Below are 283,504 nucleotides of genomic sequence, written 5' to 3'. Positions count from 1 at the left end.
TCACCCAAGACAGTGTGCCTGACATTTACTCACCCAAGACAGTCTGCCTGACATGGCCTGACATTTGCTCACCCAAGACAGTCTGCCTGACATGGCCTGACATTTACACACCAAAGACAGTCTGCCTGACATTTACTCACCCTAGACAGTCTGCCTGACATGGCCTGACATTTACTCACCCAAGACAGTCTGCCTGACATTTGCTCACCCAAGACAGTCTGCCTGACATTTACTCACCCAAGACAGTCTGCCTGACATTTACTCACCCAAGACAGTCTGCCTGACATTGCCTGACATTTACACACCAAAGACAGTCTGCCTGACATTTACTCACCCAAGACAGTCTGCCTGACATTTGCTCACCCAAGACAGTCTGCCTGACATGGCCTGACATTTGCTCACCCAAGACAGTCTGCCTGACATTTACTCACCCAAGACAGTCTGCCTGACATTTACTCACCCAAGACAGTCTGCCTGACATTTACTCACCCAAGACAGTCTGCCTGACATTTACTCACCCAAGACAGTCTGCCTGACATTTACTCACCCAAGACAGTCTGCCTGACATTTGCTCACCCAAGACAGTCTGCCTGACATGGCCTGACATTTGCTCACCCAAGACAGTCTGCCTGACATTTACTCACCCAAGACAGTCTGCCTGACATTTACTCACCCAAGACAGTCTGCCTGACATTTACTCACCCAAGACAGTCTGCCTGACATTTACTCACCCAAGACAGTCTGCCTGACATTTACTCACTCAAGACAGTCTGCCTGACATTTACTCACCCAAGACAGTCTGCCTGACATTTACTCACCCAAGACAGTCTGCCTGACATTTACTCACCCAAGACAGTCTGCCGGACATGGCCTGACATTTACTCACCCAAGACAGTCTGCCTGACATTTACTCACCCAAGACAGTCTGCCTGACATGGCCTGACATTTACTCACCCAAGACAGTCTGCCTGACATTTACTCACCCAAGACAGTCTGCCTGACATTTACTCACCCAAGACAGTCTGCCTGACATTTACTCACCCAAGACAGTCTGCCGGACATGGCCTGACATTTACTCACCCAAGACAGTCTGCCTGACATTTACTCACCCAAGACAGTCTGCCTGACATGGCCTGACATTTACTCACCCAAGACAGTCTGCCTGACATTTACTCACCCAAGACAGTCTGCCTGACATTTACTCACCCAAGACAGTCTGCCTGACATTTACTCACCCAAGACAGTCTGCCTGACATGGCCTGACATTTGCTCACCCAAGATAGTCTGCCTGACATTTACTCACCCAAGACAGTCTGCCTGACATTTACTCACCCAAGACAGTCTGCCTGACATTTACTCACCCAAGAAAGTCTGCCTGACATTTACTCACCCAAGACAGTCTGCCTGACATTTACTCACCCAAGACAGTCGGCCTGACATGGCCTGACATTTGCTCACTCAAGACAGTCTGCCTGACATTTACTCACCCAAGACAGTCTGCCTGACATTTACTCACCCAAAACAGTCTGCCTGACATTTACTCACCCAAGACAGTCTGCCTGACATGGCCTGACATTTGCTCACCCAAGACAGTCTGCCTGACATTTACTCACCCAAGACAGTCTGCCTGACATGGCCTGACATTTGCTCACCCAAGACAGTCTGCCTGAGATTTACTCACCCAAGACAGTCTGCCTGACATTTACTCACCCAAGACAGTCTGCCTGACATTTACTCACCCAAGACAGTCTGCCTGACATTTACTCACCCAAGACAGTCTGCCTGACATTTACTCACCCAAGACAGTCTGCCTGACATTTACTCACCCAAGACAGTCTGCCGGACATGGCCTGACATTTACTCACCCAAGACAGTCTGCCTGACATTTACTCACCCAAGACAGTCTGCCTGACATGGCCTGACATTTACTCACCCAAGACAGTCTGCCTGACATTTACTCACCCAAGACAGTCTGCCTGACATTTACTCACCCAAGACAGTCTGCCTGACATTTACTCACCCAAGACAGTCTGCCTGACATGGCCTGACATTTGCTCACCCAAGATAGTCTGCCTGACATTTACTCACCCAAGACAGTCTGCCTGACATTTACTCACCCAAGACAGTCTGCCTGACATTTACTCACCCAAGAAAGTCTGCCTGACATTTACTCACCCAAGACAGTCTGCCTGACATTTACTCACCCAAGACAGTCGGCCTGACATGGCCTGACATTTGCTCACTCAAGACAGTCTGCCTGACATTTACTCACCCAAGACAGTCTGCCTGACATTTACTCACCCAAAACAGTCTGCCTGACATTTACTCACCCAAGACAGTCTGCCTGACATGGCCTGACATTTGCTCACCCAAGACAGTCTGCCTGACATTTACTCACCCAAGACAGTCTGCCTGACATGGCCTGACATTTGCTCACCCAAGACAGTCTGCCTGAGATTTACTCACCCAAGACAGTCTGCCTGACATTTACTCACCCAAGACAGTCTGCCTGACATTTACTCACCCAAGACAGTCTGCCTGACATTTACTCACCCAAGACAGTCTGCCGGACATGGCCTGACATTTACTCACCCAAGACAGTCTGCCTGACATTTACTCACCCAAGACAGTCTGCCTGACATGGCCTGACATTTACTCACCCAAGACAGTCTGCCTGACATGGCCTGACATTTACTCACCCAAGACAGTCTGCCTGACATTTACTCACCCAAGACAGTCTGCCTGACATTTACTCACCCAAGACAGTCTGCCTGACATTTACTCACCCAAGACAGTCTGCCTGACATTGCCTGACATTTACACACCAAAGACAGTCTGCCTGACATTTACTCAACCAAGACAGTCTGCCTGACATTGCCTGACATTTACTCACCCAAGACAGTCTGCCTGACATTTACTCACCCAAGACAGTCTGCCTGACATTTACTCACCCAAGACAGTCTGCCTGACATTTACTCACCCAAGACAGTCTGCCTGACATTTGCTCACCCAAGACAGTCTGCCTGACATGGCCTGACATTTGCTCACCCAAGACAGTCTGCCTGACATTTACTCACCCAAGACAGTCTGCCTGACATTTACTCACCCAAGACAGTCTGCCTGACATTTACTCACCCAAGACAGTCTGCCTGACATTTGCTCACCCAAGACAGTCTGCCTGACATGGCCTGACATTTGCTCACCCAAGACAGTCTGCCTGACATTTACTCACCCAAGACAGTCTGCCTGACATTTGCTCACCCAAGACAGTCTGCCTGACATTTGCTCACCCAAGACAGTCTGCCTGACATTTACTCACCCAAGACAGTCTGCCTGACATTTGCTCACCCAAGACAGTCTGCCTGACATGGCCTGACATTTGCTCACCCAAGACAGTCTGCCTGACATTTACTCACCCAAGACAGTGTGCCTGACATTTACTCACCCAAGACAGTCTGCCTGACATGGCCTGACATTTGCTCACCCAAGACAGTCTGCCTGACATGGCCTGACATTTACACACCAAAGACAGTCTGCCTGACATTTACTCACCCTAGACAGTCTGCCTGACATGGCCTGACATTTACTCACCCAAGACAGTCTGCCTGACATTTGCTCACCCAAGACAGTCTGCCTGACATTTACTCACCCAAGACAGTCTGCCTGACATTTACTCACCCAAGACAGTCTGCCTGACATTGCCTGACATTTACACACCAAAGACAGTCTGCCTGACATTTACTCACCCAAGACAGTCTGCCTGACATTTGCTCACCCAAGACAGTCTGCCTGACATGGCCTGACATTTGCTCACCCAAGACAGTCTGCCTGACATTTACTCACCCAAGACAGTCTGCCTGACATTTACTCACCCAAGACAGTCTGCCTGACATTTACTCACCCAAGACAGTCTGCCTGACATTTACTCACCCAAGACAGTCTGCCTGACATTTACTCACCCAAGACAGTCTGCCTGACATTTGCTCACCCAAGACAGTCTGCCTGACATGGCCTGACATTTGCTCACCCAAGACAGTCTGCCTGACATTTACTCACCCAAGACAGTCTGCCTGACATTTACTCACCCAAGACAGTCTGCCTGACATTTACTCACCCAAGACAGTCTGCCTGACATTTACTCACCCAAGACAGTCTGCCTGACATTTACTCACTCAAGACAGTCTGCCTGACATTTACTCACCCAAGACAGTCTGCCTGACATGGCCTGACATTTACTCACCCAAGACAGTCTGCCTGACATTTACTCACCCAAGACAGTCTGCCTGACATTTACTCACCCAAGACAGTCTGCCTGACATTTACTCACCCAAGACAGTCTGCCGGACATGGCCTGACATTTACTCACCCAAGACAGTCTGCCTGACATTTACTCACCCAAGACAGTCTGCCTGACATGGCCTGACATTTACTCACCCAAGACAGTCTGCCTGACATTTACTCACCCAAGACAGTCTGCCTGACATTTACTCACCCAAGACAGTCTGCCTGACATTTACTCACCCAAGACAGTCTGCCTGACATGGCCTGACATTTGCTCACCCAAGATAGTCTGCCTGACATTTACTCACCCAAGACAGTCTGCCTGACATTTACTCACCCAAGACAGTCTGCCTGACATTTACTCACCCAAGAAAGTCTGCCTGACATTTACTCACCCAAGACAGTCTGCCTGACATTTACTCACCCAAGACAGTCGGCCTGACATGGCCTGACATTTGCTCACTCAAGACAGTCTGCCTGACATTTACTCACCCAAGACAGTCTGCCTGACATTTACTCACCCAAAACAGTCTGCCTGACATTTACTCACCCAAGACAGTCTGCCTGACATGGCCTGACATTTGCTCACCCAAGACAGTCTGCCTGACATTTACTCACCCAAGACAGTCTGCCTGACATGGCCTGACATTTGCTCACCCAAGACAGTCTGCCTGAGATTTACTCACCCAAGACAGTCTGCCTGACATTTACTCACCCAAGACAGTCTGCCTGACATTTACTCACCCAAGACAGTCTGCCTGACATTTACTCACCCAAGACAGTCTGCCTGACATTTACTCACCCAAGACAGTCTGCCTGACATTTACTCACCCAAGACAGTCTGCCGGACATGGCCTGACATTTACTCACCCAAGACAGTCTGCCTGACATTTACTCACCCAAGACAGTCTGCCTGACATGGCCTGACATTTACTCACCCAAGACAGTCTGCCTGACATTTACTCACCCAAGACAGTCTGCCTGACATTTACTCACCCAAGACAGTCTGCCTGACATTTACTCACCCAAGACAGTCTGCCTGACATGGCCTGACATTTGCTCACCCAAGATAGTCTGCCTGACATTTACTCACCCAAGACAGTCTGCCTGACATTTACTCACCCAAGACAGTCTGCCTGACATTTACTCACCCAAGAAAGTCTGCCTGACATTTACTCACCCAAGACAGTCTGCCTGACATTTACTCACCCAAGACAGTCGGCCTGACATGGCCTGACATTTGCTCACTCAAGACAGTCTGCCTGACATTTACTCACCCAAGACAGTCTGCCTGACATTTACTCACCCAAAACAGTCTGCCTGACATTTACTCACCCAAGACAGTCTGCCTGACATGGCCTGACATTTGCTCACCCAAGACAGTCTGCCTGACATTTACTCACCCAAGACAGTCTGCCTGACATGGCCTGACATTTGCTCACCCAAGACAGTCTGCCTGAGATTTACTCACCCAAGACAGTCTGCCTGACATTTACTCACCCAAGACAGTCTGCCTGACATTTACTCACCCAAGACAGTCTGCCTGACATTTACTCACCCAAGACAGTCTGCCGGACATGGCCTGACATTTACTCACCCAAGACAGTCTGCCTGACATTTACTCACCCAAGACAGTCTGCCTGACATGGCCTGACATTTACTCACCCAAGACAGTCTGCCTGACATGGCCTGACATTTACTCACCCAAGACAGTCTGCCTGACATTTACTCACCCAAGACAGTCTGCCTGACATTTACTCACCCAAGACAGTCTGCCTGACATTTACTCACCCAAGACAGTCTGCCTGACATTGCCTGACATTTACACACCAAAGACAGTCTGCCTGACATTTACTCAACCAAGACAGTCTGCCTGACATTGCCTGACATTTACTCACCCAAGACAGTCTGCCTGACATTTACTCACCCAAGACAGTCTGCCTGACATTTACTCACCCAAGACAGTCTGCCTGACATTTACTCACCCAAGACAGTCTGCCTGACATTTGCTCACCCAAGACAGTCTGCCTGACATGGCCTGACATTTGCTCACCCAAGACAGTCTGCCTGACATTTACTCACCCAAGACAGTCTGCCTGACATTTACTCACCCAAGACAGTCTGCCTGACATTTACTCACCCAAGACAGTCTGCCTGACATTTGCTCACCCAAGACAGTCTGCCTGACATGGCCTGACATTTGCTCACCCAAGACAGTCTGCCTGACATTTACTCACCCAAGACAGTCTGCCTGACATTTGCTCACCCAAGACAGTCTGCCTGACATTTGCTCACCCAAGACAGTCTGCCTGACATTTACTCACCCAAGACAGTCTGCCTGACATTTGCTCACCCAAGACAGTCTGCCTGACATGGCCTGACATTTGCTCACCCAAGACAGTCTGCCTGACATTTACTCACCCAAGACAGTGTGCCTGACATTTACTCACCCAAGACAGTCTGCCTGACATGGCCTGACATTTGCTCACCCAAGACAGTCTGCCTGACATGGCCTGACATTTACACACCAAAGACAGTCTGCCTGACATTTACTCACCCTAGACAGTCTGCCTGACATGGCCTGACATTTACTCACCCAAGACAGTCTGCCTGACATTTGCTCACCCAAGACAGTCTGCCTGACATTTACTCACCCAAGACAGTCTGCCTGACATTTACTCACCCAAGACAGTCTGCCTGACATTGCCTGACATTTACACACCAAAGACAGTCTGCCTGACATTTACTCACCCAAGACAGTCTGCCTGACATTTGCTCACCCAAGACAGTCTGCCTGACATGGCCTGACATTTGCTCACCCAAGACAGTCTGCCTGACATTTACTCACCCAAGACAGTCTGCCTGACATTTACTCACCCAAGACAGTCTGCCTGACATTTACTCACCCAAGACAGTCTGCCTGACATTTACTCACCCAAGACAGTCTGCCTGACATTTACTCACCCAAGACAGTCTGCCTGACATTTGCTCACCCAAGACAGTCTGCCTGACATGGCCTGACATTTGCTCACCCAAGACAGTCTGCCTGACATTTACTCACCCAAGACAGTCTGCCTGACATTTACTCACCCAAGACAGTCTGCCTGACATTTACTCACCCAAGACAGTCTGCCTGACATTTACTCACCCAAGACAGTCTGCCTGACATTTACTCACTCAAGACAGTCTGCCTGACATTTACTCACCCAAGACAGTCTGCCTGACATTTACTCACCCAAGACAGTCTGCCTGACATTTACTCACCCAAGACAGTCTGCCGGACATGGCCTGACATTTACTCACCCAAGACAGTCTGCCTGACATTTACTCACCCAAGACAGTCTGCCTGACATGGCCTGACATTTACTCACCCAAGACAGTCTGCCTGACATTTACTCACCCAAGACAGTCTGCCTGACATTTACTCACCCAAGACAGTCTGCCTGACATTTACTCACCCAAGACAGTCTGCCGGACATGGCCTGACATTTACTCACCCAAGACAGTCTGCCTGACATTTACTCACCCAAGACAGTCTGCCTGACATTTACTCACCCAAGACAGTCTGCCTGACATTTACTCACCCAAGACAGTCTGCCTGACATGGCCTGACATTTGCTCACCCAAGATAGTCTGCCTGACATTTACTCACCCAAGACAGTCTGCCTGACATTTACTCACCCAAGACAGTCTGCCTGACATTTACTCACCCAAGAAAGTCTGCCTGACATTTACTCACCCAAGACAGTCTGCCTGACATTTACTCACCCAAGACAGTCGGCCTGACATGGCCTGACATTTGCTCACTCAAGACAGTCTGCCTGACATTTACTCACCCAAGACAGTCTGCCTGACATTTACTCACCCAAAACAGTCTGCCTGACATTTACTCACCCAAGACAGTCTGCCTGACATGGCCTGACATTTGCTCACCCAAGACAGTCTGCCTGACATTTACTCACCCAAGACAGTCTGCCTGACATGGCCTGACATTTGCTCACCCAAGACAGTCTGCCTGAGATTTACTCACCCAAGACAGTCTGCCTGACATTTACTCACCCAAGACAGTCTGCCTGACATTTACTCACCCAAGACAGTCTGCCTGACATTTACTCACCCAAGACAGTCTGCCGGACATGGCCTGACATTTACTCACCCAAGACAGTCTGCCTGACATTTACTCACCCAAGACAGTCTGCCTGACATGGCCTGACATTTACTCACCCAAGACAGTCTGCCTGACATGGCCTGACATTTACTCACCCAAGACAGTCTGCCTGACATTTACTCACCCAAGACAGTCTGCCTGACATTTACTCACCCAAGACAGTCTGCCTGACATTTACTCACCCTAGACAGTCTGCCTGACATGGCCTGACATTTACTCACCCAAGACAGTCTGCCTGACATTTACTCACTCAAGACAGTCTGCCTGACATTTACTCACCCAAGACAGTCTGCCTGACATTTACTCACCCAAGACAGTCTGCCTGACATTTACTCACCCAAGACAGTCTGCCTGACATGGCCTGACATTTGCTCACCCAAGACAGTCTGCCTGACATGGCCTGACATTTACACACCAAAGACAGTCTGCCTGACATTTACTCACCCTAGACAGTCTGCCTGACATTTACTCACCCAAGACAGTCTGCCTGACATTTACTCACCCAAGACAGTCTGCCTGACATTGCCTGACATTTACACACCAAAGACAGTCTGCCTGACATTTACTCAACCAAGACAGTCTGCCTGACATTGCCTGACATTTACTCACCCAAGACAGTCTGCCTGACATTTACTCACCCAAGACAGTCTGCCTGACATTTACTCACCCAAGACAGTCTGCCTGACATTTGCTCACCCAAGACAGTCTGCCTGACATGGCCTGACATTTGCTCACCCAAGACAGTCTGCCTGACATTTACTCACCCAAGACAGTGTGCCTGACATTTACTCACCCAAGACAGTCTGCCTGACATGGCCTGACATTTGCTCACCCAAGACAGTCTGCCTGACATGGCCTGACATTTGCTCACCCAAGACAGTCTGCCTGACATTTACTCACCCAAGACAGTCTGCCTGACATTTACTCACCCAAGACAGTCTGCCTGACATTTACTCACCCAAGACAGTCTGCCTGACATTTACTCACCCAAGACAGTCTGCCTGACATTTACTCACCCAAGACAGTCTGCCTGACATTTACTCACCCAAGACAGTCTGCCTGACATTTGCTCACCCAAGACAGTCTGCCTGACATGGCCTGACATTTGCTCACCCAAGACAGTCTGCCTGACATTTGCTCACCCAAGACAGTCTGCCTGACATTTACTCACCCAAGACAGTCTGCCTGACATTTACTCACCCAAGACAGTCTGCCTGACATGGCCTGACATTTGCTCACCCAAGACAGTCTGCCTGACATTTACTCACTCAAGACAGTCTGCCTGACATTTACTCACCCAAGACAGTCTGCCTGACATTTACTCACCCAAGACAGTCTGCCTGACATTTACTCACCCAAGACAGTCTGCCTGACATTTACTCACCCAAGACAGTCTGCCTGACATTTACTCACCCAAGACAGTCTGCCTGACATTTGCTCACCCAAGACAGTCTGCCTGACATGGCCTGACATTTGCTCACCCAAGACAGTCTGCCTGACATTTGCTCACCCAAGACAGTCTGCCTGACATTTACTCACCCAAGACAGTCTGCCTGACATTTACTCACCCAAGACAGTCTGCCTGACATGGCCTGACATTTGCTCACCCAAGACAGTCTGCCTGACATTTACTCACTCAAGACAGTCTGCCTGACATTTACTCACCCAAGACAGTCTGCCTGACATTTACTCACCCAAGACAGTCTGCCTGACATTTACTCACCCAAGACAGTCTGCCTGACATTTGCTCACCCAAGACAGTCTGCCTGACATTTGCTCACCCAAGACAGTCTGCCTGACATTTGCTCACCCAAGACAGTCTGCCTGACATTTACTCACCCAAGACAGTCTGCCTGACATTTACTCACCCAAGACAGTCTGCCTGACATTTACTCACCCAAGACAGTCTGCCTGACATTTACTCACCCAAGACAGTCGGCCTGACATGGCCTGACATTTGCTCACTCAAGACAGTCTGCCTGACATTTACTCACCCAAGACAGTCTGCCTGACATGGCCTGACATTTGCTCACCCAAGACAGTCTGCCTGACATTTACTCACCCAAGACAGTCTGCCTGACATGGCCTGACATTTGCTCACCCAAGACAGTCTGCCTGAGATTTACTCACCCAAGACAGTCTGCCTGACATTTACTCACCCAAGACAGTCTGCCTGACATGGCCTGACATTTACACACCAAAGACAGTCTGCCTGACATTTACTCACCCTAGACAGTCTGCCTGACATGGCCTGACATTTACTCACCCAAGACAATCTGCCTGACATTTGCTCACCCAAGACAGTCTGCCTGACATTTACTCACCCAAGACAGTCTGCCTGACATTTACTCACCCAAGACAGTCGGCCTGACATGTCTTGACATTTGCTCACCCAAGACAGTCTGCCTGACATTTACTCACCCAAGACAGTCTGCCTGACATTTACTCACCCAAGACAGTCTGCCTGACATGGCCTGACATTTGCTCACTCAAGACAGTCTGCCTGACATTTACTCACTCAAGACAGTCTGCCTGACATTTACTCACCCAAGACAGTCTGCCTGACATTTACTCACCCAAGACAGTCTGCCTGACATTTACTCACCCAAGACAGTCTGCCTGACATGGCCTGACATTTGCTCACCCAAGACAGTCTGCCTGACATGGCCTGACATTTACACACCAAAGACAGTCTGCCTGACATTTACTCACCCTAGACAGTCTGCCTGACATGGCCTGACATTTACTCACCCAAGACAGTCTGCCTGACATTTGCTCACCCAAGACAGTCTGCCTGACATTTACTCACCCAAGACAGTCTGCCTGACATTTACTCACCCAAGACAGTCTGCCTGACATTGCCTGACATTTACACACCAAAGACAGTCTGCCTGACATTTACTCAACCAAGACAGTCTGCCTGACATTGCCTGACATTTACTCACCCAAGACAGTCTGCCTGACATTTACTCACCCAAGACAGTCTGCCTGACATTTACTCACCCAAGACAGTCTGCCTGACATTTACTCACCCAAGACAGTCTGCCTGACATTTGCTCACCCAAGACAGTCTGCCTGACATGGCCTGACATTTGCTCACCCAAGACAGTCTGCCTGACATTTACTCACCCAAGACAGTCTGCCTGACATTTACTCACCCAAGACAGTCTGCCTGACATTTACTCACCCAAGACAGTCTGCCTGACATTTGCTCACCCAAGACAGTCTGCCTGACATTTACTCACCCAAGACAGTCTGCCTGACATTTACTCACCCAAGACAGTCTGCCTGACATTGCCTGACATTTACACACCAAAGACAGTCTGCCTGACATTTACTCAACCAAGACAGTCTGCCTGACATTGCCTGACATTTACTCACCCAAGACAGTCTGCCTGACATTTACTCACCCAAGACAGTCTGCCTGACATTTACTCACCCAAGACAGTCTGCCTGACATTTACTCACCCAAGACAGTCTGCCTGACATTTGCTCACCCAAGACAGTCTGCCTGACATGGCCTGACATTTGCTCACCCAAGACAGTCTGCCTGACATTTACTCACCCAAGACAGTCTGCCTGACATTTACTCACCCAAGACAGTCTGCCTGACATTTACTCACCCAAGACAGTCTGCCTGACATTTGCTCACCCAAGACAGTCTGCCTGACATGGCCTGACATTTGCTCACCCAAGACAGTCTGCCTGACATTTACTCACCCAAGACAGTCTGCCTGACATTTGCTCACCCAAGACAGTCTGCCTGACATTTGCTCACCCAAGACAGTCTGCCTGACATTTACTCACCCAAGACAGTCTGCCTGACATTTGCTCACCCAAGACAGTCTGCCTGACATGGCCTGACATTTGCTCACCCAAGACAGTCTGCCTGACATTTACTCACCCAAGACAGTGTGCCTGACATTTACTCACCCAAGACAGTCTGCCTGACATGGCCTGACATTTGCTCACCCAAGACAGTCTGCCTGACATGGCCTGACATTTACACACCAAAGACAGTCTGCCTGACATTTACTCACCCTAGACAGTCTGCCTGACATGGCCTGACATTTACTCACCCAAGACAGTCTGCCTGACATTTGCTCACCCAAGACAGTCTGCCTGACATTTACTCACCCAAGACAGTCTGCCTGACATTTACTCACCCAAGACAGTCTGCCTGACATTGCCTGACATTTACACACCAAAGACAGTCTGCCTGACATTTACTCACCCAAGACAGTCTGCCTGACATTTGCTCACCCAAGACAGTCTGCCTGACATGGCCTGACATTTGCTCACCCAAGACAGTCTGCCTGACATTTACTCACCCAAGACAGTCTGCCTGACATTTACTCACCCAAGACAGTCTGCCTGACATTTACTCACCCAAGACAGTCTGCCTGACATTTACTCACCCAAGACAGTCTGCCTGACATTTACTCACCCAAGACAGTCTGCCTGACATTTGCTCACCCAAGACAGTCTGCCTGACATGGCCTGACATTTGCTCACCCAAGACAGTCTGCCTGACATTTACTCACCCAAGACAGTCTGCCTGACATTTACTCACCCAAGACAGTCTGCCTGACATTTACTCACCCAAGACAGTCTGCCTGACATTTACTCACCCAAGACAGTCTGCCTGACATTTACTCACTCAAGACAGTCTGCCTGACATTTACTCACCCAAGACAGTCTGCCTGACATTTACTCACCCAAGACAGTCTGCCTGACATTTACTCACCCAAGACAGTCTGCCGGACATGGCCTGACATTTACTCACCCAAGACAGTCTGCCTGACATTTACTCACCCAAGACAGTCTGCCTGACATGGCCTGACATTTACTCACCCAAGACAGTCTGCCTGACATTTACTCACCCAAGACAGTCTGCCTGACATTTACTCACCCAAGACAGTCTGCCTGACATTTACTCACCCAAGACAGTCTGCCGGACATGGCCTGACATTTACTCACCCAAGACAGTCTGCCTGACATTTACTCACCCAAGACAGTCTGCCTGACATGGCCTGACATTTACTCACCCAAGACAGTCTGCCTGACATTTACTCACCCAAGACAGTCTGCCTGACATTTACTCACCCAAGACAGTCTGCCTGACATTTACTCACCCAAGACAGTCTGCCTGACATGGCCTGACATTTGCTCACCCAAGATAGTCTGCCTGACATTTACTCACCCAAGACAGTCTGCCTGACATTTACTCACCCAAGACAGTCTGCCTGACATTTACTCACCCAAGAAAGTCTGCCTGACATTTACTCACCCAAGACAGTCTGCCTGACATTTACTCACCCAAGACAGTCGGCCTGACATGGCCTGACATTTGCTCACTCAAGACAGTCTGCCTGACATTTACTCACCCAAGACAGTCTGCCTGACATTTACTCACCCAAAACAGTCTGCCTGACATTTACTCACCCAAGACAGTCTGCCTGACATGGCCTGACATTTGCTCACCCAAGACAGTCTGCCTGACATTTACTCACCCAAGACAGTCTGCCTGACATGGCCTGACATTTGCTCACCCAAGACAGTCTGCCTGAGATTTACTCACCCAAGACAGTCTGCCTGACATTTACTCACCCAAGACAGTCTGCCTGACATTTACTCACCCAAGACAGTCTGCCTGACATTTACTCACCCAAGACAGTCTGCCGGACATGGCCTGACATTTACTCACCCAAGACAGTCTGCCTGACATTTACTCACCCAAGACAGTCTGCCTGACATGGCCTGACATTTACTCACCCAAGACAGTCTGCCTGACATGGCCTGACATTTACTCACCCAAGACAGTCTGCCTGACATTTACTCACCCAAGACAGTCTGCCTGACATTTGCTCACCCAAGACAGTCTGCCTGACATTTACTCACCCAAGACAGTCTGCCTGACATTTACTCACCCAAGACAGTCTGCCTGACATTGCCTGACATTTACACACCAAAGACAGTCTGCCTGACATTTACTCAACCAAGACAGTCTGCCTGACATTGCCTGACATTTACTCACCCAAGACAGTCTGCCTGACATTTACTCACCCAAGACAGTCTGCCTGACATTTACTCACCCAAGACAGTCTGCCTGACATTTACTCACCCAAGACAGTCTGCCGGACATGGCCTGACATTTACTCACCCAAGACAGTCTGCCTGACATTTACTCACCCAAGACAGTCTGCCTGACATGGCCTGACATTTACTCACCCAAGACAGTCTGCCTGACATGGCCTGACATTTACTCACCCAAGACAGTCTGCCTGACATTTACTCACCCAAGACAGTCTGCCTGACATTTGCTCACCCAAGACAGTCTGCCTGACATTTACTCACCCAAGACAGTCTGCCTGACATTTACTCACCCAAGACAGTCTGCCTGACATTGCCTGACATTTACACACCAAAGACAGTCTGCCTGACATTTACTCAACCAAGACAGTCTGCCTGACATTTACTCACCCAAGACAGTCTGCCGGACATGGCCTGACATTTACTCACCCAAGACAGTCTGCCTGACATTTACTCACCCAAGACAGTCTGCCTGACATGGCCTGACATTTACTCACCCAAGACAGTCTGCCTGACATGGCCTGACATTTACTCACCCAAGACAGTCTGCCTGACATTTACTCACCCAAGACAGTCTGCCTGACATTTGCTCACCCAAGACAGTCTGCCTGACATTTACTCACCCAAGACAGTCTGCCTGACATTTACTCACCCAAGACAGTCTGCCTGACATTGCCTGACATTTACACACCAAAGACAGTCTGCCTGACATTTACTCAACCAAGACAGTCTGCCTGACATTGCCTGACATTTACTCACCCAAGACAGTCTGCCTGACATTTACTCACCCAAGACAGTCTGCCTGACATTTACTCACCCAAGACAGTCTGCCTGACATTTACTCACCCAAGACAGTCTGCCTGACATTTGCTCACCCAAGACAGTCTGCCTGACATGGCCTGACATTTGCTCACCCAAGACAGTCTGCCTGACATTTACTCACCCAAGACAGTCTGCCTGACATTTACTCACCCAAGACAGTCTGCCTGACATTTGCTCACCCAAGACAGTCTGCCTGACATTTACTCACCCAAGACAGTCTGCCTGACATTTACTCACCCAAGACAGTCTGCCTGACATTGCCTGACATTTACACACCAAAGACAGTCTGCCTGACATTTACTCAACCAAGACAGTCTGCCTGACATTGCCTGACATTTACTCACCCAAGACAGTCTGCCTGACATTTACTCACCCAAGACAGTCTGCCTGACATTTACTCACCCAAGACAGTCTGCCTGACATTTACTCACCCAAGACAGTCTGCCTGACATTTGCTCACCCAAGACAGTCTGCCTGACATGGCCTGACATTTGCTCACCCAAGACAGTCTGCCTGACATTTACTCACCCAAGACAGTCTGCCTGACATTTACTCACCCAAGACAGTCTGCCTGACATTTACTCACCCAAGACAGTCTGCCTGACATTTGCTCACCCAAGACAGTCTGCCTGACATGGCCTGACATTTGCTCACCCAAGACAGTCTGCCTGACATTTACTCACCCAAGACAGTCTGCCTGACATTTGCTCACCCAAGACAGTCTGCCTGACATTTGCTCACCCAAGACAGTCTGCCTGACATTTACTCACCCAAGACAGTCTGCCTGACATTTGCTCACCCAAGACAGTCTGCCTGACATGGCCTGACATTTGCTCACCCAAGACAGTCTGCCTGACATTTACTCACCCAAGACAGTGTGCCTGACATTTACTCACCCAAGACAGTCTGCCTGACATGGCCTGACATTTGCTCACCCAAGACAGTCTGCCTGACATGGCCTGACATTTACACACCAAAGACAGTCTGCCTGACATTTACTCACCCTAGACAGTCTGCCTGACATGGCCTGACATTTACTCACCCAAGACAGTCTGCCTGACATTTGCTCACCCAAGACAGTCTGCCTGACATTTACTCACCCAAGACAGTCTGCCTGACATTTACTCACCCAAGACAGTCTGCCTGACATTGCCTGACATTTACACACCAAAGACAGTCTGCCTGACATTTACTCACCCAAGACAGTCTGCCTGACATTTGCTCACCCAAGACAGTCTGCCTGACATGGCCTGACATTTGCTCACCCAAGACAGTCTGCCTGACATTTACTCACCCAAGACAGTCTGCCTGACATTTACTCACCCAAGACAGTCTGCCTGACATTTACTCACCCAAGACAGTCTGCCTGACATTTACTCACCCAAGACAGTCTGCCTGACATTTACTCACCCAAGACAGTCTGCCTGACATTTGCTCACCCAAGACAGTCTGCCTGACATGGCCTGACATTTGCTCACCCAAGACAGTCTGCCTGACATTTACTCACCCAAGACAGTCTGCCTGACATTTACTCACCCAAGACAGTCTGCCTGACATTTACTCACCCAAGACAGTCTGCCTGACATTTACTCACCCAAGACAGTCTGCCTGACATTTACTCACTCAAGACAGTCTGCCTGACATTTACTCACCCAAGACAGTCTGCCTGACATTTACTCACCCAAGACAGTCTGCCTGACATTTACTCACCCAAGACAGTCTGCCGGACATGGCCTGACATTTACTCACCCAAGACAGTCTGCCTGACATTTACTCACCCAAGACAGTCTGCCTGACATGGCCTGACATTTACTCACCCAAGACAGTCTGCCTGACATTTACTCACCCAAGACAGTCTGCCTGACATTTACTCACCCAAGACAGTCTGCCTGACATTTACTCACCCAAGACAGTCTGCCGGACATGGCCTGACATTTACTCACCCAAGACAGTCTGCCTGACATTTACTCACCCAAGACAGTCTGCCTGACATGGCCTGACATTTACTCACCCAAGACAGTCTGCCTGACATTTACTCACCCAAGACAGTCTGCCTGACATTTACTCACCCAAGACAGTCTGCCTGACATTTACTCACCCAAGACAGTCTGCCTGACATGGCCTGACATTTGCTCACCCAAGATAGTCTGCCTGACATTTACTCACCCAAGACAGTCTGCCTGACATTTACTCACCCAAGACAGTCTGCCTGACATTTACTCACCCAAGAAAGTCTGCCTGACATTTACTCACCCAAGACAGTCTGCCTGACATTTACTCACCCAAGACAGTCGGCCTGACATGGCCTGACATTTGCTCACTCAAGACAGTCTGCCTGACATTTACTCACCCAAGACAGTCTGCCTGACATTTACTCACCCAAAACAGTCTGCCTGACATTTACTCACCCAAGACAGTCTGCCTGACATGGCCTGACATTTGCTCACCCAAGACAGTCTGCCTGACATTTACTCACCCAAGACAGTCTGCCTGACATGGCCTGACATTTGCTCACCCAAGACAGTCTGCCTGAGATTTACTCACCCAAGACAGTCTGCCTGACATTTACTCACCCAAGACAGTCTGCCTGACATTTACTCACCCAAGACAGTCTGCCTGACATTTACTCACCCAAGACAGTCTGCCGGACATGGCCTGACATTTACTCACCCAAGACAGTCTGCCTGACATTTACTCACCCAAGACAGTCTGCCTGACATGGCCTGACATTTACTCACCCAAGACAGTCTGCCTGACATGGCCTGACATTTACTCACCCAAGACAGTCTGCCTGACATTTACTCACCCAAGACAGTCTGCCTGACATTTACTCACCCAAGACAGTCTGCCTGACATTTACTCACCCTAGACAGTCTGCCTGACATGGCCTGACATTTACTCACCCAAGACAGTCTGCCTGACATTTACTCACTCAAGACAGTCTGCCTGACATTTACTCACCCAAGACAGTCTGCCTGACATTTACTCACCCAAGACAGTCTGCCTGACATTTACTCACCCAAGACAGTCTGCCTGACATGGCCTGACATTTGCTCACCCAAGACAGTCTGCCTGACATGGCCTGACATTTACACACCAAAGACAGTCTGCCTGACATTTACTCACCCTAGACAGTCTGCCTGACATTTACTCACCCAAGACAGTCTGCCTGACATTTACTCACCCAAGACAGTCTGCCTGACATTGCCTGACATTTACACACCAAAGACAGTCTGCCTGACATTTACTCAACCAAGACAGTCTGCCTGACATTGCCTGACATTTACTCACCCAAGACAGTCTGCCTGACATTTACTCACCCAAGACAGTCTGCCTGACATTTACTCACCCAAGACAGTCTGCCTGACATTTGCTCACCCAAGACAGTCTGCCTGACATGGCCTGACATTTGCTCACCCAAGACAGTCTGCCTGACATTTACTCACCCAAGACAGTGTGCCTGACATTTACTCACCCAAGACAGTCTGCCTGACATGGCCTGACATTTGCTCACCCAAGACAGTCTGCCTGACATGGCCTGACATTTGCTCACCCAAGACAGTCTGCCTGACATTTACTCACCCAAGACAGTCTGCCTGACATTTACTCACCCAAGACAGTCTGCCTGACATTTACTCACCCAAGACAGTCTGCCTGACATTTACTCACCCAAGACAGTCTGCCTGACATTTACTCACCCAAGACAGTCTGCCTGACATTTACTCACCCAAGACAGTCTGCCTGACATTTGCTCACCCAAGACAGTCTGCCTGACATGGCCTGACATTTGCTCACCCAAGACAGTCTGCCTGACATTTGCTCACCCAAGACAGTCTGCCTGACATTTACTCACCCAAGACAGTCTGCCTGACATTTACTCACCCAAGACAGTCTGCCTGACATGGCCTGACATTTGCTCACCCAAGACAGTCTGCCTGACATTTACTCACTCAAGACAGTCTGCCTGACATTTACTCACCCAAGACAGTCTGCCTGACATTTACTCACCCAAGACAGTCTGCCTGACATTTACTCACCCAAGACAGTCTGCCTGACATTTGCTCACCCAAGACAGTCTGCCTGACATGGCCTGACATTTGCTCACCCAAGACAGTCTGCCTGACATTTGCTCACCCAAGACAGTCTGCCTGACATTTACTCACCCAAGACAGTCTGCCTGACATTTACTCACCCAAGACAGTCTGCCTGACATTTACTCACCCAAGACAGTCTGCCTGACATTTACTCACCCAAGACAGTCGGCCTGACATGGCCTGACATTTGCTCACTCAAGACAGTCTGCCTGACATTTACTCACCCAAGACAGTCTGCCTGACATTTACTCACCCAAAACAGTCTGCCTGACATTTACTCACCCAAGACAGTCTGCCTGACATGGCCTGACATTTGCTCACCCAAGACAGTCTGCCTGACATTTACTCACCCAAGACAGTCTGCCTGACATGGCCTGACATTTGCTCACCCAAGACAGTCTGCCTGAGATTTACTCACCCAAGACAGTCTGCCTGACATTTACTCACCCAAGACAGTCTGCCTGACATGGCCTGACATTTACACACCAAAGACAGTCTGCCTGACATTTACTCACCCTAGACAGTCTGCCTGACATGGCCTGACATTTACTCACCCAAGACAATCTGCCTGACATTTGCTCACCCAAGACAGTCTGCCTGACATTTACTCACCCAAGACAGTCTGCCTGACATTTACTCACCCAAGACAGTCGGCCTGACATGTCTTGACATTTGCTCACCCAAGACAGTCTGCCTGACATTTACTCACCCAAGACAGTCTGCCTGACATTTACTCACCCAAGACAGTCTGCCTGACATGGCCTGACATTTGCTCACTCAAGACAGTCTGCCTGACATTTACTCACTCAAGACAGTCTGCCTGACATTTACTCACCCAAGACAGTCTGCCTGACATTTACTCACCCAAGACAGTCTGCCTGACATTTACTCACCCAAGACAGTCTGCCTGACATGGCCTGACATTTGCTCACCCAAGACAGTCTGCCTGACATGGCCTGACATTTACACACCAAAGACAGTCTGCCTGACATTTACTCACCCTAGACAGTCTGCCTGACATGGCCTGACATTTACTCACCCAAGACAGTCTGCCTGACATTTGCTCACCCAAGACAGTCTGCCTGACATTTACTCACCCAAGACAGTCTGCCTGACATTTACTCACCCAAGACAGTCTGCCTGACATTGCCTGACATTTACACACCAAAGACAGTCTGCCTGACATTTACTCAACCAAGACAGTCTGCCTGACATTGCCTGACATTTACTCACCCAAGACAGTCTGCCTGACATTTACTCACCCAAGACAGTCTGCCTGACATTTACTCACCCAAGACAGTCTGCCTGACATTTACTCACCCAAGACAGTCTGCCTGACATTTGCTCACCCAAGACAGTCTGCCTGACATGGCCTGACATTTGCTCACCCAAGACAGTCTGCCTGACATTTACTCACCCAAGACAGTCTGCCTGACATTTACTCACCCAAGACAGTCTGCCTGACATTTACTCACCCAAGACAGTCTGCCTGACATTTGCTCACCCAAGACAGTCTGCCTGACATGGCCTGACATTTGCTCACCCAAGACAGTCTGCCTGACATTTACTCACCCAAGACAGTCTGCCTGACATTTGCTCACCCAAGACAGTCTGCCTGACATTTGCTCACCCAAGACAGTCTGCCTGACATTTACTCACCCAAGACAGTCTGCCTGACATTTGCTCACCCAAGACAGTCTGCCTGACATGGCCTGACATTTGCTCACCCAAGACAGTCTGCCTGACATTTACTCACCCAAGACAGTGTGCCTGACATTTACTCACCCAAGACAGTCTGCCTGACATGGCCTGACATTTGCTCACCCAAGACAGTCTGCCTGACATGGCCTGACATTTGCTCACCCAAGACAGTCTGCCTGACATTTACTCACCCAAGACAGTCTGCCTGACATTTACTCACCCAAGACAGTCTGCCTGACATTTACTCACCCAAGACAGTCTGCCTGACATTTACTCACCCAAGACAGTCTGCCTGACATTTACTCACCCAAGACAGTCTGCCTGACATTTACTCACCCAAGACAGTCTGCCTGACATTTGCTCACCCAAGACAGTCTGCCTGACATGGCCTGACATTTGCTCACCCAAGACAGTCTGCCTGACATTTGCTCACCCAAGACAGTCTGCCTGACATTTACTCACCCAAGACAGTCTGCCTGACATTTACTCACCCAAGACAGTCTGCCTGACATGGCCTGACATTTGCTCACCCAAGACAGTCTGCCTGACATTTACTCACTCAAGACAGTCTGCCTGACATTTACTCACCCAAGACAGTCTGCCTGACATTTACTCACCCAAGACAGTCTGCCTGACATTTACTCACCCAAGACAGTCTGCCTGACATTTGCTCACCCAAGACAGTCTGCCTGACATGGCCTGACATTTGCTCACCCAAGACAGTCTGCCTGACATTTGCTCACCCAAGACAGTCTGCCTGACATTTACTCACCCAAGACAGTCTGCCTGACATTTACTCACCCAAGACAGTCTGCCTGACATTTACTCACCCAAGACAGTCTGCCTGACATTTACTCACCCAAGACAGTCGGCCTGACATGGCCTGACATTTGCTCACTCAAGACAGTCTGCCTGACATTTACTCACCCAAGACAGTCTGCCTGACATTTACTCACCCAAAACAGTCTGCCTGACATTTACTCACCCAAGACAGTCTGCCTGACATTGCCTGACATTTACTCAGCCAAGACAGTCTGCCTGACATTTACTCACCCAAGACAGTCTGCCTGACATGGCCTGACATTTGCTCACCCAAGAAAGTCTGCCTGACATTTACTCACCCAAGACAGTCTGCCTGACATGGCCTGACATTTACACACCAAAGACAGTCTGCCTGACATTTACTCACCCTAGACAGTCTGCCTGACATGGCCTGACATTTACTCACCCAAGACAATCTGCCTGACATTTGCTCACCCAAGACAGTCTGCCTGACATTTACTCACCCAAGACAGTCTGCCTGACATTTACTCACCCAAGACAGTCGGCCTGACATGTCTTGACATTTGCTCACCCAAGACAGTCTGCCTGACATTTACTCACCCAAGACAGTCTGCCTGACATTTACTCACCCAAGACAGTCTGCCTGACATGGCCTGACATTTGCTCACTCAAGACAGTCTGCCTGACATTTACTCACTCAAGACAGTCTGCCTGACATTTACTCACCCAAGACAGTCTGCCTGACATTTACTCACCCAAGACAGTCTGCCTGACATTTACTCACCCAAGACAGTCTGCCTGACATGGCCTGACATTTGCTCACCCAAGACAGTCTGCCTGACATGGCCTGACATTTACACACCAAAGACAGTCTGCCTGACATTTACTCACCCTAGACAGTCTGCCTGACATGGCCTGACATTTACTCACCCAAGACAGTCTGCCTGACATTTGCTCACCCAAGACAGTCTGCCTGACATTTACTCACCCAAGACAGTCTGCCTGACATTTACTCACCCAAGACAGTCTGCCTGACATTTGCTCACCCAAGACAGTCTGCCTGACATGGCCTGACATTTGCTCACCCAAGACAGTCTGCCTGACATTTACTCACCCAAGACAGTCTGCCTGACATTTACTCACCCAAGACAGTCTGCCTGACATTTACTCACCCAAGACAGTCTGCCTGACATTTACTCACCCAAGACAGTCTGCCTGACATTTGCTCACCCAAGACAGTCTGCCTGACATGGCCTGACATTTGCTCACCCAAGACAGTCTGCCTGACATTTGCTCACCCAAGACAGTCTGCCTGACATTTACTCACCCAAGACAGTCTGCCTGACATTTACTCACCCAAGACAGTCTGCCTGACATGGCCTGACATTTGCTCACCCAAGACAGTCTGCCTGACATTTACTCACTCAAGACAGTCTGCCTGACATTTACTCACCCAAGACAGTCTGCCTGACATTTACTCACCCAAGACAGTCTGCCTGACATTTACTCACCCAAGACAGTCTGCCTGACATTTGCTCACCCAAGACAGTCTGCCTGACATGGCCTGACATTTGCTCACCCAAGACAGTCTGCCTGACATTTGCTCACCCAAGACAGTCTGCCTGACATTTACTCACCCAAGACAGTCTGCCTGACATTTACTCACCCAAGACAGTCTGCCTGACATTTACTCACCCAAGACAGTCTGCCTGACATTTACTCACCCAAGACAGTCGGCCTGACATGGCCTGACATTTGCTCACTCAAGACAGTCTGCCTGACATTTACTCACCCAAGACAGTCTGCCTGACATTTACTCACCCAAAACAGTCTGCCTGACATTTACTCACCCAAGACAGTCTGCCTGACATGGCCTGACATTTGCTCACCCAAGACAGTCTGCCTGACATTTACTCACCCAAGACAGTCTGCCTGACATGGCCTGACATTTGCTCACCCAAGACAGTCTGCCTGAGATTTACTCACCCAAGACAGTCTGCCTGACATTTACTCACCCAAGACAGTCTGCCTGACATGGCCTGACATTTACACACCAAAGACAGTCTGCCTGACATTTACTCACCCTAGACAGTCTGCCTGACATGGCCTGACATTTACTCACCCAAGACAATCTGCCTGACATTTGCTCACCCAAGACAGTCTGCCTGACATTTACTCACCCAAGACAGTCTGCCTGACATTTACTCACCCAAGACAGTCGGCCTGACATGTCTTGACATTTGCTCACCCAAGACAGTCTGCCTGACATTTACTCACCCAAGACAGTCTGCCTGACATTTACTCACCCAAGACAGTCTGCCTGACATGGCCTGACATTTGCTCACTCAAGACAGTCTGCCTGACATTTACTCACTCAAGACAGTCTGCCTGACATTTACTCACCCAAGACAGTCTGCCTGACATTTACTCACCCAAGACAGTCTGCCTGACATTTACTCACCCAAGACAGTCTGCCTGACATGGCCTGACATTTGCTCACCCAAGACAGTCTGCCTGACATGGCCTGACATTTACACACCAAAGACAGTCTGCCTGACATTTACTCACCCTAGACAGTCTGCCTGACATGGCCTGACATTTACTCACCCAAGACAGTCTGCCTGACATTTGCTCACCCAAGACAGTCTGCCTGACATTTACTCACCCAAGACAGTCTGCCTGACATTTACTCACCCAAGACAGTCTGCCTGACATTGCCTGACATTTACACACCAAAGACAGTCTGCCTGACATTTACTCACCCAAGACAGTCTGCCTGACATTTGCTCACCCAAGACAGTCTGCCTGACATGGCCTGACATTTGCTCACCCAAGACAGTCTGCCTGACATTTACTCACCCAAGACAGTCTGCCTGACATTTACTCACCCAAGACAGTCTGCCTGACATTTACTCACCCAAGACAGTCTGCCTGACATTTGCTCACCCAAGACAGTCTGCCTGACATGGCCTGACATTTGCTCACCCAAGACATTCTGCCTGACATTTGCTCACCCAAGACAGTCTGCCTGACATTTACTCACCCAAGACAGTCTGCCTGACATTTACTCACCCAAGACAGTCTGCCTGACATTGCCTGACATTTACTCACCCAAGACAGTCTGCCTGACATTTACTCACCCAAGACAGTCTGCCTGACATGGCCTGACATTTGCTCACCCAAGATAGTCTGCCTGACATTTACTCACCCAAGACAGTCTGCCTGACATTTACACACCCAAGACAGTCTGCCTGACATTTACTCACCCAAGAAAGTCTGCCTGACATTTACTCACCCAAGACAGTCTGCCTGACATTTACTCACCCAAGACAGTCGGCCTGACATGGCCTGACATTTGCTCACTCAAGACAGTCTGCCTGACATTTACTCACCCAAGACAGTCTGCCTGACATTTACTCACCCAAAACAGTCTGCCTGACATTTACTCACCCAAGACAGTCTGCCTGACATGGCCTGACATTTGCTCACCCAAGACAGTCTGCCTGACATTTACTCACCCAAGACAGTCTGCCTGACATGGCCTGACATTTGCTCACCCAAGACAGTCTGCCTGAGATTTACTCACCCAAGACAGTCTGCCTGACATTTACTCACCCAAGACAGTCTGCCTGACATGGCCTGACATTTACACACCAAAGACAGTCTGCCTGACATTTACTCACCCTAGACAGTCTGCCTGACATGGCCTGACATTTACTCACCCAAGACAATCTGCCTGACATTTGCTCACCCAAGACAGTCTGCCTGACATTTACTCACCCAAGACAGTCTGCCTGACATTTACTCACCCAAGACAGTCGGCCTGACATGTCTTGACATTTGCTCACCCAAGACAGTCTGCCTGACATTTACTCACCCAAGACAGTCTGCCTGAGATTTACTCACCCAAGACAGTCTGCCTGACATTTACTCACCCAAGACAGTCTGCCTGACATGGCCTGACATTTACACACCAAAGACAGTCTGCCTGACATTTACTCACCCTAGACAGTCTGCCTGACATGGCCTGACATTTACTCACCCAAGACAATCTGCCTGACATTTGCTCACCCAAGACAGTCTGCCTGACATTTACTCACCCAAGACAGTCTGCCTGACATTTACTCACCCAAGACAGTCGGCCTGACATGTCTTGACATTTGCTCACCCAAGACAGTCTGCCTGACATTTACTCACCCAAGACAGTCTGCCTGACATTTACTCACCCAAGACAGTCTGCCTGACATGGCCTGACATTTGCTCACTCAAGACAGTCTGCCTGACATTTACTCACTCAAGACAGTCTGCCTGACATTTACTCACCCAAGACAGTCTGCCTGACATTTACTCACCCAAGACAGTCTGCCTGACATTTACTCACCCAAGACAGTCTGCCTGACATGGCCTGACATTTGCTCACCCAAGACAGTCTGCCTGACATGGCCTGACATTTACACACCAAAGACAGTCTGCCTGACATTTACTCACCCTAGACAGTCTGCCTGACATGGCCTGACATTTACTCACCCAAGACAGTCTGCCTGACATTTGCTCACCCAAGACAGTCTGCCTGACATTTACTCACCCAAGACAGTCTGCCTGACATTTACTCACCCAAGACAGTCTGCCTGACATTGCCTGACATTTACACACCAAAGACAGTCTGCCTGACATTTACTCACCCAAGACAGTCTGCCTGACATTTGCTCACCCAAGACAGTCTGCCTGACATGGCCTGACATTTGCTCACCCAAGACAGTCTGCCTGACATTTACTCACCCAAGACAGTCTGCCTGACATTTACTCACCCAAGACAGTCTGCCTGACATTTACTCACCCAAGACAGTCTGCCTGACATTTACTCACCCAAGACAGTCTGCCTGACATTTGCTCACCCAAGACAGTCTGCCTGACATGGCCTGACATTTGCTCACCCAAGACAGTCTGCCTGACATTTGCTCACCCAAGACAGTCTGCCTGACATTTACTCACCCAAGACAGTCTGCCTGACATTTACTCACCCAAGACAGTCTGCCTGACATTGCCTGACATTTACTCACCCAAGACAGTCTGCCTGACATTTACTCACCCAAGACAGTCTGCCTGACATGGCCTGACATTTGCTCACCCAAGATAGTCTGCCTGACATTTACTCACCCAAGACAGTCTGCCTGACATTTACACACCCAAGACAGTCTGCCTGACATTTACTCACCCAAGAAAGTCTGCCTGACATTTACTCACCCAAGACAGTCTGCCTGACATTTACTCACCCAAGACAGTCGGCCTGACATGGCCTGACATTTGCTCACTCAAGACAGTCTGCCTGACATTTACTCACCCAAGACAGTCTGCCTGACATTTACTCACCCAAGACAGTCTGCCTGACATTTACTCACCCAAGACAGTCTGCCTGACATTTACTCACCCAAGACAGTCTGCCTGACATGGCCTGACATTTGCTCACCCAAGACAGTCTGCCTGACATGGCCTGACATTTACACACCAAAGACAGTCTGCCTGACATTTACTCACCCTAGACAGTCTGCCTGACATGGCCTGACATTTACTCACCCAAGACAGTCTGCCTGACATTTGCTCACCCAAGACAGTCTGCCTGACATTTACTCACCCAAGACAGTCTGCCTGACATTTACTCACCCAAGACAGTCTGCCTGACATTGCCTGACATTTACACACCAAAGACAGTCTGCCTGACATTTACTCACCCAAGACAGTCTGCCTGACATTTGCTCACCCAAGACAGTCTGCCTGACATGGCCTGACATTTGCTCACCCAAGACAGTCTGCCTGACATTTACTCACCCAAGACAGTCTGCCTGACATTTACTCACCCAAGACAGTCTGCCTGACATTTACTCACCCAAGACAGTCTGCCTGACATTTACTCACCCAAGACAGTCTGCCTGACATTTGCTCACCCAAGACAGTCTGCCTGACATTTGCTCACCCAAGACAGTCTGCCTGACATTTACTCACCCAAGACAGTCTGCCTGACATTTACTCACCCAAGACAGTCTGCCTGACATTGCCTGACATTTACTCACCCAAGACAGTCTGCCTGACATTTACTCACCCAAGACAGTCTGCCTGACATGGCCTGACATTTGCTCACCCAAGATAGTCTGCCTGACATTTACTCACCCAAGACAGTCTGCCTGACATTTACACACCCAAGACAGTCTGCCTGACATTTACTCACCCAAGAAAGTCTGCCTGACATTTACTCACCCAAGACAGTCTGCCTGACATTTACTCACCCAAGACAGTCGGCCTGACATGGCCTGACATTTGCTCACTCAAGACAGTCTGCCTGACATTTACTCACCCAAGACAGTCTGCCTGACATTTACTCACCCAAAACAGTCTGCCTGACATTTACTCACCCAAGACAGTCTGCCTGACATGGCCTGACATTTGCTCACCCAAGACAGTCTGCCTGACATTTACTCACCCAAGACAGTCTGCCTGACATGGCCTGACATTTGCTCACCCAAGACAGTCTGCCTGAGATTTACTCACCCAAGACAGTCTGCCTGACATTTACTCACCCAAGACAGTCTGCCTGACATGGCCTGACATTTACACACCAAAGACAGTCTGCCTGACATTTACTCACCCTAGACAGTCTGCCTGACATGGCCTGACATTTACTCACCCAAGACAATCTGCCTGACATTTGCTCACCCAAGACAGTCTGCCTGACATTTACTCACCCAAGACAGTCTGCCTGACATTTACTCACCCAAGACAGTCGGCCTGACATGTCTTGACATTTGCTCACCCAAGACAGTCTGCCTGACATTTACTCACCCAAGACAGTCTGCCTGACATTTACTCACCCAAGACAGTCTGCCTGACATGGCCTGACATTTGCTCACTCAAGACAGTCTGCCTGACATTTACTCACTCAAGACAGTCTGCCTGACATTTACTCACCCAAGACAGTCTGCCTGACATTTACTCACCCAAGACAGTCTGCCTGACATTTACTCACCCAAGACAGTCTGCCTGACATGGCCTGACATTTGCTCACCCAAGACAGTCTGCCTGACATGGCCTGACATTTACACACCAAAGACAGTCTGCCTGACATTTACTCACCCTAGACAGTCTGCCTGACATGGCCTGACATTTACTCACCCAAGACAGTCTGCCTGACATTTGCTCACCCAAGACAGTCTGCCTGACATTTACTCACCCAAGACAGTCTGCCTGACATTTACTCACCCAAGACAGTCTGCCTGACATTGCCTGACATTTACACACCAAAGACAGTCTGCCTGACATTTACTCACCCAAGACAGTCTGCCTGACATTTGCTCACCCAAGACAGTCTGCCTGACATGGCCTGACATTTGCTCACCCAAGACAGTCTGCCTGACATTTACTCACCCAAGACAGTCTGCCTGACATTTACTCACCCAAGACAGTCTGCCTGACATTTACTCACCCAAGACAGTCTGCCTGACATTTACTCACCCAAGACAGTCTGCCTGACATTTACTCACCCAAGACAGTCTGCCTGACATTTGCTCACCCAAGACAGTCTGCCTGACATGGCCTGACATTTGCTCACCCAAGACAGTCTGCCTGACATTTACTCACCCAAGACAGTCTGCCTGACATTTACTCACCCAAGACAGTCTGCCTGACATGGCCTGACATTTGCTCACCCAAGACAGTCTGCCTGACATGGCCTGACATTTGCTCACCCAAGACAGTCTGCCTGACATTTACTCACCCAAGACAGTCTGCCTGACATTTACTCACCCAAGACAGTCTGCCTGACATTTACTCACCCAAGACAGTCTGCCTGACATTTACTCACTCAAGACAGTCTGCCTGACATTTACTCACCCAAGACAGTCTGCCTGACATTTACTCACCCAAGACAGTCTGCCTGACATTTACTCACCCAAGACAGTCTGCCTGACATGGCCTGACATTTACTCACCCAAGACAGTCTGCCTGACATTTACTCACCCAAGACAGTCTGCCTGACATTTACTCACCCAAGACAGTCTGCCTGACATTTGCTCACCCAAGACAGTCTGCCTGACATGGCCTGACATTTGCTCACCCAAGACAGTCTGCCTGACATTTACTCACCCAAGACAGTCTGCCTGACATTTACTCACCCAAGACAGTCTGCCTGACATGGCCTGACATTTGCTCACCCAAGACAGTCTGCCTGACATGTCCTGACATTTGCTCACCCAAGACAGTCTGCCTGACATTTACTCACCCAAGACAGTCTGCCTGACATTTACTCACCCAAGACAGTCTGCCTGACATTTACTCACCCAAGACAGTCTGCCTGACATTTACTCACCCAAGACAGTCTGCCTGACATTTACTCACCCAAGACAGTCTGCCTGACATTGCCTGACATTTACACACCAAAGACAGTCTGCCTGACATTTACTCACCCAAGACAGTCTGCCTGACATGGCCTGACATTTGCTCACCCAAGACAGTCTGCCTGACATTTGCTCACCCAAGACAGTCTGCCTGACATTTGCTCACCCAAGACAGTCTGCCTGACATTTACTCACCCAAGACAGTCTGCCTGACATTTACTCACCCAAGACAGTCTGCCTGACATTTACTCACCCAAGACAGTCTGCCTGACATGGCCTGACATTTGCTCACCCAAGACAGTCTGCCTGACATTTACTCACCCAAGACAGTCTGCCTGACATTTGCTCACCCAAGACAGTCTGCCTGACAATTACTCACACAAGAAAGTCTGCCTGACATTTACTCACCCAAGAAAGTCTGCCTGACATTTACTCACCCAAGACAGTCTGCCTGAGATTTACTCACCCAAGACAGTCTGCCTGACATTTACTCACCCAAGACAGTCTGCCTGACATTTACTCACCCAAGACAGTCGGCCTGACATGTCTTGACATTTGCTCACCCAAGACAGTCTGCCTGACATTTACTCACCCAAGACAGTCTGCCTGACATTTACTCACCCAAGACAGTCTGCCTGACATGGCCTGACATTTGCTCACCCAAGACAGTCTGCCTGACATTTACTCACTCAAGACAGTCTGCCTGACATTTACTCACCCAAGACAGTCTGCCTGACATTTACTCACCCAAGACAGTCTGCCTGACATGGCCTGACATTTGCTCACCCAAGACAGTCTGCCTGACATTTACTCACCCAAGACAGTCTGCCTGACATGGCCTGACATTTGCTCACCCAAGACAGTCTGCCTGACATTTGCTCACCCAAGACAGTCTGCCTGACATTTGCTCACCCAAGACAGTCTGCCTGACATTTACTCACCCAAGACAGTCTGCCTGACATTTACTCACCCAAGACAGTCTGCCTGACATTTACTCACCCAAAACATTCTGCCTGACATTTACTCACCCAAGACAGTCTGCCTGACATTTACTCACCCAAGACAGTCTGCCTGACATGGCCTGACATTTGCTCACCCAAGACAGTCTGCCTGACATTTACTCACCCAAGACAGTCTGCCTGACATTGCCTGACATTTGCTCACCCAAGACAGTCTGCCTGACATTTGCTCACCCAAGACAGTCTGCCTGACATTTGCTCACCCAAGACAGTCTGCCTGACATTTACTCACCCAAGACAGTCTGCCTGACATTTACTCACCCAAGACAGTCGGCCTGACATGGCCTGACATTTGCTCACTCAAGACAGTCTGCCTGACATTTACTCACCCAAGACAGTCTGCCTGACATTTACTCACCCAAGACAGTCTGCCTGACATTTACTCACCCAAGACAGTCTGCCTGACATGGCCTGACATTTGCTCACCCAAGACAGTCTGCCTGACATTTACTCACCCAAGACAGTCTGCCTGACATTTGCTCACCCAAGACAGTCTGCCTGACAATTACTCACACAAGAAAGTCTGCCTGACATTTACTCACCCAAGAAAGTCTGCCTGACATTTACTCACCCTAGACAGTCTGCCTGACATTTACTCACCCAAGAAAGTCTGCCTGACATTTTTTCACCCAAGAAAGTCTGCCTGACATTTAATCACCCAAGACAGTCTGCCTGACATTTACTCACCCAAGACAGTCTGCCTGACATGGCCTGACATTTACTCACCCAAGACAGTCTGCCTGACATTTGCTCACCCAAGACAGTCTGCCTGACATTTACTCACCCAAGAAAGTCTGCCTGACATTTACTCACCCAAAACATTCTGCCTGACATTTACTCACCCAAGACAGTCTGCCTGACATTTACTCACCCAAGACAGTCTGCCTGACATGGCCTGACATTTGCTCACCCAAGACAGTCTGCCTGACATTTACTCACCCAAGACATTCTGCCTGACATTTACTCACCCAAGACAGTCTGCCTGACATTTTTTCACCCAAGAAAGTCTGCCTGACATTTACTCACCCTAGACAGTCTGCCTGACATTTACTCACCCAAGAAAGTCTGCCTGACATTTTTTCACCCAAGAAAGTCTGCCTGACATTTAATCACCCAAGACAGTCTGCCTGACATTTACTCACCCAAGACAGTCTGCCTGACATGGCCTGACATTTACTCACCCAAGACAGTCTGCCTGACATTTGCTCACCCAAGACAGTCTGCCTGACATTTACTCACCCAAGAAAGTCTGCCTGACATTTACTCACCCAAAACATTCTGCCTGACATTTACTCACCCAAGACAGTCTGCCTGACATTTACTCACCCAAGACAGTCTGCCTGACATGGCCTGACATTTGCTCACCCAAGACAGTCTGCCTGACATGGCCTGACATTTGCTCACCCAAGACAGTCTGCCTGACATTTGCTCACCCAAGACAGTCTGCCTGACATTTGCTCACCCAAGACAGTCTGCCTGACATTTGCTCACCCAAGACAGTCTGCCTGACATTTACTCACCCAAGAAAGTCTGCCTGACATTTACTCACCCAAGAAAGTCTGCCTGACATTTACTCACCCAAGACAGTCTGCCTGACATTTACTCACCCAAGACAGTCTGCCTGACATTTACTCACCCAAGAAAGTCTGCCTGACATTTACTCACCCAAGAAAGTCTGCCTGACATTTACTCACCCAAGACAGTCTGCCTGACATTTACTCACCCAAGACAGTCTGCCTGACATGGCCTGACATTTACTCACCCAAGACAGTCTGCCTGACATTTGCTCACCCAAGACAGTCTGCCTGACATTTACTCACCCAAGAAAGTCTGCCTGACATTTACTCACCCAAAACATTCTGCCTGACATTTACTCACCCAAGACAGTCTGCCTGACATTTACTCACCCAAGACAGTCTGCCTGACATGGCCTGACATTTGCTCACCCAAGACAGTCTGCCTGACATTTACTCACCCAAGACAGTCTGCCTGACATTTACTCACCCAAGACAGTCTGCCTGACATTTACTCACCCAAGACAGTCTGCCTGACATTTACTCACCCAAGACAGTCTGCCTGACATTTACTCACCCAAGACAGTCTGCCTGACATTTACTCACCCAAGACAGTCTGCCTGACATTTGCTCACCCAAGACAGTCTGCCTGACATGGCCTGACATTTGCTCACCCAAGACAGTCTGCCTGACATTTGCTCACCCAAGACAGTCTGCCTGACATTTACTCACCCAAGACAGTCTGCCTGACATTTACTCACCCAAGACAGTCTGCCTGACATGGCCTGACATTTGCTCACCCAAGACAGTCTGCCTGACATTTACTCACTCAAGACAGTCTGCCTGACATTTACTCACCCAAGACAGTCTGCCTGACATTTACTCACCCAAGACAGTCTGCCTGACATTTACTCACCCAAGACAGTCTGCCTGACATTTGCTCACCCAAGACAGTCTGCCTGACATGGCCTGACATTTGCTCACCCAAGACAGTCTGCCTGACATTTGCTCACCCAAGACAGTCTGCCTGACATTTACTCACCCAAGACAGTCTGCCTGACATTTACTCACCCAAGACAGTCTGCCTGACATTTACTCACCCAAGACAGTCTGCCTGACATTTACTCACCCAAGACAGTCGGCCTGACATGGCCTGACATTTGCTCACTCAAGACAGTCTGCCTGACATTTACTCACCCAAGACAGTCTGCCTGACATTTACTCACCCAAAACAGTCTGCCTGACATTTACTCACCCAAGACAGTCTGCCTGACATGGCCTGACATTTGCTCACCCAAGACAGTCTGCCTGACATTTACTCACCCAAGACAGTCTGCCTGACATGGCCTGACATTTGCTCACCCAAGACAGTCTGCCTGAGATTTACTCACCCAAGACAGTCTGCCTGACATTTACTCACCCAAGACAGTCTGCCTGACATGGCCTGACATTTACACACCAAAGACAGTCTGCCTGACATTTACTCACCCTAGACAGTCTGCCTGACATGGCCTGACATTTACTCACCCAAGACAATCTGCCTGACATTTGCTCACCCAAGACAGTCTGCCTGACATTTACTCACCCAAGACAGTCTGCCTGACATTTACTCACCCAAGACAGTCGGCCTGACATGTCTTGACATTTGCTCACCCAAGACAGTCTGCCTGACATTTACTCACCCAAGACAGTCTGCCTGACATTTACTCACCCAAGACAGTCTGCCTGACATGGCCTGACATTTGCTCACTCAAGACAGTCTGCCTGACATTTACTCACTCAAGACAGTCTGCCTGACATTTACTCACCCAAGACAGTCTGCCTGACATTTACTCACCCAAGACAGTCTGCCTGACATTTACTCACCCAAGACAGTCTGCCTGACATGGCCTGACATTTGCTCACCCAAGACAGTCTGCCTGACATGGCCTGACATTTACACACCAAAGACAGTCTGCCTGACATTTACTCACCCTAGACAGTCTGCCTGACATGGCCTGACATTTACTCACCCAAGACAGTCTGCCTGACATTTGCTCACCCAAGACAGTCTGCCTGACATTTACTCACCCAAGACAGTCTGCCTGACATTTACTCACCCAAGACAGTCTGCCTGACATTGCCTGACATTTACACACCAAAGACAGTCTGCCTGACATTTACTCAACCAAGACAGTCTGCCTGACATTGCCTGACATTTACTCACCCAAGACAGTCTGCCTGACATTTACTCACCCAAGACAGTCTGCCTGACATTTACTCACCCAAGACAGTCTGCCTGACATTTACTCACCCAAGACAGTCTGCCTGACATTTGCTCACCCAAGACAGTCTGCCTGACATGGCCTGACATTTGCTCACCCAAGACAGTCTGCCTGACATTTACTCACCCAAGACAGTCTGCCTGACATTTACTCACCCAAGACAGTCTGCCTGACATTTACTCACCCAAGACAGTCTGCCTGACATTTGCTCACCCAAGACAGTCTGCCTGACATGGCCTGACATTTGCTCACCCAAGACAGTCTGCCTGACATTTACTCACCCAAGACAGTCTGCCTGACATTTGCTCACCCAAGACAGTCTGCCTGACATTTGCTCACCCAAGACAGTCTGCCTGACATTTACTCACCCAAGACAGTCTGCCTGACATGGCCTGACATTTGCTCACCCAAGACAGTCTGCCTGACATTTACTCACCCAAGACAGTGTGCCTGACATTTACTCACCCAAGACAGTCTGCCTGACATGGCCTGACATTTGCTCACCCAAGACAGTCTGCCTGACATGGCCTGACATTTGCTCACCCAAGACAGTCTGCCTGACATTTACTCACCCAAGACAGTCTGCCTGACATTTACTCACCCAAGAAAGTCTGCCTGACATTTACTCACCCAAAACATTCTGCCTGACATTTACTCACCCAAGACAGTCTGCCTGACATTTACTCACCCAAGACAGTCTGCCTGACATGGCCTGACATTTGCTCACCCAAGACAGTCTGCCTGACATTTACTCACCCAAGACAGTCTGCCTGACATTTACTCACCCAAGACAGTCTGCCTGACATTTACTCACCCAAGACAGTCTGCCTGACATTTACTCACCCAAGACAGTCTGCCTGACATTTACTCACCCAAGACAGTCTGCCTGACATTTACTCACCCAAGACAGTCTGCCTGACATTTGCTCACCCAAGACAGTCTGCCTGACATGGCCTGACATTTGCTCACCCAAGACAGTCTGCCTGACATTTGCTCACCCAAGACAGTCTGCCTGACATTTACTCACCCAAGACAGTCTGCCTGACATTTACTCACCCAAGACAGTCTGCCTGACATGGCCTGACATTTGCTCACCCAAGACAGTCTGCCTGACATTTACTCACTCAAGACAGTCTGCCTGACATTTACTCACCCAAGACAGTCTGCCTGACATTTACTCACCCAAGACAGTCTGCCTGACATTTACTCACCCAAGACAGTCTGCCTGACATTTGCTCACCCAAGACAGTCTGCCTGACATGGCCTGACATTTGCTCACCCAAGACAGTCTGCCTGACATTTGCTCACCCAAGACAGTCTGCCTGACATTTACTCACCCAAGACAGTCTGCCTGACATTTACTCACCCAAGACAGTCTGCCTGACATTTACTCACCCAAGACAGTCTGCCTGACATTTACTCACCCAAGACAGTCGGCCTGACATGGCCTGACATTTGCTCACTCAAGACAGTCTGCCTGACATTTACTCACCCAAGACAGTCTGCCTGACATTTACTCACCCAAAACAGTCTGCCTGACATTTACTCACCCAAGACAGTCTGCCTGACATGGCCTGACATTTGCTCACCCAAGACAGTCTGCCTGACATTTACTCACCCAAGACAGTCTGCCTGACATGGCCTGACATTTGCTCACCCAAGACAGTCTGCCTGAGATTTACTCACCCAAGACAGTCTGCCTGACATTTACTCACCCAAGACAGTCTGCCTGACATGGCCTGACATTTACACACCAAAGACAGTCTGCCTGACATTTACTCACCCTAGACAGTCTGCCTGACATGGCCTGACATTTACTCACCCAAGACAATCTGCCTGACATTTGCTCACCCAAGACAGTCTGCCTGACATTTACTCACCCAAGACAGTCTGCCTGACATTTACTCACCCAAGACAGTCGGCCTGACATGTCTTGACATTTGCTCACCCAAGACAGTCTGCCTGACATTTACTCACCCAAGACAGTCTGCCTGACATTTACTCACCCAAGACAGTCTGCCTGACATGGCCTGACATTTGCTCACTCAAGACAGTCTGCCTGACATTTACTCACTCAAGACAGTCTGCCTGACATTTACTCACCCAAGACAGTCTGCCTGACATTTACTCACCCAAGACAGTCTGCCTGACATTTACTCACCCAAGACAGTCTGCCTGACATGGCCTGACATTTGCTCACCCAAGACAGTCTGCCTGACATGGCCTGACATTTACACACCAAAGACAGTCTGCCTGACATTTACTCACCCTAGACAGTCTGCCTGACATGGCCTGACATTTACTCACCCAAGACAGTCTGCCTGACATTTGCTCACCCAAGACAGTCTGCCTGACATTTACTCACCCAAGACAGTCTGCCTGACATTTACTCACCCAAGACAGTCTGCCTGACATTGCCTGACATTTACACACCAAAGACAGTCTGCCTGACATTTACTCAACCAAGACAGTCTGCCTGACATTGCCTGACATTTACTCACCCAAGACAGTCTGCCTGACATTTACTCACCCAAGACAGTCTGCCTGACATTTACTCACCCAAGACAGTCTGCCTGACATTTACTCACCCAAGACAGTCTGCCTGACATTTGCTCACCCAAGACAGTCTGCCTGACATGGCCTGACATTTGCTCACCCAAGACAGTCTGCCTGACATTTACTCACCCAAGACAGTCTGCCTGACATTTACTCACCCAAGACAGTCTGCCTGACATTTACTCACCCAAGACAGTCTGCCTGACATTTGCTCACCCAAGACAGTCTGCCTGACATGGCCTGACATTTGCTCACCCAAGACAGTCTGCCTGACATTTACTCACCCAAGACAGTCTGCCTGACATTTGCTCACCCAAGACAGTCTGCCTGACATTTGCTCACCCAAGACAGTCTGCCTGACATTTACTCACCCAAGACAGTCTGCCTGACATGGCCTGACATTTGCTCACCCAAGACAGTCTGCCTGACATTTACTCACCCAAGACAGTGTGCCTGACATTTACTCACCCAAGACAGTCTGCCTGACATGGCCTGACATTTGCTCACCCAAGACAGTCTGCCTGACATGGCCTGACATTTGCTCACCCAAGACAGTCTGCCTGACATTTACTCACCCAAGACAGTCTGCCTGACATTTACTCACCCAAGACAGTCTGCCTGACATTTACTCACCCAAGACAGTCTGCCTGACATTTACTCACCCAAGACAGTCTGCCTGACATTTACTCACCCAAGACAGTCTGCCTGACATTTACTCACCCAAGACAGTCTGCCTGACATTTGCTCACCCAAGACAGTCTGCCTGACATGGCCTGACATTTGCTCACCCAAGACAGTCTGCCTGACATTTGCTCACCCAAGACAGTCTGCCTGACATTTACTCACCCAAGACAGTCTGCCTGACATTTACTCACCCAAGACAGTCTGCCTGACATGGCCTGACATTTGCTCACCCAAGACAGTCTGCCTGACATTTACTCACTCAAGACAGTCTGCCTGACATTTACTCACCCAAGACAGTCTGCCTGACATTTACTCACCCAAGACAGTCTGCCTGACATTTACTCACCCAAGACAGTCTGCCTGACATTTGCTCACCCAAGACAGTCTGCCTGACATGGCCTGACATTTGCTCACCCAAGACAGTCTGCCTGACATTTGCTCACCCAAGACAGTCTGCCTGACATTTACTCACCCAAGACAGTCTGCCTGACATTTACTCACCCAAGACAGTCTGCCTGACATTGCCTGACATTTACTCACCCAAGACAGTCTGCCTGACATTTACTCACCCAAGACAGTCTGCCTGACATGGCCTGACATTTGCTCACCCAAGATAGTCTGCCTGACATTTACTCACCCAAGACAGTCTGCCTGACATTTACTCACCCAAGACAGTCTGCCTGACATTTACTCACCCAAGAAAGTCTGCCTGACATTTACTCACCCAAGACAGTCTGCCTGACATTTACTCACCCAAGACAGTCGGCCTGACATGGCCTGACATTTGCTCACTCAAGACAGTCTGCCTGACATTTACTCACCCAAGACAGTCTGCCTGACATTTACTCACCCAAAACAGTCTGCCTGACATTTACTCACCCAAGACAGTCTGCCTGACATGGCCTGACATTTGCTCACCCAAGACAGTCTGCCTGACATTTACTCACCCAAGACAGTCTGCCTGACATGGCCTGACATTTGCTCACCCAAGACAGTCTGCCTGAGATTTACTCACCCAAGACAGTCTGCCTGACATTTACTCACCCAAGACAGTCTGCCTGACATGGCCTGACATTTACACACCAAAGACAGTCTGCCTGACATTTACTCACCCTAGACAGTCTGCCTGACATGGCCTGACATTTACTCACCCAAGACAATCTGCCTGACATTTGCTCACCCAAGACAGTCTGCCTGACATTTACTCACCCAAGACAGTCTGCCTGACATTTACTCACCCAAGACAGTCGGCCTGACATGTCTTGACATTTGCTCACCCAAGACAGTCTGCCTGACATTTACTCACCCAAGACAGTCTGCCTGACATTTACTCACCCAAGACAGTCTGCCTGACATGGCCTGACATTTGCTCACTCAAGACAGTCTGCCTGACATTTACTCACTCAAGACAGTCTGCCTGACATTTACTCACCCAAGACAGTCTGCCTGACATTTACTCACCCAAGACAGTCTGCCTGACATTTACTCACCCAAGACAGTCTGCCTGACATGGCCTGACATTTGCTCACCCAAGACAGTCTGCCTGACATGGCCTGACATTTACACACCAAAGACAGTCTGCCTGACATTTACTCACCCTAGACAGTCTGCCTGACATGGCCTGACATTTACTCACCCAAGACAGTCTGCCTGACATTTGCTCACCCAAGACAGTCTGCCTGACATTTACTCACCCAAGACAGTCTGCCTGACATTTACTCACCCAAGACAGTCTGCCTGACATTGCCTGACATTTACACACCAAAGACAGTCTGCCTGACATTTACTCACCCAAGACAGTCTGCCTGACATTTGCTCACCCAAGACAGTCTGCCTGACATGGCCTGACATTTGCTCACCCAAGACAGTCTGCCTGACATTTACTCACCCAAGACAGTCTGCCTGACATTTACTCACCCAAGACAGTCTGCCTGACATTTACTCACCCAAGACAGTCTGCCTGACATTTGCTCACCCAAGACAGTCTGCCTGACATGGCCTGACATTTGCTCACCCAAGACAGTCTGCCTGACATTTGCTCACCCAAGACAGTCTGCCTGACATTTACTCACCCAAGACAGTCTGCCTGACATTTACTCACCCAAGACAGTCTGCCTGACATTGCCTGACATTTACTCACCCAAGACAGTCTGCCTGACATTTACTCACCCAAGACAGTCTGCCTGACATGGCCTGACATTTGCTCACCCAAGATAGTCTGCCTGACATTTACTCACCCAAGACAGTCTGCCTGACATTTACACACCCAAGACAGTCTGCCTGACATTTACTCACCCAAGAAAGTCTGCCTGACATTTACTCACCCAAGACAGTCTGCCTGACATTTACTCACCCAAGACAGTCGGCCTGACATGGCCTGACATTTGCTCACTCAAGACAGTCTGCCTGACATTTACTCACCCAAGACAGTCTGCCTGACATTTACTCACCCAAAACAGTCTGCCTGACATTTACTCACCCAAGACAGTCTGCCTGACATGGCCTGACATTTGCTCACCCAAGACAGTCTGCCTGACATTTACTCACCCAAGACAGTCTGCCTGACATGGCCTGACATTTGCTCACCCAAGACAGTCTGCCTGAGATTTACTCACCCAAGACAGTCTGCCTGACATTTACTCACCCAAGACAGTCTGCCTGACATGGCCTGACATTTACACACCAAAGACAGTCTGCCTGACATTTACTCACCCTAGACAGTCTGCCTGACATGGCCTGACATTTACTCACCCAAGACAATCTGCCTGACATTTGCTCACCCAAGACAGTCTGCCTGACATTTACTCACCCAAGACAGTCTGCCTGACATTTACTCACCCAAGACAGTCGGCCTGACATGTCTTGACATTTGCTCACCCAAGACAGTCTGCCTGACATTTACTCACCCAAGACAGTCTGCCTGACATTTACTCACCCAAGACAGTCTGCCTGACATGGCCTGACATTTGCTCACTCAAGACAGTCTGCCTGACATTTACTCACTCAAGACAGTCTGCCTGACATTTACTCACCCAAGACAGTCTGCCTGACATTTACTCACCCAAGACAGTCTGCCTGACATTTACTCACCCAAGACAGTCTGCCTGACATGGCCTGACATTTGCTCACCCAAGACAGTCTGCCTGACATGGCCTGACATTTACACACCAAAGACAGTCTGCCTGACATTTACTCACCCTAGACAGTCTGCCTGACATGGCCTGACATTTACTCACCCAAGACAGTCTGCCTGACATTTGCTCACCCAAGACAGTATGCCTGACATTTACTCACCCAAGACAGTCTGCCTGACATTTACTCACCCAAGACAGTCTGCCTGACATTGCCTGACATTTACACACCAAAGACAGTCTGCCTGACATTTACTCAACCAAGACAGTCTGCCTGACATTGCCTGACATTTACTCACCCAAGACAGTCTGCCTGACATTTACTCACCCAAGACAGTCTGCCTGACATTTACTCACCCAAGACAGTCTGCCTGACATTTACTCACCCAAGACAGTCTGCCTGACATTTGCTCACCCAAGACAGTCTGCCTGACATGGCCTGACATTTGCTCACCCAAGACAGTCTGCCTGACATTTACTCACCCAAGACAGTCTGCCTGACATTTACTCACCCAAGACAGTCTGCCTGACATTTACTCACCCAAGACAGTCTGCCTGACATTTGCTCACCCAAGACAGTCTGCCTGACATGGCCTGACATTTGCTCACCCAAGACAGTCTGCCTGACATTTACTCACCCAAGACAGTCTGCCTGACATTGCCTGACATTTGCTCACCCAAGACAGTCTGCCTGACATTTACTCACCCAAGACAGTCTGCCTGACATGGCCTGACATTTGCTCACCCAAGACAGTCTGCCTGAGATTTACTCACCCAAGACAGTCTGCCTGACATTTACTCACCCAAGACAGTCTGCCTGACATGGCCTGACATTTACACACCAAAGACAGTCTGCCTGACATTTACTCACCCTAGACAGTCTGCCTGACATGGCCTGACATTTGCTCACCCAAGACAGTCTGCCTGACATTTACTCACCCAAGACAGTCTGCCTGACATTGCCTGACATTTGCTCACCCAAGACAGTCTGCCTGACATTTACTCACCCAAGACAGTCTGCCTGACATGGCCTGACATTTGCTCACCCAAGACAGTCTGCCTGAGATTTACTCACCCAAGACAGTCTGCCTGACATTTACTCACCCAAGACAGTCTGCCTGACATGGCCTGACATTTACACACCAAAGACAGTCTGCCTGAGATTTACTCACCCAAGACAGTCTGCCTGACATTTACTCACCCAAGACAGTCTGCCTGACATGGCCTGACATTTACACACCAAAGACAGTCTGCCTGACATTTACTCACCCTAGACAGTCTGCCTGACATGGCCTGACATTTACTCACCCAAGACAATCTGCCTGACATTTGCTCACCCAAGACAGTCTGCCTGACATTTACTCACCCAAGACAGTCTGCCTGACATTTACTCACCCAAGACAGTCGGCCTGACATGTCTTGACATTTGCTCACCCAAGACAGTCTGCCTGACATTTACTCACCCAAGACAGTCTGCCTGACATTTACTCACCCAAGACAGTCTGCCTGACATGGCCTGACATTTGCTCACTCAAGACAGTCTGCCTGACATTTACTCACTCAAGACAGTCTGCCTGACATTTACTCACCCAAGACAGTCTGCCTGACATTTACTCACCCAAGACAGTCTGCCTGACATTTACTCACCCAAGACAGTCTGCCTGACATGGCCTGACATTTGCTCACCCAAGACAGTCTGCCTGACATGGCCTGACATTTACACACCAAAGACAGTCTGCCTGACATTTACTCACCCTAGACAGTCTGCCTGACATGGCCTGACATTTACTCACCCAAGACAGTCTGCCTGACATTTGCTCACCCAAGACAGTATGCCTGACATTTACTCACCCAAGACAGTCTGCCTGACATTTACTCACCCAAGACAGTCTGCCTGACATTGCCTGACATTTACACACCAAAGACAGTCTGCCTGACATTTACTCAACCAAGACAGTCTGCCTGACATTGCCTGACATTTACTCACCCAAGACAGTCTGCCTGACATTTACTCACCCAAGACAGTCTGCCTGACATTTACTCACCCAAGACAGTCTGCCTGACATTTACTCACCCAAGACAGTCTGCCTGACATTTGCTCACCCAAGACAGTCTGCCTGACATGGCCTGACATTTGCTCACCCAAGACAGTCTGCCTGACATTTACTCACCCAAGACAGTCTGCCTGACATTTACTCACCCAAGACAGTCTGCCTGACATTTACTCACCCAAGACAGTCTGCCTGACATTTGCTCACCCAAGACAGTCTGCCTGACATGGCCTGACATTTGCTCACCCAAGACAGTCTGCCTGACATTTACTCACCCAAGACAGTCTGCCTGACATTGCCTGACATTTGCTCACCCAAGACAGTCTGCCTGACATTTACTCACCCAAGACAGTCTGCCTGACATGGCCTGACATTTGCTCACCCAAGACAGTCTGCCTGAGATTTACTCACCCAAGACAGTCTGCCTGACATTTACTCACCCAAGACAGTCTGCCTGACATGGCCTGACATTTACACACCAAAGACAGTCTGCCTGACATTTACTCACCCTAGACAGTCTGCCTGACATGGCCTGACATTTACTCACCCAAGACAATCTGCCTGACATTTGCTCACCCAAGACAGTCTGCCTGACATTTACTCACCCAAGACAGTCTGCCTGACATTTACTCACCCAAGACAGTCGGCCTGACATGTCTTGACATTTGCTCACCCAAGACAGTCTGCCTGACATTTACTCACCCAAGACAGTCTGCCTGACATTTACTCACCCAAGACAGTCTGCCTGACATGGCCTGACATTTGCTCACTCAAGACAGTCTGCCTGACATTTACTCACTCAAGACAGTCTGCCTGACATTTACTCACCCAAGACAGTCTGCCTGACATTTACTCACCCAAGACAGTCTGCCTGACATTTACTCACCCAAGACAGTCTGCCTGACATGGCCTGACATTTGCTCACCCAAGACAGTCTGCCTGACATGGCCTGACATTTACACACCAAAGACAGTCTGCCTGACATTTACTCACCCTAGACAGTCTGCCTGACATGGCCTGACATTTACTCACCCAAGACAGTCTGCCTGACATTTGCTCACCCAAGACAGTCTGCCTGACATTTACTCACCCAAGACAGTCTGCCTGACATTTACTCACCCAAGACAGTCTGCCTGACATTGCCTGACATTTACACACCAAAGACAGTCTGCCTGACATTTACTCACCCAAGACAGTCTGCCTGACATTTGCTCACCCAAGACAGTCTGCCTGACATGGCCTGACATTTGCTCACCCAAGACAGTCTGCCTGACATTTACTCACCCAAGACAGTCTGCCTGACATTTACTCACCCAAGACAGTCTGCCTGACATTTACTCACCCAAGACAGTCTGCCTGACATTTACTCACCCAAGACAGTCTGCCTGACATTTGCTCACCCAAGACAGTCTGCCTGACATGGCCTGACATTTGCTCACCCAAGACAGTCTGCCTGACATTTGCTCACCCAAGACAGTCTGCCTGACATTTACTCACCCAAGACAGTCTGCCTGACATTTACTCACCCAAGACAGTCTGCCTGACATTGCCTGACATTTACTCACCCAAGACAGTCTGCCTGACATTTACTCACCCAAGACAGTCTGCCTGACATGGCCTGACATTTGCTCACCCAAGATAGTCTGCCTGACATTTACTCACCCAAGACAGTCTGCCTGACATTTACACACCCAAGACAGTCTGCCTGACATTTACTCACCCAAGAAAGTCTGCCTGACATTTACTCACCCAAGACAGTCTGCCTGACATTTACTCACCCAAGACAGTCGGCCTGACATGGCCTGACATTTGCTCACTCAAGACAGTCTGCCTGACATTTACTCACCCAAGACAGTCTGCCTGACATTTACTCACCCAAGACAGTCTGCCTGACATTTACTCACCCAAGACAGTCTGCCTGACATTTACTCACCCAAGACAGTCTGCCTGACATGGCCTGACATTTGCTCACCCAAGACAGTCTGCCTGACATGGCCTGACATTTACACACCAAAGACAGTCTGCCTGACATTTACTCACCCTAGACAGTCTGCCTGACATGGCCTGACATTTACTCACCCAAGACAGTCTGCCTGACATTTGCTCACCCAAGACAGTCTGCCTGACATTTACTCACCCAAGACAGTCTGCCTGACATTTACTCACCCAAGACAGTCTGCCTGACATTGCCTGACATTTACACACCAAAGACAGTCTGCCTGACATTTACTCACCCAAGACAGTCTGCCTGACATTTGCTCACCCAAGACAGTCTGCCTGACATGGCCTGACATTTGCTCACCCAAGACAGTCTGCCTGACATTTACTCACCCAAGACAGTCTGCCTGACATTTACTCACCCAAGACAGTCTGCCTGACATTTACTCACCCAAGACAGTCTGCCTGACATTTACTCACCCAAGACAGTCTGCCTGACATTTGCTCACCCAAGACAGTCTGCCTGACATGGCCTGACATTTGCTCACCCAAGACAGTCTGCCTGACATTTGCTCACCCAAGACAGTCTGCCTGACATTTACTCACCCAAGACAGTCTGCCTGACATTTACTCACCCAAGACAGTCTGCCTGACATTGCCTGACATTTACTCACCCAAGACAGTCTGCCTGACATTTACTCACCCAAGACAGTCTGCCTGACATGGCCTGACATTTGCTCACCCAAGATAGTCTGCCTGACATTTACTCACCCAAGACAGTCTGCCTGACATTTACACACCCAAGACAGTCTGCCTGACATTTACTCACCCAAGAAAGTCTGCCTGACATTTACTCACCCAAGACAGTCTGCCTGACATTTACTCACCCAAGACAGTCGGCCTGACATGGCCTGACATTTGCTCACTCAAGACAGTCTGCCTGACATTTACTCACCCAAGACAGTCTGCCTGACATTTACTCACCCAAAACAGTCTGCCTGACATTTACTCACCCAAGACAGTCTGCCTGACATGGCCTGACATTTGCTCACCCAAGACAGTCTGCCTGACATTTACTCACCCAAGACAGTCTGCCTGACATGGCCTGACATTTGCTCACCCAAGACAGTCTGCCTGAGATTTACTCACCCAAGACAGTCTGCCTGACATTTACTCACCCAAGACAGTCTGCCTGACATGGCCTGACATTTACACACCAAAGACAGTCTGCCTGACATTTACTCACCCTAGACAGTCTGCCTGACATGGCCTGACATTTACTCACCCAAGACAATCTGCCTGACATTTGCTCACCCAAGACAGTCTGCCTGACATTTACTCACCCAAGACAGTCTGCCTGACATTTACTCACCCAAGACAGTCGGCCTGACATGTCTTGACATTTGCTCACCCAAGACAGTCTGCCTGACATTTACTCACCCAAGACAGTCTGCCTGACATTTACTCACCCAAGACAGTCGGCCTGACATGTCTTGACATTTGCTCACCCAAGACAGTCTGCCTGACATTTACTCACCCAAGACAGTCTGCCTGACATTTACTCACCCAAGACAGTCTGCCTGACATGGCCTGACATTTGCTCACTCAAGACAGTCTGCCTGACATTTACTCACTCAAGACAGTCTGCCTGACATTTACTCACCCAAGACAGTCTGCCTGACATTTACTCACCCAAGACAGTCTGCCTGACATTTACTCACCCAAGACAGTCTGCCTGACATGGCCTGACATTTGCTCACCCAAGACAGTCTGCCTGACATGGCCTGACATTTACACACCAAAGACAGTCTGCCTGACATTTACTCACCCTAGACAGTCTGCCTGACATGGCCTGACATTTACTCACCCAAGACAGTCTGCCTGACATTTGCTCACCCAAGACAGTCTGCCTGACATTTACTCACCCAAGACAGTCTGCCTGACATTTACTCACCCAAGACAGTCTGCCTGACATTGCCTGACATTTACACACCAAAGACAGTCTGCCTGACATTTACTCACCCAAGACAGTCTGCCTGACATTTGCTCACCCAAGACAGTCTGCCTGACATGGCCTGACATTTGCTCACCCAAGACAGTCTGCCTGACATTTACTCACCCAAGACAGTCTGCCTGACATTTACTCACCCAAGACAGTCTGCCTGACATTTACTCACCCAAGACAGTCTGCCTGACATTTACTCACCCAAGACAGTCTGCCTGACATTTGCTCACCCAAGACAGTCTGCCTGACATGGCCTGACATTTGCTCACCCAAGACAGTCTGCCTGACATTTGCTCACCCAAGACAGTCTGCCTGACATTTACTCACCCAAGACAGTCTGCCTGACATTTACTCACCCAAGACAGTCTGCCTGACATTGCCTGACATTTACTCACCCAAGACAGTCTGCCTGACATTTACTCACCCAAGACAGTCTGCCTGACATGGCCTGACATTTGCTCACCCAAGATAGTCTGCCTGACATTTACTCACCCAAGACAGTCTGCCTGACATTTACACACCCAAGACAGTCTGCCTGACATTTACTCACCCAAGAAAGTCTGCCTGACATTTACTCACCCAAGACAGTCTGCCTGACATTTACTCACCCAAGACAGTCGGCCTGACATGGCCTGACATTTGCTCACTCAAGACAGTCTGCCTGACATTTACTCACCCAAGACAGTCTGCCTGACATTTACTCACCCAAAACAGTCTGCCTGACATTTACTCACCCAAGACAGTCTGCCTGACATGGCCTGACATTTGCTCACCCAAGACAGTCTGCCTGACATTTACTCACCCAAGACAGTCTGCCTGACATGGCCTGACATTTGCTCACCCAAGACAGTCTGCCTGAGATTTACTCACCCAAGACAGTCTGCCTGACATTTACTCACCCAAGACAGTCTGCCTGACATGGCCTGACATTTACACACCAAAGACAGTCTGCCTGACATTTACTCACCCTAGACAGTCTGCCTGACATGGCCTGACATTTACTCACCCAAGACAATCTGCCTGACATTTACTCACCCAAGACAGTCTGCCTGACATTTACTCACCCAAGACAGTCGGCCTGACATGTCTTGACATTTGCTCACCCAAGACAGTCTGCCTGACATTTACTCACCCAAGACAGTCTGCCTGACATTTACTCACCCAAGACAGTCTGCCTGACATGGCCTGACATTTGCTCACCCAAGACAGTCTGCCTGAGATTTACTCACCCAAGACAGTCTGCCTGACATTTACTCACCCAAGACAGTCTGCCTGACATGGCCTGACATTTACACACCAAAGACAGTCTGCCTGACATTTACTCACCCTAGACAGTCTGCCTGACATGGCCTGACATTTACTCACCCAAGACAATCTGCCTGACATTTACTCACCCAAGACAGTCTGCCTGACATTTACTCACCCAAGACAGTCGGCCTGACATGTCTTGACATTTGCTCACCCAAGACAGTCTGCCTGACATTTACTCACCCAAGACAGTCTGCCTGACATTTACTCACCCAAGACAGTCTGCCTGACATGGCCTGACATTTGCTCACTCAAGACAGTCTGCCTGACATTTACTCACTCAAGACAGTCTGCCTGACATTTACTCACCCAAGACAGTCTGCCTGACATTTACTCACCCAAGACAGTCTGCCTGACATTTACTCACCCAAGACAGTCTGCCTGACATGGCCTGACATTTGCTCACCCAAGACAGTCTGCCTGACATGGCCTGACATTTACACACCAAAGACAGTCTGCCTGACATTTACTCACCCTAGACAGTCTGCCTGACATGGCCTGACATTTACTCACCCAAGACAGTCTGCCTGACATTTGCTCACCCAAGACAGTATGCCTGACATTTACTCACCCAAGACAGTCTGCCTGACATTTACTCACCCAAGACAGTCTGCCTGACATTGCCTGACATTTACACACCAAAGACAGTCTGCCTGACATTTACTCAACCAAGACAGTCTGCCTGACATTGCCTGACATTTACTCACCCAAGACAGTCTGCCTGACATTTACTCACCCAAGACAGTCTGCCTGACATTTACTCACCCAAGACAGTCTGCCTGACATTTACTCACCCAAGACAGTCTGCCTGACATTTGCTCACCCAAGACAGTCTGCCTGACATGGCCTGACATTTGCTCACCCAAGACAGTCTGCCTGACATTTACTCACCCAAGACAGTCTGCCTGACATTTACTCACCCAAGACAGTCTGCCTGACATTTACTCACCCAAGACAGTCTGCCTGACATTTGCTCACCCAAGACAGTCTGCCTGACATGGCCTGACATTTGCTCACCCAAGACAGTCTGCCTGACATTTACTCACCCAAGACAGTCTGCCTGACATTTGCTCACCCAAGACAGTCTGCCTGACATTTACTCACCCAAGACAGTCTGCCTGACATTTGCTCACCCAAGACAGTCTGCCTGACATGGCCTGACATTTGCTCACCCAAGACAGTCTGCCTGACATTTACTCACCCAAGACAGTGTGCCTGACATTTACTCACCCAAGACAGTCTGCCTGACATGGCCTGACATTTGCTCACCCAAGACAGTCTGCCTGACATGGCCTGACATTTGCTCACCCAAGACAGTCTGCCTGACATTTACTCACCCAAGACAGTCTGCCTGACATTTACTCACCCAAGACAGTCTGCCTGACATTTACTCACCCAAGACAGTCTGCCTGACATTTACTCACCCAAGACAGTCTGCCTGACATTTACTCACCCAAGACAGTCTGCCTGACATTTACTCACCCAAGACAGTCTGCCTGACATTTGCTCACCCAAGACAGTCTGCCTGACATGGCCTGACATTTGCTCACCCAAGACAGTCTGCCTGACATTTGCTCACCCAAGACAGTCTGCCTGACATTTACTCACCCAAGACAGTCTGCCTGACATTTACTCACCCAAGACAGTCTGCCTGACATGGCCTGACATTTGCTCACCCAAGACAGTCTGCCTGACATTTACTCACTCAAGACAGTCTGCCTGACATTTACTCACCCAAGACAGTCTGCCTGACATTTACTCACCCAAGACAGTCTGCCTGACATTTACTCACCCAAGACAGTCTGCCTGACATTTGCTCACCCAAGACAGTCTGCCTGACATGGCCTGACATTTGCTCACCCAAGACAGTCTGCCTGACATTTGCTCACCCAAGACAGTCTGCCTGACATTTACTCACCCAAGACAGTCTGCCTGACATTTACTCACCCAAGACAGTCTGCCTGACATGGCCTGACATTTGCTCACCCAAGATAGTCTGCCTGACATTTACTCACCCAAGACAGTCTGCCTGACATTTACTCACCCAAGACAGTCTGCCTGACATTTACTCACCCAAGAAAGTCTGCCTGACATTTACTCACCCAAGACAGTCTGCCTGACATTTACTCACCCAAGACAGTCGGCCTGACATGGCCTGACATTTGCTCACTCAAGACAGTCTGCCTGACATTTACTCACCCAAGACAGTCTGCCTGACATTTACTCACCCAAAACAGTCTGCCTGACATTTACTCACCCAAGACAGTCTGCCTGACATGGCCTGACATTTGCTCACCCAAGACAGTCTGCCTGACATTTACTCACCCAAGACAGTCTGCCTGACATGGCCTGACATTTGCTCACCCAAGACAGTCTGCCTGAGATTTACTCACCCAAGACAGTCTGCCTGACATTTACTCACCCAAGACAGTCTGCCTGACATGGCCTGACATTTACACACCAAAGACAGTCTGCCTGACATTTACTCACCCTAGACAGTCTGCCTGACATGGCCTGACATTTACTCACCCAAGACAATCTGCCTGACATTTGCTCACCCAAGACAGTCTGCCTGACATTTACTCACCCAAGACAGTCTGCCTGACATTTACTCACCCAAGACAGTCGGCCTGACATGTCTTGACATTTGCTCACCCAAGACAGTCTGCCTGACATTTACTCACCCAAGACAGTCTGCCTGACATTTACTCACCCAAGACAGTCTGCCTGACATGGCCTGACATTTGCTCACTCAAGACAGTCTGCCTGACATTTACTCACTCAAGACAGTCTGCCTGACATTTACTCACCCAAGACAGTCTGCCTGACATTTACTCACCCAAGACAGTCTGCCTGACATTTACTCACCCAAGACAGTCTGCCTGACATGGCCTGACATTTGCTCACCCAAGACAGTCTGCCTGACATGGCCTGACATTTACACACCAAAGACAGTCTGCCTGACATTTACTCACCCTAGACAGTCTGCCTGACATGGCCTGACATTTACTCACCCAAGACAGTCTGCCTGACATTTGCTCACCCAAGACAGTCTGCCTGACATTTACTCACCCAAGACAGTCTGCCTGACATTTACTCACCCAAGACAGTCTGCCTGACATTGCCTGACATTTACACACCAAAGACAGTCTGCCTGACATTTACTCACCCAAGACAGTCTGCCTGACATTTGCTCACCCAAGACAGTCTGCCTGACATGGCCTGACATTTGCTCACCCAAGACAGTCTGCCTGACATTTACTCACCCAAGACAGTCTGCCTGACATTTACTCACCCAAGACAGTCTGCCTGACATTTACTCACCCAAGACAGTCTGCCTGACATTTACTCACCCAAGACAGTCTGCCTGACATTTGCTCACCCAAGACAGTCTGCCTGACATGGCCTGACATTTGCTCACCCAAGACAGTCTGCCTGACATTTGCTCACCCAAGACAGTCTGCCTGACATTTACTCACCCAAGACAGTCTGCCTGACATTTACTCACCCAAGACAGTCTGCCTGACATTGCCTGACATTTGCTCACCCAAGACAGTCTGCCTGACATTTACTCACCCAAGACAGTCTGCCTGACATGGCCTGACATTTGCTCACCCAAGACAGTCTGCCTGAGATTTACTCACCCAAGACAGTCTGCCTGACATTTACTCACCCAAGACAGTCTGCCTGACATGGCCTGACATTTACACACCAAAGACAGTCTGCCTGACATTTACTCACCCTAGACAGTCTGCCTGACATGGCCTGACATTTACTCACCCAAGACAATCTGCCTGACATTTGCTCACCCAAGACAGTCTGCCTGACATTTACTCACCCAAGACAGTCTGCCTGACATTTACTCACCCAAGACAGTCGGCCTGACATGTCTTGACATTTGCTCACCCAAGACAGTCTGCCTGACATTTACTCACCCAAGACAGTCTGCCTGACATTTACTCACCCAAGACAGTCTGCCTGACATGGCCTGACATTTGCTCACTCAAGACAGTCTGCCTGACATTTACTCACTCAAGACAGTCTGCCTGACATTTACTCACCCAAGACAGTCTGCCTGACATTTACTCACCCAAGACAGTCTGCCTGACATTTACTCACCCAAGACAGTCTGCCTGACATGGCCTGACATTTGCTCACCCAAGACAGTCTGCCTGACATGGCCTGACATTTACACACCAAAGACAGTCTGCCTGACATTTACTCACCCTAGACAGTCTGCCTGACATGGCCTGACATTTACTCACCCAAGACAGTCTGCCTGACATTTGCTCACCCAAGACAGTCTGCCTGACATTTACTCACCCAAGACAGTCTGCCTGACATTTACTCACCCAAGACAGTCTGCCTGACATTGCCTGACATTTACACACCAAAGACAGTCTGCCTGACATTTACTCACCCAAGACAGTCTGCCTGACATTTGCTCACCCAAGACAGTCTGCCTGACATGGCCTGACATTTGCTCACCCAAGACAGTCTGCCTGACATTTACTCACCCAAGACAGTCTGCCTGACATTTACTCACCCAAGACAGTCTGCCTGACATTTACTCACCCAAGACAGTCTGCCTGACATTTACTCACCCAAGACAGTCTGCCTGACATTTGCTCACCCAAGACAGTCTGCCTGACATGGCCTGACATTTGCTCACCCAAGACAGTCTGCCTGACATTTGCTCACCCAAGACAGTCTGCCTGACATTTACTCACCCAAGACAGTCTGCCTGACATTTACTCACCCAAGACAGTCTGCCTGACATTGCCTGACATTTACTCACCCAAGACAGTCTGCCTGACATTTACTCACCCAAGACAGTCTGCCTGACATGGCCTGACATTTGCTCACCCAAGATAGTCTGCCTGACATTTACTCACCCAAGACAGTCTGCCTGACATTTACACACCCAAGACAGTCTGCCTGACATTTACTCACCCAAGAAAGTCTGCCTGACATTTACTCACCCAAGACAGTCTGCCTGACATTTACTCACCCAAGACAGTCGGCCTGACATGGCCTGACATTTGCTCACTCAAGACAGTCTGCCTGACATTTACTCACCCAAGACAGTCTGCCTGACATTTACTCACCCAAGACAGTCTGCCTGACATTTACTCACCCAAGACAGTCTGCCTGACATTTACTCACCCAAGACAGTCTGCCTGACATGGCCTGACATTTGCTCACCCAAGACAGTCTGCCTGACATGGCCTGACATTTACACACCAAAGACAGTCTGCCTGACATTTACTCACCCTAGACAGTCTGCCTGACATGGCCTGACATTTACTCACCCAAGACAGTCTGCCTGACATTTGCTCACCCAAGACAGTCTGCCTGACATTTACTCACCCAAGACAGTCTGCCTGACATTTACTCACCCAAGACAGTCTGCCTGACATTGCCTGACATTTACACACCAAAGACAGTCTGCCTGACATTTACTCACCCAAGACAGTCTGCCTGACATTTGCTCACCCAAGACAGTCTGCCTGACATGGCCTGACATTTGCTCACCCAAGACAGTCTGCCTGACATTTACTCACCCAAGACAGTCTGCCTGACATTTACTCACCCAAGACAGTCTGCCTGACATTTACTCACCCAAGACAGTCTGCCTGACATTTACTCACCCAAGACAGTCTGCCTGACATTTGCTCACCCAAGACAGTCTGCCTGACATGGCCTGACATTTGCTCACCCAAGACAGTCTGCCTGACATTTGCTCACCCAAGACAGTCTGCCTGACATTTACTCACCCAAGACAGTCTGCCTGACATTTACTCACCCAAGACAGTCTGCCTGACATTGCCTGACATTTACTCACCCAAGACAGTCTGCCTGACATTTACTCACCCAAGACAGTCTGCCTGACATGGCCTGACATTTGCTCACCCAAGATAGTCTGCCTGACATTTACTCACCCAAGACAGTCTGCCTGACATTTACACACCCAAGACAGTCTGCCTGACATTTACTCACCCAAGAAAGTCTGCCTGACATTTACTCACCCAAGACAGTCTGCCTGACATTTACTCACCCAAGACAGTCGGCCTGACATGGCCTGACATTTGCTCACTCAAGACAGTCTGCCTGACATTTACTCACCCAAGACAGTCTGCCTGACATTTACTCACCCAAAACAGTCTGCCTGACATTTACTCACCCAAGACAGTCTGCCTGACATGGCCTGACATTTGCTCACCCAAGACAGTCTGCCTGACATTTACTCACCCAAGACAGTCTGCCTGACATGGCCTGACATTTGCTCACCCAAGACAGTCTGCCTGAGATTTACTCACCCAAGACAGTCTGCCTGACATTTACTCACCCAAGACAGTCTGCCTGACATGGCCTGACATTTACACACCAAAGACAGTCTGCCTGACATTTACTCACCCTAGACAGTCTGCCTGACATGGCCTGACATTTACTCACCCAAGACAATCTGCCTGACATTTGCTCACCCAAGACAGTCTGCCTGACATTTACTCACCCAAGACAGTCTGCCTGACATTTACTCACCCAAGACAGTCGGCCTGACATGTCTTGACATTTGCTCACCCAAGACAGTCTGCCTGACATTTACTCACCCAAGACAGTCTGCCTGACATTTACTCACCCAAGACAGTCTGCCTGACATGGCCTGACATTTGCTCACTCAAGACAGTCTGCCTGACATTTACTCACTCAAGACAGTCTGCCTGACATTTACTCACCCAAGACAGTCTGCCTGACATTTACTCACCCAAGACAGTCTGCCTGACATTTACTCACCCAAGACAGTCTGCCTGACATGGCCTGACATTTGCTCACCCAAGACAGTCTGCCTGACATGGCCTGACATTTACACACCAAAGACAGTCTGCCTGACATTTACTCACCCTAGACAGTCTGCCTGACATGGCCTGACATTTACTCACCCAAGACAGTCTGCCTGACATTTGCTCACCCAAGACAGTCTGCCTGACATTTACTCACCCAAGACAGTCTGCCTGACATTTACTCACCCAAGACAGTCTGCCTGACATTGCCTGACATTTACACACCAAAGACAGTCTGCCTGACATTTACTCACCCAAGACAGTCTGCCTGACATTTGCTCACCCAAGACAGTCTGCCTGACATGGCCTGACATTTGCTCACCCAAGACAGTCTGCCTGACATTTACTCACCCAAGACAGTCTGCCTGACATTTACTCACCCAAGACAGTCTGCCTGACATTTACTCACCCAAGACAGTCTGCCTGACATTTACTCACCCAAGACAGTCTGCCTGACATTTACTCACCCAAGACAGTCTGCCTGACATTTGCTCACCCAAGACAGTCTGCCTGACATGGCCTGACATTTGCTCACCCAAGACAGTCTGCCTGACATTTACTCACCCAAGACAGTCTGCCTGACATTTACTCACCCAAGACAGTCTGCCTGACATGGCCTGACATTTGCTCACCCAAGACAGTCTGCCTGACATGGCCTGACATTTGCTCACCCAAGACAGTCTGCCTGACATTTACTCACCCAAGACAGTCTGCCTGACATTTACTCACCCAAGACAGTCTGCCTGACATTTACTCACCCAAGACAGTCTGCCTGACATTTACTCACTCAAGACAGTCTGCCTGACATTTACTCACCCAAGACAGTCTGCCTGACATTTACTCACCCAAGACAGTCTGCCTGACATTTACTCACCCAAGACAGTCTGCCTGACATGGCCTGACATTTACTCACCCAAGACAGTCTGCCTGACATTTACTCACCCAAGACAGTCTGCCTGACATTTACTCACCCAAGACAGTCTGCCTGACATTTGCTCACCCAAGACAGTCTGCCTGACATGGCCTGACATTTGCTCACCCAAGACAGTCTGCCTGACATTTACTCACCCAAGACAGTCTGCCTGACATTTACTCACCCAAGACAGTCTGCCTGACATGGCCTGACATTTGCTCACCCAAGACAGTCTGCCTGACATGTCCTGACATTTGCTCACCCAAGACAGTCTGCCTGACATTTACTCACCCAAGACAGTCTGCCTGACATTTACTCACCCAAGACAGTCTGCCTGACATTTACTCACCCAAGACAGTCTGCCTGACATTTACTCACCCAAGACAGTCTGCCTGACATTTACTCACCCAAGACAGTCTGCCTGACATTGCCTGACATTTACACACCAAAGACAGTCTGCCTGACATTTACTCACCCAAGACAGTCTGCCTGACATGGCCTGACATTTGCTCACCCAAGACAGTCTGCCTGACATTTGCTCACCCAAGACAGTCTGCCTGACATTTGCTCACCCAAGACAGTCTGCCTGACATTTACTCACCCAAGACAGTCTGCCTGACATTTACTCACCCAAGACAGTCTGCCTGACATTTACTCACCCAAGACAGTCTGCCTGACATGGCCTGACATTTGCTCACCCAAGACAGTCTGCCTGACATTTACTCACCCAAGACAGTCTGCCTGACATTTGCTCACCCAAGACAGTCTGCCTGACAATTACTCACACAAGAAAGTCTGCCTGACATTTACTCACCCAAGAAAGTCTGCCTGACATTTACTCACCCAAGACAGTCTGCCTGAGATTTACTCACCCAAGACAGTCTGCCTGACATTTACTCACCCAAGACAGTCTGCCTGACATTTACTCACCCAAGACAGTCGGCCTGACATGTCTTGACATTTGCTCACCCAAGACAGTCTGCCTGACATTTACTCACCCAAGACAGTCTGCCTGACATTTACTCACCCAAGACAGTCTGCCTGACATGGCCTGACATTTGCTCACCCAAGACAGTCTGCCTGACATTTACTCACTCAAGACAGTCTGCCTGACATTTACTCACCCAAGACAGTCTGCCTGACATTTACTCACCCAAGACAGTCTGCCTGACATGGCCTGACATTTGCTCACCCAAGACAGTCTGCCTGACATTTACTCACCCAAGACAGTCTGCCTGACATGGCCTGACATTTGCTCACCCAAGACAGTCTGCCTGACATTTGCTCACCCAAGACAGTCTGCCTGACATTTGCTCACCCAAGACAGTCTGCCTGACATTTACTCACCCAAGACAGTCTGCCTGACATTTACTCACCCAAGACAGTCTGCCTGACATTTACTCACCCAAAACATTCTGCCTGACATTTACTCACCCAAGACAGTCTGCCTGACATTTACTCACCCAAGACAGTCTGCCTGACATGGCCTGACATTTGCTCACCCAAGACAGTCTGCCTGACATTTACTCACCCAAGACAGTCTGCCTGACATTGCCTGACATTTGCTCACCCAAGACAGTCTGCCTGACATTTGCTCACCCAAGACAGTCTGCCTGACATTTGCTCACCCAAGACAGTCTGCCTGACATTTACTCACCCAAGACAGTCTGCCTGACATTTACTCACCCAAGACAGTCGGCCTGACATGGCCTGACATTTGCTCACTCAAGACAGTCTGCCTGACATTTACTCACCCAAGACAGTCTGCCTGACATTTACTCACCCAAGACAGTCTGCCTGACATTTACTCACCCAAGACAGTCTGCCTGACATGGCCTGACATTTGCTCACCCAAGACAGTCTGCCTGACATTTACTCACCCAAGACAGTCTGCCTGACATTTGCTCACCCAAGACAGTCTGCCTGACAATTACTCACACAAGAAAGTCTGCCTGACATTTACTCACCCAAGAAAGTCTGCCTGACATTTACTCACCCTAGACAGTCTGCCTGACATTTACTCACCCAAGAAAGTCTGCCTGACATTTTTTCACCCAAGAAAGTCTGCCTGACATTTAATCACCCAAGACAGTCTGCCTGACATTTACTCACCCAAGACAGTCTGCCTGACATGGCCTGACATTTACTCACCCAAGACAGTCTGCCTGACATTTGCTCACCCAAGACAGTCTGCCTGACATTTACTCACCCAAGAAAGTCTGCCTGACATTTACTCACCCAAAACATTCTGCCTGACATTTACTCACCCAAGACAGTCTGCCTGACATTTACTCACCCAAGACAGTCTGCCTGACATGGCCTGACATTTGCTCACCCAAGACAGTCTGCCTGACATTTACTCACCCAAGACATTCTGCCTGACATTTACTCACCCAAGACAGTCTGCCTGACATTTTTTCACCCAAGAAAGTCTGCCTGACATTTACTCACCCTAGACAGTCTGCCTGACATTTACTCACCCAAGAAAGTCTGCCTGACATTTTTTCACCCAAGAAAGTCTGCCTGACATTTAATCACCCAAGACAGTCTGCCTGACATTTACTCACCCAAGACAGTCTGCCTGACATGGCCTGACATTTACTCACCCAAGACAGTCTGCCTGACATTTGCTCACCCAAGACAGTCTGCCTGACATTTACTCACCCAAGAAAGTCTGCCTGACATTTACTCACCCAAAACATTCTGCCTGACATTTACTCACCCAAGACAGTCTGCCTGACATTTACTCACCCAAGACAGTCTGCCTGACATGGCCTGACATTTGCTCACCCAAGACAGTCTGCCTGACATGGCCTGACATTTGCTCACCCAAGACAGTCTGCCTGACATTTGCTCACCCAAGACAGTCTGCCTGACATTTGCTCACCCAAGACAGTCTGCCTGACATTTACTCACCCAAGAAAGTCTGCCTGACATTTACTCACCCAAGAAAGTCTGCCTGACATTTACTCACCCAAGACAGTCTGCCTGACATTTACTCACCCAAGACAGTCTGCCTGACATTTACTCACCCAAGAAAGTCTGCCTGACATTTACTCACCCAAGAAAGTCTGCCTGACATTTACTCACCCAAGACAGTCTGCCTGACATTTACTCACCCAAGACAGTCTGCCTGACATGGCCTGACATTTACTCACCCAAGACAGTCTGCCTGACATTTGCTCACCCAAGACAGTCTGCCTGACATTTACTCACCCAAGAAAGTCTGCCTGACATTTACTCACCCAAAACATTCTGCCTGACATTTACTCACCCAAGACAGTCTGCCTGACATTTACTCACCCAAGACAGTCTGCCTGACATGGCCTGACATTTGCTCACCCAAGACAGTCTGCCTGACATTGCCTGACATTTACACACCAAAGACAGTCTGCCTGACATTTACTCACCCAAGACAGTCTGCCTGACATGGCCTGACATTTGCTCACCCAAGACAGTCTGCCTGACATTTGCTCACCCAAGACAGTCTGCCTGACATTTGCTCACCCAAGACAGTCTGCCTGACATTTACTCACCCAAGACAGTCTGCCTGACATTTACTCACCCAAGACAGTCTGCCTGACATGGCCTGACATTTGCTCACCCAAGACAGTCTGCCTGACATTTGCTCACCCAAGACAGTCTGCCTGACATTTGCTCACCCAAGACAGTCTGCCTGACATTTACTCACCCAAGACAGTCTGCCTGACATTTACTCACCCAAGACAGTCTGCCTGACATTTACTCACCCAAGACAGTCTGCCTGACATGGCCTGACATTTGCTCACCCAAGACAGTCTGCCTGACATTTACTCACCCAAGACAGTCTGCCTGACATTTGCTCACCCAAGACAGTCTGCCTGACATTTACTCACCCAAGACAGTCTGCCTGACATTTACTCACCCAAGACAGTCGGCCTGACATGTCTTGACATTTGCTCACCCAAGACAGTCTGCCTGACATTTACTCACCCAAGACAGTCTGCCTGACATTTACTCACCCAAGACAGTCTGCCTGACATGGCCTGACATTTGCTCACCCAAGACAGTCTGCCTGACATTTACTCACTCAAGACAGTCTGCCTGACATTTACTCACCCAAGACAGTCTGCCTGACATTTACTCACCCAAGACAGTCTGCCTGACATGGCCTGACATTTGCTCACCCAAGACAGTCTGCCTGACATTTACTCACCCAAGACAGTCTGCCTGACATGGCCTGACATTTGCTCACCCAAGACAGTCTGCCTGACATTTGCTCACCCAAGACAGTCTGCCTGACATTTGCTCACCCAAGACAGTCTGCCTGACATTTACTCACCCAAGACAGTCTGCCTGACATTTACTCACCCAAGACAGTCTGCCTGACATTTACTCACCCAAAACATTCTGCCTGACATTTACTCACCCAAGACAGTCTGCCTGACATTTACTCACCCAAGACAGTCTGCCTGACATGGCCTGACATTTGCTCACCCAAGACAGTCTGCCTGACATTTACTCACCCAAGACAGTCTGCCTGACATTGCCTGACATTTGCTCACCCAAGACAGTCTGCCTGACATTTGCTCACCCAAGACAGTCTGCCTGACATTTGCTCACCCAAGACAGTCTGCCTGACATTTACTCACCCAAGACAGTCTGCCTGACATTTACTCACCCAAGACAGTCGGCCTGACATGGCCTGACATTTGCTCACTCAAGACAGTCTGCCTGACATTTACTCACCCAAGACAGTCTGCCTGACATTTACTCACCCAAGACAGTCTGCCTGACATTTACTCACCCAAGACAGTCTGCCTGACATGGCCTGACATTTGCTCACCCAAGACAGTCTGCCTGACATTTACTCACCCAAGACAGTCTGCCTGACATTTGCTCACCCAAGACAGTCTGCCTGACAATTACTCACACAAGAAAGTCTGCCTGACATTTACTCACCCAAGAAAGTCTGCCTGACATTTACTCACCCTAGACAGTCTGCCTGACATTTACTCACCCAAGAAAGTCTGCCTGACATTTTTTCACCCAAGAAAGTCTGCCTGACATTTAATCACCCAAGACAGTCTGCCTGACATTTACTCACCCAAGACAGTCTGCCTGACATGGCCTGACATTTACTCACCCAAGACAGTCTGCCTGACATTTGCTCACCCAAGACAGTCTGCCTGACATTTACTCACCCAAGAAAGTCTGCCTGACATTTACTCACCCAAAACATTCTGCCTGACATTTACTCACCCAAGACAGTCTGCCTGACATTTACTCACCCAAGACAGTCTGCCTGACATGGCCTGACATTTGCTCACCCAAGACAGTCTGCCTGACATTTACTCACCCAAGACATTCTGCCTGACATTTACTCACCCAAGACAGTCTGCCTGACATTTTTTCACCCAAGAAAGTCTGCCTGACATTTACTCACCCTAGACAGTCTGCCTGACATTTACTCACCCAAGAAAGTCTGCCTGACATTTTTTCACCCAAGAAAGTCTGCCTGACATTTAATCACCCAAGACAGTCTGCCTGACATTTACTCACCCAAGACAGTCTGCCTGACATGGCCTGACATTTACTCACTCAAGACAGTCTGCCTGACATTTACTCACCCAAGACAGTCTGCCTGACATTTACTCACCCAAGACAGTCTGCCTGACATGGCCTGACATTTGCTCACCCAAGACAGTCTGCCTGACATTTACTCACCCAAGACAGTCTGCCTGACATGGCCTGACATTTGCTCACCCAAGACAGTCTGCCTGACATTTGCTCACCCAAGACAGTCTGCCTGACATTTGCTCACCCAAGACAGTCTGCCTGACATTTACTCACCCAAGACAGTCTGCCTGACATTTACTCACCCAAGACAGTCTGCCTGACATTTACTCACCCAAAACATTCTGCCTGACATTTACTCACCCAAGACAGTCTGCCTGACATTTACTCACCCAAGACAGTCTGCCTGACATGGCCTGACATTTGCTCACCCAAGACAGTCTGCCTGACATTTACTCACCCAAGACAGTCTGCCTGACATTGCCTGACATTTGCTCACCCAAGACAGTCTGCCTGACATTTGCTCACCCAAGACAGTCTGCCTGACATTTGCTCACCCAAGACAGTCTGCCTGACATTTACTCACCCAAGACAGTCTGCCTGACATTTACTCACCCAAGACAGTCGGCCTGACATGGCCTGACATTTGCTCACTCAAGACAGTCTGCCTGACATTTACTCACCCAAGACAGTCTGCCTGACATTTACTCACCCAAGACAGTCTGCCTGACATTTACTCACCCAAGACAGTCTGCCTGACATGGCCTGACATTTGCTCACCCAAGACAGTCTGCCTGACATTTACTCACCCAAGACAGTCTGCCTGACATTTGCTCACCCAAGACAGTCTGCCTGACAATTACTCACACAAGAAAGTCTGCCTGACATTTACTCACCCAAGAAAGTCTGCCTGACATTTACTCACCCTAGACAGTCTGCCTGACATTTACTCACCCAAGAAAGTCTGCCTGACATTTTTTCACCCAAGAAAGTCTGCCTGACATTTAATCACCCAAGACAGTCTGCCTGACATTTACTCACCCAAGACAGTCTGCCTGACATGGCCTGACATTTACTCACCCAAGACAGTCTGCCTGACATTTGCTCACCCAAGACAGTCTGCCTGACATTTACTCACCCAAGAAAGTCTGCCTGACATTTACTCACCCAAAACATTCTGCCTGACATTTACTCACCCAAGACAGTCTGCCTGACATTTACTCACCCAAGACAGTCTGCCTGACATGGCCTGACATTTGCTCACCCAAGACAGTCTGCCTGACATTTACTCACCCAAGACATTCTGCCTGACATTTACTCACCCAAGACAGTCTGCCTGACATTTTTTCACCCAAGAAAGTCTGCCTGACATTTACTCACCCTAGACAGTCTGCCTGACATTTACTCACCCAAGAAAGTCTGCCTGACATTTTTTCACCCAAGAAAGTCTGCCTGACATTTAATCACCCAAGACAGTCTGCCTGACATTTACTCACCCAAGACAGTCTGCCTGACATGGCCTGACATTTACTCACCCAAGACAGTCTGCCTGACATTTGCTCACCCAAGACAGTCTGCCTGACATTTACTCACCCAAGAAAGTCTGCCTGACATTTACTCACCCAAAACATTCTGCCTGACATTTACTCACCCAAGACAGTCTGCCTGACATTTACTCACCCAAGACAGTCTGCCTGACATGGCCTGACATTTGCTCACCCAAGACAGTCTGCCTGACATGGCCTGACATTTGCTCACCCAAGACAGTCTGCCTGACATTTGCTCACCCAAGACAGTCTGCCTGACATTTGCTCACCCAAGACAGTCTGCCTGACATTTACTCACCCAAGAAAGTCTGCCTGACATTTACTCACCCAAGAAAGTCTGCCTGACATTTACTCACCCAAGACAGTCTGCCTGACATTTGCTCACCCAAGACAGTCTGCCTGACATTTACTCACCCAAGACATTCTGCCTGACATTTACTCACCCAAGACAGTCTGCCTGACATTTTTTCACCCAAGAAAGTCTGCCTGACATTTACTCACCCTAGACAGTCTGCCTGACATTTACTCACCCAAGAAAGTCTGCCTGACATTTTTTCACCCAAGAAAGTCTGCCTGACATTTAATCACCCAAGACAGTCTGCCTGACATTTACTCACCCAAGACAGTCTGCCTGACATGGCCTGACATTTACTCACTCAAGACAGTCTGCCTGACATTTACTCACCCAAGACAGTCTGCCTGACATTTACTCACCCAAGACAGTCTGCCTGACATGGCCTGACATTTGCTCACCCAAGACAGTCTGCCTGACATTTACTCACCCAAGACAGTCTGCCTGACATGGCCTGACATTTGCTCACCCAAGACAGTCTGCCTGACATTTGCTCACCCAAGACAGTCTGCCTGACATTTGCTCACCCAAGACAGTCTGCCTGACATTTACTCACCCAAGACAGTCTGCCTGACATTTACTCACCCAAGACAGTCTGCCTGACATTTACTCACCCAAAACATTCTGCCTGACATTTACTCACCCAAGACAGTCTGCCTGACATTTACTCACCCAAGACAGTCTGCCTGACATGGCCTGACATTTGCTCACCCAAGACAGTCTGCCTGACATTTACTCACCCAAGACAGTCTGCCTGACATTGCCTGACATTTGCTCACCCAAGACAGTCTGCCTGACATTTGCTCACCCAAGACAGTCTGCCTGACATTTGCTCACCCAAGACAGTCTGCCTGACATTTACTCACCCAAGACAGTCTGCCTGACATTTACTCACCCAAGACAGTCGGCCTGACATGGCCTGACATTTGCTCACTCAAGACAGTCTGCCTGACATTTACTCACCCAAGACAGTCTGCCTGACATTTACTCACCCAAGACAGTCTGCCTGACATTTACTCACCCAAGACAGTCTGCCTGACATGGCCTGACATTTGCTCACCCAAGACAGTCTGCCTGACATTTACTCACCCAAGACAGTCTGCCTGACATTTGCTCACCCAAGACAGTCTGCCTGACAATTACTCACACAAGAAAGTCTGCCTGACATTTACTCACCCAAGAAAGTCTGCCTGACATTTACTCACCCTAGACAGTCTGCCTGACATTTACTCACCCAAGAAAGTCTGCCTGACATTTTTTCACCCAAGAAAGTCTGCCTGACATTTAATCACCCAAGACAGTCTGCCTGACATTTACTCACCCAAGACAGTCTGCCTGACATGGCCTGACATTTACTCACCCAAGACAGTCTGCCTGACATTTGCTCACCCAAGACAGTCTGCCTGACATTTACTCACCCAAGAAAGTCTGCCTGACATTTACTCACCCAAAACATTCTGCCTGACATTTACTCACCCAAGACAGTCTGCCTGACATTTACTCACCCAAGACAGTCTGCCTGACATGGCCTGACATTTGCTCACCCAAGACAGTCTGCCTGACATTTACTCACCCAAGACATTCTGCCTGACATTTACTCACCCAAGACAGTCTGCCTGACATTTTTTCACCCAAGAAAGTCTGCCTGACATTTACTCACCCTAGACAGTCTGCCTGACATTTACTCACCCAAGAAAGTCTGCCTGACATTTTTTCACCCAAGAAAGTCTGCCTGACATTTAATCACCCAAGACAGTCTGCCTGACATTTACTCACCCAAGACAGTCTGCCTGACATGGCCTGACATTTACTCACCCAAGACAGTCTGCCTGACATTTGCTCACCCAAGACAGTCTGCCTGACATTTACTCACCCAAGAAAGTCTGCCTGACATTTACTCACCCAAAACATTCTGCCTGACATTTACTCACCCAAGACAGTCTGCCTGACATTTACTCACCCAAGACAGTCTGCCTGACATGGCCTGACATTTGCTCACCCAAGACAGTCTGCCTGACATGGCCTGACATTTGCTCACCCAAGACAGTCTGCCTGACATTTGCTCACCCAAGACAGTCTGCCTGACATTTGCTCACCCAAGACAGTCTGCCTGACATTTACTCACCCAAGAAAGTCTGCCTGACATTTACTCACCCAAGAAAGTCTGCCTGACATTTACTCACCCAAGACAGTCTGCCTGACATTTACTCACCCAAGACAGTCTGCCTGACATTTACTCACCCAAGAAAGTCTGCCTGACATTTACTCACCCAAGAAAGTCTGCCTGACATTTACTCACCCAAGACAGTCTGCCTGACATTTACTCACCCAAGACAGTCTGCCTGACATGGCCTGACATTTACTCACCCAAGACAGTCTGCCTGACATTTGCTCACCCAAGACAGTCTGCCTGACATTTACTCACCCAAGAAAGTCTGCCTGACATTTACTCACCCAAAACATTCTGCCTGACATTTACTCACCCAAGACAGTCTGCCTGACATTTACTCACCCAAGACAGTCTGCCTGACATGGCCTGACATTTGCTCACCCAAGACAGTCTGCCTGACATTGCCTGACATTTACACACCAAAGACAGTCTGCCTGACATTTACTCACCCAAGACAGTCTGCCTGACATGGCCTGACATTTGCTCACCCAAGACAGTCTGCCTGACATTTGCTCACCCAAGACAGTCTGCCTGACATTTGCTCACCCAAGACAGTCTGCCTGACATTTACTCACCCAAGACAGTCTGCCTGACATTTACTCACCCAAGACAGTCTGCCTGACATTTACTCACCCAAGACAGTCTGCCTGACATGGCCTGACATTTGCTCACCCAAGACAGTCTGCCTGACATTTACTCACCCAAGACAGTCTGCCTGACATTTGCTCACCCAAGACAGTCTGCCTGACAATTACTCACACAAGAAAGTCTGCCTGACATTTACTCACCCAAGAAAGTCTGCCTGACATTTACTCACCCAAGACAGTCTGCCTGAGATTTACTCACCCAAGACAGTCTGCCTGACATTTACTCACCCAAGACAGTCTGCCTGACATTTACTCACCCAAGACAGTCGGCCTGACATGTCTTGACATTTGCTCACCCAAGACAGTCTGCCTGACATTTACTCACCCAAGACAGTCTGCCTGACATTTACTCACCCAAGACAGTCTGCCTGACATGGCCTGACATTTGCTCACCCAAGACAGTCTGCCTGACATTTACTCACTCAAGACAGTCTGCCTGACATTTACTCACCCAAGACAGTCTGCCTGACATTTACTCACCCAAGACAGTCTGCCTGACATGGCCTGACATTTGCTCACCCAAGACAGTCTGCCTGACATTTACTCACCCAAGACAGTCTGCCTGACATGGCCTGACATTTGCTCACCCAAGACAGTCTGCCTGACATTTGCTCACCCAAGACAGTCTGCCTGACATTTGCTCACCCAAGACAGTCTGCCTGACATTTACTCACCCAAGACAGTCTGCCTGACATTTACTCACCCAAGACAGTCTGCCTGACATTTACTCACCCAAAACATTCTGCCTGACATTTACTCACCCAAGACAGTCTGCCTGACATTTACTCACCCAAGACAGTCTGCCTGACATGGCCTGACATTTGCTCACCCAAGACAGTCTGCCTGACATTTACTCACCCAAGACAGTCTGCCTGACATTGCCTGACATTTGCTCACCCAAGACAGTCTGCCTGACATTTGCTCACCCAAGACAGTCTGCCTGACATTTGCTCACCCAAGACAGTCTGCCTGACATTTACTCACCCAAGACAGTCTGCCTGACATTTACTCACCCAAGACAGTCGGCCTGACATGGCCTGACATTTGCTCACTCAAGACAGTCTGCCTGACATTTACTCACCCAAGACAGTCTGCCTGACATTTACTCACCCAAGACAGTCTGCCTGACATTTACTCACCCAAGACAGTCTGCCTGACATTTACTCACCCAAGACAGTCTGCCTGACATGGCCTGACATTTGCTCACCCAAGACAGTCTGCCTGACATTTACTCACCCAAGACAGTCTGCCTGACATTTGCTCACCCAAGACAGTCTGCCTGACAATTACTCACACAAGAAAGTCTGCCTGACATTTACTCACCCAAGAAAGTCTGCCTGACATTTACTCACCCTAGACAGTCTGCCTGACATTTACTCACCCAAGAAAGTCTGCCTGACATTTTTTCACCCAAGAAAGTCTGCCTGACATTTAATCACCCAAGACAGTCTGCCTGACATTTACTCACCCAAGACAGTCTGCCTGACATGGCCTGACATTTACTCACCCAAGACAGTCTGCCTGACATTTGCTCACCCAAGACAGTCTGCCTGACATTTACTCACCCAAGAAAGTCTGCCTGACATTTACTCACCCAAAACATTCTGCCTGACATTTACTCACCCAAGACAGTCTGCCTGACATTTACTCACCCAAGACAGTCTGCCTGACATGGCCTGACATTTGCTCACCCAAGACAGTCTGCCTGACATTTACTCACCCAAGACATTCTGCCTGACATTTACTCACCCAAGACAGTCTGCCTGACATTTTTTCACCCAAGAAAGTCTGCCTGACATTTACTCACCCTAGACAGTCTGCCTGACATTTACTCACCCAAGAAAGTCTGCCTGACATTTTTTCACCCAAGAAAGTCTGCCTGACATTTAATCACCCAAGACAGTCTGCCTGACATTTACTCACCCAAGACAGTCTGCCTGACATGGCCTGACATTTACTCACCCAAGACAGTCTGCCTGACATTTGCTCACCCAAGACAGTCTGCCTGACATTTACTCACCCAAGAAAGTCTGCCTGACATTTACTCACCCAAAACATTCTGCCTGACATTTACTCACCCAAGACAGTCTGCCTGACATTTACTCACCCAAGACAGTCTGCCTGACATGGCCTGACATTTGCTCACCCAAGACAGTCTGCCTGACATGGCCTGACATTTGCTCACCCAAGACAGTCTGCCTGACATTTGCTCACCCAAGACAGTCTGCCTGACATTTGCTCACCCAAGACAGTCTGCCTGACATTTACTCACCCAAGAAAGTCTGCCTGACATTTACTCACCCAAGAAAGTCTGCCTGACATTTACTCACCCAAGACAGTCTGCCTGACATTTACTCACCCAAGACAGTCTGCCTGACATTTACTCACCCAAGAAAGTCTGCCTGACATTTACTCACCCAAGAAAGTCTGCCTGACATTTACTCACCCAAGACAGTCTGCCTGACATTTACTCACCCAAGACAGTCTGCCTGACATGGCCTGACATTTACTCACCCAAGACAGTCTGCCTGACATTTGCTCACCCAAGACAGTCTGCCTGACATTTACTCACCCAAGAAAGTCTGCCTGACATTTACTCACCCAAAACATTCTGCCTGACATTTACTCACCCAAGACAGTCTGCCTGACATTTACTCACCCAAGACAGTCTGCCTGACATGGCCTGACATTTGCTCACCCAAGACAGTCTGCCTGACATTGCCTGACATTTACACACCAAAGACAGTCTGCCTGACATTTACTCACCCAAGACAGTCTGCCTGACATGGCCTGACATTTGCTCACCCAAGACAGTCTGCCTGACATTTGCTCACCCAAGACAGTCTGCCTGACATTTGCTCACCCAAGACAGTCTGCCTGACATTTACTCACCCAAGACAGTCTGCCTGACATTTACTCACCCAAGACAGTCTGCCTGACATTTACTCACCCAAGACAGTCTGCCTGACATGGCCTGACATTTGCTCACCCAAGACAGTCTGCCTGACATTTACTCACCCAAGACAGTCTGCCTGACATTTGCTCACCCAAGACAGTCTGCCTGACAATTACTCACACAAGAAAGTCTGCCTGACATTTACTCACCCAAGAAAGTCTGCCTGACATTTACTCACCCAAGACAGTCTGCCTGAGATTTACTCACCCAAGACAGTCTGCCTGACATTTACTCACCCAAGACAGTCTGCCTGACATTTACTCACCCAAGACAGTCGGCCTGACATGTCTTGACATTTGCTCACCCAAGACAGTCTGCCTGACATTTACTCACCCAAGACAGTCTGCCTGACATTTACTCACCCAAGACAGTCTGCCTGACATGGCCTGACATTTGCTCACCCAAGACAGTCTGCCTGACATTTACTCACTCAAGACAGTCTGCCTGACATTTACTCACCCAAGACAGTCTGCCTGACATTTACTCACCCAAGACAGTCTGCCTGACATGGCCTGACATTTGCTCACCCAAGACAGTCTGCCTGACATTTACTCACCCAAGACAGTCTGCCTGACATGGCCTGACATTTGCTCACCCAAGACAGTCTGCCTGACATTTGCTCACCCAAGACAGTCTGCCTGACATTTGCTCACCCAAGACAGTCTGCCTGACATTTACTCACCCAAGACAGTCTGCCTGACATTTACTCACCCAAGACAGTCTGCCTGACATTTACTCACCCAAAACATTCTGCCTGACATTTACTCACCCAAGACAGTCTGCCTGACATTTACTCACCCAAGACAGTCTGCCTGACATGGCCTGACATTTGCTCACCCAAGACAGTCTGCCTGACATTTACTCACCCAAGACAGTCTGCCTGACATTGCCTGACATTTGCTCACCCAAGACAGTCTGCCTGACATTTGCTCACCCAAGACAGTCTGCCTGACATTTGCTCACCCAAGACAGTCTGCCTGACATTTACTCACCCAAGACAGTCTGCCTGACATTTACTCACCCAAGACAGTCGGCCTGACATGGCCTGACATTTGCTCACTCAAGACAGTCTGCCTGACATTTACTCACCCAAGACAGTCTGCCTGACATTTACTCACCCAAGACAGTCTGCCTGACATTTACTCACCCAAGACAGTCTGCCTGACATGGCCTGACATTTGCTCACCCAAGACAGTCTGCCTGACATTTACTCACCCAAGACAGTCTGCCTGACATTTGCTCACCCAAGACAGTCTGCCTGACAATTACTCACACAAGAAAGTCTGCCTGACATTTACTCACCCAAGAAAGTCTGCCTGACATTTACTCACCCTAGACAGTCTGCCTGACATTTACTCACCCAAGAAAGTCTGCCTGACATTTTTTCACCCAAGAAAGTCTGCCTGACATTTAATCACCCAAGACAGTCTGCCTGACATTTACTCACCCAAGACAGTCTGCCTGACATGGCCTGACATTTGCTCACCCAAGACAGTCTGCCTGACATTTACTCACCCAAGACAGTCTGCCTGACATTGCCTGACATTTGCTCACCCAAGACAGTCTGCCTGACATTTGCTCACCCAAGACAGTCTGCCTGACATTTGCTCACCCAAGACAGTCTGCCTGACATTTACTCACCCAAGACAGTCTGCCTGACATTTACTCACCCAAGACAGTCGGCCTGACATGGCCTGACATTTGCTCACTCAAGACAGTCTGCCTGACATTTACTCACCCAAGACAGTCTGCCTGACATTTACTCACCCAAGACAGTCTGCCTGACATTTACTCACCCAAGACAGTCTGCCTGACATGGCCTGACATTTGCTCACCCAAGACAGTCTGCCTGACATTTACTCACCCAAGACAGTCTGCCTGACATTTGCTCACCCAAGACAGTCTGCCTGACAATTACTCACACAAGAAAGTCTGCCTGACATTTACTCACCCAAGAAAGTCTGCCTGACATTTACTCACCCTAGACAGTCTGCCTGACATTTACTCACCCAAGAAAGTCTGCCTGACATTTTTTCACCCAAGAAAGTCTGCCTGACATTTAATCACCCAAGACAGTCTGCCTGACATTTACTCACCCAAGACAGTCTGCCTGACATGGCCTGACATTTACTCACCCAAGACAGTCTGCCTGACATTTGCTCACCCAAGACAGTCTGCCTGACATTTACTCACCCAAGAAAGTCTGCCTGACATTTACTCACCCAAAACATTCTGCCTGACATTTACTCACCCAAGACAGTCTGCCTGACATTTACTCACCCAAGACAGTCTGCCTGACATGGCCTGACATTTGCTCACCCAAGACAGTCTGCCTGACATTTACTCACCCAAGACATTCTGCCTGACATTTACTCACCCAAGACAGTCTGCCTGACATTTTTTCACCCAAGAAAGTCTGCCTGACATTTACTCACCCTAGACAGTCTGCCTGACATTTACTCACCCAAGAAAGTCTGCCTGACATTTTTTCACCCAAGAAAGTCTGCCTGACATTTAATCACCCAAGACAGTCTGCCTGACATTTACTCACCCAAGACAGTCTGCCTGACATGGCCTGACATTTACTCACCCAAGACAGTCTGCCTGACATTTGCTCACCCAAGACAGTCTGCCTGACATTTACTCACCCAAGAAAGTCTGCCTGACATTTACTCACCCAAAACATTCTGCCTGACATTTACTCACCCAAGACAGTCTGCCTGACATTTACTCACCCAAGACAGTCTGCCTGACATGGCCTGACATTTGCTCACCCAAGACAGTCTGCCTGACATGGCCTGACATTTGCTCACCCAAGACAGTCTGCCTGACATTTGCTCACCCAAGACAGTCTGCCTGACATTTGCTCACCCAAGACAGTCTGCCTGACATTTACTCACCCAAGAAAGTCTGCCTGACATTTACTCACCCAAGAAAGTCTGCCTGACATTTACTCACCCAAGACAGTCTGCCTGACATTTACTCACCCAAGACAGTCTGCCTGACATTTACTCACCCAAGAAAGTCTGCCTGACATTTACTCACCCAAGAAAGTCTGCCTGACATTTACTCACCCAAGACAGTCTGCCTGACATTTACTCACCCAAGACAGTCTGCCTGACATGGCCTGACATTTACTCACCCAAGACAGTCTGCCTGACATTTGCTCACCCAAGACAGTCTGCCTGACATTTACTCACCCAAGAAAGTCTGCCTGACATTTACTCACCCAAAACATTCTGCCTGACATTTACTCACCCAAGACAGTCTGCCTGACATTTACTCACCCAAGACAGTCTGCCTGACATGGCCTGACATTTGCTCACCCAAGACAGTCTGCCTGACATTTACTCACCCAAGACAGTCTGCCTGACATGGCCTGACATTTGCTCACCCAAGACAGTCTGCCTGACATTTACTCACCCAAGACAGTCGGCCTGACAATTACTCACCCAAGAAAGTCTGCCTGACATTTACTCACCCAAGAAAGTCTGCCTGACATTTACTCACCCAAGACAGTCTGCCTGAGATTTACTCACCCAAGACAGTCTGCCTGACATTTACTCACCCAAGACAGTCTGCCTGACATTTACTCACCCAAGACAGTCGGCCTGACATGTCTTGACATTTGCTCACCCAAGACAGTCTGCCTGACATTTACTCACCCAAGACAGTCTGCCTGACATTTACTCACCCAAGACAGTCTGCCTGACATTTACTCACCCAAGACAGTCTGCCTGACATTTACTCACCCAAGACAGTCTGCCTGACATGGCCTGACATTTGCTCACCCAAGACAGTCTGCCTGACATTTACTCACTCAAGACAGTCTGCCTGACATTTACTCACCCAAGACAGTCTGCCTGACATTTACTCACCCAAGACAGTCTGCCTGACATTTACTCACCCAAGACAGTCTGCCTGACATGGCCTGACATTTGCTCACCCAAGACAGTCTGCCTGAGATTTACTCACCCAAGACAGTCTGCCTGACATTTACTGACCCAAGACAGTCTGCCTGACATGGCCTGACATTTACACACCAAAGACAGTCTGCCTGACATTTACTCACCCTAGACAGTCTGCCTGACATGGCCTGACATTTACTCACCCAAGACAGTCTGCCTGACATTTGCTCACCCAAGACAGTCTGCCTGACATTTACTCACCCAAGAAAGTCTGCCTGACATTTACTCAACCAAGACATTCTGCCTGACATTTACTCACCCAAGACAGTCTGCCTGACATTTTTTCACCCAAGAAAGTCTGCCTGACATTTACTCACCCTAGACAGTCTGCCTGACATTTACTCACCCAAGAAAGTCTGCCTGACATTTTTTCACCCAAGAAAGTCTGCCTGACATTTACTCACCCAAGACAGTCTGCCTGACATTTACTCACCCAAGACAGTCTGCCTGACATTTACTCACCCAAGACAGTCTGCCTGACATGGCCTGACATTTGCTCACCCAAGACAGTCTGCCTGACATTTACTCACCCAAGACAGTCTGCCTGACATGGCCTGACATTTGCTCACCCAAGACAGTCTGCCTGACATTTGCTCACCCAAGACAGTCTGCCTGACATTTGCTCACCCAAGACAGTCTGCCTGACATTTACTCACCCAAGACAGTCTGCCTGACATTTACTCACCCAAGACAGTCTGCCTGACATTTACTCACCCAAGACAGTCTGCCTGACATGGCCTGACATTTGCTCACCGAAGACAGTCTGCCTGACATTTACTCACCCAAGACAGTCTGCCTGACATTTGCTCACCCAAGACAGTCTGCCTGACATTTACTCACCCAAGACAGTCTGCCTGACATTTACTCACCCAAGACAGTCTGCCTGACATTTACTCACCCGCATGCGCATTAAGAAATCCGACCGTCAGAGGAGTTGTCAGTTCACCATATGCAGCAAGTTATGACGAAAATAAGTCATTAAATTGTTTTCAATGATAACTATATAGATATACATGTGTTGTCATGGTTTCAAAGTGTATTTAAAGCAGGTCTGGCTGCAGCTGGAGTCAGCTACAACACACGCCCTTGTAAAACTCACTTAACCGCTAAGTCAGGACGTCATACAACTGTTAATAACAAAGTGTATGACGATCTACGTCATGATTCTATGTTGCTAGCATACATGCAGTGAGTACCATGCCAGCGCATGCGCCTTAAGAAGTCCAATCGTCAGTGGAGTTGTCAGTTCAGCATACGCAACAAGTTATGACAAAAATAAGTCATTAAATTGTTTATAATATGACATAACATGATAACTAGATAGATATACATGTGTTGTCATGGTTTCAAACTGTATTTAAAGCAGGTCTGGCTGCAGCTGGATGCCATACAACTGTTAATAACCAAGTGTATGATGATCTACGTCATGATTCTATGTTGCTGATTAAATAAAATCATATGGTAATGACAGCGTATGCATGTCTGAGCTAAGCGTATGACTATCTGACAACATATGCTGACCTGACAGAACACCGTGAGTTCGTGCTAAGCGTATGACGATCTGACCTGACAGAACACCTGTTCTTTGTTCTTGTAATGCTCTGTGTACACTGCATCATTTTATTTTTATTATGTACGTTAATATTTAAATTAACAAATAACTAAAACACAAGAATGAAAGAGCACGCAGAGCATGCACATTGCTCTTTGATTGTTTTTGTTCAGTGGCAGCTGTAATGTCTGCCATGGTGTCAGACTACCTGGCTTCATGTACTGGGATAGAGAGTGAAAACAGTCACGATGAGCGCCTTCTGTTTGGTTACTTCTTGCTTGTTGCTCCTTGGTCAGTGTTCATGGTTGAGCGTTATTTACCGTCAGGGCATTGCCTCAATTGCTATGTTTAATGGTGCAGACAGTGGTGGTTTCTTACATGAGCAAATGCCCAGGGCGTTATGTTTTTAGGGATGGCACGAGACCATCACACATTGTAGCACAGAAATGGAATATTTAATACTGGTAAAATGTATTAAGTATTTAATATCTAGGTGTTTTTATGGGAATATGGATCTTTCAGATTATTTTGAGAAGCAATTGCGATCATATTTTACATTTTATTGTGTCATGTAGCCTGGGCCGCTGGTCTTGGTCTTGACTCGGTCTCGACTTTCCTCGGTCTTGGTCTTGACTTGGTCTCGGACCCTAAAAGTCTTGGTCTTGTCTCGGTCTCGATACACTCTGGTCTTGGTCTTGTCTTGAGCTCGGGTTAGGTGGTCTTGAACACAACACTGCTACAACTTAAATTAATTGTTGCTATGCCAATGTCATGAAATTGTGGATGTGGTGAGGATGAGGATGCACGCGGACCCAGGAGGTAGGTGAAAAGTGATGATTTTAATAATAAATAATCCAAGAACGGAACAACGGGGGACAGCAGGGAGGAACAACTGACAGCACGAGGAACCAGGTAACAATTGACAGCAAACGACAAGGATCCGACGAGAGACAAAGACAACAGGTGGATTTAAATACACACGGGGTAATCAAGGGAATGAGACACAATCAACGGGGAAGACGCAGAGACAGACTCACAGTGAACAGGACTACACAGAAAAAAAGTCAAAAATAACACACAGAAACACGGATCATGACAGTACCCCCTCCTCAAGGGGCGGCTACCAGACGCCCAACAGAAAAGTCCAACAAAAAACAAAAACAACCCAACAGGGTGGGCGGAGGGGTGACGGCAGGAGGGCCAGAGTCCAGGAAACAAAACTAAATCCAAACAGGAACTCAAACACGGGAAACAGTCTGGGGGCCGACCATGGCACAGGAGGTGGAGCTGGAGTCCTGCAGGCGGGTCCGGCGGTCTACGCCGCCGGCGCAGAAAGCAGAGATGAGGCGGGTGCGGTGGCTTCCGCCGGCGCAGCAGGAGGCGCTCGGGCCCATGGGGCCGGCTGGAGGCCCTGGATGGCCGGCAGAGGGGCCGGCTGGAGGCCCTGGATGGCCGGCAGAGGGGCCGGCTGGCATTAGGCTCTGGAGAGCCGGCAGGACGGCCGGCTGAAGGCGCGGACTCGGGAAACTCTGGGGGCTGCTCACATGTTATGATTGTTCCTGATTTTACTGAAATGATTTAAAGCTTTTCATGAAGCTGATATTTTGGTTCTTGTTATTCTTCAAATCTATCAGAAGCAGAAGAATCAAAGTTCATCAGCAGCCATGACATTTTCATAGTTCACTGAATCATCCTCTTCATCACTGCATACCTGCAAAAAAAAGCAAAAATAATTTATGAGTCTAACTCCAGAAATTTTCCATTTGGCTCTTTAGACTCTATTCTGATGTCCTGAAAGATCAGAATAATATTCAGAAACCATAAAAATGTCTGACTTGAAAATGCTGGACTGGATTTCTCTTGCGTCTTAAAAACATTTCACCTCTGATCCAAAAGGCTTTTAATTTCTTAATGTCAGTGACCCAGATGACCTTAACAGCCTTATTAGCCTGATTGTTCTCACTATTATTTAGGAAGCAGCTGAAATGAGCTTCCTCTGAAACGATGGACAGTCTCTGCTTCATCATCCCGATGGAGCTCCTAGCAGAGCCAAGGAGTCAGAGATGGTTCAAGCATCTGGTCAGGATGTCATCCAGATGTTTTCCTTTGGAGGTTTTCCATCCATGTCTCACTTTAAGAAGACCCCAGTCAGACCAGAGGGACGATCTCATAGTGAAACCTAACAGACCTTGAAAAGCAGCTGGAGTTCTGTTTGGAGAAGGATGTGAGTTTCTCACCTGAACCTTTTACCAGCTTCACCTGATCTCGTCTCAGTAAATAAAAACAATGTTTTGACTCATTAGAGAAAAACAAACTTACAATATTTTCTTCCATTTGTGTTTTTCTTCCTGAAAAGACAAGATATTTTTTCCCCATTAAGAACATGCAAGTTTTTAAAATCATAAATTTTAAGTCTGAATGCTTAAAATTCAGACCTTTGACCCTCGTCCAGGTGTTGACGACCACAACAGCTGCTAGTAGAGCAGCTAAACCCAAAAACACAGTGAGGAGGAACCTCAGTTTCAATCCACCTGATAACAGAAGGAAATTAGATAAATAATTATATTTCCAAACATAAAGTTATGAGGAAAGTAAACATGTCAGGAATGTGGACTGGCTACTCTTCCCTCAGCTTCTACCTTAGATCTTCACCAGAGGGCAGAGAGCTGGATGAAGAGGTTTGATTTCTGAAGTCATGTCTGAACTCATTAGGCTGCTGGTTATTGATGCCTGAGTGTTAGCCTTGTGCTAAACCCTCTCTAATGCTCTCTTTGTTCTTGTCTTGACTCATTTCTCCTCATCTTCCCTTAAAAGTTTGTCTTCTCTCAGTCCAGAGAACCTGGACGTCCCTCTGAAAAATCTAACCTGCAAGGAACCTCTGGATCACCATCATGACAGGTAAAACACTGACCAACACTGCTGTATTCCTCTCACCCCTCCCTGATATCTACGTTTTCAATCAATTGTCATGCCAATTTTGAGCAAACTTTTAAAATGTTGCAAAAAAGAAAAAGTAAGTTATGAATGTTTCTATCTACCGGTTTGAAGCGAATCAACCAAACCACGCAAAGTGTAATTTCTACAAGATGTAGAAAAATGTTGACATTTTCAGAGTTTCGTGCCTCTGAAAGGCACAGAGCCAGCAGTGGATCAGAGCGGAGCGTCCGACTGATGGACTGAGCTAGACTTTTTCGTCGTCCGCCATTTTGACAGATTAAAACAAGATCTGTCATAATTCACTACTGATTTTTTAAAATATAAACAAACAACATATTCATTTTCATTTAGTTTGATTAATATTCAATAAGCTAAACAGAAAATCCAAAGATACAACAAATAAAAACAGATGAAATCACAAACAACAGAGTACATTTCAGAATGTACTCTCATCAAAATCTCTATCTTTAGATTTTGATGAGTCACTTCCAGTTGTGGGTTTTATTGAGTTTATAGGTTCTGTTGATCTCATCATACCTGGAAAAAGAGTAAAAAATAAATAAATAAAATCACACAACAAAAAAACTTTTCAAGTCACAAATTCAGCTTCTAAGAACTTTATGTTTCCATGAGTAATTTCTACATTCACTGTCATCGTCAAAATGTAATATTATTAAAGCAGCTTGTTGTCAACAGACATGAAGTAGTTGTTATAAACATTCCATCATTTTCTCACCTGTTTTTTCTCTCTGAGGTGAAATCCTGAAGCTAAACTCCTTCATGTCTCCTCCATATTTAACTTGACATCTGAATAACTCAGAAGGTTTTGATGTGGAAACATGAGGAGAAGTTGTGAAGCTCACAGTGGCTGAACAGGCAGACTGAGGAGGAGTTATGGTTTTGATATGTTCATCATCTTTGTTATCATACAGCCACTTCACTGAGTGAGAACATCCACCAAATGATGATACAGAGCAGATCAGGATGGTTTCATCACTGATCTTCTGTTCAGTCACTGAGGAAGAGGAAGATATTGATACAGTAACAACATTAATGCTGACTTCATCACTTCAGTTTTAGTGATACTGTATCATTGTCTATTGCAGTAAAAATATTTTGAAGTGAAAACATAATGATATAAATACTCACTGTTAACGACAGACAGATCAACCGCAGTATCTGCTACTTTTTGTCCTGATGAGTTAAACCGTCTGCAGACATAAAGACCAACATCCTCCACTGAGATCTTCTTTATAACCAGAGAACAGTTTGATGTAACACTCAGTCTGTCTGATTTAGTTCTGGAATCTTTATGAATCTTCCCATCTTCATACAGTGTTATTGTATTTCTTTGACCACTGATCATCCAGGTAGTTTTACTACAGGTTTTCTCCTGGTTTCTAAAACATTCAGCAGGCAGAGAGACTTCATCTCCATCTCTGACAACAAAGTGAGACCAGATTATATCTGCTGCTGCTGAGATGAGAGAAAGAAAATCAGGAAAATGCAGCTTTAGTCACAATAATTAACATATAAAAAAATGTCATTTTGAAAAAGATCTGAATTATCCAAAAAATAGTCAGGCAAGTTTTTTTTTTTATTTTATTAAATATAAATCAGTAAATTTCTTCTTTACAAAATCAGTTCATGCCCTGCAATGGTCTGGTGACATGTCAGGGAGTTTAGCCGCCTCTCGCCTGATGACTACAGGAGATAGACACCAGTACCCCTCACAACCCTAACGGGATAAGCATATCAGATAATGGATGGATGGAAAATCAGTTTAACAATGGTCCTGTCCAATCCAATCAATGACTATAACTGTATCCTTACCTGTAAATGTTAGGATCAGTGAGAGAAACGTAGTAATCCATCTGAATTCATCCATCGTGTGTCTCTTGTTCTCAGTCTTCTAACTGTCTGACTGATTCTGGTAGAGATGCAGCCTTTACTTCCTCTGACTGGCATGATGTCACGTCTTTAAACTGACTGGTGGTTTGTGGTTTAGCTAACCAAGTTTAGACATGCAGCCAGTCTGTTCAGAGATCATAGAATTATTTATAGACTTATACAGAAATGTCAAAAGACTGAAGGATATAACTTTTATATTCAACATCTTGTGAATTTGGGCAGAGAAAATATTTGACCAGTAAATGTTCAGAGTGATCAGCAACAGACTGAGATCATTATGGTTTCTGACAGAGAGGCATTGAAGATAGAAACATGACGAATGTGTGAAAATTAGTTTCAAGTTGAAGTTCTTCTCACAGGCGACATGGTCATGATGTCTATGTGATTTCAGACCTTTTATTTACTCATGGCACCACTGAACGGTTTATTTATGAAAACAAGAGGAAATGTTCTGTGAGAATGTTGCTAAAGATGGTTTCAGCTGTTAATGATGAGCAGATGACATATTGATGATATCATGGGAGACATTTAGGGCCCATTCACAGCAGTTCTGTTCAGTCCACTTTAATCCAACTCCAGCTCGTTTGTTTGGATCTGTGTTTCTTGTTTCTGGTCCTCAGGGACCACAGCCTGCATGTTTTAGGTGTTTCCCTTCTAACAGGCTTCTGCAGGAAGCCAACTATACCACTGGGCATTCTGGGTAAATCCAACCAAACAAACAGACGTGTCTAACACTAGCAGGAGAAATGGCTTGTGGTCTGTTGTCAAAGACAAAAGATAAGTCCTACAACCTCTAAAGTTTGATGCCACTTCATTTTTGTTTACATTTCATGAAGGAAGTTGTGCTCAGTGTTTTCTTCAGAGGTTTTTATGTTGTTTTCTTCTATGGTTCTTGGTGCAGCGCCACCACAGGCGAAGAGAGAAACAGGTTTGTCAAAGGGTTTGGTTGATTTGATACAGTGCAGCAGCAGCAGCTGAAAATTGAAAAAAATGTTGTAACTTTGGTCTCCAATTGAACAGAGTCTACTGGATTACCAGGTGTGAAAACACTGGGGCTGTAACGATTCATTGAATGATTCGAGTACCTCAGTTATTAAAATTCCTTGGAGCAAATTATCTGCCTCGAAGCTCTGTAAAATACTGATTTATTATTCAGCACACCGTGTTCCGACCGGGTGATTGATTATGTTGCGCAACGCTCTCACTTCCGCTTCTAAGTTATCGCTAAGTGCTAAACTCAGCGATACCATACCACCCAATTTTTAAGTTTGTTCTGGGGGAATTTGACAGCCTTTCTTCTCCTTGAGCTGCTGCCTGGTGGCTGGTTCAGAGCGAACAGCAGGTGTATTTATACAGGTGAGCGGATAGACTGAACACGACAGGCTGCTGCGCTGTAGTTGATGTTTAATGTGAGATGATATGAAAATAAATATCAGGCACAACCAAACTATGTAAAGGTTTTTGTCTATAAGATGAATGTGTCTGGTAACTCAGAGTATTGATGAATGATTGAAAATAAAATGGCAAATGTGTGAAGACTGTTAACGGGGATGAACAAAAGAAAAATATACAACTTGGTCTTAACTTTGTTCTGAATTTAAAATCAAATTTTAAACATAATTAGTAGAAAAGTAAGTAAGTCTACACACTTGTTTGTGATGTTTAATGTATGTTGAATAATAATTTTTTCAATGTAGTAAAGTATAAAATATGCATCATTTTATATGATCCGAGAACCAGAATTTCCTCATTCCAGCTTTGTAAGCTTTCTGCATGTTCTCACTGTTTATGTGTGGATTCTCTCCAGGTACTCTGACTTCCCCTCACAGTCCAGAAACAGACTGTTGGGTTAGTCGACTGTAATCTGCCTGGTCTGTGTGTTTCTGTGTTGCTCTGTGATGGACTAGTGGGGGTCTGTCCAGGATGTAACCTACCTGCTGCTCACTGACAGCTGGAGAAACACAACCTACCCAACACTTAAAATAAAACAGAGCAAATCCAACTGCCTGTGGTTAATGTTAAAGTTATCAATCTTTATTTATTGAAAAATGTTCTTACAGTGAAAACTTGCTATGATATGTTACACCTCATACTGTGAGGTGCAACACAAAGTAAATGGTAAATAACTGGAACAGTCTGACAGAAGCAAGTACTTGTCTTACAAAGGTTAAAAAAAAAATCACTAGCAGTGGCAAAGCAAACGGTATACACAAAATGCATCCCCTCCAACATCCACCAGGGGGCGCCCTCTGCACTGCTATTTACTACAACCTTATTGGTCTACCAGTCCTGCTCCAGTCTCCATAGTAAAACTTCTCAGACTGAAAACTGTTGACCACAATCAAGGCAGCAGTTTTACATTGTAGCGGAAATAATATTTTAAAAATGCTAATAGATGACCAAATTAACAAGCAGTTGATCATTCCAGTTAATAATACTTGTTATAAAATAAACATAACATCATCTAGTCAGTGATAAATGAAAAGCAATACACTTTAATAAGGCAAAAGCAACAGTAATTTATGATAAAGTGATTCATATGTATCAAAATACTAAATAAATCTGCAAATGAATGAAGGAGCAAAAACTGAGCCAAACTATTTTAAGATGAATGGGACAAATAACATTCCTTAAGATGGATAAGAATAAAGAATTAATTATTATATTTTTAAAAAAGTTGCATGAAAAACAAACAAAAAAAATGAGTCTGTGTGACAACAATAAATTCTTCTGATTCTGAACTTGTGCTCAACATGAAAAGCAGGAAGAAAATATATCTCATAGAAAATCTCCTGAAAATGTCTTGAATAAAGGACAAGAATTTTTATATAAGTTCAAATCAGCTCTCAGGTCTTTTGCCCTAAAAATGTGCCGAGTCTCAATTCAATATTTTCTCATCAATTGCGTATTATGTAATCTGTTTATAGCAATACATGATGTAGATACACAGATTAACATGTGAACATTAACTCTGTATATTTAGCATGAACCCACATTTTACTTTTAATGCATACTTAAACATAAAAAAACAATTTTGAGCTGTTTTGAAATTTGATAAACGTAAATGTAACCCGTTATTGACATATATGTTCTTCTATTGTCAAATAAAAATATTCTTTCAGCTGTTAATATTAAATTCCTGAATAAATCAAACTATTGACCTTTTATTTGACCTTTTTGACTCAGTTAATATGTTTTATTCATTAAGTTCATATTGGTCACTATATTTAAATAAGTGGATACTGTTTGGTTTCTTCATCTCAATCTGAGTCAGGAAATATTGAGTAATTATAAGAAGCCATGGTCTAAAATACACTAATTTAATTCAGTGTAGAATTAGAGAAATATCTGTGGGGCAATATGACGTTAAGTTAATATGGACAAATTGTGATAAAAACTCCAACATTAGTGGATAATAAACCAATCATACCCTTTCATAGCAGAATATCAGCGAACAGCTGGTCAGATTTCTACCTTATCAGGTTGGTTTCACTCCTGATGATAAGAGATAAATATTATTAATGAGACGAGACTCTCAGATCAGAAACTGAATTCCTAGTTTAGTCAAGTTTTTGAAAAGTTGTTCATCATTACAACTAGGGATGCACCGATTTATCAGCCGGCCAATTTATCTGTGCCAATTTCCTTAATTTTGGGAAATCTGAGCTCAGCCGATTTTTCCAGGTGAAGCTGGTCTTATCTATCGATTTTATCTACCTCAGCAAAGGTATTTAAATAAACTGCCATCTTCTTCTGCTCTGCTGTGAGAGAGGTCTGACTGGCAGACCGGCCCACTAGATCATGTCTATATGTTTGTACTTAACAATAGTCATCTCACTGTTGGCAACTCATCTTTATTGATATTTAGCAACATTTTAGACAAAAAGAAAAAAATGGCATCAGCCAAAATCGGAATTGGCAGGTCAGGATATTTAATAGATGGGTAATCGGTGATTGGCTGGAAAACTGCCATCGGTGCACCCCTAATTACAACTGAAGTGAGAAAGGTAATTCTCTCTAATTACAGTAAAGATTACAGATTACAGTAAATGTGAAACGAGATATGGAAGAGCCTTCATAGCAACAGCTGTAGTTAATGGTTTTAGTCTGGATTTAAGATGAGGACGAGACTCAGGTTCATTCAGGGACGACTGAGTTACAACATGGAGATAATCAATAACCCTGCAGATTTACAATTAATAAATATTACTTATTTTTTCATAAAAGGCAGAAAAACAAAACAAAAACACTGGAATCTTTGTCTAACAGCGCCCTCTTCTGGAGGGTAGAAAAAAACACAACTGTCAAAATAAAAATGTAAGTTTAGGTTAAAGGTTTTATCAACTCATTTGAGTTGAATATGGGAAAATGTAAAATCTAAATTATGACTTTTATGAATAAACTATAACTGTCATAAACAGTAAAGTTATTAAGTGTCTCAATGTCTTGGTTTGTTGATGGCAGCGTAGAGTTTACTGGGATCAACAGAGGATGAAGGTTTCACTTTGCTGTAGGTCACTGTGCCTTCATCATCATCATCTTCATAATTTTTACCCCGGACCTGAGCGTTAACAGAAAAGAGTCATAAAATGAGTAAACAATGATAAAGTGAAATCAGACACATTTACTGAAACTACCTGTCAACTTGTGAAAATGTTTCTTGCCAAGTGAAGCTAATATAGAAACAGGTTTTCATAATTCATCTGGATTTTTGGTCACTTAAAAAACTCAGAGTTCTTACTCTGGTGTTCCTGCTGGTCTTCTTGGTGTAGCTGATGGAGGCGTAGGCGACTCCACCTGCAGGATCCTCCTGTGCAGTGAGGACAGCACACTGAGCGTTAGCTAACATTAGAGATGCTGATTGTGCAGAAAACAGAGCTGAGGGTTTAAACTCACCAAGTTGTGACTGGATCCTCCTGCAGCCTGAGATCCTGCAGGGACCAACTCCTGTTCCTGAAATAAAAAAAACCAACAGAAACGACACAACTATGGTTCAAATTTGGTTAAAAGCTCCATTCCTGTCATCTACAGAGTTAAAGATGCTAAACTTTAGCTTTTAGTTAATGTAACATTTAAATAGATATAATGGAAGTTGTTTAAGGTTTTCCACCATCACAGGAGATAAAGATGATTAAATCCTCAACCAAAGAAAGAAAGAGATGTTGTCTGGTTTATGTTAACTCATATTGAACCGTGGTCCTTTGAAAGACTTTAGAGCTGTATGACTATTAGTGGTAAAATTAAAGAAAAATTAAAGAAAAAGGCACAAACTGCTGACATTTTATAATTTTCTTTCAAACTAAAAGCCCTCTGTTCATTTTCAAAAATAAAAGTAAGACAAAAGTTAAAGCTATTTAACTTACAGGGCTTTTGTTCATCCATGTCTTATTTTCTGAAAAGTAAAAAAAATGCATTTTGTTTGCAAAAGATAGATTAATTAATCTTGTTTCTAAATATAAAATTGGATCTTTAAAATGTTCTCACCTTTAGTTTTTCTCCATCTGATTCCTGCAGCAACAATTATTAGAAGCAGAACTGAACCAACAGCTGCAGCAATGATTATCCATAACTTTGTCAAACCTGAAAACATTGAAGTAAAGATTATAACAGATTACAGCTCTTTAATCTTTAGATTAGACAGAAGAGTCTGATGGTTGGTCTATGTGAATGTTTTATGCATATAACTGACACTAAGCCTAACTTAGAAAAAATAAAAAAGACTAATTTTCCCCAGACAACCAAGAACAGCTTAAAAACTCAGGATTTATCCAGATTATTTTTGTTGACTACTCTGTCACTGAGTCATTAAAGTTTAACTTTTTAAAGTCCTGTGGTAAACGACAAGCAGAAAAATGTTTTGTCTAACAACATGAAATGTAATCCCTCTAACCCAACCCCACTAGGACAGAGAATTCACTGTTTAAACTGGACTTCAAAACTCTGAACAAAAGAGACTGGTGGAATACATCTCCCAGCATGCACTGGGTCATCACACCAGGTTATGATGAGCTTTTATTCTTCTACGACACAGATGTCGGGTTAATCAGAGTCAAACCAAATAACAACATGAGTCATTAATCTTAATTCTAAACATCTTAACTTTGATCTATTAAGTCAACAAGAGATTTAACAAAAATTATAAATCTACTGACTCATGGAAAACCAAAACTGACATATTAAAAAAAAACTTTAGTTTGTTCTTCCATACCTGGCATGTCTTTACATTGATGATGTTCTTTATTGCTCTCTCATCCGGTTTGAAACAAATGCGCCCCTTAAATTTGTTTTCATTTGTATTTTAGAACAGAAGATTACATCAAACCTCAATTTAAAGCCATAAATTAATCAATAATAAAACAAATTAATCAATAATACTATGATTAATTCCAACAGAAGAAAGGCAACTTTTTCTATCCCTGAAACTAGAAACAAGAAGAAGAAAACCATTAAATGTAAAATGTTTTAAGTGAAAGAAGCTCAAAAAGAAAGCTAAGATTAAACATTACTGAACAAATAAAATTACAGCTAAAACTGAGAACTTCCTATCGAAACTAAAGGAATTATAAAAATATATATATTATCTCTATAATAGCTGATTGATTATAACTTTGATATTTTCAGGTGTCATTGTGCTTCAACATTTCACATGAAATAAACTGATTTAAATTGTTGTGTTTTAGAAGACAATTGAATAACCAAGTAAATCTTTAAATAATATTTTTAGACAATAAAAATTATTACCATGAACTGATGGTGAAACATGAACTGTAGGTTTGGCTGACAGTGAATTTCTGTTTCCAGGTTTCGTTGTTGATCCAGAGTTTCCTTCTGTCGTCTCTGAAGTCAAAAACACAAACAGAAAAACACAGTAAATGTTTTTATGTTCGTATCTGATGCTTCATCCAGTTTTTATTAAATTAAAATCTGGGGATTTTCTGCGTAAATTAAAATACATATTTTTATCAGTGAATTAAAAACCCAAATGTGATCAAATCTTCATATAATATCAGTGACGCTAAACAAAAGTTTGGTTATTAAAGTAACAAACTGAAGAAAATTTTAATCAAACACAAAATGAAAACATTTTAATATTACATTTTGAATATTAGTAAAATCATTACCTTCAGAGGTTTTGGAAACATCGTCTGTTTTTTGTTTGGTTGTCTCTGACTTTGTGTTTCCAGGTTTTGTTGTTGGTTGAACTTTTCCTGCTGAAAACAGAAAAAATTATTTAGATGAATCTAAATCATGAAGCCAAAGAGTTTCATGTGACGTCACTGATCTTATAGAGTTTATCATCTTCTAACCTCAAAAAGAGCCACTCAACTGCAAACATGCCAAACTAAATCAGAATAAAACACATTGTGTTCTATAATATTATGTAAAGATATTAGTAAACTCACTGCCTTCAGGAGTTGGTGAAACGTTCTTCTTCTTTGGTCTGGTTGTCTTTGTGTTTTCAGGTTTTGTTGTTGGTTGAACTTTTCCTCCTGAGATTCAATAAACAAAACAAATTAGAAAACATTTCAGCTCTGAACAAGTTTTAGAGCCAAAGACAGTTTCATGTGACGTCACTGATCTGATACAGTTTATCATCTTCTCACCTGACGGCTGCAGACTGAAGGTAAACTCTTCATTAGTTTCAGTTTGAGTCACTTTACACTGAGGAAACTTTGACCCTGATGATGAAGTGACAGTAGCAGAGCAGCCAGACTCTGATGGTGATTCTTTGTTGTTCACATCCTGATCAAACCACTGAACTTTGTACCGACAGGGGTCAGAGGTCACCACAGAGCAGCTTAATGTCACCCCATGATTCTCCTTCTGTTCAGTCACTGATGAAGACAGAAATGTTAAAATAAGTTTAAAAATACCTTCTTTATTATTATCCCTGTCATTAATTACTCAAACAAATCACTGATTCTAACAGATATAGGAAATAATCACTAATGTTAAAACTCACAGTTAACAACAGACAGATCTACATCAGACTGATGAAATGGAGTCTCTGTGTTTTCTGGTTTCCACTGTTGACATTGATAACGTCCAGCATCTTCCTCTCTGACCTTCTTTATAACCAGAGAACATGTTCTGAAAAAACTAAATATTAACGTTAGAAGAGGATTTTATTTGGTCCTACTTTGTGACATGACAGTCAGTGACATGCAAGAAGTCTTTAAAAAAGGAAGAAGACCAAGATGCATTTTTAGATTAATGTGAAAAATGAACTTCCTCTAGTTTGGTCTTAGAAATCTGGATGAAGGAGATCTGATTGGTGATGATGACGAGTAGCAGATTGAAAGTCCAGTTTTATAAATCCATCCCAGTTACCATTTATTTAACTTTTTAAAACCTGCCGGTTTCCAGTTTGGTCTCTGAAGTGTCTTTCTGTGAAATGATGAGGAAATGTTTGCTGTAGTGAACAGCAGCAGCAGCAGAGCTCTGAGGTTTTAACCAGAGAAAGATGATGAATGTGTGAAGTTACAGTTAGATATGTGTGAATGCCCAGGTCATTTTCTCACCTCCATGATGAGCTTCAGATGTGTAGCTGACCTCAGACCCTTTATTGGTTCATGTTCCACTGAACGGTTTATTTCTGAGAAGAAAACAGGAAGTTTTCTGTGAGAATGTGGCTAAAGAGCTCTGAAGGTTTTAACTGTTAAAATGAGCAGATAGACGGTTAAAACACTGATGAGAGCATGGAAACCATTTAGTTCCTGTAAACTAAAATAAGCTGCATTTAAGAAAGAACTGAATAAAACCATGAACTCATACATGTCTGTTTATGACAGTGGTGTCCAAAGTGGGTCCTGGAGGCCCGGCATCCTGCATGTTTTAGTCTCTCCCTGCTGGTAACAACAACCTTTGCAGCAGGTCAATGATCTTTTTAGACCTTCTAATGAGCCATTAGTTGATCCAGGTGCGTTTGAACCAGGGAGAGAATAAAACATGCAGGATGCCGGGCCTCCAGGACCCACTTTGGACCCCACTGGTTTACAACATGACACACAGTGCAGGACATCTAAAAAATCAAGATGTGAATATTTTTAGATTACATTAATGTTGTAAATAGATGTATTTTCTCTTTTGTTCGGGTCTGTTAGAGACTCGGGTAAATAAGCTGAAGAATCCAGGAAATCTGATTGGTTGATGAAGAGTCAGTGGTGAAAAGTCCAGTTTTATAAATCCATCAGTTTCCATTTAGTTTAACTGTTTAAAACCTGCTGGTTTCCAGTTTGGTCTCTGAAGTGTCTTTCTGTGAAATGATGAAGTGTTTGCTGTAGTGAACAGCAGCAGCAGCAGAGCTCTGAGGTTTTAACCCTCAATAACCACATAAATACACCTGGTTAGAACGTTGATGGGACATTTTATTCACTAATCAACTCAGTTTATTTTAAACCTGCAGCTGCAGAGCAACACATTTACAGAATCAGATTTTATCTGAAACTCAGTAAAATCAGGTCTGACAGCCAAACCATCTGTTCTCTGATTGGATGGTTAAATTTATGATTGACATGACATTGACCAATCAGCTCAGATCGGTCAGTGTTTTCCATCTGCAGGTTTTAAACTTATTTGTAAATTAGTTAGTTATCCAGAGTGCAGAGTTTTACTCACAGCTTTTTGCTTTGTAAACATTAGTTAGTTTGAAATTAAATGTGCAACTGGTATAATTAATGTAATTTATTTTTTTATTTTATCCCTTATTTAAACTTAAATTATTAACTTTTGATGCACAAAGATGAAAATCTCAGACATTTTTGTTTTAAAGGTAGAAACATTTATTCAGAACCAGACTGTGATTTATGAGAACAACATTTATATAGGATGGATTTTTTTACATGCATGTCTTCCCATTTACACAAATACAAAACTGAAATTCTTGACATTTTATTCTAGATTACAAAAGTCTTTTCACAAAATATGGTCAAAATGTGTATCAGTATATTTCTGCCCACATTAAAAATATTTTTATTTAATTTAATAAATCAGATTTTAATTTTTAGCTTCAAATCTCCAGCAAAAAGTTCACCTGCTATTAATGTAACATATTTATGAAAACATTCACATTGTATCCGATTTGTTTCTTTAATGTGATTTTTTATTTCTGCTTGTTAAGCAAAATGTGTGAGGATTTGAGTTTCTCTGTGTTTCTATAGGTTCTGTTCCTGAGTCTCTGTGCTGTCCTGTTTTGTTCCAGGCGTCTCGTCTTCTGTGATCACCCTCTGTGTATTTATGTCCACCTGTCGTCTTTGTCTCTTGTCGGATCCTTGTCTTGTATCTCAGTCAGTCAGTCGTGTTGTTTGTCACGTTTTGTTGCATCAGTTGTACTGATGAGTCCTGAGTCGCCTTTAGCTCCTGTAAGTCCATTTATTGTTACTGTTAGCTACCGGCGCTGAGCTTTAGCTTCTGCTCTGCCTTGCAGCCTTTAATCTGGACTGTCTGAGCTGTTTTCCATTATTAAACTCACCATCATTCATCTATAACTGGGTCCTGCCTACTTTCTCTCACCACCTCACCTACAATTCATGACAAAATTACATTTTTCATTACTTATTTCATTTAAAGAAACAAACATAAAAATTTGTGCAATACTTAAAAATCCTCTAAATATTACATGTAGAAATATTGTTTTAATTCCATTATAACTATAATACCATATTGTTTTATGGTACAATAGTCTTAAAATGTGACATTATATAAAATGAAATTACACAACAGTGATAGTTTCTCTGAGTTGATGTTGAGAAAAGTTTGGTGGAAACAAAATCAGATGTTTTCATCGTTCACTGCACCGTCATCTTCTTTATGCTCTTTGTGATAAACAGAAATACACATCATTAATTTTAGAGACAAATCAAATAAATTCAAAAGCAGAGACAGTTAGCTGAAGTCATCAAATAACTATTCAACATTTTTAACTAAAGACTTTAATAAATTAATGTAAAACATCAGAGGAATCTGAAATGCTGATGGTGACATTAAAATATTGAAACATTTATGATAAAACTTACATCACCACCAGGTGTTAGGAGTTAAACAGAACAAACCACTTTTCTCTTCACATTAATAAATAATCTGTTTCAGAGTTTTATGCCACTTATTTCTATTTATCAACAATGAAGTATTTTCATTCAACAGATTATCAAACTGTTGTATTTCTCTCAACTTTTTACCTTTAGTTCTTGTCCAAATGTTGACGCTCACAACAGTTATTGAAAGAGCTGCTAAACCCACAGAGACGATGACGATACGCCACAGACCTGAAATAGAAATAAAACATATTTTCTACATTTTATGTGTATGAATAAAGCAATTCTAACATCATAACAGGATCCTGACATTTCCCTTCCTTCACTGTTTCCCAGGTTGATTAGTGACTCTCTGATAATCTTCCTGTTTTAACCCATGGAGCCCGGTCGGCTCAGCCCAAACAGGAGCCCAGAGTCGCTCCAGGACCTGCTGGAGGGACGATGTTTCTCAGCTGGGAACGCCTTGTGGTTCCCCTGGAGGAACCACAAGAATTTTCTCACCTGTTTTTTCTCTCTGAGGTGAAATCCTGAAGCTAAACTCCTTCATGTCTCCTCCATATTTAACTTGACATCTGAATAACTCAGAACGTTTTGATGTGGAAACATGAGGAGAAGTTGTGAAGCTCACAGTGGCTGAACAGGCAGACTGAGGAGGAGTTATGGTTTTGATATTTACATCATCTTTGTTATCATACAGCCACTTCACTGAGTGAGAACATCTACCACCATATGATGATACAGAGCAGATCAGGATGGTTTCATCACTGATCTTCTGTTCAGTCACTGAGGAAGATGAAGATATTGATACAGTAACAACATTAATGCTGACTTCATCACTTCAGTTTTAGTTATACTGTATCATTGTCTATTGCAGTAAAATATTTTTAAATGAAAACATAATGATATAAATACTCATTGTTAACAACAGACAGATCAGCCTCAGATTCTGCTACTTGTTGTCCTGATATTTCAAACCGTCTGCAGACATAAAGACCAACATCCTCCACTGAGATCTTCTTTATAACCAGAGAACAGTTTGATGTAACACTCAGTCTGTCTGGTTTAGTTCTGGAATCGTTACGAATCTTCCCATGTTCATACAGTGTTATTGTATTTCTTTGACCAGTGAATATCCAGGTAGTTTTATCACAAGTTTCCATCTGGTTTCTAAAACATTCAGCAGGCAGAGAGACTTCATCTCCATCTCTGACAACAAAGTGAGATCTTTGTTCATCTGCTGAGGAGATGAGAGAAAGTAAATCAGGAATTTCCAGCTTTTGTAGCTGATGTCACAATAATTAAAGCAATTAATGCTAATCTTGGGAAGATTTAGTCAAAACTCATATTTTCTTGTGCATTTTCATAAAAAGATGATCCGAGACAATCAATAAATATACTGTAACTGTATTCTTACCTGTAAAGATTTGCATTAAAAAGAAAAACATTATAATCCATCTGAGTTCAGCCATCGCGTGTCTCTTGTTCTCAGTCTTCTAGTTGTGTGACTGAATATTTACTGAGATGAACTCATGTAAAAATATATGAATATACCACAGAGACCAAATTCCTACATATTCAATAGTCAAATATAAAGTAGTTTTCTCTGACAAATGCAAGTTTTTATCTTACAAAACTTAAACCTAAAAGTACAAATAATATATTAAGACTTTACCTTTAATAACATAAAGTTGCCTAATTTTTAAAGTGCAATCAATAATACTTTTATAACAAATTTATATCAGTAATGATTTCTTGGTTAATGTCAAGTTGTCATAACAAAGACATTTCGAATAATGTCAACTTTGTATTAAAAGTGTCATAATTTACCGAATGACGCTTTATGACAACAGTCATAAATATTCATGAAGGCTTATTCATGTTCATGACAGATGTTATGTCATGTTTATGACAGTGTCATGACAGTCTTATTCAACCCCCTTCAAATAAAGTGTTACCATTTCTCCTATAAAACCAAGTTACCAGTTTTGTTTCTAAATATCTTTTCAACAGATTTAAAAACTACAGCATGTATTATAAATCTACTGACAGAACTATAAAAATGCATCAGAGATAAAAATCACATATAAATGAATACATCTCATAAACATTGAAATAAAACATTATTATCATCATTACCTTTAGAGTTTGATGAATCACTTCCTGTTGTGGGTTTTATTGTCTTTTTAGCCTTTGTTGTTTTCACTGTTGTCGACGTTGTCGTCACTTTGGTTGGTTGTATCGTAACTGGAAAAATAAATACTTTAAAAAACTTCCCAAAACCCAAACATTTTTATGTTAGATTTATTTCCAAACTATAGTCACAGTTTAATTTTGTTAGAGGATTTTGTTTCCATGAATGATTTCTAAATAAGCAAAATCATATATTTCAACTGTAATATTACAGAAGCAGCTATTTATCAACAGACAGGAAGTAGTTTTTACAAACAGTTCATTTTCTCACCTGGTTTTTCTCTCTGAGGTGAAATCCTGAAGCTAAACTCCTTCATGTCTCCTCCATATTTAACTTGACATCTGAATAACTCAGAACGTTTTGATGTGGAAACATGAGGAGAAGTTGTGAAGCTCACAGTGGCTGAACAGGCAGACTGAGGAGGAGTTATGGTTTTGATATTTACATCATCTTTATCATACAGCCACTTCACTGAGTGAGGACATCCACCACATGATGATACAGAGCAGATCAGGATGGTTTCATCACTGATCTTCTGTTCAGTCACTGAGGAAGAGGAAGATATTGATACAGTAACAACATTAATGCTGACTTCATCACTTCAGTTTTAGTTATACTGTATCATTGTCTATTGCAGGAAAATATTTTGAAGTGAAAACATAATTATATAAATACTCACTGTTAACAACAGACAGATCAGCCACAGATTCTGCTACTATTTGTCCTGATGAGTTAAACTGTCTGCAGACATAAAGACCAACATCCTCCACTGAGATCTTCTTTATAACCAGAGAACAGTTTGATGTAACACTCAGTCTGTCTGATTTAGTTCTGGCATCTTTATAAATCTTCCCATCTTCAAACAGTGTTTCTGTTTTATTTCTTTGACCAGTGAATATCCAGGTAGTTTTATCACAAGTTTCCATCTGGTTTCTAAAACATTCAGCAGGCAGAGAGACTTCATCTCCATCTCTGACAACAAAGTGAGATCTTTGTTCAGCTGCTGAGGAGATGAGAGAAAGAAAATCAGGAAAATGCAGCTTTTCCTTAACATAAAGTGATTCATTTTCATCTTGAGAAAATTTAAATAGTGAATACAGCCCATTTTTTACTAAATCAGTTTAAAGATGATCTGACACAATCAATGAACATACTGACTGTATTCATACATGTTACACTTAGAATCAATAAGAAAAACTTTATAATCCATCTGAATTCAGACATCAAGTGTCTCTTGTTGTCAGGCTTTAGATCAGTGGTTCCCAAACTTTTTCTGCCTTTTTTGCTGGTTTGCTGCCATGATTCTAGCACACCTGTAGCTCTGTACAGCAGCAGCAGGTCTCCTTCACAGGTGGAAACCCAGCGCGAGCGTCGTAGCGCTCATGTTGCGTTTAAAGGCGGCTCGGAAAAACAGGTTACCACATGTTAACAACGGATTAAACAGTTTTAACTGCTGATAAAAGTGACAGAGGACACAGATATGGGAAGTGTGGAAGCCTCTACTGCAGGGGTCCCCAAACTACGGCGGGCCGGATATGGCTATGGATATGGATATGGCCCGCCGTCGTTTGGTCCGGCCCCCTGAACAATGCCGGATCCGGCCCGCCTGCTCATTCCAGAGAGCATTCAGTGTTTTTTTTTTCATATATTGTATTTTCTGGTTATATGTGGATTTTTCTTCAACCACCAGGGGGGCTCTTGAGCAGATGTGAAAGTAACTTTCCCTCAATGGAATATATACCAGTCAGTCCCAGTCACCGTTTCACTCACGGTTTTTTCCATTTGCATTCTGGGTAAATATCTATCTAAAAGCACGAATGTGTCCCCCCCCGTCGACAAGAATTTTCTAAGGTTTATTTCTCCAAAAACTAAGACCGGCCCCCGACCAGAGAAAGGAACAGCTATGTGGCCCTCGCAGGAAAAGTTTGGGGACCCCTGCTCTACTGTATGAAATTGACATAGGAATAACAGAGAGTTGGCCATTCTAAGGTAAAAACCCAGTGCATACAGTGTTCATGTTTTGTTTTTGTTTTATTTCATCCAGACGCTTCCCGCGCCCCCCCTGCAATGGCACGGCGCCTCCCCTAGGGGGCGCGCCCAACAGTTTGGGAACCTCTGCTTTAGATGTGTGGCTGATTCTGGTAGAGATGGAGACTCTTATCACTGACCTACATGATGTCACTTCCTCATACTGACTGATGGTTAGGGTTTCTTTCTTTTAAGCCTAAACCGGTTTAGATATGGTGTGAATTCAGTCAGAGAAGGAAGAATGAAGTCACAAATTTAAACTGTTTTATTTCTAACTTGGCTCTCTGAGCATGGAAACCGCTGCACAAATAATGTCTAATTTACACGAGGGATGATTTTTATCAGCTGACATGTTTCAACAAAATTATAATTTTATTTTAAAAAATAACTTCAGTGCATTGAAAGGTGCTGCATTTAAAAATATAGTTTTAAGGGGTTAAAGTTCAGTGAACATCAAACACTTTGTTTTACTTAGTGAAAACTAAAGCAAGAGATTATGTAAATAAATATTAAATCTGAACCCAGTGAGTAAAGCAGATCTATGGTCTGTAGCTCTATAGAAATGTTTAGTGTCTTCCTACCTGTGAGCTGCAGGATGATGAATAAAAAGCCTTGAATCCATGGGAGTTGAGCCATTGTGCGTCTGTTGCTCTCACAGTCAGACTGTCTGACTGAACACAGATGGAGCTTCTACTTCCTGATACTCACCACTTCCTCACTCTGACTGATGGAGGCTCAGCGCTTTATTTGGTAACATCTGCTTGGTTTCACAGCGTTGATGACCAAAGTGTGGTTTATTACTTATTATGCATTTACTGTGAAATCCATATCAATCATATCAATCAAGATGTTCTGAAGAAACTAAATATTAACGTTAGAAGAGGATTTTATTTGGTCCCACTTTGTGACACGACAGTCAGTGACATGCAAGAAGTCTTTAAAAAAGGAAGAAGACCAAGATGCATTTTTAGATTAATGTGAAAAATGAACTTCCTCTAGTTTGGTCTTAGAAACCTGGATAAAGGAGATCTGATTGGTGATGATGACGAGTAGCAGATTGAAAGTCCAGTTTTATAGATCCATCACAGTTACCATTTATTTAACTTTTTAAAACCTGCTGGTTTCCAGTTTGGTCTCTGAAGTGTCTTTCTGTGAAATGATGAGGAAATGTTTGCTGTAGTGAACAGCAACAGAGCTCTGAGGTTTTAACCAGAGAAAGATGATGAATGTGTGAAGTTAGATATGTGTGAATGCCCAGGTCATTTTCTCACCTCCATGATGAGCTTCAGATGTGTAGCTGACCTCAGACCCTTTATTGGTTCATGTTCCACTGAACGGTTTATTTCTGAGAAGAAAACAGGAAGTTTTCTGTGAGAATGTGGCTAAAGAGCTCTGAAGGTTTTAACTGTTAAAGATGAGCAGATAGACGGTTAAAACCCTGATGAGAGCATGGAAACCATTTAGTTCCTGTAAACTAAAATATGGTGAAAGAAGCTGCATTTAAGAAAGAACTGAATAAAACTATGTATTATACAAAAGTCTCCTAAAATGACAGCAACTATCCTAAAGTGATCCTGTAGTTTAGCTTCAGTGAGAGATTCTGTCTCCACGTCCCAAAGTTCATATCTGGCAGATTGTGGTAAATGTTGTAAAACTGCAGCTGTGAATGAACCTGCAGGCGGTGAGTGTTTAGTGATTTTTAGATAATTCAAATTCATCACATTGATCCAGGTTTAATTCCTCTTTATATCTCATAAATCAGCTGAGATTGATCAATGTTTTCTACCCTCAGGTTTTAAACTCATGCGTATGTTAATTATCTCAACTGCTGAGTTTTATTTACAGTTTTTTGCTTTGTAAACAAAACTTAAAGTTAAATGTGGAACTGGTGTAATTACTTTAGTAAAATTTTAATTTTTTCTTTTCTCTCTTATTTAAACTTACTTACTTTTGATCCATAAGGATGAATTCTCAGACATTTCTGTTTTAAGATAGAAACATTTATTCACAAATACACATTCTGATTTATGAGAACAATATTTATATACCGTAGATTTTTTACATTTGTGTAGCACCTTAAACCACTCTATGAGAAAGAAACTAAAATGGTGGGTGCTTGGGTTCGACATCAATGAGGTACACCATTATGTAGGCAATACAACTGACCTGGTTTGTAACAAATATGACCCAGAGAAATGGAAATTCAGGCAAAATTACTCAGCTTCACTTTATTAACTAAGGTGACAGGGAACCCTCACTGTTAATCACCACTTGAACTGTAAGCTGTGAACACTTTTAAGATTTAGGGAAAACAAACAAAAAAAACAACATATACTTTTCACATAAGGCAGCACATAAGGCAGGCCAACTAAACAATTAATGTTCACAAGCAATGTCCAAGTTAGTATATCGTCCTGAACAGTCAGTTCTACTCACGACCTCCAAATGGTGGTGGGAAAATGGGAAAAACCCGGAGAAAACCCAACGTTGCAGGCCTGTGACCAACGAGGCGTAGATGTTGAAATCCCAGAGGGAGGACGAAGGAAAGAAACAATTTGAGAGCGGTGCAATTCGGGGAAAACATAGGAAACGCTGAGATGCCTCCCTCCTCTCAACTTCGCAGGGGCTCAACGGCTGCCGCAGGATCGTGGCGCTAAAGCGTTAGCCCACTTAGCTTAGCCCGAAGTCCGTCGCGACCACTTGCTCCGGTCCCCTCTTGGCTCGTCCCTCCAGCGTCAACTGAACTCCTTCAACTTCTCCCGACTTCCGTGCCCTTTCGTCCTGTTGTCCCTTTGTCTCTCTTTTTCGTCTGTCTTTTTTCCTTTCTTATTTATTCCTCTTTTTTTTTTCTCCTCGTCCGCCTCCGTTCTCCACCCTTACCACTCTCTCCCTTGCTCCCGCCTTCTCCTCCTCTCCACCAATCCCCAGTCCCGCACCGGACAAACTGTCCCCACTGCCAATGAAAATGGTGAGATCAGAAAATGCGCAGTGCAGCTTACGTCACACTGCTTCTTTCAGTTACAATATTTACACAATAGCTCACTAACAAACAATAGTTTTAATCATCAAATAAGGTAATTACTCAATAGTGGCCTTTATATTATTCAACTATTAAGGTGAAGGAAAATACCAATGTATTTCTTTCAGAAAGAAGAATACTAAACACTTAGTTGTTCACCAATGTATGTTTGAATAAACAATAATTTACTTTTAATATACTTGTATCTTATTTTGAACTATGTAAAATTAACCTTAACAAATAGTAACTACCATAACCTCAGTTTATCACTGGGCTACATTTGTTTTTTTCATTTACACAAACAAAAACAATCTTTCACAAGGTCAAAATATGCATCATTATATTTCTACCCATATTAAAAAGATTTATATGTAACTTATGAAATTATATTTTATGTTAATTTCAGATCTCAAACAAAATGCTTACCTGTTATTAATGTGACACATTTATTAAAACATTCACATTGTATCTGATTTGTTTCTTGAATGTGATTTTGGTTTCTTCTTGTTAAACAAAATTTCATTTTTACATTACATATTTAATTTAAAGAAACAAACATCAAAATGTGTACAATACTTAAAACCCCCCAATATAACAAATGAAGAAATATTGTTTTATTTTCTTTATAACAACAGTACTGTATTGTTTTATGCGTAGCCCGGGAAATACTTAGCCTCACAGGACACAAAAACTGAGGTTCTTAATGTGCAGTATATTTTATTATCAGTTGGGACAGACTGAACAAAGCTGTCTTGCTCCCTACTATTGTTCAGAAATCAGAACATAGGTTCACCAAACATTAGGTAACTATTCATGAAATGTGGCAGATCTCCAAAATAACAGGAAGAATACACAAAAGAAAATACAATATATAAAAGAAATAGAAATACGGCAGTGGCCTCTGGCTGCACAAACAAAAATACAGAGAGCTGCATTACACCACACTGATTTAGAGCGCATGGAGTTGTGATATGACTTATTTTATCAACACTTACATTCGACAGTAATGTCTCAGTTCACTCTTAATACTGGAGAACACCTTTAATCAGACATCTTATTTTCACGTGCAGTAAATGGCCGCCCTGCACCGCACAGACAGGCTCCCTGGACCATCCGTTTCAGAAATACACCATCTTATTAAAATACTGACTGCTTATGACATAAATGAGAACATACCGACATATTTCAACAAATGATGCATACATTTACCAATTTTCTGCTGAAACTATGACCTGCACATAAATCACATATAGTTCCCGTCCAAGTTCATCACGTAGCATAGCAACACCGGAAGACAAAATGCATTTCCTGCCCCGTCTTGGGAAACAGTAATCACTTTGGTGGTCAAAATGTGCAGCACCTGAGACCAACTACCTGAACATATTTAAATGTGAAAAACATACAGATAGGAAATAAAATTACATAACTGAAACAAAATCACTTAATAGCATTGCTACCGTAAGATAAAAGAAAACCAACACTTTGAAACAGTACAATTATTTAACCAAAATTTACCACCCGGCTACAGTTTTTTGTTACCATAATCTTAACATGGAACCTTTAGACCCTTGTCCCTTAGTGGGTCGGGAGCTGCTGGTGCCTCTCCAGCTAACTTCCGGGCGAGAGGCGGGGTCACCCTGGACAGGTCGCCAGTCTGTCGCAGGGCAACACAGAGACAGACAGGACACACAACCATTCTCACACACACTCACACCTAGGGGCAATTTGGAGAGGCAAATTAACCTGACAGTCATGTTTTTGGACTGTGGGAGGAAACCGGAGTACCTGGAGAATGCAAACTCCATGCAGAAAGAGAAAAATTTGGTGGAAAGAAAATCATCAGATGTTTTCATAGTTCACTGCACCGTCATCTTCTTTATGCATTTTGGGATGAAGAAAACATAAAAATACTCAACATTCATTTTAGAAACAAATAAATAAAAAAATCAATGACAGTTCATTTAAGTCATTAAATCACTATTCACCTTTTTTATCTAAATAATAGTAAAGTTAATCCAGAATTTCCAGTATTTTCATTCAACAGATTATTAAACTGTTGTTGTTGGAGCCTGTTAAGAATTATATTAATTTATTTTTTGCTAAATTATTCATTTCCACAGATCTAAGGGTATGTGAATGGTATATGTATATTTATTTATGCATTTATTTGTTTTGCTTAGACCCTCCTCTTTGTCAGTCAGCCTCCTGCAGTGATTAACAAGAACAATCAGCTGCTGGGGCTGATCTGATTATTTGGTGAAGGAGTGAAAAGGTTTTTATAACACAAATTAATGTTTATATTTGAAGTCAACTCGGAGATTATTTTTTGTTATTTTTATAAGAAATCGAAACCCCTTTGAAACAGGAGAAGTCTCCGCGAGTGCTTTTTATTTTTTCTTTGAGTGAGTCGAAAACCTCTTCCTGAAAGACTACTCTGGCATTTTTGTTTTTTGGACTTTTTCTGATGCAAGAGTGGCCATAGCAGTTGTATTTCTCTCAATTTTACCTTTAGTTCTTGTCCAAATGTTGACGCTCACAACAGTTATTGAAAGAGCTGCTAAACCCACAGAGACGATGACGATACGCCACAGACCTGAAATAGAAAAAAATAATAATTTCTACATTTTTATGTGTATTAATAAAGCAATTCTAACATCATTAGAGAGTCCTGCCATTTCCCTTTCTTTACTATTTCCCAGTGACTCTCTGATGATCTTCCTGTTTTAATGAAGTCCCAACTTAAAATGGAGATAAATATCCATGACTTATTCGTGTCACAAAATCATCAAAATAAATTTACTTTGGTTGGGTACCATTTATTTATCACTGGTGTTTTATATATTTAACTTATATTTTCAATCAGAGTCGACTGATCATGCAGTGATTATTAAGACCAAACTTCACTCAAATCTCAAATAAGACAGACTGTTTGATGCAGTGATAAAAATGTTTCATCAAACTCTGCTGCTGATGAAGTCATAGCTGCAGTATCCAACTAATATATAAAAAAAATGTTTTTTGTTGTTGTTGTTTTTCATTGATTGATGATAATGCCCGGGCTTTTGTTGTTTTCGGGGGACCAACAGACATCCTTAAAATGACTGGAGTGATGCAGCCTTTCTCCTCCGGGAGCTGCTGGTTGAAACCGAACGACGGGAAGACGCTCAGGAGGATTTATACAGGCGAGCGGATAGACTGAGCACGGCGGGCGGCTGAGTGTTGATGCTTACCGTGTAAACGTAGCTTTACGGACGAACCGCACAACATCATATCACCCCGGTCTCAACAAACGGGAGGCGGAAATCATCGTTGCGGAAATCATCTGAGTGTGACGAACGAAGGTGTGAAATCCCATTGCTAACATAAACATAACAGCTGGGCAAGACACACCTGTCAAGTCTCCCCTTTTGGCAGGGAATCTACCATTTTTACTAACTTTTTTTCTTCAGGTTAACTTAGAAAGTGAGCTATTATTGTTACAGGTTAATTTTCTAAACGACAAAAAAGTAACTGTTAGGGATGCTCAAATATGAAAAATTGGACTGATGTTAATATCCAGTAGTAACACTGGTATTATGCTAGATGTACCAATATTTTATTTTATTAATTCTTTTTTATCCGATTACTCGATTAATCGTAAGAATCATCAATAGATTACTCGATTACTGAAATATTCGTTTACAACAGCCCTAATAAAATCACATAAACAAAAGAGTACCAGAAACATTGAAATTAAACATTAAGATCATCACTACCTTCAAAGTTTGTTGGGTTTTTAGGCTTTTCTGTTTTCATTCCTGTTAAAGTTGTTGTTCTAGTTGTGATCATTATTGTGTAAGTCGTCATTTCTTTTGGTCGTTGTCACAGCTGCAAAAAAATCCCACAATCCAAACACTTTCAAGTTAGATTTAATCTTATCTATCGTCACGACAACTCCATCATTTCATTGAGTTTTTATATGTTGATGGTTAAATAAGGAAAACTGAACAAAATCAGAATCAGTCACCAGTAATATGAATGCTCTTTTCTTCAGACATTAAAACATATTTTATATTTTCAGAACGTTCATGTAGTGAATCTACAATCTGCAATTCTTAAGTTGTTTAAATTATTTTATTTAGTTCTGTGGTAAAACACAAACAGGAAAAGTTCTTAATGCCCTTTTTGTCCTACAAAAACAAGGACAAAATTTTATAATTTTGTCCAAAGATAAAATTATAAAAAATGTATTGGAGAGAAATCATGTCTAAAAGAATACATTTTAGAAACATTGAAATTAACCATTAATATCATCATTACCTTTAGAGTTTGATGAATCACTTCCTGTTATAGGTTGGATTGTCTTTTTAGGCTTTGTTGTTTTTAATCTTTTCAAAGTTGTCACCACTTCGGTTGGTTGTGTCGTAACTGGAAAAATAGATAAAATACTTAAAAACATTATCACAATGATGATGTTTTTAATAAACATCATCATCTATGTTTTTAATAATATAGATTTATTAACTACAGTTAATAAATCTTAACTATTTATTAAATAAATAGTTAAGATTTATTTCTTAACTATAGTCATAATTTAACCTGTTAAAGAGGATTATGTTTCCATGAGTGATTTCTAAATTAACAATATTTAAATTGTAATATTACAGAAGCAGCTACTTATCAACAGACAGGAAGTAGATTTTATAAACAGCTCATAATTTTCTCACCTGGTTTTTCTCTCTGAGGTGAAATCCTGAAGCTAAACTCCTTCATGTCTCCTCTAGTTTTAACTTGACATCTGAATAACTCAGAACGTTTTGATGTGGAAACATGAGGAGAAGTTGTGAAGCTCACAGTGGCTGAACAGGCAGACTGAGGAGGAGTTATGGTTTTGATATTTTCATCATCTTTGTTATCATACAGCCACTTTACTGAGTGAGAACATCCACCATATGATGATACAGAGCAGATCAGGATGGTTTCATCACTGATCTTCTGTTCAGTCACTGAGGAAGAGGAAGATATTGATACAGTAACATTAATGCTGACTTCATCACATCAGCTGTAGTCATTGTATTGTATCAGTATCTGTTGTAAAAAAGTATCATAAAATGAAAACCTAATAATATAAATACTCACTGTTGACTGCAGATAGATCACTCTGCTTCTTTTTGTCCTGATGAGTTAAACCGTCTGCAGACATAAAGACCAACATCCTCCACTGAGATCTTCTTTATAACCAGAGAACAGTCTGATGTAACACTCAGTCTGTCTGATTTAGTTCTGGAATCTTTATGGATCTTCCCAAATTCAAAGTGTGTCTGTTGTATTTCTTTGACCACTGAGTAACCAGATAGTTTCACCACAGGTTTTCTTCTGGTTTCTAAAACATTCAGCAGGCAGAGAGACTTCATCTCCATCTCTGACAACAAAGTGAGACCAGATTATATCTGCTGCTGCTGAGGAGATGAGAGAAAATAAATTATGTACAGCTTTAGTTAATGTCCTAATAACTGACATACAGTGATTATTGTTCACCTTAGAAAGATATAGTCACAACTTTGCACACATTGTTTTTGATAAAATCAGATGAACCTACACTGTTAATGGATTTACTGTAAACATATTCTTACCTGTAAAGTTTAGCATAAAGAAGAAAAACATTATAATCCATCTGAGTTCAGCCATCGTGTGTCTCTTGTTCTCAGTCTTCTAGTTGTGTGACTGACTGGTAGAGATGCAGCATCTACTTCCTCTGAACCGTATGATGTCACTTCCTCAAACTGATGGATGGTTTGTGTGTATTTTTTTAACTAATCTAGTTTGGACATGGTGTAAAAGTAATCCATCTTGTCAACATAACAGCATTACAGAAACATAACTTTTAAAATCAAAACCTCATCTTTTTAAACAAGAAAATATTTGATCAGTAACAAGTTATGTTTCTGTTCAGAGAAAAGCAGCAGGATGAGATCATGGTTTCTGACAGAGAGGTGTTGAAGAGAGGAAGATGATGAAGGTGTGAAGATTTTAAATATAAATATGTGAATTTCCAGTTATTGTTCTATATTTGACACAGTTAATACAGTAAGGTGATCTCACACCTTTTAGTTCCTCATGTTTCCACTGAAGGGTTTATTTCTAATGTCTAAAAAGGAAGTTTTTAAGTGTTGCTGATGAGCAGATAAAATATGGTTAAAACACAGATGAGAGCATGAAAACTATTTGGTCACATACATATTGAAATATGGTTAAAGAAGCTGCATTTAAAATAAGAGCTGAATAAATTGTAAACTTGTACAAAAAGTCCCCAAACTGGTAAAATCAGGAGTTTCTCTTCATTTCAGCTCCATTTCACCTGAATCAAATTATTACAGATTCTCTGAAGAATTCAACTTCCTGCAGAGAAAATAATTTAGTATTCTGAATCATAGACGTCTGCAACAACAAGAACAGGAGCATTGTTCCAATCAGGTGGAGTTTTATTCATTTTTAACCATAATTATGTTTTACGCTTTGAAAACCACATTAATGATAGGTTATGCTCAAGTATAGGCAATGATCATGCTCCAAAATCTTCATCTAAAAATGTCTGCAAAGTTAATATAACTTATAGCACCCTCTACTGGAGACAAACTCTAAATCTTCAGTGTACGAATTTGCATTAAAAAAAAAAGGTTTTCTGGTTAAATGAAGCATATATACATAACTAGCAACATTACTCTTATTATAAGTCAGATTTTACAAATTGAGGAAATTTAAAAAGAAGTGAAATTAAAATCTTGCAACATAAACTGCCACAAACTAATTGGTGCTATGCCAAAAGAAATTATGAAAAAGCCTATTGACTGCTCTGAAAAGTATAAAATGTCAAATAGCTAATTTCTTTTTTATTTTATTTTATTAAAGTTATGGAAATTATTTTGGAGCATTTGGAGGAGAAAATGAAAATTAGAAAGTTTATTATTAATGACTGCAGGACCAAGATTTTAATTATCGGCTTTATCATCTCTTTCTGCCTTTTTTTCTTTCTCTTCATGACACAGAATGAAAAAAGGCTCAACTCCGGTGCTCTCCACTGACCCTCTTTCCTCATTTCCTTCGTGTAACGTCCAGCGCACACGACACAAGTTGTCAGCCGATTGTCGGCCCATCTTCAAAACCTGAGAGACACATTAGCCAACAGAAATCCAAGGTATAACGGTTCAATCGGGTTCGTCATGCCATGTGGTGTCCAGCCACATGGGCACAAAATAACGGCTACAAGTCCAGTTAACTAATTTTAATATCGGGCATTAATCAATGCTTTACTAGAATCTACCTAATGAAGAACAACTGAAAACTTAGGGTTTATAGCAATTTGGCTCCATCTCCTCCCCTTGTCATTTCTATATTCTTTGTGTAACCGGATCCTTTTCTGCGTTGTGCTGGTTATTGAGTGAACAGGCCGTGATGCAGTTTATCTTTTAAAAAATGATTCTCGGTTTATTTCTGACGAGAATACAGACAAAACAATCGTGTTAAAGGCTGCCCGCTCCAAGTCCTACACAAAACAAAAGTATATAACAAAAATTAACTTAATAGATCTATAAATAAACTGAATATATCTAGATGGAAAAATAAAACGCACACCCCTCCCGCAGGACAACATGACAAAAGGGGAGGGGCTAAGGGGCACAAACAATTTAAGGACAATACCACAGAAGAAGAAATAAAAGGGAGGGGCTTCAATCTTAAAGTAACACGGTTAAAACAATGACAGGTGTTTCAGTAAGATAAGGAACAAGACAAATAATAAAAAAAGACATTTTGTGTAATTATAACAAAAGAGAATTACAACCAGGTTACATTTGCACGAAATGTTGAATAAATATTAATGTTGTTTCCACATATCATCTCTGATGTCCACTGGACTTCGGGTTGCGCCGTGTCAGCTGTTTGGGATTCCCCTCGTTATTTCCCCTCAGAAAGCTGAAGGAGAATCCGCGCTTTCTGATTGGCTACCTGTCACATTCAGCGTTAAACTCCCAGTCGGGGAAAACCCCTGATTTAGATCGGAGCCACGACGATCTAAATCACACTGCAGGATGATCGGTTACGAAATCACCAGCGACAATCGGCCAACGAGCTAAGATTATCTTAAGGGGAAAATAGGTGGAAAAAATCGTGTAGTGTGAACTATTGCATTAGGTAGTCTGATGTGTCCATCTTCCCTATTTAAATCTACTGATTACTGAAGGCCAATGCAGTATACAGACTTCATAATCTGCACTCTTTTGGTTGAATGCAGTATTTATTTCCACTTTGGCTTTATGTTGTTTACTTTTTATTCAAGTACGTTTTTTGTTAATGGAGACTGAGAGTCCATTTTATTTTTGTTTTTGGTTGTTTATCAGTTCCAGTGTTATGTGTTCTTTTGAAAATAAAGTGTATCTATGGCAGGTAATCACATGCATTATTAGTCATTTCCATTAAATCAGTGTCAATGGTCTTGAAATAATATTATCGTTTATCACAATATTTTTTTTTTATTTAGTGGCTCAGCTTGAACCCCAGGGTCATTATTTATTCATCGCCAAAGAAACCTACAAAGCCACCATCTTCCTAGAACCATGTACATAGATTTTACCATAATCAGAAGCAACATTAGTAATACCTGACTCAGAATTAATTTCAATGTCCACAAATGCCAACAAAATTTAATAGGTATTTTTATTAGTAGCTTAAGCAGGATTAAGTGACAACAGCTTAATTCAAAATGGATCACCAGTTGCAATTAATTTTTTTGATGTCAATCACTATCACATTATCTACCCCTTCCTTATCCTGTCACTAGATTTTCTAAGAGGCTTTGGGGAGCAGTCAAACTCATGCCCAGTGGATGTAATGTCCTTTGGCAACAGAAATTTCGAAGTTCGTGGTCAGAATCTTGTCTGGACGAGATGAAATCCCCTTGAAATGGAACAAAGCAGATCTAGTCCTTTTTATCCTTTAGACTCTCACATCTCAGTCAATCAATGACCTTTGACCATTCACCAAGTCCGTTGCAGCAGAGTTGGGGTCTTTGGGCAGAGTAGGGCAGTGGTCGAATTAGGGATCCCGGATCTATGGGTAAACAGGTCTTGTCCCCCTCAAGTAGTGCGGAGCCTTAGCCTATCCTATCCTCTGCTGTTAGTTCTTCTGCATCATGTTGGCTCTACTCCGACACTAGGAACACAGAACCATTTGCTTCCCATTTTTAGAGTTTATATATCTTTTGTTTACATATGTGTGTATGTGGATGGTATACGTGACAACTCAACCGTCCATGTAAATGTATCCTATGTAACCTTTTAGCCGTTGGAAATTACCTAACATTTCATCCACTCTCACTTCTCTTTTCTTTGTCCGCTCATCCGCGAACATCTGTTTACACGTCTTTTTACTGTTTTTACTCTGCTTCTCAACAGTCATCATGTCTCACCCAAAAAGCCTCTTTTATTTTAACCTAATACTCTAATCTGATTTATTTTTCCCAAAACCCAAAAATTAACATTTGATTACTAAACATCATTCCACTGAAATACATACACTGCAAGATTATTTAGACCCATAACATGTGTCAACCAAAATCAGAATACATGAAATATATGTCAGATGAAATCAGATTACATGTCACATAAATCGGCATATATTATTAAGACTTTCTATATTTAACTACTTTTACTTCTAAGAATTAACACTACTTTTACAATGAATCATTCTTTCAATCAAGAGAAATCAAAAATTCAAGACTACTCATTTCTCTCAGGCTCTTATCTGTTTTCTGCTTTTCCCTAACCTCTTACCTACCACCTACCTCCAACACATCAGTGACCTTTAATTACAGTTACAGCTTTTACACCATCTCAAGTTCAAATGTCAAAATCACATTTAAAACCTTTTTAGTTTCTGTTTGATTCAGCATTCATTTATAATATTATAACCATAACTTATTAGTTACTCTTACAATGTTCTGAAAAGAAACCAAGAATACTCTGTTATTCTAATTATCTAATACCAAAATTACAGTTACTTGTTTTACTTGTATTTCCACCAGTGTAAGTTTAAGTGTGAGTATTCTTATAAACAACCCAATATTAATATAAGTATTTTACTTTGGATCTTATCGAATTACTCAAAAAGTTTAGATTTCATTCTTTAACCCTTTAATGCTTTGAAATAAGGAATAATCTGAACTATTTTTATACTTTTGCAGGCTGGAAACTTCCTTCCTCTTTCTTCAGGAAAACTGCTCTTTCTGTTTCATGTCTCTCTTTCTGCCTATGATTTTTTTATGATTAAATAGAAAAAAAGAACTAAAGCAAAGTTTGCAGGACACAATAACAACCAGATTAATTTTACTACAGTCTGACTCTACTGTCAGGTCTTGATGTCACCTGTGTAATCAATTTTAAAGGTAACTTTATTTATTATCACTATTAAACTAAAATCTCCAGCATGGGGAAGTGGGATGATCTCTTTTCTTTACAATATTTGACTGTAAAATAATCTCATGATTAGCATTTCAAAAACACCAACCTTCCATTTTGAATACAATTGCTAAGTGGGGAAAAAAATCACACATTAATATTTTATATTGAAATTCTCCAGCATTTTTCTAGGATGGAGAAGTGATCTCAGCAGAAAATGAGAAATGAGTCTCATTTTCTGCTGTTTTGCAAATAAAATACTGACTTGATATGAACAAAAACCTCTGAGGTCAGTTTTGTTATTTTGAAGTCCCACTTTTAAACAAATTATATAAATGTGCGTAGAGAATACTCAGGAAAAGTTACTCACTGTTTCCCTGCCAAGCTGAAATGAAAACAAAACCTTAGGTTGTTACTTTTACTTTCTGGTCTCCCTGATCTTACTGAAATGGTTTCAGGCACTTTATATGAAACTGATGTTCTGTGAAGTCTACCAGAATCAGGAGAATCAAACCTCATCAGTAACTCTGACATTTTCATAGTTCACTGCATTGTCCTCTTCATCACTGCACATCTATAAAAAAAGAAAATAATTTTATGAGTCTGACTGCAGAAATTCATCTACTAATCAGAAACCATACAAAAATGACTGATTTGAAGTTAATATAAAGGAGGGAACTGGACTTCTCTTGTGTCTTGAAAACACCTCTGATCCAAAAGGCTTAACCTTAACCATCCTATTAGTGTGATTGTTGTCATTATTACTTATAATGATAAGGAGTAAGAATGCCTTTTTATAGATGATTTGTTGCTGTTGGCTTCTTTAAGTTGTGTTCACCATGAACTGCAACAGTTTGAAGCTGGTCAGAAAAGAAAAAGTCAGTTCAGAAAGTCAGACCTCAGATCTGAACTGGAAAATGGTGAAATGTTCCCTCCAGTCTGGAATCAGTCCAGACGTTAATGTATCTTGGTGACTTGTCCACCAAGATATGAAGCCCACAAGTCAGCTTTGTCTTCAGGAATGCAGACATTGATATTAATTCATGGTGAAGAAAGAGTTGAGTCAAAAAGCAAATATCTCTATTTACTTGTCTGGGATATTTGAGTTAGTTTACATGGATTAACTTTTATTTATATTGTTGGTGAAGAATGTAGGATTTGCTCCCAAGTTTTGTCTTACTGTAATAGGAGCACTTCTGTAATGCTGAGACATCATCGTGCCCGACATGAGGGGGATGAACTGGTTAACAGCATAATGGTCAAGTCTCCCATTTTTTTACCCCTTCTCATCGTGCTCTCGTATTAATATTGTCTCGTAAATATTCCAGATTGTGCCACCCGCTCTCGTGTTAGTTCCATTGAAGGACCAGTGTTAGTTTAGGTTAATTCCTAAGGCATTTGCAGCAAACAAGATGGTGTATCGGATACAGGAAGGATGATGTAATAGAAAATTTTGTTTTAGCTTTATTTCATCTTTGATGGAACTTCTGAAGTTTACCATTTATTTGCTGGCTATATCTGCTGTGTTTTTGTATTTCCGCAAGATGTGTTTTTCCATTAAAGATAATGTTTAGATGTAACTGTGATAGTATAAGAGATCTGAAGACATCTTGGGTAAAACGCTTAACCTGGCAATTGTCTTAGGACTGACATGTAGAAACATGTCAGTCCTTTCAGTCCAGAAACATGTGGTGCCCTTGTTTGACCTGCACTCATGAGTAACTGACAAAGAATTAGAAGTTTCTCCTGAAATCCTTATTGTTTCTCTTTCCTGCCATAAAATCATCCCCTCCAAGTGGTGAGGAGGGGGTTCATGAGGAGGGGGTCAGGATTGTCTCTGTGGTCCATCTGGCAGTAGAGATAAGATCAGACTTTGGGAGGGTCTTTGTCTTGCTGTGACTATATAACGATGTGATGTGTGTTGTTCAGGGCTCTTCTCCTGACTGCGCTCAGTGAGAAGGGTCTTCAAACGCTTTTGCCTTCGAATAAAGAAACTTAAAGACAAAGATTAAGCTTTCTCTTATTATTGAAACAGCTTCTCATTCTTTGATCAATGAAATTTCCATAACAAGGACATAAGACTTCCACTTTAGCTGTAGATGTGAACTGATTTATTTTTGCCTTGATACTCAGTGTCGCCATAGTATGAGGCCTTCAACAGAATCTGACTTAAGGGCCCGGCTTACACACTGTTAGCACCACCAATAGTGTTTAAATATTTGGTGAAAACTGAGAGGGGGCAAATTTTGATTGGCTGAGATAAAAAGCAATTACTGAAAATGTTATATTATTTGCTGAGATGTATTTCTGGATAAACCGATCTCAAACACAAAGATTACTTGCAGCATCAGATTGTAGCCATGGTAACACAGCAATCAAACTATGAAGATGAGTTTTCATTGTTGTCATTAGCAACAAGTTTTTTATTATGATTTTAAAAAATTACCATATCTCCTTCCATCTGTGTTTTTCTTCCTGAAAAGAGAAGATTATTTTTTCTCTAAGAAAATGCAAGTTTGTAAAATCTTAAGGTTGAATGGTTTCACCTTTGATCTTCGTCCAGATGTTGACGGCCACAACAGCTGCTAGGAGAGCAGCTAAACCCGTGAACACAACGACGAACCTCAGTTTCAATCCACCTGACAACAGAAGGAAGCCAGATAAATAAAGCATTATATCAAAACATAAAGTTATGAGCAGGAGAAAATATTAACTTTTTACTGCAGATTGTTTACCAGCAGCCTTGTGTGTCAAAATCAAATATTTGTTCACTACTCTGACTTTCCATTTAATTTTTTAGGAAAAACAATGGTGAGATTTGTCTGAGGTTATTTTTTCCTTTCACTTCTAACATTTGTTTTTACAAGCAAAAAGGTCACTTCATTATGAAAATCAAAATCAGTGACATTAAAATCTCAGAACATTCTCTATTTTATTAAACAAAACATTTTCTAGGTCAGAAAGTTCAGGTTTTTCATATAGTCAAACTAAAAGAAATGATTTATTTGAATGTTTTTTCAGTAGATTTAACAAATAAAAGAAATCTACTGACAATTATAAAAAACATATTGGAGACAAAAATTACAAAGAAAATGTTACATTTCAGAAACATTTAAATTAAACATTAAGATCTTCTTTACCATTAGAGTTTGATGAATCACTTCCTGTTTTGGGCTTGATTGAGATTGTGATTGTAGACTGTGCTGCTGCCATGTTTGTTGTTGTTGTAGTTGACAATGTTGTCATCACTTTAGTTTTTTGTGTTGTACATAAAAAATTAAAATATCCCACAGCAAAAACATTTCCAAGGTAAATTTATTTACCAACTACAGTCACACTTATTCTTGTTGAAAACCTTTGTTTCTGAGCGTTTTATACGTTAGCAAACTGTCGTCATTAAACAATAGTTACACATGCATCATATTTATCAACAGACAGGAAGTAGTTTTTATAAGCAGTTCATCATATTCTCACCTGGTTTTTCTCTCAGAGGTGAAATCCTGAAAGTAAACTCCTCTATGATATTACTTTCATATTTAATTTGACATCTGAATAACTCAGAACGTTTTGATGTAAAAACATGAGAAGTTGGGAAGCTCACAGTGGCTGAACAGGCAGACTGAGGTGGAGTTATGGTTTTGATATTTTCATCATCTTTGTTATCATACAGCCACTTTATTGAGTATGAACATCCACGAATTGTTGACACTGAGCAGATCAGGATGGTTTTATTATTGATTTTCTGCTCAATCACTGAGGAAGATTAAAATATTACATTAACAACAATATTAATGCTGACTTCATTACTCAGCTGTAGTTACTGTATATTGTTTCAGTTTCTATCGTAACTAAATATTTTGAAATAAAAAGATTATGATATAAATACTCACTGCTAGCAACAGCCAGATCAATATCATAGTACGTCACATCTGGAACTGATGTTTCTAACTGTCTGCAGCCATAACGACCAACATCCTCCACTGAGATCTTCTTTATAACCAGAGAACAGTTTGCTGTAACACTCAGTCTGTCTGATTTAGTTCTGGCATCTTTATGAATATTTCCATCTTCAAACAGTGGTTCTATTGTTTTTATTTGATCATAGAATGACCAGGGAGTTTTATCACAAGTTTCCATCTGATTTCTGAAACATCGAGCAGGCAGAGAGACTTGAGCTCCATCTCTGACAAGGATCTCTGCGATAACTACTGTTATCACTGCTGTTGAGGAGATGAGAGAAAGTAAATTATGTACAGCTTTAGTTAATGTCACAATAACTGACATACAGTGTTTAGTATTCATCTTAAAAATATTGAAGTAGTCACAACCAGGGGCGTGGTACAGGGGTGAAAAGTGATGACAATTCTAGGGGCCCTGACTAACAGGGGGCCCTCTACAATTTATTTAATTGTATTTTGTTCATATAAATAAAATAAATAAAAAAAATCGGGATCCTGTCAAATACACAATTAATCATATTGTATTTTCAAAGATTATTTTTAGCAGTAAAGAGTTAATGTTACCCCTCTCAGAGCAAAAAACACACATCCGTTTTAAAAAGCTGAACTTTTTAAAGTCCTGTGGTAAAATACAAGCAGAAAAACTTTTTGATAACTATTTTTGTCCTAAAAACAAAGTGTTTGTTCTTCACCTCAACCACATGGAGAACAGGAAATGAAGAACAAATTTCCAGTAAATTTGGTTCTAAATATCTTATCAGCAGATTTAACAAATATCATAGATCTACAGTTATTAAAATGTTAGAAATAAAATCACATAAACAAAAGGACAAATTACAGAAACATTTAAATTAAACATTAAAATCATCACTACCTTCAGAGTTTGATATTGGGTTTTTAGTTGTTGTTCTACTTGTGGTCATTATTGTGTAAGTCATCATTCCTTTTGGTCGTTCTGTCACAGCTGAAAAAAATCCCACAATACAAATATTTTCAAGTTACATTTAATTTTATCTACAGTCACATTTTCAGCCTGTTGAAAATAATTAAGTTTCATAGAACCAGAGAACATTTAGATTCAAATTCCCTTTTAGATTTGGCTTCATATTATTAACCATGTTTAGGAGAAACATTTATCTGAGATTCTGCAGATACACTACAGTCAGACTGCAGCAGCAGGAAGAGGGAAAACAGGCTCAGATCATTTTATTGAGTTTTTCTATGTTGATGGTTAAATAATTAAAACATTTAAGAAACATTGAAATTAAACATTAATATCATCATTACCTTTAGAGTTCGATGAATCTCTTCTTGTAGGTTGGATTGTCTTTTTAGGATTTGTTGTTTTTACTCTTTTCAAAGTTGTCAACACTTTGGTTGGTTGTGTCGTAACTGAAAAAATAAATAAAAATACTTAAATATTTTCAGCTTAGATTTATTTCTCAACTATTGTCAGAGTTTAATCCTGTTAATGAGTCATATTTAACCTGTAATATTACAGAAGCATCTACTTATCAATAAACAGGAAGTAGTTTTTATAAACAGCTCATAATTTTCTCACCTGGTTTTTCTCTCTGAGGTGAAATCCTGAAGCTAAACTCCTTCATGTCTCCTCCATATTTAACTTGACATCTGAATAACTCAGAACGTTTTGATGTGGAAACATGAGGAGAAGTTGTGAAGCTCACAGTGGCTGAACAGGCAGACTGAGGAGGAGTTATGGTTTTGATATTTACATCATCTTTGTTATCATACAGCCACTTCACTGAGTGAGGACATCCACCATATGATGATACAGAGCAGATCAGGATGGTTTCATCACTGATCTTCTGTTCAATCACTGAGGAAGATGATGTTACAATAACATAATATTAATATTCTGACTTCATTTAAATTTTAGTCATAGTATTTTATCAGTTTCTGTTGTGAAAAATATTTTGAAGTGAAAACATAATGATATAAATACTCACCGTTAACAACAGTCAGATAAACATCAGAGTATATTTGATGTCCTGATGAGTTAAACCATCTGCAGCCATAAGTACCAACATCCTCCACTGAGATCTTCTTTATAACCAGAGAACAGTTTGCTGTAACACTCAGTCTATCTGATTTAGTTCTGGCATCTTTATGAATCTTTCCATCTTCAAACAGTGTTTCTGTATTTCTTCGACCACTGAATATCCAGGAAGTTCCATCACAAGTTTCCATCTGGTTTCTAAAACATTCAGCAGGCAGAGAGACTTCATCTCCATCTCTGACAAAGAAGTCAGAGCTTTGTTCATCTGCTGCTGCTGAGGAGATGAGAGAAATTAAATCAGGTGAATCAGGTTTAGTTAATATCAGTGTTGTGGTCAAGACCACCTAACCCGAGACCAAGACAAGACCAAGACCAGAGCATATCGAGACTGAGACAAGACCAAGACTTTTAGGGTCCGAGACCAAGTCAAGACCAAGACTGAGGGAAGTCGAGACAGAGTCAAGACCAAGACCAGCGCCCCATGCTACATGATGCGATAAAATGTGAAATATGATCAAAGTTACTTCTCAAATTGATCTGAAAAATCCATATTCCCATAAAAACACCTAGATATTAAATACTTAATAAATTTAACCAATATTAAGACAACTTCTGTCTCTGTGCTACAATCCGCGGCGGTCTTGTGCCATCCCTACAAACATAACACCCTGGGAATTTGCCCATATTGCTCATATAAGAATCCACCACTGTTGCACCATTAAACATAGCAATTGAGGCAATGCCCTGTCGGTAAATAACGCTCAACCATGAACACTGACCAAGGACCAACAAGCAAGAAGTAACCATGCACAAGACGCTAACCGTGACTGTTCTCACCCTCTCTCCTGCTACATGAAGCCAGGCAGTCTGACACCATGGCAGACATTACAGCTGCCACTTTGAATGAAAACAATCAAAGAGCAATGTGCATGCTCTGTGTGCTCTTTTGTTCTTGTGTTTTATTTATTTAATTAAAAAATATCAAAGTACATAATTAAATAAAATGATGATAGCTACTGCAGTGTATGTAGAGGATTACAAGAACAAAGAAGAGTGTTCTGTCAGGTCAGCATACGCTATCAGATCGTCATAGCTTAGCACAAACTTACGGCTATATTTGTCAGACACGTCATTACCATATAATTTTATTAATTAGCAACATAGAATCATAACGTAGATCGTCATACACTTTGTTATTAACAGTTGTATGGCATCCTGATTTAGCGGTTAAGTGAGTTTTACATGGGCGTGTGTTGTAGCTGACTCCAGCAGCAGCCAGACCCTGCTTTAAACAGCAGGGTCTGGCTGCTTTGAAACCATGACAACACATGTATATCTATATAGTTATAATTGAAAACAATTTAATGACTTATTTTTGTCATAACGTGTTGCGTATATGAACTGACAACTCCTCTAACTGTCGGACTTCTTAATGCGCAGGGATGGTACTCACTGCATGTATGCTATTCTGACAGCATATGGTAATCTGATAGAACAACGGCTCTCAGCGACACTCCAGTCCTATCTAATAAGTAAAGATACGAGCAGATGAATCATACTGTTCCTGAATGTCGCATTAATATATTGCAGACTTTTGGGCACAGCGTTGTCCCATACATGCGACAAGTCAGTCAACATCTCCGCACAATAATTCAGCACAGTGAGTGACTTTTTTTCCATCACAAATGCTTATGTGTACAGCTAGCTTTGCTAACATCACGTCAACGGAGCTTACCTTTCTTTGAGCTTCTTTTCTAAGTGACAAAAAAAGTTAGACGTTGTCCCCACCGTCTCTGAAAGCGAAGCGCTGCTGAGTTAGCTGTGGCCATCGGATTTCTTATGATTTATGCAGCAATATTCTATTACTGACGATTAGACATCTTCAACTGCTCAGAGAAAACCACTGCGCATGTCTTGGAGCACCGCGTGCGAGTGAAAGGTGGGGGTGAAGGGGGAGAAACAGAAACACGTAATTGGCAAGTTAAGTTATTGACTTGCCAATAACGTGACTTATTGGCAAGTTGGATTTTAATCGGTGCGTTTTGCATCCACCGAAAACAAAGTTGTTAACCAGTGTTGTGTTCAAGACCACCTAACCCAAGACCAAGACAAGACCAAGACCAGAGTGTATCGAGACCGAGACAAGACCAAGACTTTTAGGGTCCGAGACCAAGTCAAGACCAAGACCGAGGGAAGTCGAGACCGAGTCAAGACCAAGACCAGCGGCCCAGGCTACATGACACAATAAAATGTAAAATATGATCAAAATTGCTTTTCAAAATAATCTGAAAGATCCATATTCCCATAAGAACACCTAGATATTAAATACTTAATACATTTTACCAGTATTAAATATTCCATTTCTGTGCTACAATGTATGATGGTCTTGTGCCATCCCTAAAAACATAACGCCCTGGGCATTTGCCCATATTGCTCATGTAAGAAACCACCACTGTCTGCACCATTAAACATAGCAATTGAGGCAATGCCCTGACGGTAAATAACACTCAACTATGAACACTGACCAAGGAGCAACAAGCAAGAAGTAACCAAACCGAAGGCGCTCATCGTGACTGTTTTCACTCTCTATCTCAGTACATGAAGCCAGGTAGTCTGACACCATGGCAGACATTACAGCTGCCACTTTGAATTAAAACAATCAAAGAGCATTGTGCATGCTCTTTCGTTCTTGTATTTTAGTTATTTGTTAATTTAAATATCAACATACATAAATAAAATAATGATGCAGTGTACACAGAGCATTACAAGCATACGTTGTCAGATAGTCGTACGCTTAGCTCAGACATGCATACGCTGTCATTACCATATGATTTTATTTAATCAGCAACATAGAATCATGACGTAGATCATCATACACTTGGTTATTAACAGTTGTATGGCATCCAGCTGCAGCCAGACCTGCTTTAAATACACTCTGAAACCATGATAACGCATGTATATCTATCTAGTTATCATATTATGTCATATTATAAACAATTTAATGACTTATTTTTGTCATAACTTGTTGCATATGATGAACTGACAACTCCACTGACGGTCGGACTTCTTAAGGCGCATGCGCTGGCATGCTACTCAATGCATGTATGCTAGCAACATAGAATCATGACGTAGATCATCATATACTTTGTTATTAACAGTTGTATGACATCCTGACTTAGCGGTTAAGTGAGTTTTACACGGGCGTGTGTTGTAGCTGACTCCAGCTGCAGCCAGACCCTGCTTTAAATACACTTTGAAACCATGACAACACATGTATATCTATATAGTTATCATTGAAAACAATTTAATGACTTATTTTCGTCATAACTTGCTGCGTATGGTGAACTGACAACTCCTCTGACGGTCGGACTTCTTGATGCGCATGCGCAGGCATGGTACTCACTGCATGTTTGCTATTCTGACAGCGTATGGTGGTAATCTGATAGAACAGCGGCTCTCAGTGAGTGACACTCCAGTCCTATCTAATATGTAAAGAGCCGTGGAGAAGAATCGACTGCAACTACAGAAACTCGTAGTTGCTTGGATTTTAATCGGTGCGTTTTGCATCCACTGAAAACAAAGATGTTAACAAATAAACTGGACAGTATGCTGCAAGTTTAGTGGTATTTTAACAGTTGCGGTCTCGACTGGTCTTGAAAGAAAATGCCGAGTCCTCAGAGCCCGAGACCGAGACAAGACTGAGACCAAATGCGGTCGGGTCCGAGACGAGACCGAGACCATCAAAAAATGGTCTTAAGACCGGTCTCGACACCAAGACCAACTTCGAGTACCACAACACTGATGTTAACAAATAAACTGGACAGTATGCTGTACGTTTAGTGATATTTTCACAGTTGCGGTCTCGACTGGTCTTGAAATAAAATGCCGAGTCCTCAGCGCCCGAGACCGAGACAAGACCGAGACCATCAAAAAATGGTCTCGAGACCAAGACCAATCTCGAGTACTACAACACTGGTTAATATCTCAATAACCAACATACAGATGAACCTACACAATCGGTGGATTTACTGTAACAGCATTCTTACCTGTAAAATTTAGCATAAAGAAAAAAAACATTATAATCCATCTGAGTTCAGCCATCGTGTGTCTCTTGTTCTCAGTCTTCTGGCTTTGTGACTGACTGGTAGAGATGCAGCGTTTACTTCCTATGATCTGCATGATGTCACTTCCTCAAACTGACGGATGGTTTGTGTAATTTTTTAATCTAATCTAGTTTGGACATGGTGTAAAGGTAATCCATCTTGTCAACATAACAGGATTACAGAAACAAAACTTTTAAAATCAAAATCTCGTCTTTTTAACAAGAAAATATTTGATCAGTAAATGTTCAGAGAGAAAAGCAGCAGGATGAGATCATCATGGTTTCTGACAGAGAGGTGTTGAAGAGAGGAAGATGATGAATGTGTGAAGACTTTAAATATAAATATGTGAATTTCCCGTTCTTATTCTGACCTTTTAGTAATGAAAGAGGAAATTTCTATGAGGATGTGGCTAAAGAGCTCAGGAGGTTGTAACTGTTAATGATGAGCAGATAAAAGATGGTCAATACAATCATGAGAGAATGGAAACTATTTATGCACCTACATACTGAGATAAGTTTAAAGAAGCTGCACTTAAATTAGAGCTGCAAAAACTGTAGACTTACACTAAAAGTCTCCAAATTGGTAAAAATCAGGAGTTTCTCTACATTTCAGCTCCATCTGTCTCAAATAGTTGAAGTTAGAGTCTGAAGAATGTAACTTCATGCAGAGGAAATCATTTTGTCATCTGAATCAGAGGTGTTGGACCAGAGACATCTAAAAGCTGCTGCACAGCAGCCATCAAAGCCTGGAGTTCAACATTTCCTAGAGGGAAGAAGCAGATCTTTTCTTCAACAGGAATAAAAAAAGGTCAATAATCTGAGTCTGATACAGCGAGAAGAGGAGCATCGGTCCAGTCAGATGGAGTTATTATCCATCATCAATCATGTTTTACACTTTGAAAACCACATTATTAGTAATAGGTTATGCTGAAAGATAACCAATGATCTTCCTCCAAACTCATAAAAATGTCTGCAGTTAAAATAACTTACAGCGCCCCCTACTGGAGATAAACAGTAAATCTTCAGTGTAAGAATTTGTATTTGGAAAAAGAGAAGTTTTACTGTCAATGAGTTTTTCCTGTTTAAATGAAGGATACATACATAACAAGCAACATTACTCTTATTGTAACTCAGATTTTATAAATGGAGAAAATTTAAAATTAAGTGAAATTCAAATGCTTTAAATTAAACTGATATAAACAAATTGTTGCTATGCCAGTAAACTGCTCTGGAAAGTATAATAAGTCAAAAAGCATATTTCTTTTTTTATTATTTTATTTTATTACAGCAATACACAATAGACCTTAAATTCATTGAATTAATTTTTGAACATTTGGAAAAGAAAATGAAACTAAAAAGTTAATCATTGTTCATGACTCCAAGACTGAGATAAAAAAAAAAGATTAAAACTAGAAAAACATAAAATATCTCAGTAAAATCTCATTAATGAGGTTAAATCACTCATAGCACCCTTTGACCCTGAACGTAATAAAAGTTTACAAGTACACAAGACAAGGAAATTCAATGCTAACTTCATTCACATAACAGCTCCAATTCTACAGCAGGTTGTGTTAATATGTGACATCAGTACTGGGTCAATAGAAAGAGCTGAAACTCAGTCACATTTTTCAACAAAAATATGTTAGTATTTACATTTATTCATCTGAAGGTCAGATTTGGCTCAAGTACAGTTATAAAATGAACAAATATTTGCCATAGCATAAAAATCTGTTTACAGCACCCTCTTCTGGACAAGGAGCTCAATTCAGCACAATACATTTTTTAATTGTCATTTTTTAATCACTTTAAGCAGAAAAACTATATGTGAACAGTGAAGACATGAACTGATTTAATGTTTTGGTTTGGTGACAGTAACATAGAGGTCATTATGATCAATAGAGGGTCCAACAGAGGAGCTTTAAATAAAAATAAATGGCACCTTAAGTCTCCAGTTTAATGTATTTTCTTTAAGATAACCAGTTAAACCAGTCCAATCTTTTATTTGGATGGAGTTTTCCCTTGTGTAGCTGATGGAGGCGCAGCGAACAGCTTCTTCAGGTTCAGCCTTTAAAATGAAGACAAAACAATAAAAAATTCAACAACATGTGAAATTCTGAATATCAGGAAAGAAATACTGAATGTTTGATCTCACAGATGTTTGACTGGATCCTGCAGCAGGGATCAGGTTCTGTCCCTTTACTGAGGAAAACAGCCACATTAATAACACCTGCTTACAGTTAGAGAACACTGAATAATTAAACATCTGGTTTAGTCAAAATGTTTATTACATAGTCGATTCAGTTTATGATTTAAACTTGTGATCATTTTATGAGCATGAATGAAGGTTAAACATTATTTCCTCATTGAGACTCTGAGGGGAAATAAACTCAGCCTATTTGTGATTTTTTTTGTCAAAAAAAGATAAAAACATTTAATTATTTTACTCCATTTAGGTCACATTTGTCTTTTATGCAAACGTTAAACTCACCTTATCATTGATAATCTGAGGTTTGATCTCTGAAAAAGAGAACACTGACATTGACTTGAGAAAGAACATAGTTTTATTTAAACTTAAAGGTTTAATATTTTAAATAATTGCTCTCACTTTTAGTTTTCCTCCACCAGATGGCTGCAGACACAGAAACTACAAACACCATGAACCCAGGAGAAACACTGATAAGGAGCTTTCACCATGCTTAGGAGATTTAAACAAAACAGAAAACAAACATTAAAAAAATATTTTCATAAACTGATGCTTTAATTAGTCTAAAAAACAAAAATCAATTAAAAAAAAACAAGTTGCAGCCTGTTGCACAGCAGGTGGAGGCTGAGCTGATGATGATCAGTAACAAAGTAAAGGTGAGGACATCTAGTGGTACTGACAGGTAAACAGGAAACAAAACTTTCAACAACCCAGAACACACAATAATTTAATTTCCTACTAAATAGAACAAAGTTTTACATAAAATCTAAACTTAAACTCAGCTTTGCAGAAGCAGCTGATAAGGATCAAACTCAAACTAACTTTTTTTTTACAGTATTCATCATATTCTTGTGTGTTTTTTCATATTAAAAACATTTTAATTGCAGCTTTTTGGCAAGAATAAAGATGATTTAACCATTTATTATGTTCTCACCTGTTTGATCCTGAAGCTAAACTCCTTCATGTCTCCTGCAGGTTTAACTTGACATCTGAATAACTCAAAACTCTTGGATGTGTAAAGATGATGAGAAGTTGGGAAGCTCACACTTTAGTGGATTTAACAGTTTAATCTCTTCATTATGGTCACACAGCCACTTCACTGAACATTATTCATTAACACAGAGCAGGTTAATGTCACAGCACTGATGTTCTTCTGTTCAGTCACTGGTTGGAACAGAAACAGACATTCAAACTTAACGGATCAATCATTTCAGTCATCAGTTTATTTATTTGTTGTATAATAAAGACAGTTTGAACCTTGATATAAATACTCACTCTTAACAACAGAGGAAGCACAGAGTCTTCTTGTCCTGATGAGTTGAACCGTCTGCAGCCATAACGACCATCATCCTCCACTGAGATCATCTTTATAACCAGAGAGCAGTTTGCTGCAGCTCCCAGTCTGGTTTACTGGTTTGAGGAGTTACTGAAGATCCAGGTGAGATTTTCACATCTACCCAGTTTATCTGTTAAATAGTAACAGTACAGAGTGACCTCACCTCCATCTCTGACAGTAACACATGAATGTTTTCCATCTGCTGCAGCTGTGAAGATAAACAGAAGTAACTTTAGTAAGATTTGCTTTTCTTGATAGTTTTATAAATGTAAATAAATCCTTACCTGGAATCTGAAGTATCAGAACAGTAGGAAGTATTTTAATCCAACTGAATTCATCCATCGAGCGACTCTCAGCTGTGTGTCTGACTCTGGTAGAGAGATGGAGAATCTACTTCCTCTGACTCGCATGATGTCACTTCCTCCAACTGACCAACCAGTCATTTATCGAGTTAAACATTTTAGACAGAGAACCAACGTCAATTGTTCCTCCTGTATGTTTATCTGATTATTAGAGATCGGAAAGAGTTTTGAGAAGGCTCCAAATGTAGACCAAATATAAAATATTAAAATAAGAAATGTAACTTAAGATGGAGGCAACTTTTTTTAAAATTAAAGAAACTTCTGTTTAGAGTCTATGTGGTCTGTGGCTTAAAAGACAGAAGATGACAGATGTGTGAAGATTAAAAGAGATAAATGAGTGTTCGTTTTTTTTCACACGTCAAACATGCCTTGTTAGTTCCTCAGTTTAAGTTTTTTTTTTTTTTTTTTGAGAAGTGATGAAGTGTTTGGTGAGAACGTGGCTGGTTTCACACCCTGATAATAATCAGATGAACACACTGAAAACTGCCACTGGTCCCCTGTTAACTGAGCACATGCAGTATTATAAAGTACCAGTTGATTAAAACAGTGTAGAAACATTTTAAAAGTTAAGGCTAATGAAATCTTGATTAAAAGTGTTTTAAAGTAGCTGAACCTGGACAGATATGGACAACTTTAAACTGCTACAACTCATCACCAACCTTCTTCCTGTTGTAAAAAGCAACATTGCTCATGTTTGTTCACACTGACAGGTGGAGACTCTCCTCTGTCTGATCCAGCTGGTTTCCTTCTGTGTTTTATCTGTTTTACCCACAGATTCACATATTTCTGTCTTAATCCAACATGCTGATGATAGAGACGGGGTTTGAACATTAAAGTGGTACATTGCTGCAGAATCCCCCTGGTGGTGGACAGAGACATTGCAGCTCTCATCTTTAACCTCAGCCTCTATTTCTACTCAGATCATCACAAAGGAACACAAAATCACTTTAAATAAAGTTCTTCATTTAAAAACAGAACAAAACCAGAAGATCTTCTTCTCACAGGATAATTCAGCATTTCTTATGTTGTCATGGTGGGTCAGTGCTTTGTGATGTCAAGTTTAATGCCTTGAAAGGAAGATACTGATAGATGTGTGAAAAAGTTCAGATAAATATACAAGAGTCCTTTTCACACAGTTAAAGTCATTTATCAGTTCCTCATTTTAATTCTAGTGCATTTTATTCTGAGATGTGAACAGGAAGTCTTTGGTTACACTGTGGAGAAAAAGACCTTCAAGGTTTTATCTTCCGATAATGAGATAAAGATTATTAAAATTAGGGGTTTTTTCTCCCGTCAGTTTAGTTCACATCAAGGTTTCTCTGACTCACAGGACCAACAAAAGCTATATGTTAATTTCCAGTAACAGATAGTTAATTTAGAAGACTGTAAACGTCAGTCTTCACACAAATGATAAATCTCCTTTGCCTGTTTCTTTCAGTAGTTGAGAACATTAATTCAATGTTTTTACATATTATTGAGTTAAGCCAACAATCCATTGATACGGCCATGATAAAATTTAAAGGTTTCCCTGCTAAATCATGCAACAGCAACATTTTCTGGTGCTTGTGTGCATGTGTTGCATGCTACCCAGGTTCTTTCCTTGAGCTGATTGGTTTTATCGGTGGGCGTGGCACCTGCTATTGACAATCTGATAGGTTTGAATTAGGGATCAACCTAACACATATTACATGTTTGCGAAGAGAAACCAAATTATTTCCACAGTAAAAAATGCTAAATTTATAGGTATAATACAAAAACTTTATTTTCAGAAAATATTAAAACAGTTCATTGAAATGAGCTCAGGCATTCAGCTGTTCAGGTTACATAGTTTAAACTTATATAATAAAAACCAACAGACAGGAAATGGTTAGACATGTTTTGCTAAAGTTGCAATTGTAGCTTCTGCAGTTAATGCTGCTGCTTCTTGGTGCCTCATTCACTGTGTGTGTTTGTGTGTTTATACATGTTTTAAATTTTAAACCGTACTGTGCATTGGGGGAAGTCTATGTACAGTTGTTAGAAGTTTCTGAGTTTAGGATTTTGATATGAAAGGACTAAAACGTTGGATTATCAATACTTCCCCAGCATCCTGGATGACAGTCAGGACTCCAGGGTTCTCAATCAAAAGTATAAAGAAACAAAGCAAAAGGGAGGCTGCAAGGTTAGCAGCAAAAAAGGCAAATATTTAAGGTTCTGCTTCACAGTCTGACCTCTACAACACCAGATCCATAGCAAAACACACAAACTAAGATTACAGGTTCCATCCAACAAGTGCTTCAGAGACTGTTGCATTGTGTTGGTCACAGAAACTTGGTTGCAGTGAAACTAGTCTCAGATAACAAGCTAGAGGGCTGCATGGCTAACCGCCATGGCATCAATAGGGTAGAGGTGAGGAGTTATGCATATACATCGACAATAGCTGGTGAGATTAACTATCAATACTGAAAGGAATCCCAGTGAACCACATAGTAACAGGGTTGGTCTTCAATGTTTGACCAGTCTGCTGGGGTTTTCACTAAGACGTTGTGACATTTATTAATTAATTCAGCTACAATTGCCCCACTGACCAAAGGACCATCATCAACATTCTCACAACTACCAATCAGTACCTTCTATAACTGGTTTAAAAACTGGTTCAAAGCCACATCATTTCCTTCTGTGTTTCAGAGCTCCTAATTGGTGCCGATTGGATCTGGGTTCAGCTGGCCAGTGTCTCCAGAAGAGCTTCAGATCCAGTTCAGATCTGTCACTTGCTCTCATTACTCTCTGGCTCTCTTTGCTCTCTCTTCTCCAGCCAGTCATAATTTTGTTTTAAATAAATCTAATTTTAAGTAATGCCATGCAGTGCTTCCCTTTATTTGTTGTGATCCCAGAGCTGGGCTGGAACTAATTGGGGGCTCGTCCGGGACCAGGTATGATCTTCTGAGGCTGGTGAGGAGATGCTTGAAGAACAACTTCAACACCTCTACATGCAAACATACAATGAAACTAACACCTTGAGGACTCAAAGCAGATTCTGTGACACTTTTCACAACAAGGCAATGGCCCGTATAATGCAAACAACTGACCTGATAGGACATTTGATGATTATTTCTAATCATGGTCTATATGTTATTTTGTACATATTGTTTCCTGTATGCTTTGCTGTTACTCTAATGTTATCCTGATCTTACTGTGGGGATTGAAAAATATTCAGGCCTAATAATTTCCAGACCTGCAACATTTTGCTATTTTTAACTTTACTCAAACTCATAAACAACAAACTCAAATACAGTTTGACCTATAAAACAGAAAATGTTTTCTATTATATTAATACACAAGGAAAGTTAACAAAAGCAAAATTTCATTCACAAACATTTTGTATAGGGCAGTGCTATGACATGATGTATAAAACACTGAGTGAAAATTTGAATATTTACAGTCAAATGAAAATGTTAGTACACTTTATACATGCAAAAAGATAAACTAAAACCCCAAAATACAAAGAACAAAATTTTAAAACTGTCTTTTGTTTGTCATAATCCTTTAAAGTGGACTTGAGCAATTACTCGTCAGGCTTTATGGAGAATTAATTTAAAAACTTAGGGGAAAAGGGTCCAAATGGGGAATCATGCTGAAGAGCATGATTATCCAATAAATGCAAAATTCTTTATTATTTCCTGTTTTGAGACCAAAGTTCTGAAGTTAATTGGCAAAATAAAAAGATAATTAAATTGTCATGTTACCACATGTAGGCGTTGGGTCTTGTTTGCTGTTTCAGTTGATTGAGGTAATGAAACTGTAGAGCTTGTTGGGATCATCAGAGGCTGCAGCAGAGGAGGAACAGGCTGCCACGGTGCTGTAGGTCACTGTGTCATGTTGAACAACCTGGAAACAGAAAAACAATATTACAGCTTCATTAAGGGGAGGTTTACATTATGCTACATTTATCCTCCTCCAAATGTAATCACATACGACTCTTAATCCCCCCAGAACTGTTATTATACTCGCTGTCTGTACAACCTATTTCTGGGGTCATTTTTTACCCTTTTAGTTTGATTTTACCTTGGTAGTCAGAAAGGAAACCAATAGAAGTAATTCAACACACAGAGAAAACAACCTTTGTGCTTTAAGATGAACATTTCAAAATTGTGATGCCATTTAATCCCAGTATAAAGTATCATAAATAATTATTGGAAGATCAAAATATAGATTACTTTCTGTGAATCAGTAAAGTCAAAATCTTACCGGAGTATTTCTTTTAGTTTCCTCTGCATGTCTGATGGTGGCGTAAGAAACATCATCTTCAAGTTCAACCTGCTCAGAGGAAAGCAACAGATTGATTTTCTGTAACTTTTGGTCTTTCAAGCATCATAGTTATCTGTTTAACTTCTGCTACAGTAGTTAGTTAATATTTACTAAGCTAAGTGGTAAAATACCATTTTATGCCAAGTCACTATCTCTTGCAACACAACCTGTTTGTTTTTGATGCAGTCAGGTTTCAACGTTTCTGTCCTGGAGTTTTACTTTCTGGGACAATTATTGAGAGTGCATTTAAAATCACAGTCATCCTGACAACATCTGAGCTCAGGCTCAGTTGTTGGTGAATCTCATTGAAGTTCTTGAGAAAAGAACAAACTGAACGAAAAGTATGAAACAGATGCATGATATCCAATTTAAACTTTACTCACAGCATTTTCACCAGCCTTTGTTTTCTTTCCTGAAAAGTTCAGTGAGTTAGATTTATGTTAATCCAGAAAGATGAGAAATATATTTATAGTTTTACCAGTCAGTGCTCTCACCTTTAGCTCTCCATATGATGATCACCACAGCAGTGATCAGGATAATGACTGAAACCACAGCTACAGGAACGACTGGAGCAAAGCAAACAATTTCATTTTTATGGTGAATCAATGTAAGCAGTTTTTTAAATGATATATTCTGAATGTAATTTTCAGTATTCAAGGTAATTAAGTTTTTAATTTACAACTATGTGAAAATGAAAAGGATGAGTTCTGAATATGAACATAGAATCAAACAGTGTTAACTCACTGGCTTTATTTACTGAAGAGGTTGTAGTATTGTTTGTTGGTGTGACGTCTGAAAGGCCTTGACAAATGAGAAAAAAATGAAAATTATTTTTACAAACAAGATGTTTATACATTTACCCTCAATGAAAAGATTTTTTTTGAATGATGCAGTGCCCATTTCCAAGAGTCATACACATTTTCAGTTATCTAATTTATTAAAAATCTATTGGGCCAAATGTGGTAAAATGTGTTTTTACACTTGAAGTTTTTACCACTTCGACGTCTGGTTTGAAACAGACACGTCCCTTAAATTTGTTTTCATTTGTATTTCAAATTAGATTACATCAGATCCATCAAACCTCTATGGAAAACCTCAAATAAGAGAATAAAATTCATCAATAAGACTAAGGAATCATTGTAGCAGGAAAAAGATGACAGGAAACGATGACAAGAAAGAAACTATAAAAAACAATAAAACAAAAAACAATTGTGTCAAAGAAGCTCAACAGGAAAGATTAAAAATCACAGAATAAATAAAATGAGAACTAAAACTCAGAACATCCTACCCAAATGAAATAAATTATTTTAAAATAAATGTTAATATTAGCTCTCAAACAGTTGATGGATTATGATCTTGATATTTTCTGATGTCATTTGGTTGTAGCCGAATTTGAAGAGACTCCATGTATAAGTGGCTTCTTTTTTTCTAGCTCTAAAATGTGGATAAAAGAAAACAAAAATATGACACTTATTGCATGTAATACTACAGCGGACACTTGGGGAGTCAGGTAAATCTTTAAATAATATTTTAAGACAAAAAATCTCCACTTTTATCTGATGGTGAAACATTCATTTCAGTTGTGACTGACAGTGAATTTCTGTTTTCAGGTTTATTGTTTGTCCAGAGTTTCCTTCTGTCTTCACTAAAGTCAAAAACACAAATAGAAAAACACAGTAAATGTTTTTATGTTTGTATCTGATGCCTCCATCCAACCTGAATCAAATAAAAATCTGGGGACTTTCAGTGTAAATTGAAATACATATTTTTATCAGTGAATTAAAAACCCAAACATGTTCAAACCCTCATACAATATCAGTGATGCTAAACCTCTTGGATATTTTCATGAATATTTTAACTCCCAGTTTTGTCCTCTAAAATAATGAGTAGCAAACTAAAGAGCCATTCCTCTGCAAAAAATATATTAAAGCCTGAATCAAACACAAAGTCAAAGAATAATAATATTATGTTCAGGATATTAGCAAAATCATTACCTTCAGAGGTTTTGGAAACATTGTCTGTTTTTGGTCTGGTGGTTGTTCTAGATGCAGATTTTGTTGTTGATTGAACATTTCCTCCTGACTTTTCTATAAAATAACGTAAAAAAAAAATAGTTTATTTGTGACTTTAAACTCTTCTAAACTTTAATCAAATTACACAAATAATTGGTAAAACAGTGTAGATGAATCTAAATCATGAAGCTAAACAGTTTCATGTGACGTCACTGATCTTATACAGTTTATCATCATCTAACCTCAAAAAGAGTCACTCAACTGGAAACATGCCAAACTAAATTAGAATAAAACACATTGTGTTCTATAATATTATGTGAAGATATTAGTAAACTCACTGCCTTCAGTAGTTGGTGAATCGTTCTTCTTCTTTGGTCTGGTTGTCTTTCTGTTTTCAGGTTTTGTTGTTGGTTGAACTTTTCCTCCTGAGATTCAATAAACAAAACAAATTAGAAAACATTTCAGCTCTGAACAAGTTTTAGAGCCAAAGACAGTTTCATGTGACGTCACTGATCTGATACAGTTTATCATCTTCTCACCTGACGGCTGCAGACTGAAGGTAAACTCTTCATTAGTTCCAGTTTGAGTCACTTTACACTGAGGAAACTTAAACCCTGATGATGAAGTGACAGTAGCAGAGCAGCCAGACTCTGATGGTGATTCTTTGATGTTCACATCCTGATCAAACCACTGAACTTTGTACCGACAGGGGTCAGAGGTCACCACAGAGCATCTTAATGTCACACTATGATTCTCCTTCTGTTCAGTCACTGATGAAGACAGAAATGTTAAAACAACACAAGACCAATTATTGTTCATATTGATTACTGAAACAAAATGCTTTGATATTGAAAATAATGATTTAACTAATATTAATACTCACAGTTAACAACAAACAGATCTACATCAGACTGATGAAATGGAGTCTGTGTGTTTTCTGGTTTCCACTGTTGACATAGATAAAGTCCAGCATCTTCCTCTCTGACCTTCTTTATAACCAGAGAACATTTTGATGTCAGATTCAGTCTGTTTGGTTTAAAGCTGTTAATCTGACCGAGGTTAACCAGCTCTACTGTTGATCTTCCTGAACCAGAAAAGGTCCATGTTGTTCTGCTGCAGTTCCTCTGACCATCGATCAGTTTTGAACATGACATCATGACTTTATCTCCAGCTCTCTTTATAACAGATGTTCTCTCTGCAGTGACTGTTGGAAGATAAAACAGGAGCATAAATATTAAATCTGAACCCAGTGACTAAAGCAGATCTATGGTCTGTAGCTCTATAGAAATGTTTAGTGTCTTCCTACCTGTGAGCTGCAGGATGATGAATAAAAAGCCTTGAATCCATGGGAGTTGAGCCATTGTGCGTCTGTTGCTCTCACAGTCAGACTGTCTGACTGAACACAGATGGAGCTTCTACTTCCTGATACTCACCACTTCCTCACTCTGACTGATGGAGGCTCAGCGCTTTATTTGGTAACATCGTCTGCTTGGATTCATCACTGCATTTAGAAATAAGTTATTGCTAATTATTTAGATTGTATTCATTTTGATGTCCACATTAAAAGCTACAAAGTAGTAAAAAGTAAATGCGAACATTAAAAGGCATTTTTCTCAGCCTCATTACACGACAGTACAGATGGTGACGTACAAGAAAGTCTTCAAAGGGGAACAAGATCAGCATGTGAAACGTCTCAGTTTAGCTAAATATGTGAAACGATGAACTTCCTCTTTTGTTTGGGTCTTTGCAGAATCAAGCAGAAGAATCCAGTAGATCTGATTGGTGTTGAGTTGCAGATCAATGATCAGTTTTATAGATCCTTCAAACAGATTTTATTTAACTTTTTCCAAACTGCTGGTTTCCAGTTTGATCTCTGAAGGGTTTGATGAGAATGTGGTGACCAGCAGCAGCAGCAGAGCTCTGTGGTTTGAACCCACAGTGATCAGAATAAAACACATCTAACACATTGATGGGTCATTTATACACCAACCAACTCAGTTTATTTTAAACTTGCAGCAACACTTTGGCAGCCATTTTTTTATAGTTCAGGGATATAACACTTTGCAGACACTGTGAAGTTTAAAATATCATTCAGACACGTCATATTGAACCTGCAGAAAAATTCAGCAGACCTGACTGATGAAGAGCAGCAAATCAAAAGTCCAGTTTTATAGATCCATCATAGGTACAGCTTTATTTAACTTTTTAAAACCTCCTGGTTTCCACTTTGACATATGAAGTTTTACTATGTGTGAAATGATGAGGAAGTGTTTGGTGAGAACTTGGTGAACAGCAGCAGCAGCAGAGCTCTGAGGTTTTTACCCACAATGACCTGAAAAATAGACGTGGTTGGGAAGTTTATGGGTTTTATTTCTACATCCGTCAACTGAACCTGCAGCTACAGAACACATCAGATAATGAAACTATTTTTATTGTTTATTTTACATGTTTTGGAAGCTTAAGTGGAAAAACTGAGAATATGTTTGACAACATGGAAATGTATTTTTACAGATTGTATTTTAATTCACTTCCTTCAGTCTGCATGTTCAAACCCAACAGGTCAGAAATAAATTTGTGTTTACAGACTTTCTAAGAAATAGTAAGTACAGCTCATCCTGACACCTAAATATGTTTTCAATGAGGATAAAAAGAAGAACTGGAAACATTTCTGAACCTTCAGCTCAGTAAAACGTCATCCTAACGGCCAAACTATCTGATCTCTGATTGGATGGTTAAATTTGTGATTGACATGACATTGACCAATCAGCTGAGAGGAAGAAACATCTAAAAAAAACTTGCAGGTTGAAACTCACACAAGTTAGAGAACCAGAGCAGAGTTTTTCACAGCTTGTTGCTTTCTAAACACACCTCAGCAGACAACAATTATAACTTGTGTAACTACTTTTAACAAGTACAGATTCTTTATACTTAAATTCTTATCCATGGATGCAGAAAGATGAAACTTTCAGAAATTTGACTTTACAAGATGTCAAAATTTATTTGCAACACTTTAACAAACACAACATTTATACACCATGAAGTTTTACATGCTCACATTCCCGTCTACAAAACTACAGAGCAGAAATTCTCAGCCATTTTAGTCTGGAAGGTTACAAACCTCAAATCAAAACTCGAATGATTTACAGCAACAAAATATAAATCAATAAGTGGAATTTGTGTCCATGTCGCAAACATTTAACATTAAGTTAAATGAGTTCTTATTTTTTAACCTCATGTCTCATAAAGTACACAACTAAAACTGTAGCAACAGATTTTATGCAAATATCTGCTTTGCTTTACTTTGGTTTCATCATCGGACACAGTGTGCATGTCATTCATAAATATAAATAGCATAATATAAAAACTCCCAATGTCCTGTTACTGAAAAATGTAATTTTTTTACATTTTGTTTCCATTAGGTTTTGATAATATTTTAAATGTATTTCTAACATGTGACACTATGATGAAGCACTGAAATGACAGCAGTGAATATTTCTTACTGAGTTGATGCTGAGAGAAAAAAAATCTGACATTTTCTAATTCACTGAAACATCAATTTCTTGGATTTGATCTGGAACATCAGAGGAGTTTGAAAATACAAATAGTGACAATAAAATCTTACAGAAACCTTCTAATGTTAAAGTTCACATCACCAACAGGTTTTATAGAGAGAATAAACAGAATAATCTAATTTTAATATCAATCAATAATCTGTTTCTGAGTATTTTCATTCTTCAGATTATCAAACTGTTTCATTTCTCTACCTCACATTTTAGTTCTGGTCCAAATGTTGACGCTCACAACAGTTAGTGAAAGAGCTGCTAAACCCACAGAGACGATGACGATACGCCACAGAGCTGAAATAGAAATCAAAAACCATCAAATTTTATTGTATAGCACATTTCAGCAGCAAGGCATTTCAAAGTGCTTTACATCATAAACACAAAATCACAAAGTCATGCAACATAGAATCAACAATCAAAACATTACAATATGTCAAATGCCATCATTAAATTCATAATTAATTATGTTTCAAATGCAACCATAAACAGGTGGGTTTTAGTCAAGATATAAGGAAAAGTAAATAAATGCTTCAGTTTTAGGTTTAATATGATTACATGTTTAGAATCCATCCTAATGAAGTGACATCTGACCTGCTATTATTGTTTATCTGGTTTATTTATGACTCTCAGATTTTATTCATATCTACATGAAGCCTCACCTCATAGGGGTGATAATTATCCATGACTTTATAGCTGATCATTCTGGAAAGTACTCCTTCCATCTTCTCATCACATTTTTCTGCATCTGTCAGTAGAGTTCCATCTTGGTCCTTCATCACCCTAACCTGTTGCCCATCCTTCCCATCTCTACCTCTCTGCCTCTCCAACCTGCATAAGTTCTTCTCTCCCTCCTTACTCTCCTGTGTATTATACAAGTCAGTGTATGCACTTTGTTTGGCCTTAGCTTCCTCTACCTTCATTTACGCTGCATCTCCCTGTACTCTTGGTGACTCTCTTCAGTCCTCACATTGTCCCACTTCTTCTTGGCTGCTCTCTTTCTCTGTACCCATATTTGCACTTCCTTCCTTATTCCACCACCAAGTCTCCTTGTCAAGTTTCCTTCCAGAAGACATACCTAGTACTCTCCTACCTGTGTCCCTGATAACATGAGCAGTAGTTGGCTGTCATCTGGAAGCATGTTCTGGTCACCCAGAGCTTGTCTGAACTCCTCACTGAAAGTCACACAACATTCTTCCTTTTTCAGCTTCCACCATTTTGTCCTCGGTTCAAACTTTGCCCCCTTCACCTTTCTCACCTTCAGAGTCATTCTACACACCACCATCCTGTGTTATTTAGCAACACTCTCACCTACCACCACTTTGCAGTCACTGAATTCCTTCAGATTGTCTCGTCTACACAAGATGTAATCCACCTGCGTGCTCCTACCTCCGCTCTTGTATGTCACCCTGTGTTCCTGTCTCTTTGGAAGAAAGTATCCACTACAGCCATTTCCATCCTCTTTGCAAAGTCTGCCATCATCTGTCCTTCTGCATTCCTGTTCTGGATGCCAAACCTGCCCATCACTTCCTCATCACCTCTGGTCCCTGCTCCAATATGTCCATTAAAATCTGTCCCAGTCACCACTCTCTCACCTTTGTGGATATTTTGCATCACTTCATCTAACTCACTCCAGAATTTCTCCTTCTCTTCTAACTCTCATCCAGTCTGTGGGGCATAGCCACTAACCACATTGAGCATCACACCTTCAGTTTCTAACTTCAGGCTCATCAACCTACCTGACACTCTTTTCACCTCCAGAACATTCCTGATCAACTCCTCCTTTATGACAATCCCTACACCATTTCTCTTCTTGTCCACCTTATAGTAGAACAGCTTGAACCCTGCTCCTAGACTTCAGCCTCACTGCCTTTCCACCTGATCTCCTGGACACACAATATGTCCACCTTTCTCCGCTGCATCACGTCAGCCAACTCTCAAGCTTTTCCTGTCATAGTCCCAACATTCAAAGTTGCTACTCTCAGTTCTACACTCTTACTTTTTCTCTTCTCTCTCTGCCTACGAAAATGTCTTCCTCCCCTTCTTTGCTGACCAACAGTAGTCCAATTTCCACTGGTACCCTGTTGGTCACCAGCACCAATGGCGGTCGTTGTTAACCCGGGCCTCGACCGATCCGGTATACTTCAGATCATATTCTTGACTCGCATGTCAGATTTGGCAAATGTTTTACATCGGATGCCCTTCCTGACACAACCCTCCTCATTTATCCTGGTTTGGGGCACAAAAGACACAAAATGACCCCCTTTGTGGCTCCATTTAATGTAAAACTATAAATAAGACATTAAAATTCATCAATAAAACTAAGGAGTTGTTGTAACAGGAAAAAGATGAGTCAATAATGACCAGAAAGAAAACATCACTATATGTAAAAAATTATCAAAGAAGCTCAGAAAGAAAGCTAAGATTAAAAATCACTGACTTATTAAAATGAAAACTAAAACTCAGAGAATCCTGTCCTGAATAAAAATAAAAATAAAAAAACATGAAAAAATCATTTTTAGATCTCAAATGGATTATGATCTTGATATTTTCAGATGTCGTGTTGGTTGGAGCTGAAGTTGAAGAGACTTAAATAGAATAAGTGGCTTTATTTGTTGCTGGGTTTCTAAACGGAAATAATAATAAAATAAAAACATAAAAATATCTCTCATTTATAGCAGGTGAGGTTCAAGGTTATGTTAATACTTCAATATTTCACATAAAACAAAATGATTTAAATTTATGTGTTTTAGAAAAGTGCAGGAATGCCACGTAAATCTTTAAATAATATTTTAAGACAAAAAATCTCCACTTTTAACTGATGGTGAAACATTCATTTCAGTTGTGACTGACAGTGAATTTCTGTTTCCAGGTTTCGTTGTTCGTCCAGAGTTTCCTTCTGTCTTCACTAAAGTCAAAAACACAAATAGAAAAACACAGTAAATGTTTTTATGTTTGTATCTGATGCCTCCATCCAACCTGAATCAAATAAAAATCTGGGGACTTTCAGTGTAAATTGAAATACATATTTTTATCAGTGAATTAAAAACCCAAACATGTTCAAACCCTCATACAATATCAGTGATGCTAAACCTCTTGGATATTTTCAGGAATATTTTAACTCCCAGTTTTGTCCTCTAAAATAATGAGTAGCAAACTAAAGAGCCATTCCTCTGCAAAAAATATATTAAAGCCTGAATCAAACACAAAGTCAAAGAATAATAATATTATGTTCAGGATATTAGTAAAATCATTACCTTCAGAGGGTTTTGAAACATTGTTTGTTTTTAGTCTGGTGGTTGTTCTAGATGCAGGTTTTGTTGTTGGTTGAACTTTTCCTCCTGACTTTTCTATAAAATAACAAAAAAACAAAATAGTTTATTTGTGACTTTAAACTCTTCTAAATGTTAAACAAATTACACAAATAATTGGTAAAACAGTGTAGAAGAATCTAAATCATGAAACCAGACAGTTTCATGTGACGTCACTGATCTTATACAGTTTATCATCTTCTCACCTGACGGCTGCAGACTGAAGGTAAACTCTTCATTAGTTCCAGTTTGAGTCACTTTACACTGAGGAAACTTAAACCCTGATGATGAAGTGACAGTAGCAGAGCAGCCAGACTCTGATGGTGATGCTTTGATGTTCACATCCTGATCAAACCACTGAACTTTGTACCGACAGGGGTCAGAGGTCACCACAGAGCAGCTTAATGTCACACTATGATTCTCCTTCTGTTCAGTCACTGATGAAAACAGAAATGTTAAAGCAACACAAGACCAATTATTGTTAATATTGATTACTGAAACAAAATGCTTTGATAATGAAAATAATGATTTAACTAATGTTTAAACTCACAGTTAACAACAAACAGATCTACATCAGACTGATGAAATGGAGTCGGTGCGTTTTCTGATATCCACTGTTGACATAGATAACGTCCAGCATCTTCCTCTCTGACCTTCTTTATAACCAGAGAACATTTTGATGTCAGATTCAGTCTGTTTGGTTTAAAGCTCTTAATCTGACCGAGTGAAACCAGCTCGTCTGTTGATCCTCCTGAACCAACAAAGATCCATGTTGTAGCTCTACACTTCCTCTGACCATCGATCAGTTTTGAACATGACAACATGACTTCATCTCCAGCTCTCTTTATAACAGATGTTCTCTCTGCAGTGACTGTTGGAAGATAAAACAGGAGCATAAATATTAAATCTGAACCCAGTGAGTAAAGCAGATCTATGGTCTGTAGCTCTATAGAAATGTTTAGTGTCTTCCTACCTGTGAGCTGCAGGATGATGAATAAAAAGCCTTGAATCCATGGGAGTTGAGCCATTGTGCGTCTGTTGCTCTCACAGTCAGACTGTCTGACTGAACACAGATGGAGCTTCTACTTCCTGATACTCACCACTTCCTCACTCTGACTGATGGAGGCTCAGCGCTTTATTTGGTAACATCATCTGCTTGGATTCATCACTGCATTTAGAAATAAGTTATTGCTCATTATTTAGATTGTATTCATTTTGATGTCCACATTAAAAGCTACAAAATAGTAAAAAGTAAATGCGAACATTAGAAGGCATATTTCTCAGCCTCATTACACGACAGTACAGATGGTGACGTACAAGAAAGTCTTCAAAGGGGAACAAGATCAGCATGTGAAACGTCTCAGTTTAGCTAAATGTGTGAAACGATGAACTTCCTCTTTTGTTTGGGTCTTTGCAGAATCAAGCAGAAGAATCCAGTAGATCTGTTTGGTGTCGAGTTGCAGATCAATGATCAGTTTTATAGATCCTTCAAACAGATTTTATTTAACTTTTTCCAAACTGCTGGTTTCCAGTTTGATCTCTGAAGGGTTTGATGAGAATGTGGTGACCAGCAGCAGCAGCAGCAGAGCTCTGCGGTTTGAACCCACAGTGATCAGAATAAAACACATCTAACACATTGATGGGTCATTTATACACCAACCAACTCAGTTTATTTTAAACTTGCAGCAACACTTTGGCAGCCATTTTTTTATAGTTCAGGGATATAACACTTTGCAGACACTGTGAAGTTTAAAATATCATTCAGACACGTCATATTGAACCTGCAGAAAAATTCAGCAGACCTGACTGATGAAGAGCAGCAAATCAAAAGTCCAGTTTTATAGATCCATCATAGGTACAGCTTTATTTAACTTTTTAAAACCTCCTGGTTTCCACTTTGACATATGAAGTTTTACTATGTGTGAAATGATGAGGAAGTGTTTGGTGAGAACTTGGTGAACAGCAGCAGCAGCAGAGCTCTGAGGTTTTTACCCTCAATGACCTGAAAAATAGACGTGGTTGGGAAGTTTATGGGTTTTATTTCTACATCCGTCAACTGAACCTGCAGCTACAGAACACATCAGATAATGAAACTATTTTTATTGTTTATTTTACATGTTTTAGCTTAAGTGGAAAAACTGAGAATATGGTTGACAACATGGAAATGTATTTTTACAGATTGTATTTTAATTTACTTCCTTCAGTCTGCATGTTCAAACACAAAAGGTCAGAAATAAATTGATGTTTACAGACTTTCTAAGAAATAGTAAGTCCAGCTCATCCTGACACCTAAATATGTTTTCAATGAGGATAAAAAGAAGAACTGAAAACATTTCTGAACCTTCAGCTCAGTAAACCGTCATCCTAATGGCCAAACTATCTGATCTCTGATTGGATGGTTAAATTTGTGATCGACATGACATTGACCAATCAGCTGAGAGGAAGAAACATCTAAAAAAAACTTGCAGGTTGAAACTCACACAAGTTAGAGAACCAGAGCAGAGTTTTTCACAGCTTGTTGCTTTATAAACAGACCTCAGCAGACAACAATTATAACTTGTGTAACTACTTTTAGCAAGTACAGATTCTTTGTACTTAAATTCTTATCCATGGATGCAGGAAGATGAAACTTTCAGAAATTTGACAAGATGTCAACATTTATTTGCAACACTTTAACAAACACAACATTTATACACCATGCAGTTTTACATGCTCACATTCCCGTCTACAAAACTACAGAGCAGAAATTCTCAGCCATTTTAGTCTGGAAGGTTACAAACCTCAAATCAAAACTCGAATGATTTACAGCAACAAAATATAAATCAATAAGTGGAATTTATGTCCATGTCGCAAACATTTAACATTAAGTTAAATGAGTTCTTATTTTTTAACCTCATGTCTCATAAAGTACACAACACTGTAGCAACAGATTTTATGCAAATATCTGCTTTGCTTTACTTTGGTTTGATCATCGGACACAGTGTGCATGTCATTCATAAATATAAATAGCAAAATATAAAAACTCCCAATGTCCTGTTACTGAAAAATGTAATTTTTTTACATTTTGTTTCCATTAGGTTTTGATAATATTTTAAATGCATTTTCAACATGTGACACTATGATGAAGGACTGAAATGACAGCAGTGAATATTTTTTACTGAGTTGCTGCCCAGAGGAAAAAAAAAAGACATTTTCCAATTCACTGAAACATCAATTTCTTAGATGTGATCTGGAACATCAGAGGAGTTAGAAAATACAAATAGTGACAATAAAATCTTACAGAAACCTTCTAATGTTAAAGTTCACATCACCAACAGGTTTTATAGAGAGAACAAACAGAATAATCCAGTTTTAATATCAATCAATAATCTGTTTCTGAGTTTTATACCAATTCATCAAAAGCTAGGTATTTTCATTCTGCAGATTATCAAACTGTTTCATTTCTCTAACTCACATTTTAGTTCTGGTCCAAATGTTGACGCTCACAACAGTTAGTGAAAGAGCTGCTAAACCCACAGAGACGATGACGATACGCCACAGAGCTGAAATAGAAATCAAAAACCATCAAATTTTATTGTATAGCACATTTCAGCAGCAAGGCATTTCAAAGTGCTTTACATCATAAACACAAAATCACAAAGTCATGCAACATAGAATCAACAATCAAAACATTACAATATGTCAAATGCCATCATTAAATTCATAATTAATTATGTTTCAAATGCAACCATAAACAGGTGGGTTTTAGTCAAGATATAAGGAAAAGTAAATAAATGCTTCAGTTTTAGGTTTAATATGATTACATGTTTAGAATCCATCCTAATGAAGTGACATCTGACCTGCTATTATTGTTTATCTGGTTTATTTATGACTCTCAGATTTTATTCATATCTACATGAAGCCTCACCTCATAGGGGTGATAATTATCCATGACTTTATAGCTGATCATTCTGGAAAGTACTCCTTCCATCTTCTCATCACATTTTTCTGCATCTGTCAGTAGAGTTCCATCTTGGTCCTTCATCACCCTAACCTGTTGCCCATCCTTCCCATCTCTACCTCTCTGCCTCTCCAACCTGCATAAGTTCTTCTCTCCCTCCTTACTCTCCTGTGTATTATACAAGTCAGTGTATGCACTTTGTTTGGCCTTAGCTTCCTCTACCTTCATTTACGCTGCATCTCCCTGTACTCTTGGTGACTCTCTTCAGTCCTCACATTGTCCCACTTCTTCTTGGCTGCTCTCTTTCTCTGTACCCATATTTGCACTTCCTTCCTTATTCCACCACCAAGTCTCCTTGTCAAGTTTCCTTCCAGAAGACATACCTAGTACTCTCCTACCTGTGTCCCTGATAACATGAGCAGTAGTTGGCTGTCATCTGGAAGCATGTTCTGGTCACCCAGAGCTTGTCTGAACTCCTCCCTGAAAGTCGCACAACATTCTTCCTTTTTCAGCTTCCACCATTTTGTCCTCGGTTCAAACTTTGCCCCCTTCACCTTTCTCACCTTCAGAGTCATTCTACACACCACCATCCTGTGTTATTTAGCAACACTCTCACCTACCACCACTTTGCAGTCACTGAATTCCTTCAGATTGTCTCGTCTACACAAGATGTAATCCACCTGCGTGCTCCTACCTCCGCTCTTGTATGTCACCCTGTGTTCCTGTCTCTTTGGAAGAAAGTATCCACTACAGCCATTTCCATCCTCTTTGCAAAGTCTGCCATCATCTGTCCTTCTGCATTCCTGTTCTGGATGCCAAACCTGCCCATCACTTCCTCATCACCTGTTCCCTGCTCCAACATGTCCATTAAAATCTGTCCCAGTCACCACTCTCTCACCTTTGTGGATATTTTGCATCACTTCATCTAACTCACTCCAGAATTTCTCCTTCTCTTCTAACTCTCATCCAGTCTGTGGGGCATAGCCACTAACCACATTGAGCATCACACCTTCAGTTTCTAACGTCAGGCTCATCAACCTGCCTGACACTCTTTTCACCTCCAGAACATTCCTGATCAACTCCTCCTTTATGACAATCCCTACACCATTTCTCTTCTTGTCCACCTTATAGTAGAACAGCTTGAACCCTGCTCCTAGACTTCAGCCTTACTGCCTTTCCACCTGATCTCCTGGACACACAATATGTCCACCTTTCTCCGCTGCATCACGTCAGCCAACTCTCTAGCTTTTCCTGTCATAGTCCCAACATTCAAAGTTTCTACTCTCAGTCCTACACTCTTACTTTTTCTCTTCTCTCTCTGCCTACGAAAATGTCTTCCTCCCCTTCTTTGCTGACCAACAGTAGTCCAATTTCCACTGGTACCCTATTGGTCACCAGCACCAATGGCGGTCGTTGTTAACCCGGGCCTCGACCGATCCGGTATACTTCAGATCATATTCTTGACTCGCATGTCAGATTTGGCAAATGTTTTTCATCGGATGCCCTTCCTGACACAACCCTCCTCATTTATCCTGGCTTGGGACACCAAAGACACAAAATGACCCCCTTTGTGGCTCCATTTAATGTAAAACTATAAATAAGACATTAAAATTCATCAATAAAACTAAGGAGTTGTTGTAACAGGAAAAAGATGAGTCAATAATGACCAGAAAGAAAACATCACTATATGTAAAAAATTATCAAAGAAGCTCAGAAAGAAAGATAAGATTAAAAATCACTGACTTATTAAAATGAAAACTAAAACTCAGAGAATCCTGTCCTGAATAAAAATAAAAATAAAAAAAACATGAAAAAATCATTTTTAGATCTCAAATGGATTATGATCTTGATATTTTCAGATGTCGTGTTGGTTGGAGCTGAAGTTGAAGAGACTTAAATAGAATAAGTGGCTTTATTTGTTGCTGGGTTCTAAACGGAAATAATAAAATAAAAACATAAAAATATCTCTCACTTATAGCAGGTGAGGTTCAAGGTTATGTTAATGCTTCAATATTTCACGTAAAACAAAGTGATTTAAATGTATGTGTTTTAGAAAAATGCAGGAATGCCAGGTAAATCTTTAAATAATATTTTAAGACAAAAAATCTCCACTTTTAACTGATGGTGAAACATTCATTTCAGTTGTGACTGACAGTGAATTTCTGTTTCCAGGTTTCGTTGTTCGTCCAGAGTTTCCTTCTGTCTTCACTAAAGTCAAAAACACAAATAGAAAAACACAGTAAATGTTTTTATGTTTGTATCTGATGCCTCCATCCAACCTGAATCAAATAAAAATCTGGGGACTTTCAGTGTAAATTGAAATACATATTTTTATCAGTGAATTAAAAACCCAAACATGTTCAAACCCTCATACAATATCAGTGATGCTAAACCTCTTGGATATTTTCAGGAATATTTTAACTCCCAGTTTTGTCCTCTAAAATAATGAGTAGCAAACTAAAGAGCCATTCCTCTGCAAAAAATATATTAAAGCCTGAATCAAACACAAAGTAAAGAATAATAATATTATGTTCAGGATATTAGTAAAATCATTACCTTCAGAGGGTTTTGAAACATTGTCTGTTTTTGGTCTGGTGGTTGTTCTAGATGCAGATTTTGTTGTTGATTTAACTTTTCCTCCTGACTTTTCTATAAAATAACGTAAAAAAAAAACAAAATAGTTAATGACTTTACACTCTTCTAAATTTTAATCAAATTACACAAATAATTGGTAAAACAGTGTAGATGAATCTAAATCAAAAAGCCAGAGAGTTTCATGTGACGTCACTGATCTTATACAGTTTATCATCTTCTCACCTCAAAAAGAGTCACTCAACTGCAAACATGCCAAACGAAATCAGAATAAAACACATTGTGTTCTATAATATCATGTAAAGATATTAGTAAACTCACTGCCTTCAGGAGTTGGTGAAACGTTCTTCTTCTTTGGTCTGGTTATCTTTCTGTTTTCAGGTTTTGTTGTTGGTTGAACTTTTCCTCCTGAGATTCAAAAAACAAAACAAATTAGAAAACATTTCAGCTCTGAACAAGTTTTAGAGCCAAAGAAAGTTTCATGTGACGTCACTGATCTGATACAGTTTATCATCTTCTCACCTGACGGCTGCAGACTGAAGGTAAACTCTTCATTAGTTCCAGTTTGAGTCACTTTACACTGAGGAAACTTAAACCCTGATGATGAAGTGACAGTAGCAGAGCAGCCAGACTCTGATGGTGATTCTTTGATGTTCACATCCTGATCAAACCACTGAACTTTGTACCGACAGGGGTCAGAGGTCACCACAGAGCAACTTAATGTCACCCTATGATTCTCCTTCTGTTCAGTCACTGATGAAGACAGAAATGTTAAAACAACACAAGACCAATTATTGTTCATATTGATTACTGAAAAAAATGCTTTGATATTGAAAATAATGATTTAACTAATGTTAAAACTCACAGTTAACAACAGACAGATCTACATCAGACTGATGAAATGGAGTCTGTGTGTTTTCTGGTTTCCACTGTTGACATAGATAAAGTCCAGCATCTTCCTCTCTGACCTTCTTTATAACCAGAGAACATTTTGATGTCAGATTCAGTCTGTTTGGTTTAAAGCTGTTAATCTGACCGAGGTTAACCAGCTCTACTGTTGATCTTCCTGAACCAGAAAAGATCCATGTTGTACCACTGCAGTTCTGTTGACCATCGATCAGTTCTGAACATGACAACATGACTTCATCTCCAGCTCTCTTTATAACAGATGTTCTCTCTGCAGTGACTGTTGGAAGATAAAACAGGAGCATAAATATTAAATCTGAACCCAGTGAGTAAAGCAGATCTATGGTCTGTAGCTCTATAGAAATGTTTAGTGTCTTCCTACCTGTGAGCTGCAGGATGATGAATAAAAAGCCTTGAATCCATGGGAGTTGAGCCATTGTGCGTCTGTTGCTCTCACAGTCAGACTGTCTGACTGAACACAGATGGAGCTTCTACTTCCTGATACTCACCACTTCCTCACTCTGACTGATGGAGGCTCAGCGCTTTATTTGGTAACATCATCTGCTTGGTTTCATCCATGCATTTAGAAATAAGTTATTGCTAATTATTTAGATTGTATTTATTTTTAAGTCCACATTAAAAGCTACAAAATAGTAAAAAGTAAATGTGAACATTAAAAGGCATTTTTCTCAGCCTCATTACACGACAGTACAGATGACGTACAAGAAAGTCTTCAAAGGGGAACAAGATCAGCATGTGAAACGTCTCAGTTTAGCTAAATGTGTGAAACGATGAACTTCCTCTTTTGTTTGGGTCTTTGCAGAATCAAGCAGAAGAATCCAGTAGACCTGTTTGGTGTCGAGTTGCAGATCAATGATCAGTTTTATAGATCCTTCAAACAGATTTTATTTAACTTTTTCCAAACTGCTGGTTTCCAGTTTGATCTCTGAAGGGTTTGATGAGAATGTGGTGACCAGCAGCAGCAGCAGAGCTCTGTGGTTTGAACCCACAGTGATCAGAATAAAACACATCTAACACATTGATGGGTCATTTATACACCAACCAGCTCAGTTTATTTTAAACTTGCAGCAACACTTTGGCAGCCATTTTTTTTACAGTTCAGGGATATAACACTTTGCAGACACTGTGAAGTTTAAATATCATTCAGACACGTCATATTGAACCTGCAGAAAAATTCAGCAGACCTGACTGATGAAGAGCAGCAAATCAAAAGTCCAGTTTTATAGATCCATCATATTTACAACTTTATTTAACTTTTTAAAACCTCCTGGTTTCCACTTTGACATATGAAGTTTTATTATGTGTGAAATGATGAGGAAGTGTTTGGTGACAACTTGGTGAACAGCAGCAGCAGCAGAGCTCTGAGGTTTGAACCCACAGTGATCAGAATAAAACACATCTAACACATTGATGGGTCATTTATACACCAACCAACTCAGTTTATTTTAAACTTGCAGCAACACCTTGGCAACCATTTTTTTTTACAGTTCAGGGATATAACACTTTGCAGACACTGTGAAGTTTAAAATATCATTAAGACAGATTTTACAGATTAAACATTCAGATTGAAAATAAATTAAATAAACACAGTAATCAGAAATACATAGATTTTTAATTAAGTAATTCAGTTTGTGCATGCCAAGACCACAACACATTTTCAATCAAGACAAAAACAGTTCCTCCATTTAAAATGACATCATAAAACCATTCAGCTGCTTGGTATACTTCAGTCACACACTGATGATGTCAGCAGCCCAGGCCCCTCCCACCTTTTCTCACTTTGCAGTTAAAACATGTAACAGCTTAAGTCATGTTTCATTTTTCAACCTCAGATTTCAGACAAAATTCACACCCAGTAATAACCCCATCTACTGGCAAAAAACATTTAAATAAGTGCAATATATATAAACATAACATCTTCCTGTTGAAACATGTTATTTTCATTATAAAGGTACAATAATGTTTTTAATCAGATTTTTTAACATGTGAGACCATTATGTAACACTAAATTACACAGAAGTGTCTGTTTTTCTTATTGATTTGATGTTGAGAAAAGTTTGAAAGAAAAAAGTCATCCGATGTTTTCATAGATCACATCACTGTCATCGTCTTTATGCTGTGTGTGGAAATGAACTAAAAAACACACAACACTTCTTTTAGAAACAGATGAGTCATTTCAATGAGAGTTACAGCAAATTATCACAATAAATATTACATTATTAAAGTGCATCCAGATGCTCATAACTTTGAAAATACAATAGTGAAATTAAAATCTAAAGTTTACTCCAATAACTGATATTCCTAAGTTTAACACCCACCCACTTTTACTTTATCAAAAGTGAAGTGATTATTTTGATTCAACAACCTATAAAACTTGTATTTTTTCTACTTTACCTTTAGTTCTTGTCCAAACGTTGACGCTCACAACAGTTACTGAAAGAGCTGCTAAACCCAGAGAGACGATGATGAAACGCCCCAAAACTGAAATGGAAACAAGAAATCATTTTCTCTGGTTTTATACCTAAAAATTAAACATCTGCTTATTTCTATTAAAGTAGCTGTTGAGATAATTTCATAATCCAGCATAACAAAATAATTTAGCCCTGTCATTTCTCCATTTTATTGCCGTTTTCCATGTTGATTTCTGACTAATAGTTTTCAATTAAGTCCAAATTCAGCAGGTTGATAAATGTCCATGACTTCATATGAAATATATTTACTATGACTGTATTATTTAACACTTTTGTTTTAAGTATTTAATTTTGTTACATTTTAAATCAGTGTCATAAGTCCTTAGCTGGACTTCTGACACTGCAAAGACCGTTAAAAACCTGCACTCAAAAAGTATGAAATATGGAACAAAGATCCATCAAACCTCAAGGGGAAACTGCAAAAAAATGAATACAATTCAAAAATAAAAGTCAAGAAGCAGCTATTGTAACAAGAAGTAAGTGAGATTATTATAACATCAACAAAGTAATAAATCCATCAACTTATTACAAAAAATAGGATGCAAAACCACAAGTAATTGCAAAATTACTGAAGTAAAAAAAGACATAACTGTCAGATGTGGTGGTTGAGAGGGTGGTGAGGAGTGACGCAGAGACCCAGGTTGTGAAGGAATGATGAATTTAATGTTGAAGCTCACACAGTCCGATACAGGCAGAGAGCATAGCACACAGCTAGTTACCGTTAACCCTAACTGATATACTGAAGACTAGAGCTAAGCAGACCAGGACTTCTCAGTTCAACTGGAGAGCCGACATACAACGATCCGACAAGAGATAAAGACAACAGGTGGACTTAAATACACAGGGAGGGTAATCAAGGAATGAGACACACCTGGGAACAATCAACGGGGAAAAAAACGCAGAGACAGAGACTCACAGGAAGGAAACTGAACACAGAAAACCCTAAAAATAAATACACAGAAACACGATCATGACAATAACAAATGTAGCCAAACTACCAAAAACATTGTAATCTCACAAGAGATGTGAAAACTTACATGTTAATATTAATATGCATAGGACTGAAAGATTTCTACCTTGAATTATTGAGATTTTTCCAGTTGTTGTCTTGGTTGTAGCTGAAGTTGGAGAGACTCCATTTGTGGAAGTGGCTTCATGTGTTGATGAGTTTCCAAGTAAAAAAAAAAAAGAAAATAAAAAGACCAAGCAAAATTCAAAGTTATTTCAAGTTATGTTTGTGCTTTCATATTTAACATTGATCAATTGGTTAACCAGATAAGACATCAAAACAGAGAAGAAGAAATCTCTACCTTGAACTGATGGTGAAACAGAACCATCAGATGTGGTCGGCAGTGAATTTATGTTTTCAGATTTTGTTGTTGGTCCAGCGTTTTGTCCTGTGTTCACTAAAATCAGAGCAAGCAGAAAAAAAACAAACTATAAATGTTTTTATAGTGTCTATTATGACAATTAAATATCAAAATATTCAATCTCCATGGAATGCCAGTGATGTTAAACATCAAACAATTTTAATAAACAGTTTAATTCTTGGTTTTGTACCTACAGAAATTGAAGAATTATACAAAAATATATTTAAAAAAAATAAATCAAAGACATAGTGTGTTATATGGATACGATGTTTAGAATATTAGTAAAATCTGCATTCAGAGGTTACTGAACCTCTGAATGTAGAGAAGTTCATGAGAGTTCTGTGTTATAAAACTGATCTTACATACTTCATAATTTTCTAACCTGTTTCTCACCTGACGGCTGCAGACTGAAGGTAAACTCTTCATTAGTTCCAGTTTGAGTCACTTTACACTGAGGAAACTTAAACCCTGATGATGAAGTGACAGTAGCAGAGCAGCCAGACTCTGATGGTGATTCTTTGTTGTTCACATCCTGATAAAACCACTGAACTTTGTACCAACAGGGGTCAGAGGTCACCACAGAGCAACTTAATGTCACCCTATGATTCTCCTTCTGTTCAGTCACTGATGAAGACAGAAATGTTAAAACAACACAAGACCAATTATTAATATTGATTACTGAAACAAAATGCTTTGATATTGAAAATAATGATTTAACTAATGTTAAAACTCACAGGTAACAACAGACAGATCTATTATATCAGACTGATGAAATGGAGTCTGTGCGTTTTCTGGTTTCCACTGTTGACAGTCATAATGTCCAGCATCTTCCTCTCTGACCTTCTTTATAACCAGAGAACATTTTGATGTCAGTTTCAGTCTGTTTGGTTTAAAGCTGTTAATCTGACCGAGGTTAACCAGCTCTACTGTTGATCTTCCTGAACCAGCAAAGGTCCATGCAGTTCTGCTGCAGTTCCTCTGACCATCGATCAGTTTTGAACATGACAACATGACTTCATCTCCAGCTCTCTTTATAACAGATGTTCTCTCTGCAGTGACTGTTGGAAGATAAAACAGGAGCATAAATATTAAATCTGAACCCAGTGAGTAAAGCAGATCTATGGTCTGTAGCTCTATAGAAATGTTTAGTGTCTTCCTACCTGTGAGCTGCAGGATGATGAATAAAAAGCCTTGAATCCATGGGAGTTGAGCCATTGTGCGTCTGTTGCTCTCACAGTCAGACTGTCTGACTGAACACAGATGGAGCTTCTACTTCCTGATACTCACCACTTCCTCACTCTGACTGATGGTTGTCTGGTTCACTGGTAAAATCAGTTACTTTAACTGACTATTTAGGATAAAATGATAACTCGCTTCGAGATCTCTGTTAAAATAGGTAATACGTTTTGACCACAGAAAACTTAATTGAAATTCAATGTTCGTCTTAATGTGTTCAGTCCCGTTATTTAAGTGTTTGACGTCTTTAGAAGATGAAAAAGAAGGCAAACATGTGAAGATCATTAGAAATGCAGTTCTTTTGTTTAGATAGTATTTTAGAAACCTAAGGAATGCAGATTGGAACTGTGTTAAGAGCTGCAGATCAAAATTGAAATTTCAGTGCTGAGAAAGTTTGATGAGAATGTGTTTAACTTCAGCAGAGCTCTGGGGGTGTTAACCTACGACGGTCAGACCATGCATGTGGTTACCACCGTGTGAGGCGTCATTTAGACTCGCATCAACAAAATGCAAACTGCAGCAGGAAACAACACAAACCAATAATGACCTATTCTTCATCATTTTAAAGGAATCCAACATTAGTTGAACATGTCGGCCTAAATATGTCGTAATTTTCCTATTAAGTAAAAAACATGTTGTTTGTGATATGCCAAAACTCAACTACTTTAAAAAAATGTACGTCACCCCTATGTCACCCTTTTTTCACCCGATGGGTTGATGACACATTTGGTCCATTCTGTGCCTGAATCCAGAGTAAACACAGGAAGCTAACGTTACCTGGGTCGTTGTTTAACATATTGTGTTTGGCTGGTGTAATTTTAGATAATGCCACACTGTGTCACCGTTTGCTGTATTAAGAAAATAAAAAAATAAAAAAAACACTTCCCACTCACAATAAAAAAAGAGCGCAGTGGGAGTGAGCCGGAGCCAAGCACAACTTCTGAAGGACCTACATTTGTGTTCTGAACATTTGTCTCCAGACGACTGAGTCGTTTGTGTGAGCAAAACAGATGAAGGCTCTCAAAGGGGATGTGGTTTGCTCTGTCATATTTAAACTCCCATCAGCCAGAAGTATTTTAAAGCTGTAGAAGGAAAAGACACATCTGCAGACAGACAGCCGTATGTTCTATACTCTATGTGAATATATAAATTCCTAACTGAAAAAGTCAAGTAGACAATAAAGTGCCACAAGTCTCAATTTTGTGTTTTATTTTATGCTCATTTTGCATCCAGACGTACCATATGAAGAAGCTGGTGGCCTGCATGCGCCAGGACATGTTTTCTTTGCAAAAAGATAATCCTTATTGTATGACTGACTATCTATTCAAAGTAGTCAGGTTGCATCATGAAAAGCTAACCTGTATTGGCATGACAGTCAGAACCTCAGATTGTGTATACTTTAGCATGTCTGTGTGAATGTGTGTGGGGTCGAAGTGTTTCTAGAGTACATGTGTGTTTGCACAGCGGAGGCATGTGCTAGTTTTCCACATCAAGTTGAAAGTTACATGTGAAGGGTATAAAACTTACAGCACTCACAACAAGAGTGGGCAGAGTTATTTTGTACTGAACAGGAAGTGTTTGATGAGAACATGGTGAGCAGCAGCAGCAGCAGCTCTGGAGGTTTTAACCACAAAGACCAAATGACATGTGGTTTGTTCATTGTCAGGTATCGTTGACAACCCCATCAGCAAAAGTTATTTTAAAGCTGCAGCAGGAAGTAACACATATGCAGACAAATATCCATTAATTGCTGTAGTTTACAGAATTATATTCTTCCATCCATCTTCTTTACACCCTTGTCCCTTAGTGGGTCGGGAGGGTTGCTGGTGCCTCTCCAGCTAAGGTTCCAGGCGAGAGGCGGGGTTCACCCTGGACAGGTCACCAGTCTGTCACAGGGCAACACAGAGACACACAGGACAAACCATGCACACACTCACACCTGGGGGCAATTTGGAGAGGCCAGTTAACCTGACAGTCATGTTTTTGGACTGTGGGAGGAAACCAGAGTACCTGGAGAAAACCCACCATGCACAGGGAGAACATGCAAACTCCATGCAGAAAGACTAGGGCCGGGAATCAAACCCAGAACCTTCTTGCTGCAAGGCAACAGCTCTACCAACTGTGCCAGATATTCATATTCATACCAGACTGAAAAAAAAAATCATCTTGAAGACGGTTTACAAATCTCCACTCCATCTAATCCAGAATGCAGTTTTAATTCCCCAAGGTGAACTAACAAGATTTACTGAGTTAGATTTAGGATTTTCTTTGGATGTTTGGTAGCAGCAGACTGAGGAAAAGGTTTTCAGGTCAATAACTGGTTTGTCTCTGAAACGTTATGGCTCTTTCCTCTGACGTTTCCACACCAGAACAGAGACGTTCTCCGTCCTTTGAACACAGAGATCTTCTGTGTTCAAAGATATTCAGTCATTTTCTGTGTGGCCAGGAAATGGCCAATGATAGGTGGACATTTAGTCAGTTTTGTTCCTTCCTCTTAACGTCCTTCAGCTGCCTCAGAGCTGGATGAAATCTTAACCTAACATATATCTGCTGCCCTCTGGTGGACGCTATGTTGTTAATCAGTGCCATGTTTTAAAATGCTTCAGCCACTCAGTTGTTCATGTTTAGGATCACGGCTCAGTGCAGTAGGCCAGAACGTTGTTCACCCAATAACAATGATCAGGTTCTGGAGCTGCTAAATGTCTTTCAGCTGTGATGTTTTTATGCGTATTTGCAGTGTTTGGTTTTTGATCCAAACCAACAATAAAACATTAAATATTTCACCGTCATTTCGTCTGATTATAGTTAAAGTTTATAAGAGAGTAGAGGTTGTTGGGGTCGTTAGAGGCTGCAGCAGATGAAGAATGACGTCTCACTGTGCTGTAGGTCACTGTGTCGAGATCACCATGAACCTGGAAAATAGACAATATTTCAGTTTTATCAAGATAAAGGGGATAGTTACACCGATGTATGAATATGCTTCCATGTTTTGACGTGACTGTTTACTCCCCTGATGTTTTACTGCTGTTTCCATGGTTACAGTATGACAGAATATTGTCTGGGAGAAGCCAATTTCATCTACTTGTATCCAGAATTGTATTTTTCCAGTCATGATTACTGGCTTGTAGGCATCATGGTTGAGAGTTAGAACCAGTAAAAAAAAGGGGCTTTACTTTAATTCACCTTTTTCCTTCCTTAAACACCTGCATTAAAGGAAGCTCCTATTTATCAACCACTTGCTGCTGCACTTCCATCACTAATGAACAAAACCTGAAGTTACTGAACTTCTTCATTTCGAGCACACAGCGATGCCAAACCCAGAGCAGACAATCTGCATATTAACTTTATAACTGATTCATATTAGCTACATTTCTTCATCTGTTTACCTATCAAATTCATACAGGGAAGTTAAACACTTTGTGTTCTGAAAATGTTTTTCACTAATTAATGCTAAAAAGAAAAAAAAACAAAAACAACTGTCTTACCAAAACTTCACTGCTGGTTTTGGGATGTCTGATGGAGGCGTAAGAAACGCCATCGTCTACATCAACCTGAACATGGAAGAAAAAAACAGAGATTAATTTCTAACTTTAGCATAAATTTATTATGTAGGCGAATCTTAACCCTGGAGTTTCTAAATGTTTACTGAAAAAGGTGCCTTATTGGATCTTTTGGTACTTTAACTTAGACCTATAAACATAGTGAGTTTTATTTATAGACAATTACATCTTGTCCTAAAGTAGATCTACATTGTTTACCTTCATTTGTAAGTTGAATAAAAGTTTCTCCTACAGGCATAAATATGATAAACCAACTTCTAATGAGTTCAGATTTCATAACAGATTTATTTCTCAAAGAGGAAATATGTTATTATTTTCACTCACGGCGTTTTCATCCCGTCGTGTTTCATTTCCTAAGAAAGACATTTAAAAAGTCAGCAGATTTCATTTATAGAATGAATAAAGCTGTTTATATAAGTTCAGAGTTCTCACGTTTAGCTCTCCATCTGAAGACAACCATGGCGATTATCACCATGACGACCAAAGCCACACCCACACCAACGTATGGAGTACCTGACAAGAAGAACGAAGCATAAATAAAAGCTTATGTGGAAATGCTTTCACAGCAGTTTTTTTTTTTTTTTTTTGTAAATACACTTTGAAGGTATTTGAAAGTATGAATTAAAAAAATAAAACCATAAACAGAACAAAGCATCCTAGATAAGATCTAAAAGAAAACATGAAGACGTTCTCTTCACGGTTTAATGAGATGCTCACTTCCTGATGTGGTCTTCACTGTGTTTCCGTCTTCAGCTGTTGTTGGTCTTTGTGTCACTGCTGTTCCACCTAAAGACAAATAAGACATTAAACTCAAACAGTGTTATGTTTTCTGTCTGCTGTGTTATTTTAGTTAGAAGATAAACCAACCAAATAACCATAAACTACAGGTCATTTGGTCATCGTGAAAACACATAATAGTGAATTTTGTATTTAAAAAATCAACTGAATTACTTCTTTCACCTGATGAGTGTTGACTGAAGGAAAACAGCTGAACATTGTTACGAGCACCAGGATGAGTCACTTCACACTGAAGCAACTGATCCATGGATGATGAATTATCACAGTTAGACTCCAGATAGATCACAGTAGCAGAGCATTCGTCCTCAGATGGCTTTACTTTACACTTTTCCATGTCTTCATGACTAAAAAGCCACTTCACTTTGTCTTTGCAGGAGCCAGACATCATGACAGAGCAGATTAATGTGACCGTTTGGTTCTCCACATGTTTAGTCACTGTAGAGAAAATTCACAGAATTGTGATCTCCATCGTTACCAATCTGTAGTTTCAGAAAAAAGATGGCATAGTTGTATGAAAATACTCACTGGTAATAACAGACAGATCAGTTGCAGACTCATGATCCAGCTTTTTTGAAGCTTCATCAGCATATCGTTGACAAAAATACTGTCCAACATCCTGAGCTGTGATGTTCTTTATAACCAGAGAGCAGTTTGGTGTTAGACTGATTCTGGTTCTGGTTTCCTCCTCAGGTTTTCCAAACGCAACCAGAGCTTCAATCTCTTTGCTTTTGGACCCTCCAAAGAGCCACGTTGTCCAGTTACAGTTCTGTTGACCTTCCACCACTTTCTGACAGGACAACATGGCGTCTTCTCCAGCTCTCTTTAAAACAGTGTCAGTATTTACAATGACTGCTGAAAAGATAAAATAGATCCAGTAGCTAAAGCCGTGTGCATCAAGATCTGGAAGCATTTCAGTCATTAACTCAGCAAACCAGAATGAACGTTTTACAGTTTTAGCTTCAGAGTTTATCTTATTCTCTTACCTGTAACCTGGAGCTCCAGAACCAGAAATAAAAATGTTTTAATCCGTCTGAGTTCAGTCATTCTGCTTCTGTTGCTCTCAGCCAAAGATCTGAGCCTGAGAACTGAGATGTAGCAGCTGCTTCCTGATACTCACCACTTCCTTACGTCGACTGTGAATGGTTTTATAGTTTTATGTTTAGGCAAAAAAATAAAATAAATAAAATAGAATGTTAGATAAAATAGAGGAGCAGATTTATTTAAATATATTTGTACATGATCAATTTTCAATATTAATCATTAAAATTTCACTTTAAGTGATTAGGATTTAAAGACTGTTTAGATTATTAAATACCAAAAGTATTTCTAAGAAATGGAAAAGCAGGGAAACATTTGAAAGTCGACTATTTTAAATAAAGCAATAATGATGGCATAGATGTACTAAATCGTAGCAGGTTGTGCTCAACAGTGCAAATCAACATCTTTGACTGTGGTGTGTTTGAAGTTTATTTAAAAAAGAGGAACTGAATAAATATGTAAAGACTTTTTGAGTAGACAAACACAGTTCTTCTTTTCTAAGTTTGGTTTTAATAGAAGCAAAAATGGAAAGTCAAACTTCTGATCAGACGCTCCGGTTCTTATTTAATATCATTTATCTTGGGCCTCCTGTCTCCTTTTGCATCCATGAAATTTCTGTAAACTGAAAATGAAGTTATTGATGAAAACATAGAAAAGGAAGATTAACGCTTGTATTCTGCTTTTATTTTGGTGCCATTTATTATCAAAACCAGGGTTTGTGGTGCTGAGCAGAGACTCCCTGATCAACATCCGGCTGAAATGCTTTTGACTGATCAGGTTACACGTGACTAATCTAAGACCTCAAATGTGTTATCACACCTCCAAAGGGTTGTTTTTTTGAAAACTAAACAGGAAGTCTAGGAGGAAGTGAGTAAATGAGTGTTGACTAGTGCAGCACCGTTCTTTTCTTCAGCTTGTCTCCATTTAAAACAGAATTTGGTTTATAGATGAAACATAATCCAAACAGTAACCAAACATGTCACAAACAATTAAAGGTTACTTCTGAGAAATCAGAGTACTATTCTTATTTGATCTGAAACATTTTGTTGAGTAAACAGGAGACATTTGAAACAGGCGCTGAGCTAATAACAGGAAGTTAGCGCCTACTAGCTTAGTGTGTCTTAAACCTAAAGCAGGAAATCGAACTGATTACTCCCATGAATAAGACCCAGAACAGCAGAATCATCTGCAAACATGATGAGTTTTTCCTTGTGTGTAGCTGTACACACGAGGAAACAGCAATGGACCAAATCAACAGCCCTGAGGTGACCCACTGCTCACTGTCATGGGTTTGGAAATTTATTTTTTTTTTTTAACTCAAAGCAGACTGACTGATGTTTCTATCCAGAAGTTTCTGTGATCGGGCCGAACAAGAGAAGGTACTCTAATAAAGTTTCTCTTCACTATATTTTCATAAATACCTAATAAATAAGCAGGGGCGGATCTACTGGGGTGGCATGGGGTGGCAGTTGCCACCCCATAAATATTTTTCTAGATCCGCCTCTGGATTTATCTAAGATGTTTGATCTAATTAATTTTGATCAAGACTGTGCTAGGGAGGTCAGAAGTGACCGAACAATAAAAGCTGTAGACAGAACAACTTGTTCCAGGACCAAAAGATACTGTAAATGTAAAGTCAACAATGTTTACTGTTACATCCTGAGGTCATTTGGGAAGAGACTTACACTAAAGAGGAAGTGTTTGATGAAAAATATAAAAAACATGGCAACAGACCTCTGGAGGCTTTAACTACAACACAAGAAACACAGATTGTTTAAAAAACTGATGGCCATTCTCTTACTTTAAAGTTACATACACAATAGTTTAACCTGCATCTGTATAGTCCTACAAATATTAAAGGTACGAAATTCAAGATTTTTATCGAGTCCAAATTTTCCAAAGTTTCCAAACTAACATCCAGATCCATTTCTGCAACCAGTCAAAGAAACTTTTAGTTATGGTTGGTTAAAGTTTTATTGAAGCTTCGACACTTGATGCAAAAAAGTGTTTATTACTAGAAGCTTTAGAGACTCAGTGCTCAAGTGGGACATCTAGTGGTCAACGAAATGAAGTACAATTAAGTATTCATTTCAATTCCCACTAATTTGTATGTTACATTGTTCTTCTTGTACATTTCATATTATTACGTAACATTTAAAACAAGCTGCTACATTAGACATTTTCTACAAATACAGATTTATTATTAGTTTTGGGTGTTCACACTCATCTACTTCAATTTAGTTTTTATTTTCTGTGAAATCATACAGGATAATTGTTGCTTTAAAGGTGGAAAAAGTGTTGAAATCATTCATGGTTTCAGTTTTTATTCAAAATAACATTTGATTCATTTTCAGGCGAGGTTTGAAAATACCTGAAAGTGTCTCATTTTCTCTGAACTCCAGTCGTGGCAAACAACACAGAACAGCTCTACTTAGTTTGTCTTTTTATTTTCTTTGCTTGGATTATGAGTCATATGCTAATAACTTTAAACAATAGCATAAAATTTACAATTATATACAATTAGCATAAAATGAATTCAATGTCTTGCTTTGGGAAGCAAAGCTTACTAAAACTTTTAAACATACAGTTTTTAATACATATTATATCAAATATTTATAGAAGCAACATTTAGGAAGAAGGAATAAAATAAAAAAAAAATCCACATTCATCTTAATATTTTTGCAAAGAATCAGCAAAACCTGCATATTAAAATCATCTCTGGTTACAAACTGAAGCAAAACAAACGTTAACAGGTTTCTGTCTGACATTAATCAAACCTCTACCTGAAAACAAGGTCAATAGATTCACTACTTGTGGCTCTATGCTGCCCTCTTGTGTGCAAATAATTGAACTATCAAAAACAATACCAAAGGAAAGTATCTATTTGCTCTGCAGCCCAACAGTTGGGACTTAATTTATTGAGGATTTGATATTCATAAATGGAATTAGATGAAAACCAAAAGACTTTTCACAGTTCATCTTCTTCATCACCACTCTGCAAATGGAAAACAATTATTTTGAGATAAAACTAATTATTTTGTTGACAATGAATGAAGGAAACAAGAAAACATAGTTAACAGCAATATAAACAAAGGGAATCCAGGTTTATCTGGCAAATATCCTTAAAGGTAAACTTAATTTATAACAAATTTAACAAAAATGTTTGTCCACAAAAACATGCATAAGTCATTGAATATCCAGGTTTTACTTACTTTAGTTTTAGCTTTGTTTACTAAAACAAAACAAAAAAAGGATGGTTAATTTTAGTTTATTGATTTGTAAGAAGTGAAATCTGTCAGATCTTTAGTATTTACCTTTGATCCAGATATGAACGACCAGAACGGTTCCTGAAAGTGCCACTAAACCCACAGAGAAGATGATCAACTTTATTCCTGAAAATAAAACAAAACCAAATATCAGTTTACTTTCACATGTGTTCATTTTCACATAATTAAACTCTAAATGGAAATCTAAGACAGTCCACATCCATAAATCAAATAATTTCTGATAGAAAAGTCTGCAGCAAAAATATCAGGTTTAAAATCAAACTAAGATGCAGCATCTTCACATGTAAACCAGCAGAAAACCTTAAAATAAATTCATGTTTAATCACCACGAAATGAAATAGAATATTAGAAACATCTCTTCTGTTATTTTAGTAAATATATCATTTGGAGCACATCCTGTTTCTAGTGTCTCCAGCCTAGAAAAGCTTGATTCTACCATTGTCCCTTCAGAAACTCTTCCTCTCTCCTTTTGCAAGTTTTTTATTTTATTTATTTATTTTTTTTATTTTTTATTCCAACACATCCATCAATACAAAATCATTTGGATTTGGTTTGATAACCATACAAGAATTTGGGTTATTAAAAACTATTTGCTAAAAATAATAAACAAGAGCCTGGGAACTTTCCCCCCCAAACATTTACTCCATACAGTCTGACTGACAAAGACACGGGCAACAATAAATAACCTTACAGCCTTAAGTTTCACAGTAACATGCAACATCATTCATTACCTTCATTGGACAAAGAATTTCTAGTCGGAACTGATGTGGTGGTATCTTCAGGTTTTTTTGTTGCGTTGCATGTCGTTTCACCTGCACACAAATGAAGAAAACAGAGAAGTTTTTAGGTTCATGTTTTCACTCAGCAGGAAAAAAAATACATGCAAACCCACACCAGAAATTACATGAGAGTAGATATTGCTAATAATTTTAATTAACCTGAAGCAGCAACTTTTCTCACCTGATTTATCTTCTGTGGACTGACGGTTGAAGTTGAAGGCCTGTTTGGTTTCACCGTTTGTGACTTCACACTTGAACTCACAGCTCTGTGAGTAGGAATCCAGTATAAAACAAACTGCAGCAGAGCAGCCAGAGTGTCGTGTTGCACAGTTGATCAAAGCGATACTCCCAGTAGAACAGTGATGCAGCCATTTCACTCTGTATCCACACTGACCACGCGTCTCCACAGAGCAGTTTAATGTCACTTTATCTGTATCCTTCTGTTTACTCACTGGTCAGGAAATAAGATATTAGGAGAGAAATTTTACACAAATTATACACAATAAGTCACTGGACATAACTAAGATCATGCTTTAAAATAGATACAACAGTGATAAAGTGTAGCAGAGAAAAAATGACTTCATATTCATATTCATACTCACTGTGGACGACAGACAGAGAAACTCCAGACTGATGAACCAGAATCTGTTTACTGGGATCATTTCTAAATTTATATTGTTGGCAATCATAATAACCAGCATCCTTCACTGTGATGTTCCTCATTACCAGAGAACAGTTTGCTGCAACACTCAGTCTGTTAGATTTACCCTGAACATTGTTAACCTTTCCCAGTATAACCAGTTCTACTGAGTATCTGGTGGTACTATAGACCCATGTGGTACCATTACAGTTTATCTGACCATTTATCACATCTTGGCAAGACAAAACCGTGTTATCCCCAGATCTCATGAGAACAGATGATCCACCTGCACACACTGTTGAGAGAAAAGAAAGAGAGAAAAATAATGTAAATTTGAACTTTTGAAATTTACCAGGTTATCACTAGGTCCCTGTGTTTAGTAACATAAAATGGATTGTAAATAAAGCTTTTGCTCACATATCCTTAACAGCTATATTTGAGCAATTTAAATATTTCTATATATTCTTACCAGTAAACTGAAGCCCCAGGATCAGAAATAAATGAATCCATTTAAGTTCAGCCATTTCTCCTCTGTGCCTCGTTGTTCTGACAAACTAAACTGTCAGATACCAACAGTATTTAGGTCATCTATACTTCCGTGGTAAAAGAGGAGTTACTTCCTCATATCTTGTGTTTTTTTGTCTTTTTTAACACTTTTTCCACTTATGTCAACTTTGACTTAAAAACAATGATTAATCTTAATTAACCATTGATATATTTAACATATCAATGGAGATCAAAGCATGCTTAAATTTATCTTAATGCTTTTAGCTGAACATTGTGTTCAACCACGAAGCACATCAGAGACAGGGGTGAATTTCACAACTAGAAGGAAGAAGTGAACGGATAGAATGCATAAAATGTCTAAGATACCATAGTTTGCAAATGAATCTTTATAGATTTAGTGCTGGAGTCAAATTCATCTAGCAGTTAAAGGAGCAGTAAGTAAAGCAGAGTTTAAAAAGCTTAAAAAGTTTTAATTCAACTTGTTTCTAAGTTTAACTCAGACATTCATCTGAGAACTGAAGGGGGAAGTGCTTTGGTGAGAAAGTGGACAGCAGCAGCAGAGCTCTGCTGGTTTTCACAGCAACAAGCATCAAAAACCTAAAACTGTTTTAAACAATAAGAAAACTTGACATCTTAAACGTTCACATTGTTAAAATGAAGTGGGTCTCATGCTGTTCTCTAATAAAAGCTGACTCACCGAGAAGTAATGACAGCTGACAATCTTTGAGACATCAGTGAGAGCGACATGCATCAGCCACTGTTATGTTGGATTATCATTATAAATGATAATCTGAATGTGTTTTACCTATTGAGACCAAATATAAGAAGTTTTTGGTGAGAAACATTTAAGCGTCCTGAAGCTTTTACCCCAATAATTTGCATGCACACTGTTCAAAAAGATGCCAATAAATGGTTTCATACAGTTACAAACATACACTGAACAAATGGATGGTATTTCTTTCCCTCTCTGACATCAACAGAATAAATGCTTTCTTTTTAGTTCTGACAGTAACTTATTTTCTAAATGTCATGAAGTGAGGGAGAATGTTTTTTTTGTTACTTCTTTAAATTAATTACTGCACATCTAAAATTAGTACACCTTTAAAATAAAAAGCATCAACCTAATGAAAAAATAAAATAATAATCCTCTGATATTCAATGGTTATAGTTTCAATGTGTAATAATAAAACCAGTCAGTTGTTTAGCCAACACAGGCTGGAAGATGACTGGTCAGTTAGTCGAGACCCGTCTGTTCCTCATTTGCTACCGTTGGTCTTCATAGAAGAAAAGGAAGTCGTTTAGAGGTAGTGGGTAAAAAAAAAAACACTGAGTTGTTGCAGCTTAAACCTCCAGTGAGTTATGATGAATGTCAAAAGTAACATTTTCACTAATCAAATGTATAAGAATTAAAGATTTTTGATGAAAAAGGCACATTTAGATTTGTGAGAGTATAAACAGTTTAGTGTCCAGTAGATCAGGTTTGGTGTAGTTCAGCAAATAACAGATGAAAAAACATGCAAGTATGAAAAATACAGACGTTTTCGACCAGCAAATGATCCATGCAGACAGATTGCTGACATTTTACTTTATTTTGATTTCTAACAAAAAAAGACTTTACACTTTGTTGCTTTAGTTACTTAGCAAACCAAATAGTCACAACAAACATTGTAAATAACATAACCACATGCTCCATTGATTCTTTACATTTAACAGTTTTCCAGCCCAGTTTGGATTTTTTAAGCATGGCTGACATGAAGGTAAGTTATGATTCCCTAACCTGTAGCAGATGAAAGTCACATTATTGTAGGTTTGTAGCAAGTAAACAGATCAGTGCCAGGCTAACAGATGGTTACATTAATATCACCCATTCAGCCAACTTATGCCTCTGACATCAACCATCTCCATCCATCACCTTCTTACTCAATGCTTTGGTCTCATCCAGGCTTGATACTTCATTCTGCTTCTCTTTGTTTACCACATCAGTCCCTCCATGAACTTCAGCTGATCAGATCTGAGCAGACATGATCGTCTCCAAAGATCATCTCTGTCCCCAAGCGACTCCACCGCCTCCCCAAACATTTCCACACCGAGTTCAAAATCCTCCTGTTACCATTCAAAGCTCTCCATAACATGTTCAATCCTGATCCTATTAAACTCCTTCCTGTTTGCACACCATCTCTGACTCTCTGCTCCGTACGCCACATGTCCATCTGTCCACCATGGGACTCTGGTCTTTCAGCTCTGATCCCCAACATCTGGAATAAACCACCACTGGATCCCCAAACAACGACACCTCATGTCTCCTCAATCACCTGTTCAGACCAACAAACCCAACTGTCCCTTTAAGAACCAAATCTGACCAAACTGAAGTTTGGATTTCTTCGGATTGGGAAGCATTTCCATTTCTTACATTCATTTGGTGACAGAAAAATGGTCAAAGAAATACATAAATAACATATTTTTTGATCTAGAAAATAATTAAGGTAATATAGACAGTTCAGTTGAGCCAATATTGATTTTATATTTGCTATAACTAACAGCTTTTCATCCGTAAAGCTTAAAAATGACACAAGTGAACATTAGCAACTGCATCACCCAGGTGACAGCAACATCATATATTAAATACAGATAGAAATACGATAACCTGATATAAACAGTTGCCATGCAAGCTAAAGTAATAAGCTATAATATTTTTAAGTTCAGAATCACCAACGTCTGGAAATTATAGGTCACTCATTTAATACATTATTTGTTAAAGTCATATTCCACCTATTTTCCTGGGGCGGTGATGGTGGAGTACAGGTTGTTGGGGTCAGATGATGCTGCAGCAGAGGGACCAGCAGCTGACACAGCGCTGTAGATCACATTGTCTCTTTCACCAACAACCTGAAAAGAGGAAAAGTCAAATAAGACCCTTATGAAGTGACGTTTCAGTTCAGATTTCTTTCAGCATGTTGCAGTCTGCTCTCAGGGTTAATTTTCTCTAACAGCCAGACTTGGGAATGTTGTCAGATGTTCTGAATGTCTTCAACTTTTAGACCATTAACTGTTTTGTTGAGTCCTCCATTCTCAATAAGTCTTTTATTGAGACTTTTCTAGAGATTAAAATCTTACATATGTGTCCACTTACTGACTAGAGTCACACTTACATTAAATCTTACTTGGGCTTCATTGATGGTGGCGTAGTAGACATTATCTTCAGGATCAACCTGCTGAAGGAGGAAGATGTAGTTTTACTTCCGTGAGATGTAGAGTTACTTTAATAACCATGTTGTCACATTTAGCAGTGTATTTTTAAAAGGTACAGCTCTAAAAGTCTGTTTTTATGTGTGTGTTCTCACGTTGTGATGGCTGGTTTCCATGGTGGTGGGAGGAACTGGAGAATTTAGATTCAGATCCTACACAAAAAAAGACGGGACAGTATAATGAATAATCATGTTAAGGCACGGGTGACCAAAGTGGGCCGGCATCCTGCGTGTTTTAGTTCTCTTCCTGGTTCAGCACACCTGCATCAAATGACGGCTCATTGGAGGCCTAAGCAGAACACTGACTTGCTGAGGAGGAGGTTACTAAAACATGCAGGATGCCGGGCCTCCAGGACCCACTTTGGACACCCCTGTTTTATGGCTTTCACAAAGAGGAAATTAGTAATTTGTTATAAAATTGATCATACTCACTGCACCGTCATGCACCTGTCTTTGGTTTCCTGCAAAAACATCAGGCTCGGATTTAACCTCCACAGTTACAATATATGGGGATTTTTAAAAATATTTTTAAAGTTTTATGTTCTTACGTTTAGTTCTCCACCTGATGACAATCCCAGCGACTATCAGGAATGTGACTAAAACCACAGCAGCAGCAACGTAAGGAGCTCCTGACAACAAAGCAGTTCAAAGTTACATTCAGATGAACTTTTTAGATCTTTATCCAATTTAACTTTACCTTTGTGAATGAAAATAGAATACAATTTAAACATGGCGAATCATTCCTCTGTTGGTTATAGGGTCTAAAAATGATTTTAAAAATTACATAAATTTAAAAAATCCTTTTATAAGTGTCCTTGGTTGGCCGTTAGTGTAGAAGCCATGCAAACATTTCTCATAAGGCTAACGGCACAAGCATGTGTCACCTCTGTGCTGCAACATTTGTGTTCATGTGCCAAGAACGTTTGTTCTGGTAATGATCAGAAGAACCAAGAACCATGATGGTCTATTGTTCCATTACCTTTATTTGATGGTGAACCAGCTGGAACTGCTGTGGTATCTTCAGTATTTGTTAGGTTGGATGTTTTTTCGCCTGTAACCACATAAACTAACAAAACCAAGAAGTTATTAGGTTCTCGTTTCCTGCAGGAGGAAAAAAATACATGCGAACCTCAAACAAGAAGAGACTAAATATATCATATTTTATTAATCCTGAAGCAACAACTTTTCTCCCCTGATTTATCTTCTTATACACTTTAAATCAGCTTTTGAAGTCTTTAATTTTTACTTTTCTCTTATAGTTTAAAGCATAATTAAAGAAACAAAAATAATAAATGGTTCTGCTATAGCTCAAATTATAAAAAAATGTTTTTAAAAATAGTGGCTGCATATAATAATTTTCCCTCAATGCATCTTCTTATTGTAGGATGTTGACATGACTGCATTTCACACAAGACCCTGACTGCACAAGCTATACGTCACATTTATGTGGAAAGAAATGTCCTGTACCAGACAGTAGTGAGAAGAACCAAACGGTTCTCTGACCATCAGAACGCAGCGCCATGGTGGAGTTTATGGTTAATGTTTCATTACCTTCATTTGACACAGGAACTTTTGGACGTTTTGTGGCTGGAACTGATGCTGTGGTGTCTCCAGGTTTTCTTGTTGGGTTGCATGTTGTTTTACCTGCATGCAAATAAACCAGGAAGTTATTAGGTTCATGTTTTTCATCTGAATGAGAAAAATACATGCAAACATCAAACCAGATGAAACTAAGTATTTCTGATTATTTTATTCAGTCTGAAGCAGAAACTTGTCTCACCTGATTTTTCTTCTGTGGACTGACAGTTGAAGTTGAAGGCCTGTTTGGTTTCACCGTTTGTGACTTCACACTTGAACTCACAGCTCTGTGAGTAGGAATCCAGTATAAAACAAACTGCAGCAGAGCAGCCAGAGTGTCGTGTTGCACAGTTGATCAAAGCGATACTCCCAGTAGAACAGTGATGCAGCCATTTCACTCTGTATCCACACTGACCACGCGTCTCCACAGAGCAGTTTAATGTCACTTTATCTGTATCCTTCTGTTTAGTCACTGGTCAGGAAATAAGATATTAGGAGAGAAATTTTACACAAATTATACAAAATAAGTCACTGGACATTACTAAGATCATGCTTTAAAATAGATACAACAGTGATAAAGTGTAGCAGAGAAAAAAATGATTTCATATTCATATTCATACTCACTGTGGACGACAGACAGAGAAACTCCAGACTGATGATCCAGAATGTGTTTACCGGGTTCAGTTCCAGGTTTATATTGTTGGCAGTCATAATAACCAGCATCCTTCACTGTGATGTTCCTCATTACCAGAGAACAGTTTGCTGCAACACTCAGTCTGTTAGATTTACCCTGATCATTGTTAACCTTTCCCAGTATAACCAGTTCTACTGAGTTGCTGGTGTTACTGTAGACCCATGTGGTACCATTACAGTTTATCTGACCATTTATCACATCTTGGCAAGACAAAACCGTGTTATCCCCAGATCTCATGAGAACATATGATCCAGTTATTGTGCACACTGTTGACAAAAAGACAGTGAAAAATGCATAAATACACAAACTTGAACATTTCAAGATCACTCATTTTATCAGGAAGATTACAGATGTGATTCGTTGCAAGAAGTTCAATTTGCTTGCTAATATCTTAAACAGCTATATTTCTGAACCATTTAAATATTTCTATATATTCTTACCTGTAAACTGAAGAACCAGGATCAAAAATAAATGAACTTTAATCCATTTTATTTCAGCCATTGCTTGTTTACACCTCGTCATTCTTGTTCTGATGAAATAAACTGACACTGGCAGCTTTTTGAATGTCATCTGTACTTCCGTGAAAGGGTTAGGGTGGAAGTGTTACTTCCTCACATTCTCATTATATATTTTTTTGCATTCTGTTACATTTATGTAATTCATAACTTTAAAAAAGTGGTGAATCTTAATTAACCATAGGTATATTTAACATTGTTAAGATCATCCAAACAGGCTAAAATGCATCTTAAAGCCTTTTGGTGAACTTTGTGTTCAACAACGTAGCATATCTGAAACAGAGGCGTTTCTCACACTCATAAAGCAGAAGTGAACTGAACTGAATGTTTAAAAGGTCTTTAAGAAAAAGGTTTGTCAGTATTTGTAGACTTAGTATTATAATCAAATTCATGGAAAAGTTGCATTAGCAGTGAGTAAAGCAGACAGTTTAAGGTTAAAAAGTTTTGGCACAACTTGTTTCTACTTTTAACTCAGACGTTCACATGAAGGGGGAAGTCATTTGGTGAGAATGTGGTTCATAGCAGAGCTCTGCTGGTTTTCAGCGCTGCATCAAGAGAAAACATTGAGAAACTTTAATGTTTTAAGATCAACAGTTTGTTTTACATTCCTAACTCACCTGTTATTTCCATAAATCAACAAAAAGCAGCAACATTGATCAGAAATGATCAATAATGTTGGAGCCGTTAACGAGAGCGTCATGCATCAGCCGCTGCTGGCAGCAGATGAGGCTTTGGTGGTGGAGGCGTTACAGTGAGGGCAGGTGGGTCTAATGTAACTAATATTAATGCATATAATCTTATAGAAAGAAAAAATAAACAAAGACATTTATATTTATCTTAAAATTTTACCAAGAATAAATAAAATATACACATTAAAAGCATCTCTATGGTTACAAACTGGAGCAAAACAGAACAAGTTTCTGTCTGGCCATTTAAAACCGGGTAATAACAGTTATTGATTCTGACTCTATACTGCCCTCTTGTGTGCAATTAATGTAATTACAAAATAAAATCAATTCTTAATTCAAAGTGCAGTTTGGGATTTTACTGTGGATTTGATGCTGTTGATCCCTGGATTTAGACAGAAACCAAACCAATCTCCAGTCTTTTCACAGTTCATAATAATCATAATAATCACTCTGCAACTGAAGAAAAACCCATTTGAGATAAAACTAAAATTATTTTATTGACAGATAATTAAAAAAACTGGAGCAATATGAATGTAGAGTCTTGAAGCTATATAGATTTATATTAGAAACATCCTAAACCATAAATATAATTCAAAGCAAATTTAACAATGTCAAGTTAAAATGTTGAGAAATGTAAAAATGTATATTTATGTGCTCAACTAAAAACATAAATCATTGCTTCAGTTTTTACTCAGTGTCTTTTTAATTGAAGCCTGTTTCTGCCACTCATAAAAAAATAAAAATTATCATGAGATTTTTTTTCATATCTGTTGAAGATGTCATCTACAAGGTGCATTAATATCTTACTCAACAGTGCCTCCTACTGGGCCAATTATTCTGGAAAATGCGACTGATAACAGGTTCTGGAGTTAATTTATTAATTACAAAATTGAGCATTTAAAATAATGACTAATAGGTTATGCATTTTTTCATCATGTAGAGGTGGAAATAAGTTTGTTTCTTATAAATGTGTTAAATTGCAAATTCTGATGATTTCTCTCATTTTAGTAATTTCATAAACCTGCAGCTGAAGTAAAGTAGTAATAAAGAAGTTACATAAAATTAAGTTGAGCATGATCATATGGTGCAAAAAAATGAAAGAAAAACAACGTTAGTACTTCTGGTAACTCCAGGGTGGAGTGTGTGAGACTTGGCTGCTTGATGGCTGCTAAACAGGAAGTAGAAATGTGTTATCAAAAACAGATGAGTGCAATAATGTAGTGCTTCTGTTTATTATAATTAGCTTTCGGATATCTACAAAAATACAGAAGTGTACATTAGTGACTGTAATACCATGTGGCAGCAACAAACTATTTTGTTGATGTAGATGATAAAAATACAGGAAACTGATAAAAGCAACTATCAGACAAATTTTCCATGCATTTTAAAACACAGTGAGATAAAACAGTCACTCAGAACCACCAACATCTGGAACGTACATGTTACTAATTTAACAGAAACATATTAAAGTCTCATTCCAACCTATTGGCCTGGAGCGGTGAGCAGAAAGTAGAGGCCGTTGGGATCAGTAAACGCTGCAGCAGGCGGGCCGGGAGCTGAAACGGTGCTGTAGGTCATGTCGTCCCCTTCACCAACAACCTGGACAAAATTTAAAATGTATATAAGATACTTCCTGTTTGATTCACAAAAACCTGACAAATGTTAACCCAGCCGCTTCAGGTTTTTTATCTCTTATTTTTATCCTATTTAGCTCCAACTTATCTCAATTTGTTTTTCCAGACAAAATCACATTAGACATACCAAAAGATAAAGATTTCATGTTTCGATAATACCAACTCTTCAGTCATCTGCATGTTTTTTAGTGCTGCTGTAACAGGAGTCTCTTGTGTAAAACGAGCTGAAGCTGACACTACTTTGAAAAGTTGAGGATATTTGGCTTTCAGGAGAAATTTATGAAAAATTACAATATTATATAATGTAAAAAAGGAATTTTATCATAAGAATGTGATGTTGACTCAATGTATTGAAACAAAAGTCAAACTGTGGTGAGTATGAAACAACAAGAAATGTCAACATGTTTAGTTAAATTTCAAGTCAGATGAAATTAGGAGTGAATATTTTCAGTCAGATTGAGACGAGGGATAAAGAAAGTCTTACACTTACATTAAACCTGACTGGAGTTTCACTGATGGTGGAGTAGTAGACACCATCTTCAGGCTCAACCTGCAGAAGAAACATTTAGTTTAACATCTGAGATGTAGAGAAACTGACAGGTTTATCTTGTTACAGCCTTTAATATTTAGCAGCTTATTTTAAAAGAGGTATAACTCAAACTCTAGACGCTTTATGAGTTTTATTGTTTGTTCAATATTTGTAGTTACATGAAACTCGTGTATCTTGTTTTCATGATCAACAGGTTATTTTGAGCTGTGTGTGTTCTCACGTCGTCTCTGCTGGTTTCCAGTGCCTTGGTAGATACTGGAACAGTCGGATCCACTTCCTGAGCCATGAAAAGAAACAGGCTTATTAATAACTAACTGCTTTCAAAAAGAGGAATCGTGTCATTGGCTATAATAGTGATACTCACAGCGTAGACATGCACCTGCTTCGTGTTTCCTGCAACGACATCAGGCTTAACTTTAACATCCAGTTAAATGCTTGGTGATTTTTAATATTTAAAGTTTTATGTTCTCACGTTTAGTTCTCCATCTGATGATGATCCCAGTGACTATCAGGAGTACAACCAAGACCACAGCAGCAGCAACGTAAGGAGCTCCTGACAGGAAACCTTTCAAAAAATAAACACTTTAAATCAGCTTTTGAAGTCTTTAATTTTTACTTTTCTCTTTTAGTTTAAAGCATAATTAAAGAAACAAAAATAATAAATGGTTCTGCTATTGCTTAAATTATAAAAAAAATATTTTTTTAAAAATGGCTGCATATAATAATTTTCCCTCAATGCATCATCTTATTGTAGGATGTTGACATGACTGCATTTCACACAGGACCCTGACTGCACAAGCTATATGTCACATTTATGTGGAAAGAAATGTCCTGTACCAGACAGTAGTGAGAAGAACCAAACGGTTCTCTGACCATCAGAACGCAGCGCCATGGTGGACTTTATGGTTAATGTTTCATTACCTTCATTTGACACAGGAACTTTTGCACGTTTTGTGGCTGGAACTGATGCTGTGGTGTCTCCAGGTTTTCTTGTTGGGTTGCATGTTGTTTTACCTGCATGCAAATAAACCAGGAAGTTATTAGGTTCATGTTTTTCATCTGAATGAGAAAATACATGCAAACATCAAACCAGATGAAACTAAGTATTTCTGATTATTTTATTCAGTCTGAAGCAGAAACTTGTCTCACCTGATTTATCTTCTGTGGACTGATGGTTGAAGTTGAAGGCCTGTTTGGTTTCACTGTTTGTGACTTCACACTTGAACTCACAGCTCTGAGAGTAGAAATGCTCTATAAAACAAACTGCAGCAGAGCAGCCAGAGTGTCGTGTTGTACAGTTGATCAAAGCGATACTCCCAGTAGAACAGTGATGCAGCCATTTCACTCTGTATCCACACTGACCACGCGTCTCCACAGAGCAGTTTAATGTCACTTTATCTGTATCCTTCTGTTTAGTCACTGGTCAGGAAATAAGATATTGGGAGAGAAATTTTACACAAATTATACAAAATATGTCACTGGACATGACTAAGATCATGCTTTAAAATAGATACAACAGTGATAAAGTGTAGCAGAGAAAAAATGATTTCATATTCATATTCATACTCACTGTGGACGACAGACAGAGAAACTCCAGACTGATGAACCAGAATGTGTTTACCGGGTTCAGTTCCAGATTTATATTGTTGGCAGTCATAATAACCAGCATCCTTCACTGTGATGTTCCTCATTACCAGAGAACAGTTTGCTGCAACACTCAGTCTGTTAGATTTACCCTGAACATTAACCTTTCCCAGTGTAACCAGTTCTACTGAGTAGCTGGTGGTACCATAGACCCATGTGGTACCATTACAGTTTATCTGACCATTTATCACATGTTGACAAGACAAAACCATGTTATCCCCAGATCTCATGAAAACAGATGATCCATCTGCACACACTGTTGAGAGAAGAAAAAAAAGACTGAAAAATACTTTTAAAATTCATAAATCTAAACATTTCAAGATGATTCAGGTTAACCAGTTAATTGATGCCTTGTTCAATTCTTGTGTTTAATAACAGAAAATAGCTAATTTTTAAGACACAAAAGTGTAAATATAGCATCCGTTTACTGAATTTAGTAAACGATCCAACACCCAGCTACATTTTCTGAGACAGTAAATATTTCTATATGTTCTTACCAGTAAACTGAAGCCCCAGGATCAGAAATAAATGAACTTTAATCCATTTTAGTTCAGTCATTGTTCGACGCTTCGTTCTTGTTCCGACTAAATAAAGTGTCTGGTACGAGCAGCTTTTTGCAGGTCATCTGCACTTCCTGTTAGAGAGGTGATACTTCCTCATCTCATGTTTATTTAGACTTCTTTATCTCAATTATAAGTTTTTAAAGAACAGGTTAATCTTCATTAAATGTTGGTATATTTTAACATAACCAAGTTTAAATGTTCAAAAAGAACTTATATTTAAGCCATTTGGTGAATATTGTGTTCAGCCACGAAGCACATGAGACACAGAGGCGTTTCTCACAGCTAGAAAGAAAAAGTGAACTGAAAGTGAAAAAAAGTTTTCAAATAAAAGTTTAATAAAGAACCTTTGTAGATTTAGTTTTGGAGTCCAGAGTGCATGGTGTTGCGATAGCAGCAGGTAAAACAGTGTTAAAAAAGCTTTAATGAAACTTACTTCCAATTTTATCTCAGCCTTCATGAGAAGTGAAGGAGGAAGTGCTTTGGTGAAAATGTGCAGCAGCAGGGATTCGTTTTCACAGCAACACCACAACTGCTCACGACGACGAAACAAACGCCTTCCTTTAACATCTCAATACATTTAACATCTTTCACTTCCGTTTTGGTCATTTTTTATGCTCTGAGCAGTCAAAAACCATTAGGCAGCAGTTTACTGTTTAAAATGCATTCATACTTATTGTAGCTTAGGGGGAAAAGCAGCTACAAACTTTATTTGATATACAACATTTCAGCTCTCAGGCTTTTCAAGGTCAGAGTTAAAAGTCAGACACTCAAAATTTCAAATGTAATTGGTTAATTTTATAAGCAGCCAAACTACTTCTATAATATTAGCTGCTCTGAATAATGACACAAGCTCATCGTTTAATGTTTGCAATTGCTTTGTTAATCACAACACTAATCATTATAAAACGTTGTTAGTTCAAACATTTCACCAAAACGTTCTAGAGGAACCCATGGCTGAGGTAATGCATCCATTAAACCAGGGGAGGGAAGGAGAACAGGTGGATTTGTTACAAGGAGTTTTCCAGGATGCTAATTTAAGACACAAATGTCCAACTTCACGTCTAAGTGGTCAGAAGTCACAAATCTCCAGTGAGTTTGTTTAGCGCCGTGTGGAAATGATCGGCTCACTAAGACTGTTGGTACCAAACATGAACCACGACTGGTGCATGGATAGTGAGGGGATAAAAACCGCCGCCGAATGCAACGTCAAACTGGACTCTGTCCCGAGGTAACCGGACCCCAGCTTCATTTCCTCTGGATGTCACTCCAAAATAAGATAAGTTTATCATTTCTGTCTGGATCAGCAACAACAAATCTGATGTAAGTTCAACTAAAAAAATTAGATTACACTGATTGCTGGGAACAACCACATCATCTTCATATACTCACTTTGTTTTTTAATCATGTAAAGATAAAGTAAACATAAGAAAGGAAAGAAAAACATACCGTATTTTTGAAATGCAACACTCCAGGAAAAGAACAAGGAGAATCCAGGAGAACATGCGTCTTTACCGCTCAACAAACTACAGGCCAAAAACCAATTCCTGTTTGTTCGTCCTTCTGCTCCTTGTTTGTCCACAAATATGGAAGCGCAAAGTTGCCAAAAATAAAAAGTGAAAAATCACCAAGTCAAAGCACCGACTGCCACAACATTTAGACCAACATGGACCTTTACGTTTTGAGCAGCACTGAAACATGTCAGCTTTCTGGAAATTCTTCAAAATAGATACAAAAAATTCTGCTAAAGAGTTAATTTTATGCCTACAAGGAGGAACAGAGATGAATCAGCATTCCTTTATTAGCGTTTCCTATTTTGGGCATAAAAACGCATATAGAGACCGTTTCCTGTGTTAGCATGAACATACTTTGTAAAATCTGGGCATATAAACCAGCTGGTTCAGGAGGATGATCCTCTGTGGACTCCTGAGGGTCAGACCTACAGAAATTTAACCCGACGGGTCAAACTTTACACGGGCCGTACCTGGCAGAACCACGTCTCCGCCCCAGTCCAGCAGAGAGCAGCTTCATTCCCAGACTTCCTGGATGATTTCAGCTCAGATGAAGCTTCTGGAAACAGCTGGAGGTCAGAGACACACGGCCTCTCTAAACGTTCAGAGAACCTGGCAGCGCGGGGTTAAATACATATCCTCTGGTCAACAATCAGGAAGAGAGATATTTATATCCATAAATATTTTCATTAAAACATTCCTTATAGAGATTTTTAAAAAAAGAGGAACAATGAACTGTGTTCTGAGCTCAGAGACTTTAGTTTAACAGAAGGACTTTTGATTCAGTCCATTTTGATTAATTTGCTGCATTATTGAGATATTTCAGAGAATATCTTCTCATTTCATACATTTGGGAGATTCTTGGATTATCTTCTATTCTCCACCAGAGTTAAAGGTCCAATAGATAGGAAAAGCACAAAGTAACCTAAAAGTAAAGTGTTCAGTTTGATCCGTTTTCATGATTAGAATCGATTTTCCACCTGTCCTGTTCAACAGCAGACTTTAAGCGTTGCTATGGGGTTTTTTCTCGTTGCTGGGCTCCATTGTGGGTTCACTGATGCTTCCTGCTGCTTTCCTGCTGACTGCAGGGCGACCACAGACTTCCTCCATCTCATTTCCCCTCTGCTGGGCTTTATTGTACTTTGGCTTAGTGAAAAACTGTTGAACATGAACCCTGAGCTGGACGCTGCACGCCTGAATCCACAGAAGACTGAGGAAATGATTCTGCTGCCAAAGCACCACAGTGCTGCAAGCTGGAGCATTTAAATGTCAGACTGAAAAATAAAAATAGATCAACAAGGATTTATGACAGAAATGCAATGCTTGCAATGTCTAAACAATCCTTATTAAACATGTTCTTCTGACAGAGAATAGATTAGCTTGATCATAACATGCATAAACGTTAATACAAATAGAAAAATGCATTTTCTGAATATGGAGTTGAGATTTTTCTCAATGAGAAACATTTGAGCTTTGATTCTGAAAAAAACAAGTAGCTTTAGGGTTGGCAGGTTGCCAAAGGTGCCGTCATATTGAATTAAGTCCGGTCCAAAGTCTAAACCAATACAGGCAGAGAGAAAAAAAAAAACATTGTCCAACTTACTGCTACAGCGATAAGAGGACACTCAGCAGTAAAAACAAAAAGAGATTGAAACACATGACAGAAACTTTCTGCAAGAGAGCAGAATACGTCTTTTAAGCAGATCAGTTTGTTTGCAGATGTTATGATAAAGGATGTTAAAGAGATGAGTTTTAAATGTTGGAGGGGTCAAAATCTGCTCCCTGCCATCCACCTGGGAGGATTCAGCTTTTAACCATGATCCTGTAACTGCCTGTAGAATTAGAATCCATTTTACAAATCTACGTGAAGAAACGCCTATTTTGACCCCATAATTTACAAAGCTTACCTGGTCGTGGATACAAGGATATTTACGACTTTTCTTTCGGAGGAGAAGCAGAAAGTTCTTGAAGTTTTGATCAGCAGGGAGAAAATCTGGACATTTTCACTGATGAAATATTCTGAAATATGTTTATGTGTAGCAAAAGCCAGATCTTTAATATAAAAATGTTCTTATAACCTGAGTTCTCAGTATAAAATAGAGTTTCATCAAACAAAGCAGGTAAAAAAAAACTTCCAATGTGAACCAGAGGCTGCAGGTGTTTCTAATTAAAGCGGTCGCCAAGCAACGTTTTGATGAGCAATACTGCCATCTACTGGAATGGAGTGTGAATCGGGTTGTTAAATATATGTCAGATTTTAAAACTAACTAAATAAATAAAACTGTTGGCAACAATCAGTCCACCCGGCCCCGTTACTCTCCTATTTCTGCATGAAATATAAAACTAAAACCAAAATATATTGAGCAGATAAACTTTAGATAAAAGATAGTTAAATATTTACGACAGCAAGGAATATTAAAATGCAGAGTATAAATCTTGTCTCAAACTAATTCCTATTTACACGGAGTGAAGGAAATATTTGTGCCCTCTAACTCTACATAAAACATAAAGGTGTTAAAATATATTTCAAATGTTAACGATTTTCATTTGATTTTTTAAAAGAAATTCTCTATCCTTTTCTAATACAGTTATTTTACGGAGAAAAATCAATTAAATTGTTTAAAGTCCGAAATTCTGTTGCAATTGGACAAAAAATGTAAGCAGTAAAAAATACACATTAAAATAGAACATAAATTTTAAGCCAATATTTTTGAGTTTCCCACTAACTTAATCATTAAAGGAGGAATTAGTTTGATTTAAAAACTTTTTCTGATTATTTTAAGAACGATCAATTCCCCGTTTACAGCAAATTTCAAAATAATAACGTTAACATTGTAGCAGCATCCGAAAATAAGAAAATACCAAGTAAAAACCAACCATGTTCCAACCGCTAATGGATAAACTTCCTACCCATCTTTCAAAATAAAAGCTTATGAATCCCGGAACTGAGGACAGACTTAATTATACTCAACAAAATACAAAAAATAATCTTTAACTATTATTTGACACAATATCCTTTTTATATTAATACAGATATATATTTTTCGTTAATTACTAGAAATTATTATCCGACAGCAGCTGCATCCTCAGGTTAACGCAGGTGGACGTACCCAGTCAGGTGATGCTGTTCAGCATTCTGTCCACTAGATGGTGCTGCTAACCGCTTTAATTCGACTTGAAACTGAGCTGCTGAAAGGACCTGAAGGTTTCATTTCTTGTAGAAATGAAACCTTTTCTCCATCAGTTTATGATCAATTCATAACCAAACTAATCATGCTAACAGTTAGCTCTATGATTATATTTGATGAATGATGCTGTAGATGAAATACTGTAATGTAGAAAAATCTCCAATAAAAAACATGAGATGATTTTGTTGCTCTTTTTTAAACTTAAACTCAAAGGTTTTAAAGTCATTTCCTTCAGGCTCGGGTCTTGTAATGATCACAAACACATCATAGGGGTAGCCAATTTTTAATCTTATTTTCAACTTAAAAATTCATTTTTAATTTTTTCAAAACATTTTTTTTCCTAATTGTGCCAATGAGAATATTACTGGAATGAAATGATTGTGAAACACTGCAATAAAATGTAAAGTTTGCTACATTAATACAATTTCCCATTAGACTGATGACATCACAGAGGTCAGAAACAGAACCAGCAGCCGCCTGCGTCCACCGTCAAAACCGCCACAGAAAAATAAAAAACAAAGAAAAAGAAAATACTCACGGTATGAAGACAGACTGTGTAAAACAAAACGTCCTCAGTAAAAATTAAAGCACATCATAATGGAGAACAACAGGACAGGAGGAGGTGGTGAAGTAAAGTACAGGTGAAACTAAATCCCCTCTCAGAGTCAGACTGCCAACATGAAGCTGGATAGAGCATGTCATGATATCTGCGATTCAAAATCCACCAACACTGACTGAGAAAATAAAATGTGCGTCAATATTTCCAAACATTATGAGCCGCAGAGTTGCTTTTGTCATTCTGATGGTGACCAACACTTTAACATTTAATTTTGCTTAATAATCTAAAAAAATGCCATAAAATAAACTAAATTTAAAGTTAAATGTGTAAAAAATGATTTAACTTATTTACAGCTCACTCTGGAATAAATTTGAAAATGTAACAATCTGTTGCTTCATTTTTCTGAACTTAAAGCAGGAGAAAATGATGCAACATAAAACCACCTTTCATTACGGAACCAAAACGTTCATCTATCCAAGCTTAATGTGAACACATTCTGAATTCAGTGCAAAACCCCTTAAACAAGCACTTTGTGTGGCTGCAGCGCTCTGCAGCTGCAGTGAGATTGTTTTACATGATGGCCTCAGGTCAGAGGTCACGCCAGTCCCTGATTAGACTCTTCATCGTTTGGACCCCAGTTCACAGAGAGGAGAAGAAGAAACGTCGGCCGGCGGCTCGGATGTTGGCTATGGCTTTTTGTTGACTCTCGTTTCCGCAGCAACCAGTCAGGAGGTGGAAGTGGGCTGGTGAGTACGTCAGAGTGTCCGGTCGAGCTTTGGGTCGTCAAAGTTAGCTTTCCTCCTCTTCATCGTTTTCAGTGCAAATCCGTCAGAAAAGTCTTTCCATCTCTCACTGAAGGAGCTGGAACAAAGTGCTTCAGTTCGCAGGGGACAAGTTTTTTTTTTTTTTTGTTTGTTTTCAGAAAGTCCTCAGTAATAAAACTAGAATCTCAGTTAAAACAGGAAATATACACAATCATATGTTTACAATATATTATGTACATTTTACATAAGCTCATAAAAAGTAAAACATGGCTGCCTTTTCAAGGTGGGAACAAAGTGCCGTCACTTTGCATAATGTAAACATGAAACAGTGGCTGTGTTGCTGCTGCTAAAAAACAAAAAAAAAACACTTTCTTTACAGATTCAGTAACAAAAACACACACCTCTCATTTCCATGTGCAAATCTGACATACACAGCATGTCAGGAAGAGCAAACAGCAACACAACGCGGCTGAGGTGTTCACACACGCAGGCAGAGCGTCAATGGAAAACTGGACCGGAGAAAAACTCTCCACATCTTACTGCAGTGCTGAAGGCCAAACTGGGTTCATCTCTTCAACGGGAACCGCCTCGTTTACGGCGCGTCAGTCCTGAACCTTCAGCAGAGACTTGAGGTGAACGCTCATCTGCTCGCGGCTCTGGCTGTTCTGCTGCGGCCCGTCCTCTCCGACCCAGTGGCTGGGCGGTTTGGGCAACACGCTGGGCGACGGCGGCTCGCTGAACTTCGCCCCGGCGTAAATCTTTTCACAATCTTTGAGGTATTCGGCTTCGGCGAGGGGGCCGGTTGGGATGGTGACGTTGTTTGAGGCGTTCAGGGGTTTCTTGGGTTCGACGGAAGACGAAGGCTTCTTGGGAGTGCAGTTGTCGTTCTTTTTAGCGGTCGGGGAAGCGGCAGGCGATTGGCCCTGTTTGGGTTTGTGGCTCCTGGTGTTCACATTGTGGGCGAGTTGATCGTGTCGGGGGAGGAGACGGGGCGCCTGGACACCTTTAGGCTTCAGCACCTAAAAACAAATTATTAAAATGATGCATTACAAACAGTTTTTCTCTTTTCCAAAGCCATGTTTGAGATATTAACTTTTAAAACAGTTTATAGTTAAAATGAGAACGAAAAGTGACACTGAAGGATCATATTCTTCCTAGGTCTACAAACCTGAGAGCAATTTAGTTTGGATATTTTTGAAAATAAAGTAAACCAAAACAAAAAGTAAAGACGCAGGTAATTAGTTTAGCTTTCAGATGAGAGTAATTACAGTGAGCTGCTGGTACTCCCTGGAATGAGAAGCCACAAATACTTGAAATCCCCTCTATATGCATTTATAACGGCATATTTTAATAGTTCAGCACCAAATAAACCATAACATGCATTAATACACACAACAGAAACCATTTTATCAGAACTGCAGAAGCTCTGCTAAAATCAGTTCAGTCAATCAGTGCCAGTCATCAACTAATTTAATTATCGATTAATCATTAACTGGAGTTAATTATCCCTGCTGATCCAATCTTTGCTACAAATGATAAATACAGGAACGATGATGTTGCATTTCAGACAAATGTTTACTTTCTTTAAAAAATATTTGAATTCTTTATTTGCGTCTTTGGATGCATTTCTAACATTTTATTTTAAAAAAATGAAATATATGCAGACTTTGTTGGCACATTTTTATTAATCGGCTAAATCTAAAGTAACCATTAGTTGCAGTCCTCCTTCTGGATATTTCAGATGCGCTCTGTGAATGGCTCCACAAATAAAGTTTAATTAAGACTGATGATAGTCGCTCACTGTTTCAGCTTGAAACAAATCTACAGTATTAAAAAGTCATCAGGACGTCTGGTTGTATTTTATGTGTAATTTATGTGTTTTCTGCCTGATTGATGCTAAAATATTCCTTTTGTTTTGCTGCATGAACATTAGAACAATATTCATCCATTTTCTATTCACTTCAACTCTCTAAGCATCCATCCATGCATGCATCAGATGTGAAGAGGTAAATAAACATCATTTCCTTTTGTTTCTAACACAAAGTGAATCATGACTTCAACAGCAGCTGAGATCAGGTTTCATTCTCCATCAGTGTTGATGTTCAGAACAAGCAGCCGCCACCCACAGACAGTTGTTGTGTTCAAGTACAATCCGTCACGTACGCCTGGCTCTATGAGTCACGCTGCTGATTGCAAAGGCTGGAAGTAACTTTGGAAATTATTGTTGCTGTTTTCACTTTTGTATCCAAGCATTTCTCTGGGAGCAGGTGTGGAAATTCATACTGGAGAAAAAACTTCAAGCAACACAATTCAGTTCAAACACATGAATTCCAGCCTCGAGTAGTTTTAGTTTCTTTAGTAGGAATGAGACAAACCGTTGTCACCTGCAGCCCTGCCTGCCCTACATTCGTTACTCTTATGCATGCCCAAAGGAAACACAGTTTAGAACTGAGCAGCTCTTTTCAGGTTAGGGCATGCAAGAAAATACCTTGGTGTGTGTGTGTTCACCAGAACAGCTGTGCAGAGCTGCAGAACAAGACTGGAGGGGAGTGTGTGGTTAAAGGAGGATTTCCGTCCTGCACTTCTGCACAGCTAAATCAGTTTGATGTTTAATTTTCATGTCAACATAGGATTGTAATCAACTTTTGAGAAGCACATCAACTGATAAGTAGGCTAGAGACAATTTTTCATGATTTTATTATTTTAAAAACGTCTAATAGCGATGAGGTTTTACATGTTTAAATCAAAGGAAGTTAGCGGCTGGCTGGCTTAAAACATAGTTAGTAAAACTACTTGTAAAAATGTGAACTTTTTACCCATTTTCCTTTAACCAGCTCTCTTTGTTTATGGCGTTCTGAATTATGTCACTAACTTTTTCTGATTAAAGTCCAGCTGAAGCTTTAAACTGTGAAGCAGTTTTATCTAGATCTAGTAAAGTTTGGCTCTTCATCCTTTTGCCTGTCAGAGAAACCTGTTGTGGTAAAGGCAGCCTCTTTATGCCAGATCAGCAAGTGAAAACAGGAAGTTAGGCTGGTTTTTCACTTATTACTTCACAACAATAGATTGCAAGTGCGTCACTGAAAAAGCCTCAGGCACAAAATATACTTTGAAAATTACTGAATTTGCCTCAAAACTGGATAATTGTGTCGTAAAATTGGTATAAAAATATGTTATTTCTTATAACGGCGCTAGAATACATCACCAAAAAGTTACAAACTAATTAATATGGGACATATTATTGTTTCTACTTCTGAGAAATCAGGAATCTGTATAGGCCTGTCATCTATATTACACCTGTTTTATATAGAGTAAATTGATAAAATGTTGTTTCAGGTTAAGTTTGATACCAATGAGGCCTACAAGTGTACAAACTTCCGTAAACTCACCTCTTTTTTAGCTCCTTGTTTGACATGATGGAGGTTCAGCACCGTCTGGTTCCCAGCAGGCAGGTGAGCCGCGGACTGGGCCGAATGTCTGTGCCCCGAAGAGGCCGTCAGGATGGCGGTGGAGGCGGCGTTGTTGTGGTCGGACAGCCGGATGTTCGGGCAGTGTCTCGGGGGTTTCTGGTGATGCAGCAGCGGCTTCCTGCTTCCCTTCTTCAGCAGCGCTTGCTTCGTTTTACAGCTCGGTATCGGGTTGTTGTTTTCTACGTTGCCGATATTGGCTTCGTCACCGTTCGCAGGAGTTCCGTCCAACATTTCTTTGGAGTGGTGAAAACATAAAACAGGCGGAGAAAATCAACTGCGGCGAAGTTGTTTTAACTAACAACGTCACAGGATAACAGTGAGCTAACAACTTGAGAAGTAGCTAACTAGACTTTCTTTTAGAAATGCCCTCAAACAGAAAGCTGTAATTACAAAACTAACTTATTTTTTGTTTCTGTAATTTCCAGTGCTGAAATATGTACGTTTCTGGTAACAGTCACTGATATAATATCGAGCAACAGAGTCTTTCTTTGTGGCGCGTCGCTGCTAGTCTGATCTGATAAACCAGAAGTAGCTTGTATATTGAGTTTATAGTAGTCACATGATTTCCGGTAGTAGCCTTTCAAAATAAAGAGGGTGTGGATGAATTTAAAAATTCAGAAATTGCAACACAAAGTTTAAATTATGTACGTGGTAGTCAGTGAGCACGATTAAAGACATCTATGTGTATATGTAATACTAGAACTATGATGATATTTAACAAATATGTACAAAATATTGCTGTAAGCTAGTAAGTTAGTTTCTGTCTTTTTGTCTTTTTAGTGCAACACTTTATAAATTTTCTAATTTCAACAACCACTGCAAATCAAATGAGGTTCCTGTAGATTGTTTTTGTTGTTTTTTGTTTTAACAGGCATTGCATAATAGAGGAAATTTGTAATACCAGCTTAGTTGATTATTTTCAATTGGACATTTACAATCTTGTGAAAAAGTATATGCACTTGTCTACACATTTATATTTTTTCCTTCTGTGTTACACTTAAATGTGTCAGATCATCAAATACATTTTGGTTAATTTGAGTCGTTACAATGACAGGCAAGGAGAGATTTAGATCTATATCACACATCATTGCATGATTGCATCAATTCAGCCAAATGGAAGATTTTTTTAAACATTAATTATTTGCTTAAGATTATGCCAGCAATTCACTAAATTTGAATCCACTTTGACTAGGCCACTCCAGGACCCACTTTTTCATGCAATTCATTGTGAACTATAGCAGGTATAACTAGCTCAATTATTTTCATTAGTTTGTAGGAAGAAGCACAACATCACAGACAGGAAACATAATTTAATACCCCACAGTTTTATTGTATAAAACATTACCTGCAGCTGACCCGCATTCATAACATCCAATAAAATGTTTGTGAATTCTCACTACACTATTTTTTCTGTCAAAACCAGGTGTCCAAAAACACTGACAATAAAAAGGTGGGCTGGTACTTTGTTGTTATACAGTACATATCATTAGTGCACAAATGTTTCAAAACCAACTAATCAAGAAGGAGAAACACAGGAGCTTTAATCTACTACAATAATAGGTTAATAGTAACTATTTGGCAAAGAGAACAATAAACCTAGATGTTAATCTCAGTCTCACTTGGGAGGACATATTAAAGGTTTGCTTCAGTACAAAAAATAGATAATATAAACAATATACAAATACAACATAAATAACTAGGTAATCCATCCCTGTGATTGTAGTACATATCATTTGTCACAATGACCATTGAAGGCAAATCGACGAGACAACGAGGCTCCTGGAGGTGTTTGTTCGTCCACGTGTCGGAAGCAGCGGCTGAGTTTAAGGCTGAGCTTCGGCTTCAGGTTCGTCGTAGATGTAGCTGCCCACGCCGCCGGTGTTCACACCTGAGGAGAAGCACCACAGTAAAGCAATACGTCAACTTTTCTGGTTACATTAAACTACAGCATGAGATATGATCATGTTTTTATCATATATCGATGTTTCTGGACACTATTATTCAGTGAATTGTAAATTGGGAGTTTTGTTTTGTGATTCTAAAATTATAATGAATAAAAATAAAAGGGTGATTGCCATAACATGTCAGCTGACTTCCTGTGGAGGACACACTGAACTATGATATTAAAACTGCGCAAATTGGAATTACGAAAAATAAATTTCATTAATGGAAGCACAGCAGTTAAATAAAAAAAAATTATATACCAGTAAAGCTTTTGCATTACGGTGAGGTGTTTTTTTTTAGCTGTGTCAAAGTTACTGTATTTCACAAAACTGCAGTGGAAAAACTTTTTTCACATGTGGATGTTTCCACTGGTACAAACCATGAAGAAGAAGACGACAGGAAGTAATTGGAGGTTCATGGCACGTCATGTAATGACTTATTGCATGAACAAACATATTAATGTGTGATTTTTATATACATTTATTATTTAATGGAAGCACCGCAGTTGTGAAATTGTGTTTTTTCGACATTCGAAGTTTCGAATATTAAAGTTTTAATGCCTGACAAACAGAACAAATCATTTATCATGATTGGTGCTGAAGCTGCACAGCAAATGGGCTTTCTGGAGGCAAAATAAAGTTTTGGAGTTGTTGAAACTGTTGCAAATATTTTATCACTTCCGAGTCGTCATCATAAGTCAGGATGAGTAAACTGAGGAATTATCCAGGTGAAGACATTCAGGTTGTCAGAACACAGCAGGACTCCAGTGATTCAACATGACATCATGTCCATATCAGCTCATAAAACTTTAAACCAGGCCAGTTTCTGTCTTGCTTCCTGAAGGGGTTTATTGTTGTCGAGGATATGATTGTGTAATCCACTTACACAACTCCTATCTAACTAAAACTAAGTGGTTTTCTGCTTCTTCACTGATCACACCAAGTAGTTCCCCATATTAATGCATGAAATATTCAGTATCCTAATCACTCATAATTTGGACTACATTTCCTCCTTGGAATCTATTATGGGTCTAGTGCATTGATTAAAATGTAAATTTAAATTCCAATAACAACTTGATTATCTTTCTTGCTTTCTTTGTCGTCATGGATACACTTATTGATCACAGTATAAGATTGCTCTTTCCTACCACCTTATTCATACTTTATGCAGGATTTTTCGTAGTTTAATCGCAGTGAAAGTGTCTATCAGTATCACTGATGACATTAGTGGCTGTTTTAGTTCTTGATGTGTTTGTTCCTCCTGTTAACATTTCATATTGATTCCAGTCTCTCTCCAAGGCCCAGTAATCAGTTTGCTCTTCCCACAAATATTCAATAAAACTACCACTATCTTACACCTGGTTCTAATAAACTTTCAAAGTTATAAATAAAGTCATGAAAACTGTATTTTAGACTCTTGATGGTTTGAGCTTCTGCTTTGAACCCATGTTTCCATCAGGATTGGTTGGATTAACGTCTTCATACCTTTGGGTCCAAACAGCACAGCGTAGCAGGGTTTGTGGCAGTAAGGCTGTCCGTCATGCTGCAACAGGAGAAACATATTATTTTAATCATTTCACAGCTTAGCTTGTCTTTTTATCTTTTCCAGTTTACATTTCGAAAACTTAAAGCACTACTAGCATAACCAGTACTACTACAACTGAACTACTGGTGATATTATAGTAAAATACAGATCCCTGCTTTTTATTGTGTATAAAATTTTGACCAAAAGAATAAAAAGATGGTGATTTAAAATTCCTCTAAAAGCTCTGACTCTTTACTTTGACTAACCCATGCGTTTGTTTATACCTATGGTTTTTTTATATAGTGAAGCCCAGATTCACTGCAGGGATTCTTTCAGAAATAAAAACTGAATTGCAGTTATTTATTTTGCTAAAGCCTGACTTGCAGTGCAGTGTGGTTGCCTGCTTGCAGTTTTTGCCTCCCTGCAGAAGTTGCCTCCCTGCGGTGGTTGCCTCCCTGCAGAAGTTGCCTCCCTAGAGTAGTTGCCTGGCTACTGTGGTTGCCTGCCTCCAGTAGTTGCCTGCCTCCAGTAGTTGCCTCCCTGCAGTAATTGCCTCCCTGCAGTAGTTGCCTCCCTGCAGTAGTTGCCTCCCTGCAGTAGTTGCCTGCCTTCAGTAGTTGCCTCCCTGCAGTAGTTGCCTCTCTGCAGTAGTTGCCTCCCTGCAGTAGTTGCCTCTCTGCAGTAGTTGCCTCCCTGCAGTAGTTGCCTCCCTGCAGTAGTTGCCTCCCTGCAGTAGTTGCCTCCCTGTGGTAGTTGCCTCCCTGCAGTAGTTGCCTCCTTGCAGTAGTTGCCTCCCTGCAGTAGTTGCCTCCCTGCAGTAGTTGCCTCCCCGCAGTAGTTGCCTCCCCGCCCGCCTGCAGCGCCTCACCTCTGCATGGCTGCCCGGAGCCAGAGTCTTACTGCACCTCTCACAGCGAAGGCAGGGCCGGTGCCAGTTCTTCCCCAGAGACGACACCTTCTCAGCTGCACAGAGAGACCACCATGGAGACAGTCACCACGGCAACCAGTCGACTGAGTCACCAAGACCCTTCTCTGACACTGATATGATACATGCAGATATTAGACGTGGGAAATAGCGACAGATGTGCTCACCGAAGTACACCGTCTTGTTGCATCTGGGGCAGATGTTTGGTCCGCCGGAGAAAGACGAAAAGCTCGCAGCTGCAAAATGTCACTCAGTTAGTCATTTCTTACATTTGTTTGAAATAAATTACAATTTAGTTTGAAGTAAATAAAAGGTAGTACTTTATTTACTTAGTTTTTTAAAAAACACAAACCTTATAGAGGAGCAGCACTTTGTTCTAACACAACTTTCCGACACGTTTTCTATTTCTGCTCCACATATTTCTCACCCTTCACTGGTCCCCGCGTGGCTCTTTTCTCCTCCTCCGGTTTGCCAAGCGTTGCCATGGAAACCGCTGCCGGGGCCTCGTTGACAGGAGCGTCGTACATGTAGGAGCCAGCTCCGCCGATGTTCACACCTGCAAAAAGAACACAGGAAAAAAAAAACAGAAATGATGCTTTATGCAAACCTTAATGGGAGAAATCCAGTCCAACAGAAAATCCAGTTAATAAGATGAAATGGCACCTTTTGGTCCAAAGAGGGCAGCGTAGCAGGGCTTGTGGCAATACGGTATTCCATCATGCTGCATAATAGGAGAGAACAATTAAAACAAAAACCTTTTTTTATTTAAAAAAGTTGAGTTATATAAAATGTTAATTTATCTAACTTTAATCCACATAGCACTTTCACATGAGCTTGTTTTAGGAATTAATACAAGCAGTCTTCTCTCTGTGCTTTTCATTTTGAAGCTATTTATACCACAGGAGAATAAAGAAAACTGAGCATCAGTTCACAGTTTGTTATTCTGCTCTGTGAACCAGAAATATGACATTTCAAGCTGCCAGATGCAAGTTATGGTCTGTTTACAGCAAAAGAAAGAAATGTGTTTTTATATAAAACTTTGTTTAGATATAAAATCTGCAGCATTGTCTGCTCTGCAGTCATGTTCATTTGTCATCCAGACATCAGTGGAATTTTGCCAACAGTTTGATGAAGGAAAGTCAGGAATCCTGAGCCACAAAAGAAGCTTTTTAGTCGAGTTTTTCCACGTTTCTAACTCAACAATAGGCTTTACATCAACACATAATTAATGTTAAATTGCCCATTCTGCATAATTTCTATCACTCACCACGTTAATATGATAAAACGATGAATCGTCTCACTACTGAGAACGCTGTTAGCAGCTCAGCATGATTCATTGTGTTACTTCCCTGTTGGAAGTCTAATAAAAACAGTGAAAGTTGCTGAAACAACATCCAGACAGTCTGACAACTCTCCTGCTGAGCTGTTAACACACGCTGCTGCTTCTATATGTTGCTTTTCAGATGAACTGAAAATGAAAACCTGGAGAAGATAAAAACTGACATGAAGCCAATTTTAACCTGAACTGAGCATTAAAGTGTGAAACTGAAAACAAATAGCACTCCACCTTTAAGACCTATATGTCTGTATGCCCATGCTTGGACTCACTGACTCTTCTTTCATTTGTTTCAAATATTACTTCATGACACAAAATATATTTTTTTCTATAAATAATGTAAAGTCTCAACTTCACTAAAACCTTTGCGGCGTTCCCCTTGAGCCAGACTTCAGACCCATTTGGTTTATATATCTTCCCTTTTTGTTTTATCATCTGTTGCCATATAAGGTAAGGTTAATAACTTTCAATTATGTTTAGTTTAGTTTATTGATTAGTTTTAGTAAAAAGCAAACATTTCTTCCTCCACAGAACAAACCTTGCATTATGGGAAATGGAGTCTTTTGTACTGCTGCTCTGTGGAATATTCATCCTGACTCTCTCAGGCTTAAATGTACTCCAACAATGCATTTTGTTTATTATCTTCAATAGAAATGTGTTTTTATTTAGATGTGTTTTGCTTTTGTAGCATTATCAGCTTTTGAAAAAGAAAATGACTGAGATAAGCTAACAGATTTTAAAATCCATGTGAAATCAACAGGCAGATCGTCTCTGTGGTTCAAACCTTCCTGCAGGTTTTAACCGTCCCGCTCGTGGTTTGCAGACAGTTTCAGAACTGCAAGATGGAAACCAGAGAGCAACCAACAACTTCCTCTACTGACCTTTTTACTCCCTTCTACTGAAGGAAATAAACTGTTTTCACATAAAACATTTAACAAAGTTTGAAACATTAATTTCACTGAATCAGAACATCTGAGTTCATTTGTAAGATATTTTAATGGTTATTTCACTTCTCTTATCCTTAATTAGTTCTTTTATACCCTTTCTATCTGTCCTGGTCCTACAAGCCAGAGAAACACTTTAAATATGTGACATTAAATTATTGGTAAAAGAATTAAAATATGAAATAAAGAAAACCCGAACCCACAAATAATCCTATCCGAATCTGTTCAACTCCTGCATGATGTTTAACTGGTAAATACAAAATAAAAGGAGCTCTACAAAGTAAAATAGTAAAAAAAAGAAGAACATTATAAACCGACATTTGTCTGACTGATGAGTCGATATAACCCTGATGTTGTGGTGAAAAGCGATCAGATTTCCTGCTGCAGCTCCTCTTACCTCAGCATGGCCGCCGGGGTTCAGCGTCTTGCTGCAGCGCTCACATTTCAGGCAGAATTTATGCCAGTCTTTTCCCAGAGAGGAAACCTTCTCCGCTGTGCAACCAGAAAACAAATAAACACGTTTACACGACTGAAATGATTCTCTGAAGAACTGTAAAGTTTGACAGGAAATATTGCTAATTAGATTTAGGATTCCAAATGACTTTTTAATACAGAACAAGAAATGGAAGTTTTAATCGTTTAGGGATGTAATCCAGCTTTAATGAAAGTTTTATTTTATAAGCAAAAACAAAAAAGAAGGAGTGAAAAATGAACCTGTCCTAATGCTTCATTACTGGCACAGCAAAACGCAGGAAACCTGTTATTAGTGAGAAAAAAAAGTGTTTTTACAGCAGGCACTCCTCCGCACTCGTCTCTGAAAAGCCTCCATCATTTCTCTTTTTTCCATTCAGGCATTCATCCTGTCTGCTGCTTTTGTTTCGGTGCATTTTCAATCCCACATCACTTCATTCATCCCTTAAACTGAATCTCATCAGCCAGATGAGACGTTCATCATTCTGCTAAATCATTTCCTCTCCGTCTGTTATGCAAAGACTCGTTCCTCTTCAGCCGTCACAGAGAATATTCCAATCACTTAAACATTTCAGTCCAGAAAAATACCTTTGGAAGGCAGAGAGACACTGAAAAGGACACAAGAAGGAAGGGAGAGACAGAACAGACAGGTCCTTGAATCTCATCAGTGGAGGGAAGTAAAAGGAAGACAAGATAATGTAGAGCACTCAGAAAAATGAGAAGAGTGATAAATTGTTATTTCTGACCTTTTCTCCTCCACCTACACATCTCTTTCTGCTACTTATGACCGTCTCCTCCTCTTAAAAAGCCAATTCCTTCAGCAGAACCTTTAATATTAAGACTCTCTGTCATTATTTAGCTCTGGAGAACATTACCTGTTTTGTTTTAATGAGACAGAAAAATCTAGCACCAGAAAAAAAACATGAACATGAAACATAAGCATCAGTCTGCTGTGAATAAGAGCAGTGCAGCTGTGTCACCATGTCGACAGTCTAAGTGATAGAAAACACTTAAAGGCCACTTACTGTAAGAGTCTATATCGGTCTAAAGCACATTCTTTCCACTGAGATCTAAAGGTCAACGTCATGAGTCACAGATTTTCCATTTTCATAACATTTTTAGTCTGTTTCTGTTTCTACGTCCAACTTTACCGAAGCAAAATATCATCCTAACCCTGACTCCCACAGGAACCTTCATCCTAATTAACATCTAAACTTCATCATCCGTTCTGTGTCTCTACAAAGTGGCTACTTCATAATTAACACATGTTGGCTGACAAAATGTCTCCCTAAGGAAGATCCTGCACTGAATCTACACGGAAACCGAAACAAACACATACTTTCTTACAGTACCGGCCTAATTCTTGATCTGGACTGGTTGCCAGGCAACCATAAGAGACCACATGAAGTCCCATTTAAGACATTAAACTCAACAATAGTTGAGTGCAGTAGTTCCAGCGAACTGGAAAAGTCGACTTCATTCATTCATTCATTCAGATGTGATAGATCAGAAAAACAAAATATTCCAGTAAATCTGTTCATGTTGTAGTAATTAGTAAAGAAAACCTCTTCAGGAAGAAAGCAGGAATATTAATCACTTTAAATGATAATAAGAAAACTACAAAATTGGGGAAAGTATTTCCACAGAACTGCATAAAAACATCGTCCCTGTTGGTTGTAAATTAAAGCTTCTAATAGATGAAGTCTTCTTGGCCCAAACCCACAAATGTAACAGGAATGAAAAATCATAGCCAAAAATCTGTTGTTGTTTTCCAGTTCTTACATAACTTCACCTCTGACCTTTGTCTAGTTACAGAGCAAATTCCTCAAAATAAAAACCTTTGTTCAGGCTCAATGCTTCCCGTCAGGAGGAGTTTGATGAGAAAGGCCTGACGGATGGACGGAGGGAGTGAGAAGTTCCCCAACAATCATTTATCTGTTTCTTCTCCTCCTGAAATATCCCAACAGATAAACTGAGCCTGATACAACATGACACTTCCTGTTTAGCTTCAGAGGCTGGCCCGCCTGTCAGGGTGATATGTGACAGAGACGACTGGCCCACAGAGAGCACTGCCACCGTGAAGCATGATGAGAGATTCAGAAATTCATTTTTCATTATATTAAGGACAAAGAGTCTGCATGTTGCTAAAATCTTCATTAAAAGGTTTAATTTTCATCCAATTCATCTTTTTAACTGTTGAAGACTAAATGTTTCTTATTATTTTGAAAGTATTGAGAATCTTAAGATAAATTACATCAGATCTATTAATAAATACTTGATGTAAAAAATAAAATGAACTAAAAATGATGTTAAGGTTGTTACAACACAGAGGTTGGACACCTTATGTTACCCTTTAACGATGCTGGGGTGACATAATTCCCTGTGAAGCCGCCTGCATGATGCAGATCATCTTTCTCCTGAGATCCAGAGCATTTAGCCACATCATTATTAACTGAAAATGTTTAATTATTAAAAAGAACTGACAGCAGACTGCTTTGATTCAGGCTGCAGGGAGGAGTTTGGCTGAGATCCTCCTGGAAATTCATGGAGAGAGAACAAAAGGGCGATCGATCCATAAAGAACAACGCGCTACTTAATAATTAACCGTGCCAGTCGGGTGTGGCTCAAAGTCTCGACTCAAATTCTAATTTATTGTAAACTAAAACACAAACTGATCGGCCAGCACTGGAACCAAAGATCTGCAGCACCTTTAATAAACTAATTCTGTTGGAAGTTAATGAGATATCAGGGATAGTTTATGAGCTTCTGGGGTCTTTAAGCACACAGGCCAGTGAATGGCTCTCTGTAATCTCATCCTCAGATAGTGGAGCCATTACTGCTGGATCTGGAGCCAACGCAGAACAAATCATCTGTCAGTCTGTGGCTCTGCAGCGGAGACATTGTGGATCCGTTTTGAAGAGGAACTGTCACTTTCACTTCACATCGGACTCATCAGATATCTGTGCAGCGAGTGTGTCTGACGTTACAATCACTGAGTGGCTCATAAAAGCTGAAATGTTTCTGTAAACTTCACAAAAAGTATCCGACTACACCGGCTGGTATAGTGTGGTGTGCGTGAAAAAAGGTGAAAATAAATAAATGAACTTTTATAAAATAGATTTCAGAAGATTAACATATAATATGATTTTCAGACAGCAGTGAGTGCAGCAGACATGACTACGCACATGAATATCCTGGAAATGGACATTCTGTGGGAGGAGTGATTAAAGTGACTGTGAAGTGACTGGTCTGACTGGCTGAAGCACAAAGATATTTAACACACAGAGCAAAGAAACTCATACAGTGAAGAAAACAGCAAAAGACTGGAGTCAGGCTCTGCACAGTGCATTTATGTTCACACTCTAAATCAATGGAAGATTTCTCTACATGCATAAATTCATTACATTTGAGAAATATTATAAGTGTGTAAAATGTAGAAAACATCATCTGAAACTGTTAGTTTTAAGGTTTAGAAAAGGGCAGAGTCTTATTTTAAGTCATAATTATACATTTTACCCCCAAATTATCATTACATTTTGATTAACAAAATCAGAATTCAACCTAAAATCATTTCTAAAATGTAAATTGATGTGACTCAATTTTAAATCCTACAGTATAAATAACCCAATAAATGTGTTTTAGTTGCATTTCTTTTGAGACACAATGAGAGATAAAAGATGAAAAAATAATAAATAAAAAATCTCACTATGTCTGATTGGGTTTAAATAACCACAAATAAGTGGAATCACTTCCTATTGATAAGAATGAGCATCTTACCGCTTATTACTATTTACACTGATAAATGTGACCAGGCCAGCCCTCCACCCACCAGTCAACGCCCCCGGTCGGAACCACGGTACCGGCGGCCTCTGCAGCGGCGGCACAGCAAACATTCACTCACCGAAATACACCGTCTTGTCGCATTTCGGACACTTTGACGCCATGATGGGAGCGGAGCGGACAGGATGGATGGAGCGTGTTTTCAGTCTGTCCTCCGGTTGGAGAAGCTTTGTCTGCAGCTCCGCTGGACCAGACAACCAGACGCACCTCTGGGTGTTACTGCTGCTTAAATGACGACCAGAAGACTCACATCCAGCCTCTACTGGCTCTGCTGCGCCGTCATAGCCCCGCCCCGATTGTGACGTCACTGGCTGTCATCCACAGATGAGATCAAAGCGACTTTCATATGGAGTGAAAGTTATTTTACCATGAAAATCTATGAATTTAGTACATTTCTATCAGTTTGAGGATTTCTGTCAATTTTATTCCAATATATGAATCTGAAATTAAAGTTTTAAACTTCTGCATATTCAATTATTTTGCAAAGACAAATTTTTAATTTTCCTTCAAAATTTTAATTGCAAAATTCAAAAAAATCTTGAATGTTGCAACAAAAACTTGCAAAATGCAACCAAAGATTTCAGACATTAAAAAGGGAAAAAAGTAAATAAATTAAATATGCATCGCTCAAAATCATAAGTTTTAAACTTTAGATGGAATTTTAATTTCAGATTGATTTCCAAAATTAGATGTTCATTTTAATTTGTCATTATTTCAAAACAATAAAATGTTTTTGATTTGCAAACAAAAATTTGTATTTTTCTTACAACTTCCACCAACCTGGATATTTTTTTGTAAAATGCTTTATCAACAGTGGGAACTATAAATGTGCTTAACATACAGTACAATAAAATATAACTTTGATTTCATCTAATATATTTTCTTTATTCCAAATTTGTAATCCATTGTTTGAAAAGAAAACATTTCATTAAAATACAGTCCCTGCAAGTGCGTGTTTGGTTTAATTTAATTGCATTTAACTTATTGACAGATTTTAATATTTAACTATTAAGTATGTTTCTCTAGTTGGTGAAAAATACCTTATTTTAGTGTTTACTATATTTTTAACCATTTCATAAGGTTCCCAGAATAACATTTCATTTGCACACCAAAAATCTTCTAAAAACATTTTCTAGATGAAATGAATGTCATTAACAAGTCCAGATATCACACTGCAGGTGTTTCTCATATGATTCATGTTGAATTCCAGTCACATTGGTCGTTGTGCATTAATCATCGTCGCCCTCCGGCTGTTTGTTTCCTCTGTGGTTGTTAGGTTACCTTTCCTGACTCTCTTCACAGGGAATGTTAAGCGACGTTCTGCAGCTCCCAGAATTATTACGCTCCACATTCCTGGCTCTGACACCAGGACGGCTCACATATGGACGGGTTTTTGAGTTGAACTGAGAACAACGACTCTGTGAAATTTAACTGTGGTATAAACAAGGGTTAAAATCACCAGAAGGTACCTATTGACATTAGAATATCACAAATTAAAAAGCATCACAGAGATTGAGGGAGTAGCAACAAAAAACTAACACTGTTCATCACCGTTTACCCAGTGATGCATGGGTGTGGCGGGATCATGCTGGGGGAATCTTTTTTTTTTTCTGGCAGGGACTGAGAAACTGTTGAAAACTGATGTTAAGTTAGATGAACCCTTTCTGAGAAAATAAAGGTTTAAATGACTCCAAAACCAAAAGCTCCATTTGTATAAAAAGAGAATAATCAAAGCTTAACAAACCATTTAGTTTTACTTTTCTGTTTGTCAAATCTTAGTTGTTTTATACTCCAAAACTCTCTGACAGATTTTTACTTTGACTGATGGAGTTCAGAAAGAAACTCAGACAGGTTTAACTGTAAGGGAGATATTGAGTAAATTTACCCGACATTTACAGTAAAATTTGAGCAACAAACAAAAAAAACAGTCAACCCTTTTTTAGCTGGACATGCAGTAAATTGTCACATGTGAATTTTGCAGAAGTTATATCTTGTTTCTCTACAGATGCTGTCAGGAAGGATTTTCACAGCCATAAACTCTGAAAGCATCATGACTGAAGGATGAAAACTGTCTCACTGAAAGAGCAAAACGATGCTAAATCTTCTAGTGAGACAAGTCCCTCCCGTATTCCTAGTGAGATAAACACACATCCAGTTTCTGCCCACTGGGTCTTCTATGACCTTCATAAGGACTCGTCTTAAAATAAACACCCCCAGATTGTGTTTGTAAGTTTTGGCACAGGAACAACAGGATGTCATGGCTGCGGAGGCGGCGCAACACCAAGCAGCTTCTGGTTCATATCTGCAAAAAGGGATGCAGCATTTCTCCAGACAGTTTGCAGTCAGACTGAAGATTAATAGTGCTGGCTGTTATTATATTCAAGTATATTACTCATTGTTTCCCTACTGACATCAGAGTCTAATTTTAACCTGTTTTACTGACAGAAACACGACTTCTGTTGGATCCCTGGGAGGAAGTCGTCAATCTGGACTTTCCCAGTTTCTACCACAGCCTCCTTTGATTTATAGGTAATTTTATATGCATGAACTTCACCTAAATATGTTATAATCATATATTTTGGTTATTAGAGAAAAATGATCATGATGCTGGTCCAATTTCAGAAGTAGCTGATTTTAACCTTTTATGAGTTTCTCTGCCTTATTTTACCTGCAAATTTGACAAACCATATAAATGAATATTCTAAATGACAAAACTAAAGATAGTACAACTTTCAAAACTGTGGGAATGTAAACCAGGATAATTTAGAAACCCACCTCTTCCAGACTGAATTAGCTGCAGCTTTTGATGTATCGAGAAATTTACACCTAAATGCACCCCTTAAGATGCTAAATATAAAGTGAAGTAAAAAAAAAAACAACTAAAACTCCATCCAACTAAACATGACCTCCTTAATGTGACACCATACTGAATGTTAGTGGGCTCAACTTCAGCAAATTGTATAAATTCAAACATCTAAAAGCCTGAAAACCACTGAATAAAGAAGCATCCAGAGATAAGGAACTAGAATACATCATATTTAAGAAGTCATAGCAAAATAATTTCATATTTAGGTCAGAGCAGCTAATGTGACACAGATGAAGACATTCTGATGGATTAAACTGATTTTACTACAGATTATAGTACTTCAGTTGACACGTAAGAAATCTACTCACAAATATTTACATTACAAAGCTACATTGATGATAAAAATAACTTTTGCTTCTTGAATTTAACAAAGGATCTTTTGCAGACATCCAGCATAAAGCAAACTGAGGAAAAACAGCAAATAAAACCAAACCTGCAAACAAACCTGAGCGTCAGAGTGACATGAGGTTGGGAATATTGATTTTCTCAGAATGAAAATTTAGTTAATCCAGGATTTTTCATCTTTGATAAGATACATCATAATGTCTCTGGGCTTAGCAGTAGATTGAACCGCATGGTCAACTTGCCAAACATTAGTAGAAAATTTGCAATCAGATCTGTATTCCAAAGCTCAGGTAGGTAATTTACAGTCAAATACAATCTGCAGGTAAAGTTTAAATTGTGGAGATGTCATCTCTGGTTGCCTTGAGTTTAATCTACATCCTTCAGGGTTTTTGTGGTCAAATTGAGTCTTGATAAGTAGGAGGTGCAGCGCCACCACCTGGTTTGGTTAGAAACTGCATCTATTTTTTTTAAGGTTTTATCAGCTCTAGTGGCCTTTTTTTGATAGTTAGTTGACAGGAAAGTGGGTAATGAGAGAAGGGGAAGACATGCGGCAAAGGTTGCCAAGGCTGGGAATCGAACCTGCAACGGCCACGTTGAGGACTGAGGCCTCCATATGTGGGTTGTGCTTAACCTCTGCGCCACCACAGCACAACTGCATCTAATTTAAATGGCATTTAAGACAAAACGGCAGATTAACAGTAACTAGATAAAAGCGATGAGAAACTTGTCACCATTTTAAACTTCGTTTTATTTATCAACTTATTTGAATCATACTCTTTAATAACAAAGACCTCAAGCTGTTTTTGATCCAAAGCTGGACCAGATTTCTTGCACAGAGATGAGTAAATTAAACGGCTTACATAGATTATAAACAACCAGAACTACAGAGCAGAAATACCAGATAAAAGCAGAGACGAGGCGGAGCTTTAAACGGCTCTCTGACATTTAAAAACTCTGCTATACTTGGGAATCTGGATTCCAATGCAAAATTAAGTAATTTGAGGAAATGACATCGGCAGAAGCACCAACGGTTTGGGTAAAACCCTTAGCTAAATTAGAGTCCGAGTCATTTGTGGATGTGACAAGCTGGCAGAAGCACAATGATCGCTTTCAGATGGATGACGCTGTCTTTACTCCAGATACTGATGCTTCAGTTTACAGGTAAGAATAAATCCACCAGAACATTTTGACTCTGAAATAAAACAACTATGATGAATATTTCACGTTCTTTTAGTTAAGACAGTCATGCTTTGTGTGTAACTTGGAGCTGTTAGTTTCTGCTTGCAGTTAAAATAACTTCACTGTATTATTAGTGAGAATTTCATCTGACAGTTTGTTCTTCCTCTGCGCTTTCTGTAGCAGCTGCTGGGCAACGTCGCGCGTTCTTCACTGTTAAAGTTGGTGATGAGGTCACTTTGCCCTGCGTAGAGGAGATCCCAGCACCAAATAACTGCGACAGAACCACATGGAAGGTCCGCCAGCCCAGAATCAGAAAAACATGGTTCCAACATGGACATTTTACAGCAGAAGCTGCGGCTGATTTAGACAGACTGAGTGTTACGGCAAACTGCTCTCTGGTCATAAAGAGCGTCACAGTGAAAGATTTCGGTCAGTACATCTGCAGTGAGAACTCAGCAGGACAAAATCTCAGCATGAAGGTTGATCTGTCTGTTCTGACCAGCGAGTATCTACATCCTGTTTCTGTTTCAACAGTTCAACAATAAGAAATGACTTTAGCTATTTTTATTTTTCTCTTTTTAAAACAATATTTCTATTTTCACCAGTGACTGAACAGGAGAGCGATGATGAGGTCAACCTAACCTGCTCTGTGACGGAGTATGTCTACTGCAGACACTCAGTGCTGTGGGTGTACGAGGGAAAAGAGAACATATCGTCACACATGAATGTTTCGAGATCCTGCTCTGCCACTGTGATTTTCCCAACATCTCATCTGCAACACAACGCAAAGCTTTGTGAGCAATTAAGGTGCAAAGTTAAAGATGGTTACGATAAGAAAGACCAGCTGTTCACCTGCAACTCACAGTGTCCAGGTGTAGAAACAGGTGAGAACTGTTAAAATCACTTCAAACTCAAAGTATTTGTTCGAATTAAAAGTGTGAATATTCCACCAGTTTTGACTGAAACATCTTCATACTGAGTCATGTTTAAATCTACTGGCTTATCTGACTTTCATCACTTTCAAGATGTTTTAAAGTCATTAAGATGCATCATTGTCCTTTTGGGTTTGGCGACTCTGAAGATGGCATCATTCAGCATTTTAATCCTGCTGTGGAGGAAGACTGAAGGTGAAAATATTCTCTGTTCTTATGAGATGTGTTAGTTTTTAATAACTGAATAAATAAAAAAGGGGAGATAATAATGCAATTCTGTAGGATGAACTTGAGTCTCATATTCAAATGTGTTGTTTTGTTTTCAGCATGAGGCTCACTGATGAAGATGATGCTACAGCAAAGTACTAAAACATTGGAGAGCTTTTTATCTGTCATACTCCTGTATTGTAACCTTCAACATCTTTCTGAAAGTTCTGTTTCCAAAACAAAACATGAGTCTATTATATTAAACAGATAGTACCTATGGAGTGAGAAAAGTTTAACTCATGTAGTTTTTGTCAACCCTGTGCTTTATCCATAATAAATGTTCCTTTTATGCATCTTTCAGCAGCATTGTCTCCCGTTTGTGTTGTGGGCCTGAGTCGGAAATAAAAATTGGGGGCTTGTCCGGGATTTGAATCTGGGACCATGATGAGCTCCAAATGAGCTCTATGAACCCAAAGAAGAGATAAGAAAGAAGGGCGAGTATGAAAAGAGGAGATGAGTGGAAGGGCAACTGAGTCATCAGTGAGGATGTGGGGAAAAGGATTGTTAATCGGAACGAGTGGGAAAAAGAAAATGAAGGATTGAACACTGGGGTAAAAATCTTGGTTGTAAAGAATAAATGTTAACAGGAAAGAGGGATGAGCAAGATGAGGACTACAAAAAATGTTGAAAAGGCAATGAGTGGGATAAAAAGTGGATTTGTAAAGATGGATGAAGAGGACATAAATAGGGAGATAAGTGGGATGAAGAAGAAGTTGTAAAAGGCAATGAGTAGGGTGATGTGTCCCAGACTGAGTATGTTATCTATTATTGTTTGTTTTTTTGTTTTTTTTTAATATGAAACAGTTTTTAACCTCAGGTTAATCATTGAGTCTAAATATAAAAAATGAGACTAACATGTAATGCCATTTGTTGTCTAAATAACTGAGTTTTGCTAATTTCCTGATGACCAGCAATGATCTTCTTCTACATAATCCTTTAAAGGTCATATTTTAATTTTGTTCTCTGAAATGTGCATGTTTGGACAATAAGACGTCCCACAGTTCAGCCAACTCTGATTAGTCAACTGATTCATCAAGCGACTAAACACTTTAAACTTGTAGGAAGGTTGTTGAAAGATGCGATACGAAAACAGGAAATGATGCAGTGACAGCAAGGTGACATAGAGCTGTCACTATGCTGGTAGCAACAGCATATTAGGTGATATCTATAAATATTTATGCACCCAGTCCACATCCTCTTTACCTTTGTATGGAGAGATCAGACGCACTTACAAAGAAAGAAACCATTCTGCGGTTTTAGGTGTAAAATTCGGTTGCATCTTAAATATAAAACCTCCACAAAAAGTCCCTCTAAAAACATGCATCTGTTTGATGGAGGGATTGTGAGGATGTGCATTAATCTGATCATTTTGCTTCCAAGAAGTCTCTCAGTTTGAGAATCAAATTACGTTTGATCTGCAGCTCATCCTGCCAAAGCCTGACGATGTCAAAATATGTGAAAAACAATGTTTTTATTTTTTAATGAACTATAACTATAAGTTAATGAGAGGAAGGATGATGTTTTCACTTGCTATGAGGAAGTGAAACCTCTAACACCCACATGGCCTGCGTCAGGTTTTCATGTTAAAATTGGAACCATTTTACAGAGATAGACAGAAATATCAGCTTTTATAACATTTTTATTTCCACTTCTAAAACTTCATCTCATAGATAAGAAAACATCTAACAAATATTTATTTAACAATTTTTTAGTGTTGTATAAACAATTGCAGTAGTGATGTAATATTGTTCTGGTGTATTAATTATTGTGTTGTTTTATGTTTAGCTTATGTTGTATTTTAACCTCACTCCGTCTGTCAGTTGCTTGTCCTTCAGGAGGGATTTTTCTACTTATTCTTGCATTCGCTGCTGCAGCATTTGGGCACCAAGGAGTTTTTTTCAAACAGAGTCTCTATGAGGAAGTCACACCTTACACACACAGACTACACAATGTTTTCATGTCTAAAAAGAGGTTGCTTTACAGACTCAGTCAGTTGTGGGTGTGAAGAGACAGAAGCACTATGCTTTCCTTCCAACGGATTTCAATGTCTTTATTTCTGATACTTCAGATCACAGGTAAGGAAATATCTAATATCTAATTGTTTTATCTACATCTCAATCAACCTGCAAACAGTTACTATCTACAATGTCTTTTACTTTTTCCCTGCAGCAGCAGCTGGGCAGCAGCGAACTTTCTTCACTGTTAAAACTGGTGATGGAGTCACTTTACCCTGTAGAAACAAGGGACAGGAGAAACCCAACTGTGACAGAATCACATGGACGTTCAGTCAACCAGGAAACAGAACCGTATCATGGTTTGAAGGAGGACGTTTCACAGAAGAAGCTAACGCTAAGTCAGGCAGACTGAGTGTCACAGCAGACTGTTCTCTGGTCATGAAGAACGTCAGAGAGGAGGATTTTGGTGAATACTACTGCAGACAGATCCCGACTACAAGCCTAAATCTCGCCATGAAGGTTGATCTGTCTGTTGTTACCAGTGAGTATTTATATCACATTAATATTTAGCCACACTTCCTTTTAATAACACAGCAATGAAGCTGAATTTACTGTTGTCTTTTCTAAATATCTCCATCTTCACCAGTGAGTGAACAAAGAAACAATGGAAAAGTCACCTTTACCTGCTCTGTGTCTCAATACACCATCTGCAAACACATAGTGGTGTGGCTGTATGAGGGGAAAGAGAAAATATCACCAGATGTGAATGTATCAGGTTCCTGCTCTGCAGCTGTCACAATCCCAGCCTCTGATCTGCATCAGGACTCAAAGTTTTATGAGTTATTAAAGTGTAAAGTACAAGATGCATATAACAAGAAAGACCTGCTGTTCACCTTCAGCCATCAGTCATCAGGTGAGAACAAAACCCAACACATTTACATCTTAAGGATTTGAAATTGTAATATCACACCTGATATTCTGAATGTAGCTTTTGATAATGTAGCTCAGTTATTTGTTGGTAAAAGATTTGCTTCAATTCTTTAAATTTATATCAAAGGAGAAACGACAAAGTCACCAGAAACAACAACAACATCTACATCCACAAGAAACAGGGAGACAATACAAGGTATAAAGTTTTCTTCATCTTTAAATTATAAATGTCTGAATATCAGAGTGACCCCTGGTGGTACTGATATGTCATTGTTTCTTGCAATTGATAAACCTTTTAGGGAACAAAACAACAACAAAGACAACAACAATGCATAATCCAACAGAGCAACAAGGCAGTAGATATTTTTATTTAAAAATCTAATATCTGACTATTAACATTACAGGTGTTCGGCTTCAGATTCTCTCAGATTAAAGGTTTTTTCTTTATCAATTCCAGGTGGTTTGTGCTTGTTGAGATACATCATTGTGTCTGTCGGTGTAACGGTACTCCTACTGTGTGTTGCCATAGTTACAATATGGGAAAAAGTTCAATGTAAGGAAGCTCATAAAAATAATTATTAATCTAAATTTTAACTGTTGAAGCTGAAATCAAGCTAAGGTCTTCTGGTTTCTCTTTTCAGATAACAAATCAGAGATGAAAAGAAACACAGTAAGTTCATACTAAATATATAAATGATGCATTGGAAAATATACATTATGTTGCCCAACTTATAAGGAAAATAAATACTGATCTGTTTAGTCCTGCAGGTAAACCGTGATCCGCGTGGAGAGACTGTGGGATATGAAAACATCCCAGAGTCTTCTGCTTCCATCAGATTCCACAGATCGATAGTTTAAAGAGCAAATATAGCAAAAAATTCACTTACAAATATGAAATATGACTTTATGCACCACAAACTGTTTTAGTTTGAAACACGAGGAAGCTGTAAAACACTTATTTGTGTCAAACAAGAAGAAAATGTTTTAAAGCATTTAGAACATTATTCCTTGTTTATATACTTTTAGATAAGAGTGTTATGAATAACCATAAGTATTAAATGTTATAAAACTCAAGTGTATCAATAATCAGCCACCTTGGAGAGCAAAATATTGTTTTTAAATTTTGAATAAAGATGCTTGTTTTCTGGATTCTTAAGAGTATAAGTTTTCTTTTTTCTTTACAAATTGATCAAAAATGAAACATAAAGTATTGGAAATTATATATTTTAACCCATTTCTTTCTTCACTTGTCACATAGTTCTCCTTTTCAGCTCTCCAATATTTACTGTCTTCCCAGTAATGACATATATTTACCACTGACTAGCTAAACTCAAACTAGAGATTCAGCCTTGATTTGTGATGGGAGCAGTTTAAACTGGAATAAAAAATATTCCAACACATGTGAATTATAAGGATGAGAGCCTGACCCAACATTTATAGACATATCAGGTGTTTCTGGTTAGCTTATCCTCTTGTTCATGTATTAGCAGACACTGTTGTCCAGAACAACAGGATGATGCTGCAATAATGCAACATTATTATCAAAGCTAACAATAACTTGGAAGGGAGAGTTACAGTCAGATTCCTTCAGAGGTGACAGTGCAAACAGAGAGGTGTCCATTTTACTTTGCAGTTAAGTTAAACGTCACTGGCCGAGTTATATCTATAAACATGCATGACGGAACTGTGAAAAATAGGTTTCAATTATGATTCTTGATCATGATTGTTCATCCGCCCCCTGCCACGTAATGGAGTTAAATATGTGACAAACAACACTCCACTGTTGAGGAAGTCACACCTCCGTACACACACACACACTCACACACACACACGCGATGGTTTCATGCTTAAAAGGAAGCTGCTTCACAGACTCAGTCAGTCGTGGACGTAAAGAAGCAGAAGCACAATGCTTTCCTGTAAGTGCATCTCTGAGACTTTATTTACAATTCTGATGCTTCAGCTCACAGGTAAGGAAACAACCAACAAATATCCATTTATTCATACTCAGATGTGCAGTAAACCATGTTATTTGAAAGTATTTATTACTTATTAGGTTTAATTTGTGACCTAAATGCTTGTCTTGTTTCTACATCTCAACCTACATGTCACCATTTGTTCCATTTTCCCTGCAGCAGCAGCTGGGCAGCAGCGAGCTTTCTTCACTGTTAAAACTGGTGATGGAGTCACTTTACCCTGTAGAAACAAGGGACAGAAGAAACTCAACTGTGACAGAATCACATGGACATTCAGTCAACCAGGAAACAGAACCGCATCATGGTTTGAACAAGGAGATTTCACAGAAGAAGCTAACGCTAAGTCAGGCAGACTGAGTGTCACAGCAGACTGTTCTCTGGTCATGAAGAACGTCAGAGTGGAGGATTTTGGTCACTACTACTGCAGACAGATCCCGACTACAAGCCCAAATCTCGCCATGAAGGTTGATCTGTCTGTTGTTACCAGTGAGTATTTATATCACATTGATATTTAGCCACACTTCCTCTTAATAACACAACAATGAAGCTGAATTTACTGTTGTCTTTTCTAAATATCTCCATCTTCACCAGTGAGTGAACAAAGAAACAATGGAAAAGTCACCTTTACCTGCTCTGTGTCTCAATACACCGTCTGCAGACACATAGTGGTGTGGCTGTATGAGGGGAAAGAGAAAATATCACCAGATGTGAATGTATCAGGTTCCTGCTCTGCAGATGTCACAATCCCAGCATCTCATCTGCATCAGGACTCAAAGTTTTATGAGTTATTAAAATGTAAAGTACAAGATGCATATGACAAGAAATACCTGCTGTTCACCTTCAGCCATCAGTCATCAGGTGAGAACATCAAACATTATTCATCATCCTCTCAAACCTGAAATATTTCTACTTTTAACATTTATCTTATCTATTCAGCTGATTATTTTCATATAGTGATGCATCTGCAAACCTGATTAACACAAAATAATCCTAATTTACAGCACAATCAACAGCAGCTACAGCAACTACATCAGCAACAACTAAATCAATATTAACCTCATCTGACAGAACTGAATCAGCATTTTCAACCAGCAGCAGGTGGCTAACATCACTAACCCCAACAGCAACGCCCTTTACCAAACATAATCAAACAAAGTCTCGAGGTAGAGATGCATTTTATTACGTTTAAATATCTAAAGGTATAGGCTGGTTTTTTAAAATGAAATTTAGTGAAGATATCAGCAGCAATGATTCCATTAGCTGTGGTAGAAAGTAGAGAGTTTGTAGAAAAGTAAAAATATCCACAGATTAGAGGAATGTGTAAAGAAAGAGACACTTTCTGAAGTTTTTTCACTGTTTTCTTGTCCTAAATATATCTGTGTTAAAGCTGTTAGCTTCTGTTATCATATATAAGACAGAGTCCATCTGACCTACTATTATTGTTGTTTTCACAGAATGTCTTTAACAAGCCAGCCTTTTCCTTTAGTTTCAACCAGATGCTATGTTCAGGTGTTTTTCTTCCAGTGGTTTTATTTTATATAACGTGTCGTTTGTCCACCAGGTTGGATTTGGTGGGTTGTCATTGTGTCCATGTTGTTAGCAGGACTCTTAATAACTGTGATGGTAACCATCGGATGGATGAAAACTAAAGGTGAGAACAATCACTGATTTACCTAAAAACAACATTCATGTAATTATGCAAACCGCTGCTTAATATTTTAACTGTTGTTTTTCTTATATGCATAAAAATAACAAAGTAATAGTAGATAGTAAACTATGATGCATGATTATCTTTAAGCTGATTCAAACTCTTGTCTCTTTTAGGAAGTAAAAAGCAGAAGGAAGACCAGCCTGTGAGTTTCACCACAGAAATATGACGTATTTAGACATTTTGAAACCTCATTCAGCCACTGCTGGCTTCTCGACATTTTTGGACTTTCGCCACCCAGATATGAAACTCAGCTGAGGAACTGAGCTCAGACTCTGCTATGATGACTCAGTTTTATCAAAAAGCCACACAGGGCAGAGTGACACCAGATGGTTTTGTGGGTTAGGTCTGATCCATGCAGATGTGTCAGAAACAGACTGAGAACTCTTTTTAACAACAGGAAGGACCTTTAATGGCAAAAAACTAAATATTTATTTTCCATAGAGTTTGCAGAAATAACATCACTGTTACTCTTTGCTTTGTTTTCCCTCAGGAGGTTGATGCTTATGTTTCTTATGCATCCATGAACCTCGCCATGGGAACCAGGACAAAAAGCAACGTGAGTGCCATAATATAACTGCAACATAGATTTATTCATTTGGTAAACGGTGTGAGGTAACGCAGAAACATTAGGGTCTTCCAGGTTGAAACCTTTTCTGTAACTGGATCTTTAGTTTTAAGTTTAAATATGGCAAAAGATTCATGGATTGGCTTCAAGTGCAATTTTTATAATAAATCTGATATTCATAATCTGTGAGCTGATAAACTGGGATTTACCGTCTGCCTCCTCTATGCATAGAAAAGCAATATTAAAATATTAACATCTCTATTTATGGTTAATGTGTTACAGTAATATTTTTTAATGTTTTTATTGCGTTACTCCAGGTCCCTGATGCTGTGATCTACAGCACTCTACAAGCTCCATCTGCTGTGATCTAATCAGCTGCTGTCCATAACAGAAGGAAAAGCAACATTTTCCTTTAATTTGTTGTGGATTTGAATCCAGTTGTTTTGTTCTGGATCATTTCTGCTTGTTTGATGCCTAATCTGCTCCCATCCTGCCTCTCTGCAATGACTGGATCACAATCCTTCAAACATTTAATGCATTTACAAAGTTTATTGCAATATATATATATATATATATATATATATATATATATATATATATATATATATATATATATATATATATATATATATATATATATATATATATATATATGCTGGAAAATCATGTATTCAGTAGAATTACAGTGTTTTTCATTCCATTGTTCATTGTAATTCTAATAAAGTTGCTAAGCTCCAGCTTACTGATAAGCCGGTGGTGGGTCGCCATCTTTCTTGAAGCTAAATACAGTGTGATGCTAACCAACCAATAGGGAGAAGTAGTGGCCTGAAGGCACCGCCCCTCATTATCATAATGAAACAGAAACGAATAAGGACAATGGAAAAAGGACAGGCAGAAATAAATAAATATCAATACAAATAAAGAAGCCAATAACTTACTTATTAATAATCTATTTAATTTTGGCTGAAATGGCTCTCCATACTCTATAGTCCAAAGACTGCAGGTGGAAATTAGAATTTCTTGTTAGTCTGGTACCATTCATGTTTGAAAAGGTTCATGAAATGTTGTGCATCGTCTCTGTGTAACACAAACAGACAGTAAATAGCAGAAGAAACATTTCTCTTCCCAGTTTTCCAAACGTTACATTGTAAACAGGAGCTAACCTGCTTTCCACAGATAAACCTCCAACTTGCCTTTGGTATCATTTTACTCACTGAAAATAAGCAAACTTGAAGGTCCAGAAAACGAGAAGAGGCCAATGGAAAAGTAAAACGGGTTCAGTGTTCAGGTTTGAAGTGCAGCAGAAGCCTGTCAAAGGGTCAGTATCATGTAAAAACAACTTTTTGAGTTTTACTTCATGTTAAAGCTCCTCCTTGGAATAACAGTGTCAAAGTTTCTGAGCCTCTGCCTCTCAGCCCTCCCCCTTCAGACTAGCAGCAGCAGCAGTTAGCAAACACCTGGTGGAGCTGTGCACCTGATGAGCTCATTATGTAAGATACTTCTAGGTGCAGGCATGTAAAAAATGTTGTTAAAGGGTTAATAGAGGAGCCATGCTGCGAGGACTTCCTGAAGGTGGAGTTTCAGAAAGAGCAGGAGTTTTTAAAGAGACAGAGGCCCAATTTCAAGGCATTAAATTACAAAGTCATTTCCTTTCAAAAATATTTCATATATAAAGCATTTTTATAATAACTGAAGGTAATATAGTTACTTTATTGTGCTTTAAAATGATTCTATGTGGCTGGAAAACACATCATACTTCCCCTTTAGCCTTTTACTTATTTTTGTAAGTGAGGTGAACTGCAGCAGAGAACATGTGGGTCAGCAGACCCTGAGCAGCCGGCTTGGGAAACATCGCTCTGACTGCTGTTTCTTCAACGTTTGCTTTCATAAGTTTAAATAAATTATGATTATCTGCTCTTGCTATGAACATTGTGTGGTCTAAATTTAAAAAAGAAGAACAATGAGACGTTTTATGCTGCCAGTGTGTTCATGTGCAGCAACTGGTAACAGAAACTAACACATTCAACAGGAACAGTCCCATCTTGTTTCAAAAGCTATCAGCTCTTAAAGCAACTGTTTTATTCTTGCAAATATTTTAAAAAATGCTTTTGAAATACACTAAGGAGGTAAATGAAAAATGCTAATGTTGGAAGTCTTTTCGATAGGTTTCTAAAAACATGCAAACAACAAACATCACAAGTGAGAAACAGGGTGAAGACGCTGTGAGGAAGTCGCCCCTCCTGAAGCTCATGGGTGTTTATTTTCAATAAGAAGCCATTTTAAACACGTTAGCGAACATGAACAGAGCAGATGCAGATGAGCAAAATGGCTGAAACAGGATGGATATGGTCGTCTTTAATTCTGATGCTTCATTTTGCAGGTAAGATTAAATTTAATCAGCGTTAAATAAAGTTTAATGCTGCTGCTTTCAGTATTTGTGTCCAACGTAACACTTGTCTGGTCCGTAGCTTCCTGACTGCAGTTGACTCTCACAAAAGAGTGACGCACTATTTTATGTTTTCTCTGACCTGTTACTCAGGACATAAAAGTTTATGTTGTATTTAATTTATATACATTTCATTTTAAAAGTTCTTAAAATGAGTCTTTCTCACGAACAGACTTGGTGTAAGAAAACAATTGATTTAACAAAGTGTGATAGATTTAATTTGTAACAAACTGTTATAAGGAACTAAAGATTAATAAGGAAGTAAATTAAGCAGATTCAGTGTTTCAGTTTATTTTTAGCCATGAAGAAAACATATAAAAGAGCATGTCAGCTGCTTAGATCTGCAGATAAATTATGTCAAAGATGAGTCATAAATTTGACCCCAAATGACTTTTACACACAAACAAATAAAAACTTACTAACGTACGAACAACCTAGAAAGCACACAACACAACAACGATACTGCGGCCCATCGATGGGGAGATTAACGAACGATCTGGGACCAGAACTATATTCGCGTTTTGTGGGTTTTCCTTCATGATAAACAACCAAAGCAATAAAAAAGCAACACATTCATATTAGTCATGAGGGAAATAACATGGAGTCTCTCCTCACAGTTTGTTGGGTTTTTCCTGTCAGATTCTCATTCTACAGCTTTTACAACAACAACAACAACAACAACAACAACAACAACAACAACAAAGCACAACTCCTCTGAATCAACCAAGATATCTCCAACCAGCATCACATCTACTGCGGCTGCTTCACTTTCCAGCAACTTTAAAGGTGGTAATGGATTTCAGTCAGAGTGTCCACTCCTGTTTTTCTAAACCATCTTGATTAATTACTGGTTTTAATCCTCCACAGGTCAGTTATTATGTTACATCATTATTTTATTTGGTGCAGCAGCTATCATCATAACAGCTGTGGGGATCATCAACATGAAGAAAACAAGAGGTGAGAGAAATCAAACTATAAACTTTTTACAGTCTCACCAGTAACATCAGTGATATTAGTTTATTCAGTTTCCTGACATTACTTGTAAAGATATTTGCATGAGTGGCAGGCGTAAATTATTTGGTTTATTAATGTTTAATTTATAAATTTTATGCTTAAAATCAATACATACTCTTGATCGATGACAACAGTTGCGACTTCTTAGAAGTGATCTCAGTTCAAAATTATTATAAAGTGTGAACCGTCTGTAACACACAAACCCCTGCATACGTGAGCAGATGCTTTACTGACTGTTCATCAGAAGAGCTAAAATGGTGGATGTGAAACTGTGCAGCACGTCTATAATTATGTTTGCATTGATGAGATCAAAATGGCTGCCTTGAGCTTCTTCTGCTTGTTGGTTCTCACCAAAAGAGGAACTGTGAGAAAGGTCTCAGTGAATAAAAACACAATGGTGGAACTATTTTCAACCTTTCAGAATGAGACTTGAGACACGCTCATCTTTGTTTCATATTTTCAGGAACTAAGCAAATGAAGAAAGGAAAAACTGTAAGTATAAAGAGTCATTTACTTTAATACACATCTGTAATTGTGATAATTCAAGATTTAGTTTATTTTTCCTAAAAATGGCTCAAGGGAGTGAGTGCAGAATGAAAGGTTGTAGAAAGAGGGTGAAAGGATTCACTGTCACTGCAGTTCAACTCATTACCTCCATCGGTTGAATTAGTTTCTACTTGTTCAGCTTGAGACTATTAGTCTGTGTCAGTAGCTCTGTCATAATGTGGTTTGTTGAGGTGAGGATGTGGACGCAGGCGGACCCAGGAGGTAGGTGAAAATGATGTTTATTGATAATCCAAAGCAGGGAACAACGGAGAACAGGCAATACATGACATACAACAAGGATCCGACGAGAGACAAGGACAACAGGTGGGTTTAAATACACACGGGGTAATCAAGGGGCTGAGACACACCTGGGAAACAATCAACCCGGAGGACAGGACAGAGACTCACAGGAAACGGGACTGAACACAGAAAATCTCAAAAATAAACACACAGAAACATGGATCATGACAGTACCCCCTCCTCAAGGGGCGGCTACCAGACGCCCAACAGAAAAGTCCAAAAACAAACGAAAAACAACCCAACAGGGTGGGCGGAGGCAGGAGGGCCAGAGTCCAGAAAACAAAACTAAATCCACACAGGAACTTAAACACAGGAAAACAGTCCGGGGGCCGTCCACGGCACAGGAGGCAGAGCTTGGGCCGCGGAGGGTGGCAACGCCGGCGCAGGAAGCACAGACGAGGAGGCAGGTCTGGCGGGCCAGCAGGAAGGCCGCCTGGAGTCACTGGAGGGCACTAGGAGTCGCTGGGGGTGCGTCCGCTAACTCAGAGGGTGGAGCCACAGGTAAGTCGGGGGGGTGGAGCCACAGGTAAGTCGGGGGGGTGGAGCCACAGCAAACCCGGGGGGCGGAGCCACAGGTAACTCGGGGAACTCTGGAGCGGGGGGCTGCTCACATGCAGCGGACGCAGGAACTCTGGAGCGGACGGCTGCTCACATGCATGACGTCGGTGCCCAGGGGCCGGGACCTCCGGGGGCTCAGGGCGGCGATGGCGGCGGGGTCCGACCCCTGGTGGGCACAGCACCAACCGTGTTTACAAAAAGTTGGAAGTAGATAGTTTAGAAACTGACGTGTTGATTTGATCAAACCTGCCTGAATTCAGAGAACATGTTTCTTACCACTGTGTGATAAATGGCCTTTCCTCTTACACCAGAGCAGACTTCAAAGGTCAAAGGTCTAGTTAGGCCTCTGTACTGGCATGGCTCACCTTTGAAAAAATGATGAGCCATTTTTTCTATGGTTACTAAAGATTAGATGTATGTTTTCTCCATAATACAATATTTAATAGCTTTTATTAAACATATTTATTAAGTATATGAATTTTAATCTTTTTACCTGCTCATCCTTATGACTGATTGCTGCTCTCCATCACCGCAGTATCTTTTCTCATAAAAAGGTTTTTGATAAAATAACAACTTTGCATCCTTGTCTGTTTGTGAAGATGGCGACACAGCACTTTATGAGCATTTTAACGGTGAAATAAACTAAATAAAGTGATGTTAAGCTACCAGCTGACTGTTTTTGACAGGTTTTGCAGGAGTTGATGCACACAGGTTGTTTTGGAGCAGGGAGTGTGGCGCCATATCAAATGGTACATAAAGTCAAATTTATGCTAAAATGAGAAACTTTTTTGTTTGAAGTAGTTTTGTACCAAAGAACAAAGTTTTCTTTTATTTTACTGCGACATTAAGAGCTGCACAATTAAACTAATCCACTCATGACAAAATAAAATGGATATTCCTATTAGCATTTTTGGAAATCCATTAATTTTATCTGGTAAAATGTGTTGGCTAAGAGTCGTGTTACAATGTTTTTATGTGCAAGAAACAGGCAAGGTAATGTAGATGTTAACTTTATCAAACAGCCTTATAAGACAGTAAATGCTAATTAATAATTAAGAATGTTGTCATTGTATTTAGATCTGATCAAACTAAACGAGGCCAAATGATCGAAATCCTCTAAATCCTGACAGCAGATGGAGACAAAACGTGAAAGAATTGAGTCAGTTCTGAAAAGAGTTCAGATTTCTTGCTTTGATGATGATAATGAAATAGTTTCAGCACCATGTTGTTCTGTATGCAGGATGATCCTGAGGAAACCGTCTGCTACGCCTCGATCAGCCACTCCAACCAGACCAAACCCGAAGCACAGGTCAGTGGTTTAACCTGCCTGGTGGTTGAGGGGCAGCAGAATCATTACTTTGGGGAAGTTGTCTTATTCAATGTGTTTATGCTTCTTTTAGGTTGGTGATGATGATGAAAATACTCCTGTGATCTACAGCACAGTTACACATGGCCCTTTTTCCTCTGCAGTATCCAGTGATCCAAACTGCCTCTATGCTACAGTTAACTAACAATTAAAATGAAAACGATTAAAAGGTCACATATTGTTTTTAATTGATGCTTTTCTGATGACTGCATATATCAGGTTTATATTTCTATATGTAATTCGCTCACATCGCTACCTGTGTTTCAAGTCTACTGCAGCTTCTTGTTCTCACAGGCATGACATTTATTATTTTTTTCCAATAAAGTTTCACATGTCAGACATAACTGGCTGTTTCTGCTGAGGTTTGAACTGAAGTAACTCAAACTCCTGTGATTTTATTTGAGTTTCTTATTTAATGGAAACATTACAACTGTGAAATTGTGTTTTTCAACATTAGCAGAATATTGACAGTTTTGCTACATTTGTAATGTTTGCAAGTGAAACTCAGAAACAGGACAGACAGTGGCCTACATTATAAGCTTTATCAAGTTACAGAACTCCAAAGCCCTTTACCATTCAGTTAGTCATTAACCCTTTACACACCTTACTTTAACCCTTAACAACACCCTGAATTTCAGAAAAAACTGTATGCTGGATCTTCTCATCCCACATCCGTGTCTGACCTCACAGCTCTGGAAATACAGCTTTGGAAGAATGATAAAAAAATAATAAAAAAACTTATGGAAAGCCTTTTTGTTTCTTGTGTGTTTGAAAGCAGATGAGTGAATACCATTTGCAGATTGTGTAGGAAGCAAAAACTGACCCCTGTAACCTGTTTAATTGGGAACTTAAAAGCACATCGAAGTGTTTTTGATGCTAGACGTCACAAGCAAATCACAGCTCTTCCTCTGATGTGTTCTTGTTCTAAAATATCCTCTGCAGATAAAGCTGCATCTGGGGGAAATAAGGAACCAACATGTCTCACAACAGTGAATAATCTGATGTGTGCTTTTTTACTAGCAGTCTATCAGATTTTAAAAATCACTTATGGAACAGTTGGCACTTTTCTCTACTGTTCATATTTGCTACGATTCACCCAGACATGCATGTTTTACCCTGTTGCCATCAACAAAGTGGTCTAAGACTTTCCGAGGGGAAAAAACAGGGTGAAGTCAGTGAGGAAGTGATACTAGACTTATGTTATTTCCACATTAATGCAATATTTTGAAAGCATTGTAGTCTGAATCATTTGCAGATGTGACCATGAGAAGAACAGAGAAGCAGAATGGCTGCAGTTAGATGGATACAAATGTCTTTATTCCTGATGCTGGTGCTTCATTTTACAGGTAAAGATCATAATATCATGAAGATTTCTACTTTAACTGAATGCACTTTTTATTTTACACATTATTTGTCATGTTTTCACAGCAGTGGCTGGGAGAGAGCCGTCCTTCTTCACGGTCAATGCTGGAGATGAAATAACTTTGCATTGTGGGAACGGATCAGATCATCAGCGTGACGCTGGATCCACTGAGTGGCTCTTCAGTGGCTTCAGATCACCTGAAACTGAGATCCTGGTGAGAGAGCTGAGCAGAAAAGTGACCAGAAGATCTGATAGACTGAGTGTTTCAGCAGACCGCTCTCTGGTCATAAAGACAGTCACAGTGGACGACGTCGGCTTTTACACCTGCAGGAAGAACGTCTCAGGAAAACAAGACGATGCAGACATTTTTCTGTCCGTCATTGACAGTAAGTGTTAAAATTTACCTTATTGAGTTTAAAATAACAGATTAGAACAACATTTGATGCTAATGTCTCAATTTATTTCCTCACATTTCAACCTTTGCCAGTGGTGGAGCTGAAGGTCAACAACAAGGTCGTCTTGAACTGTTCTGTGCTGCAGTATGAAGACTGCAGATATGTGGTGGAGTGGTTGTATGACGGTGCAGAGGAAATATTGTCAGACATTGAAATTTCGCCACCTTCCTGCTCAGCCACCATGACGCTTTCGACATCGGGGGATCAGCAGAAGCCATACGAGTCTCTGACCTGTAAAGTCACCAACACTTACACTAAAAAAGTGGAACATTTCCTCTTCAAACCTCCACCTCCTGTCAAGAAAACAGGTAAGACTGTAGCCTTCCTTCTCCTCTCTGTTATTCTGAACTGGAGTTGCAGCGCTGCAGTTTTCTGGTCAATCATTGCTAAAAAACCAAATCCACTGATTCCAATATGGCCAATACTGTACCGATTTGTGACTGAACAGTTTGTAAATATGGTGATAAGCTCACTAAGTGGCCACAGTGGGGTGACTACTGTTAACCATGCACATGCAGACATGACCCAGAGGGCGGGTGGGTCTGTCTGTCAGCCTCGCCTCACAGCAGAGCAAAAGGAGACAGAGACAGATTTTCAGACCTTTGCAGAGATTCATATGATTGGTTTCTCATGCAAGTATCAGATGATCACCAATCTCCCAAAATAAAGGAAATTCTGAACTCAAGTTTACTGCATTTGTTCTCAGCAGTTTTGGTTTTAGTTTTACCTCTGTCCCAGTTTTCCTGCAGCCAAGTCAAAAATAACAAAAATAACTAAATCAGCTGGAATGCAGGTTTTTTTTATTAACTGTGTGTTGCAAAAACAATAAGGAACACATTCTAACTCCAGCATGTTTTTCTATCACCGCAGATGCAATTAAGAAAAATTCACCAGAACAACAAGGTAGACATAAACATCTCTGCCTGACTGCACTCATGTGTGGATATTTACTTTAACTGTGTCTCTAATGATATCTTTGCTTTGTTTAGGCTTTCCATACTTGCTGAGAGGAATCATTGTGTCTGTGGGTTTGGCAGTTCTCATAATATCTGTGGTTACAGTTGACATGTTGACGAAAACTAAAAGTGAGAACAATCACATTTCACAGTAAAATGTTTTTTATACTTTAAATTAAAGTCCTGTCTGCTCTGTGTGTTTTTTATTCTTTCAGGAAAAAAATCAGAGACGAATGAAGACACTGTAAGTTTAATACTGGACAGTGAAATGGTAGATGAACTGGAACAGTTTATTGTATTTTAATTTTTACAGAGTAGCAGTTCACTTTGAGGCTGTTAGGTTCTGTGTTTTGAGTTTGAGTTTCTTCTTCTTCTTCTTCTTCTTCTTCTTGATTTTATTGGCGGTTGGCAACAAACAGTAGCATTACCGCCACTTACTGGTATGGAGCGTGGTTCGTAATGGTCTATCTATTTACATATGTTGAGTTTGAGTTTCTTTCTGTCTAGTCCCATTTTCCCCTGTGTTGTCTTGATTGTTCCCAGGTGTGTCTCGTTTCCCTGATTACCCTCTGAGTCTTTGTTCCTTGTCCTCATCGTTTGTACCACCAGTTCACGTCAGTCGTCTGTTTGCTGCTCCTCTTATTCCTCGGTTCTTCCTGTGTCATCGTTGTTTCTAGATTCCTGGACTCTGGCTTTATGTCAGCCTGGGCCTACAAGTGTCTTCTTCACCAACAACAATAGGGTTGTTGGTGAAAACCATGACAGTGGTTTTCGAGTAGAGATGTGTTCTGAACTTTAGCTGTGACATCATCAATGTTTTATTGTATCAGCATAATTTAACAACAGAATAACAGAAGTTAGCCATAACATTATGACCACTCACAAGCTATTAATAAAATCACTGGATATCTTGTTACGGTGATACATGAAAGTTGGTTACTGAAATAAAAGACCTAGAAAAAAAATCTATAAAAATAAAAGACAAAAACAGGAGATTAGTAACAGACTCAAACAAATTGACCCAATTATACAATTCATTCAGTTTTAATATTCTTTGTTCTTTGTTTCCACAGACACTTGACAACAGAGAAGATGAAAGTATAGAGATGTATGAAAATATTATAGTTCTTTCTGCTTCAGACAGACTCCACTAATCAGAAACCCAAACTCGGGTTTGCATGTTTTACTCCTGGTGAGGAATTTCTCCTCTGGAAACTTTCCCTGGAGGAAATGTTTCCTGAAACTGTGCTGGAACTGTAACGTTTGGACTCAGTGTTTATGAAGATAAAGGTGGAGGAAATAACTTCCAGAAAGCAGCAGAACCAGAAGGAAAATGTAACAAGAGTTTTGGAGAATCTTCACACAATATTGTTATAATTTCTTTGTGGATTTTTGCATCACCTGAAAATTCACAGCTTTTTTACACTTTGATTTTTGTATTGTTCTTCACAACTTTTGCATTTATTAAAGCCTTACAAAGAGAAGTTGAAATTTTTTCATATATCATTTATTTATCTTGTAAACTTCCTGAAGTTCACCAAAGAGGGGCATGAAACACAAAACTAACCAAGCATACTTAAAGCACAAAGTCTCTCTCTTTTTTTTTTTACCAGAATCAAATAACTAAATTAAGCTAAGAAAATGCTGTTAAATGTGTTTAAAGCTGTTGTATTTGCTTTGCAAGTGAGAGATGTTTCTTGAAATGGGTTTGCAAGCAGCAGCAACATTATTATCAACCATCACAAACAAGTTAATAAGTTTAAGGATCAACAAAGTTAACGTGATGAAGCTAAAACTGCATATTAGAAAGAGGAACAAAGAACTGAAGTGAGATTTTCCACAGCATGGCTGCGAGAGCCACATGGTCTGAAACTGATGACCTAATCTGGATTTTCATCTCTATTGATTTTACAGAGCACCATTTGAAAAATATAAAACCTTTAGTGAGCAGCAGTTGCACTGATGAAAATGTAAGAGCGAAATGGCCTGACTGGTTTCAGAAGATGTGCTAAAGGGAGACGACAATCAGTTCCACTTCTGTCAGCTGTCAACATTTTCTGCATTCATATTTTGCATGTGTAAGCAGCTTACAGCATGTAACTTATAGAATGCTGGTCCTATTTCTTAAATCCAGTCTACTGATTTTAGTTCAATTTTATTGTTTAATTGAATTACTAAGGAACAGAAACGTTAATTTAATAAACATTATCCTAATGTTCTTTTGTTGCTCTGCACTTTTTGAAGTGCATAAGTCTCATCACTGGTCATAATGAGAGAGAAAAGATGTCAAACAGAACCAACTACAAACCCAGTTTTAACCCAGAATATGTATTTTGATGTGCATTTTGTGACCTAATCTGACCAATCAGATAAAAGGTAGTGAACATCATCCTGGTGAGTCGTCATGGAAACCTTAATGACATCAATCAATGTGTTAACCACAAATGTTGCTGATATATCTCCTCTACTGCTGCTGTCACATTCTCAGAATAACACTTCCCCTTCAGTTTTCAGGAAAAAAATTACCTGAAAGTTCAAATAAGGAAGAAACAGACCTCAGAGGAGAAACGTCTTGGTTGCGTTCGGTAATATTACTTTTTCAGCGAACATCAGGAGAATAATTCTGGCAGGTGAGTTTATTCCTCACTCTTACAATTACTTCTAAATACAGAAAGAATATTTACACCGTCTCTTTCCTCGGTTCTGTTGCTGATCAAGGTTACGCTTCTGGGTTTAGAGTCAGAGCAAAAATACTGACAAAAAATGCCTTTGACATAAGTTATTTTTATTTGTTCTTCTAGTGACAACATAATTCATAGATCAACCTCTGCAACTATTTGACCTAACTAAAAGAGACGAAAAATACAAGAGAGGAAATTAGGCCACTAAAAAGGGAGTGAATGTTTGAGAGGAAACCACATTAGAGACGAAAACATTAGTGAAAATAACTGACAGAAGGAGGAAAAAGAGCAAAATGGCTGCCTTCGGACGCATTAACATTTCTCTTCTTCTGACGCTGATACTTCTGTCTAAAGGTTAGTAACTAAAACAACCATATTTTACTTTATCTGTATACATTTAAATGAGTCATTACATGTTACTTTTTGAACATTTAATTTCCCATTTTAACAGCACAATCTGAGAGCCAGGCAACCTACCATACAGTCAGGGTGGGGAGTGAAGTCACCATGCCGTGTGGAAACAGGACAGACACTGAAGATAAATCTAATCAAACTCTCTGGATCTTCAGGAATCGGAGGGACAGGAAAGAAACAACACTGGTTGAACTGCCAAATTCTCACATGGAGATAAAAACCATGTCAGACAGACTGAGTGTTACAGCAAACGGTTCTCTGCATCTATACAACGTCACAGAGAATGATGGCGGTCAGTATGACTGTGAATGGACCACATCAGGACAAAAACAACGCTTTGTAGCACATCTGTCTATAATCGATAGTGAGTATTTACATCATGTAAATTAAAAACTGAAATTGAGATATTACAGTACTCCAGTAGTTAAGTTAATACTGAATCTTCTGTCATCTCCTCTCCTCTCTGTTCTCCCCAGTGACTGAGATGGAGAATCCAGAAAACGTCACTTTGTTCTGCTCTGTGTTGGAATATGATGCCTGTCTACATGAGGTGAAGTGGCTTTATGAGGGGAAAGGGGAAAAACCCTCATATATGGTGATATACCCACATTCCTGCTCGGCCACTGTGACATTTCCAGCATCCCACCTTCATCAGAAATTAGAGATTTATCCGTTTCTAACATGTAATGTCACAAACTCAGTCACTGAAGCAGTTGAGCTGTTCCCTGTCAGTCCTCAGGTTTCAGGTAAGAAACTAAGTTTCCACTGCTGTAAGTTAACAGGAAGCAGCTTTTTACTGTTGTTTTCTTTGAACTAGAGGCAACTCAGTCAACACCAACAACACCACATCACTGGACATCTGCAGGGAGCAACAATGAAGTGATACATAAAGGTAGAGTTTTATTCTTTCAATCCTGGGAACCTAATTATGTTCTAATTCAGAATAAAGAGGAAATGTTATTTTCCTGCTTTCAGATCCTTCCAGTTTGTTGAGATGGATCGTTGTGTCTGTGGGTTTAGCAGCTCTCATCATATCGGTCGTTATTCTCAACCTGTGGTCGAAAACTAAAGGTGAGAACGTTCAAAAACGAAGCTTAATCCATTAAACCTACTGGGATACAAAGACTTTTTCTTTTGAAGCTCAAATAAAATCTGTTTTTGTTTTTAGGAAATAAAACACAACATTAGAAAACCTGGTAAGTATAATAGCCAAATATCTAAATTAGTATGTTGCAGTTTAATTTAGTAAGAAGTAGATGTTTTAAAGTTTGTTTGTAGATAAGAGCTCATCTTTTCTCTCAAGCTGAGTTGTAATTTCAGCTGATTCAGATGAGAACACTAAACAAACAACCACAACATGATGATGATTGACTGGTGAACCAAAAGTCTGGATTCTGTTGTTGACGTCTGATTTTCACTGGGATTCAGTCATTTTTTTATTAGAGACAATGTCTGGGTGCAGGAAAAATTTAAAGATCTAGATATGTCAACAGACCAAAAGACATTGATTTCTGCCTCACAACAGAACCTGGTCCAACTAAGAACCTGGTTCTGATTCCTGGGTTCTGATTTCAACCCGTCTGACGTTGTTGAAATCAGACGGGTCAAAAGGTGCAATACAGAAGGAAAAAGCAAGGAAGGATAGTTTGATTCTTTGAACAATGTTCTACTGGGAACCTTGTGTTGGTTGGATCCACACCAGACCCGTTTAGTTCAATTTAATCAAACTCTAGTTTGTTTGACCAAAATGTTTATTTTAGATCTTGGGAGATTATGGCTGTCCATTTATTTGGTTCCCTCTGACCACCAGGTGGCGATCTACCCGTTAATAAGGTTATTGTAGTTAAACATCAGGGTCTGAATGTGTTTCTCTCCCATCATTGGCCATAATGGTGAGAGAGAAAAGATGTCAAACAGAACCAACTACAGACCCAGTTTTAACCCAGAATATGTATTTTTGTTCCTGCAGGAGTGTTACCATGACGACGAAGATGAAGGTGTGGAGATTTATGAAAACTGAAGAGATTTCTGCTGCTGTCAGGCAGAACTGATCAACAACTTCAGCATCAGCTTCAAGCAGGAATGAGAGAACGGCTCATGATGAATATCTCATGACATTTAACACCAGCAGACGATGATATAGCTAAATAAATAATCTTAAAAAGTTTTAGCTTTAAACTTCAAACCAGAATACTTTTGTTGAGTCTGAACATCAATCCCACAACATTCCTTACTGCGCCCAGTGATTAATAGTTGTTGAATTTAAATATTTTAACAAGCAATGAATGTAAAAACAACAGAGAACATAAAACATTTTGAACATGTTTTTAAACTGAAAAGCTGTTCAACTCATTGTAATCTAACAATAAAGTCCAAACTCCTCAATCTGACCACAAATCAAGTCTTTGCTATAAATGACTAGAATTTGTAGTCTAAAAATCAGAGAAAGTTTAAAACATATTCTTTTTAATTGTGTCAATTAGAAAGTGGTTTTACTGGTTGGTTTTTGGAAAGCAGAAATCTCTTCGGTAGGAAATCAGTGCAGACATGTTATCCAAAATATCAATATCCCATTGGCATTTTTATGTTTTTTTATTTTTTTTTTTGTTCCAACTTAATATCAGTTTGATTTATTTATACTTTTATGTGCCATTACAACCAAACTTTAGCGCTTTCATTGTTTGTGTTAATCCATTGTCATTACACCAAAGCTCCACTAGGGGGAGGCGCATTTATTTCCCACTGATTCAAAGCGCATTGAATCAAACAAACAGTTTCCTGCTGTAATAATCAGGATTAAAATAGCAATCACATTATTTACAGCTTCAGTTCGTTCATATTGTTTTTACATTTGTATTTGTACTTCGTCATATGAATTTATGTTTGTTGTATAAATATTTTTTGGAATAAAATTTAATTTCTTACTTCAGATTTTCTGTTAATTGTTTAACTAAATTATTAAAGAACAGAAAAATTGTTTATGCATTTTTTTGTGACCTAAACTGACCACTCAGATATAAGGAAGTCAACATCACCCTAATGTGTAGTCATGGAAACTTTAATGACATCCATCAATGTGTTAACCACAAACGCTGCTGATCATTGGTGGACAAATATATCTCCTCTGCTGCTGCTGTCACATTCTCAGAATATCACTTCCCCTTCAGTTCTCAGGAAAAATACTTGAGTTAAAATAAGGAAGCAACAGACATGAGAGGAGAAACATTTCAGTTCGTTTCAGTAAGATTACTTTTTCAGAACGTGCGAACATCAGGAGAATAATTCAGGTGAGTTTACTCTTCACTCTTCATCACTTCTAAATACAACAAAAAGTATTTTCATCGTCTCTTTCCTCAGTTCCTTTGCTGATCAAAGTTATGCTTCCTGGATTTAATGTTTAAGTAAAAATTAATGATTAAAATACCTCAGACATAAACGTTGTTTTTCTATTTTTCTCTTAGTGTCATCACAAATTACTGAGTTTATAAACATCAATATCTGCAGCTAATTTAACAAGAATAAACGATTAAACACACAGGACACAGTCACTGACAGGAAATGATGCCACTGAAAAATGCAAATGAGTTTATTTTAAAAGGAAACGACATCAGAGACTGAATCATTTGTGAAAATAACAGCAGCAGTAAAGCACCATGGCTGCTTTCAGATGGATTAAAAGGATTTTAATTGTGATGCTGATGCTTCAATTCATAGGTAAGGATCAAAATGACAAATTTTCACTGAAACAACTAAGTTTTATAGTTTTAGCTGGTAGTCATTACTTGTTAGTGTTTTCACATTTTGTTGAATTTTATTTTGCATTTTAGCAGCACAAACTGAGACACAGCGAACCTTCCTCACTGTCAGAGGTGGAAATGAAGTCACTTTGCCTTGTGGAAACAGGAGAGACACACATGATGAATCTGATGAAACTAGTTGGCTCTTCAATGATAGACAGACATCTGAAACAAAAGAACTGGTCAAACTTGGAAATTATCACAGAGAAATGAAAACTATATCAGACAGACTGAGTGTTACAGCAAACGGTTCTCTGCTTCTACGTGATGTCAGAGTGGATGATGTTGGCCAGTACAGATGCCAATGGATCAGATCACACCAACTATATCACTTTGTTGTGTTTCTATCTGTAATTAGAAGTGAGTATTTACATCATGTAAAAACTAAATTTGTAATTTTACATTTATATTACAGTAATAATGTAGTGATTAAGTTAATACAATATCTTTTCTGTAATTTCTCTATTGTCACCAGTTACTGAGCTGAAGAACCCAGATAAAGTCGCCTTGTTCTGCTCTGTGGTCCAATATGATGACTGTGTCCATGAGGTGAAGTGGCTTTATGAGAGGAAAGAGGAAAAACCATCAGATATGGAAATATCCCCACATTCCTGCTCTGCCACTGTGATATTTCCAACATCTCACCTTCATCAGAAATTAGACATTTATCAGTCACTAACATGTAAAGTCACAAACTCAGTCACTAAATCAGTTCAGCTGTTCCCCTTCAGTCCTCAGGTTTCAGGTAAGAAAACCTTTGTATTCATGAAATATTTAAAATCATCTCTAACAATCTGTTCTGTTACAAATTCAACATATTGACTGATACTACAAATATGAATTTTTAAAAGCTGTAATTTAGTGACTTGATGCAATCTGCTGGGTTCTTACTTTTTTTTACTTGAATTGTTGACCAGACTGCAATATTTGAAAACTAGGATCAGTTAGAATGTATGTGAGATTTCACTTTTTAAATCTCTTTTAACTGAGTTTCTGTTTTTCTGTTACTTTCACTCAACTTGTTTTCTGTTTGCTGTTCAATATCTTATTTATTTTATTTATTATTTTTTTCTTACACTGTGTTTTGTGTAAACTATGAACTACTTTGGTCAACTGCTGTTTTAAATATATAATACAAATAAATTTCACATTGACATTGAATTTAAATTATTTGTAAAGCACCTTGATACCATATTTGCTGTGAAGTGGTGTATAAATAAACTGAACTGAAGTGAATACAGCATCACTAAGCTAAGTTTATCCTCATGTTAAAGCTTTTTATGTTTTTTATTTCTGAAGAAGAAAATCAAACAAAAACAACTAAAGGAGTAGATAAAACAACCAACTCAGCAGATTTTCCATCAGCAAGTAAGTTTACATCATTTAAACCAATGCAATGACCTTCTGTCTCATCAGTAACTTTCATATTGTACCTTGAGACTGATTAGCTGTGTGTTCACTTTCTGAGTAACAACATTGTTTTTATTATAATTAATGATCTTCTTAGGTTTTCCATGGAGGTATATTATTGTTCCACTCTGCTTAGCAATGGTTTTAATGGCTGTCCTGGTGATCATCAGGTGGAACAGAAATAATTCAGAATAAAGAGGAAATGTTATTTTCCTGCTTTCAGATCCTTCCAGTTTGTTGAGATGGATCGTTGTGTCTGTGGGTTTAGCAGCTCTCATCATATCGGTCGTTATTCTCAACCTGTGGTCGAAAACTAAAGGTGAGAACGTTCAAAAACGAAGCTTAATCCATTAAACCTACTGGGATATAAAGAATTTTTGATTTGAAGCTCAAATAAAATTTGTTTTTGTTTTTAGGAAATAAAAAACAAAATGAGCAAAACCTGGTAAGTACAATAACTTCATATTTAAATTAGTATATTGCTGTTTAATTTAGTAAAAAATGGATGTTTTAAAGACAAGAACATTGTTTCTCTTAATTTGGGTTGAAATTTCAAGAGAAGATTTAGAAAAGAACATAAAATAATCAACCATAACACGACGATAATTGACAGATGAAGCACAAAACTTGATTATGATGTGTCTGATTCTTATACAGCCATTATTTTGTTAGAGACAATGTCTGGATGCAGGAAGAACGGACAGTTGTAAAGATCTAGATTTGTTAACATAATCAAACTCTGGTCCACCTCCATAACTACGCTTTGGTTCAGTGGAAATAAAATCTGGTGCGTTCAAATGCACATGTGAATGCTAAGCTGACTATAGTGCAGGGCATTCTGGGTAAATACAACCAAAATAAATTTGTGTTTCTAGCTCTAGCAGGAGAAATGGCTCATGGTGTTTTGCCAGAGACAAAATTCTGATGCTACTCCATTTTTGTTTACGTTTCATGAAGAAGGAAGTTGCTGGATCAAGGTAGAGTTTTAATTAAGAGGTTTTCACATCGTTTCCTTCAGTGGTTCTTGGCGCAGCATCCCCATAAGTGAGGAGGGGAGCAGGTTGTTCAAACAGTTTGATTCATTTGACACAGAGTCACGTGAAATTGAACCACAGTACCTGAAAATCTAACAAATGCTGCAACTTTGGTCCCAAAACCAACTGAGTCTACTGGACTATCAGGTGTGAGAACAATCTTAATCCACTGAAGTGGATGATTCTGCTGATGGCTGAGAATGTGTGAGATGTGTGAAATGAGCAATTCTGATTCACAGACCTATGATAATACCCAATTCTCTGTGTTCTGTATAGAACAGTGGTCTCAAACTCAAGTCTTTGAGGGCCTGCGTCCTGCAGCCTTTAGATGTCTCCTCTTCAGCACACCTGGCTCTAATATGAACTCATTGGCAGGAAGCTCTGTAGAGCTTGACTGCATGATAGTGATTCAGTTTCACAAATTAATTCAAGTGTGCAGGACGAGGGACACATCTAAAAGTTACTGAATTCTGGCTCTCCAGGTTTGCAGTTTGAGAGACGGTATAGAAACTGCTGCTGGTGGCTGTGAATGAATACCAACAGACTGGAAAGTCTGGGGTTGTCCATGTATTTAGTCGGAGGGTCTGGTAGTTGGTCATGATGATGAGAGAGAATAAGTGAGCAATATCAGTGTGTCAAATAGAACCAATTACATGCCCAGTTTTAATCCAGATTATGTATTTTTTTTCTGCAGGAGTGTAACCATGAAGAAGACGAGGAAGGTGTTGAGGTTTATGAAAACTGATCAACAACTTCAGCATCAGCTTCCAGCAGGAATTAGAGCACTGCTCATGATGAATATCTCATTATATTTAACACCAGCAGATGATAATATAAAAACTGACTATCTTAAAAAGTTACATCTCTTCATGTCAGTTTTAGCCTGAAATTTTATTTCTGAAAACTTTTTTTTTGCTTCTGACCCCCACAACATTCCTTACTGCATCACTTATTTAATATTTGGGGAGTTTAAATCTTAACAATGAAGGAAAGTATAAACAAGGGTCAACATGAAACTTTTTAAATATGTATTTTAAACTGAAAAGTTGTTCAACTCATTGTAATGTAATAATGCTGTCGCTGTCCAAACTCCTTAATCTGACCACGAATCAAGTCTTTGCTCTAAACGACTCTCTTTGACCACCAGAGGGAGCACCAGCTGTTAATGACATTATTGTGGCCAAAAAAACAGAGAAAGTTCATATTCCGACTGTTTGTATCAATTAAAAATGGTTTCATGGTTGTTTATTGGAAAAAATATCCAACTGAAAACAATGCAGTCAAGTTGTTACAAATTGCTTAATGTTCCTTTATATTGTTTTTGAATATGTATTTATACATGTATTTTAAATCTGTATCTTGATATATGAGTGTCAAGATATTTCTTGTTTATTTTGTTGAATTAATGTGCATTTCTTAATTCAAATGTTGAATTATTATTATTATTATTATTATTGTTTTATTTTTATTTTTTTTTACCTTACTTTGTTAAAATAAAAACAAAAAAAAGATATTATTTTAATCAATGTTCTTCTTATTCAAGTTTTTTCTGATGTGGATTTTGTGACCTAAACTGACCACTCAGATATAAGGAAGTCAACATCACCCTGTGTTGTCATGGAAACTTTAATGACATCCATCAATGTGTTAACCACAAATGTTGCTGATCATTGGTGGACAAATATATCTCCTCTGCTGCTGCTGTCACATTCTCAGAATAACACTTCCCCTTCAGTTCTCAGGAAAAAATTACTCGAGTTAAAATAAGGAAGCAACAGACATGAGAAGAGAAACATTTCACTTCGTTTCAGTAAGATTACTTTTTCAGAACGTGCGAACATCAGGAGAATAATTCAGGTTAGTTTACTCTTCACTCTTCATCACTTCTAAAAACAACAAAAAGTATTTGCATCGTCTCTTTCCTCAGTTCCTTTGCTGATCAAAGTTATGCTTCCTGGATTTAATGTTGAAGTAAAAATTAATGATTAAAATACCTCAGACATAAAAGTTGTTTTTCTATTTTTCTCTTAATGTCATCACAAATTACTGAGTTTATAAACATAAATATTTGCAGCTAATTTAACAAGAATAAACGGTTAAACACACAGGACACAGTCACTGACAGGAAATGATGCCACTGAAAAATGCAAATGAGTTTATTTTAAAAGGAAACGACATCAGAGACTGAATCATTTGTGAAAATAACAGCAGCAGTAAAGCACCATGGCTGCTTTCAGATGGATTAAAAGGATTTTAATTGTGATGCTGATGCTTCAATTCATAGGTAAGGATCAAAATGACAAGTTTTCACTGAAACAGCTAAGTTTTATAGTTATAGCTGGTAGTCATTACATGTCATTGTTTTCACATTCTGTTGAATTTTATTTTGCATTTTAGCAGCACAAACTGAGACACAGCCAACCTTCCTCACTGTCAGAGGTGGAAATGAAGTCACTTTGCCTTGTGGAGACAGGAGAGACACACATGATGAATCTGATGAAATTATTTGGCTCTTCAGTGATAGACAGAAAACTGAAACAAGAGAACTGGTCAAACTTGGAAATTACCACAGAGAAATGAAAACTATATCAGACAGACTGAGTGTTACAGCAAACGGTTCTCTGCTTCTACGTGACGTCAGAGTGGATGATGTTGGCCAGTACGCATGCCAATTGACCAGGTCAGGACAACTATATCGCTTTGTAGTGGATCTATCTGTAATTAAAAGTGAGTATTTACATCATGTAAAAACTAAATTTGTAATTTTACATTTATATTACAGTAATAATGTAGTGATTAAGTTAATACAATATCTTTTCTATAATTTCTCTATTGTCACCAGTTACTGAGCAGAAGAACCCAGATAAAGTCAATTTGTTCTGCTCTGTGGTCGACTATGATGACTGTCTACATGAGGTGAAGTGGCTTTATGAGGGGAAAGAGGAAAAACCCTCATATATGGAAATATCCCCACATTCCTGCTCTGCCACTGTAACATTTCCAACATCTCACCTTCATCAGAAATTAGACATTTATCAGTCACTAACATGTAAAGTCACAAACACAGTCACTAAATCAGTTCAGCTGTTCCCCTTCAGTCCTCAGTTTTCAGGTAAGAAAACATTTGTATTCATGAAATATTGAAAATCATCTCTAACAATATGCTCTGTTACAAATTCAACATATTGACTGATACTACAAATATACATTTTTGAAAGCTGTAATTTAGTGACTTGATGCAATCTGCTGGGTTCTTACTTTTTTTTTTACTTGAATTGTTGACCAGACTGCAATATTTGAAAACTAGGATCAGTTAGAATGTATGTGAGATTTCACTTTTTAAATCTCTTTTAACTGAGTTTCTGTTTTTCTGTTACTTTCACTCAACTTGTTTTCTGTTTGCTGTTCAATATCTTATTTATTTTATTTTATTTTTTTCTTATATTGTGTTTTGTGTAAACTATGAACTACTTTGGTCAACTGCTGTTTTAAGTATACAATACAAATAAATTTCTCATTGACATTGAATTTAAATTATTTGTAAAGCACCTTGATACCATATTTGCTGTGAAGTGGTGCTGTATACATAAACTGAACTGAAGTGAATACAGCATCACTAAGCTAAGTTTATCCTCATGTTAAAGCTTTTTCTGTTTTTTTTATTTCTGAAGAAGAAAATCAAACAAAAACAACTAAAGAAGTAGATAAAACAACCAACTCAGCAGATTTTCCATCAGCAAGTAAGTTGCCATCATTTAAACCAATGCAATGACCTTCTGTCTCATCAGTAACTTTCATATTGTACCTTGAGACTGATTAGCTGTGTGTTCACATTGTTTTTATTATAATTAATGATCTTCTTAGGTTTTCCATGGTGGTATATTATTGTTCCACTCTGCTTAGCAATGGTTTTAATGGCTGTCCTGGTGATCATCAGGTGGAACAGAAATAAAGGTGAGATCATTCAGAGGTGGATCTTTTATTTCCAAACTATTACATGAAAAACCTAGAAATTAAATTCACAGTTCAATTTTCATGTTTTATGTCTTTAGCTACAGGCAGTAGAGCGTTAGCATTAGCAACAGTAGGTAGAGACCTGATGTAAAAATGGTCTGAGTATGTAAAATGTGTTTAATAAGAATTTTTTAAAATACATTCATTATTTAAGCCATTTTCATCTTGATAGTCATGTTTAGAAAATACTCACCATTGTGAACATATAAGTCCATTTCTGTGTCGTTTCAGGAAATAAAACACAAACTGAAGACATCATGGTGAGTTTCAACATTTACACATTAAATATAGTTTAGGTTTGATTTTAGATGTGTATTTTCCTGTGGACTGGAAAAAGTCTAACAGGGATAAAAAGTACTGCTACAATTTGGTTCATCAAATGTTGAAACAAGATCAAGAGTTGAACACGAAGGAGTCAGTCTCAAGAAAACAAACAGACCGGAGGTTTTATTCACCACAGGGTTGTTTTAAAACAGGCCGATGATAAAATCTTAGTGACTCTTGACAATACTGATTTTATTTCAGGTCAGAGTCCAAACATAGTTTTAAAGCATAGTGACTTTAAATATGTAAAATAAGATGTTTACTGTCTAAATTTGCTGATCTAAGGTTCCCCAAAATAAAACGGCAACGAAGCAGGACCTGAACCCGGAGTCTTCAGTGGGTCCAGAAACCAGTCAGAACACAGTAGGCTCACACACACACACACACCCCCACACACACACACACCTTTGGATTTCTTCCCATATCAGGACATTTGGTGACTTGCATTCATTTAAGTCATTGCTTTTAATGCTAACTATAAGTGTTGCCCGTTCATTCCTAATCTCACCACTTAATACCAGTAAACCTAAAAATGAGGATCTGCTGCCACCACCAGGCTTTGGTCCTAATGAGGCCTATTGGTTGTCAAAAGATTATTGAACATAAAATATTCTAAATAAATAGCCTGACAAGTACAAAGACATGTCCAACAGTAAATACACACTGCTGTGTTTGGTATTGTTTGTTGATTCTTGTCTTTGTGTTTAGTTTTAACAGAAACCACAGTGACTGATCAATGAAACTTTATTTTCAAATCCTGTCTGCTTTAATTAGGTCAAATGTTAATCAGGTTTTCTTCTCTGTACAGATTGAGCCAGAGGACGGTCTGTCTTATGCCTCCATCAACTTCAAGAAATCCAAAAAGAAAACAGGCAATGTGAGTTTTTCAGTGCATTAAAGAACCTGCAGATATTTAACTTGTATTTAAATAATTTAATTTTTGTTCTTTTAGTAAAATAATTTAACACAGACTTTCTGGAGGAAAATTGTCATAAACGTGTTTCAATGTGATGTGAAATTGGATTGTTATGATTTTGATACATCCTATAATGAATGTGATTTTTCCTTCCAGGTCCCTGAAACTGTGATCTACAGCGCTGTGGGAACTTCTTCCTCTTCTGCTGGAGTTTCCTCTGATACAGACTGTCTTTATTCTGCAGTCAACAAGAAATAGAAAAAGCATTAAAAGCTTTACAGCTTGAGCAAAGACACAAAGTACTAAGGCTGAGTCTTCAGTGCAGCAGGTCTCAACTCCTGGCCCAATAATCTGCTGTATATTCTCCTCTTCTCTCTGTCCAGCAAAGCAATGGTTAAAAACACAAAGTCAAGTCAAAAACTAATATTTTGACTTGATTTCTATATTTTTGTTATTTTTTTATTTTTTTGCTTTTGCTGCAGATTATAGACAGGTCAGAATATAACTTTAATATCTTTTTACACCCAAGTGTGTCCTGTAAATACTGCCCCTAGAGGTGAAACAAGGTATAAACTGTCTCTAACATACCAGGACTTTATGGTCTTTGTCACAGATTTAAACTAAATGATGCGTTGGCTTGCTCTCCAGAGGAGATCCGTCGCTCTCTACAAGAAGATTTTGAAGGTCATAACTATCAATGCTTTCCTAGCCTGGGTAGTGTGAGAAAATCTGACTGCCCATATAGACCAAAATTAGATTAAGTATGTTACTGCTTGCCATATAATAGTGAAACACAAAGTGAATAGGTCAGAGCAGCTGGAGTCATAACATGAATAAGCCAGAGTCATCGGACGGTTCAGTTCTGAAAAGTGACGTGTCCAGTTTGTAGCTCATCCTGCATGACGTAACGCATTGATCATCTGTCATCTGACTCTTATTTCTGCTTTTAAAGGAAACTTTCAGAGTTAAAATAGGGGACCAACAGATCTCATATCAGTCAAACATTGTCTCTGTGTTTTGTACAGCAGTTTATCAGCATGTAACATTGTAATCTGAGGTAATAATAAGTCTTCATTGTACTTTCCACATCCGTTAATAAATAATATAATGGAGAGACACAGCTGGGAAGTCTTCACAGTCAGTTCCTCAGTTTTATCCTCAATGAAAATGTGTTCCTCCCTGCTGGTCTTGAGAAATCATGAAACAAAAATAGCAAAATGTGTCTCAGTGGCCATGACGGGTGAAACCAGGAAGTAGTGACGGCTCATCATCGCTTCATGACTCAAAGCTTCATTCACTGCTCACTAGTGGCATCTGGTGGTAGAATGAAACTGTGACAGCTTGTCACTGTAATAAACCACTTTAACTGTATTAGACCATAGCAGTGTATGAAATGTTGCCACAAAGTTTTTGTCCAGACAGTAAAGTCTATTCAACCATATTTCACTGTCATTTCTTTTTAGTTTTTAAAATGTTTTATGCTCAAAGTAATTTTGCTGATATGTTGACAGTCAGTTGTGGTTCTGCTTTTCGTCAATAAAGAATTTGGTGTTTTATCATCTTGGGACTGAAGTTCATTCTGATGTTGGGACATGAAGGCCGAGTTTTGCTTCAAAGAGGAATTTATTTCTGACAAACCACACGACCTCTGCTGCATTAGCACAAACTACACAGCTCTCAGAAACTAACACCTATCTGCACATCACTACTAAGTGGTTAAAGGAGTTATTTCAATAAAATAAAGGTAACATAATGATAATCAGCAACAAAGCATAAACCAGTGAAGTGGTGCATGTTTTATGTGCTGCAGAGCTCAGTCAAACTTAAACATGTCCTGCTTTCCCATGAGTAATGCAGCCAGTAGAAACTAACACTTCAGCACCCACAGCCAGACAGCTACAATGTTTCATGTGACATCATACCATAGCAACCACATGGTCAGCCATTTTTTTCTGTGGTGCATGGAATCTAAATGCATCCATTCTCTGAAACGGATCTGGTGGGTTTGTTGCCAGAATGACGTTTTATTGAAACTGAAACATCAAAATGTTTTTAATTCATCCTTTCAGTACCAGAGGTGAGAAAACATAAAAGGAGGTCAGAGTGAGGTAGTGAGCGCTCACAACCCACACAAACTGCATCAGAGTTTATATTTTAAACTGTTTGAGCCTGAGCCATTTACGATCAGGACTACAAGAGAAGACGGACAGAAGCAGAATGCTTCCATACGGATGGACTAAAATGTTTTTACTCCTGATGATGCTGCAGTTGACAGGTAGGACCAGATCTAACACAAATACATAAAAAACATAAGTGGTTTAGTGCATTTACAGCTCAGGGCGATCCTTCAGAAAATACTAAGCCAATAAATAATTTTGCATGTCTCCTTTATGCACCATGCTGCTAATCTTATTGCAACGACACAATTTACTCATATTGTAGTTCTAACAATATTGATCAGCTTTGACAAAACACAACTCTGCAGAACAAAACTAGATAAAGTTAGATGCACACAGGAGTTTTACTGAGTCGGCTGGTTGAAAATAAATCTCAATGATTGAGGGAAAACCTAGCAGAACTAAACCACAAGTAAGAAGTATTTATGGAAATGTAAAGTTTCCTGACATCACGAAGCTAAACCCAGACTGTCTGTCCTTCACCTGCTCCATATTACCATAACTTGTGAACATGAAGATACTTAAAGTGGCAGCGTTATATAAAATAACTTCCTGAAGGATGAGTTGGAGATTTTACAGAGACAGAGGCCCAATATCAAGTAGCTAAATTACAGCATTAAGTTTTTTTAAGTCATATTTTAAGTCATTTTTATAAGAACTGAAGTTAACATAGGTCCTTGATTATGGTGTATGCCTGGAAAACACATAATACCCTACTGTCAATTTAAGTTTTTACTGAAATATAAACATAACTGAAGGTAACATAGCCACTTGATAAGACCATTTTATAGCCCAATGTGCTCAGAAAATACATAATCCTGATTGTTCTTCCTTTTCCACCTGTGGTTCATTTAACAGGAGCATTTAACAATCCACTCACTTTCACCATCGGAGAGGGACATGATGTCAGTCTTCCCTGTGGGAATTTGACAGATAATCTTAAGAAGTGTAAATACACCAACTGGTTTTTCCACAAATCAGGAGCCAACAGAACAGTGATGCTGTTTGAACGTGGACAGATTTACAAAGCAGCCAAAACCAAATCAGACAGGCTGAGGATTGCAGCCAACTGCTCTCTGCTGATGAGGAGGGTCACAGATGAAGATGCTGGTCGTTATTTCTGCAGACGGTTTGCAGCAGGACGACAACAAAAACCTGATGCTGAGGTGATTCTGTCTGTTCTTGATGGTGAGCATTTAAATTATTTAATTTCAGCTCAAACTGCCTTTTTATGCAACAGTCTAAAGCAACTTAATATTAGACACCATGAAGCATAATGGTAATCCTTTCATGCTTCTTCCACTACAATCATAAATGCTTAGAAACGTTCCTTATTCCTAGTGATTAAAATGTAATTTAAAAAGTGACCAAGTATTACAGTTTTAATTAACTAGCTTTGTATATGAATCAGATACACTTGATTAATCTCTTCTGTTTTTTCTATTGCATAATGAAAGTGAGAAGCATAAATGCATATAATTGATGCCAGTTCTATTACATGTGTATCTATACTTCCCATTTGACGAAACTGCAAAATTTTCTTTATTTCATCAATTTATGGCCATCAGTTCTCAGATTCCTGATGATTAAAAATATTCTTTGGGCATAATGGTTTATATAATTTCATCATTAAATTACCATAAGCACAAGTCTTACTAGTTGTTTTTTTTTATTTTCATTATGTCTAAATTTATGACTATATATTTCTCATGTTGTACTATATAACAAAATAAAAAATATATTCTTACTTTGTTGTGGATTTTATTTTTTGATTGTCAGATTCAAGTTCTGCAACTACTTCCAAAGAAATTACTAGGCCAACAAACCAGACAGAAACATCTAAACCAAAAACTGAAACACCAACAAAACCTGCAGGACAAACACCTGGGATCCCCACAAACAATCCAACCACAGGTAGACTCATTCTCATCATTGTAAAATATACAGTTTAAATATCAAATTATTTGGTTCATTACATTGACAGTACAGGCTAATTGGGTCTCTACATAATATACTGTGAGACCTTCTGGATTAATGTTCCCTATAATGTTTGCACTTTAAATGATCCCAACACTCAGTATAAGCTCAAGATTTTCATGTGGTGGATGTTATTTTCATTCATTTCTGTCAACAGCCACCATGAGATCATCACTTCTGTCCTTCTTCATTGTCCAAACTGGAGACGACGTTACTTTGCCCACCGGAAACAGATTCAACCAGGAAAACTGTGAAGGTTCCATCTGGATCTTCACTGATCCTGGAACCAGGGAACCAGTGGTGCTGGTGGACAGTGGACAGTTAACGGACATTGCAGAAACTAAACTGAACAGACTGTTACTGGCTGCCGACTGTTCCCTGGTTATAAAGAACGTCTCCGTTCATGATGTCGGCTCTTACACCAGCAGAACGTTCGTCCTAGATCAACTCCAAGGACCAGACTTCCAAATTTATGTTTTTATCATAAACTGTGAGTGTTAGTTATTATTTTTACTTTGATTTAAGCTAATAATTGGTCTCCAATTACTTTTTCAATGTGATCAGTCCACCATGATGCCATTGTAGCTCATTTGCTGAATGCTCTTTCATTACATCTCTGCCTGCACCAGTAAGTGAACAGAAGGAAGACGACAGAGTCACTCTGTTCTGCTCCATGTTGGAATTTGCACACTGTAGTCACTCAGTAAGGTGGATGTTTGAGGGGGAAGAGGAAGTGACATCAGAGGTGGAGATATCAACAGGTTCCTGCTCCTCCAACGTGACTTTTACTACAACCGACCCTGAACAGAAGTCAGCACTTTACAGGTCACTGAAGTGTGAAGTGATGAATCCGTACACAGACGAAGTTCGGCGGTTTGTGTTCAGGCCTCAGGCCTCTGGGGAAAAATCAGGTGAGGCATGTTTAAAATAATATAAGTTAAAATCTGCATTTGTAAGTTTTACATCAGTCCTTATGGCATGGTGGGAGCTTTGTGTGAAGTTTGACGCTTTGAAACACAAATGGTAGGAAATTCAAAGCCAGTGACAGATTCTGGATGGATGCTGATGCTTGAAATTCATTTTTCACAGCTAAAGTTCAGCCTGACATCTAATGTGCAGCTTTTCTCTAAATTAGTTCCAACAGAATCATATACATTTTTATTTTGTACACAGCGCTTACTTTAAGGATTCACATTGTCATTTTGCTATAATGTTTTAACTTTGTAGTGTTTAAAGTCTAACCTTTTCAGAGTGGAAATGTCTGTTTCTAAGAATATTATGTTATTGTTTTCAGACTTTGCATATTTGATGAGATGCATCATTGTATCTATCGGTTTGGCAGCTCTCATAATTTCTGTCGTTCGAGTCGAAATCTGGACAAAAACTAAAGGTCAGACAGTTTCCCAAAGTTTTTTGAGTTTTTTGGTTGAGGCTGAACTAAAGTTGAGTTTTTTACTCTTTTCAGGAAACAAAAAGATTCCTGGGATTGTGGAGGTAAATCTGGAACAATGAAGTATTTAAAGCTGCTTAAATGATATTTAACTATTAGGTTTTCAAAGTAGAGCCTCAGTTTTCCAAACTTTGAGTGTTTTGTTGTTTTTTCAGAGCGACGGTGATGAAGATGAAGATGAAGAAATGGTGATCTATGAGGAAATTGGAGATTTTTGTTCTTCTGTGCTGCTGAACCAATGAACATATAGAAAATACAGAAAGTTATTCAAAACTGAACATTTATTCATTTCAAAGTGTGAATTATTAGCAGTAATGTGTTTATTGTGTCACATAGTTTCTGCCTCTGCTAAGGTTCTAAACAGCTTAATTTTATACTGAGTTATAAAAAATAGTTTTCTTCTTATGTACCTAAAGAATCAATTTCTGGATCTGATTTTAGGTTGTGAGCATTTTTTTTATTATAGTGCAATGTGGGAAACTTTGAGTTACTTTTTATTAACTCCTGATATTAATTTGCTTCTTAAGATATTTCTAACCTACAGATGCTGCAAGATAAATTAAACTCTTGGTCCTGTTTTAAAGTTTTTACTAATTTGATTTTTCACTTGCATCAGATCCACTCATCCACCCGTCCGTCCGTCCGTCCGTCCATCCATCCATCTTATCTCCAGCTAACGTTCCGGGCGAGAGCATCAGATTCTGGTTTTGATTTTTAAAGTTTCATATGAACATCACTGCACATTATACTTCTGCAGTAACCTCAGATTTCTGCGGTTTTGTTAGTAAGGCCTCTTTGATAAACTGTGTGCTGGGCTGAAAACTAAAGCAGACTGTTTATATCTTTTTTTTTTTTAGTTTTTTGTTTTTGTTTGTTTGTTTTAAGTGTTTATGCCCATATGCATCATAACTGTCTGAAAGTAATAATGATGATGCAAAAATCCTTCCAGCTGCTCAGCATCTATGAATGATTGTCCTGACTTGCGAAGAAAATTCAGATTGGATGTGGAGTCATTTTTAAATCTTGGCACAGATTCTCAGTTGCCACTAGATGGCGTAAATGTCCTGTCAATATTACATTCTGTTACTATTACATTCAATCTAAGGGTGCAGCTCTGACAAATCAAAAGAAGCGAAGCATTAACCAGGAACTTGAAGGCTGCCTCATTTTAACTGGTCAGTTTCTAAACTGGAAATAAGTTTTAACAAATAAATAACTCCAATACCTTCAATTTTGAAGAAAAAATCCCCCAAACAAAGTGGGAGACATGGCAAAGGATCCTGGAGAACAGTAGGGATTAAATGCTGTGGGACTCTCAGATCCAAACATATGAACAAGCACTGACTAACCAACCTGACATCATCATGGTGGATAAAACAGAAAAAAGGTTAAAAAGGTGATAGATGGAACAATGCAAAGAAGGAACACAAAAAGCTCAATAAATACCAAGGAGGAAATGCAGAAGCTGTGTAGAGTCAATGCTTTGGTTCAGTTCATCATCTGCGCATTTTCAGCTGTAATCCTCAAACTAGAGGAGATTCCAGGAAGAGAGGAGCGCAGTCAGTCCTAACCCAGCTAACCAACAGCTCATCTACTGAGCAAAACCCTGAAGCTCCCAGGCCGCTGATAGAAGGCGATGCTTCAAATGGACCCGCCTGAGTGGAAACGTTTTTCTCTTTATCAGATCAAGAAAAAAAAAAAACCCACCAGACCTCATCTGCTGCTACATTCAGTTCAGTCCAGCTGACATATGAAACTAACATATCTATAACCTCAAACATGATCACATTTCTACTGGTTTTTTGTTCTTCAGTATATAAAAGTGTGTTTGACACATCAAAACTAGAAAGTAGTACTATTACATAAATGTTCCATTTGACCGCTATAATTAAAATAAAAAAAATGAATTAAAATGTTCTAAAAGATTTACTCGAACAAGTTCCTGATGTGAGGCAAAAGTTGAACTCATGAGGAAGTGACAACTTGCAAACAGCCTGCAAGGTTTTCAGCTTTAAGAGGAAACCACTGATAGTCTGAATCATTTGTTCACAAGACGAGACAGAGGAACAATGATCTGATATAGAGATTAAAATGTATTTACAGCTGATACTGATGCTCACAGCTTCAGGTAAGTAAACCTTTAACAATAACATTACAAAGCTGAATTAATATTTATGCCACATACTTTTTCATTAATCAGTGTTTTGTATGTTCAGTTTTATCCATTTTCTGTCTTGTTCTCTGAACAGCAGCTGCAGGGCAACAATCATCTCAGTTTGCAGTCAGAGTCGGTGATGAAGTGACTTTGCCTTGTAAAGACGTGACTGATGGTCAGAATAAATGTGACGGAACAACTTGGAGCTTCATCCGTTCAGTGTCAGTGACGCTGTTTGAAGCTGGACAGATTAATTTAACTCTACCAGACAGACTGAATGTGACTGTTAACTGTTCTCTGGTCATAAAGAAGGTCAGCATGGAGGATGTTGGTCGTTACACCTGCAGACAGTTAACATCAGGACAAGAAGGACCAAACTCCTCTGTTTATCTGTCTGTTGTTCACTGTGAGTATTTACATGTTTTCTGTTCAAACTATTCTGTTACAACACACTAAAACAGTAGAGTTATTAAGATTACATAACTTTTTATGTCTCAACTTCTCCATCTTCACCAGTGACTGAACAGAAGATCGAAGATTCAGTCGTCTTAAACTGCTCTGTGGTGGATTATAACTTTCATAGACACACAGTGGAGTGGCTGTATGAGGGGGAAGGAAAAACATCCTCAGATTCAAAATCATCACCACCCGTCTATCGTTCTACTGTGATCCTGACAACTTCCCTTCATCAAAAATCAAAATCTTTTAGCTCTATAAAATGTAATGTCACAAATATCTCAACTAAAGAAGTTCAGCTGTTCACCTTCAGCCACCAGTCAACAGATCAGGACACAGATCAGAATACAGGTGAGAACATAATGGACAATCCAAACTGAGAGCATCTATAGACTTCATAAATCTCACAACAAAACCAGTTTCACGCATTTTGAAGCTTCTTCTCATCGTCTTTTCTCTGAAAAATATATATTTTAGCTATCATCTAATGACAAAATCCAAAAATAATGACAAACAGAAGATCATTGTTTCTCATTCGGTGATTAGTACTTGGATATCGGTGCTGTTGGTACATTTTGTCTTATTTAATCTCAATCTCTGTATTTTCAGGTTTTCTTCATGTACTGTACGTACTGAGATGTTTTGTTGTGTCAGTGGGTTTGGCGGCTCTCCTTACATCAGTTATTACAGTCAACATGAAGACCAAAAACAAAACGGTGAGAAAATTCACAGATCAAACTGTTACACATGAAACATCCTGGGAAACCAGGATTTTCACAGCTAAAATGAAAACCATGTTAGTTCTGCCTCATCAGCAAACAAAATGCAGATGAATGTAAACAGATGAAGATTATGAATATAACAAAAAACTGGTTCAAACATTTTACATCTAAAATAGCCAAACAGGAAGTTATGGCAGATATCAGAACATCACACTATTGATTTATTATTGTTGTAGTGAGAACTGTGAGAAATTCAAGAGGAAAATTAAACATATTTTGTTTTCAGCAGAGGCACATGGAAGATAATGAAGATAAAGTCATGGAGGAAAACAGAAAATCCTGATGCTGCTGTCAGACTCTGATCAACAGAAATCAGTTCAACTGAAGGAAACCAACTGTTAGATTTAGATTTTAAATAAAGGAAAACAGTTTCATTAAATAACTGCAGGCCTGTGAAGTGGGATAAGAATGTTTATGAATAAATGAATGAGGTGTTTTTGTTGTGAAGTGACCCAGCCAGTAGAGAGCGCTGTTGGACTTACAGCTCACATCACTCTCAGATTGAACATCACAACCTCTATGTCAGCTGCATGTCAAAGCAAATTCAGCTGTTTCATGTGTTAAATGACATTTATTTTTATATTTATGACATGTGTAACAGTCAGGGATTCATATTTTTTTATAAAGTTTTCCCTAAATAAACAAGCTGCTGCTTTGTTTGCTTTGGAAATCGTTCCCTTTCAGAAGTGAGCTGGAGATTTTTTCCAAATATTTTCCGTGATAAACCAAAAATATGTAATTGTAAAAGAAAAACAGTTGATTTAAGTGTGTTGTTGCTCTGCAAAATTCAAAATAAAACTTGGCCGATAATAAATAATATTTGGCTTTAGGTTGTTTCATGCGGTGAAGAACTGTGGGGAGTTTAACTGAAGCAGAGAAGGTCTTGTTCTTTTGTGCATGTGGGTCAGTTTGGAAACAATTCACACTGAAGTCAGATATATCCAGCATTTTAAAAGTAATGTGAACGACCATAAAAAAAATCTGATTTCAGAAAGTTTGAGCATCAAGAACTATCGCGTGAACGTTGCCTCTGTGCATTTTGCAACCCTTCTTGCAGATGTCATGTAGAAGATGCTTCCTGTCATTTTCTCAGGGTGACGCTCCGACAAACCAAAAGAGGTGAAGGGTTAACCAGGTACCTGCCAGCAAGCTGCTCTAAGGCCTGGCAGGCCTAATATGTGTGTCACGCATTAGACTGGATAACCAATGATGGACGAAGCTCTAGTACCTGAGTAAAGTATTGATACTCGTGGTCAGCTACAAGTAAAAGTTGCTCAATAAAAGGTTTGCACATGTAGAGGCACTCTGCCCGTCCCAGCAGCCCCAAAAGAATGAAGAAAAACAAATAACAGAAAAGACTTATTATCCCCCAAACAGCAACACTAGTAACTAAAAGTAATGCCATATTTAACATAAAAGCTACAAACATGGAGCTGAGATCTGGCCATGTGTTTCTCCATTGCTGAGTTCAAATGTTTAAATGGAAGTAGGAGCTCAGCTCAGCACACATAACGAAGACGACAGAACGCCAGATCCCAGGTGTGAGCAGCGACTGTGATTGGTTCCCCTTCTTATGGCCAATTGCATTTCAGTAAAGAAAAGCAGCAGCGGACTACGAAGCTATGCTGAGCCAAAAGACACGAGTAACAACAAGCATCCTGGAAATGTAGTGAAATTGAAAGTCAGAAGTTCCCCAAAAAATTAATACTGAAGGAAAGATACTCAAAAAATGTACTAAAGTACAGCATTAAAGTGAATGTACTCCGTTACCGTCCACTACTGTGGTGCTACCAACTGCACCATGTGCAGAACCTGAGAAACTCTGAGAAACTTCTTGCAGATGGTAAACTGATGTGGAAGAAACTTCCTGCCACATTCTTAGGGTGATGCTCTGGTAAACCAACGAGGTGAAGGGTTAACCAGGTGCCTGCCTGCAAGCTGCTCCAGGGCCTGACTCAGTGGCGCAAAAGGTGAGTATGCAGCGCATGCAACACATAGGGGCGCTGCACCAGAGGGGGCGTCAAAACCCCGTGTGGAGGGGGCGGCGCCCCGATGATGCCTTCGCATACACTTCACTGCGCCCTTACGCTCCTTCACCTCATGCACATGTAAATGTAAATGTAGCGAGTTTTACCTTTCACATGTCTTCGTCTCGGGGGGTGTACCTTCCTTTGGGGGGGGGCACCGATTTATGTTTTCGCATCCACCTGAATTATATGTAGTTGTGCCACTGGCCTGACTGTAGGAGGTGTGACATATAGCAGACTGGAACTGACTGATAAATAACTACTAGTCTAATTTAGAAACATATCTGACAAGGAAACCACTTTAAAATAAAAAAGTAAGAAATAATGAGAAATATATACAGACAGACCAAAAGTTTGGACACCTACTCATTCAATGAGTTTCCTTTATTTTCATGACTATTGACATTGTAGATTCACACTGAAGGCATCAAAACTATGAATTAACACATGTGGAAATATGTACTAAACAAAAAAGTGTAAAACAACTGAAAATACGCCTTAGATTCTAGTTTCTTCAAAGTAGCCACCGTTTGCTGTGATTACTGCTTTGCACACACTCTGCATCCTCTTGATGAGTTTCAAGAGGTCGTCACCTGAAATGGTTTTCTCTTCACAGGTGTGCCCTGTCAGGTTAATAAGTGGGATTTCTTGCCTTATAAATGAGGTTGGGACCATCAGTTGTGTTGTGCAGAAGTCACAGCTGATAGTCCTACTGAATAGAGAGTTAGAATTGGTATTATGGAAAGACAAAAGCAGCTAAGTAAAGAAAAACCAGTGGCCATCATTACTTTAAGAAATGAAGGTCAGTCAGTCCGAAAAATTGGGAAAACTTTGAAAGTGTCCCCAAGTGCAGACGCAAAAACCATCAAGCGCTACAAAGAAACTGGCTCACATGAGGACCGCCCCAGGAAAGGCAGACCAGGAGTCACCTCTGCTGCGGAGGATAAGTTCATCCGAGTCACCAGCCTCAGAAATCGCAGGTTAACAGAAGCTCAGATCAGAGACCAGGTCAATGCCACACAGAGTTCTAGCAGCAACTAGCGTCTCTGCAACAACTGTTAAGAGGAGACTGTGTGAATCAGGCCTTCATGGTAGAATCGCTGCTAGGAAACCACTGCTAAGGATAGGAAACAAGCAGAAGAGACTTGTTTGGGCTAAAGAACACAAGGAATGGACATTAGACCAGTGGAAATCTGTGCTTTGGTCTGATGAGTCCAAATTTGAGATCTTTGGTTCCAACCACCGTGTCTTTGTGCGACGCAGAAAAGGTGAACGGATAAACTCTACATGCCTGTTTCCCACCATGAAGCATGGAGGAGGAGGTGTGATGGTGTGGGAGTGCTTTATATATATATATATATATATATATATATATATATATATATATTTCATTTTATCATGAGAAGAAGCAGCAACCAGATGACTTGCTTCTGTTCTCACATTCGCTAAGCTTACAGATGAAACTAACACCTCTAACCTCAGACACGCCCACATTACTGTTACTTGTTTTTCTGTTGTTCTTTGATACATAAAAGTTTATATTTGACATATATGGAAATAAATAACAGTAATAAATAAATACACAGTGAGATGTTCATAGTTTTTAGAACAAGCTAGAAATGAAAAGGAAAAAAAAAATCATAAGGAAGCAAGTCCCAGATGCAAAACAGAAATATTATGTCATGAGGAAGTGACACCTTGCAAACAGCCTGCAAGGTTTTCAGCTTTAAGAGGAAACCACTGATAGTCTGAATCATTTGTTCACAAGACGAGACAGAGGAACAATGATCTGATATAGAGATTAAAATGTATTTACAGCTGATACTGATGCTCACAGCTTCAGGTAAGTAAACCTTTAACAATAACATTACAAAGCTGAATTAGGATATACGTCACATTCTCTCATTAACTGATGCTTTCTTTGCTCCATTTTCTGTCTTGTTCTCTGAACAGCAGCTGCAGGGCAACAATCATCTCAGTTCACAGTCAGAGTCGGTGATGAAGTGACTTTGCCTTGTAAAGACGTGACTGATGGTCAGAATAAATGTGACGGAACAACTTGGAGCTTCATCCGTTCAGTGTCAGTGACGCTGTTTGAAGCTGGAAATATTGATTTAACTACACCAGACAGACTGAATGTGACTGTTAACTGTTCTCTGGTCATAAAGAAGGTCAGCATGGAGGATGTTGGTCGTTACACCTGCAGACAGTTAACATCAGGACAAGAAGGATCAAACTCCGTGGTTCATCTGTCTGTTGTTCACTGTGAGTATTTACATGTTTTCTGGTCAAACTATTCTGTTACAACACACTAAAACAGTAGAGTTATTAAGATGATCTAACTTTTTATGTCTCAACTTCTCCATCTTCACCAGTGACTGAACAGAAGATCAATGATTCGGTCATCTTGAACTGCTCTGTGGGGGATTATAACTTTCATAGACACACAGTGGAGTGGCTGTATGAGGGGGAAGGAGAAACATCCTTAGATTCAGAAACATTACCACCTGTCTTTCGTTCTACTGTGATCCTGACGACTTCCATTCATCAAAAATCAACATTTTTTAGCTCTATAAAATGTAACGTCACAAATATCTCAACTAAAGAAGTTCAGCTGTTCACCTTCAGCCACCAGTCAACAGATCAGGACACAGATCATAAGGCAGGTGAGTGCATAATTAACTTATTTTTAAAAGTTAAAATCTGTGCTTCTTCTTGAACTTCTATAGATTACTGTATTTTCAATAATAGAACATTAATTTAGGTTGTTCCTGTTGTAACAGAGACTCCACACTAAAAAATAATAGATAACCGATTACATAAAATTAGCAAAAATAACAATATAATAAAGCAAATAGGCCTAAAATGATAATTACAAAATATTAACCTCACCAAAATGGTTCTTTTGAGTAATGATAAGCAGTTGATATCTTAGCCACTTCTGAAGGCTAAGATCAGCGACGATGGCTGACTGAGTGGAGGTTTGAACCGACAACCCACAGCTTACACCTTCACCCCACTAACTGAATCTAATTTCAAAAACTAAAAATCCCCAAAAGAACTTTTTTTAAGAATCAAACTTCCACATGAACGTGGATGGAAACTTTCTCTTCATCTTTCTAGTTTCCTCAGTTTGAGCACTGATTAACATAAACTCTCTTTCCAGGTTGCACTTGGTGGCATATTGTTGTTCCTGTGGCTTCAGGAGGCGTCTTCATAATCATTCTGGTGTTCATCAAGTGGAAGAAAACTAAAGGTCAGAATATTCACAGATTAATCTTTTAATCGTTCTAAGTTTGCATGATTGAGCCATTTTACTGCATCAATATTATCTTACCATAACAGAAGACAATGACTAGCATATACTTTGAACAAAGTGCTGAAAGTGAAGACAAGTTTGTTATGATCCACTGCAGAATAAACTGTTTGAGCGAATCTGAATCTGGTGATTATTAAGGAACAGAACAGATTATTTTTAATTGCACTATGAAGCTGAATTCACCTCCATCATTTTTTCAGGAAGTGAAATCAAGAAGGAAGAAAACACAGTGAGTTTGCATCAACGCTTTTAGGTTTTGCACTACAAATCATCGTCTCTGTAGAAGATCATAGTGATAGTAAACTTGTTAAAGTTTTGGTCCAAGTTAGTAGCTGTAGGATTGACCAGTTCCAGCTGTGATGTGGACAAGTTTCCATATGTTTCTCTAGTAAAGCAACATGCTGGTCGTTCCTCCTGCTTGTTTATTGTTCACAACAAATTGCTGAAGATTTTATAACAAGAATAATGTTCACAATATTAGCATTAATTAACGCACATATACTGACAATGGAATGAGTCAAAAACTTATACTCACATGCTGCTTTTCCTATATTTTCAGCAGGAACCGATGTTACAGCCTGAAGAAACAGTTTTGGCTCCAGAAACCAGTGAAGCTGTGGTAAAAACAAACACAGTAAACCAGTTCAGATTGGAGTTTATTCTCATTAAACTGAGTGAAAGTCACTCTTGAATCTTATTTACAGATTAGCTTAAACTCAATAAACTGTTAGTCAGTCTACTGTTTTCTGCTTATAGGTTGAACCTGAGGGGCCGGTGTACTACGCCTCCGTCTGCTACGTCAGTAAAGCCAAGGGGAAAGCACAGGTGAGTGATTTATTTTAGTATTCGTCATGTTAAACATAAATCACAATTTTAAAAGTGCTGCCTAATTAATTTACATTATGGCATAAAAATGTTTGGAACAACCCTTTAATGACAGATTGTTCCTTAAACCAGCCACCTTACAGGTGTGTGTCATTACTGGGTATTTGCATTGGGACAGTGTACATATAACAGGTGAAGCAATGAAATGTGAGGGCGCAGCTTGTTGCTTGACGTTTGCCTTGAAAATCCAGTTCATTTCATGAGGTGTGAACACACAACAAGACTCTGATGAGGATCAAACAAGTAAACTCTGGTCCGCCTAAAAACTAAAGTTTCAGTTCGATTAAAGTCAACTCTCGAATGCAGCCAGACTGGAGATCACTGCAAAAGCAGGAAGTTGACTACAGCACAGGGCATTCTGGGTAAATACAACAAAAACAAAAGTGAGAGTCTACTGCTAGCGAAAGAAATGACTTGTGTTCTTTTACCAAAGACAAAAGAGAAATCCTTCAACCGCTAAAATCTGATGTCACTCCATTTCTGTTTCCATTACATGAAGCAGGAAGTTGAGCTCACTGCCTTCTTCAGAGGTATTTGTGTTTCCCTCAGTGGTTCTTGATGCAGCGCCACCACAGGCGAGGAGGGGAACAGGTTTTTCAACTAGTTTGGATCGTTTGACACAGTGCAGTGTGAAAACATACCACACCAACTGAAAATGTAATAAATGTTATAATTGTGGTCCCCAATCAAACTGAGTCTAGTGGACTATCAGGTGTGAAAACACCTTAATTACTCTACCTGCTGATTATGCACTTGTTTCTAGCAAGTACAGGGACTAAGTGGATCATTTTGTTAGTAAAATCTTAGCAATATTTAGTGATCAGGAATACTGTCTAACTGCAATATTTGTTTTAAGTCAGTTAAATCAAAACACTAAGGGACGGTGGGTTCATAGTGTGAAGTCAAAGGTCTTTTAATAATCTTGCCCTGGTTGGCCCTCTGGCTAAATGTTGTTTTCTTGTCTGTTTTTTAGGTTCAGTCCTCTGTGGACAACTCTTCTCCTGAAGATCCCGGTGCTCAAGAAGCCGTCTATGCCGTAGTCAAAAAAACAGAAACGGCTGATGTCACTGAGTGAAACTGTTTTAAAAAAATATTGGTTTTGGTTTTCAAAAAAAGTTTGCTTTAAGCAAATTTTAGCTAAAGAACTAAACCAGACCTAGTATCAGCATTTTACTAGCCTGATCATTGCTTTGCAGTACAATTCTACCTGATTCTCATCTCCCTTCACTGTTCAGTCTGGGATTTCTCCCATTGAAGTGGATTCCTCTAGTACAACTTTTAGCAGGCCAATCAGTGAACAGAAGGAAAAGTTAGGACCGTTGATGTCGCTTTTCTGCGCTGTTTTATAATGAAGTGTTAGCAGTGGCAGGAACTTAACGAAGCCGTTCAGTCTGTGTTTTCCATGCTTCCAAATACTGAAGTGACAATAACACACATCATTAAACACAATGTTTTTTCCAAATTATCCAGTTTGCTTTTCCACAAAAGCAAACATTTTTGCGTCATTATAAACATTTCATCCAATAAACGTTTTATTCTGAGTGATGTGGAGGATCACAGAGAATTTAACCACAGAATTATTATTTATCCTAGTACTTCTGCAGATACTAAGAACCGTTTGTAGAGCCTGCGATGGACTGGCGGCCTGTCCAGGGTGACCCCGCCTCTCACCCAAAATGTTTCGTTGGAGATGGGCAGCAGCACCCCTCCTGACACCACTAGGGACAAGGGTGTAAGAAAATGAATGGATGGATGGATGGATGGATGGATGGATGGATGGATGGATGGATGGATGGATGGATGGATGGATGGATGGATGGATGGATGGATGGATGGATGGATGGACAGACAAACAAAAATCTGGATATTTTTCTATAAAAACCCTGGAGCTTTGAGCATTAAGTTTAAGTTATGGTACTTTGCAGATCTTCATTATTTCTTCCTATTTATAGATTCTCAGCCATCCAGGATGTTCCTCCCAATAATGAAATGGGATTTCCTCCCTTGGACATGTCCAAAAGTCACTAGCTCAAAATATTAATTTTGTTAATATGATGATGATGGTGTTTTATTTATTTGTTGTTTTTTCTTTTTTGGTCTTAAATTAGAAAGATCAAAGTGAAACTAAACTTGGGACTTTCAGACCTGGTTCTCAAAGTGTGATTGGTTGTTGGACTTAATGAGCCCGCCCCCACAGATTCTGATCAAAATGTCTCTCTTGCTCAGAGCTGAAACCCAGGAAGAGCAAGTTGCTGCTCTCAAGTAGAAAGAGTTAATCTAATGCTTGTAATCTTTTCCATCCTGAAATAAATTAAACATTTGTTGGATTGAGTTGGTGACCTATGTCTGTCGATCTAAAGGAACATTTTGTACTTTTTTCTCAGCAAGTGGTTTGCATGCGTAAGCTGAGCTATGAAGCATAATTGCTTAAACCACAGCTAAGCTAGACCAGTGCTGATAACGCAGCTCCCACATTCATGTAGCATGAACAGAAGAAACCACTTTTCCAACCACACACCTACATCCGCTCACACAAACTTTAATTAAATATCTCTTAAATTCATGCACAAGGCCAGACAACTCAAAATATTTGATTAATCCAAGCAGGTTGCAAATCTGCAATTTCATTGTTTCTATAATTACCTTTTTTAACTTTAAATGATCAAAGCATAGGAAACTATTGAGACAGCAGAGTCACCACTTCAGAAGAGGAAGTGACCGCTCTCGCAACTCGAGGCCCATCTCCTCTCAGACTCACTGTTCAGTAAACATGACAAGAGATACAGAACAATGGCTGAACAGTGGTGTATAGATAATAATAACAATGTGCAACATAACAGAAGAACAAATTATATACACTTCAATATGAGTGGGAATGTGAGACAAGCGAATATAAAGTTAATCTCACTGGTGCACTTCATGGTTTAGACTTCTTAGTAAACAAGATTTCAGATATTACAGACTTCAAAAGCAGAGAGTTAAGTGTGAAAACATTTTTCACCATTAAATAAAAGCAAACATTTATTGAAAGTCTAATGCAGCAAAGGACGGAGCAAATATAAAGGAATAGACGTCATAATGAGGAAGTAAGAGCTGAGTAACCACAGAAAGCATCATGTTTACAGAAAGCCACTTTTCAGATCCATCTGTAGATATCAAGCAGGAAACTGTTACCTTCTGACTGACTCATAACCCTGCAAGTTCTGCACTTTATTCTAGCTGTTAATAAACGAATGTACAAAGTTTTTAAAACATATGGTGACGCCAACATGTCTGTGGTGGAAAGTTAGAGACGACGTGACGGGAAAAGGTTTGAGCTGAATGTGAGAGAAGATTAACCCGACTTTAAGCCCATCTGCAGCCAAACGATTCGATTTTACTCCATTTTCAATCTGGTTGGAGATTTGGTTGCTAAGCAGAGAGTCATCAGCACCCAGATCTCACAGGTAAAGATTTAGAAATAAAGGTTTTATACAAAATAAATATCTTATTAACCCTTAAATGAACAGGTGTATTTACATATGGATCACTTGTAATTGATTTGTAACTGCTGGACAACAATGATTATATTGTATAACAACATTTTAATGGGACCATTGCTCAAATCCTGTTTTCCTCCAACTGCGGATAAGGAAGAAAAATAAAATATACTGTGAAACTTAACAGCTTTAAAATTTAAAAATTAATAGAAATTCCAAAGTTATAACTTTTATAGGACACTGAACAAATGCAGAGTGTAAATAAGATATTCAGCATTTTATAATTGTACATCTTTGAATTAGAAGCTGTTGAAATGTAAGGACAGCCCCACCTGGTGGTGGCGAATAATAATTACATACTATGAAATTCAAAGAAACGAATTAAGAAATTACTCGAAAATTTCAGGAATTCATGAAAAATTTCAGCGTTTTCATCCATTTTCAGGGTTTTCTTGGGCAAAATTAATGCACACTGAGAGTAAACAAAGCTTATTTAATATTAAAATTGTTCATCATTGAATCGGAGGGTGTTAAACTTTAAGGATGACACCCCATCTGGTGGTGGAGTATAATAATTACATTGTATGAAATTAAAGAAAAATATTACATAAGCTCTAAAAAATTAAATATTGTAAATTTCAAAAATCATAGAAATTTGTTGAAGTATTTTAAAAGATGTTCAGGTACAAATTTAAACAAAGCACAATGAGCGTAAATAAAACTTACTATTTTAAAATTGTACACTTAGAAATTAAAAGCTGCTAAAATGCTTTAAGAATTACAGCCCCATCTGGTGGTCAAGAATAATAGTTACACTGTAAAAAATAAATGAGGTGCAAATTCTGATTTGTTCCAAGAAGGAAGAAGATGTTAAAACATATATACTCAAAATTTTACAAACTGTGAGAAGAAACTTATAGAAACGACAAAGTTCTAAAAATAAATTATGATATTGGACATATATTTATAATGCACATTGAGAGTAAATAATTCATAATATTTTTAAATTCTACCTGTATAAATGTGTTTTAAGGGGAAACCATGCAAAAAGTATCTTATTTTAATAAGTTTGTGCTCTTATGGGCATAGATCTTATTTATTGTAGACTGTTATTTAACTGGATTACTATTTGATCAAACTGGAACCATTAAACAACCTAAAGCTTAAATTACTTCTTTCCAAGCTGAATCTTATGAAAAAGCTTTCTGTAGCCATCATGATTTACGTTTGTTGATTTCCTGCTAAGCCAGTGGAGTAAAGCCAGTTTTATTCTGCAGCTTGGAAAATGTCTTCAGAGAGAATTTCTGATGAGATTCTTATGTTACGAAGCTCATCAGACATGAAGACAACAGAATGAAATGAAAGTGATTATTTGTTATACAGAACAAAACTTTACAAAAAACAGTAATAATTCAGAAAGATGAAACTCATGGGGAAATGGCACAATGTGCCTGTTTATGTAGCATAAACCAGCCTGACGGTGACTGAAGGCACCACACGGAGCAGATCTCAGGCTGAGCAGTGGGTGGCACTGTGACTAATCTATGACTGATCACAATAGGAAACGGAAACAAGAACACCTCAGCACTTAAAACTAAAAATAATATTTCATTTATCCTTCCGGCTGTGAACAGGTAGAATAAAAAGTAGCTTTTCAGTTTCATAGAAATTTGAAACCTTCTGAGGGACAAAACTTAAAACAGAGAGAAAAATGTTGCTGTGTTTGTTAGTTTATGTAAAACCTCTTAATGATCACAGACTAAAAGCAAATATTTTGTAGAATTTACTTTATCTCATATTTCAATGACGTTAAAGACTTTTTTGTCTTGCAGATTTTTGTAACCACACTAAACATTTTATTTCCTGTTTTATTTGTAGACAGGGGAAAACCTGCAGCTGCTGCTGGTACTGAGATTCGAAACTAACACTTTGTTAACCACCTCTGCATCTAGCAGTTGACTAAACGCCTCTAATGCAGCTGGACATTAAACTCATCAAAATAAAACAAAAAGACAAAAAGCAACAAAACATACCCTAAAAACTACTAGATAAATAATTACAGTGAAAATGTCAGACTTTTGTTTCAAAACATGAAATAAATGTTCATTAACGTGTCAGAGGTGTGTGAAGCACAAAGTGTGAACGGTGAGGAAGTGACGCCTCACCAACACGGCATGTTTCCGTCTTCCTCATGAAGCCATTTTAACATCTGACCACGACTAGAGCAGAAAACAATGATTCGATTCGGGTCGATTATTGGACATTTATTGATGATTCTGTTTCATTTTCCAGGTATGAATCATTTTGATTGGCTACAGTATTCCTGTCTGATGTGTTTTGACTCTTGGAAGTTTTTATTCTGGATATTTTTCAGCACCAGAGGGGCAACCTTCGTCCTTCTTCACCGTCCAAGCAGGTGACAAAATAACTTTGCCTTGTGAAAATCTGAGAAAAGATCAGAAAACCTGTGACAGGACGACGTGGACGTACAGAAACTTTATGCAGGAAGGAACCATTTTCGAAAATGGGCAGATGAACAAAGATGCAACAACTAAATCCGGCAGACTGAGTTTATCAGCGAACTGCTCTCTGGTTATAAAGACGATCACACTTCAGGATGCTGGGCTTTACAGCTGCAAACAAAACAGGCCAGCAAGTCAAGATTCACAAGGCTCTCTGGTTGATGTGTCTGTCGTTAGAGGTGAGTGTTTTCATGTAAAATATGCTGGTTACATCAACATAAATAGCAATAATAACAAGGACATATTCTCTTTTTTCCTCTCTATTGTGACTCTTTTGCAGTGAGTGAAGAGGAGTTTAATGGTGACTTTAGGTTGCACTGCTCTTTACAGGAACATCACTACTGCACTCACACAGTGGAGTGGGTGTACGACCAGAAAATGCCCTCCGGTGTGAAGGTGTTATCATATTCCTGCTGGGCCACTGTGACATTTACAGCATCTTTCTTCAGTCAGAAGTCAAACATTTATGAGTTACTGAAATGCAAAGTAACTAAAACCACTGGAGAGGCTCAGCTGTTCCGCTTCAGGCCTCAGTCCGATGAGGAGGAAGATGGAGAAAAAGATGCAACAACAACAACAAACACACCAACTTTACTGACCACAAGAAAACCAACAGTCGCTATAGCAACAACATCCGTCAGCAGGAAATGGACGAGTCTCAGAGGCAATGCAACAGACAACAGGAAGTATTCAAAGCAACAAGGTGACAGTTGATACATCGTCTTTAAATGTATGTGTTCATCCTGTTCTGATGGGATCTTTTTCATTATTTCAGATTTCATCTATTTTTTAAGATGCATCATTGTGAGTGTGGGTTTGGCAGCTTTCCTAATATTGGTTGTTGCAGTCAACATGTGGGCAAAAACTAAAGGTAAGAAAATTAACATGTTACGCTTTTATACTTCCAGCCATCCAATGTCTGTATACGTCTTTTTTATTTGAATAAAATCCATCTGTTATGAGTCTACAGTCATTAAAAATACAACAATGTCGTAAACGCATCCTGCATATTGCAAAATAAAAATTTTGTCCTAAAATAATGTATTTCATGGCTGTAGCTGGTGTGGCGGTAGATCAGATCAGACCCCTGATATACAACTGAGTTTGGTTATTTCTGATAACATATGATATAAACCTCTAAGTTTGATTTTTATGCTGGAAACTGAACATTAATCTCTTTTCTAATTATGTTTCAGAATTCAGAAAACACCTGGAAGAAGTGAGTTATGCAATTAACAGTAATTTATTTATAGAAAATGTTGCTTAGTTTGTGTTGAAATAGTAATAAAGTCGGAGGTGCACCTAGGTAACATTAACATAAATCATGCTGTTTTGTTTCAAAGGAACCAAACAAAGAAGATGAAGACAAAGTGACGTATGAAAACAATAAAGAGCCCAAACTCAACCTCATCACAACTCCCCGTAGGATTTGGACCGAATCCTGAAGCTCCTCTGACCGTGAAGGAAGCCAGCAGTGAAAAACAACGAATTCAGACGAGCGTTTCCACCGCCGGTTGGATTCTCACTGGGAATGTGGAGTTAAACCCAAACGCCTAATGCTGCATCTTAATATAATTGTGCAACAACAACTGTGGGGCCCTACTATGTCTCATGATTGTTGACCCCAAATCAATGAACTGCACTGTGTGATGCCAGGAGCTCCACCTCAACCAATTCAATACAAAACACTTTATTAATCCCAAAGGGAAATTAAGTGTTGATGTTACTCATTAATTTAAAATTTTCAAGGAGTTTTGAAGATGGTGACGGCAGGAAAGATCTCCTACCTTCATCTATGAGCCTCTAACTGAACCGAGCCCAGGAATGGTCTGGTACGGATCGGTTGTATGGCTGCAGCCGACCCAACAACAATGAAATACCGAACCGCACCGATCTGAACACTCTGGTTGTCCCCACTCAGCTCCTTCAGACTAGCGGCAGCAGCATTTAGCAAACACTTGGTGGAACTGTGCATGTGAGGAGCTCATCATACAGACTACTTATCCATCCAACGCTCCTGTCGGATGTAAAACGGCATTAAAGAAAGACGCTGCAGTGACAACATGTTGAAGAGTGTTGGAAAGAGTTGGAACTTCTTAAAGACACAGAGGCCCAATTTCAAAGTGTCAAATTGGGAAGTCAAATTTATTTTCAGTTATGTTTGATGATGTATATAGCATTTTTATAAAAGCTGAAGGTAACATAGTTATTGATTGTGCAATAAATGGCACCATGTGCATGGAAAATAAATAATACTGCCCCTTTTACCTTTACTACTATCTGCCAAGTAAATTATCAATGGTTTCCAGAAGCAACCCTGTGCATGCTGTCTGTAAAACAGGCATATTTAACAGTGTGGTCTGGACACACTGAAAGTGAGAAATGACAGCTGATTGTTTCCACCACAGTGGAGGATGTTAGAGCTTAAATTAAAACTGAAGAATCCACCAGATCTGATGTTTACTTCTGTTCCCATCGTTTCAGAAACAGAGATGCTGACAGAAACTCACACACAGCTCGCCACAAATAAACAGGAAGGTTATATTCTATGACATCAAACTGCCTAACAACACTATTTATTAAAACACCCACATGTCAAATACCTTTGTTCAAAGAAGCCAATGACCCAAGAATGAACTGTCCTCAGTTTTACCTTATCAAAAAATGATTTATGTATCTATGTTGCTGTGTTGTACCTTAATGTCAGTAATAATAATTATAGAAAAGATTGTTTTTCTACGTTTGTCTTTGTGACAAGAATAAAATCTTGTTTTTGTGAAAAGACTACAATGATCAAGGAGTCGACATCCCACAGTGTGATGTTGTTGTTTAAGCAACAAAATAAACAATTCATTCAATTTTACTAAAAAATTGAATATGAACAGAATTAAAGAAAGCAGTATTGTTGAAAAAGGAATATTTCTTTCCTGAATCAGCAGAGGGCGCTGTAGCACTTCAGAGTGGACATATCTCTTTTTATACAACTCTAAATACACCAAGAATACTTCAGATAAACTTTCAGAGTTATAATGTTTTGTGATCTGCAAAAACCTTACAGAGGTAGAAAACAAACAAAACCTACATAATTTCAACATTTTCAACAAAAAAATGCATCTAAAGGAAATACTTCAGCTGTAGTATCATAAATCATTAACCTACTTCTTAAATAATTAATATTAAGTAAAGGATTGTTGTTAAATATAAATCTAAATATTCTTGATTAAATTTACAAATTTAAGAAAACCTATCAATGGAAGGAAGTTGTTGGGAACAACTGCAGCAAAAAACATCCCAGTAGGTGTGTGTGTGTGTGTGTGTGTGTGTGTGTGTGTGTGTGTGTGTGTGTGTGTGTGTGTGTGTCGGTGTGTGTGTGTGTGTGTGTGTGTGTAGGTGTGTGTGTGTGTGTGTGTAGGTGTGTGTGTGTGTGTGTAGGTGTGTGTGTGTGTGTGTGTGTGTGTGTGTGTGTGTGTGTGTGTGTGTGTGTGTGTGTGTGTGTGTGTATTTATGTTGACTGCATTAAAATGTAATCAACATGTTTTGTATTGCATATAGACCTATCCTATTGATTTATATTTTATATTTTTTGGTAAATTTTTATTGTTTTTTACTTTTTAACTTTTGATCATTTTTATATCCTTTGACATCGAGTTGCTGTAACATTAATTGCTCATTCAGGACTTGAATATAGTTGAATCTGAATCGTATCCTGTTCCAGGAAGTATAATAGGTCACATTTAAAACAATATATAAAGAAACAACCAATTTCTAGTCAAAGATTTGGCTGCTTTGTGAAACTAACACATCAGCCACCACACATATAAAAGCCATAAAGTCCTGGAGTTGTTAATATATTAAATTAAATGCAAAAACACAGAAAAACTAGAAAACAAAAAAAGTTGTTGCAGTCGCTAAGATTTGCAGGGGTGAATGGGAGGGACGGGATTAAGAAAAAAACTAATTTGTGAGACAGAGTGAAGTCATGATGAGGGGGAAACGCCTCCCAAACCACAGACCCTCATATTTCACCTCTTACCTCTTGAGACTCTCAGTCGTTTCTGATTGTCTGCAAGAGACACAGAGAGGAGCAATGATCACTGCTAGAGAGACACAAACATCTTTATTTCTAACGCTGATGCTTTACTTAACAGGTAAGAAATTTAAAAATCAAAATAACAGAAATGATGTAAATCTACCTCAAACTAAATATGTTTTGTTAATTAGTACAGTTATTTTTTAGATCCTCACAGTAACAGGAAGCAGCAGGGTGATTTTTTTCTTCCTCTCAGCTACAGCAGCTGGACAGGATCAGTTCCTGACAGTCAGAGTTGGTGATGAAGTGACTTTGCCTTGTAGAAATGTGATCTGCACCAGAAATCAATGTGACGGCATGACCTGGATGTTCAGTGATAAAAGATCATCAACACTGTTTGAAAAAGGGCAGATAAGTGAAGCTGCAGCAGCAAAATCAGACAGACTGAAGGTTACATCAGGCTGTTCTCTGGTTATGGAGAACGTCTCAGTGGAGGATGTCGGTCTTTACACCTACAGACAGTTTGTAAACGGACAGCAAGAGTCAGACGACGTCAATATCTATCTGTCCGTTATTCACAGTAAGTATTTACATTATCATTTTTGCTACAACAGTCTAAAACATAAGCACAAAAATGATAAAAGTATTTTTTTTTTCTTTTCCTACTTTTGTCTCTGACGTCCGTCTTCATCAGTGGTTCAACAGAAGCAGAAAGATAAACTCATCCTAACCTGCTCTGTGATGGAATATATCGACTGCAGACACACAGTGGAGTGGCTGAATGACGGTGGAGAGGAAATGATGTCAGACATGGAGGAACCAGATCAGTCCTGCTCTGATACTGTGACGATTCCAGCATCTGACAGAAACTGGAAGCCAAAGAAATCTGAAAACTTAAAGTGTAAAGTTACACATAAATACACTCACAACGTGCAGCTGGTCATCTACAGGATTCAGACGTCTGAGCAAACAGGTGAGAACTCAATCTGAAAACATTCATCTAAGGATCTGGATTGAAGGAAACATTTCTGTGTTATAGTTCATCTAACACTGAAAGATAAGAAATGTATTTACTTTTTCTTCAAATAAAGAGTCAGCAGCTAAAATGACCACAACACAAACCCCAATAACAGCCACAACAGAAGAATCAAACAAATGGACGTTTAGAGCAATTAATTCATCTACAAATGTCAATTTGTCAAAAACACCAGGTAGAAACTGAATCGTTTGAAGCCCAGAGCCTGAAAGTTTTATCCTTTATGTTGATCAATGATTGTAACTATAATAATTCTTCCACCAGGATGGGTTTGGTCGTTCGTCGTCCGTCCTGTGTGTTTGGCAGCGATGATAGTAACTGTTCTGGTGATCATCAGATGGACGAAAACTAAAGGTGAAAACTTATTTTCTTCATTGCAAATTCGTCTTGATGGTGTAAATATTTGATTGAAAAGAAAAAAAACTAAATGAATGATCATGTCAAGAGTTATTTAATATATTCCTGAACATGATGCTTGTTAGAAAACAGAGAAATGAAGTTTTCACAGCGTAAAAACTGAACCTAAATGTTCTTCTTCTTTTCAGGAAAAGAAGAAGAAAGTGAAATGAGTGAATGATTAAATCCTTACATTAATTTTCATCCATTTCTGGGTCGATGTGGTGGAAAAAAAGGAAAATGTGTCACAGAGGCCGATTTCTTTTTGTCATTTTTCAAGATGAGAAAGACAAGAGAACATACATTCAAGTAACGCTGATTATTATTCATCTTTAGGTCAAAAATAACACAATGACTCTTTTAAACGTAGTCTCATCTACATTCAGAATAATTAAAAATACGGCTGTGACAGACGAGGCTCCGTTCACAGTGAGCAGGATGAAAAGAAACCAAATAATCTACAAAGTTTACAGTTAGAGAAGAGCGATACATTTCACAATTAAATTATGTTAAAGCTTTTAGCAGTCAAGTAAGAAAATAACCCAGATACAAGTAGGAGGCAGGTAAAACTAGAGACATTGGAAAACAATCCTTCACCGCGACAGATGATCACTGAACAAGAAGTTGGGTACAACTGTGAGGAAAAACAAGTAACTCAGGTAAATGTGCAAATTAAGTTCATGTGAGACAGGATTTGTTAAAATTTTGGTTAATTTTAATCATATTTGTCTGGATTTTTGCTGTATTGTCTGAGATTCCTGGCTTGACACAAATCACTGTGAATACTTCTTCTGTTGCCATCGATCCAGACGGGCTCTACTGTGACCTTAGTGAATAGGTGACATTAGATGTTGTTTAATAAGTGAAATAAATGATGTTATACTTTAAAAATAAGCTTTAATCCAGATAAACCTAAATAGAAACAGATTGTTTTCCAGAGGATTAGTTTGAACCATGGCTGCTCACTGGAGCCCTCTAGTGGAGAAAAGCATAAAGACTCATTGTGATGCACTGTTTTATTAAATATAACTTTTTTTGTAAAATATTCTTAAATAAAATTGAAGGTTTATGACCCAAATCTGTAGATGTTTTATTGAAGAGCATATCTTTAAACTCTTATGGTTTCACACTTTGAGAAGAAAATGGCTGCTGAGTTTCTATAACGTCAGACATGTTGAAGTTTAAATCCTAAAAAAAGAATCAACCAGAGCAAACCAGGTGCTGCTAATGCTGCAACACTGAGATCAGCTCTGAAACTAACACCTCATCAACAACATCCTGAACCTCATGATGTTTAATGTCAAATTTATCCTGATGTGAGTGACAGAAAAAACGTTGCAACAGTTTTTATTCATTGCTTCGGCTGCTTAGTGAAACTAACACCTCACTGACCACAGATATACAGTCATAGAGTTGTTTTTTAGATATATAGTTTGTATGCAAAAAACAAAGCTGGAAAACAAAACTTGCAAATATAATCCAAGTCATGACTGCAGTCATTAGTTTTTTAGTTGTTTTTTTTTGCAAAGATTAAAAAAAAAAAAAAAAAAGAACAAAGTTCAGACGTGGGACAGAGAGTGAAGTCATGATGAGGAGGAAACGCCTCCCAAACCACAGACCCTCATATTTCACCTCTTACCTCTTTAGACTCTCAGTCGTTTCTGATTGTCTGCAAGAGACACAGAGAGGAGCAATGATCACTGCTAGAGAGACACAAACATCTTTATTTCTAACGCTGATGCTTTACTTAACAGGTAAGAATATTTTAAACAATTTTAAAAATGACATAAAACTGTTTTAATAAGAACTAAAACTAAATAATGTTCCTTTTCTGAGACACCTTGTTTGTTTATTGTGACTTGGCAGATGGTGAATTTTCATGAGTGATAAACAGTATGATGGATCTAAAATGATTCCCACAATAACAGAAGAGTTATTTTATTATTTTCCTGTTTTTCTCTCAGCAGCAGCTGGTCAATATCAGTACTCAGCAGTCAGAGTTGGTGATGAAGTCACTTTGCCTTGTGGTGATTTGATCTACAGTAGTGATCACTGTGACAGCATCATCTGGATGTTCAGTAATAATACCATAAGATCATCAACACTGTTTGAAGAAGGACAGATAAGTGAAGCTGCAGCAGCAAAATCAGACAGACTGAGAGTTGCATCAGACTGTTCTCTGGTTATGAAAAAAGTCTCAGTGGAGGATGCTGGTCCGTACACCTGTAGACGGTTTGTAAACGGACAGGAAGGACCAGACTCTAACGTTCTTCTGGCTGTTGTTCACAGTGAGTTTTTATATCACTTTTGTCAGAACAAATTGTCCAACTACAAACTAAAACATAACCAGAAAAATGACTAAGCTATTTTTTTCTTTTCAGTGGTTAAACAGAAGCAGAAAGATAAACTCATCCTAACCTGCTCTGTGATGGATTATATCCGCTGCAGACACACAGTGAAGTGGCTGAATGAGGGTGGAGAGGAAATGATGTCAGACATGGAGGAACCAGATCAGTCCTGCTCTGATACTGTGACGATTCCAGCATCTGACAGAAACTGGAAGGTAAAGTCTGAAGTGTTAAAGTGTAAAGTTACAAACAGCCTCACTAACAAACAGCAGCTGTTTGACTTCAGGATTCAGTCCTCTGGTGGAAAAACAGGTGAGAATATTTTCATGAACTCAGTTTGAAAACAATAATTTAACAATTTGAAGTTAAACACTGAATTGTTTCCTTATTTGTTCTTATTGTATTTTCTCTGATAAAAATTCAATAGCAAAGACGACGACCACCACAAAATCACCAAGAACAACATCAACACGAAAGTCAGCAAAGATGACGAGAACAACAACAGCAGAATCAAACAAATTGACATCTATGGCAATAAATTCATCAACAAATGTCAATTTCTCAAAAACCCCAGGTAGAAACTGAATCTTTTGAATCATTTCAATATTTCATGGTTTATGTGAATCAATGATTGTAACTATAATAATTCTTCCATCAGGATGGGTTTGGTCGTTCGTTATCCGTCCTGTGTGTTTGGCAGCGATGATAGTAACCGTTCTGGTGATGATCAGATGGACGAAAACTAAAGGTGAAAACTTATTTTCTTCATTGGAAATTCATCTTGATGGTGTAAAACCGTGGTCCGCAACCAACAGACCTCGGTCCGGATACGGACCCATATGCCATCCCATCCGGACCCGGAATAAATTGTTAAAATATTTGTTAATTTTGACGGGAGAATTAATTTTAAACCGGAGCATTTATTTTTTTCCCCTATCTGACACAAGTGCTTTTACCAGCACTGCACTGAGCAAGGATTGGAAGTTACAAACTAATCGCGTGCGAGTCATACTAACCACGTGGTTCAACTAGCGAATCAAATCGCCAGCTTGGACTCAGAGCGAGTTGTATGAGCAAACCGTAGCAGAGGTTTGTAGCCAGGCACAGACATCCACGCAGTGTGATGTAAGGAAGAGGAGGTGAAAGGCGAGCGAAAAGCGATTGAAGCGAGAAACGCAGGGAGGTGATACAGGAAGACAGGGTGTGAATTACAGTCAGAAGAGGTGCAAACACTATGGCGCTTTCTAAAAAGAGAAAAGTAGATGCCGAAAATCGAGCGTTCAACACGGAATGGACTGATGCATACACCCGCGAGCACGAAACCAGTGTGCCTCATATGCTCCGAAACCGTGGCACTTATTAAAAGTGCCAATGTCAAGCGTCACTATGAGACTAAGCACAAAGCATTTGACCAATCATACCCCCCTAAGTCCGAACTCCGGACGCAGAAAATTCGAAGTCTCACTGCCCAATATGATCAGTCCACCAGGGTATTAAACCGTGCTTTCAGCGCACAACAACGTGCTAATGAATGTTCCCTCCGTGTTGCTTGGGTTTTAGGGAAACACAAAAAGCCCTTTACAGATGCAAATATTGTCAAAGAGTGCATGACTGAAATAGCAGAGGCGTTACTTGATGGTAAAGAAAAAGATGAGCTCTGTGACAAAATAGAGAAAATACCCCTGTCAGCCTGCACAGCCACAAGGAGAAGTGAGATACTAGCTCAAGATTCACTGTCCCAGCTGGAAGAAGCTATTTGTAAGGCACCGTGTGTTGGCCTGGCTGTGGATGAATCTACTGATGTGTCTGACAATGCTCAGCTATTGGTTTACATAAGATTCTTAAACAGGGAGAAAAATCAGTTCTGTGAAGACCTCTTATGTGTGACTCCCCTGCAGACCACTACTACCAATGAAGAAGACATCTACCTGGCCATTAAGGAAATGCTAGCAAAGCGAGGAATAGAGCCAAAACAAGTGATATCAATAACCACTGATGGAGCCCCTGCCATGATAGGGAGAGAAAAGGGAGCTGTGGCAAGGTTGAAAGAAGACAACGCTGACCTGATCTCTTACCACTGCATTATTCATCAGGCTGTCCTTTGCTCCACCCTGTCAGATGAGTATGCTGAGGTGATGAAGACAATGATGAAAATCATAAACTTTCTCAGGGCATCTTCTTCTTGTCAGCATCGCATGCTCAGGGAATTTCTCAAAGAGGTTGATGCAAACTCTGATGATCTTTTGCTACACAACAATGTTAGATGGCTCAGCAAAGGCAGGGTGCTAGAGCGATTTTGGTCAATTAGACATGAAGCAACAGCTTTCTTGGAACAACTGGAAAGTCAGAAAGCAGCCAACTTTTCTGTCTTTCTAAATGACGAGAAAAACATGGGTATCGTAGCTTTTTTGGCTGATATCATGTCACACCTGAATGGGCTTAATTTGCAGCTGCAGGGAAAGAACAATTCCATTTGTGATCTGATGACAGCTGTCCGCTCATTTCAATGAAAACTTCAGGTGTATAAAGAAGATCTGCAAGGAGACTACACACACTTCCCAAAAGTGAAAGAACAGGTGCAGGGCCATAGAGATGTCTCCTCTTTTGTTGACTTTGTTGACAAGTTGATTGAAAACTTCAGCAAACGCTTTGATAGCTTCAGCATTGGAGAGGAGCTCACCCTCTTCATACAGAATCCATTTCTCATCACTGATGTCAGAGCATTCACAAATGATGTCACACATCACTTCAAGTGGGCAAACACTGGGCCTCTCCAGATGCAAATGCTTGACCTCCAGGCAGATGTGGCCCTGAAAGAGCAGTTTGCAAGAACCAAATCTACCACATTCTGGCTCCAGATGGTTTCTGAGACAGCTTTCCCAGATCTGAAAAAAGTGGCCCTGTTTATCTTGACCATGTTCGGCTCCACATACAGCTGTGAAGCAGCGTTCTCTACAATGAACATAATAAAAACAAAATATCGTTCCAAGCTCACCAATGAGCATCTGCACATGTGCATGAGAATGGCCCTGACCTCCTTCAAGCCCAGATTTAAAATGTTGGCAGGGCAAGCCAAAGCTCAATTCTCACACTGAGCAAGGGAAATTGGGGGAAGACAGATGTAAGAGAAATCTGTGAGAAATAGTTCAGGTGTTTTGAGAGTTGTTTTGTTGAGCAGAAATATTGAGATTGTTCAATCAAAAGGAAACTGAAGCTGCTATTTTTTCTTAAGCACTTTCTTTATTTTTGAATACATAATTTAGTTATTTTTAATTTAAACTGCAGCCACACAATGTTATCCTGTGTTTCAGTGCTAATAAACTTCTTTGATATTATTTTAACCTGTATTATTATTTTTTTTTAACACCATGTATTCCGATATTGTCCTACTGCAAATAGACGATATTGTGGACCTCTGCTTGAGGAAATTTCTTTGAACTGGACCTCCTCACAGTTTTCTTGAATACCCCTGGTGTAAAACTATGAACGATTGAAATAATAAACAAAAGTAATGATCATGCTGTTATTTTATATGAACAAATCATTAAAGGTCATTATTCCTGAACATGATGATCATAGGACAACGGAGCAATGAGGTTCACAAAATGTTCTTCCTCTTTTCAGGAAATAAAACCATAGAAGAAGAAAGAGAAGTAAGTAAATGACTGAATCATTACCTTATTGTTTCATTTTTTCTGTTATTTCAGAGTTCAATTCTCTATGAATAATAAAATATATCCTCAAACATATGTTTGAATAGATAAAATGTTAGTTATTGAAATAATGCATTATTATCTAATTAATAATTAGTATAGTTGTTATGTCCTCCATATTTACCACTGATGAAGACGCCTAAATATCTTCAGCTAATCTCTGATCATTTTGGGAAAATAAAAAATAAAATCAGAAGAACTTTATTCACATTTCTATTAGAATAATTTACTCATTTAAAGCAGTCACTAAATTATCTGTAACACTCTAAATTTAAGTGAAGCAAAAACTAATTTCATCCCACAAAGGAGTAAAGACAGTTCAGACAAACACAGCAACAAGCCAGAAGTTACAAAAAAGATTTAAACTAATTTAATTGTTGAATGTAATGTCCTGCTGTACAAAAATAGATAATCTTCAGAAGCTCCCAAGATAAACTGAATTAAATGGAGGCCCAATTGTAGACTGGGGATTGTTAGTCCAACTAGTATCAGAAAAGTTATTTAGATGTTTTCTGTGTGCAGACTGATGATCTCACACCAAGGAGACCAAGAAACAAACCAGAGTGAGTGAATTATTTTATTCTGTAGTTCAACTTTTCTTCACCTTCTGTTATTATGTCACTACTATCTGCTCCTTTATGTCTTTAACATGTAAAATACTTTAAAATCTCTTGTTGCTGAAAACGTGCTTTGCCTTGTTTAAACAGAACCTGGGATTATTCTTATTAATGATGCATATTTTACATCTTTATTAATGATGAAGCATATACTGTTCTAGCTTTATTAAGGATCTTTAAAGCAACATGCTGTCTGTTATAAAGCGACATGCAAAAGTTTACATTTAATTTATGTTATTTTATTTACCAACTAAAATATTTACAGGGAAAAAAGTTCAAGCTTAAAGCTATTTGTTACATAGATTTGTCAATTTGTGAACTAACAGTAAATGTGCAAAACGAATTTATGTGAGACAGGAAGTGCCATAATTTTGATTTTAATCATATTTTTCTGTATTTTCTTTGTAATGTTTTAGATTCCTGGCTCTGACACAGATCACTGTGAATACGTCTGCTACCGTCGATCCAGACAGGCTCTACTGTAACCTTAGTGAATAAGTGACATTAGATGAGGTTTAACAAATCAGATTCATTTTTTTTCAGGTTAAAGAATAAACATGAAAACAGTTTTAATCCAGATTAATCGATTTGAACCACCACTGCTCACTGGAGCCCTCTAGTGGAGAAAAGCATAAAACACAGACTCATTGTGTTATTACATTGTTTTATTAATTAAATATAACCTTTTTTGTAAAATATATTTGAATAAAATTAAAGGCTTATGAACCATCTCTGTAAATTATTTATTGGAGACGATGCGTGTTTTTCTATGCTTGACCATTAAGGTATGAATATCTCTGAACTTTTGTGGTTTGAGGAGAAAATGGCTGCTGAAAGTTTCCTATAATCCATCAAAGCTGCTAAAGTTGCAACACCCAGATCAGCTCTGATAGAGACAGAAACTAACACCTCATCAACAACATCCTGCATCTCATTATCATTCATGTCAAATTTATCTGATGTGCGTGACAGAAACGAAACGTCACCAGTTTCCCATTAACTCTACAGTTCAAAATGTTTTCTCCCCAAGTATAGAGCTATATGTTGAAGTTTTGATCCAATGGAAAACTTTAGTGGAAAACAGTTTAAAAACAAGATAATTTATTACATATGCAAAAGCTAATCATTTATATATTTTCCGTCTCTGGAGGGTTGATCTGATTGGCTCGTTTAAATTGAAAAGGCGGGGTTTTAAAGAGATTATTTTTTTTTCCATGTAGCTGCTGCTTTTTATGATAACTGGAAGTAAATAAACAGATTTTCTTGCTGTTCAGTCAAACTGGTGTCTCTTCTTTTCCACCTCTGTGTCAAATCGAGCTACAAACTCATGACCAGAAAACCTTAACTCTGATCTGCAGCAGCTCAGACAATTAAACACAATTATAGCTGCATTATGTGTAACTACTTAGATCTTATGGAAACATATCTTAAAAATAAAAGTTTTAATTCAGTTTATCATTTTCCACACAAAGGCAAAAGATTAAAAAAAAAGAAAAAAAAAAGCAAAGCATCAGCTTCTATTCATAGCTTTGGCTGCTTAGTGAAACTAACACCTCACTGATGACAGATATGATGGCAAGAAAGTCTTGGAGTTGCTTTTATAATGTTTTAATATTAATAAGTATGCAAAAAAAACTGAAAACTAGCAAAGAGAATATTTGCACGGATAATTGAGTGTCATGACTGAAGTGTTTTATGTTTTTAGGGTAATCTGAAAAGAACAAAGTTCAGACGTGGGACAGAGAGTGAAGTCATGATGAGGAGGAAACGCCTCCCAAACCACAGACCCTCATATTTCACCTCTTACCTCTTTAGACTCTCAGTCGTTTCTGATTGTCTGCAAGAGACACAGAGAGGAGCAATGATCACTGCTAGAGAGACACAAACATCTTTACTTCTAACGCTGATGCTTTACTTAACAGGTAAGAGTATTTTAAACTATTTTTAAAATAATTTAAAACAGTTTTATACTTAACTAAAACTAAATGTGGTTCCTTTTCTGAAACACTCATGTTTATTGTGACTTGGCAGATGGTGATGTTTGAATGATAAACTGTATAATGGATCTAAAATGATTCTCACAATAATAGGGAGCAGAAAAAATACATAAAACTTTATCCATTTTCTGATGTTTCTTTCTCTCAGCAGCAGCTGGACAGGTTCAGTACTCAGCAGTCAGAGTTGGTGATGAAGTCACTTTGCCTTGTGGTGATTTGACCTATAGTAGTGATCACTGTGATGGCATCACCTGGATGTTCAGTAATAACAGAAGATCATCAACACTGTTTGAAAAAAGACAGATAAGTGAAGCTGCAGCAGCAAAATCAGACAGACTGAGAGCTGCATCAGACTGTTCTCTGGTTATGAAGAACGTCTCAGTGGAGGATGCTGGTCAGTACACCTGTAGACGGTTTATAAACGGACAGAAAGGACCAGACTCTAACGTTCTTCTGTCTGTTGTTGACAGTGAGTTTTTATATCACTTTTGTCAGTACAAATTGTCCAACTACAAACTAAAACATAACCAGAAAAATGACTAAGCTATTTTTTTCTTTTCAGTGGTTAAACAGAAGCAGAAAGATAAACTCATCCTAACCTGCTCTGTGATGGATTATATCCGCTGCAGACACACAGTGAAGTGGCTGAATGAGGGTGGAGAGGAAATGATGTCAGACATGGAGGAACCAGATAAGTCCTGCTCTGATACTGTGACGATTCCAGCATCTGACAGGAACTGGAAGGTAAAGTTTGAAGAGTTAAAGTGTAAAGTTACAAATAGCCTCACTAACAAAGAGCAGCTGTTTGACTTCAGGATTCAGTCCTCTGGTGGAAAAACAGGTGAGAATATTTTCATGAACTCAGTTTGAAAACAATAATTTAACAATTTGAAGTTAAACACTGAATTGATTCCTTATTTGTTCTTATTGTATTTTCTCTGATAAAAATTCAATAGCAAAGACGACGACCACCACAAAACCACCAAGAACAACATCAACACGAAAGTCAACAACAACAAAGACGACGACAACAAAACCACCTAGAACAACATCAACACGAAAGTCAATGACAACAAAGATGACTACAACAAAACTACCTGCAACTTTATCAACAACAGCAACAACTATGGCAATAAATTCATCGACAAACAACAATTTCTCCAAAACTCCAGGTAGAAACTGAATCATTTGGGTCATAAAGTTTAGTCTTTATCTTAAACTTACTTCTTGTTATATTTTAGTCTTTTTATCAAACAGTGATGGTGCATTAATGATATTTCTTCTTTCAGGTTGGTCTATGGTTTATATAACTGGTCCAGCAGTGATCGTAGTAATTATTCTGGTGATCGTTGGATGGAAGAAAACCAGAGGTGAGGAAAACATTTTTGCTGCTTTGGTTTAAAAATTACATCCAACAAAAACTGAATGAGTGTATTATTGTTTTTTGTGTGTTTTAAACAATCTTACACACATCACAGTCAGTCTGTTCTCTACATGCTGACTATTAGAAAACAGACAGGAAATATGTTTTTATGGAACAACTGAACCAAGTTACTCTTTTATTTTATTTCAGAAAATAAAACAAAAAAGGAAGAAGAAGGAAAAGTAAGTAAATCACTGAATCTTTTCATTGTTATTTCAATAGAAAACAGTTGTTTAAGTTATTTATTAACTTTAAACTATTTTTGAGAAAATCATCCTGTTTGTATTGGTCAGAATTGTGTTTTTTGAAGGAATCCATTTTTAAAATATTCCAGATTCCTCCACACATACATTCCTTATATTAAAGAATATAAAAGCTTTTTAAAAAATTATAACACGTTTTTAGCAGCAAAATCATTTTTTTAAACCCAGCTTTTTTGTGAATACATGAATTAGTAAATTAATTTACTGCTATTGCTTAATTGCACAACAAAATTAAAAGTGGTCTCAAGTGATACATTTATTCAGTAAAAAGCTCTACTAAAGCAACTTTAGTATGTTACCTACAGCAAAGTAAGGTAACATAAATCTACAGGTTTACTTTTGGCCTTCAGGATTTTAAATAAGAAGAAATTCACTCTGAATGTCCTGTAAAAAGCTAAATGCTGGTGATTTTGAGAAAATTATTTATTAAACCAAAATAACTGAATGTAATGTGTTGCTAATCTAAATATGGTGCAGTGTTTTATTTATTCTGTTGCATTCTGTGTACAGACTGATCCTGAGGACGGCGTCCACTACGCCTCCATCACTCAGACCAAAAAGACCAAAAAGACCAAAAAGACTAAAGAGACCAAGGAAAAGCCAAGAGTAAGTTGTTCTACTAAAAACAACCTTTAAGACTCAAGATGTGTTACTGAGTAATGTGCAATAGTTTAGTAGAAACCTCTGGTACTGATAATTAATTACTAAAATATGTAGCATGTTGGTTTGTGAAATAGTAAATGCTCAAAGGATCATTAAACTTGGTATAATAGGGATTTTTTCTGAACATGTATCTGTATTTTTTGTGTCGTTTCTTTTCAGATCCCCGACTCTGTGACATACAGCACTCTGAATACTTCTGCTGCTCAGGTTACCATCGATCTTGACAGTCTCTACTCTACACTCAGTAAATAAGTGGGATTAGATCATGTTTAATAAACCAGGTGGATTATTTCCAACAACTTTAATCTAGATAAAACTGAAAATGACTGAATGTTTTTAAGATCAGTGATCATTGGGGCCCTCTAGTGGAGGGAAGCAGGAAACGTAAACTCTGTAAAATTATGTTTTTTGTAAAATACCAGTAATACTGAAAGCTTGTGCAAAATGACTGCTAAAGGTTTTTTTTTTTTAAAATATATCTCCAATGTCGATGTTCTTCTGTGCTTAATGTTTGACCGTTATGGTATAAATATCTTTGAACTTTTGTGGTTTCACACTTTGAGTGGAAAGAAACTGCTGAATTTTTCCATAACGTCAGACATGTTGAAGTTTAAATTTAAAAAAAGAATCCACCAGACTAAAACCTGCTGCTGCTAATGTTGCAACACTTAGATCATCTCAGAAATAAACAGAAACTAACACCTCACCACCAGCAGATACACCTGCAACCTGTAAGTCATCGCCTGTAGTATCAAATCTATTCTTATGCACATGAGAAAAACAAAACTTTCCAGTTGTGAATCATCACACAGGAAGATCTCTTTCTGCTACAAAAGCCAGCCACCATTTCTTTTTGTCCTACATTTTTGAGTTTTTTGTTCCAGATTGTGTGTCCTATTTTTGATATTAAGATAGCAAAGACAGATGTTGCTGTTTATACAGCAAAAAGGTAAATGGAGAAAGAAAAGTTCATGGTGAGATTATTTTAAAAATGCTCTTATTTCCAGACTCAGTCACAGTAAAGAACCACCAACACTGGTACTGGTTCTGGTGGAGATTCCTTCCTGCTAACATGGAGTCATTCCTTCCCTCTGTCGCCTCATGCTTGATCAATGCTGGACTGCTTTAAATTATTTAACCAATCAGCCTTACTCAGTGTATGCTACTGCTTTGTATTATAACCAGGACTGAACTGGAATGTATGTAATTGAATCTTCTTTAAAAACACATTTATTTGATCATATAGTTCTGGAAATAAATTGGGGATTTCTTTGTCCTGTAAAATACCCTGAAAAGGTATTTACTGGAACTGATCACTGTTGTGTAAAAAGTTAATAGATAATATTTTTAACGCTTCTCATTAAATAATAGTAATTAAATATGATGGATATTTGTGAATACTTTTTCAAATTTTAATTCATCAACCTCTTTTTGTCTTCATCATAACTTTGTGCTTAACAGTTAATTAACAATTAGATGAATGTTTGTGTTCAGATTACAGTGATATGAATATTATTTCTGCACAGAAAACACTGGGTGAGAAAAAATGGTGAAAAATGTACATTTAGTTACAAATCTGTACTGGGATTTTAAATATTGTTTTCATACTGTCTAGGAAAAAAATACAAAAACCTTTTTGATTTAGTTGAATATTTGTCTTTAAATTAAAAAGCTGCAGATTAAGTTTGTTGAATCATATTCAGTGTATAACCATAGGGGGGCGCTAGAGATCCTTCATGTTTCTGTCGCACTTCTACATTTATCTGTATTTAGTAAACAAAATACACTTCTACCCCTGAAAATATCTGATAGTGAACTACGTTCCTGCAAATCGTATGTAATGCATAAATATTTATACTATGAGAGCAGAAAAAATGTTTTCCACAGAGCCGATTGGACTGTTTGCACAAACCCACAGATGATTGATGCAAATAGTGGACCAGTTGTTTCCAAATACCCCAGAACCATATGCATCATATGCTCTTTAGAAATAATTAAAGCACTTTGGTAATTGATACATTTAAAATTCCGATCCTTAGAAAAATCAGAGTGACGGATACTTTAGCAACTTGCAGAAAAAAAATAAAAAGAGAAGACAATAGAGGAGTTATTTAAAACTAAATATGAAGAGAGATGTTAAAAAATGAAGGTTGGAGGACAAATAAGTTAAAAGCAGTTTTGTGTGGATTAAAACTGAAAAAAGTTTTAAAATCAGAACAAATAAAGCAATAAACCTTCCTTCAAAGGAATAAACAAGAATTTAAAAAGTTTTCTGAAATATAGTCAGAAAGGAACCAACAGCTTTGTTTCTTTGGGATTCCAGGTAGGCAGCAGCTATTTTCATGTATTTTAGAAGCAAATGTTTAAGTTAAAGTTATATAATTATTGTCATGAGGTTCTAGCTTTAAGAAAGAAAAAGTGAAATTCAGGCTTAAGAACAAAACACACCAGAAAATGTGATTTTCTCTTTAATCCTAAATGGGAAACTTTTTTTCTCTGGTTCTTTAGAAAGCTAGCCGAGCTCCGTCTCCAACATGACGAACGTATGCAGACGTTTACCCACATTAATTAGTGTGTGTGGGTGTGTGTGCGTGTGTGTGTGTGGGTGTGTGTGTGTGTGTGTGTGTGTGTGTGTGTGTGTGTGTATGAATAGATTGTGTCTGGTTCTGTGCAGAGTAGAGTTCAAGCAGTTCAGGACAATAGGCTGTCAAACAAAGTGATTCTGCCTGAGCGCCGACCCCCCATTCCTCACACAACCGACGGGCCGACTCCTAAAGGCCACGAACGGATGAAAATATCCAAATTCTTTAAAACAAACATGAAGCAGAAGTTTGTGTCTGATCTGATCTGATGCAGATTTACAATCTGTTACCCTAAAAAAACTGATCAGAGCTCAAATCTAACTGTAGTGTTTACTTTTCCCCACTAAGTGGATTTATTTTCTCACATCAATCAAAGCAGAATTTCATATAAGGATAAATCTGCTCCTCTTTAATGTAACTCTGTTTTGTGTTTATAGAGTATACACACCCATGTGACTAACAAAAAGAGTAATTGCATCATTAAACACACAAATGGGCTAATTCAATTTGTATTTTCTAGTCAAAGAACTTGACCCAATTTAACAGCCAATCACAGCTCAGTTAAAATCTCCTGAGCCAATGCGATGCTGGGCACCGCCCACATGTGTGCATAATAATAAGAGGCAGGATGATAAGTGTGTGGAGTAAACCTGGAAGGGCTGCAGCTTGCTCAGTGTGCTTTGGAGATAACTGTCCCCTGCAAACCTTCACCATGGTCGACGCCTTCTGTGCCACCTGGAAGCTGGTCGAGAGCGAGAACTTCGATGAGTACATGAAAGCACTTGGTGAGTCGTTTTTGATACTTATTCTGAGCAAATACAAGACAAATCTATGTTTTCAGGTTATTTTTGAATGCAAACTGTACATTTATACTGAAGAGGTTTAATAGACTCTCACCCTGTTTCTCTTGCTCAGGTGTGGGATTTGCCACCAGGCAGGTCGGCAACGTGACCAAGCCGACCGTCATCATCAGCCAGGAGGGAGACAAGGTGGTGATCCGCACCCAGAGCACCTTCAAAAACACCGAGATCAGCTTCACGCTGGGGGAGGAGTTCGACGAAACCACCGCCGACGACAGAAACTGCAAAGTAAGATCCCAGAAAACAAACACACACTGCTGTAGTTCATTCTATTCAGCAAGTCACAGGAAAATATGAAGATATTCACTGTCTAAATATGAGCAACTGAAGCAAACAAAATGTGTTTTAAGACCAAAAAACGATTTATGATTAATTTAAAGACACTAAGGATTTGAAAACAAGCGTAAAACTTTTCTGTAAGCTAAAAAGGTTTCTTTTCTTTCCATGTCTGAAAATTGTGTGATTTTTATAACTGTGCAGTTACTGAACATCTTAAACTATCAGGAGAAAAAACAGCAGCTATACTCTGGTTTATTTTAGGCCTTTTCACACTGAAACTCTTATTCAGTTCCTTTTAGTCCACAGTGACTCTGGATGGGGACAAACTGGTCCACGTCCAGAAGTGGGACGGCAAAGAGACCAAGTTCGTCAGAGAGATCAAAGACGGCAAAATGATCATGGTAAAGACACAACATGCACATTTTTCTCTTCATTAACGACTTTTATTTGTGGCTCAATCAATAAAATTTACCAAAAAAGAGCTTAAAGTAGAATATTGTACAAATGTTCATCTTCTACACATTGTGAATTGTTTTTCCGTAAAGAAACAACAGTTTCTTAAATGTTGGAAATATAAATTAGGTTATGTGCACAAATTAATGACATTTCAGCACAAGTAGAGCAAATCAATTGGCAGCAAAGAATTCCATTAAATATTATCTTATCTTATTGACTGCATTTATAATTCATATTTTTATGCTTGTTTGTCTGAACTAAGTCTAATCCAGACCAAAGTTCTTACATATTTGTGTCTGTTTTGTGCAGAATTTGACCTTTGAAGACATCCATGCGGTGCGCACCTATGAGAAGGCATGAGAGCTCCACCTGACAGCCCCACGAACCGGCCAACCCGCCTCCGTTTTATAATTATTGTGGACTGTTTGCTCTTTGCACTTCATTCTCCTCCACATGTAAAAGATCTGCAAGCTGCACATGTTTTGTAAAATGTTTTTTTTATATGAATACATTTCTGTCATGACAAATGAACGACTTTGCAACACTGTGTAAGACATGAAATAAAGAAATGAAATGTCTTGTGTTTTCATGTGTGTTTTGCTTAAAATGAATGATTTACTACAAATAGTTTACAATATCGCACATCGTGTTTTCTCCATAAAGTTAACCCGACGACAAAAACACTGATTGTTTTCATTGCAAAACAATATTAAGCTGTTTTTGTAGCACATTTTCTGTGTGAGAGCTGTTCTGAAATGTTATCTGCCACACCCTTTGAAAAAGGGAGGGGTGGGGGTGAGGCTGTTTTCTGGGATAATTAAACTTCATGCATTACATTTTAATTACTGCAGCCATTTTGAATGAGTTTTGGCAGAAATGTTCCTCTTACTGTATTTATCATTGACTAAATGCTCTCCTTTTTTATTTCATTTCGATTTTACTGTAAATCAAATTAATAATTTTAGAAGAATACATTGTAATCAAAAACATAATCAGTGTTTGTATAAAGTAACAAAGAGTTTTATTAGGATAAAAAATAAAACTGAAAACTTATGTAATATTTTTAACATAAGATCATGAATGTAGATAAATAATCTTTGATTATCTAAATTAGATTAGTGTGACTTTAAAAATCAAAAATAGAAAAACTGGTTGCGTACAAACTTTTTTTAGTTATTATCCTTAAAGGTCTCTAATATCTAAAGCTAACATATGTTTATGTATTCACGCATAGAAGAAATTATATTTATTGAACTCCCCGCCAAAAAATTATAAAAGGTATTTTGGTCATTACAATCATAAACATAGATGGTATAAAAGACAAATTACTATCTGGTTTGTTGTCACCGCTGGAGTAATCCATAATGTAAACAGTACGTGCTCAGTTTGCTCCTCCCCCTTCAGCTCCACAACAGTCAGCTGATCAGCTGATCGCACTACTTCCTGTTTACTTCCTAGAAGTGATCGGCTACTTTAGTTCAGCTACTGTACTTCATATAAAACCCATGTAAAGAACTTAGTTTTGTTAGTTTCCTCTCATCATGGCTCAGGTAGTTTGTTTCTTTCTGCTGCTCTGCGCAGCGGCTCCGGGCTCTGCTGCTCCGACCGGAAGCAGCTACCTGTCAGGAACAGGTGAGTGGAAAACTCATGTTTTTAATGACAACTGGAGTCTTTTATCAATATGCAGAGAAGCACGCAGATCTAAGGGTGCAGGAGGGGTTAGTCTGTGGATATTAAAGTTTCTCTTTACGGTTTTAAACGGCATAAAACGCAGAGTTGCTAGCTAAACCAATTATAGTGGATATCTATATAAATATGGCGATACTTAGCTGATTACTCACTTGCCGAATTGTTAGAAAGGCTCTACTAATGTGTACTAAAAGCTACAATGTGCTGTTGAAGGTGAATGTTTTATTCCAAAAGCAAATGTGTAAGAATTGGAAGAGTTTTAAACGAAGTTCTGCCTGAGACGTCAGACTTCCACTTCTGCTGCCCTAGAAAACACAGTGATAAAGATTGATTTTTTTCTGAGGTGACTAGTGTGTGTGTGTGTGTGTGTGTGTGTGTGTGTGTGTGTGTGTGTGTTTTAAGAAAATTAAATTTAAGAAAATTAAAATACACACAGAGTAAAAGGAGAAAAGACTGCTGGCTCTTGGATAGAGTCTAACAAAACATGAAGAAATTCAATTTTTATTAAACTTAGAAAAGTGAAATAGTTGATTTCAGTAGATGTGTTTATAGACAAAATGTTTTAGGATTTGATCATGGTAAAACTGTCTCATTGTGACATCTCATTATTTCTATTAATATGATCCAATATCTGGTTTTTGCAGGCAGGTTCTGGCACATCACCGACCTCCACCTGGACCCCAGCTACCACCTGGCCCAGGACCCCACCAAGGTTTGCTTCTCCTCCAAAGGAGCCCCCGCCACGCACGCCGGTCTGTACGGAGACTTCCTGTGTGACTCCCCCTACAGCCTGATCCAGTCGGCCTTCGCCAACATGGCGCCTCTCACACAGCCGGAAGACTTCATCATCTGGACCGGGTCAGTACAGATAGAAGGTGTCTCCCAATGATGGAGGAAATATTGGTTTTGTGATTTCTTTTTTTTAATAGTTCTGGCCTTTAGTGACTTTACCTTGAGGTAAAATTGTGCTGACCACTGATAATGTTGATGTTTGTCAGCAATAGAAGTAACCAGTTTACTAAAAGTATCAGCAGTTTTACATTCTGTTTCTTTATTTCTGTTGCTGTGGATCTCAGATAAACTTCTTTAAAACAGAAAGAATAGTTTTGGGGTTCTGGGAATAAATTCTGAAAGATTTAATTGCTTTAACATTTCCATGTCCATTACTGTGAATGAAGACGTTACAGGCTGAGTATTGTTTATTAGCCCATCAGTCATTGTAACTGCAGCATAAACGGCCAGTTTTCAGTCAAATAAAACTACAATGTCACATTTTTACAATTAATACACAAACCTGGAAACTTTAACATCTTTAAAAGTAACAATTCACCCTCCAACATTGGGAAAGTAATTAAACTCTTGATCACTTCAGGTCAGTTTCTCCGTTCATCAGAAATGCTGCATGGCTAAATAGTTAAAGATTTGCTTTATCTTAGTTTTTTCAGTAAAGCTGCCTTTAATTTTAAACTGAAAAGAAACACCAGAGAACATAAACATTTAAAAAAATCCACTTAACTCTGTTTTCACTAGGGAACTGATATGAGGAACAGAGAAAACTTTGATATGTGACTAAGCAAAGTATCACTTCCTTCTTTATTGTCTGGATTGAGACAATAAAACCTCAAAATGCCACCCTTTTTATTTTATGAATGAGTTAATCTGTAACAAAGCATTTAGTATTTATAAATAAACATTTATTATTCTGTTTATATGATAAAGAAAGATTAACTCATCATTTGTTCTTTCTCTACCAATGTTCTCATGTTGCTTAGAAAGTTTGGCTCAGCATTTGGGTTTTTTCTGCATTCCTGTAACAAACCCAATGTACTGTGAAGAGGAAATATCACTTCCTCTTTGCTGAAGATACAATCACCTTTGATGTACTCTTCTGTGGTTTTTTTAATAAGGTTAATGATTTAAGTTTGAGCTATATATCAGATTAGGTAAATTTCACATGTTTTTTGATCCAAACAGTTAATGACTTAAGCAGAGCTACCAGCTCAGGTTTTCTTTGTCTCACAGCGACAGTCCGCCTCACGTCCCTCCAGATGAGCTGTCTACTGACCTGGTGATCCAGGTGATCAGTAACATGACGCAGACCATCACTCAGCACTTCCCCAACCTGACCGTCTTCCCTGCACTGGGAAACCACGACTACTGGCCACAGGTAACCACGACTACTGGCCACAGGTAACCACGACTACTGGCCACAGGTAACCACGACTACTGGCCACAGGTAACCATGGTACCTCACAGAGAGGAAGGATGAAGGATGAAGGTGTAGCCCAGTCATCTCCAGGCTAATTGCCCTGAAGAATGGGAAGTTGTTTTTTTTTCTAGTTCGGAAATCGCCCCACTTAGCTAAGGTGTTCCCCAAGGTCCAGTTTTGGGCCCAGCTTTGTTTGCACTGTATTTGCTGCCTTTGGGGTCACAAACGTTTATTTAACTGTTTTGCTGATGACTTACAGATTTATCTGCCCATAAAAGCTGGAAGACTAATTTGAGCTTTTACTGCAACGTTTCCTAGACGTCAGACAGTGGCTGTCTATGAACCTTTTAAAACTGAAGGACAATAAAATAGAAATCATCTTTTTTAGCAATTCTGTTATAGTTAATTAAATCTGTAACATATATTGTATTAACATAACCAACTTCGAGTTTGGTTATGTTTTTGATTATTTAGTTTTAGAACCAAATCAGATCAGATTAGGGTGTACTTTATTCTCACCATGGCTGTATGTACTTATTATTTTAGGACCAGATGCCAGACTCGACTAACGACATCTACAAAGCAGCTGCTGCTCTGTGGAGACGCTGGCTGGAGCCTGAAGCTCTCACCACTCTCTCACAAGGTGAGTTAAAACCTTCCACACCAACCAGGATGTTTTAAACGCTGGGAAATGGACCAGGCTGTGGAACTGAGCTGCGGTTCTGATTCATGTTCTTATTAGATCCGGTTCAGTTTCACTTTAGAGCCTGAAACTAAAACAGATTTAATCTCAGAGTAAAGCTGTCTAGGAAAGGTAATATGACTAAAAATTAGAACATATAATGTTTTTATCTGCTATCCAATGGTCATTTTGTGTTTTAATCCAAATGCACAATTTTATTATGGTTTGAAATACCAATTAATCATATTCAGATTTTTGTATGTCTTAATGTTTTGCAAAAATCAGCGAAATTTTAAGACATAAAATCAGCAAATCCTCAGTTTTGAGAAGCAGCAGTAAACCTGGTATTAGTAGGTTTCATGTGTATCAATGTTCATGAAATCACATGGACATTTTGCAGTTTATACTTCTTGCCATTTGAATTTATTGTTAATCACTAACAGATTCATTTTAAAGTTTTGTTTTCTGTTGGTTGTTTTGTGATCTGGTTCGTTCCTGCAGGTGGTTTCTACTCCCAGCTGGTAAAACCAGGCCTGCGCCTGCTGAGCCTCAACACCATCCTGTACTACGGACCTGACAAAGTCACCATCAACATGACCGACCCAGCCGGGCAGTTTGAGTGGCTGGAGAAAACCCTGGAGAAATCTGCTCAGAGCAAAGAGAAGGTTTGAACTCTGACCTTAAAGCCGGTGTGCTCGGTCTGTTTGACCCCTGTAGTTTAACGTTTTTGTCCGTTAGGTGTACGTCATCGCCCACGTCCCGGTGGGGTACCTGCCCTTCGTCGGGAACACCACCGCCATCAGAAAGAGCCACAATGAGAGGCTGGTGGCCATCTTCAGGAAGTACAGCCATGTTGTTGCAGGGCAGTTTTATGGCCACACCCACAGAGACAGCATCATGGTGCTGCTGGATGAGCAAGGCAAGAAAATCAAGCAGAGTGGACCCAAACACGCTGACTGTTACTTTAACTGACCCCAGGGGTAATTCTGCAGCCTGTAAGCTGTCTGATGCCCAAACCTGCCTTCTAATTTTAATAGTTTACTTTAATATCCGTCTCATTATGAAGTGCAACACATTGCATTAAGATAACTGATGGTTAGTTGTGTTGTTTTAAGGTCGTTAAAGTAACTCTCAGTTATTCCCTGAAGCTAATCTGACCGTTTATTGTGATGCAGTATTACAGTCATTATAGATCAAATTAAACAATTATGTAGTCACAGAAGAGGAAGTTGGTGACATTTGAAATTAAATTGTGAATAACATATCTTTAAATGGATATTTATGGTGTTGTTGTGACAGTACATCTGGTTGCGTTTCTGCAGGATATCCAGTGAATTCTCTGTTTGTGTCGCCGGCTGTTACTCCCATCAAAAGTTTTTGGGAGCAGTATTCCAACAACCCAGGTTTCCGCATGTATCTGTACAGCAACAAGGACTACAGTGTCATGGTAAGAAGGTTTTAACGAACTCAAAGCTTCATTTTATTGTTTGCTTTTATCTCATACAAATAGCGCTGGTTTAATAAGCATATAATAGTGTTCACAGCACTGTTTTGGAAAATGCTAAGTCTCTCATATTGGGGTAAAAAGGATCTTTGATACCGAGATGAAGGTTTCTGTATCAACTTTAAAGCCAGGCAGCGAGTGGAGAGGACAAAAACAATAATTCATTGTAACATAAAACAGTTATAAGTCAGTTATTTCTGACTCCTAGTTCATGTATAAATCTGTTCTGATGCATAAAGAACTTCATACTGATTGTGTTATTTTAACAGAAGAATTAAGGATTTGTGACTTATTTTCTTTTGAGCAGGTATTCTAACCGATTTAAGCCAAACCTCTAATGTCCCTTCATCTTTCTGTTTAAAGAGCGAAGCTAAACGTGATTTTATGATTAATCACGGTGCCAATCAGAACACAAAACCTGGTTCTGCCTTTCAAACTGACTTTGCTTTTCTTTCTTCGTCTCTCCTTCTATGCGGCTCTTTTCTGTCCCTCTGAAGGATATCTGGCAGTACTACCTCAATCTGACTGAAGCCAACGAGAAACAAAGGTCCGACTGGAGGCTGGAATACATCATGACCGAGGCGTTTGGACTGAGCGACCTGCAGCCGAAAAGTCTGCTTCAGCTGGGCCTGAGCTTCATGCTGCCGCAGAGCAAAGCCTTCGATAAGTACTTCAGCCACTTCATGGTCGACTACAACAGCAGCATCGTCTGTGATGGAAGCTGCAAGGTCCACCAGGTGTGTGCCGTTCTCTACCTGGACCAGCAGTCGTACTCCAAATGTGCTTCCAGTGCAGACTGGTAGCAAGTTTATCCTCAGGAAAATTTTAACTCTTTTGTATCTGCTGGAATCAAATAAAAGGGAAATGTTAGAGTCTGCCTTCACTGAAACATCAACTGGTGTTTCAGTTTTACGTCACTTTATGCTTTACTTGATGGATGTGGAGAATCAGATTTGTTATGTTGAGCAACACAACAGCTGAAGTACCTGATATAATTATTGTTGTGAAATTTGATGATGAATGTTTAAGTTTCATGACCAAACCCTGTTGTTGCATATTCTATAAAACCAGAGGATCTCATGATGTATATTTTAATCTACATTCCTCGGCGCTTTTTAGATAAATTTTGTTTTATTGATTTAAAACGTGTCAAAGTGCAATTTTAATCCCAAAATGTGTTGCTACTTTCAGCTGGATTCCCACAGTTTCTGTTTCCATAGAAACTAAAACTAATATTTAGAAATACTTTGGGTTAAATACAAAAAGTGTTTTCAAATTTAGAATTTTTTCTGATATTGTAATAATATCAGAAACCTAAACTTTCTATAGTGAATATCAAAAATAAATAAAACATTCAAATTGAAATTTTAATTAAAACTATTCAGCAGGCAATAAGCTTAGTTTAAAACATTTTATGATTCAACTTGTTACTGGAAATATCGGTAAACCAAAAAAAATCTTGCTCAATTAATGAATTATTTTTTTCGATATGTGATTGTATGTGCTGTCTAAAGATAAATGGAACTATTTATCACATTTGCAGATATTTATACATGATTTTCTGTTTTTGTGTGTTTTTGATTTACCCTTTCTTGCACTTCATCATTACCATAAGAAATGCACAATTTGTTTGTGCAGCACCAGGAATGTGTTTGTGGGGAATTGAGCCTCTGCATGCAGACAGGATGATGAACATCCAGGATGGGAACTCAGTTGATTCAGGATAATTTAATGAGAACAAATCATGTTGTTTTTTGACTAAATGTTTGTTTTACAGATGCCATGTTACAGTGAGATTTTTGTTATCTATAACTGATTAAAATGTGAATCAGGTCACATCTGTGTTTTAATACAGACAATAATGTTTATGAATTTCATTTTCTGCTTCATCAAAATTAAACAAAATGTGTTATATCTTGCACCATAATGGATTTATTTTGTTTCCTGCATGTTCTTTCTCTGAATAAAGAGAAATATTTTGTCTGAGCATGTCGGTTTATTTATAGATTAATTATCCTTGAAGAATAATAAATAAAATGAAGAAAAATAAGTTTCCTCTAATTAACCGTCATCTAATGACCAGGCAGAGAAAGAGATTGGTGCTTTTCACTCTCAGAACTTTTTTCTTGCAAGAGAACAGAAAGTAGACATGATCATTCTCTGATCTGTTGTGACTGGACAGAGTTGTTACCTTCTTATGCAAAACTTATCCCAACGTTTCTGACTCAGAAACGACTGAGACCTTGGAAATCCTGAAAATGGAGGAAATCCTCGCTGAGTTCCAGTAGGATGAAAATATGATAAGCCTCACACGAATATAACCGTTACTGCTTTGTTCCTCCAGTTATATGTTGTGTTCAAATGAGTTATTTTCCAAAATTCCACTAAAAGACTCAGAAAATAACAATTAAACATTATAAACTGAAGCAGCATGAACTAGTTTCCCCCTGCTGGAGATGCAAAGCAACAGCAGTCAATACCAGTTGACCGTCAACACTCAAGTTCATTCCCTCCCACCACCCGATCTTATTCTTCTCTTGTTCAAACTTTCTAGAAAATCCCCCGCGTTTCTCAGCCACCAACTGAAGAATTTGACCCTCACCTCCTTCCCATCACCCTCCCGACTCTTTTGTCCCCTTTGCCTCGCTCCTCTAATGTTGAGTGGACCTCAACCGAAGCTTCCCGCACACTGCCTTTTTGTGTGTTCAAATGCATCAGCTCAGATCACCAAAAGCTGTACGGCAAAAACACTAAAGTTTCCCATCTTTCAAAAACACTTTCAAAAATTAATGTAATTCACTTTCTGAGGGGAATTTAAGTAGCAAAGGTTAGCTTAGCTGCAGCCATTTTTATCCCTCATTTTATTTGATCAATTAAGATCCATTTAAAATTTGAAATTTAGATTTAGAACTTGAGTTCAGATATCCTCGTGTTTAAAGAATGAACTACTAGATTTACTAGTAAATTAAACCCACAGTACTTTGGGAGAAGATTTTTTTTTTTTTTTTTGGTCAGGAGTTTAGGAACCGTTCCTGAGCCTCAACTCTGTACTTCGAGTGTTTGCCAAACTCTTTCCCCTCATGTGCCCCTTTGCCTTTATTATTCCTGTCCATCCCCGGCCTCCCTCCGCTCAGTTCCTGTCCAAATGTAACCGTGGAGACTAAGACGGTGCTAGGAATGGCAATGCAGAGGAGTCCATCACCACAGTAACAGGAGCAGAGCTTCCAATCATGTGGATCCATCGCTTCGCTCACTATTATTAGCAATCCTTTCAACTCCAGAGCAGACAAACTGATGAACTGTAAAGCATGTGTGTGAGTAGATGAGATTTCTGCTGCAGATTCTGATGGACTTTAAGCTTCATGAACTTATGAAATTTTGCTTTCTTTACAGCATTTTATGCACATTTTATGTAGCAGCCAAACTACCAAAACAGCATGTTTCTTTACTAATGTAGTGGAGACATAATTATTTGATATCATCACTGTACTGGAATGACTTACCTTTGCAGGTCAGAGAGGCCCCTTCTCTGTCCACTTTTAAAGCTCGTCTTAAAACCCATCTATTTTACTTGGCTTTCAACACCAGTGGGATCTAGTTTTAAATTGTATGTTTTTTTGTTTTTAAACTGTTTTTAAATTACTTTTTTATTATGTTGTGTTTTTAAATTGTACAGCACTTTGTATTTGTATGGTTGTTTTAAAGTGCTTTATAAATAAAGTTGGTATGGTATGGTACCTCTAAACACAAATTCAGCTAAAACTGTGACAGATCACTTGTTTTTGTGTCAATGTTGTTTTTTTTCCACAGTTCCAAACTTTTTAAAGGTCTAATTAATATGGTTCACCACCCAGGGCATCATCTTGCCCAGGGAGGTTGCATGGGTAACAGTACCTGCGTTTCCATTACAAGAGTGCGCAAAACTTTGTCTATTGTCCACTACTGTCAAAAAAACATTAGTGGACAATTGTGGTGTTTTCATTAAATAAGAAATGCAATTAAAATCACACCTGAATAAGTGTGTTCATGCAATAAGTCATAAAACAAAGATGGCATCATCCTCCAACTAATCTAACCGTGCAAATTTCTCTCTCGCTCAAAATTATTTGATTATTCACAGATTTCAGCTATTAGGTGGTTGTGGTCTCTAACCCCACTGAATATTGGAAATCCACTGGATTTCTACATAAATTCATTCACAGGCTAATTAAAGCTCAAACAGACAAGATAATATAAGGAGACAAGTATTTAAAATGTTTTCAGACGATTACAGCTGTGTAAAGTCTTCATGGTGCCAATACAGACCCTTTATCAGAAACAGGAATAACTAAGAACAAAGTTTAATATTTCCTAAGTATTGTTGCCAACACTTCACAGTGCAAGAAATGACTGAATCGTCTTTGAAACATTGTTTTCAGTTGACAGACTGTCTTAAACTGTCTGACTGGTTTGGTTTGGCTCACTGACCCACATGTTCAGGTTTGCATAGGTTTCTGCTTTGTTCTGGCTGACTGGTGGAGGCCCACACCAGTTAATCTGAGGATTACTGTCAGGACAGTACACCCGTCCAGCAGCCCTCTCCTGGGGAGCAGGAATCTGTGTGTGCATGCTCCACATCACCTCTGTCCAGCTCAGATAATCCCTTTCAGCATCTTTAGGTTTGAAGAACCATCTCTTAAGAAGCTTCTGCATGAATATATATTTAATGTTATTATGTTTGATAAAGGCGAATTTGTTTTCTACCTCTGAAATGCCATTTTGTGAAATTGTATTGATTATATGGAATTAATTTCTCTTATTCCAATGGATATCTGCAGAACAAAAAAAGTTATTTCCTTTTGCTGAAAGATGAACTTGATCATTTACATTTTTTCTTGGTTAGGAGCCCTTTAAAGTCTATAAACTAGTTTAATTCATTAGTTGTGATTTGGGGATTGTCTGCGTTTTTTTTAAATGTAAACATCCCTGTTTACTCCAGAGCAATTAGTCTGAAATTGACATGACGCAACGCCGGCTCCGCCCCCATGCGGAAGTAGAACAAACCTACAAACCACGTTTTAAAGGCACAGGTAGAGGAACTCAATGCATTATCCAGGACATTTTTGAGTCAATTTTGCCTCATCAGCCAACACTGAGGCAAAGACGAAAGACAAGAATATTCTCCAACGAGTAGTACATCAGGTAGTGAAGGTTATTTACGGGAAACGATGGAGAAATCAACATTAAAACCCAAGTCTTGCAGCCAGAGAATGAATGAGGGGCACAAAGTCTCCGATGTGAGTTTTGCACGTACAAAACAAGTGAGTAATGGCTTAAACAATACGAGCTTGTGAAAATCTGCTTTTAGGTAAATGCTTAACAATGAACATTAGCATAAAAAGGCGCTTAAATGTAAATACACAGATACTGCAGCACATATTATCGTGCTGCCATACCATTGGAATCTACACACATAAAATCAAGGATAACTACCTTAACTTATTGATCTTTGATTTGACTATCAATCACTGTCGTTAAAAAATGTGAAGTTTACTTCCAGTTACCTTCATACAGACGAACATGTAGATGTTGCTGTTGATCAGTTTCCTTCAACGGGATTCATGGGTCTGCCGCAGGCCTTGATCCATTTTTTATTTCTTGCATTATTCTCTGTTTGGGTTTTGGAAATGTGATAAATGATATTCCGTCCTCTAAACAATCTGTGTAACGGCTGCCAGGATTACATGTTCCCCACTGACGAGGTTTTACCTTTATTTCACATTATTTTCCTCGAAATCTCTGTAATCGCAGCTCGTTAGCAATGACGTTAGAATGAACCCTGGCGTCCTGTCTACCTGTGCTACCCAGTAATCCGTCCTGGTAATGCGCATGCGCACGATGACAAACCCCCTAGAACACGTGTCAAACTCAAGGCCCGCGGGCCACATGTGGCCCGCCATGTCATTTTATGTGGCCCCTGCAGCATTTTATAGGCCAACATTGACTTACAATAGGTTTTGAGCACGAATTGACTACAAACTACATCTCCCACAATGCATTCCGATTGTTACCAGCTAACATTATGGCTTCTCGCCACTAGAGAGCAGCAGAGTCACCTCAAGCTGCTTATTGATTTTCCCAGCGAATGAAACTGAGACATCGACAAGCTAACATCAAAACGTCCAAGAAAAGAAAAATCGATTTGCAAGTAAGACTGTGAATGAAGATGTGTGTGAGTTGGTGTCAGGGCGGCAGGTCGCGCTAGACTTTTTTTGTTATCCGTTATCTTGACCGACAACATAAAAAAAAAATCGGTCCTGTACTATTTTTATCTGTGAAATTACAATCATATTAACATCGACTATTTAGTCGCATTTTATGCGGTTTAGTTAATATTCACCGTGAATCCTGATCCCATCACAAATTAAGCAGATAAATGCATCTACATTTTTCTTGTAGTGACAAAAACCACCCCAATAACTTTTAATAAATTAAATTAAGCTGCTTCTCTTAAATTAGCATCACTTCACCCGCTGGGGTCTGAACAACTTCCTCCTGGTTCCCATCTGCAGAAAAATCTGCGCTAATTCATCAGTCAGTTGGATCTGTCTGATCCAAACAGATCAACTGAACTCTGAGTGTTTTACCCTGTGCAGTCTGGTGTGTGCTTTTACCAGGATTTATTTATTTATTTAGCGTGGTTTCGCTTCTCCCAAACGGACAGATGTTACGTCTGCAGCTCCTCCAGAGCGCCGCTCTCCTGGGTAACGTGAACCCAGAAGGCTCCATTTGTTAAATCCGGTGGATGAGTTTCTCCCAGCGGTTTCTAAGTCTTCGCAGCGGCGGAGCCTCGTCCACAGTGGTTGAGCAGCGGACTGCGCATGTTACAGTCTAATTAACTTTTGCATCGTCATTTATTTCCTCCAGATAAACTACCGGCTCCTCAAATGGATTAATACAACGTTGCATTCTCTTTAGTTTTCTCTGGTCTGTAATGGAGACTTGAATTTAACGTGCCATTTCAACCAAAGGTTTGTAATGCGCTTCCTAACCATGTTTTATTTGTAAGTATTGATTTTATTTTTAGCCAAGCCTCTGTCTCTGCTAATGACATCTTCAATACATTTTTTGATCCCAGGCTTAGTTTATGGACTGAACAGACAGAAACAGTTACCATTATACATTTTGAACTGTTGATTTTATTTTTGAACCATTTTTTATTTTAAAGTGTTGATTTTATTTTTGAACCATTTTTTATTGTAAATTGTTGATTTTATTTTTGAACCATTTTTATTGTAAGGTGTTGATTTTATTTTTGAACCATTTTTATTGTAAGGTGTTGATTTTATTTTTGAACCATTTTTCATTTTAAAGTGTTGATTTTATTTTTGAAACCTTATTTATGTTGAAGTGTTGATTGTCTGAAAGACCTTAGACATGAATTGCCCCATACAGGGTTTGAACCGACGACCTCAGCGTTACTGGCATGGTGCTCTAACCTGCTGAGCTAACTCACCTACCTTACAAACTGTTGAGTTTCCATGGACTTAAGAAGAACTTACATGATCTTACCACAATGAATATTTGATAAAAATGCTTATATTCCAATGTTTTTCAAAACAACATACATAATATTTTATTTTCCTGAGAATTTGTATTTTGAAGTGTTGATATTATTGTTGAACCATTTTTAATTTTCAAGTGATTGTATTTCAGAGATATTTTTTATTTAATGTGTTAATTTTATTTTTGAACAATCTTTTATTTGTAAGTATTGATTTTATTTTTTAGCCATTTAGCCAAGTCTCTGTAGAACCATTTGTCTCTGCTAATGACATTTTCAATAAATTTTTTGATCCCAGGCTTAGTTTATGGACTGTAATGTGAAATTGGGCACAATTATAAGTCTGGTAGTTTGTTCACCAAGTTACTGTGCTCTCTGAGAGGATCTGTAAGTATTTGACAAATGCCCATCGTCGACATTAGTCTCTCACAAAATGTGGATCATCTACCAGGAACAGTCCAAAGAGCATGAGTTTCTGTAGTGTAGTGGTTATCACGTTTGCTTTACACGCAAGAGGTTGCTGGTTCGAAACCGGACAGAAACAGATTTTGCATGTTCTCGTGGTCTGTACTCTGAATCCAGGCATCTGAGTGCAAACCTCAGTTGAAATTTTCATGTTGCATCTCACATCATCAACTTTGGAACCTCAAACTGAAACAAAGCAGAGAAGTTCAGTTCCTGTAGTGTAGTGGTTATCACGGTTGCTTTACATGCAAAAGGTCTCTGGTTTGAAACCAGACAGTAATGGTTTTTGTATGTTATGCATCTCTTGGGGTGCAGTGAGACAACAAGAGCCTTCCTCTTTTGTGATGGTTTATTTGCCAATCGACTTCAATGTAGGCTTCTTTGAAATCGAAGCTACTTTACTTCAATTACCAATTGGCAGTTCTATGGCGTAATGCACATGTGTCAAACTCAAGGCCCGCGGGCCACATGTCGCC

At 40.1% G+C, this 283,504-nt stretch overlaps 29 protein-coding genes and 7 long non-coding RNA genes across 45 annotated transcripts; 17 read left to right on the top strand and 19 right to left on the bottom strand.

Moving 5' to 3' along the window:
• Positions 1–78,491: 78,491 nt before the first annotated feature.
• Positions 78,492–80,124, bottom strand: LOC148153114 (uncharacterized). Its single transcript, XM_088001717.1, has 3 exons — positions 80,070–80,124; positions 79,386–79,712; positions 78,492–79,251 (listed from the first exon to the last, which is right to left on the bottom strand). The coding sequence occupies exons 1-3, from the start codon at positions 80,122–80,124 to the stop codon at positions 78,947–78,949; spliced, it is 687 nt and encodes a 228-aa protein (XP_087857843.1). The 3' UTR covers positions 78,492–78,946.
• Positions 80,125–82,159: 2,035 nt separating this feature from the next.
• Positions 82,160–85,100, bottom strand: LOC148153113 (uncharacterized). The gene is made up of 3 exons (XR_015761847.1): positions 85,044–85,100; positions 84,889–84,957; positions 82,160–84,708 (listed from the first exon to the last, which is right to left on the bottom strand). It is a non-coding gene; the product is annotated as an uncharacterized LOC148153113 (long non-coding RNA).
• A 1,734-nt stretch (positions 85,101–86,834) lies between these two features.
• On the bottom strand, positions 86,835–88,202 carry LOC148153112 (uncharacterized). The gene is made up of 5 exons (XR_015761845.1): positions 88,111–88,202; positions 87,752–87,982; positions 87,551–87,637; positions 87,269–87,358; positions 86,835–86,984 (listed from the first exon to the last, which is right to left on the bottom strand). It is a non-coding gene; the product is annotated as an uncharacterized LOC148153112 (long non-coding RNA).
• A 1,721-nt stretch (positions 88,203–89,923) lies between these two features.
• LOC106911954 (uncharacterized) lies at positions 89,924–93,911 on the bottom strand. The gene is made up of 4 exons (XR_015761846.1): positions 93,642–93,911; positions 93,317–93,424; positions 91,325–91,411; positions 89,924–90,961 (listed from the first exon to the last, which is right to left on the bottom strand). It is a non-coding gene; the product is annotated as an uncharacterized LOC106911954 (long non-coding RNA).
• On the bottom strand, positions 91,629–92,649 carry LOC148153111 (uncharacterized). Its single transcript, XM_088002249.1, has 3 exons — positions 92,595–92,649; positions 92,098–92,417; positions 91,629–91,964 (listed from the first exon to the last, which is right to left on the bottom strand). Exons 1-3 carry the CDS (start codon positions 92,647–92,649, stop codon positions 91,629–91,631), a joined length of 711 nt encoding a protein of 236 aa, XP_087858375.1.
• Positions 93,912–101,684: 7,773 nt separating the features above from the next.
• On the bottom strand, positions 101,685–112,985 carry LOC148153110 (uncharacterized). Its single transcript, XM_088002282.1, has 4 exons — positions 112,739–112,985; positions 103,125–103,403; positions 102,718–102,825; positions 101,685–101,740 (listed from the first exon to the last, which is right to left on the bottom strand). The coding sequence occupies exons 1-4, from the start codon at positions 112,983–112,985 to the stop codon at positions 101,685–101,687; spliced, it is 690 nt and encodes a 229-aa protein (XP_087858408.1).
• Positions 112,986–113,969: 984 nt separating this feature from the next.
• On the bottom strand, positions 113,970–118,928 carry LOC148153109 (uncharacterized). The gene is made up of 5 exons (XM_088002281.1): positions 118,874–118,928; positions 114,778–115,101; positions 114,369–114,647; positions 114,095–114,199; positions 113,970–113,974 (listed from the first exon to the last, which is right to left on the bottom strand). The coding sequence occupies exons 1-5, from the start codon at positions 118,926–118,928 to the stop codon at positions 113,970–113,972; spliced, it is 768 nt and encodes a 255-aa protein (XP_087858407.1).
• A 1,289-nt stretch (positions 118,929–120,217) lies between these two features.
• On the bottom strand, positions 120,218–124,082 carry LOC148153108 (uncharacterized). Of its 2 annotated transcripts, XR_015761797.1 has the most exons (6): positions 122,753–124,082; positions 122,632–122,676; positions 122,408–122,558; positions 121,535–122,296; positions 121,418–121,446; positions 120,218–121,123 (listed from the first exon to the last, which is right to left on the bottom strand). It is a non-coding gene; the product is annotated as an uncharacterized LOC148153108 (long non-coding RNA). The 2 variants fall into 2 exon arrangements; XR_015761796.1 differs by having other exon boundaries at positions 122,408–122,676.
• A 484-nt stretch (positions 124,083–124,566) lies between these two features.
• LOC106913016 (uncharacterized) lies at positions 124,567–128,484 on the bottom strand. The gene is made up of 5 exons (XM_088002155.1): positions 127,862–128,484; positions 127,612–127,683; positions 127,501–127,529; positions 127,058–127,126; positions 124,567–126,697 (listed from the first exon to the last, which is right to left on the bottom strand). The coding sequence occupies exons 1-5, from the start codon at positions 127,971–127,973 to the stop codon at positions 126,587–126,589; spliced, it is 393 nt and encodes a 130-aa protein (XP_087858281.1). The 5' UTR covers positions 127,974–128,484; the 3' UTR covers positions 124,567–126,586.
• Positions 128,485–128,676: 192 nt separating this feature from the next.
• LOC148153107 (uncharacterized) lies at positions 128,677–130,512 on the bottom strand. Its single transcript, XM_088002154.1, has 5 exons — positions 130,436–130,512; positions 130,013–130,333; positions 129,669–129,899; positions 129,468–129,554; positions 128,677–129,204 (listed from the first exon to the last, which is right to left on the bottom strand). Exons 1-5 carry the CDS (start codon positions 130,488–130,490, stop codon positions 128,972–128,974), a joined length of 927 nt encoding a protein of 308 aa, XP_087858280.1. The 5' UTR covers positions 130,491–130,512; the 3' UTR covers positions 128,677–128,971.
• Positions 130,513–134,093: 3,581 nt separating this feature from the next.
• On the bottom strand, positions 134,094–137,104 carry LOC148153106 (uncharacterized). The gene is made up of 5 exons (XM_088002280.1): positions 136,974–137,104; positions 136,551–136,871; positions 136,207–136,437; positions 135,947–136,030; positions 134,094–134,284 (listed from the first exon to the last, which is right to left on the bottom strand). The coding sequence occupies exons 1-5, from the start codon at positions 137,026–137,028 to the stop codon at positions 134,094–134,096; spliced, it is 882 nt and encodes a 293-aa protein (XP_087858406.1). The 5' UTR covers positions 137,029–137,104.
• Positions 137,105–139,548: 2,444 nt separating this feature from the next.
• LOC106913380 (uncharacterized) lies at positions 139,549–143,958 on the bottom strand. Its single transcript, XM_088002134.1, has 6 exons — positions 143,821–143,958; positions 143,398–143,718; positions 143,055–143,285; positions 142,854–142,940; positions 142,497–142,589; positions 139,549–142,148 (listed from the first exon to the last, which is right to left on the bottom strand). The coding sequence occupies exons 1-6, from the start codon at positions 143,873–143,875 to the stop codon at positions 142,033–142,035; spliced, it is 903 nt and encodes a 300-aa protein (XP_087858260.1). The 5' UTR covers positions 143,876–143,958; the 3' UTR covers positions 139,549–142,032.
• Positions 143,959–144,874: 916 nt separating this feature from the next.
• LOC148153105 (uncharacterized) lies at positions 144,875–146,047 on the bottom strand. The gene is made up of 2 exons (XR_015761880.1): positions 145,854–146,047; positions 144,875–145,592 (listed from the first exon to the last, which is right to left on the bottom strand). It is a non-coding gene; the product is annotated as an uncharacterized LOC148153105 (long non-coding RNA).
• A 3,683-nt stretch (positions 146,048–149,730) lies between these two features.
• Positions 149,731–153,965, bottom strand: LOC106905218 (uncharacterized). Its single transcript, XM_014969901.2, has 8 exons — positions 153,878–153,965; positions 153,420–153,746; positions 153,057–153,329; positions 152,814–152,882; positions 152,529–152,609; positions 152,421–152,449; positions 152,022–152,087; positions 149,731–151,448 (listed from the first exon to the last, which is right to left on the bottom strand). The coding sequence occupies exons 1-8, from the start codon at positions 153,936–153,938 to the stop codon at positions 151,323–151,325; spliced, it is 1,032 nt and encodes a 343-aa protein (XP_014825387.2). The 5' UTR covers positions 153,939–153,965; the 3' UTR covers positions 149,731–151,322.
• A 2,278-nt stretch (positions 153,966–156,243) lies between these two features.
• LOC106905216 (uncharacterized) lies at positions 156,244–159,199 on the bottom strand. Of its 2 annotated transcripts, XM_088001959.1 has the most exons (7): positions 159,108–159,198; positions 158,601–158,933; positions 158,180–158,449; positions 157,951–158,031; positions 157,247–157,324; positions 157,145–157,164; positions 156,244–156,927 (listed from the first exon to the last, which is right to left on the bottom strand). In XM_088001959.1, exons 1-7 carry the CDS (start codon positions 159,160–159,162, stop codon positions 156,901–156,903), a joined length of 864 nt encoding a protein of 287 aa, XP_087858085.1. In that variant the 5' UTR covers positions 159,163–159,198; the 3' UTR covers positions 156,244–156,900. The 2 variants fall into 2 exon arrangements, with proteins under 2 accessions (XP_087858085.1, XP_087858086.1); XM_088001960.1 differs by lacking the exon at positions 157,145–157,164 and having other exon boundaries at positions 159,108–159,199.
• Positions 159,200–160,715: 1,516 nt separating this feature from the next.
• On the bottom strand, positions 160,716–166,426 carry LOC106905213 (uncharacterized). 2 transcript variants are annotated; one of them, XM_088001810.1, is made up of 9 exons: positions 165,103–166,426; positions 164,593–164,928; positions 164,171–164,440; positions 163,942–164,034; positions 162,939–163,019; positions 162,823–162,851; positions 162,487–162,543; positions 162,295–162,357; positions 160,716–162,031 (listed from the first exon to the last, which is right to left on the bottom strand). In XM_088001810.1, exons 1-9 carry the CDS (start codon positions 165,230–165,232, stop codon positions 161,915–161,917), a joined length of 1,176 nt encoding a protein of 391 aa, XP_087857936.1. In that variant the 5' UTR covers positions 165,233–166,426; the 3' UTR covers positions 160,716–161,914. The 2 variants fall into 2 exon arrangements, with proteins under 2 accessions (XP_087857936.1, XP_087857937.1); XM_088001811.1 differs by having other exon boundaries at positions 162,295–162,354.
• Positions 166,427–167,082: 656 nt separating this feature from the next.
• LOC106905212 (uncharacterized) lies at positions 167,083–170,796 on the bottom strand. The gene is made up of 9 exons (XM_088001812.1): positions 170,192–170,796; positions 169,621–169,950; positions 169,200–169,469; positions 168,972–169,064; positions 168,523–168,615; positions 168,415–168,443; positions 168,271–168,327; positions 167,991–168,050; positions 167,083–167,465 (listed from the first exon to the last, which is right to left on the bottom strand). The coding sequence occupies exons 1-9, from the start codon at positions 170,250–170,252 to the stop codon at positions 167,349–167,351; spliced, it is 1,110 nt and encodes a 369-aa protein (XP_087857938.1). The 5' UTR covers positions 170,253–170,796; the 3' UTR covers positions 167,083–167,348.
• A 4,424-nt stretch (positions 170,797–175,220) lies between these two features.
• Positions 175,221–180,270, bottom strand: LOC106905222 (proline-rich nuclear receptor coactivator 1-like). Its single transcript, XM_014969908.2, has 2 exons — positions 179,663–180,270; positions 175,221–177,295 (listed from the first exon to the last, which is right to left on the bottom strand). The coding sequence occupies exons 1-2, from the start codon at positions 179,972–179,974 to the stop codon at positions 176,879–176,881; spliced, it is 729 nt and encodes a 242-aa protein (XP_014825394.2). The 5' UTR covers positions 179,975–180,270; the 3' UTR covers positions 175,221–176,878.
• A 782-nt stretch (positions 180,271–181,052) lies between these two features.
• Positions 181,053–190,985, bottom strand: LOC106905223 (cysteine-rich protein 2-like). Its single transcript, XM_014969909.2, has 8 exons — positions 190,789–190,985; positions 186,814–186,908; positions 184,800–184,857; positions 184,564–184,692; positions 184,304–184,372; positions 184,080–184,174; positions 183,172–183,229; positions 181,053–181,631 (listed from the first exon to the last, which is right to left on the bottom strand). Exons 1-8 carry the CDS (start codon positions 190,829–190,831, stop codon positions 181,567–181,569), a joined length of 612 nt encoding a protein of 203 aa, XP_014825395.1. The 5' UTR covers positions 190,832–190,985; the 3' UTR covers positions 181,053–181,566.
• A 3,967-nt stretch (positions 190,986–194,952) lies between these two features.
• Positions 194,953–196,380, top strand: LOC148153104 (uncharacterized). The gene is made up of 4 exons (XM_088002279.1): positions 194,953–195,099; positions 195,298–195,618; positions 195,723–196,001; positions 196,376–196,380. The coding sequence occupies exons 1-4, from the start codon at positions 195,039–195,041 to the stop codon at positions 196,378–196,380; spliced, it is 666 nt and encodes a 221-aa protein (XP_087858405.1). The 5' UTR covers positions 194,953–195,038.
• Positions 196,381–197,974: 1,594 nt separating this feature from the next.
• LOC106905214 (uncharacterized) lies at positions 197,975–204,017 on the top strand. 3 transcript variants are annotated; one of them, XM_014969895.2, is made up of 8 exons: positions 197,975–198,391; positions 201,334–201,660; positions 201,766–202,032; positions 202,176–202,337; positions 202,736–202,825; positions 202,999–203,027; positions 203,376–203,441; positions 203,768–204,017. In XM_014969895.2, the coding sequence occupies exons 1-8, from the start codon at positions 198,337–198,339 to the stop codon at positions 203,819–203,821; spliced, it is 1,050 nt and encodes a 349-aa protein (XP_014825381.2). In that variant the 5' UTR covers positions 197,975–198,336; the 3' UTR covers positions 203,822–204,017. The 3 variants fall into 3 exon arrangements, with proteins under 3 accessions (XP_014825381.2, XP_014825380.2, XP_087858072.1); XM_014969894.2 differs by lacking the exon at positions 197,975–198,391 and adding an exon at positions 201,069–201,168; XM_088001946.1 differs by lacking the exons at positions 197,975–198,391; positions 202,176–202,337 and adding an exon at positions 201,069–201,168.
• On the top strand, positions 198,476–199,603 carry LOC148153103 (uncharacterized; the record flags this gene model as incomplete). Its single annotated transcript, XM_088002248.1, has 4 exons — positions 198,476–198,812; positions 198,918–199,184; positions 199,329–199,397; positions 199,501–199,603. Coding segments are annotated over 4 exons (756 nt in total), but the record flags the coding sequence as incomplete, so codon positions are not given.
• LOC148153102 (uncharacterized) lies at positions 199,657–200,350 on the top strand. The gene is made up of 3 exons (XR_015761747.1): positions 199,657–199,754; positions 199,843–199,871; positions 199,970–200,350. It is a non-coding gene; the product is annotated as an uncharacterized LOC148153102 (long non-coding RNA).
• Positions 204,018–206,551: 2,534 nt separating the features above from the next.
• LOC106905219 (uncharacterized) lies at positions 206,552–209,630 on the top strand. The gene is made up of 4 exons (XR_015761816.1): positions 206,552–206,682; positions 206,764–206,853; positions 207,374–207,402; positions 209,555–209,630. It is a non-coding gene; the product is annotated as an uncharacterized LOC106905219 (long non-coding RNA).
• A 1,308-nt stretch (positions 209,631–210,938) lies between these two features.
• LOC106912410 (uncharacterized) lies at positions 210,939–213,938 on the top strand. Its single transcript, XM_014979238.2, has 7 exons — positions 210,939–211,026; positions 211,109–211,429; positions 211,531–211,806; positions 212,369–212,401; positions 212,488–212,583; positions 212,670–212,698; positions 213,528–213,938. Exons 1-7 carry the CDS (start codon positions 210,966–210,968, stop codon positions 213,606–213,608), a joined length of 897 nt encoding a protein of 298 aa, XP_014834724.2. The 5' UTR covers positions 210,939–210,965; the 3' UTR covers positions 213,609–213,938.
• A 1,323-nt stretch (positions 213,939–215,261) lies between these two features.
• On the top strand, positions 215,262–217,569 carry LOC148153101 (uncharacterized). The gene is made up of 4 exons (XM_088002278.1): positions 215,262–215,489; positions 216,325–216,441; positions 216,525–216,628; positions 217,519–217,569. The coding sequence occupies exons 1-4, from the start codon at positions 215,429–215,431 to the stop codon at positions 217,567–217,569; spliced, it is 333 nt and encodes a 110-aa protein (XP_087858404.1). The 5' UTR covers positions 215,262–215,428.
• Positions 217,570–218,665: 1,096 nt separating this feature from the next.
• Positions 218,666–223,048, top strand: LOC106913514 (uncharacterized). 2 transcript variants are annotated; one of them, XM_088002101.1, is made up of 8 exons: positions 218,666–218,836; positions 219,088–219,263; positions 219,377–219,706; positions 219,822–220,091; positions 220,646–220,714; positions 220,980–221,075; positions 221,173–221,201; positions 222,485–223,048. In XM_088002101.1, exons 2-8 carry the CDS (start codon positions 219,203–219,205, stop codon positions 222,533–222,535), a joined length of 906 nt encoding a protein of 301 aa, XP_087858227.1. In that variant the 5' UTR covers positions 218,666–218,836; positions 219,088–219,202; the 3' UTR covers positions 222,536–223,048. The 2 variants fall into 2 exon arrangements, with proteins under 2 accessions (XP_087858227.1, XP_087858228.1); XM_088002102.1 differs by lacking the exon at positions 218,666–218,836 and having other exon boundaries at positions 218,847–219,263.
• A 131-nt stretch (positions 223,049–223,179) lies between these two features.
• LOC106912409 (uncharacterized) lies at positions 223,180–228,603 on the top strand. Its single transcript, XM_014979235.2, has 10 exons — positions 223,180–223,647; positions 223,899–224,074; positions 224,188–224,517; positions 224,633–224,902; positions 225,462–225,530; positions 225,655–225,744; positions 226,036–226,064; positions 226,414–226,491; positions 226,937–227,005; positions 227,201–228,603. The coding sequence occupies exons 2-10, from the start codon at positions 224,014–224,016 to the stop codon at positions 227,300–227,302; spliced, it is 1,098 nt and encodes a 365-aa protein (XP_014834721.2). The 5' UTR covers positions 223,180–223,647; positions 223,899–224,013; the 3' UTR covers positions 227,303–228,603.
• A 1,536-nt stretch (positions 228,604–230,139) lies between these two features.
• LOC106911619 (uncharacterized) lies at positions 230,140–233,231 on the top strand. Its single transcript, XM_088001977.1, has 7 exons — positions 230,140–230,409; positions 231,001–231,135; positions 231,356–231,688; positions 231,828–232,109; positions 232,493–232,588; positions 232,664–232,692; positions 232,804–233,231. Exons 1-7 carry the CDS (start codon positions 230,220–230,222, stop codon positions 232,888–232,890), a joined length of 1,152 nt encoding a protein of 383 aa, XP_087858103.1. The 5' UTR covers positions 230,140–230,219; the 3' UTR covers positions 232,891–233,231.
• Positions 233,232–234,678: 1,447 nt separating this feature from the next.
• On the top strand, positions 234,679–236,858 carry LOC148153100 (uncharacterized). 2 transcript variants are annotated; one of them, XM_088002094.1, is made up of 5 exons: positions 234,679–234,776; positions 234,898–235,209; positions 235,320–235,610; positions 235,869–235,975; positions 236,271–236,858. In XM_088002094.1, exons 1-5 carry the CDS (start codon positions 234,740–234,742, stop codon positions 236,322–236,324), a joined length of 801 nt encoding a protein of 266 aa, XP_087858220.1. In that variant the 5' UTR covers positions 234,679–234,739; the 3' UTR covers positions 236,325–236,858. The 2 variants fall into 2 exon arrangements, with proteins under 2 accessions (XP_087858220.1, XP_087858219.1); XM_088002093.1 differs by having other exon boundaries at positions 236,268–236,858.
• A 2,682-nt stretch (positions 236,859–239,540) lies between these two features.
• LOC106911620 (uncharacterized) lies at positions 239,541–244,599 on the top strand. 3 transcript variants are annotated; one of them, XM_088002092.1, is made up of 8 exons: positions 239,541–239,911; positions 240,022–240,333; positions 240,444–240,734; positions 241,235–241,324; positions 241,588–241,616; positions 241,950–242,006; positions 242,144–242,212; positions 243,246–244,599. In XM_088002092.1, the coding sequence occupies exons 1-8, from the start codon at positions 239,875–239,877 to the stop codon at positions 243,345–243,347; spliced, it is 987 nt and encodes a 328-aa protein (XP_087858218.1). In that variant the 5' UTR covers positions 239,541–239,874; the 3' UTR covers positions 243,348–244,599. The 3 variants fall into 3 exon arrangements, with proteins under 3 accessions (XP_087858218.1, XP_087858217.1, XP_087858216.1); XM_088002091.1 differs by having other exon boundaries at positions 239,542–239,911; positions 240,025–240,333; positions 241,947–242,006; XM_088002090.1 differs by having other exon boundaries at positions 239,545–239,911; positions 241,947–242,006.
• Positions 244,600–247,923: 3,324 nt separating this feature from the next.
• LOC106911622 (uncharacterized) lies at positions 247,924–249,458 on the top strand. Its single transcript, XM_088002087.1, has 4 exons — positions 247,924–248,043; positions 248,126–248,452; positions 248,554–248,976; positions 249,049–249,458. Exons 1-4 carry the CDS (start codon positions 247,986–247,988, stop codon positions 249,213–249,215), a joined length of 975 nt encoding a protein of 324 aa, XP_087858213.1. The 5' UTR covers positions 247,924–247,985; the 3' UTR covers positions 249,216–249,458.
• Positions 249,459–255,920: 6,462 nt separating this feature from the next.
• On the top strand, positions 255,921–260,992 carry LOC148153099 (uncharacterized). Its single transcript, XM_088002277.1, has 7 exons — positions 255,921–256,023; positions 256,117–256,395; positions 256,511–256,657; positions 256,742–256,831; positions 259,708–259,736; positions 260,319–260,359; positions 260,830–260,992. The coding sequence occupies exons 1-7, from the start codon at positions 255,921–255,923 to the stop codon at positions 260,909–260,911; spliced, it is 771 nt and encodes a 256-aa protein (XP_087858403.1). The 3' UTR covers positions 260,912–260,992.
• A 1,145-nt stretch (positions 260,993–262,137) lies between these two features.
• On the top strand, positions 262,138–266,561 carry LOC106910317 (uncharacterized). Its single transcript, XM_088001967.1, has 8 exons — positions 262,138–262,335; positions 262,559–262,879; positions 262,973–263,251; positions 263,367–263,582; positions 263,700–263,780; positions 263,984–264,015; positions 264,607–264,702; positions 264,919–266,561. Exons 1-8 carry the CDS (start codon positions 262,167–262,169, stop codon positions 265,009–265,011), a joined length of 1,287 nt encoding a protein of 428 aa, XP_087858093.1. The 5' UTR covers positions 262,138–262,166; the 3' UTR covers positions 265,012–266,561.
• Positions 266,562–268,005: 1,444 nt separating this feature from the next.
• Positions 268,006–269,514, top strand: LOC106910321 (fatty acid-binding protein, brain). Its single transcript, XM_014976924.2, has 4 exons — positions 268,006–268,126; positions 268,257–268,429; positions 268,780–268,881; positions 269,246–269,514. Exons 1-4 carry the CDS (start codon positions 268,054–268,056, stop codon positions 269,294–269,296), a joined length of 399 nt encoding a protein of 132 aa, XP_014832410.1. The 5' UTR covers positions 268,006–268,053; the 3' UTR covers positions 269,297–269,514.
• An 848-nt stretch (positions 269,515–270,362) lies between these two features.
• On the top strand, positions 270,363–277,006 carry smpdl3a (sphingomyelin phosphodiesterase acid like 3A). The gene is made up of 8 exons (XM_014976923.2): positions 270,363–270,568; positions 271,270–271,483; positions 272,648–272,792; positions 273,381–273,477; positions 274,018–274,181; positions 274,255–274,435; positions 274,839–274,963; positions 275,518–277,006. The coding sequence occupies exons 1-8, from the start codon at positions 270,478–270,480 to the stop codon at positions 275,821–275,823; spliced, it is 1,323 nt and encodes a 440-aa protein (XP_014832409.2). The 5' UTR covers positions 270,363–270,477; the 3' UTR covers positions 275,824–277,006.
• Positions 277,007–283,504: the final 6,498 nt, after the last annotated feature.

The sequence above is a fragment of the Poecilia mexicana genome, unplaced genomic scaffold (genome assembly GCF_051168715.1).
Source record: "Poecilia mexicana isolate PSO_F unplaced genomic scaffold, ASM5116871v1 scaffold_21, whole genome shotgun sequence".
NCBI classification, from domain to species: domain Eukaryota; kingdom Metazoa; phylum Chordata; class Actinopteri; order Cyprinodontiformes; family Poeciliidae; genus Poecilia; species Poecilia mexicana.
Note: the sequence above shows the minus strand (reverse complement) of the source record. Positions and strands in the feature narration are given on the sequence as shown.

Excerpts from the sequence above, each read along its gene's own strand:
- LOC148153114 (XM_088001717.1), bottom strand. The coding sequence starts at position 80,124 with ATGGATGAATTCAGATGGATTACTACGTTTCTCTCACTGATCCTAACA. Across the intron at positions 79,713-80,069 it reads ACTGATCCTAACATTTACAG|CAGCAGCAGATATAATCTGG; the intron begins GTAAGGATACAG and ends CTCTCATCTCAG. Across the intron at positions 79,252-79,385 it reads TGATCTGTCTGTCGTTAACA|TGACTGAACAGAAGATCAGT; the intron begins GTGAGTATTTAT and ends CCTCTTCCTCAG.
- LOC148153111 (XM_088002249.1), bottom strand. The coding sequence starts at position 92,649 with ATGGCTGAACTCAGATGGATTATAATGTTTTTCTTTTTAATGCAAATC. Across the intron at positions 92,418-92,594 it reads TTTAATGCAAATCTTTACAG|CAGATGAACAAAGATCTCAC; the intron begins GTAAGAATACAG and ends TCATCTCCTCAG. Across the intron at positions 91,965-92,097 it reads CTGATCTGTCTGTTGTTAAC|GTGACTGAACAGAAGATCAG; the intron begins AATGAGTATTTA and ends TCATCTTCCTCA.
- LOC148153110 (XM_088002282.1), bottom strand. The coding sequence starts at position 112,985 with ATGGAAACTTGTGATAAAACTCCCTGGTCATTCTATGATCAAATAAAA. Across the intron at positions 102,826-103,124 it reads ACCTCAGAGAGAAAAACCAG|TTACGACACAACCAACCGAA; the intron begins GTGAGAAAATTA and ends CTATTTTTCCAG. Across the intron at positions 101,741-102,717 it reads TGATTCATCAAACTCTAAAG|ATGATTTCCGCAACGATGAT; the intron begins GTAATGATGATA and ends CGTCACACTCAG.
- LOC148153109 (XM_088002281.1), bottom strand. The coding sequence starts at position 118,928 with ATGGCTGAACTCAGATGGATTATAATGTTTTTTTTCTTTATGCTAAAT. Across the intron at positions 115,102-118,873 it reads CTTTATGCTAAATTTTACAG|CAGCAGCAGATGAACAAAGC; the intron begins GTAAGAATGCTG and ends TCATCTCCTCAG. Across the intron at positions 114,648-114,777 it reads TTATCTGACTGTTGTTAACG|TGATTGAACAGAAGATCAGT; the intron begins GTGAGTATTTAT and ends CATCTTCCTCAG.
- LOC106913016 (XM_088002155.1), bottom strand. The coding sequence starts at position 127,973 with ATGTATAAACATCTTGTTTGTAAAAATAATTTTCATTTTTTTCTCATT. Across the intron at positions 127,530-127,611 it reads CATCATATGGAGAGCTAAAG|GAAAGAAAACAAAGGCTGGT; the intron begins GTGAGAGCACTG and ends TGAACTTTTCAG. Across the intron at positions 127,127-127,500 it reads CAAAGGCTGGTGAAAATGCT|GTTGAACTTGAAGATGATGT; the intron begins GTGAGTAAAGTT and ends TCCTCTGAGCAG.
- LOC148153107 (XM_088002154.1), bottom strand. The coding sequence starts at position 130,490 with ATGGCTCAACTCCCATGGATTCAAGGCTTTTTATTCATCATCCTGCAG. Across the intron at positions 129,900-130,012 it reads AGATCTGTTTGTTGTTAACT|TGACTGAACAGAAGGAGAAT; the intron begins GTGAGTATTAAT and ends TGTCTTCATCAG. Across the intron at positions 129,555-129,668 it reads CTTCAGTCTGCAGCCGTCAG|GAGGAAAAGTTCAACCAACA; the intron begins GTGAGAAGATGA and ends ATTGAATCTCAG.
- LOC148153106 (XM_088002280.1), bottom strand. The coding sequence starts at position 137,028 with ATGGCTCAACTCCCATGGATTCAAGGCTTTTTATTCATCATCCTGCAG. Across the intron at positions 136,438-136,550 it reads AGATCTGTTTGTTGTTAACT|TGACTGAACAGAAGGAGAAT; the intron begins GTGAGTTTAAAC and ends TGTTTTCATCAG. Across the intron at positions 136,031-136,206 it reads CTTCAGTCTGCAGCCGTCAG|GAGGAAAAGTTCAACCAACA; the intron begins GTGAGAAGATGA and ends TAGAAAAGTCAG.
- LOC106913380 (XM_088002134.1), bottom strand. The coding sequence starts at position 143,875 with ATGGCTCAACTCCCATGGATTCAAGGCTTTTTATTCATCATCCTGCAG. Across the intron at positions 142,941-143,054 it reads CTTCAGTCTGCAGCCGTCAG|GAGGAAAAGTTCAACCAACA; the intron begins GTGAGAAGATGA and ends TTTGAATCTCAG. Across the intron at positions 142,149-142,496 it reads TGTTTCAAAACCCTCTGAAG|TGAAGACAGAAGGAAACTCT; the intron begins GTAATGATTTTA and ends TTTTGACTTTAG.
- LOC106905218 (XM_014969901.2), bottom strand. The coding sequence starts at position 153,938 with ATGACTGAACTCAGACGGATTAAAACATTTTTATTTCTGGTTCTGGAG. Across the intron at positions 152,450-152,528 it reads CTTCAGATGGAGAGCTAAAC|GAAATGAAACACGACGGGAT; the intron begins GTGAGAACTCTG and ends TGTCTTTCTTAG. Across the intron at positions 152,088-152,420 it reads CACGACGGGATGAAAACGCC|GTTGATGTAGACGATGGCGT; the intron begins GTGAGTGAAAAT and ends TTCCATGTTCAG.
- LOC106905216 (XM_088001959.1), bottom strand. The coding sequence starts at position 159,162 with ATGGCTGAACTTAAATGGATTCATTTATTTCTGATCCTGGGGCTTCAG. Across the intron at positions 158,934-159,107 it reads CCTGGGGCTTCAGTTTACTG|TGTGTGCAGGTGGATCATCT; the intron begins GTAAGAATATAT and ends TTCTCTCAACAG. Across the intron at positions 158,032-158,179 it reads GTCCACAGAAGATAAATCAG|GTGAAACGACATGCAACGCA; the intron begins GTGAGAAAAGTT and ends ATTTGTGTGCAG.
- LOC106905213 (XM_088001810.1), bottom strand. The coding sequence starts at position 165,232 with ATGACATTCAAAAAGCTGCCAGTGTCAGTTTATTTCATCAGAACAAGA. Across the intron at positions 164,929-165,102 it reads CCTGGTTCTTCAGTTTACAG|TGTGCACAATAACTGGATCA; the intron begins GTAAGAATATAT and ends TTTTGTCAACAG. Across the intron at positions 162,544-162,822 it reads GACAGGTGCATGACGGTGCA|GATCTGAATCTAAATTCTCC; the intron begins GTGAGTATGATC and ends TTTTTTGTGTAG.
- LOC106905212 (XM_088001812.1), bottom strand. The coding sequence starts at position 170,252 with ATGACTGAACTAAAATGGATTAAAGTTCATTTATTTCTGATCCTGGGG. Across the intron at positions 168,051-168,270 it reads TGGAAACCAGCAGAGACGAC|GTTGAGCCTGAAGATGGTGT; the intron begins GTGAGAACACAC and ends TTTCTTCTGCAG. Across the intron at positions 167,466-167,990 it reads AAACTCCAGTCAGGTTTAAT|GTTGTTGGTGAAGGGGACGA; the intron begins GTAAGTGTAAGA and ends AATTTTGTCCAG.
- LOC106905222 (XM_014969908.2), bottom strand. The coding sequence starts at position 179,974 with ATGTTGGACGGAACTCCTGCGAACGGTGACGAAGCCAATATCGGCAAC. Across the intron at positions 177,296-179,662 it reads AACAAGGAGCTAAAAAAGAG|GTGCTGAAGCCTAAAGGTGT; the intron begins GTGAGTTTACGG and ends ATTTGTTTTTAG.
- LOC106905223 (XM_014969909.2), bottom strand. The coding sequence starts at position 190,831 with ATGGCGTCAAAGTGTCCGAAATGCGACAAGACGGTGTATTTCG. Across the intron at positions 184,858-186,813 it reads ACCCCGGCGGCCATGCTGAG|CATGATGGAATACCGTATTG; the intron begins GTAAGAGGAGCT and ends CCTATTATGCAG. Across the intron at positions 183,230-184,079 it reads CTCCGGGCAGCCATGCAGAG|CATGACGGACAGCCTTACTG; the intron begins GTGAGGCGCTGC and ends CTCCTGTTGCAG.
- LOC148153104 (XM_088002279.1), top strand. The coding sequence starts at position 195,039 with ATGATCGCTTTCAGATGGATGACGCTGTCTTTACTCCAGATACTGATG. Across the intron at positions 195,100-195,297 it reads ACTGATGCTTCAGTTTACAG|CAGCTGCTGGGCAACGTCGC; the intron begins GTAAGAATAAAT and ends CGCTTTCTGTAG. Across the intron at positions 195,619-195,722 it reads TGATCTGTCTGTTCTGACCA|TGACTGAACAGGAGAGCGAT; the intron begins GCGAGTATCTAC and ends TATTTTCACCAG.
- LOC106905214 (XM_014969894.2), top strand. The coding sequence starts at position 201,108 with ATGCTTTCCTGTAAGTGCATCTCTGAGACTTTATTTACAATTCTGATG. Across the intron at positions 201,169-201,333 it reads TCTGATGCTTCAGCTCACAG|CAGCAGCTGGGCAGCAGCGA; the intron begins GTAAGGAAACAA and ends TTTTCCCTGCAG. Across the intron at positions 202,338-202,735 it reads TAATCAAACAAAGTCTCGAG|GTTGGATTTGGTGGGTTGTC; the intron begins GTAGAGATGCAT and ends TTTGTCCACCAG.
- LOC106912410 (XM_014979238.2), top strand. The coding sequence starts at position 210,966 with ATGGCTGCAGTTAGATGGATACAAATGTCTTTATTCCTGATGCTGGTG. Across the intron at positions 211,807-212,368 it reads ACCTCCTGTCAAGAAAACAG|ATGCAATTAAGAAAAATTCA; the intron begins GTAAGACTGTAG and ends CTATCACCGCAG. Across the intron at positions 212,584-212,669 it reads CATGTTGACGAAAACTAAAA|GAAAAAAATCAGAGACGAAT; the intron begins GTGAGAACAATC and ends TTATTCTTTCAG.
- LOC148153101 (XM_088002278.1), top strand. The coding sequence starts at position 215,429 with ATGGCTGCCTTCGGACGCATTAACATTTCTCTTCTTCTGACGCTGATA. Across the intron at positions 215,490-216,324 it reads GCTGATACTTCTGTCTAAAG|TTAACAGGAAGCAGCTTTTT; the intron begins GTTAGTAACTAA and ends CACTGCTGTAAG. Across the intron at positions 216,629-217,518 it reads CGAAAACTAAAGGTGAGAAC|GAGTGTTACCATGACGACGA; the intron begins GTTCAAAAACGA and ends TTGTTCCTGCAG.
- LOC106913514 (XM_088002101.1), top strand. The coding sequence starts at position 219,203 with ATGGCTGCTTTCAGATGGATTAAAAGGATTTTAATTGTGATGCTGATG. Across the intron at positions 219,707-219,821 it reads GTTTCTATCTGTAATTAGAA|TTACTGAGCTGAAGAACCCA; the intron begins GTGAGTATTTAC and ends TATTGTCACCAG. Across the intron at positions 221,202-222,484 it reads AACAAAATGAGCAAAACCTG|GAGTGTAACCATGAAGAAGA; the intron begins GTAAGTACAATA and ends TTTTTTCTGCAG.
- LOC106912409 (XM_014979235.2), top strand. The coding sequence starts at position 224,014 with ATGGCTGCTTTCAGATGGATTAAAAGGATTTTAATTGTGATGCTGATG. Across the intron at positions 225,531-225,654 it reads AGCAGATTTTCCATCAGCAA|GTTTTCCATGGTGGTATATT; the intron begins GTAAGTTGCCAT and ends TGATCTTCTTAG. Across the intron at positions 227,006-227,200 it reads CCAAAAAGAAAACAGGCAAT|GTCCCTGAAACTGTGATCTA; the intron begins GTGAGTTTTTCA and ends TTTTCCTTCCAG.
- LOC106911619 (XM_088001977.1), top strand. The coding sequence starts at position 230,220 with ATGCTGTTTGAACGTGGACAGATTTACAAAGCAGCCAAAACCAAATCA. Across the intron at positions 230,410-231,000 it reads GATTCTGTCTGTTCTTGATG|ATTCAAGTTCTGCAACTACT; the intron begins GTGAGCATTTAA and ends TTTGATTGTCAG. Across the intron at positions 232,110-232,492 it reads GGCCTCTGGGGAAAAATCAG|ACTTTGCATATTTGATGAGA; the intron begins GTGAGGCATGTT and ends TATTGTTTTCAG.
- LOC148153100 (XM_088002093.1), top strand. The coding sequence starts at position 234,740 with ATGTATTTACAGCTGATACTGATGCTCACAGCTTCAG. Across the intron at positions 235,210-235,319 it reads TTATCTGTCTGTTGTTCACT|TGACTGAACAGAAGATCGAA; the intron begins GTGAGTATTTAC and ends CATCTTCACCAG. Across the intron at positions 235,611-235,868 it reads GGACACAGATCAGAATACAG|GTTTTCTTCATGTACTGTAC; the intron begins GTGAGAACATAA and ends CTGTATTTTCAG.
- LOC106911620 (XM_088002090.1), top strand. The coding sequence starts at position 239,875 with ATGTATTTACAGCTGATACTGATGCTCACAGCTTCAG. Across the intron at positions 241,617-241,946 it reads TCAAGAAGGAAGAAAACACA|CAGGAACCGATGTTACAGCC; the intron begins GTGAGTTTGCAT and ends CTATATTTTCAG. Across the intron at positions 242,213-243,245 it reads AAGCCAAGGGGAAAGCACAG|GTTCAGTCCTCTGTGGACAA; the intron begins GTGAGTGATTTA and ends TCTGTTTTTTAG.
- LOC106911622 (XM_088002087.1), top strand. The coding sequence starts at position 247,986 with ATGATTCGATTCGGGTCGATTATTGGACATTTATTGATGATTCTGTTT. Across the intron at positions 248,044-248,125 it reads GATTCTGTTTCATTTTCCAG|CACCAGAGGGGCAACCTTCG; the intron begins GTATGAATCATT and ends GATATTTTTCAG. Across the intron at positions 248,453-248,553 it reads TGATGTGTCTGTCGTTAGAG|TGAGTGAAGAGGAGTTTAAT; the intron begins GTGAGTGTTTTC and ends ACTCTTTTGCAG.
- LOC148153099 (XM_088002277.1), top strand. The coding sequence starts at position 255,921 with ATGAAAAAAGTCTCAGTGGAGGATGCTGGTCCGTACACCTGTAGACGG. Across the intron at positions 256,024-256,116 it reads TCTTCTGGCTGTTGTTCACA|TGGTTAAACAGAAGCAGAAA; the intron begins GTGAGTTTTTAT and ends TTTTCTTTTCAG. Across the intron at positions 260,360-260,829 it reads AGACCAAGAAACAAACCAGA|ATTCCTGGCTCTGACACAGA; the intron begins GTGAGTGAATTA and ends GTAATGTTTTAG.
- LOC106910317 (XM_088001967.1), top strand. The coding sequence starts at position 262,167 with ATGATGAGGAGGAAACGCCTCCCAAACCACAGACCCTCATATTTCACC. Across the intron at positions 263,252-263,366 it reads GTCCTCTGGTGGAAAAACAG|CAAAGACGACGACCACCACA; the intron begins GTGAGAATATTT and ends AAAATTCAATAG. Across the intron at positions 263,781-263,983 it reads TGGATGGAAGAAAACCAGAG|AAAATAAAACAAAAAAGGAA; the intron begins GTGAGGAAAACA and ends ATTTTATTTCAG.
- LOC106910321 (XM_014976924.2), top strand. The coding sequence starts at position 268,054 with ATGGTCGACGCCTTCTGTGCCACCTGGAAGCTGGTCGAGAGCGAGAAC. Across the intron at positions 268,430-268,779 it reads CCGACGACAGAAACTGCAAA|TCCACAGTGACTCTGGATGG; the intron begins GTAAGATCCCAG and ends AGTTCCTTTTAG. Across the intron at positions 268,882-269,245 it reads AAGACGGCAAAATGATCATG|AATTTGACCTTTGAAGACAT; the intron begins GTAAAGACACAA and ends TGTTTTGTGCAG.
- smpdl3a (XM_014976923.2), top strand. The coding sequence starts at position 270,478 with ATGGCTCAGGTAGTTTGTTTCTTTCTGCTGCTCTGCGCAGCGGCTCCG. Across the intron at positions 271,484-272,647 it reads GACTTCATCATCTGGACCGG|CGACAGTCCGCCTCACGTCC; the intron begins GTCAGTACAGAT and ends TTTGTCTCACAG. Across the intron at positions 274,436-274,838 it reads GGTGCTGCTGGATGAGCAAG|GATATCCAGTGAATTCTCTG; the intron begins GCAAGAAAATCA and ends GCGTTTCTGCAG.